The following is a 278,712-nucleotide window of genomic DNA, read 5'->3' on the forward strand; positions in this document are numbered from 1 at the left end:
CACTATCACCATGGGCAGGGCCACCATGGGCCCGTTATCATTGAGGACTGTCAACATGGTTAATATCACCATGGGAACTGTCACCGTGAGAACTATCACTTGAGCAATGTCATAATGGGCCCTGTCGCCATAGGCCTTGTCACTATGAGCACTGTCAGAATTGGTCTTATCACAGTGAGCAGTGTCACCATGGTAACTGTCACCATGGGCACTGTCACCGTGATAACTGTCACCATGGGCACTGTGACTGTGGGCACTGCCACCATGAGCATTATTACCATGATCAGTGCAACCGTTAGAACTCTCCTTATAAGTACTGTCACCATGGGCACTGTCACGATTGGCATGGCCATCATGGGCACTCTCAAGGTGTGCACTGTTACCCAGGGCACTGCCACCATGGGCACTGTCACAGTGAGCACTGTCACCATGAGCAATGCCACAATGAGCACTGTCACTTCTGGCACTGCTTACACGAGCAGTGTCACCATGGTCATGACACCATGGTTATTGTCACCATGGGCACTGTCACCATGAGCAATCTCAGCATGGGCATTACAACCTAAGTGCTGTGACCATGGGAACATTCACCGTGAGCATTGTGACCATGAGCTCTTTCACCCTGGGTATTGTCACCATGGGCACTATCACCGTGAGAATTATGATCATGGACACTGTCACCATAGGCACTATCACCATGAACACTGTCACCATGAGTAATGTCACCCTGGGTATTCTCACCATGGGCTCTGTCACCGTGAGCACTGTCAACATGAGGAATGTCACCCTGGGTATTCTCACCATGGGCTCTGTCACTGTGAGGACTACACCATGGGAATTGTGACTATGGGCACTGTCACCAGGTGCAATACTATCATGTGCAATGTCACCATGTGCACTATCACTGTGACCATGGTTACCATGGGCAATGTCACAATGTGCAGAGTCACCTTCGGTAATGTCCCCAGGGGATCCGCCACCAGGTGTACTCCCACCACTAGCAATGGCACCACGGGCACTGCCACCTTGGGCACTGCTATTAGGAGCACTGTCACCATGAGAACTGTCGCTATGAGAACTCTCACCATGGGTATTTTCACCATGAGTACCCTCACCATAGGTATTGTCACCATTTACACTGTCAGCATGAGCATTATTATGGTGAGCACTATCACCGTAAGCACTTTCACCATGGGCACTGGCACAATTCGGACTCTCACCAAGAGCCCTGTCACCATGGGCACTATCACCATGAGCACTGACACCATAGGCAACGTCAGCGTGGGCACTTTCACGGTGGGCACTGTCATCATGTGCAGTGTCACTGTGGGGAAGTGTCACAATGGGCAATGTCACCATGGGCACTGCCACCATAGGCACTGTCACCATGAGCACTGTCAGTATGGTTTGTCACCGTGTGCACTTTCACCAAGAGCACTGTCATGGTGGGGAGTGTTACCATGCGCTCTATCACCGCAAGTACTATCACGTTAAGCAATGTCACCATGAGCAATGTCACCATTGGTACTGTCACCATGTTGCACTGCCATCATGTGCACTATCACCATAGGCACTGTCACCATGGGCACTTTATCATTGAGTACTCTCACCATGGGTAATATCACCATGGGCATTGTCACCATGACAACTATCACTGTGAGCAATATCATGATTGACCCTGGCGCCATGGACCTTGTCACTATGAGCACTGTCACAATGGGCACTATCACCGTGAGCAGTCTCACTGTGGTACCTGTCACCATGGACACTGTCTCCCTTAGAACTGTCACCATGGGCACTGTCACTTTTGGCACTGTCCACGGGCACTGTTACTGTGGGCACTGCCACCGTGAGCATTATTATGATGAACATTGCTACTGTGAGCACTATCATCATAAATACTGTCACCATGGACACTGTCACAATTGGCACGGTCACCATGTGCATACTCATGGTGGGCACTGTCACCAGGGGCACTGCCACCATGGGCAATGTCACCATGAGCACTGTAACCATGGGCACTCTCACCATCGGCACTGATATCATGGGCAGTGTCACCATGGGCACTGTCACCAGCGGCCTTTTCACATGGGTGCTGTCACCATGCGCATTCTCACCTTTAGCTCTTTCACTATGGATACTGTACCAGGGGCACTACCACCATGGGTATTGACATCATGGGCCCTTTCCAATTGAGCACTTGCACCATGGACACTGTCATCATGGGCACTGTCTCCATGAGCACTGCCACCATGGCCATTGTCCTCGTGGGTAATGTCAGCATTTACACTGTCACCGTGAGCTCTCTCACCATTGCACTGTGATTGTAGACACTGTCACCATGCGTCTATCACCTGGGCATTGCCATTTTGAGCTTTGTCGCTAAGGGCACTGCCTCCATGAGCACTATCACCATGAGCACAGCCACTGTGAACTCTGTCACCTTAAGCACTGTCATCATCGGCACTGTCCTCATGTGCACTGCCACAATGACCTGTGTCACCATGGGCACTTCCACCATGAGCACTGTCACCATAATCCCTGTCACAGTGAGCCATGTCTCCATGGGCAATGTCACCTTGGGCACTTTCACCATGTGCACTATCACTGCGAGCAAGGTTACCGTTGGCTCTGTCACAAATTGCAGTGTCACCATCAGTACTGTTCCTATGGAAACTTTCACCAAGGGCACTGTCACCATGAGCACTGTCACCACTTCCACTGCCACCTTGTTCCATGCTATTATGAGCACAGTCACCCTGAGAACTGGCGCTATGAGAACTGCCATGATGCGTATTTTCACCATGAGTACTGTCGCCATGGGTACTGTCACCATTTGCACTGTCACCATGTGCACTATCACCGCAAGGATTATCACCTTAAGCAATGTCACCATGTGCAATGTCACCATGGACACTGTAACCATTTTGAACTGCCACCATGTGGACTATCACCTTGGGCACTGTCACCATGTGCCCTTTATCATTGAGTACTGTCACCATGTGTAATATCTCCATGGGCCCTGTCTCCATGAGAACTATCACCGTGTGCAATATTACAAAGAGCACTGTCACCATGAGCACTGCCACCTTGCACACTTCTATTATGAGCACTGTCCCCATGAGAATGGTAACTATGAGAAATGCCACAATGGGTATTTTCACCAGGAGTACTGTCACCATGGGTATTGTCACCATTTGTAATGTCACCATGAACACTGTCACCATGGGCACTGTCACTGTCAGCACTTTCACCTTAGGCACTGCTACCATGCACAATGTCACCATGGGCACTATCACTGTGAGCACTGTCAACATGAGAACGTCACCAAGGGCACTGTCAACATGGGTACTCTCTCCAAGGGCAATTTCACCATTAGCACTGTGTCACCACGGGCAGTATCACCACGAGCATTATCACTGTGGACACTGTCACCAGGGACACTGTCAGTTTCAGTACTGTCACCATGGATACTGCAACCATGAGCACTGTCACCATGAGCATTGTCACCATTGGCATTATCACCCTGTGCACTCTCACCATGAGAACTGTCAGAATGGGCACTTTATCATTGAGTACTCACCATGGGTAATATCACCGTGGGCACTGTCACCATGACAACTATCACCGTGAGCAATAACATGATTGGCCCTGGCGCCATGGGCCTTGTCACTCTGAGCACTGTCACAATGGGCACTATCACCATGAGCAGTCTCCCTGTGGTATGTGTCACCATGGGCCCTGTCACTTTTGGCAATGTCCATGGCCACTGTCATTGTGGGCACTGCCACCATGAGCATTATTACAATGAACACTGCTACTGTGAGCAGTATCATCATAAATACTGTCACCACGGGCACTATCACAATTAGCATGGCCATCATATGCATACTCATGGTGTGCACTGTCACCAGGGGCACTGCCACCATGACCAGTGTCACCATGAACATTGTAACCATGGGCACTGTCGCCATGGGCACTGACATGTGCAGTTTCATTGTAGGCACTGTCACCAGGGGCCTTGTCACATGGGTGCTGTCACCATGGGCATTCTCACAATTAGCACTGTCACTATGGGCACTGTCACCAGGGTCCCTACCACCATCGGTATTGTTATCATGGACCCTTTCCAGGTAAGCACTTTCACCATGGGCACTGTCATCATGGGCATTGTCACCATGGGCACTGTCACTGTGGGCACTGCCACCATGAGCATTATAATGATGAACACTGCTACCGTGAGCAGCAACATCATAAATACTGTCACCAGGGGCACTGCCACCATGGGCAAGGTCACCATGAGCACTGTAACCATGGACACTGTCACCGTGGGCACTGTCACCATGGGCCTTGGCACATGGGTGCTGTCATCATGGCCATTGTCTTCTTGGACACTGTCACCAGTTTCAATGTCACCGTAAGCTCTCTCACCATTGCACTGCGATGGTGGGCACTGTCACCATACGTCTATCATCATGGGCATTGCCAGCATGAGCAGTATCACTGAGGGCACTGCCTCCGTTAGCACTATCACCATGACCACAGCCACTGTGAACTCTATCACCACAAGTACTGTCATCATCCGCACTGTCACCATTAGCACTGCCACAATGAGCAGTGTCACCATGGGTACTTCCACCATGAGCACTGTCACCATGAGCATTTTCACACTGAGCTTTGTCTCCATGGGCAATGTCACCATGGGCACGCTCACCATGTGCAATATCCCCGAGACCAAGGTTACCATTGGCTCTGTCACAAAGTGCATTTTCACCATCAGTTCTGTTCCCATGGGGACTGTCACCAAGTGCACTGTCACCATGGGCACTGTCACCACGACCACTGCCACCTTGGGCCCTGCTATTATGAGCACTGTCCCCCTGAGAATTGTCACTATGAGAACTGCCACCATGGTTATTTTCACCATGAGTACTGTCGCCATGGGTATTGTCACCTTTTGCACTGTCACCATATGCACTATCACCGCAAGGACTAACACCTTAAGCAATGTCACCATGCACAATATCACGATGGACACTGTCACCATGAGAACTCTCACCGTGAACAATGTTACCAAGAGCACTGTCACTATGAGCACTGCCACCTTGGGCCCTGCTATTATGAGCACTGTTACCATGAGAACTGTCGCCATGGGAACTGCCACCATGGGTATTTTCACTATGAGTACTGTCACCATGGGTATTGACACCATTTGTTGTGTCACCATGAGCTCTGTCACTGTGACAAATGTCACTATTAGGATTGCCACATGGGAACTTTTACGATGAATACTCTCACCATGGGCATTTTCAACATGGGCACTGTCACAGTGAGCATAGTTACCATGGGCACTGTCACAATGTGCAGTGTCACAATCGGTACTGTCCCCATGGGAACTGACACAAAGAACACTGTCACCTCGAACACTGCCACCTTGGGTAGTTTCAATATGAGTACTGCCACCATGGGTATTGGCACCATTTGCACTGTCACCATTAGCACTATTACTGCAAGCACTATCACGATGAGCACTGTCACCATGGGCACTGGTACAATGCGGACTTTCACCATGAGCCCAATCACCATGGGCTCTATCACTGTGAGCACTCTCACCGTGTTCACTGTCACCATGGGCACTGTCACCATGAGCACTGTCACCATAGGCAATGTCACCGTGGGCATTATCACCATGGGCCCTGTCATCATTGGCACTGCCACCATGGGAACTGTCACTGTGAGCACTGTCACCATGGGTACTGCAACCATGAGCACTGTCACCATGAACACTGTCACTGTGTGTAGTGTCCCCCATGTGCACTATCACCCTAAGGACTATCACCGTAAGCAATGTCACCATGAGTAATGTCCCCATGGGCATTGTCACCATTTGGCCCTGCCACCATGTGCACTATCACCATGGGCACTGTCACCATGGGCCCTTTATCATTGAGTACTGTCACCATGGATAATATCACCATGGGAACTGTCACCATGAGAACTATCACCGTGAGCAATGTCATAATGGGCACTGGCGCCATGGGCCTTGGCACTATGAGCACTGTCAGAATTGGTATTATCACAGTGAGCAGTCTCACCATGTTAACTGTCACCACGGGCTCTGTAACCATGATAACTGTCACCATGGACACTGTCACTGTCGGCACTCTCCATGGGCACTGTCACTGTGGGCACTGCCACTGTGAGCATTATTACCATGAACACTGTAACCGTTAGAAATATCAACATAAGTACTTTCACCATGGGCACTCTCACCATTGGCAGGGCCACCAGGGGCACTCTCATGATGAGTACTATCACCATGGGTATTTTCACCATGGGCACTGTCACCGTTAGCAGTGTTACCATGAGCACTTTCTTTATGAGCACTGTCTCCATGGGCACTGGCACAATGCGGAGGCTCACCGTGAGCCATGTCACCATGGGAACTATCACCGTGAGCATTTTTCCCGTGGTCACTGTCACCATGGGCAATCTCACCGTGAACATTGTCACCATAGACAATGTCACAATGGTAACTGTCACCTTGGGCACTGTCATCAAAGGCATGGTCACTGTGGACACTGTCACCATGGGCACTGTCAGTTTGAGCACTGTCACTATGGGTACTGCAACCATGGGCAATATCACCATGAGCACTGTCACCATTGGCAGTATTACCATGTGCACTTGACGGAGTCCAGCTCCATTGAGTCCAGGGATTCCCGAGGGATGGATAGTGTCGGCAAAGGAAATAATTCTATTAAAATTCTTAAAGTATCAGCATTGCATGTTTCTCTTTTTCACGTCTTTATTCTTTATTCTTCTTCTATTGTTTACAATCACAGGTTTATATATTGTTGTTTATTCCATTACCAGGTACGTGGCTAAACAGTCTTAGCACAATCAAACCTCAAAATGTTCTATAAAGATTGTTTTTAAAAAAATATCCCCTAGTTTCTAGATGTCCTACTAAGATATTTCCCCAAGTTCCAATTAATCACAGGTTATTTCTTAGTAACTAAGCCAAGCAGTTATATGATAATTTTAATTGTAAAAGTTGGAGCTATTTGTTCCTATTTCTCTTCTTGCATGGGCAGCCTTTTACATGAGTTCCATGAAAACATTTACAATATACCCGGCATGCCCTTTCTTGTTGTTTCCTCCAACTGAGACAGTGTTTTCTCCCTATCCTAACAACCAATTCTGCTCTAGTCATTTGCTTTTCTATAATTAATGTTCCTTTATAATAGAACCATACATTTCCTATGTTATCAGGAACTCTGGCCCATGGCCATAACTCCATACTAGAGGGTGTTTTTCATAAAGACATCGCTTTAGTGCCAGGCTCTTAATTCTTTACCCATTTCCCCTGGGCTTTAGTGGGTACTTCCCATTCTGTTGTAGTTTCAGGAGGGGGAGTCCTAGAGGAATTTTTCTTTCACGTGGAGCAATATCCCCCAAAATTGCCCCTATATGTAAATTTATTTCCATAAAACATAACAACAGAACTGTAGTCCACCTTCCTGGCATGGCACTGCCATGCAGTTTCGCCTTCTATTGCTCCTTGACTTTGTCATGGTGCAGTGGCTCGAGGATGGCTTCCAACATCTCCCCCCTTTTCATTTTTTTTAAAAGTGCAGTATGTAGCTCCCCGAAAAGTTGTTTGATGTTTTTAATAATTATTCTGACAATGACTGGAAGTACAAATATCAGAATTAGTACAACTCCTGCAATGATTCCTCCATTAATGAGCATTGAGAATAAGGTTTTATGTGACACAAATGACTTAATGCTTTCAAAAAAAATCTGAGCAGACTATCCTGGAGATAAATCTAAGTTTGTATTTCCTATGTCATGAATCTCTTGATGTAATTTAGTAAGGTCTAAACTAACATCTGTTTGGTTCCAAACTTCCATAATATGAGTACGAATTTGTTCCCAAGAATATAATGATGCATTCACTTTTAAAGGAGTAACACAAATCCATCTATATTTTTTATGACACGTCAAAGTTAATCTTATTTTGAGTGCTGTTACTTCTTGCCCTATGTGTAAAATTGCTTCTTCTAAGGCATCCACCTTTGCTTCTAACTTTCTGTCTATAACTTCCTGAGTAGCCAGAGCTAAAGATACATTTTTTGAAAGCTCATTTACATGTTGAGCTGCATGTACTTGTTGAGCTACGGAACTTATTGAAAGAGAAAATGATGCTATTACAGCTATCAATGTAGATATTCCTAGAATTAAAGCTGAAACAAATCTTTTTGAACGTAATAAAACTTCAGTTTCATGCAAAACTTGTAAGCCATAATCATCATACCAGGCAGAGGACAATTTTACAGGCAACATAATATATGGTGGTCGTTCAAGAATCATTAAAACTTGTGCATTCATAGAGGAATTTATACGAGTTGTCAAAATACAATCAAAGCAATGTGTCCAAAATGTAGAATCAGAAGCATTATGATAAATATTTAGATCCACATATTTTGGGGCTACCAAGAATACATAAGGTGCTGACACACAAGCCTGCATAGAATAAATGCCCATATTTTTAAGTCTTTGAAGAATAACTGGCGATGGTGCAACAATAGCTTTCCAAAGCTGGGTCTGTGCATAATACATATTATCTTGAGCCATAGTTAGGATAGGAGGCACCCATCCTCCAGTGTGCCATCTATTAACAAGCATAGAAGCAGGAATGAATGAATTATTCCAATCATAACGTGCAAGATGTTGTAAATAAGATCTATAATCCTTACATGGATCAGGATTACTCCAATCATACACATTTTTTGTGGTATCCTCTATGGGAATATCAATTCGTGAACAATATATACAATAATTCCATGTAGGAAATCCTGTATTGGTACCTACAGCATCCCAGTTACTATCCAATTGGTCTTCCGGAGATTGTAATATAAATGATTGTATTCCTGTACGAATACTTTAAGGAGGATTACAAGGAGGAAATTTAAAGAATGAGAGGAAGGTTGATTCTAAGTTTGATCTTCTCCGGGTGCTAGATAAATCAAAGACCAAAGAAGTCTCTTATTAGATTGACTCGAAGGAGAAGCAGTAAGCTGTCCTTTAGGAAAAACCAGTATACAACCATCCTTACGAGAGGCTACAGAATTATTAATTGATGGAAATATAAAACATATAGGATGGAACTCTGATTTTCCTTGAAAAATAAAATTATTCTTTGTTTAAATTTATTATATGGATAGGAGCTTATGGCTCCTCCCATTAACCTGGGCATAGTAGTAGACACTGGTATACCCTCATTATCCCAGTCTACAGTTTGTAAAATCAGTGGATCAGGGAGATAAGTCCAATAAGAATTACCCAAAACATTTCCCCTAGTTACCTGGCAGGCCAATATAGCAAGCATAGCAACAAAAAGATTTCCAGGTGTTAAGGTAGCTCCCTGGTCTATTACCACTTTCTCGGCGTCATCAGCAAGTCATTTAATCTGACCCCAAATTGGTGGGTTTGAAGTTCTCGTAGAGATGGCTTGTCTCTTGTGAGGTCTCGGGCACGGACGTGGCAGACAAAGAATTGATCTCTCTCCGGTGGTGAGGTTTTGTATCTGCTGCAGCAATGGTTTCTATATGAGGAATGGTGACAGTGAACACGGTGACAACCCATGCTGACAGTGCTCATGGTAGCAGTACCCGTGGTTTCAGTGCTCACAGTGATAGTGCCCATGGTGGCAGTGCCCATGGTGACACAGCCCATGGTGACAATGCCCATGATGACGGTGCCCATGGTGACAGTACCCATGGTGCCATTGCTTATGGTGACATTGCTCACAGTGACAGTACCCATAGTAACAGTGATCACAGTGAGAGTGCTCATGGTGACAGTGTCCATGGTGACAGGGCTCATTGTGACAGTCTGCATTGTGCCAGTAACCCTAGTGACAGTGCTCACACTGACAGTGCCCATGGTGACAGTGTCCACGGTGAGAGTGCTCACGGTGGTAGTGCTCACAATAATAGTGCTCATGGTGACAGTGCCGATGGTGTCAGTGCTCACGGTGACAGTGCCCATGGTTATATTGCCCATGGTGAGAGTCCGCACGTTAATAGTGCCCATGGTAGCAGTTCCAATTGTGAAAGTGCACAGGATGACATTGCTCATGTTGGTAGTTCCCATGGTGAGAGTGCTCATGGTGATAGTGACCATGGTAACAGTGCACATGGTTGCTGTTCCCTTGGTGACAGTGCCCATGAGGACAGTACTCATGGTGACAGTTCTCATGGTGATAGTGCCAATGGTGACATTGCACATGGTGGCAGTGAAAAATGGTGACAGTGCCCATGTTGACAGTTCTCATGGTGACAGTGCACACGGTGACAACCCATGCAGACAATACACACGGTGCCAGTTCTCATGGTTGCAGTACGCATGGTGACAGTGATCAAAGTGATAGTGCCGATGGTGGCAGTGCCCATGTTGACAGTGCCCATGGCGCCATTGCCTATGGTGGCAGTGCCCATGGTGACAGTTACCATAGTGAGAGTGCTCACAGTGATAGTGCCCATGGTGAAAGGGCTCATGGTGCCAGTCCGCATTGTGCCAGTACCCATGGAGACAGTGCTCATGGTGACAGTGACCACAGTGAGAGTGCTCATGGTGATAGTGCTCATGGTGACAGTTCAAATGGTGACAATACCCATGGTGAGAGTACTCATGGTGAAAATACCTATGGTGGCAGTTCTCATAGTGACAGTTCTCATGGTGACAGTGCTCATAATAGCAGTGCCCAAGGTGGCAATGCTCGTGGTGACAGTGCTAATGGTGACAGTGCTCTTGGTGGCATTTCCGATCGGGAAAATACCGATGGTGACACTGTGCATCGTTACAGTGCCCATGGTAACCATGCTCATGGTGATAGTGCACATTGTGACAGTGCCCATGGTGGTAGTTCACCTGGTGACAGTGTTAAATAGTGACAGTGCACATGCTGACAGTGCTCATGGTGATAGTGCCCATGGTGACAGTGCACAGGGTGATAATGGGCATTGTTACAGTGTTCATGGTAACAGAGCCCAAGGTAGCAGAGGCCATGGTGAGAGTGCCCACAATGACAGTGTCCTTAGTGCCAGTGCCTTCAGTGACAATGCCCATGGTGACACTTCTCACGGTGACAGTGCCCATGGGGACAGTTTGCATGGTGAGATTTCTCATGGTGATACTGCCCGTTGTGACAGTGCTCACAGTGACAATTCCCATGGTGCCAGTGCCCATAGAGACATTCCGCATGGTCACATTTCTCATGGTGAAAGTGCCTATGTTGATATTGTCCATGGTGACACTGCACATGGTGGCAGTGCAAAATGGTGACAGTGCCAATGGTGACATTGCTCACGGTGACTCTCCTTACAGTGATATTCCTTACAGTGACCGTGCGCATGGTGACACTGCACCCAGTAACAGTGTTCATGGTGACAGTGTTCACAGTGATAGTTCCCATGCTGAGAGTGTCCATGGTGACAGTGCCCATAGTCACAATTCTTATGGTGTATTGCTCACAGTGACAGTGCCCATGGTGAAATTACCCAGGGTGACATTACTCATGGTGACAGTGCTCAGGGTGATAGTGCCCATGGTCACAATTTTCACAGTGATAATACCTATGCTGAGAGTACCTAGGGTGACAATGCCCATGGTGGCATGCCCATGGTGACAGTGCTCATGGTGAAAGTGTTCATGGTGACAGTGCCCAGGTTTACAGTGTTTATGGTGATAGATGTCACGGTGTCAGTGCCCACGGGGACAGTGTCCAGGCTGACAAAGCCCATGGTGATACTTCCATTGTGATAGTGCCCACGGTGACAGTGCCCATGGTGACAGCGATCAGTGTGACAAGGCCCATGGTGACAGTGCTCACGGTGACCGTGCTCATGGTGACAGTGCCCATGGTGAAAGTGCTCACCTGGTAAGTGTCCCTGATAACATTACCCATGGTGCTAGTGCCCCTGGTGACCGTACCCATAGTGAAAGTGCTAATGGTGAGAATGCCCATGTTGACAGTGTCCAGTGTGACAAGGCCCATGGTGACAGTGCTCACGGTGACCATGCCCATGGTGACAGTGCCGATGGTGAGAGTGCCAATAGTGAGAGTGCTCATGGTGAAACTGCCCATGGTAACATTGACCATGGTGATAGTTCTCCTGGTGTCAACCCCACAGTGACAGTGCCAATGGTGATAGTGCCCGTGGTGAGAGTTCTTACATTGAGTGCGACCATAATGACCATTTTCACGGTGACAGTGCCCATGATGATATTACCCATGGTGACAGTACTCTTGGTAAAAGTGCCCATGGTGACACTGCACATGGTGGCAGTGCAAAATGGTGACAGTGCCCATGGTGATGTTGATCATGGTGACATTGCTTACGGTGATAGTCCTTATAGTGATAGTGTGTATGGTGAAACTGCAACAGTGACAGTGCTCATGGTGACAGTGTTCACGGCGATAGTGCCGATGGTGAATGTGCCGTTGGTGATAGTGCCCATAGTCACAATTCTCACAGTGTAGTGCTCACGGTGACAGTGCCCATAGTGAGAATACACAAGGTGAGAGTATTCATGGTGACATTGCTCATGGTGAGAGTGCCCATGTTCACAACTCTCAAGGTGATAGTGCCCATGGTGACAATACCCAGGGTGACAGAGCTCATGGTAAAAGTGCTCACGGTGACAGTGCCCGTGGTGAGAGTAACTAAGGTGATATCTCAAATGGTGAGTGTGCTCATGGTGACAGTGCCCATGGTGACAATACCCAGGGTGTCCTGCCCATGGTGACAGTGATCATGGTGACACTGCTCTTGTGGACAGTGCCATAAGTGACATTGTTCATTGTGGCAGTGCTCATGGTGACAGTGCCCATGGTTACAGTGCTTATGGTGATAGATGTCACGGTGGCCGTGCCACAGTGAAAGTGCCCACGCTGACAAAGCCTATGGTGATACTTCCCATTTTGACAGGGCTCACGGTGACAGAGCCCATGGTGACAGTGCCCAAGATCACAGTTCCCATGGTGAGAGTGCTAATGGTGACTGTGCCCATGGTGACAGTGCCCAGTGTGACCACGTCCATTGTGACAGTGCTCATGGTGACCGTGTCGATGCTGACAGTACCGATCGTGATAGTGCCAATAGTGAGAGTGCTCACGGTGATACTGCTCACAGTAATAGTGCTCATGGTGACAGTGCAAATGGTGACAATACCCATGGTGAGAGTACTCATGTTGAAAATACCCATGGTGGCAGTTCTCATAGTGACCATTCTCATGGTGACAGTGCTCATAATAGCAGTGCCCAAGGTGGCAGTGCTCGTAGTGACAGTGCTAATGGTGACAGTACTCTTGGTGGCAGTTCCCATGGGGACAGTACTGATGGTGACACTGGGCATTGTTACAGTGCCTATGGTAACTGTGCTCACAGTGATAGTGCACATCGTGACAGTGCCCATGGTGGTAGGTCACCTGGTGACAGTGCTAAATAGTGACAGCGCACTTGCTGACAGTGCTCATGGTGATAGTGCCATGGTGACAGTGCACATGGTGATAATAGGCATTGTTACCGTGTTCATGGTGACAGAACTCTAGGTGGCAGTGGCCATGGTGACAGTGCCCACAATGACAGTGCCCGTGGTGAGAGTGCCGACAGTGACAATGTGCATGGTGACACTTCGCATGGTGACAGTGCCCATGGGGACACTTAGCATGGTGAGATTTCTCATGGTGATAGTGCCTGTTGGGACAGTGCTCACAGTGACAATGCCCATGGTTCCAGTGCCCATAGAGACATTCCTCATGGTCACATTTTTCACGCTGAAACTGCTTATGGTGATATTACCCATGGTGACACAGCACATGGTGGCAGTGCAAAAGGGTGATAGTGCCCATGGTGACATTGCTCATGGTGATTTTGCTTATGGTGATAGTCATTACGCTGAAAGTGCACATGATGACACTGCACGCAGTGTCAGTGTTCATGGTGACTGTGTTTATGGTGATAGCTCACATTGTGTGTACATGGTGACAGTGCCCATAGTCCCAAATCTCATGGTGTAGTGCTCATAGTGACAGTGCCCATGGTGAAAATACCCAGGGTGACAGTACTCATGTTGACAGTGCTCAGGGTTATAGTGCCCATGGTGACAGTGCCCATGTTCACAATTCTCACAGTGATAATGCCTATGGTTTGAGTACCTAGTGTGGCAATGCCCATGGAGACAGTGCCCAAGGTGTCATGCCCATGGGGACAGTGCTCATGGTGACAGTGCTCACGTTTGCAGTGCCATAAATAACAGTGCTCATTGGGGCAGTGCTCATGGTGACCGTGCTCATGATGACAATGCCCATGTTTAGAGTGTTTATGGTGATAGATGTCACGGTGTCAGTGCCCACGGGGACAGTGCCCATGCTGACAAAGCCCATGTGATACTTCCCATTGTGAAAGTGCCCATGGTGACATTGCCCAGTGTGACAAGTCCCATGGTGACACTGCTCATGGTGACAGTGCCGATGGTGAGAGTGCCAATAGTGACAGTGCTCATGGTGCTACTGCCCATGGAGACATTGCCCATGGTGATACTGCTCTTGGTAACAACCCCACAGTGACAGGGCCAATGGTGATAGTCCCCGTGGTGACAGTTCTTACATTGAATGTGACCATGGTGACAGTTCTCACGGTGAGAGAGCCTATGGTGAAAATTCTAATAGTGACCATGCTCACGGTAACAGTTCCCATGGTGATTTTACCCAGGGTGACAGAGCTCATGGTAAAAGTGCTCACAGTGGCAGTGCCCATGGTGACAGTACTTAAGGTGGCAATTCCCATGCTAGGAGTGCTCATGGTAACAGTGCCCATGGTGACAATACCAAGGGTGTCCTGCCCATGGTGACAGTGATCATGGTGACCCTGCTCATGTGGACAGAGCCATAAGTGACTGTGCTCATTGTGTCAATGCTCATGGTGACCTTGCTCATGCTGAACAGTGCCCAAGGTTACAGTGCTTATGGTGATCAATGTCACGGTGGCTGTGCCCACGGTGACAGTGTCCACGATGACAAAGCCCATGGTGATACTTCCCATTGTGACAGTGCCCACGGTGACAGTGCACAAGATAACGGTACCCAAGGTGAGAGTAATAACTGTGACTGTGCCCATGTTGACAGCACCCAGTGTGACAACACCCATTGTGAAAGTGCTCACAGCGACTGTGTCGATGCTGACAGTGCCGATGGTGATAGTGTCAATTGAGAGAGTACTCACGGTGACACTGCCCATGGAGACACTGCCCATAGTGATAGTGCTCATCGTGACAACCCCTCGGAGGCAGTGCTAATGGTGAGAGTCCTCGTGGTGACAGTTCTCACGGTGAAAATGACCCTGTTGAAATTGCTCATGGTGACAGTGCTCATGGTGACAGTACTCAAGGTGATAGTCTCCATGTTGACAGTGCCCATGGTGACTCTTCTCATGGTGACAGTGCCTATGGTGATAATGCTCTTAGTGACAGTGCTCACGGGGACAGTGCCCATGGTGACAGTGACCACGGTGACTGTTCTCACCATGATAGTGCACATGGTGACAGTGTTCGTGGTGACAGTCCGCATTGAGGCTGTGCCCATGGTGACAGTGCTCAGGGTTATAGTGCCCAGAGTTATAGTACTCACGTTGACAGTGTCCAAGGTGACAATACCGACGGTGACAGTAATCATGGTGAAAGTGCCCATGGTGGCAGTTCTCATAGTGACAGTTCTTGTGACAGTGCTCATGGTGGCAGTGCCCATGGTGAGACTACCAATGGTGAAAACTGACCATGGTGACAGTGCACATGGTCATGGTGCATCTGGTGGCAGTGCGCATAGTGACAGTGCCCATGGTGATATTGCTCATGGTGATTGTGCCCATGGTGAGCGTGCCCATGGTTACAGTGCTCATGGAGACAGTGCCCATGGTGACAGTGCCCCTTGTGACGGTGCACACCGTGAGAGTGCCCATGGTGACAGTTCTTATCATCATAGTGCTCACGGTAGCATTGTTTATGGTAAGAGTGCTCATGGTGGCAGTGCTCACAATGAGAGTGCCAAAGGGGAGAATACTGACTGTGACAGTGCCCATGGGGACTTTTCTCTGTGTGACAGTGCCCTTGGGGAGAGTTAGCAGGGTGAGATTTTTCACAATAAGATCTGTCACCATGGGCACAGACACCATGGGCACTCTAATGGTGTGCACTGTCCCCAGGGGCACTGACACTATGGGTACTGTCACCATGAGCACTGTAACCATAGGCACTCTCACCATGGGCACTATCAATATGAGCAATATCACTATGGACACTGTCACCATTTTGTACTGCCACCATGTGCAGTGTCACCATGGGCATTTTCACTATGAGTACTGTCACCATGGGTAATATCACCATGGTCACTGTCACCATGAGCACTCTCACTATGAGAATTTTCTCCATTGGCCCTATCACCATGAGAATTGTCAGCATGGGCACTGTCAACATGGAGACTCTCATCTTGAGCACTATCACCATGAACACTGTCACCATGAGCAATTTCAACAGGGCCACTTTCACCATGAGAACGGTCATCACCGGGGCTCTCACCATTGGCACTGCCTCCGAGAGGTTGTCACGATGAGCACTATCACCATGGGCAGTGTCTCCATGGGCAGTTTCACCATGAGCACCCTCACTATTGGCACTATCACCATTGGCACTGTCAACGACAGCACGGTCACCGTGAGCACTGTCACAATGGGTGTTGTCACACTGGGTGCTGTCACAATGGGCACAGTCACCATTAGCAGTCTCACCATGGGCACTGTGACCATGGGCACTGTCACCATAAGCACCGTCACCATGAGCACTGCCACAATGAGCACTGTCACTTATGTCACTGTCCTCATGAGAAGTGTCATCATGATCACTCTCACCATGGGCAGGACACCCTGGGTATTGCCACCATGGGCACTGTCACCATGAGCACTCTCACCATGGGAATTGTCACCTTAGGTACTGTCACCATGGGCACTGGCACCGTGAACACTTTTACCATGAGCTTTGTCACCCTGGGTATTGTCACTATGGGCACTATCACCATGAGAGTTGTAAACATGGGCACTCTCACCATGGGCACTATCACCATGAGCAATGTCACCATGAATACTGTCACAATGTGTATTGTCACCATGGGCACTGTCACCGTTAGCACTCTCACCATGGGCACTGTGATCTTGGGCACTGTCACCATGGGATCTGCCCCCGTTGGCACTGTCACAATGGGAAGTATCACCATAGGCTTTGTCAGCGTGGGCAATGTCACCGTGGGCAAGGCCACCATGACATCTATCATCATAGGCACTGTAACCATGGGCACTGGCACCATGAGCATGGTCACCATGAGCACTGCCACAATGAGCAATGTCACTTATGGAACTGTCCTCATGAAAAGTGTCCCCATGGTCACTGTCACCATGGGCAGGACACCCTGGGTATTGTCACCATGGGCACTGTCTCTATGAGCATTCTCACCATGGAAATTTTCACCGTAGGTACTGTCACCATGGACACTGTCTCCGTGAACACTTTTATCATGAGCTCTGTCACCCTGGGTATTGTCACCATGGGCACTATCACCGTGAGAGTTGTGAACATGGGCACTCTCACCATGGGCACTATCACCTTGAGAAATGTCACCATGAATACTGTCACCCTGTGTATTTTCAGCATGGTCACTGTCACCGTAAGCAATACACCGTGAGAATTGTGAATATGGGCACAGTCACCATTGGCACATTCACCATTGGCACTATCGCCGTGAACACGGTCACCATGAGCACTATCACTGTGTGCAGTTTCACCATACACACTCTCACTGTAAGGATTAGCACCGAGAGCAATGTCACCATGATCAATATCCTCATGGGCACTTTCACCATTTTGTACTGCCACCATGTGCAGTGTCACCATGGGCATTTTCACTATGAGTACTGTCACCATGGGTAATATCACCATGGTCACTGTCACCATGAGCACTCTCACTATTAGAATTTTCACCATTGGCCCTGTCACCATGAGATTTGTCACCATGGGCACGGCCAACATGGAGACTATCACCTTGAGCACTGTCACCATGGTCACATTTAATGTAAGACCTGTCACCTCGGGGACTACCAACATTGGTACTGTCACCATGGGGTTGTCACCATGAGCACTATCACCATGGGCGATGTCTCCTTGGGCAGTTTTACCATGAGCACTGTCACTATTGGCAATCTCACCACCGGCACTGTCACCATGGGCACCATCACCGTGAGCACTGTCACCATGGGCCTTGTGACACTGGGTGCTGTCACCATGGGCACTGTCACCGTAGGCACTGTCACAATGGGAAGTATCACCATGGTCTTTGTCAGCCTTGGCACTGTCCCCATGGGCACTGACACCGTGACATCTATCACCATAAACACTGTAAACACGGGCAATGTCACCATGAGCACTGGCACAATGAGCACTGTTATTTATGGCACTGCCACCATGAGCATTGTGACCCTGAGCACTGTCACCATGGGCATGACCCCATGGGCACTGTCACCATGGGCATTGTCACCCTAGGTACTCTCACCATAGGCATTATCACTGTGAGAATTGTGAACATGGGCAATGCCAATATGAACACTGTCACCATGAGTACAGTCTTCCTGTTTATTGTCACCCTGGGCACTGTACCGTGAGCACTACACCGTGAAAATTGTGACTCTGGGCACTGTCACCATCGGCTCATTCACCATCAGCACTATCGCCGTTAACACTGCCACCATGAGCACTGTCACTGTGTGCAGTTTCACCATACACACTATCACCGTAAGCAATGTCACCATGAGCAATATCTCCATAGGCACTGCCACTATTTTACACTGCCACCATGTGCAGTGTCACCATGGGCACATTTACCATGAGTACTGTCACCATGGGTAATATCACCATGGACACTTCACCGTGAGCACTGTCACTATGAGAATTTTCACCATAGGCACTGTCACCATGAGAAGTGTCACCATGGGCACTGTCAACATGGAGACCATCACCTTGAGCACTGTCACCGTGAGCACTGTCACCATGAGCAATATCACCATGGTCACATTCAATGTAAGAACTGTCAGCACGGGGACTATCACCATTGGCACTGTCACTGAGGGGTTGTCACAATGAGCACTATCACCATGGGCATTGCCTCCATGGGCAGTTTCACCCTGAACACTGTCACTATTTGCACTCTCACTGTTGGCACTATCACCACAGGCACGGTCACTGTGGGCCCTGTCACCATTGGCCTTCTCACACTGGGCAATGTCATCATGGGCACTGTCACAATGGGCACTGTCACAATGGGAAGTATCACCATGGGCTTTGTCAGTGTGGGCACTGTCTCCGTGGGCACTGACACCATGACATCTATCACCATAAACACTGTAAACATGGACACTGTCACCATGAGCACGGCCACCATGAGCACTGCCACAATGAGCACTGTTATTTATGGCACTGCAATCATGAGCACTGTCACCATGAGCACTGTCACCATGGGCATGACACCATGGGCTCTGTCACCATGGGCATTTTCACCCTAGGTTCTCTCACCATAGGCATTATCACTGTGAGAATTGTGAACATGGGCACTGTAACCATGGACACTATCACCATGAACACTCTCACCGTGATCTCTGTTACCATGGGTACTGTCACTGTGAGCACTATCACCATAGGCAATGGCAGCGTGGGCACTGTCACCACGGGCACTGTCATCATGGGTATTGTCACCGTGGGCAGTGTCACCATGGGCAAGGCCACCATGGGCAATACCACTGTGAGCACTGTCACCACTGGTACTACTATCATGTGCACTGTCACTGTGAGCAATGTCAGTATGGGTTGTCACCGTTTGCACTGTCACCATGAGAACTGTCAACATGAGCACTGTCACCATTTTCCACTGCCACAATGTGCACTACCACCATGTGCACTGTCACCATGGGCACTATCACCATGAGCACTGGCACCATGAGTACTGTCATCATGGGCACTCTCACCAAGGGCACGGCCACCCTGTGCACTGTTACCATGGTCACTATCACCGTGAGCACTGTCACCATGGGAACTACCAACATGGGCACTGTCATCATGAGCACTTTCACAAAGGGCACTGCCACCATGGCACTATTCACGTGAGCACACTCACCATGGGCACTATCACCATAGGCACTGTCAGTTTCAGCACTATCACCATGGGTACTGCAACCCTGACCAATGTCACCAGTAACACTGTCACCATTCTCAGTATCTCCATGTGCACTGTCACCATGGGCACTATCACCACGAGAACTGTCAGTCTGAGCACTGTCACCATGGGTATTGTGACTTTGGGCACTGTCACCGTGAGCTCTGTCACCATGGTCACTTTGCCATGAGCACTGCCACTCTGACCACTCTCAGTATAAGAACTGTCAACATGGGCACTTTCACGATGGGCACTTCCAACATTGGCACTATCACCATGAGCACTGTCAACAAAAGCACCGTCACCGTGGGCAGTGTCAGCATGCACAATGTCACTGCAAGGACTATCACATTAAGAAATGTCATGATGGGCACTGTCAACATTTTGCACTGCCACCATGTGCACTATCAACTTAGGCACTGTCACCATGAGGACTTTATCACTGAGTACTCTCACCATGGGTAATATCACCATGGGCACTCTCACCATGAGAACTATCACCATGAGCAATGTCATGATGGGCACTGGCGCAATGGGTCTTGTCACTATGAGCACTGAAACAATGGGCACTATCACCGTGAGAAATCTCACCATGCTAACTCTCCCCAAGGGCACTGTCACAGAGAGAAAAGTCATCATGAGAACTGTCCCAGTCAGTATTCTCACCATGGGTACTCTCTTTGTGGGTAATGCCTCCGTAAGCACTATTACCATGAATACTGCTACCGTGAGCACTAACATGATAAGAACTGTCACCATGGGCACGGCCACCATGGGCACTCTCAGGGTGTGCACTGTCACCAGGGGCACTGTCACCATGAGCAATGTAACCATGGGCACTCTCACCATGAGCAATATCACCATGGGCACTGTCACTCTTTGCACTGCCACCAGATGCACCATGACCATGTACACTGTCACCATGGGCAGTGTCACCATTGGTAGTCTCACTATGGGCACTGCCACCATGAGCACTGTCACCAAGAGCACTGTCACCATGAGCACAGCCACCATGAGCACCGTCACAAGAACTGTCACTATGAGAACTGTCACCATGGGCACTTTCATATGATTACGGTCACCGTGGTTATTGTCACCTTTGGCACTGTCAACGTGAGTACTATCACCGTGAGCACAATCACCCTGAGCACTGTCACCATGGGCACAGCCTCAATGCGGACTGTCACCGTGAACACTGTCACCATGGGCACTACCATGGTGAGAACAGTCACCATGGTCACTGTCACCATGGGCACTGTCCCCGTGAGCACCGTCACTAAGGGCATAATCACCATATGCACTGTCACCGTGAGAACAGTCACCATGGGCACTGTCAACATGGAAACTATCACCATGAGCAATGTCACCATGAGCAATTACAACAGGATCACTTTCACCGTTAGAACTGTCACCGCGGGGACTCTCACTATTGGCACTGCCTCCGAGGGTTTGTCATGATGAGCACTATCACCATGGGCAGTGTCTCCATGGGCAGTGTCACCGTGAACACTCTCAATATTGGCACTATCAACATCAGCACTGTCAGCATAGGCACGGTCACCATGAGCACTGTCATAAAGGGCATTGTCACACTGTTTGTTGTCACCATGGGAACAGTCACCATTAGCACTCTCACCATGGGCACTGTGATCTTGGGCACTGTCACCATGGACTCTGCCCCCGTTGGCACTGTCACAATGGGAAGTATCACCATGGGCTTTGTCAGCGTGAGCAATGTCACCGTGGGCAAGGTCACCATGACATCTATCACCATAGGCACTGTAACCATGGGCACTGGCACCATGAGCACAGTCACCATGAGAACTGCCACAATGAGCAATGTCACTTATGGCACTGTCCTCATGAGAAGTGAAACCATGATCACTGTCACCATGGGCAGGACAGCCTGGGTATTGTCACCATGGGCACTGTCACCATGAGGACTCTCACCATGGGAATTGTCACCTTAGGTACTGTCACCATGGGCACTGTCACCATGATCCCTTTTCCATGAGCTCTGTCACCCTGGGTATTGTCACCATGGGCACTATCACCATGAGAGTTGTGAACATGGGCACTTTCACCATGGGCACTATCACCATGAACAATGTCACCATGAATACTGTCACCCTCTGTATTGTCACCATGGGCACTGTCACCGTAAGCACTACACCGTCAGAATTGTGACAATGGGCACAGTCACCATGGGCACATTCACCACTGGAACTATCGCCGTGAACACTGTCACCATGAGCACTGTCTCTGTGTGCAGTTTCACCATACACACTATCACTGTAAGGACTATCATCGTAAGCAATGTCACCATGAGCAATATCCCCATGGGCACTTGCACCATTTTGCACTGCCACCATGTGCAGTGTCACCATGGACACTTTCACTATGAGTACTGTCACCATGGGTAATATCACCATGGTCACTCTCACCATGAGCACTGTCATTATGAGAATTTTCACCATAGGCCCTGTCACCATGAGAACTGTCACCATCCTCACTGTCAACATGGAGACCATCACCTTGAGCACTGTCACCATGAGCGATGTCACCATGGTCACATTCAACGTAAGAACTGTCACCACAGGGACTATCAACATTGGCACTGTCACCATGGGGTTGTCATCATGAGCACTATCACCATTAGCAATGTCTCCATGGGCAGTTTCACCATGAGCAATTTCACTATTGACACACTCACCATTGGCACTGTCACAATGGGCACTGTCACCGTGAGTACTGTCACCATGGGCCTTGTCACTCTGGGCGTTAACATCATTGGTACTGTCACCGTGGACACTGTCCCAGTGGGAATTTTCACCATGGGCTTTGTCAACATAGGCAGTGTCCCCGTGGGCACTGACACCGTGACATCTATCACCATAAACCCTGTACACATGGGCACTTTCACCATGAGCACGGTCACCATGAGCACTGCCACAATGAGCACTGTTATTTATGGCACTGCCAACATGAGCACTGTCACCGTGGGCATGACACCATGGGCACTGTCACCATGGGCATTGTCACCCATGGTACTCTCACCACAGGCATTATCACTGTGAGAATTGTGAACATGGGCACTGTCTCCATGGGCATTATCACCATGAACACTGTCACGATGAGCACTGTCACCCTGGGTATTTTCACCATGGGCACTGTCACTGTGAGCACTACACCGTGAGAATTGTGACTATGGGCACTGTCACCATGAACACTCTCACCATGGGAACACTGTCACCATGAACACTGTCACTGTGTGCAGTGTCACCATGCGCACTGTCACCATTTTGCACTGCCACCATGTGCAGTGTCACCATGGGTAATAACACCATAGGCACATTCACCATGAGAAATGTGACCATGCGGAATGTCTCTATGGGCCCTGGCACCCTGGGCATTGTCACTGTGAGTACTGTCACAACGAGCACTATAACCGTGACAAATCTCACCATGCTAACTGTCCCCATGGGCACTCTCACTCTTAGAAGTGTCAGCATGGGCACTGTCACTGTCGTCACTGTCACCATGGCCACTGCCACCTTGGGCTCTGTCACCATGAACACTGTAACAATGCTCATTATCACCGTGTGCACTGTCACTATGGGCACTATCACGATGAGCACTGTCAGCATGTACACTATCACTATTTAGCACTGTCACCAGGTGAACTACCACCATGGGCACTGTCACGATGTGCACTATCACCGTAAGCACAGTTACCATGGGCACTGTAACAATGTGCAGTGTCACCATCAGTACTGTCCCCATGGGAACTGCCACGAAGAGCACTGTCACCATTAGCACTGTCACCATCTTGGGCACTGCTATTATGAGCACTGTCACCATGGGTCTGTCGCTATGAGAACTGCCACCATGGGTATTTTCAACATGAGTACTGTCACCATTTGCACTATCACCATGAGCACTATTACCGTGAGATCTCTCACTGTGATCACTGTCACCATGAGCACTGTCGCCACGGGTACTGGCACAATGCGGACTGGCACCATGAGCCCTGTCACCATGGGCACTATCACTGTGAGCACTCTCACCGTGGTCACTGTCACCATGGGCACTGTTACCATGAGCACTGTCACCATGGTCACATTCAACGTAAGAGCTGTCACCATGGGGACTATCACCATTGGCACTGTCACTGTGGGGTTATCACCATGAGCACTATCACCATGGACGATGTCTCCATGGGCAGTTTCCCCATGAGCACTGTCACCATCGGCACTGTCACCATCGGCACGATCACCGTGAGAACTGTCACCATGGGCCTTGTCACACTGGGTTCTGTCACCATGGGCACTGTCACCCTGGGCATTGTCACAATGGGAAGTATCACCATGGGCTTTGTCAACCTAGGCAGTGTCCCCGTTGTCACTGACACCGTGACATCTATCACCATAAACATTGTAAACATTGGCACGGTCACCATGAGCCCTGGCACAATGAGCATTGTTATTTATGGCACTGCCACCATGAAAACTGTGACCCTGAGCACTGTCACCATGGGCATGACAAAATGGGCACTGTCACCATGGGCATTGTCACCCTAGGTACTCTCACCATAGACATTATCACTGTGAGAATTGTGATCATGGGCACTGTCACCATGCGCACTGTCACTGTAAGGACTATCCCGGTAAGCAATGTCACCATGAGCAATGTCACAGTAGGCACTGTCACCATTTTGCACTGCCACCATGTGCGGTGTCACCATGGGCACTTTTACCATGAGTACTCTCACCATGGGTAATATCAACATGGACACTGTCACCGTGAGCACTGTCACTATGAGAATTTTCACCATAGCCACTGTCACATTGAGAACTGTCACCATGGTCACATTCAATGTAGTAACTTTCACCTCGGGGACTATGACCATTGGCACTGTCACCGTGGTGTTGTCACCATGAGCACTATCTCCATGGGCAATGTCTCCATGGGCAGTATTACCATGAGCACTGTCACCATGGGAATTGTCACTTTAGGCTCTGTCAGCATGGGACTGTCACCGTGAGCACTTTTTCGATGAGCTCTGTCACCCTGGGTATTGTCACCATGGGCACTATCACCGTGAGAGTTGTGAACATGGGCAATCTCACTGTGGACACTATCACCATGAGCAATGTCACCATGAATACTGTCACCCTGTGTATTGACACCATGGGCACTGTCACCATGAGCACTATACCGTGAGAATTGTGAGAATGAGCACTGTCACCATTGGCACATTCATCATCGGCACTATCGCCATGAACACTGTCACCATGAGTACTGTTACTGTGTGCAGTTTCACCATACACACTATCACCGTAAGAACTATCACCGTAAGCAATGTCACCATGAGCAATATCACCATGGGAACTGTCACCATTTTGCACTGCCACTATGTGCAGTGTCACCATGGGTAATATCACCATAGGCACTATCACCGTGAGAAATGTGACCATGCAGAATGTCTCTATGGGCACTGGTACCATGGGCATTGGCACTGTGAGCACTGTAACATCGGGCACTCTCACCGTGAGAAATCTCACCATGCTAACTGTCCCCATGGGAACTGTCACCATGAGAAGTGTCACCATGGGCACTGTCACTGTCGGCACTTTCACCATGGGCACTGTCATTGTGGGCACTCTCACCATGGCCATTGCCACCTTGGACTCTATCACCATGAACACTGTAACAATGCCCATTATCACCGTGTGCAGTGTCACCATGGGCACTATCACCATGAGTACTGTCACCTTGAGTAATATCACCATGGGCACTGTCACCGTGAGCACTGTCACTATGAGAATTTTGACCATAGGCACTGTCACCATGAGAAATGTCACCATGGGCACCGTCAACATGGAGACCATCACCTTGAGCACTGTCACCATGAGCACTGTCACCATGAGCAATGTCACCATGGTCACATTCAATGTAAGAACTGTCACCATGGGGACTATCACCATTGGCACTGTCACCGTGGTGTTGTCACCATGAGCACTATCACCATGGGCAATGTCTCCATGGGCAGTTTCACCATGAGCACTGTCACTATTGGCCATCTCACTATCGGCCCTGTCACCATGGTCATGGTCACCATGAGCACTGTCACCATGGGCCTTGTCACACTGGGTGCTGTCACCATGGGAGCTGTCACCGTGGGCACTATCACAATGGGAAAAATCAGCAAGGGCTTTGTCACCAAGGGCACTGTCCCCATGGGCACTGACACCGTGACCTCTGTCACCTTAAACACTGTAAACATTTGCACTGTCACCATGAGCACGGTCACCATGAGAACTGCCACAATGAGCACTGTTATTTATGGCACTGCCAACATGAGCACTGTCACAATGAGCACTGTCTCCATGGTCATGACACCATGGACACTGTCACCAGGGGCATTGTAACCCTATGTACTCTCACCATTGGCTTTAACACTCTGAGAATTGTGAACATGGGCACTGTCCCATGGGCATTATCACCATGAGCACTGTCACCATGAGTACTCTCACCCTGGGTATTTTCACCATGTGCACTGTCACTGTGAGCCCTACACCATGAGAATTGTGACTCTGGGTACTGTTACTATGGACACTCTCACCATGGGAACTATCACCATGAACATTGTCACAATGAACACTGTCACTGTGTGCACTGTCACTATGTGCACTGTCACCATAAGGACTATCACTGTAAGTAAAGTCACCATGAGCAATATCGCCATGGGCACTGTCACCTTCTTGCACTGCCACCACGTGCACTGTCACCATGGGTAATATCACCAAAGGCACTTTCACCATGAGAAATATGACCGTGCGGAATGTCTCTATGGGCACTGTCATCATGGGCCTTCTCACCGAGCACACTGTCACAACGGGCAATATCACCGTGAGAAATCTCACCATGCTAACTATCCCCATGGGCACTATGACCGTGAGAAGGGTCACCATGGGCACTGTCACTGTCGGCACTTTCACTTTGGGCACTGTCATTGTGGGCACTGTCACCATGGCCACTGCCACCTTGGGCTCTGTCACCATGAACACTGTAACAATGTCCATTATCACCGTGTGCACTGTCACCATGGGCACTATCACCATGAGCACTGTCAGCATGTGCACTGTCACTATTTAGCACTGTCACCAGGTGAACTACCACCAGGGGCACTGTCACGATGTGCACTATCACCGTGAGCACGGTTACCATGGGCACTGTAACAATGCACAGTGTCACCATCGGTACTGTCCCCATGGGAACTGCCACCAAGTGCACTGTCACCAGTAGCACTGTCACCACGAGCACTGCCACTTTGGGAACTGCTATTATGAGCACTGTCACCATGAGAACTGTCGCTATGAGAACTGCCACCATGGGTATTTTCAACATGAGTACCGTCACCCTGGGTATTGTCACCATTTGCACTGTCACCATAAGCACTATTACCGTCAGAACTATCACCGTGAGCACTCTCACTGTCGTCACTGTCACCATGAGCACTGTTGCCCTGGGTACTGACACAATTCGGACTGTCACCATGAGCCCTGTCACCATGGGCAATATCACTGTGAGCACTCTCACCTTACTCACTGTCTCATGGGCACTGTTACCATGAGCACTGTCAACATAGACAATAGTGCTGTGGGCAGTGTCACCATGGACACTGTCACCATGGGCACTGCCACCATGTGCACTATCACTGTGAGCACTGTCACCATGGGTACTGCAACCATGAGAAATATCACCGTGAGTACTGTCTGAATGGGTTGTCACCATGTGCACTGTCACCATGAGAACTGTCAACATGGGCACTCTCACCATTTCTCGTTGCCACCATGTGCAATGTCACCATGGGCACTATCACCATGAGAATTGTCAGCAAGAGTACTGTCATCATGGGTACTGTCACCAAGGGCACTGCCACCACGTGCACTGTTATCATGGTCACCAGCATCGTGAGCACTTTCACAATGGGAACTACCACCATGGGCATTATCAACGTAAGGACTCTCACCATGGGCACTATCACCATGGGCACTCTCACCATCGGCACTATTGCCATGAACACTGTCACCATGAACACTGTCACCGTGTGCAGTTTCACCATACACACTATCACTGTAAGGACTATCACCGTAAGCAATGTCACCATGAGCAATATCACCATGGGCACTGTCACCATTTTGCACTGCAACCATGTGCAGTGTCAGCATGGACACTTTTACCATGAGTACTGTCACCATGGGTAATATCACCATGGACACTCTCACCATAAGCACTGTCACTATGAGAATTTTCACCAAAGGCACTGTCACCGTGAGAACTGTCACTATGGTCACATTCAATGTAAGAACTGTCACCACGGGGACTATTACCATTGGCACTGTCACTGTGGACTTGTCACCATGAACACTATCAACATGGGGAATATCTCCATGGGCTGTTTCCCCATGAGCACTGTCACTATTGACACTCTCACAATCGGCACTGTCACCATGGGCACAGTCACCATGAGCAGTGTCACCATGGGCCTTGTCACACTGGGCACTGTCACCATGGGCACTTTCACAATGGGAATTATCACCACGGGCTTTGTCAGCGTGGGCACTGTCCCCATTGGCACTGACACCGTGACATCTATCAGCATAAGCACTTTAAACGTGGGCACTGTCACCATGAGCACGGTCACCATGAGCACTGTCACCATGGACCTTGTCACATTGGGCGCTGTCACCATGGGCACTGTCACCATGAGCATGCTCACCTTAAGCACTGCCACAATGAGCACTGTTATTTATGGCTCTCCCAACATGAGCACTGTTACCATGAGCACTGTCACCATGGGCATGACACCATGAGCACTGTCACCATGGGCATTGTCACCCTAGGTACTCTCACCATAGGCATTATCACCGTGAGAATTGTGAACATGGACACTGTCACCATGGGCACTATCACATTGAGCACTGTCAACATGAGTACTGTCACCCTGGGTATTTTCACCATGGGCAGTGTCACTGTGAGCACTACACCATGAGAGTTGTGACTATGGGCACTGTCACCATGGACACTCTCACCATGGGAACAACCACCATGAACACTGTCATCATGAACACTGTCACCATGTGCACTGTCACCATGAGAACTGTCAGTATGGGCACTGTCACCATTATTCACTGCAACCGTGTGCACTACCACCATGGGCACTATCACGGTGAGCACTGTCACCATGAGTACTATCATCATGGGCACTGTCACCAAGGTCACGGCCACCATGTGCACAGTTACCATCGTCACTATCAACGTGAGCACTGTCACCATGGGAACTACCAACATGGGCACTGTCATCATGAGCACTTTCACAATGGGAACTGCCACCATGGGCACTATTAATGTAAGCACTCTCACCATGGGCACTATCACCAAGGGCACTGTCAGTTTCAGCACTATCACCATGGGTACTGCCACCATGACCACTGTCACCACAAACACTGTCACCATTCTCAGTATCACCATGTGCACTGTCACCATGGGCACTATCACCATGAGAACTGTCAGCCTGAGCACTGTCACCATGTGTATTGTGACTTTGGGCACTCTCACCATGAGCACTGTCACCTTGGGCACTGGCACAATGTGAACTTTCACCATGAACATTGTCATCATGTGCACAATCACTGTTAGAACTGTCACGGTCGTCACTGTCAAAATGGGAACTGTAACCGTGAGCACTTTCACCATGAGGGCTGTGACCATGGACACTGTCACCATGGGCAAGGTTCCCATGGACAATTTCACTGTTAGTACTGTCACCATGGACACTATAACTATTGGCACTGTCACCGTGAGCTCTGTTACCATGGGCACTTTCACCATGAGCAGTGACACTCTGACCACTCTCACCATAAGAGAGGTCACCATGGGCACTTTCACGATGGGCACTTCCACCATTGGCACTATCACTGTGAGCACTGTCAACAAGAGCACTGTCACGGTGGGCAGTGTCACCATGTGCACTATCCCCACAAGAACTATCACATTAAGCAATGTCACAATGGGCACTGTCACCATTTGCACTGCCACCATGTGCACTATCACCTTAGGCACTTTCACCATGAGCATTTTACACTGAGTACTGTCACCATGGGTAATATCACCATGGGCACTGTCACTGTGAGAACTGTCACCATGAGCAATGCCATGATGGGCACTGGAGCCATGGGTCTTGTCACTATGAGCACTGAAACAATGGGCACTATCACCGTGAGAAATCTCACCATGCTAACTCTCCCCAAGGGCACTATCACAGAGAGAAAAGTCACCAGCGGAACTGTCACAGTCAGTATTCTCATCTTTGGCATTCTCATTGTGGGCACTGCCTCCGTGGGCACTATTATCATGAACACTGGTACCGTGAGCTCTATCATGATAAGAACTTTGACCATGGGCACGGCCACCATGGGCATTCTCACGGTGTGCACTGTCACCAGGGGCATTGTCACCATGGACACTGTCACAATGAGCATGATAACCATGGGCACTCTCACCATGGGCACTATCACCATGAGCAATATCACCATGGGCACTGTCACTATTTTGCACTGCCACCAGAGGCACCATGACTATGTGCACTGTCACCATGTGCAGTGTCACCATTGGTATTCTCACCATGGGCACTGCCACCATGAGCACTGTCACCACGAGCACGGCCACCATGAGCACTGTCACAAGAACTGTCCCTATGAGAACTGCCACCATGGGCACTTTCACCATGATTACTGACACCGTGAGTATTGTCTCCTTGGGCAATGTCATCGTGAGTACTATCACCATGAGCACTATCACCCTGAGAACTGTCACCACGGGCACAGCCTCAATGCGGGCTGTCATCATGAACACTGTCACCATGGGCACTATCACGGTGAGAACAGTCACCGTGGTCACTGTCACCATGGGCACTGTCACTGTGAGCACTGTCACTAAGAGCATTATCACCATAGGCACTGTCACCATGAGAACAGTCACCATGGGCACTGTCAACATGGAGACTATCACCTTGAGCACTGTCACCATGAGCAATTTCAACAGGGTCACTTCCACCGTGAGAACTGTGACCATGCGTACTCTCACTATTGGCACTGCCTCTTAGGGGTTGTCACGATGAGCACTATCACCATTGTCAGTGGTCTCCATGGGCCGTGTCACCCTGTGCACTCTCAGTATTGGCACTATTACCATCGGCACTGTCATCATCGGCATGGTCACCGTGAACACTGTCACAATGGGTGTTGTCACAATGGGCGCTGTCATCATGGGCACAGTCACCATTAGCACTCTCACCATGAGCACTGTGATATTGGGCACTGTCACCATGGGCTCTGTCACAGTGGGCACTGTCAGAATGGGAAGTATCACCATGGGCTTTGTCAGCATGGGCACTGTCACCATAGGCATGGCCACCGTGACATCTATCACCATAAGCACTGTAACCAGGGGCACTGTCACCATAAGCGTGGTCACCATGAACACTGCCACAATGAGCACTATCACCATGGGCAATGTCTCCATGGGCAGTTTCACCATGAGCACTGTCACTATTGGCACTCTCACCATCAGCACTGTCACCATTGGCACGGTCACCGTTAGCTTTGTCACCATGGGCCTTGTCACACTGGGCGCTGTCACCATGGGCACTGTTAGGGTGGGTTCTGTCACAATAGGAAGTATCACCATGGGCTTTGTCAGCGTGGGCACTGTCCCCGTGGACACTGACACCGTGACATCTATCACCATAAACACTGTATACAAGGGCAATGTCACCATGAGCACGGTTACCATGAGCACTGCCACAATGAGCACTGTTATTTATGGCACTGCCAACATGGCACAGTCACCATGAGTGCTCTCTACCATGGGCATGACCCCATGGGCACTGTCACCATGGGCATTGTCACCCTAGGTACTCTCACCATAGGCATTATCACTGTGAGAATTGTGAACATGGGCAATGTCACCAAGGGCACTGTCACCATGGGCACTCTCACCATGAGTACTGTCACCCTGGGCATTTTCACTTTGGGCACTGTCACTGTGAGCACTACAGCATGAGATTTGTGACTATGGTCACTGTCACCATGGACACTCTCACAATGGGAACTATCACCATGAACACTGTCACCATGAACACTGTCACTCTGTGCAGTGTCACCATGCACACTGTGACCATAAGGATTATCAGTGTAAGCCAAGTCACCATGAGCAATGTCACCATGGGCACTGTCACCATTTTGCACTGCCACCATGTGCAGTGTCAAGATGGGTAATATCATTATAGGCACATGCACTCTGAGAAATGTGACCATGTGGAATGTCTCTATGGGACCTGGCACCATGGGCATTGTCACTGTGAGCACTGTCACGATGTGCACTATCACCGTGAGAACGGTTACCATGGGCACTGTAACAATGCACAGTGTCACCATCGGTACTGTCCCCATGGGAACTGCCACCAAGTGCACTGTCACCAGTAGCACTGTCACCACGAGCACTGCCACCTTGGGAACTGCTATTATGAGCACTGTCACCATGAGAACTGTCACTATGAGAACTGCCACCATGGGTATTTTCAACATGAGTACTCTCACCATGTGTATTGTCACCATTTGCACTGTCACCATAAGCACTATTACCGTCAGCACTATCACCGTGAGCACTCTCACTGTCGTCACTGTCCCCACGAGCACTGTTGCCCTGGGTACTGACACAATTCGGACTGTCACCATGAGCCCTGTCACCATGGGCAATATCACTGTGAGCACTCTCACCTTACTCACTGTCTCATGGGCACTGTTACCATGAGCACTGTCAACATAGACAATAGTGCTGTGGGCAGTGTCACCATGGGCAGTGTCACCATGGGCACTGCCACCATGTGCACTATCACTGTGAGCACTGTCACCATGGGTACTGCAACCATGAGAAATATCACCGTGAGTACTGTCTGAATGGGTTGTCACATGTGCACTGTCACCATGAGAACTGTCAACATGGGCACTCTCACCATTTTTCAGTGCCACCATGTGCAATGTCACCATGGGCACTATCACTGTGAGAATTGTCACCATGAGTACTGTCATCATGGGCACTGTCACCAAGGGCACTGCCACCACGTGCACTGTTATCATGGTCACCAGCATCGTGAGCACTTTCACAATGGGAACTACCACCATGGGCATTATCAACGTAAGGACTCTCACCATGGGCACTATCACCATGGGCACTCTCACCATGAGCACTGTCACTAATTGCATTATCACCATAGGCACTGTCACCATGTGAACAGTCACCATGGGCACTGTCATCATGGAGACTATCACCTTGAGCATTGTCACCATGAACAAAGTCAATAGGGTCACTTTCACCATGAGAGCTGTCACCACGGGGACTCTCACCATTGGCACTGCCTCCGAGGGGATGTCACGATGAGCACTATCACCATGGGCAGTGTCTCCATGGGCAGTTTCACTGTGAGCACTCTCACTATTGGCACTATCACCATCGGCACTGTCAGCATCAGTACGGTCACCGTGAGCAGAGTCACAATGGGCATTGTCACAGTGGGCACTGTCACAAAGGGCACAGTCTACATTAGCATTCTCACTATGGGCACTGTGATCTTGGGCACTGTCAACGTGGGCTCTTTCACTGTGGGCACTGTCACAATGGGAGGTATCACCATGGGCTTTGTCAGCGTGGGCACTGTCACCGTGGGCACGGCCACCGTGACATCTATCACCATAAGCACTGTAACAATGGGCACCGTCCCTCTGAGCACAGTCACCATGAGCACTGCCACAATGAGAACTGTCATTTATGGCACTGTCCACATGAGCAGTTTCACCATGATCACTGTCACCATGGGCAGGACACCCTGTGTATTGTCACCATGAGCACTCTCACCATGATCACTCTCACTATGGGAATTGTCACCTTAGGTACTGTCACCATGGGCACTGTCACCATGAGCACTTTTACCATGAGCTCTGTCACCCTGCTATTGTCACCATGAGCACTATACCTTGAGAATTGTGACTATGGGCACTGTCAGCATGGGCACTTTCACCATCGGCACTATCGCCGTGAACACTGTCACCATGAGCACTGTCACTGTGTCAAGTTTCACCATACACACTATCACCATAAGAACTATCACCATAAGCAGTGTCACCATGAGCAATATCACCATGGGCACTGTCACCATTTTGCACTGCCACCATGTGCAGTGTAACCATGGGCACTTTTACCATGAGTACTCTCACCATGGGTAATAACACCATGGGCACTCTCACCGTGAGCATTGTCACTATGAGAATTTTCACCATAGGCACTGTCACCATGAGAACTGTCACCTAGGTCACATTCAACATAAGAACTGTCACCACGGGGACCATCAAAATTGGCACTGTCACCGTGGGGTTGTCAGCATGAGCACTATCACCATGGCTAATGTCTCCATGGGCAATTTTCCCATGAGCACTGTCAATATTGGTTCTCTCACTATCGGCCCTGTCACCATGGGCATGGTCACCATGAGCACTGTCACCATGGGCCTTGTCACACTGGATGCTGTCACCATGGGCCATGTCACCATGGCCAGTCACAATGGGAAGTATCACCATGTGCTTTGTCATCCTGGACAGTGTCCCCTTGGGCACTGACACTGTGATATCTATCATCATAAACACTGTAAACATGGGCACTGTCACCATGAGCTTGGTCACCATGAGCACTGCCACAATGAACACTGTTATTTATGGCACTGCCAACATGAGCCCTGTTACCATGAGCACAGTCACCAAGGGCATGAAACCATGGGCACTGTCACCATGGGCATTGTCACCCTAGGTACTCTCAGCATAGGCATTATCACTGTGAAAATTGTGAACATGGGCACTGTCACCATGGGCACTATCACCATGAGCACTCTCACCATGAGTACTGTCACCCTGGGTATTTTCACCATGGGCACTGTCACTGTGAGCACTACACCATGAGAATTGTGACTGTGGGCACTGCCACCATGGGCACTATCACTATGATCACTGTCACCATGTGTACTGCAACCCTAAGAACTGTCAGCGTGAGTACTGTCTGCTTTGGTTGTCAAAGTGTGCACTGTTATCATGAGAACTGTCAACATGGGCACTGTCACCGTTTTTCACTGCCACCATGTTCAATGTCACCATTGGCACTATCACCGTGAGAACTGTCACCATGAGTACTGTCATCATGGGCACTGTCACCAAGGCCACAGCCACCATGTACACTGTTACTATGGTCACTATCACCATGAGCACTGTCACCATGGGAACTACCAACATGGGAAATGTCATCATGAGCACTTTCACAATGGGAACTGCCACCATGGGCACTATCAATGGGCGGACTCTCACCATGGGCACTATCACCATGGGCACTGTCACTGTGAGCACTGTCACCATCGGCACTCTCACCATGAGCACTATTACTGTGAGCACTACCACCGCGAGCGCTGTCACCATGGTCACTGTCACCATGTGCACTGTCACCATGAGCACTGTCACTATGGGTACTGGCACAATGCGGACTGTCACAATGAGACCTCTCACCATGGACATTATCAACATGAGCACTCTCACCGTGGTCACTGTTACCATGGGTACTGTCACTGTGAGCACTGTTACCATAGGCAAAGGCACCGTGGGCACTGTCTCCATGTGCACTGTCATCATGGGCATTGTCACCGTGGGCAGTGTCACCGTGGGCACCGCCACCATTGGCACTATCACTGTGAGCTTCTTTACAAAAACAAGTTTGGGCACGTTCTTTACCTTATTATGTCGGTCATGTAAGGTCACATTCTAACTTGCCTGGAATCATATGTGAAGGTAATCGCCAAGCTGACCTTTTGACACGAATTGTCGCTTTCCCTTGTATTGAGGAGGCACAAGCTTCACATAATTTGCATCATCAAAATTCCGTAGCTCTGTGATATCAATTTCAACTGCCCCGGGAGACAGCCAGATCTATAATTAAAAATTGTCCACATTGTCCAACTTATTCATCCAGTTTGCCCATGGGGGTCAACCCTAGAGGATTATTACCTAATATGTTATGGCAAATGGATGTAACTCATGTGCCAACTTTTGGAAAGCTATCTTATGTACATGGTTCTGTGGATACCTATTCTCATGTAATTCTTGCCTCAGCAAGAACCGGGAAAGATTTAAGGATGTTATGCAACACGTATTTTTCTGTTTTGCCTTTCTAGGCATTCCAAAAGCTCTAAAAACTGATAACGCTCCTGCCTACATTTCTAAGGCTTTTAAAGACTTTTGTGAAAAATTTAATATTTCCCATTCTATGGGAATCCCCTATAATCCTCAGGGTCATGCAATAGTGGAAAGAGCCCAACATACTTTAAAAGTTCAAATTACAAATTTACAGCAAGGGGAATTCAAATACACTTCTCCACATCACATCTTCAACACACACTATTTGTATTAAATAATTTGAATACTGATTCACAAGGTAATACTGCCATGATGAGGCATTGGAATCCCGATATTAATAAACCTAAACATAGGGTGAAATGGAAGGATCTGCTCACTCGTCAATGGAAAGGACCTGATATTTTCTAACCAGCGGCTGAGGGTATGCTTGTGTATTTCCACAGGACGCTGACTCGCTGTTGTGGGTGCCTGACCGTTTCATCAGACATGTCGGGCCCTCCGACCGTGCCTTACCACTTCCCAGTCAGGCACAAGGCACCACAGCCGGAGACGTCAGCTAATGAATCACCATCAGCTAAAGAACCGCTGCTGCAGCAGATACAAAAGCTCACCATTGGAGAGAGACCAATTCTTTGTCTTCCGCGTCCGCACCCAAGACCTCGCAAGACACAAGCCATCTCTACAAGAACTTCGAATCCACCAACGTGGGGTCAGATTAAACGCTTGCTGATGACGCCGATAAAGTGGTAACAGACCAGGGAGCTACCTTAACACCTGGAAATCTTTTTGTTGCTATGCTTGCTATATTGGCCTGCCAGGTAACTAGGGGAAATGCTTTGGATAAATCTTATTGGACATATCTCCCTGATCCACCGATTTTACAAACTGTAGCCTGGGATAATGAGGGTATACCAGTGTCTACTACTATGCCCAGGTTAATGGGAGGAGCCATAAGCTCCTATCCATATAATAAATTTAAAACAAATAATAATTTTACATTTCATGGAAAATCAGGGTTCCATACTATATGTTTTATATTTCCATCAATTAATAATTCTGTAGCCTCTCGTAAGGATGTATGTATACCGGTTTTTCTTAAAGGACAGCTTACTGCTTCTCCTTTGAGTCAATCTAATAAGAGACTTCTTTGGTCTTTGATTTACCTAGCACCTGGAGAAGATCCAACTTATAATCAACCTTCCTCTCATCTTTAAAATTTCTTCCTTGTAATCCTCCTTATGGTATCCATACAGGAGTACAATCATCTATATTACAATCTCCGGAAGACCAATTGGATAGTAACTGGGACGCTGTAGATACCAATACCAGATTTCCTACATGGAATTATTGTATATATTCTTCAAGAATTGATATTCCCATAGAGGATACCACAAAAAATGTGCATGATTGGAGTAATCCTGATCCATGTAAGGATTATAGATCTTATTTACAACATCATGCACATTATGATTGGAATAATACACTCATTCCTGCTTCTATGCTTGTTAATAGATGGCACACTGGAGGATGTGTGCCTCCTATACTAACTATGGCTCAAGAGAGTATGTATTATGCACAGACCCAGCTTTGGAAAGCTATTGCTGCACCACCACCAGTTATTCTTCATAGACCTAAAAATATGGGCATTTATTCTATGCAGGCTTGTTTGTCAGCACCTTATGTATTCTTGGTAGCCCCAAAATATGTGGATCTAAATATTTATTATAATGCTTCTGATTCTACATTTTGGACACATTGCTTTGATTGTATTTCGACAAGTTGTATAAATCCCTCTATGAATGTACAAGTTTTAATGATTCTTAAACGACCGCCATACATTATGTTGCCTGTAAAATTATCCTCTGCCTCGTATGATGATTATGGCTTACAAGTTTTGCATGAAACTGAACTTTTATTACATTCAAAGAGACTTGTTGCAGCTTTAATTCTAGCAATATCTACATTTATAGATGTAATAGCATCACTTTCTCTTTCAATAAGTTCCTTACCTCAACATGTACATACAGCTCAACATGTAAATGAGCTTTCAAAAAATGTATCTTTAGCTCTGGCTACTCAGGAAGTTATAGACAGAAAGTTAGAAGCAAAGGTGGATGCCTTAGAAGAAGCAATTTTACACATAGGGGATGAATTAACAGCGCTCAAAGTAAGATTAGCTTTGAGGTGTCATAAAAAATAAAGATGGATTTGTGTTACTCCTCTAAAAGTGAATGAATCATATTTTTGGGAATAAATTCGTACTCATATTATGGGAGTTTGGAACCAAACAGATGCTAGTTTAGACCCTACTAAATTACATCAAGAGATTCATGACATAGGAAATACAGACTTAGGTTTATCTCCGGCACAGTCTGCTCAGAAATTTTTTGAAAGTATTAAGTCATTGGTGTCACATAAAACCTTATTCTCAATGCTCATTAATGGAGGAATCATGGCAGTTGTTGTACTAATTCTGATATTTTTACTTCCAGTCATCATTAGAATAATTATTAAAAGCATCAAACAACTTTCCGTGGTGCTCCATACTGCACTTTTAAAAAATAAAAAAGGGGGAGATGTCGGAAGCCATCCTGGAGGCATTGCACCATGACAAAGTCATGAGCAACGGAAGGCACTGCAAGGCAGTGCCGTGTCAGTAAGGTGGACTACAGCTCCGTTGTTATGTTTTATGATAATAACTTTACATACAGGGGCAATTTTGGGGGATGTTGCTCCAGGTGAAAAAAAATTCCTCTAGGACTCCCCCTCCTGAAACTATCATAGGATGGGAAGTACCCACTAAGGCCCTGTGTAAATGGTAAAGAATTAAGAGCCTGGAGCTAAGGGGATGTTTTTGTGAAAAACACCCTCTAGTATGGAGTTACGGCCATGGGCTGGAGTTCCTGATGATGACATAGGAAATTTATGGTTCTATTATAAAGGAAAATTAATTATAGAAAAACAAATGACTAGAGCAGAATTCGTTGCCCGGATAGGGAGAAAACGCTGTCTCAGTTGAAGGAAACAACGAGAAAGAGCATGCAGGTACATTGTAAATATTTTCCTGGAACCATTGTAAAAGGATGCACATGCAAGAAGAAAAATAGGAACAAGTAGCTCCAAATTTTACAATTGAAATAATCATAGAACTGCTTGGCCTGGTTACTAAGAAACAACCTGTGATTAATGGGAACTTGGGGAAATATTTTAATAGGACATCTAGAAACTAGGGGATGTTTGTTTTAAAAAATCTTTATAGAATATTTTCAGGTTTGATTGTGCTAAGATTGTTTGGCCACGTACCTGGTAATGTAATCAACTACGATATATAAACCTGTTATTGTAAACAATAGAGGAAGAATGAAGAATAAAGACATGAGAAAGAGAAATATGCAATGCTGATACTTTAAGAAGTGTAATAGAATTATTTCCTTTGCCGACGCTATCCATCCCTCGGGTATCCCGAGACTCACTAGAGCTGGACTCTGGCAATATATGGCCTTTATTATGTTGTGGAATCTTCCTTTGATGTCTACTGTGTGGAGGGTTTTTATCATAACCTGGTGTTGAATTTTTTCTAAAGCTTTCTCTGCTTCTATTGAGATGATCACATGTGTTTTCTCTTTCAATTTTTTAATATTGTGTATCACATTGATTGATTTGCATATATTGAAGAATCCTTTTATTCCTGCAATAAACCCCACTTGATCATGGTGTATTTTCCTTTTAATGTGCTGTTGGCTTCTGTTTGCTACTATTTTGTTGAGGATTTTTGCATCTATATTCATCAGTGATATTGACCTGCAGTTTTCTTTTTTTGTGATATCTTTGTCTGGTTGTGGTATCAGTGATGGTGTCTCCATAGAATTAGTTTTGGACTTTTCCTCCCTCTGCCATATTTTGGAAGAGTTTGAGAAAGACAGATGTTAAACTCTTTAAGCCAGAAAGGACTGGCAGGACATCTTAAGTGATGAAGGAGAAAAACCTGCAACTAAGATTATTTTTTTTTTGAAATATGTGAGATCACACCATGTTTGTTTTTATATGCCTGACTTACTTCTTAAGTACTTCTCACTTCGTCGTACTTCTGCTCAACATCTCTTACTATTAGAGATGTTGACTTAACATAGTGCCCTCAAGGTGCACCCATTTTGTTACAAAAGGCAGCATTTTCCTTCTACTATGCCTGAATATATTTTTATTGTGACACATTTTTTTCCTGCCACACAAAATACTTTTCTGTGCCACATTTTCTTTTTCCATCTATTCCGCCTAAGTGTGTTGTTTTCCTGTTATGGCATTTGAGAATGATGGTGCAGTGTACATGGGATGCAGGTATCTTTATGACTCGGTGATTTTTCTTCCTCTATAAAAATATCCAAAGATTTTTTCTGGATGATTTAGTAGTTCTACATTTTTAGCTTTTTGAGGAATCTTCAAACTGTTTTCTAGAGCAGCTACACCAATCAGCTTTCCCAACAAGAATGTAGGAGGGTTCCCTTTTGTCATGCCTGCTATCTTCTCTTTTTTTTATAATAGACAATCTAATAGATATGAGGTGATATTCCACTACAGAGGTTTGGCACTTTCCTAATGTATGTTTGTTATTAGCTGCTTATCTCATATGTGTTTCTAATATTTTCTGCAATTCTGTAGATTGCCTGTTAATTCTGTTGATTCTTTCCTTTATTATATAGGAATGTTTCAGTTCAATTTCACTTCACTTAACTTTTGATTTTGTTGCCTGCTCTACTGCTGTCATAGCCAAGGAATTATTGCCAAGGCCAATCTTGAGAATTTGTTCCTTATCTTTTCTCAATGGATTTGAAACATTTTGGTCTTATCTTTAAAGCAATTTCCCCAACATTTCTGAGATACAATTGACATATAACATTGGCAGTTTTAAGGTACACAGCATGATGGTTAGATTTACATCTATGCTGTGAATTAATGTGATAATAATGTTATTTAATACTTCTATCAACTCACATGGTAACCAAATTTGTGTGTGTGCTGTAGAACATTTAAGATCTACTTTCCGAGTAACTTTTAAACATGCAATAACGTATTGGTAACTAACTCACTATCCTGTAATTTAGATCCCAAGAAGTTACACATTTTATAACATGAAATTTATGCTCTTTGACTATCATCTCCCTATTTCTCCGAACCTCACACCTATTAAATACGTATACACTCTTTTTTTTGAAGACCTCAGCCATTTAGATTTCATAAATAAGTGGGATCACACAGTTTGTCTTTATGTCTCTGATTGTTTCACTAAGAATAATGCCTGCAAGTTGATTATATGTGGTCACAAATTGCAGGAATTTCATTATATGACTGTATAATATCCACTGTCGTAATATATACATTTCTTAATCCATTTAATCATTGATAAACGGTTAGTGACTATGCCTGGCATATTTTAGATAAATATTTACACAGTGAACATGGGAGTGCAAATATCTCTGTAAGTTAACTGATTTCATTTCTTTCAATTATGTATATTCAGAAATGGAATTGCTAGGTTATATGGTGGTATTATTTTTAGAATTTTGAGGAACATCCATATTATTTTCCATAGTGGTTGTACTAAGTTACATTACCACCAAAAGTCTGTAAGTGTTCCCTGTTTTCTACATGCTTGACTACACTTTTATGTCTTTTCTTTTTCATAATAACCACTATGAAATGCGTGAGTTGCTATCTCATTGTGGTTTTATTTTGCATTTCTCTTACTATTAAAGAGGTTGAGCAAATGTTCATGTGTCAGTTGCTCATTTGTACGTGTCGTATGGGGGGAATATATCTGCTAAGATCTTCAGCCCACCTTTTAATTAGATTATTCAACTTTTGTAAAAAAAACTAAGTCTTTTTTATGTTTCAACATTAGTCCTGTAGCTGGCATGTTGTTGGCAAATATTTTCTCCCATTCCGTAGGAGAATTCCTATACCTCCTGTTCCATTGCCTCTTCACTCTATTCAAGATTCTTTTGGTGCAGAGGCTTTTAAATTTGATGTTTTCACACATGTTGAATTTTCTTTTTGTTCCTTCTACTTTTGGTATCATATCCAAAGGAATCATTGCTGACACAAATGCCTTGGAGATTTTTTTCTGTTTAATTCTAAGGATTTTGTGATTTCTGTTCACGTTGTGTTAATTTTTGAGTCCTCTAAGATGGGTGTTCAATTTTATTCTTTTCCATGTGGATATCCAGCTTTTCCAACACTACTTAGTGTAAAGTCTATTTTTACTCCATTGTTTATTCTTGTCTTCTTTGTCATGTGTTAGTTGACTGGACATGGCTGAGTTTATTTCTGGGCTCTCAGTCCTATTCTATTGGTATTTTGTCTGTTTTTATTCTAATTTCACATTATTTTGGTTACCATAACTTTGTATAATAGTTTGAAACCAGGAAGTGAGTTGCACCCAGCTTTGATTATCTTGCTGAAAATTGTCTTGTCTATTTTCAGTGTCCTTTGTTGTTTCGTACAATTTTTAGGATTATTATTCTATTTCTGGGAATATTGCCATTGAAATGTTGATTGGGATTCCATTGAAACTATAGATAGCTTGAGGTAGCGTGAACATTTTAACAGTAATCATTCTTTCAATTTAGAAATATGGGATACTTTTCTATTTACATATATCTTCTTCAGTTTTTGTAAATGTTATATTTTTAGGTGTACAGATGATTTTGTCTCCTTGCTGAAATGTATTCCTAACATTTTATTGTTTTAGGTGCTGCGGTAAATGGAAGTGTTTTTTTTTTTTTTATTTTTCTGTCAGGTATTTTCTTGTTAGTGTATAGAAATGCAACTAATTTTGTATTCTTATTTCAAATCCAACAAAATTACTGATTTCATGTATTAGTTCTAACAGTTTCATGGGGTTTTGGTGGAGTCTTTAGGATTTCCTGCGTACAGAATATGTCATCTTCAAACAGAGACATTTTAAATTCTTCCTTTCCACTTTGGATCCCTTTCATTTCTTTTCCGTGCCTAATGATTCTGGCTAGGGATTCTACTATTATGATGAAGAGAAGTGGTGATAGTGAGCATTTTTTATTTGTTCCTGTCTTAGAGGAAAAGTTTTCCGCTTTTCATCATGAATATGATGTTAGCTGTGGGCTTGATAATATATGATCTTTATTACATTTAAAATGTTTCTTCTCTCCCCAGGTAGTTGAAAGCTTTAATCAAGAAAATTTAGAAAATTCTTTCAAACATTTCTTCTGCATGCTATTCGTGTCGTAAATTAAAATTTTTGATTTAAAAATGTTAACTGCCCTTGCATCACCAGGAATTATTTCACCTTAGCATGTTGAACATTTTAGTGTGTTTTTGAATTTGGTTTGCTAGAATTTTGTTGAGAATTTTTGCATCTATATGTACAAGGATATTGGCTTTTAAGTTCTGTGCTTTTTGTTTTGTCTTGTTTTGTTTTGTGTTCCCTTCTATTTCCTTATGTGGCTTTGTTAATCAAGAAAATCCTGGTTTTATAAAATGAGTTTGTAAATGTTTCCTCTTTTGTAGTTATTTGGGAGAGTTTGGGAAGGACTGGCAATAAATCTTCATTAAATGTCCAGTAGAATTCACCAGTGAAACTAACTGATCCTGGGCTTCTCTTTGTTGGGAGAGTTTTGAATAGTGCTTCAATTTCCTAAGTCATTATTTGTATGATCAAGATATTTTTTGTTTGCTTGTTTTTTGCTTCTTCATGATTGTCTTGCTATGTTTTATATAGGAGTTTTTGGAGATTTATCCATTTTTGTAACCCAGTTTTTTAGCATTCTTTATAACTATTTGTATGCTATGGTGTCAGCTGCAATTTCTCCTCTTTCAGTTAAAGTTTTATTTATTAAGCTCTTTTTTTCTCTTCGTTAGTCTTGCTAAATCTTGTCAATTTTATGATCCTTTCCAAATTCCAACACTTGGATTCATTTTTTCCTAATTATCTGATATTTGTTTTATTCATTTCCATTTGAATATTTCTTATTTTTTTCCTTTTATTCCTGGTGCTTAATTTGTTCATTTTCCCTAGTCCTTCATGTATATGCACAAGTGGTTTATTTTAGATTATTCTTTTCTCTTTTAGAAGAATCTATGATTGCTAAAATTAATTCATCCATTGACTGATTTTTCTATATTCCAAACGTTTTGGTATGTTGTCATTTTCGTTTATCAGAAGGTAGTTTCAGATTTCCTTTTTGACTTCTTCCTTGACCCATATATATTTCCAGTGTGCGTTGTATAAGTTTACATATAAGGGATTTTTCTTTTTCTCTTGTTATTGATTTCTAGCTTCATAACATTATGATCAAAAAAGATGCTTAATGTGACTCTGATCTTCTTAAATTTGTTAATGCTTGCTTTATGTTTCAAGACAGTGTCCATTCTGGGAAATGCTCCTTCAGCACTTAAGCAGAATATGAATTTTGGTATTGTTGAATGGAAGTTTTCTATAAGTTTATTAGGTACATTCTGTTTCTTTATTAATTTTCTAATGTAGAAAGTGGGATAATACAGTCACTTACTATTATTTGTTTTATTGTTGATTTATCCTCTGAGATCTTTTTTTTTTTTTTTTTTTTTTTTGTGGGGTGGGGTGTATACGGGTCTCTCACTGTTGTGGCATCTCCCGCTGCAGAGCACAGGCTCCGGACGTGCAGGCTCAGCGGCCATGTCTCACGGGCCCAGCCGCTCCACGGCATGTGGGTTCTTCCCAGACCGGGGCATGAAGGCATGCCCCCTGCACGGCAGGTGGACTCTCAAGCACTGCGCCACCAGGGAAGCCCTCTATCAGATCTCTTAATGGTTGATTTAAATATATGTTTAATCCCGCAACGTTCAGTACATATATATTTACAATTATTATTTTCTCTAGATAAATTGATCCATTATCATTGTATACTGACCTTATTTATCACTTGTGACCTACTTTGACTGAAAGTCTGTATTACCTGAGATTGGGAGATCAAGTCCTGCACTTGTTTGGAAACTGTTTGGACTATCAATTTCTATTCCCTCACCTTCAGCTTATGTGTGTCCTTAATGATAAAATGGTTCTTTTAAACAGCATATTGTTTTTTGTATCATTTATATGGCAATATAATTGTTTTACACTGTTGTGTTAGTTTCTGCTGTATAGTAAAGTGAATCAGCTATAGGTATATTTCCATATCCACTCCCTCTTGCATCTCCCTGCCACCCTCCCTATCCCACCAAGCTAGGTGGTCACAAAGCACTGAACGTATCTCCCTGTGCTATGCAGCTGCTTTCCACTAGCTATCTATTTTACATTTCGTAGTGTATATATGTACAGACGACTCTCTAACTTCATGCCAGCTTACCCTTTCCACTCACTATATTCTCAAATCAATTCTCTATATCAACATCTTTATTGCTGTCCTACACCTACATTCATCAGAATGTTTTTTTAATTCCATATATATATATATATATTAGCAAAAAGTTTGTCTTTTGTTTCTTTCTGACTCATTTCACACAGTATGACAGACTCTAAGTCTATCCACCTAACTGCAAATAGCTCAATTTTTATTTCTATTTATGGCTCAGTGATATTCCATTGTATATATATGACACACCTTCTTTATCCATTCTTCTGTCAATTGATACTTAGGTGTTTACCTGTCCTGGCTATTGTAATTACACCTGTAATGAACTTTGTGGTCCATGACCCTTTTGGAATTATGCTTTTCTCGGGGTATATACAAAGAAGCGGGATTGTGGGGTCATATATTAGTTCAAGTTTTAGGTTCTTAATGACCTCCATATTGTTCACCATAGTGGCTGTAACAATTTACATTCCCACTAACAGTGCAAGAGGGTACTGTTTTCCATACACCACTTCAGAATTTAGAGTTTGTAGAATTTTGAATTTGATGGCTATTCTGACTAGTGTGAGGTGACACCTCATTGTAGTTTGATTTATATTTCTTTAATGATTCATGATATTGAGCAACCTTCTATGTGTTTTATTGCAATCTGTGTATCATCTTTGGAGAAATGTCTATTTAGGTCTTCTGCCCACTTTTGGATTGTTGTTTGTATTTTTTGGTTTAGAGCTGCATGAGCTGCTGGTAAATTTTGAAGATTAATCGTGTGTCAGTTGCTTCATTTGCAAATATTTTCTGATTCTGAGGGTTGTCATTTGGTCTTGTTTGTGGTTCCCTTTGTTGTGAAAAATGTTTTAAGTTTCATTAGTTCCCATTTGTTTAATTTTGTTTTTATTTCCATTTCTTTAGGAAGTGGGTCAAAAAGAATCTTGCCGTGATTTATGTCATAGAGTGTTCTGCCTATGTGTTCCTCTAAGTGTATGATAGTGTGGAAACTTACTTTTAGGACTCTAATCCATTTGTGTTTATTTTTGTGTATGGTGTTAGGGAGTGTTCTGATTTCATTCTTGTACATGTAGCTGTTCAGTTTTCCTAGCACATCTTGTTGAATAGGATGTATTATCTCCATTGTATATTCTTGCAAGCTTTATCAAAAAGTAGGTGACCATATGTGCATGGGTTTACCTCTGGGCTTTCTATCCTGTTCCGTTGATCTATATTTCGGTTTTTGTGCCAGTATCATACTATCTTGATTATTGTAGATTTGTAGTATAGTCTGAAGTCCTGGAGCCTGATTCATCCAGCTGCGTTTTTCTTTCTCAAGAGTTCTTTTGGTATTTAGTGTCTTTTTTTGTTTCCATACACACTGTGTAATTTTTCTCCTAGTTCCCTGGAATATGCCATTGGTAATTTGATAATGATTGCATTGACTCTGTAGATTGCGTTAGGTCATATAGTCATTTTCACTATGTTGATTCCTACAACCCAAGAACATAATATATCTCTCCATCTCTTTGTATCCTCTTTCATTTCTTTCATCAGCGTCTTATAGGTTTCTGCATACAGGTCTTCTGTCTACCTTGGTATATTCGTTCCTATTCTATTTGTTGCAATGGTAAATGAGAGTGTTTCCTTAATTTCTCTTTCAGATTTTTCATCATTAGCCTATAGGAATCCCAGAGATTTCTGTGCATTAAATTTGTATCCTGCTACTTTCCCAAAATCATTGATTAGCGCTAGGCACTTTCTGGTAACATCTTTAGGATTCTCTCTGTGTAGTATCAGGTCATCTGCAAAGAGTGACAACTTTAGAGTACCTCCCAGAACTTCTACTGGCAGTGTCCTTGTCCCTATGGTGAGCCACAACAGCCCCCCGCCTCTGCAGGAGACCCTCCAACATTAGCAGGGAACTGTGGCCACGGCTGCCTTACCGGAGAGCGGGTCTTCCCTTGCCTTGCGAGCCCTGGGGTGGGGCTCACTTTACGCCTGGTGTGGGGTTGGTGTGATCAGCTTCGCAGTCTGGAAGGCTTTAGGAGTTCACAGTATAAAAGACTTTCGAAGTAAAATGCAATCAATATTTCCAGCAATTCCCAAGAACTCTGAATCGGCTGTTGAATGGGAGGAAGCATTGAAATCCAAATGAGATGAGCATGGTGGGTGAAGTCCAGAACGATTGATACGGGAAAAGCTGACTTTGGAGATGTCACAACAGCAAAGGGACTCGATGGATTTCTCCTCAGGAACACATGCAGATTGTTGAGTGAACCTGTGGGATGGATGGCATTCAGTGTCCTCATAGGAGGCCGACAGTCATTTCTGTGTGCTGTACTTTATTACAACTGATTTGGTTATGTTCATGTGGGGGGGGGGTGTTGGAGGGAGGGCAACGTTTTCCCAAAGTTAGGAAGACTATTTAAAAATATATGGGTACCTTCTCGATGTGGAGGAAATCCCAGGGGAAATACTTTTATGCCTGTAACAGTTGGAACCAAGTTTTTTACTTGAAAAAAAATTATAACGTATGATTAAAAATCTTTATAAACAGACTCCTAACAGCAGTAGTACCTCTAAGTCTAATTAAATAAGTTTCAGCAGCCTTTCTTGTCCGTATGTGGCTGTCAGAACTCAGAGGGCTTGCTCCTGTTAGGCAGACTCCAAAGTGACGTGTTAATGGGTGACTCCTGTCCATCAGGCACTGGGTGTGGCTCTCTTGTCCTGAACACAGTCTTTGATTTGTATATGCCAGTCATTTACCTGACAGCCTCACCTTAGGCCTGTAAATTCTTAGACAAGAAGCCAGTAACAGATTATGATAACTTGAAAGGATAATCATGTGAAAATGATGATATTATGGGTATAAAATGTACTTTTTTGACAAGTTGGTTCTGGGTCCCTAAACACTGACTGACAGTTTATAGCTTTATTTCAGTTGTCAATATAAAAATAGTCCAATTATCACCTATCTTATCAAATATTTTTAACCAAAAAGATACCTGAGAACTCAGTCTCAGGTAAATTAAATTTTAAGAAAAGAACTTTAACATGTCAGTATGACCAGAAAATTAACCTCTGGTTGAATATCATTGTGTATTTTCTTTATAATTGCTTAGGCTTTAATTAACAATCAGTTTTAAAAAGTACATTGAAATTTATCTGTTAAAATGAAACCTTTTAGTTTTAAGAAAAAAATTTATATGAGATGTCAAGTGCCTAATGTAACATTTTTCTCTGGACTGTTACCCTATTAAAGCTGCTGTATAGTTAATTAAAAAAAAAAAGAGTGACAACTTTAATTCTTCTTTTCCAATTTGGATTCCTTTTATTTCCTTGTCTTCTCGGATTGCTGTGGCTGAGACATCCAAAACTATGTTGAATAAGAGTTGAGAGGGTGGGCAAACTTGCCTTGTTCCTGATCTTAGTGAAAATACTTTCAGTTGTTCACCATTGAGGACGATGTTTGCTGTGGGTTTGTCATATAAGTCCTTTATTATGTTCAGGAATCTTCCCTCTATGCCTACTATGTGGAGGGTTTTTATCATAAACTGGTGTTGATTTTTTTCGAAAGCTTTCTCTGCATCTATTGAGATGATCATATGTGTTTTCTACTTCAATTTGTTAATATGGTGTATGACATTGGTTGCTTTGCATATATTGGAGAATCCTTGTATTCCTGGAATAAATCCCACTTGATCATGGTGTATTTTCCTTTTAATGTGCTGTTGGATTCTGTTTGCTACTATTTTGTTGAGAATTTTTGTATCTATATTCATCAGTAATATTGGCCTGCAGTTTTATTTATTCATTTATTTTTTTGATATTTTGTCTGCTTTTGGTATTAGTGATGGTGTCTCCATAGAATTAGTTTTTGATTTTTCCTCCCTCTGCTACATTTTGGAAGAGTTTTAGAAGGACAGGTGTTAAACACTCCAAGCCAGGAAGGACTGGCAGGACATCTTAAGTGATGAAGGAGAAAAACCTGCAACGAAGATATTTTTTTTTTAATATGTGAGATCACACTATGTTTGTTTTTATATGTCTGACTTACTTCTTAAGTGCTTCTTTCTTCGTCATACTTCTTCTCAAAATCTCTTACTATTAGAGATGTTGATTTAACATAGTGCTCTCAAGGTGCAGCCATTTTGTTACAAAAGGCAGCATTTTCCTTCTACTATGCCTGAGTATATTTTTATTGTGACACATTTTTTTCCTGCCACACAAAATACTTTTCTGTGCCACATTTTCTTTACCCATCTATTTAGCCTAAGTTTGTTGTTTCCTGTTATGGCATTTGAGAATGATGGTGCAGTGTACATGGGATGCAGGTGTCTTTATGATTTTGTGTGTTTCTTTTCTTTATAAAAATACCCAAAGAGTTTTTTTTCTGGATGATTTAGTAGTTCTAATTTTTAGCTTTTTGAGGAATCTTCAAACTGGTTTCTAGAGCGGCTATACCATTCAGCATTCCTAACAAGAATGTAGGAGGGTTCCCTTTTGTCATGCCTGCTATCTTCTCTTCTTTGATAATAGACAATCTAATAGATATGAGGTGATAATCCACTACAGAGGTTTAGCACTTTCCTAATATATGTTCGTCATTAACCACTTATCAGGTATTTGTTTCTAATATTGTATGCTATTCTGTAGATTGCCTCTTAATTCTATTGATTGTTTCCTTTATTATATAGGAATGTTTCAGTTCAATTTCAATTCACTTAACTTTGGTTTTGTTGCCTGCTCTACTGCTGTCATAGCCAAGGAATTATTGCCAAGGCCAATCTCGAGAAGTTTGTTCCTTATCTTTTCTCAATGGATTTGAAACTTTTTGGTCTTATCTTTAAAGCAATTTCCCCAACACTTTTGAGATATAATTGACATATAACGTTGGTAGTTTTATGGTACACAGCATGATGATGAGATTTACATCTATGTTGAGAAATAATATGATAATAATGTTAGTTAATACTTCTATCACCTCACATGGTTACCAATTGTGTGTGTCTTCTGTAAGAAAACTGAAGATATACATTCCCAGTAACTTTTAAACATGCAATAAAGTATTGGTAACTAAGTCACTATCCTTTAATTTGGATCCCAAGAATTTACACATTTTATAACAGGAAATTTGTGCTCTTTGACAATCATCTCCCTGTTTCTCCCCACCTCACACCTATTAAATATGTATAAACTCTCTTTGTGATGAACTCACCATTTAGATTTCATAAATAAGTGGGACCACACAGTTTGTCTTAATGTCTGATTGTTTCACTAAGCATAATGCCTGCAAGTTGATTTCATGTGGTCACAAATTGCGGGAATTTCTTTATATGACTGTATAATACCCATTGTGGTAACATACATTTCTTAAGCCTTTTTATCATTGATAAACAGTTAGTGACAATGCCTTGCACATTTTAGATAAATATTTATACAGTGAACATGGGAGTGCAAATATCTCTGTAAGTTAACTGATTTCATTTCCTTCAAATATGTGTATTCAGAAATGGAATTGCTAGGTTATATGGTGGTTTTATTTTTAGTATTTTGAGGAACATCCGTATCATTTTCCATAGTGGTTGTACTAAGTTACATTCCCACCAAAAGTCTGTAAGTGTTCCCTGTGTTTTACATGTTTGACTACACTTTTCTCTCTTTTCCTTTTCATAAAAACCACCAGGAAATGTGTGAGTTGATATCCCATTGTGGTTTTATTTTGCATTTCTCTTACTATTACAGATATTGAGCCAATATTCATGTGTTGCTTGGTCATTTGTATGTCTCCTGTGGGGGGAATATATCTGCTAACATCTTCAGTCCACGTTTTAATTAGATTTTTCGCTTTTTTTAACTGAGAGTGTTTATGTTTCTACATTCTCCTGTAGCTTGCATGCTGTTGGCAAATATTTTCTCCCATTTCACAGGACAATTCCTATGTCTCCTGTTCAGTGCCTCTTCACTCTGTTCAAGTTTCTTTTAGTGCAGAGGCTTTTAAATTTAATGTTGTCACACATGTTGAATTTTCTTTTAGTTCCTTCTACTTTTGGTATCATATCCAAAAGAATCATTGCTGAGACAAATGTCTTGGAGATTTTTTTTTTTTTAATTCTCGGGATTTTGTGATTTCTGCTCATGTTGTGTTAATTCTTGAATTGTCTAAGATGCATGTTCAATTTTATTGTTTTCCATGTGGATATCCAGTTTTTCCAACACCACTCACTGTAAAGCCTATTTTTACTCCATTATTTATTCTTGTCATCCTTGTCAAATGTTAGTTGACTGGACATGGCTGAGTTTATTTCTGTGCTCTCAGTCCTATTCTATTTGTCTATTGTCTGTTTTTATGCTAGTCTCACACTATTTTGATTTCTGTAACTTTGTATTATGGTTTGAAACCACGAAGTGAGTTTCATCCAGCTTTGTTTATCTTGCTGAAAATTGCTTTGTCTATTTTCAGGGTCCTTTCTTGTTTTGTACAATTTTTAGGACTGTTATTCTATTCTAGGAAAATTGCCATTGAAAAGTTGATTGGGATTCCATTGAAACTATAGACAGCTTGAGGTAGCATGAACATTTTAACAGTATACATTCTTTCAATTCAGAAACATGGGATAAGTTTCTATTCACTTGTTTCTTCTTCAGTTTTTGTGAATATCATATTTTTAGGTGTACACATGTTTTTGTCTTCTTGCTTAAATGTATTCCTAAGATTTTATTGTTTTTGGTGCTGCTGTAAATGGAAGTGTTTTCTTTATTTTTCTGTCAGCTATTTTCTAGTTAGTGTATAGAAATGCAGCTAATTTTGTATTTTTATTTCATATCCAACAACATTACTGAATTCATTTATTAGTTCTAACAGTTTCACGGGGTTTTTGGTGGAGTCTTTAGGATTTCCTGCATACGTAATATGTCATCTTCAAACAGAGACATTTCTAATTCTTCCATTCCACTTTTGATCCCTTTTATTTCTTTTGCTTGCCTAAAGGTTCTGACTAGTGTTTCTAGTATTATGTTGAATAGGGGTGGTGATAGTGGGCATTTTTTATTTGTTCCTGTCTTAGAGGAAAGGTTTTCAGCTTTACACCATGAATATGATGTTAGCTGTGGGCTTGCTAATATATGACCTTTATTACATTTAAAATGTTTCTTCTCTCCCCAGGTAGTTGAAAGCTTTAATCAAGAAAATTTAGAAAATTCTTTCAAACATATCTTCTGCATGCTATTCGTGTCATAAATTAAATTTATTGATTTTAAAACATTAACTGCCCTTGCATCCCCAGGAATTATCCCACCTTATCACGTTGAACATTTTATTGTGCTATTGAATTAGGTTTGCTAGAATTTTGTTGAGAATTTTTGCATCTATATATAAAAGGATATTAGCCTGTATGTTCTGTGGTTTTTGCTTGTTTGTTTGTATGTTTGTTTTGTTTTCTTTTGTTTTGTGTTTCCCTTGTTATTTCCTTATCTGGCTTTGTTATTCAGGAAAATGTTGGTTATATAAAATGAGTTTGGAAATGTTTCCTCTTTTGTAGTGATTTGGGAGAGTTTGGGTAGGACTGGCAATAAATCTTCATTAAATGTTCAGTAGAATTCACCAGTGAAACTAACTGATCCTGTGCTTCTCTTTGTTGGGAGAGTTTTGAATACTGCTTCAATTTCCTAAGTCATTATTTGTATGATCAAGATATTTTTTGTTTGTTTGTTTTTTTTGCTTCTTCATGATTGTCTTGCTTCATTTTATATAGGAGTTGTTGGAGATTTATCCATTTGTGTGACCCGGTTTTTTATCATCCTTTATAATGATTTGTGTGCTATGATGTCAGTTGCAATTTCTCCTCTTTCAGTTAAAGTTTTATTTATTAAGCTCTTTTTTGCTCTTTGTTAGTCTAGCTAAAGCTTGTCAATTTTATTATCCTTTCCAAATGCCATCACTTGGATTCATTTTCTCCTAATTATCTGATATTCATTTTATTCATTTCCATTTGAATCTTTCTTACTTTTTCCTTTTATTCCTCGTGCTTAATTTGTTCATTTTTCCTATCCTTCAGGCATAAGTTTAAGTTGTTTATTTAAATCATTCCTTTCTCTTAATATAAGAATTTGTGATTGCTAAAAATAATTCATTCTTTAGACTGATTTTTCTACATTCCCAAAGTTTGGGTATATTGTAATTTTTGTTTATCTGAAGGTAGTTTCAAGTTTCCCTTTTGAGTTCTTTCCTGACCCATAGGTTTTTCCAGTGTGTGCTGTATAATACTACATATTAGTTTTTTTTCACTTTTTCTATTGTTATTGATTTCTATCTTCATAACATTATGATCAAAAGTGTTGCTTAATGTGCTTTTGATCTTCTTAAATTTGTTAACGCTTGCTTTATATTCCACGACAGCATCTATCCTAGGGAATGCTCTATCTGAACTTAAGAATAATGTGGAATCTGATTCTGTTGGATGGAACTTCTATATAATTTTATTGGGTACATTCAGTGTCTTTATCAATATCCTAAGGTATAAAGTGAGAGAATATAGTCCCTTACCATTATTAGTTTTACTGTTGATTTCTCCTATCAGATCTGTTGATGGGTAATTTATATATATGTTTAATCCTGCAACGTTCAGTACATATATATTTACAATTATTATAATCTCTTGATAAATTGATCTATTATCATTGTATACTGACCTTCTTTATCAATTGTGAACTATTTTGACTGAAAGTCTGTATTACCTGAGATTGGGGGAGTCAGTCCTGCTCTTGTTTGGAAACTGTTTGGACTATCAGTTTCTATTCCCTCATCTTCAGCTTATGTGTGTCCTTAAAGTTAAAATTGCTCTTGTAGACAACATATTGGGTTTTTTTTTATCATTTATATGGTAATTTAATTGTTTTACAATGTTGTGTTAGTTTCTGTTGTATAACAAAATGAATCAGCTATAGGTATACATATATTCCAAATCCACTCCCTCTTGCATCTCCCTCCCACCCTCCCTATACCACCAAGCTAGGTGGTCACAAAGCACTGAACATATCTCCCTGTGCTATGCAGCTGCTTTCCACTAGCTATCTATTTTACATTTCGTAGTGTATATATGTACATACCACTCTCTCACTTCGTGCCAGCTTACCCTTTCCACTCCCCATGTTCTCAAGTCGATTCTCTACATCTGCATCTTTTATCCTGTGCTGCTCCTACCTTCATCAGAAACTTTTTTTTAGATTCCATATATATGTGTTAGCAAAGTGTTTTTTCTTTTTCTCTTTCTGACTTCACACATTATGACAGACTCTAAGTCTATCCACCTAACTGCAAATAGCTCAATTTAATTTCTCTTTATCTCTGAGTAATATTCCATTGTATATATATGCCACACCTTCTTTATTCATTCATGTGTCGATTGACACTTAGCTTTTTCCCTGTCCTGGCTATTGTAATTACACCTGTAATGAACTGTGTGGTCCATGACTCTTTTTGAATTATAGTTTTCTTAGGGTATATGCACAGTTGTGGGATTATGGGGTCATATATTAGTTCTAGTTTTAGTTTCTTAATGACCACCATACTGTTCTCTATAGTGACTGTAACAATTTACATTCCCATTAACAGTGCTGGAGGGTTTCCTATTCCCTACACTCTCTCAAGAATGTATAGTATATTGATTTTTTGATGACGGCTCCTCTGACTAGGGTGAGGTGATACCTCATTGTAGATTTGATTTATATTTCTATAATGATTCATGCTCAACATGAAAGGTTGAGCCAACTTTCATGTGTTTTATTGCAATCTGGCTATCATCTTTGGAGAAATGTCTATTTAGGTCTTCTGCCCATTTTTGGATGGTTTGTGTTTTTTGGTTTACAGCTGCATGAGCTGTTGGTAAATTTTGCAGATTAATCCTATTTCAGTTGCTTCATTTGCAAATATTTTCTCCCATTCTGAGGGTTGTCGTTTCGTGTTGTTTATAGTTTCCTTTCCTGTGAAAAATTTTTGTTTCACTATGTCCCATTACTTTAATTTTGTTTTTATTTCCATTTTTCTAGGAAGTGGGTCAAAAAGAATCTTGCTGTTATTTATGTCATAGAGTGTTCTGCCTATGTTTTCCTCTAAGTGTTTGATAGTGTCTCACCTTACATTTAGTCCGTTAATCGATTTGTGTTTATTTTTGTGTATGGCGTTAGGGAGTGTTCTAATTTCATTCTTGTACATGTAGCCATTCAGTTTTCCCAGCACCAATTGTTGAAGAGGATGTCTTATCTCCATTGTATATTCTTCCCTCCTTTATGAAAAATAAGGTGACCATATATCTGTGGGTTTACCCCTGGGCTTTCTACTGTACTCCATTGATCTATATTTCTGTTTTTGTGCCAGTACCATACTGTCTTGATTACTGTAGCTTTTAGTATAGTCTGAAGTCCAGGAGCCCGATTCATCCAGCTCTGTTTTTATTTCTCAAGATTGTTTTGGCTATTCGGCATGTTTTTTTTTTTTTTTCCATACACACTGTGAATTTTTTTCTTCTAGTTCCCTCGAAAATGCCATTGGTATTTTGATAGGGATTGCATTGACTCTGTAGATTGCGTTATGTCATACAGTCATTTTCACTATGTTGATTCTTCAAACCCAAGAACATGGTATATATCTCCATCTCTTTGTATCCTCCTTCATTTCTTTCATCAGCATCTTATAGGTTTCTGCATACAGGTCTTTTGTCTACCTCGGTATGTTTCTTTCTATTCTATTTGTTGCAATGGTGAATGAGAGTGTTTCCTTAATTTCTCTTTCAGATTTTCCATCATTAGCCTATTGGAATCCCAGAGATTTCTGTGCATTAATTTTTTATTGTGCTACTTTACCAAATTTATCGGTTAGCTCTATTCATCTTCTGGTAGCATCCTTAGGATACTCTATGTGTAGTATCAAGTCATCTGCAAAGAGTGACAGCTTTACTTCTTCTTTTCTGATTTGGATTCCTTTTATTTCCTTTTCTTCTCTGATTGCTGTGTCTGAAACTCCCAAATCTATGTGGAGAAAGAGCTGTGAGGGTGGACAACCTTCTCTTGTTCCTGATCTTAAGGAAAATACTTTCGGTTTTTCACCATTGAGGATGATGTTTGCTGTGGGTTTGTTATATATGGCCTTTATTATGTTGAGGAAACTCCCCTCTATGCTTACTATGTGGAGGGTTTTTATCACATATTGGGTTTGAATTTTTTTGAAAGTTTCCCTGCATCCATTGAGATGATCATATTGTTTTTCTCCTTCAATTAGTTAATATGAAGTATCACGTTGATTGATTTGCATATATTGAAGAATCCTTGTATTCCTGGAATAAACTCCAATTGATCATGGTGTATTATCCTTTTAATGTGCTGTTGGCTTCTGTTTGCTACCATTTTGTTGAGGATTTTTGCATCTATATTCATCAGTGATATTGGCCTCTAGTTTTCTTTTTTTTATTATATCTTTGCCTGGTTTTGGTATCAGGGTGATTGTGGCACCATATAATTAGTTTTGGAGTCTTCCTCCCTCTGCTATATTTTGGAAGAGATTGTGAAGGACAGTTGTTAAACTCTCCAAGCCAGAAGGGACTGGCAGGATATATTTAAAGTGATGAAGGAGAAAAACCTTCCACGAAGATTATTATTTTTTCCTATAAGTGAGATTACACCATTTTTGTTTTTATTTGTCTGATTTACTTCTTAAGTACTTCTTACTTCTTATTTCATCATACTTCTTCTCAACATCTCTTACTATTAGAGATGTTGACTTAACATAGTGCCATTAAGGTGCACCCATTTTGTTACAAAAAGGCACCATTTTATTTCTAGTATGCCTGAATATATTTTTATTGTGCCACTTTTTTTTTCCTGCCACACAAAATAACTTGCTGGGGCACATTTCCTTTATCCATCTATTCAGGCTAAGTGTGTAGTTATCCTGGTATGACATTTGAGAATGATGGTGCAGTGTACATGGTATTCAGGTGTTTTTTAGAGTCGGCATTTTTCCTTCCATTTTATAAATAACCAAAGATTTTCTTCTGGATGATTTGGTAGTTCTAATTTTTGGTTTTATGAGGAACCTCCAAACTCTTTTCTAGAGTGGCTACACCAAACAGCATTCCCAACAAGAGTGTAAGGTGGTTCCCTTTTGTCATGCCTGCTGTCTTCTCTTTTTTGATAATAGCCAATCTAACAGATATGAGGTGATATCCCACTACTGAGGTTTTGCACTTTCCTTATGTATGTTGGATATTAGCCACTTCTAAGGTACGTGTTTGTAAATATTTTATACTATTCTATAGATTGCCTGTTAATTCTGTTGATTGTTTCCTTTATTATGTAGGAATGTTTCAGGTCAATTTCACTTCACTTAACTATTGATTTTGTTGCCTTCTCTACTGCTGTCATAGTCAAGAAATTATTGCCAAGGCCAATCTTGAGAAGTTTGTTCCTTATCTTTACTCAAAGGCTTTGAAACATTTAGGTCCTATCTTTAATACATTTTCCCCAACATTATTGAGATATAATTGACATATAACCTTGGTAATTATAAGGTACACAGCATGATGATTAGACTTACATCTATGTTGTGAAATAATGTGATAATAATGTTAGTTAATACTTCTATCACCTCACATAGTTACCATTTTTTTGTGTGTGCTGTAAGAACATTTAAGATCTCCTTTCCTTGTAACCTTGAAATATGCAATAAAGTGTTGGTAACTAAGTCACTATGCTGTAACTTAGATCCCAAGAATCTACATATTTTATACCAGGACATTTGTACTCTTTGACTCTCATCTCCTTATTTTTCCCAAACCCACACCTATTAAATACATATCAACTCTCTGTTTTGATGACCTCTGCTGTTTAGATTTAATAAATAAGTGGGACCACACAGTTTGTCTTTATGTCTCTGATTGTTTCACTAAGCATAATGCCCACAAGTTGATTTCATGTGGTCACAAATTGCAGGATTTTCTTTATATGGCTGTATAATATCCATTGTGGTAATATATACAGTTCTTAATCCGTTTATTCATTGATAAACAGTTAGTGTCTATGCCTTGCATATTTTGGTAAATATTAATACAGTGAACATGGGAGTTCAAATATCTCAGTAAAGTAACTGATTTCATTTCCTTCAAATATGTATATTCAGAAAAGGAATTGCTAGGTTATACGGTGGTATTATTTTTAGTACTTTGAGGAACATCCTAATTATTTTATGTAGTGGTTGTACTAAGGTATATTCCCGCCAACAGTCTGTAAGTTTTCCCAGTTTTCTACATGCTTGACTACACTTTTCTGTCTTTTCTTTTTCATAATAACCACTAGGAAATGTGTGAGTTGACATCTCTTTGTGGTTTTATTTTGCATTTCTCTTACTATTACAGATGTTGAGCAAATGTTCATGTGTCTCTTGGTCATTTGTAGGTCTCCTATGAAGGTAGTATATCTGCTAAGGTGTTCAGCCCACGTTTTAATTAGATTATTCAGCTTTTTTTTTAATTGAATTCTTTTATGTTTGGACATTAGTCTCGTAGCAGGCATGTTGTTGGCAAATCTTTTCTCCCATTCCATAGGAGAATTCTTATGCCTCCTGTTCAATGCCTCTTCACTCTGTTCAAGTTTCTTTTTGTGCAGAGGCTTTTAAATTTGATGTTGTCACACATGTTGAATTTTCCTTTTGTTCCTTCTACTTTTGGTATCATACCCAAAAGAATCATTGCTGAGACAAATGCCTTGGAGATTTTTTTTCTGTTTAATTCTAGGCATGTTTTGATTTCTGTTCATGTTGTGTTAATTTTTGAACCGTCTAAGATGGGTGTTCCATTTAATTCTTTTCTGTGTGGATATCCCGTTTTTCCAACACCACTCAGTGTAAAGTCTATTTTTACTCCATTGTTTATTCTTGTCGTCCTTGTCAAATGTTAGTTGACTGGACATGACTGAGTTTATTTCTGGGCTGTCAGTCCTATTCTATTGTTCTATTGTCTTTTTTATGCTAATTTCACACTATTTTGATTACCATAACTTTGTATAATAGTTTGAAACCCGAAAGTGAGTTGCAACCAGCTTTGTTTATCTTGCTGAAAATTGTTTTGGCTATTATCAGGTTCCTTTGTTGTTTTGTACAATTTTTAGGATTTTTATTCTATTTCTAGGAAAATTGCCATTGAAAATTTATTGGGTTTCAAATGAAACTATAGATGGCTTTAGGTAGCGTGAACATTTGTACAGTATTCATTCTTTCAATTCAGAAACATGGGATAAGTTTCTATTCACTTGTGTCTTCTTCAGTTTTTGTAAATGTCATATTTTTAGGTGTACAGATATTTTTGTCTCCTTGCTTAAATGTAGTCCTAACATTTTATTGTTTTTGGTACTGCCGTAAATGGAAGTGTTTTATTTATTTTTGTGTCAGCTATTTTCTTGTTAGTGTATACACATGCAACTAATTTGGTATTTTTGTTTCACAGCCAACAACATTACTGAATTTGTTTATTAGTTCTAACAATTTCATGCGGTTTTTGGTGGAGACTTTAGGATTTCCTTCATACAGCATATTTTATCTTCCAACAGAGGCATTTTTACTTCTTCCTTTCCACTTATGATCCCTTTCTTTTCTTTTTCTTGCCTAATGCTTCTGGCTAGGTATTCTAATATTATGTTGAATAGGAGTGGTGATAGTGGGCATTTTTTATTTGTTCCTGTCTGAGAGGAAAAGTTTTCAACTCTTCACCATGAATATGATGTTAGCTGTGGGCTTGTTAATATATGACCTTTATTACATTTAAAATGTTTCTTCGCTACACAGTTAGTTGAGAGCTTTAATCAAGAAAGTCTAAAAAATACTTTCAAACATTTCTTCTGCATGCTGTTCCTGTGGTTAATTAAAAGTATTGATTTTAATATGTTAACTACCCTTACATCCTTAGGAGTTATCCCACCTAATCATGTTGATCCTTTTAGTGTGCTATTGAATTTGGTTTGCTAGAATTTTCTTGAGAATTTTTCGACCAATATGTACAAGTATAATGGCCTGTAAGTTCTGCGTTTTTTGTTTGTTTTGTTTTGTGATTCCCTTGTTATATCTTTATCTGGTTTGTTAATCAGATAAATGCTGGTTTTATAAAATGAGTTTGGAAATGTTTCCTCTTTTTTAGTTATTTGGTAGGGTTGGGAAGGCCTGGCAATAAATCTTCATTAAATGTTCAGTAGAATTCATCCATGAAATGATCTGATCCTCGACTTCTCTTTGTTTGGAGAGTGTTGAATACTGAATCAATTTTCTAATTCATCATTTGTATGATCAAGACATACTTTTTTTTTTTGTCTTCTTCATGATGGTCTTGCAACATGGTACATTAGAGTTAGTGGAGATTTATGCATTTGTGTGACCGTGTTTTTTAGCTTTCTTTATTATGATTGGTATGCTATGGTGTCAGTCACAATTTCTCCTCTTTCAATTAAAGTTTTATTTATTAAGTTCTTTTTTCTCTTCATTAGTCTAGCTAAAGCTTTGTCAATTTTATTATGCTTTACAAATACCAGCTCTTGGATTCAGTTTTTAAATAATTATATGATTATTGTTTTATTGATTTCCATTTGAAAATTTCATATTTCTTCCTTTTATTCTTGGAAATTAATTTGTTCCTTTTTCCTAGGCCTTCATGTATAAGGATAAGTCGTTTATTTAAGATCATTCTTTTCTCTTAATAAAAGAAGTTATGAATGCTAAAACTTCACTCCTTAGATTGATTATGATACATCCCCAAAGTTTTGGTATGTTGTCATTTTTGTTTATGTGAAGATAGTTTCAGATTTCCCTTTTGACTTCTTCCTTGACCCATAGATTTTTCCAGTGTGTGCTGTATAATTTTACATATTAGGAATTTTTCACTTTTTCTCTTGTTACTGATTTCTAGCTTCATAACGTTATGATAAAACAGGATGCTCAATGTGGTTTTGATCTTCTTAAATTTGTTAAGGCTTGCTTTATGTACCAAGGCAGTGACTATCAGGGGGAATGTTCCACCAGCACTTAGGAAACATGTGGATTCTGGTTCTGATGAATGGAAGTTCTCTATAAGTTTATTAGGTACCTTCTGTGTCTTTATTAATTTTCTAAGGTAGAAAGTGGGATAATATAGTTCCTTAGTATTATTATTTTTACTGTTGTTTTCTCCTATCAGATCTCTTAATGGTTGATTTAAATATTTGTTTAATCATGCAACATTCAGTACATATATATTTACAATTATTATAACCTCTTGATAAATTGATCCATTATTATTTTATACTGACCTTATTTACTGTGACTGAAAGTCTGTATTACATGAGATTGGGAGAGCCAGTCCTGCTCTTGTTTGGAAAGTGTTTGCACTATCAGTTTGTATTCCCACACCTTTAGCTTATGTGTGTCCTTAAAGTTAAAATGGCTCTTATAGACAGCATATTCCTTTTTTTTAACACCTATATCGGAGTATAATTGCTTTACAATATTGCATTAGGTTCTGCTGTATATCAAAGTGAATCAGCTATAGATATACATATATTACCTTATCCACTCCCTATTGCATTTTCCTCACACCATCCCTATCTCACCCAGCTAGGTGGTCACAAAGCACTGAATTTATCTCCCTGTGTTATGCAGCTGCTTTCCACTAGCTATCCATTTTACATTTGGTAGTGTACGTACGTCTATATGACTATCTCACTTCGTGCCAGCTTATCCTTGCCCCTGCAAGTGTTATCAAGTCGATTCTCTACATCTGCATCTTTATTCCTCTCCTGCCCCTACGTTCATCAGAACCTTTTTATTTTCTGATTTCATACATAAGTCTTAGCAAACAGTTTTTTCTTTTTTCTTTCTGATTTACTTCACGAAATATGGCAGACTCTAAGTCCATCCAACTAACCACAAAGAGCTCAAATTCATTTCTATTTATGTCTGAGTAATATTCCATTTTATATATATATATGCCACACATTCTTTATCCATTCTTCTGTCCATGGACACTTAAGTTGCTTCCATGTCCTGGCTATTGTAAATAGACCTGTAATGAACTTTGTGTTCCATGACTCCTTTTGAATTATGGTTTTCTAAGGGTATAAGCACAGTAGTGGGATTGCTGGGTCATATGCTATTTCTCGTAGTAGTTTCTTATGACCTCCATACTTTTCTCCGTAGTGACTGTAACAATTTACATTCCAAACAACAGTGCCAGAAGTTTCCCTTTTCTTCACACCCTCTACAGAATTTATTGTTTGTACCGTTTTTGTTGATGGTCATTCTGACTAATGTGAGGTGATACCTCAGTGTAGATTTGATTTACATTTCTTTAATGATTCATGATATTGGGCAACCTTTCATGTGTTTTATGGCAATCTGTATATCATCCTTGGAGAACTGTATAGTTATATCTTCTGCTCATTTTTGGATTGTTGTTTGTGTTTTTGGTTTGGAGCTGCATGACCTGTTGGTAAAATTTGGAGATTAATCATTTTTCAGTTGCTTCATTTGCAAATATGTTCTCCTATTCTCAGGGTTGTCTTTTGTTCTTGTTTATGGTTTCCTTTGCTGTGCAGAAGCTTTTAAATTTCACTAGGTCCCATTTGTTTATTTTTGTTTTTACTTCCATTTCTCTAGGAGGTGGGTCAAAAAGAATCTTGCTGTGATTTATGTCATAGAGTGTTCTGCCTAAGTTTTCCTCTAATTGTTTGGTCATGTCTGACTTTACATTTAGGACTTTAATCCATTTGTGTTTATTTTTGTGTATGGTGTTAGTGAGTGTTTTAATTTCATTCTTGGACATGTATCCGTCCAGTTTTCCAAGCACCACTTGTTGAAGAGTATGTCTTGTCTCCATTGTATATGCTTGCCTGTTTTGTCAAAAATAAGATGACTATATGTGAGTGGGTTTATCTCTGGGCTTTCTATACTGTTACATTGATGTATATTTCTGTTTTTCTGTCAGTACCATACTGTGTTGAGGACTGTAACTTTGTAGTATAGTCTGAAGTGCAGGAGCTTGATTCATCCAGATCCGTTTTTCTTTCTCAAGTTTGTTTTCGTTATTCGGTGTCTTTTTATTTCCATACACATTGTGCAATATTTTCTTCTGATTCCCTGGAAAATGCGATTGATAGTTTGATAGGCATTGCATTGAATCTGTAGATTGATTTGGGTAATATAGTCATTTTTACAATGTTGATTCTTCCAACCCAAGGACATGGCATATCTCTCCATCTGTATCACCTTTCATTTCTTTCATCAGCATCTTATAGTGTTCTGCATACAACTCTTTTCTCTCCCCGGGTATGTTTATTCCTATTCTTTTTGTTGCAATGGTAAATAAGAGTGTTTCATGAGTCAAGAGGAGTTCAAGTTGTCTAAAAGCCTACATGTCATTTGTAGAAAGGATCTAAACTTCAGGTATACCCTGAGGTATGTCTTTGCATCTATGGCCCATGGTGCCATTTAGGGGATGTCTATTCTGGAGGGGACCTATAGAGGTGGTGTTTAGGGACTGAGGGGAGGGATTTGGATGTCACTTTGGGGGCATATCATTTTGCGCCAGGGCTTAGGAATATTTGGCAGATGGTCATTGGTGGCCATGTTTCGATAGCACATGGTATTTGCAATGTTCTCCAAAGGGAGGTGGATTTGGGTAAAATTGGAGATTTCTAATCAAGGCAGTATTTGAGGAATATTGTTTAAGTAAGGGTCCTAGTACAAGTGTTGGGATCTTGCCAGAATGACTTTTGTGACCCAAGTTCTATTATAGGGTCCTCCAAGCATTTGGAGATCTGTGTCAATAAGATTCGATTCATCGGAGATCACTTTTCTCGTAAAGATAGTCTTCAAATCAGGCTAAGAAAGGATACTGGAGATAGTCAACTAGGATCTGGAGAGAAACAGGGTACCATTAGGACTTCATTTTCTATAGTTTTACTACCATTCATGAACATATAGTGTCCTTCTTGTCAGGAATGGAGAAAGAACAGTTGTGCTGCTGGGACACAGATATTATCATGCAAAATTACATGCATTGGTTATTCATGAGGGAGAGTATAGTCCCAATTTAGAGAGGCTCTATTTAGGACAGTTGTACATCTATCATGAAGAGTATGGCCTTTGCTCATTCATGTACATAAACTATGTATAATTTTCCCTAGCGGGTTATAGAGTTGTGAGCCTTGTGTCTAGCGAAGAAGTACATACTTCTGTATATGAGGAAGGGAAAGCCTTCTGGTCCAGTATGTCAGTTACCTGCAAAGTTTCTAAATGAAAAATCCAGCATTGTTCTCTCCCAGCTGTGTGATCACAGGCAATTTCTTTTCAGCATCCATTGGTGGTATGAAGGTGATGATAAGAAGAACAGCAAATACTTACATGATCTTTACAGTGTGGTGAATGTATGTCTTTATCAGGTGTCATAATACACCAGGTAATTTAATAGTATTCCAGCTACTAATGTTAATTAGGTAGGATGTACTGTGTGTCACACTCTTTTTTATGCCCTTTATTCATATTTAGTCATTTAAACTCTACCAATGGGGAAAGTTACAATCATTATCCTCATTTTATAGATGGCCCAGAGAAGTGAGGTCCCTGTCTTCAGGTCACACAGCTGATAATCATGGAAAGAATTACTGTAAGGGTCCAACACTTCTCTTGTGCCAACTGCGGGCTGGAACACGAAAGGATCATTGTTTCTTCCTCAGAAAGGACAGCTAATGAGTTATGTCAGAAGATGATAGTGTAAGGCCCTCCAAAAATTCTTTACATTACAAACCTACAAAGTTGTCAGACTCAACTTTTTCAGAACTCTGGAAATTGACAAAGTTTCACAGGAACTAGGGAAGTATTTACGTGTTTAAAAATGACTGAATCTTGGTAAGATCAGCAAGCTCTAGAGACTTAAAATGGTCACAATCGCATCCTCCTTTTTTCCAGCTTAATAATAGTACATATTGAAAGAGTATGCATTCCTTTTGCATCCGAGTAGCCACCAGAAGGAGAAGAACAAAGTGAGAATTCTTTCAGAACCTCATCTCCAAAGATATATCATTATCTGATGTGACTGAGATGTTCCTTGGAATTCTGCGTTTTCAAGACTGTCTATATTTGACATAATTTGGAGGTCACCCAGTGCAAATGTACTTTAACCTGGGGAGTTGTCAAAATAATTATGGGGGCAGAAAGAAAGTTTTAAGAATTAATGCCAAGAAAGATCCCAAATTTGATGCAAAACATCATTATACAGATTCGCCCAGCTAAACAAACTCAAAGCAGGTTAAACTCAAAGAGATCCATAGCAACACATATCATAAACTACTGAAAGCCAAAAACCAAGAGGGAATTGTGAAAGCACTGTGTAGCAACCCATGACATGTAAGAGATTCTCAATTAAGCCAAAAAAAAAAAAAAACAAGACTACTCATCAGACAACATGCAGGGCAGAAAACACTTCGATACATTCATAGTGCTAAAAGAAAAAAAAAAACAAAAACTGTCAACCAAGATTTTTATATGCAGCAAGACCATCTTTTGAAACTGAGGACAGGATTAGGACAATTCCAGATAAGCACAAAACGGAGAAGATTTATTGCTAACTATCTGCCCTACAAGATGAGATAATTCTTGGAGAGAGTCCAAACTAAAATGAAAGACACTTTGATGATAACTCAAATCCAGAGAAAGAAAGAACATCAGTAAAAGTAATTATATAGGTAAATATAGAGGATAATTTAAACGATTTTTTGTGTGTGTGATTGTAGTCTGAATAATAGTCCCCCAATATGCCCACATTTTAATCCCCAGGACATGTATGTTATTTTATGCAGAAAACTTTGCATATATGATTATATTAGAGTCTTCAGATGGGAAATTTTCTTGGGTTACCTTGGGTGGATCTAATCAAAATGTTTCTTATAAGAGGAATGAAGGAGATTTCGGTGACAGAGGACAAGTTAATGTGATGACAGAAGTAGATAATGAACTGATGTATTTGAAGGTAGTAGAAGGGGTTACTAGACTAGGAATACTAGCAACCACTAAGCAAAAAAAAAAAAAAAAAGGGCAAGAAATACATTCTCCCAGCAGAGCCTCCAGATGGACCCAATCCTGCCAACATATTGACTTTAGCCCAGTAAAATGGATTTGGGACTTGTAACATGTAGTATTTTATGAGAACAATTTGTAAAGTTTTAAACAATTGAATTCCTGAAAATGTGTTAAAGCAACAATAGTAAACAAATGCAGTTACTTTTTTCTCTTACCTGATTTAAAGCATTACTCCACAGGAAAAAAAAAATTAATTGGTGCTGATGTAAAAAGTGTATAAAGATGTAATTTATGATAAGAACAACACAAGAAAAAGGATAAACTAGATAAAAGAAAAAATTCTTATTTTGAAATTAAGTTGGTATTAATGTGAACTAGGTTGTTAGAAACTGTCAGTTTACTTTATAACAACCTAACTCCAGAGCAACCACTAATAAAATGGCTCTAAAATGTATATAGTAAAAGAAATAACAAATAACCATAAAAGTGGTACACTAGAAGATGTCCAATTAAAAAGCAGATTGTCAGTATGGATTTTTTAAAAACATGACCACGTATATGTTGTTAAAGAGACAAATCTTAGTGTGAAACAAATAGATTTTAAGTAAAATGTTGCAAAGATAAGTCTCATGCCAAGAAAACTCGAAAGAGAGTTATAGTGACTATACTAACAACAGACAAAACAGATTTTAAATAAGAAAATGAGACAATGGACAGTATATATTACTGTATTATTATATTAGATTAATAATATATTATTGATAAAAGGGTAAATCTGTTGAAATACACAAGAATTATAAACAAATGCTCACCTAACAAAAAAGTTCCAGATACCTGAATCAAAAACTTACAAAATTTGAGAGAGAGATAAATAGGTTCAACAGCATATCCAAATGAATGACAAAACATATGATCACCAAGGGAAGAGAAGACCTAAACAAAACTATGATATAAACCGAGTGCACTTAACAGACATGTACACAACATTCCTCCCAAGAACAGAAGAATACAATTTCCTTTCACTTGAACTAGGAATGTTCTCCAGGATAGACTTCACGTTAGGCCATAAAACAAGTGTCAATAATTTAAATCACACCAAATTGTTCTCTGACCACAAAGGAAAGAATAATGGGCATCAGTAATAGGAGTAACTTGTGAAAACTTGTAAATATGTGGAAATTAAACAATGCATTCCTAAGTAATAAAAGAGTCAAACAGTGTCCAAGAGATATTAGAAAATACTCTGAAGTGAATGAAAATGTAAACACAACATACCAAAACATGGGATTCGGCAAAAACAGAGCACAGAGGAATATATATATATATATATATATATATATATATATATATATATATATATATATATATATATATATGTATATATATATGTATGTATGTATGTATGTATGTATGTATGTATGTATGTATGTATATATATATATATATATATATATATATATATATATATATATATAATACATTATATACATTTGTATAGTTTTCTCCATGTCTCTTTTGCAGTTTATTAAATATTTATTAAATATGGGTTTATAGTTTTATGAAATTGGGAAAATTTCTGCCCACATGTTTTTTGAAACTATTACTTTCGGAGCTCACTCCCATATCATTATCTCTTTCCAGAACTCCAATTACATGAGTATTAAGGCACTTGACTTTTTGACTTTCCCCCCACACACACACCTTTTGTATTTTGCATAGTTTCTTCTACTTTGTTAAACTTCCTAATTTTTTCTTGTGTGTTAATTTGTTAATCACATCTGTTATGTAAAATCACAGGTTAAGAACATTAAAACATCTATTATAAATATATTTCACATGTCAAAGAAATTCCCAAGAAAGGGGTGGGCCAAAAGAGTTTTTGAAGAAATAATGGACAAAAAATTTACAAATTTAATGAAAACCAAAACCACAGATGTTGCTGGTAAGTTTCTGGTAAGTGTTGATGGAAGGAAGGTAATTGTGAATGTTAGCGTTTTGGAGTTGTGTTTTGTGTTCCTTTAATATTTTTGAGTCTGTTCTAGAGAAATTATGTAGTTGCCATCTGATCCTTTCAGGCCTTACTTCTTTTTCTCTAGAGTGGCATTTAGGCATAGAATACCTGTGTTGTCTGAAGAAATCAGCATTGTGTTTTCGTTTTTGATTTTGTTTTATGATGTACGATACATTATTTTTATTTCTTAATTGAAGTATAGTTGATTTAAAAATTAGTTACTTTTTGCTTTACAGCAAAGTAACTCAGTTATCTATATATACATTCTTTTTCATATTCTATTCCATGATGGTTTATCTCAGGATACTGAATAGATTTCTGTGTGCTCTACAGTAGGACCCTGTTGTTTACCCATTCTATATATAATAGCTTATATCTGTTAACTCCAAACTCCCACTGTATGGGGGAGGGTGTTAGGTGAGGAAGAAGGTGGGAGGTTTTCATATTCCTGTTTTGATAGTGCTGTTGATCTTGGGAGGGAATGAATTGACAGATAACCCTTCATTCTTTTCATCCCCCAGGTCCCTACACCTTTAGTATCTGTGATACCTCCAATTTCTCTGACTACATCTGTGGAGGCATTGTCAGTCAAGTCAAAGTAACTAAGAGGATAAGCTTTGTGACTATGAGCAGGAGGGTGTGTTGTAGGGTTCCAGGCATCTCCACGTTTTTTACTTTTTTGGTTCTGATATCTTGTTCTTCACAGAAAACCTTGCCTACCTGACAGGCAGAGCCGGACTTTGTGATAACAAATTTTGTCAAGTATTCTGGCCCTCCTCAGCCACAAATTGGCTTCCAGGTCCTGCACCAGTTCCGTGCCCAGCATGGCCAGCTCTCTCGGCCACACAATGAGGTAGATGGGTGGGCAAGCCAACCAGGTCCTTGAACCAAAGCTGCTCTATGCCTTTTCATCTATTTAATTTTTCTCCCTCTCCCTCTCCCCACAGTGGTGTGATTGTTCTTTTACTCCTTCCAGGAGGACGCAACAGAACTGGTGACCCTAGCACAGGCTTGAATTCTCAAGCTCTGCCAGCAGTGTAGCAAAACAGTCTGGATGAAGACCTCATCCAGAAGCCGGCTTATATGGCCCCTGGGGATCTGGCACCCATCAACTCCTTCACTGGTTGCGTGGCTGCCCAGGAGTATATGAAGGTCAGCGTGAGTGGAGACGGACAGTGCTGGGCGTGGGCCAGGTTCCTTTCCTGCCCTGCTGCTTGCTTTCCAGCTCTGATTAACCAGTGATCACATTCTCTTTCTAACCGACTCCTCAGGGCTGCTCTGGAAAGTTTATGCCTGTTATACAGTAGCTGTACTTTGATGCCATTGAGTGTCTCCCTGTGGAAAAAGAGGCCTTTACAGAGGACACGTGCCTTCCAGTATGTGATTTGGGCCCATGGAGAAGACATTATTGTGGATCTTTTTAACGTGGCTTTTCCCTAACCCTCTCTTCCCTTCACATGACTCAGTGCCAGAACCATTATGATGGGCAGGTGGCTGTATTTGGCTCTGACCTGCAAGAGAAGCTGGGTAAGCAGAGATACATCTTGGTGAGAGAACCTTGTGGTCAAAAGCTACCTTTAGGTCCCCTAGCCTCTGGCCATCTCTTCTGGAGTCTCCTCGTGGTGTACAAGGGATGGTGTTGGCTTGTACCCTCATCTCATCCCTCTTCCATTTTCTTCACACCAGGTCCTTTATATCCTGGTCTTGTGCCTCTTTCCTTAGAGGACCATGGATATTTATGGCACTGTGACTTAAATATGCAGTCATAGATCCTCTTACACTCTCTTGCCATCTGCAGGGGTAGTGAGGACTGAGGAGTGGTTTTGTTACCCAGTGACCCTAACCATCTTGTGTCTCTCTTCTTGGCCACCTCCCAGATGGGTGCAGGGGCCGTTGGCTGTGAGCTACTCAAGACCTTTGCCATGACTGGGCTAGGCTGTGGGGAGGGTGTGGCAATCACCATTACAGACATGGACACCATAGTAAAATCCAATCTGAATCGACAGTTTCTGTTCCGACCTTGTGATATCAAGGTGAGTGGAATGGATATGGTATGTGGTTCAGCTTTGTTTTTCACTTTTCTCCTGTCTTTTTCTGGTTATCTGTCTTATTGCCTTTGGACTTTTTTTTTTTTTTTTTTTTTTTTTTTTTTTTTTTTTTGGTACACGGGCCTCACACTGTTGTGGCCTCTGCCATTGTGGAGCGCAGGCTCGGGACCTTCAGGTCCAGCGGCCATGGATCATGGGCACAGACGCACCATGGAATGTGGGATCTTCCTGGACAAGGGCACGAACCCATGTCCCCGAAACGGCAGGTGGACTCTCAACCACTGCACCACCAGGGAAGCCCACCTTAGGACTTTTTTGTTTGTCTCTTTCCTTCAGTTCTTACCTTATTTCTTTTCTCTACCACTCACTCTTTCTTCCAGGAGATATTTATTGAAAACTTATTACATCTTTCATTTGTGTGTTTAAACCTGTCCCCAGCCATCTTTTTTTTTTTTCTTTGGTTTTTGGTTACAGCTAATGTGGAACTCTGGAAGCTAGATTATAGAGGGATCTATCTGGGGCGTCTCTGTAAAGTTCAGTGTTATTTTGCCTGCCCAGTGTTTATCTTTCCTTTCATTTTATCATGCAAATACTAGGTACTACTTAAGTAGTTAGAATATATAAGATAGCAAATGAAAGGTTTCTGCTTTTGTCTAGTGAGAAGACATAGTAAATGAGAGATTCTCTAATGCAGTGGAGGTTGGCAGCACTCTTTCCTCAAGTCCAAAAGATCACAACTCTTTTAAGAATACTAAGACATTATGTCCTTTTTATCCTCATTTTATCAGGTGAAAGGGTAATTTTCCACTCTGTTCTAGGAGGCTGTCCATAACCCAAAAACACAGTATTTTCCAAATGACCAGACCAATTCATGATGATACAGAACTGTGCATTAACTAAAGAGCCATTCAAAATACAGAGAAAGACAGTGGGTATTGATGTGGATCAGTATTTTACCTTTCAACTAAACTTTAAAGAAATATCGCTTGTCAAGTTTTGATATATATATAATTTTAAATATCAACAGTCATCTGAAAATGTTATTGATTTTTTTTCTGTGAGGCTGGATATCCCTGACATCTTTCAAGCAAAACATGTAATACATTAAAGTCAGTAAATAACGAAAATTCAGTTATCTTCTAAGACATTATATAAGTAAAATTTGTAAAACTGTAAATACAGATTGACTCCTGTCATTAACGCTTTGTATTGGAGTTTCTTTCATAGTGTTTGTAGTATATAATGGAATTATTCCATATTAATTAATTAATTAATTAATTAATTTTTGGCTGTGTTGGGGCTTCCTTTCTATGTGAGGTGTTTCTCTAGTTGTGATAAGCGGGGACCATGCTTCATCGCAGTGTGCAGGCCTCTCACTAGTGCAGCCTGTCTTTTTGTGGAGCACAGGTTCCAGACGTGCAGGCTCAGTAGTTGTGGCTCTGGCCTAGTTGCTCCGTTGCATGTGGGATCTTCCAAGACCAGAGCTCAAAAACATTTCCTCTGCATTAGCTGGGAGATTCTAAACCACTGTGCCACCAGGGAAGCCCCTCCAATTTTAAATGGAGTAATAATATTTTAAAATGTTCTCAGATTAAATATCAAATGTAGGAAATCCTGATAGCTGTGCATCAGATAAAAAAGAAACCGCAAACTTTGTTTTAACTTCATTTTGGACAACTGCTAGAGCAAATAATAAATACAATAACACTGTATGTGGTTAGAACATAACAAGTTGAAACATACTGTGTAGGGGCAAGAATGAAAATCAAGATATAGAACTGGAAGTGCCATGAGAGGGTGGTTTGCAGTGTGGTAAAGGAAATCCACATTGGAAAGGTGGTATAACCGCAGAGAATTAAAGATGGTATACGAGAACAGGAAGAAATCTCAGGGAAGAGTATGCCAGGTGAAGTTAACAGTGTGAGCAAAACCCTGAGTTTGGAATATGGCTGCTATGTTTAAGGAGTAGAGACAGAGATAGATCATGGTAAGAGAGAAGGTTGTCAAAGGAATAGGGACCAGCTCATTTCACCCTTAGTGAAAGTGGGAATCAATAGAGGGCTTTGAGGAGAGGAATGTGATCTGACTTGGACTTTCAGAGGATCCTTTTTGTTTTTGTAAGTTCAGAGGACCTTGGTTTTCTTTGCGTGAATGCACTCCAACTCGGTGTGCTAGTAACGAAAAACAGTGGATGTTCGGTAGACAAAAGAACAGATACTCAACCCATTGTCTCCTATTGTATCACTGTTTTCCTTTTTTATTCACGCCATTCCTCATTTGTCCCAGCCCAAGCTGTGTGGCATTTGTCATAGACCACAGAGCCTCCTGACCTCAGAGCCTAGGTCTTGTGCATCATTACTTAAATCAGTTTTCAGAACAGCTCTGTAAAGTTTTGTTGGGTGATTATGTGAATGACAGTTCTGTTTCTCCATCACTACCCAGAAATTGAAGTCTGATACAGATGCTGCAGCTGTGAACCAGATAAACGCACACATCCGTGTGATGAGCCATCAGAACTGTGTGGGCCCTCACACAGAGCATGTGTATGATTGATAAATTCCTCCAAAACCTGGATGGTGTGGACAATGCCTCGGACAATGTGGATGCCCGTGAGTTTTGGGGATGGGTGAGGACGAGGCGAGAGTAATGTGTGTGTTTTAGGGAGTGTGTGTCACCGTGTCCTATCCTGATGTTATTTTCCCCACCCTCACCTGCTGCAACTTTCTCACAGGCACGTATATGGACTGCTGCTGTGTGTTGTACCGAAAGCCTCTTCTGGAGTCAGGCACACTGGGTACCAAGGGTAATGTGTAAGGGTTTATCCCCTTCCTGACAGAGTCATACAGCTCCAGCCAGGACCCTCCTGACAAGTCCATCCCCAGGTGCACACTGAAGAACTTCCCGAATGTCATCGAGCACACTTTGCAGGTGATCAGCCTTGCAGGGAGAAAGAGGTGGAACAGATATGTACTGGGACAGTGTCTCAGTTGCCAAACTCTTGTTATTCCGATGATGAAGCCTCAGTGTATGTAATATCTGCCCTCTCTTTAACTCTCCTTCACTCACTTTAAACCTAGGAGCCTAACGCTTTTCATAATGATTTCTTTAACTTGAAATTTTTATTTTGCAAGCATACAGGGAAGTATTATTTATACCATGTGAAATACTTTATGTGAGAAGTGTATATCTAAACGGTGAGGATATGTTTCTTTGTGTACAGGATACTATTTTGTCGTTGAACAAAATTAACTTAATATCATCTCTGCTAGTTATTTAGATATCTCTAATATTAAGTCCATATTTAGGAATAATTTTCTAATTGTTTCCCAAAATATGTTTAATAGTTTGTCAGCATAGTTGGGTTTATATAGTACACATACATACAAAAGAGCATAACTCTCATGTACATTGACAAAGTAAAAGCACCCCATTAACTGGTCCTCAGAACTTGGCCCTAATTACAGTCCCCTTTCAAACCACAAATAACCATCCTTTTATCAAAATGATTCTTAACCCAGTCTTTGAGGCTATGTTTAGGAAGTATGGGAACAGGAAGAAAATGAGCAGTAACAGTTCAGTCTGTCACTTTTCCTTCCAGAAGGGATGAGTTTATACTTGTGGAGTCAGTTCAGTATGTGTCTTTCTCCCTTTCCATGCATCCCATGTTGGTGTGTGTGTGTGTGTGTGTGTGTGTGTGTGTGTGTGTAGATACAGAGAGACGGAGAAAGAGATGTGTTTGGGTGTGTGTGTGTTCATTTCTATACATATAAATCCTCTCCTAGGTTATGGTTCTATTATTGTGTTTCTCTCTACCCAGTATGCAGAAAGGCCAATAAAAAGGATTTTAAAACTAATATACTATGTGCCCTTGGACTTAACCACTTCATGCTTCAGATTCCTTATCTGTAAAATTGGAATGACAGTAGTAACTCTCACAGGAATTCAGAAAATCATGTATACTTAATATGCCCTTGTGACTTTCAAACTAAGCTTTAAATGTGTACATGTTTGCTTATTTCTTATTAACTCCATGAGGTGTAGTTTTACTGTTACAGTGTTTGTCTTTAAAATGAGGAAACACAAGTAAAGATATGCCTGATTGTCACAAGACTGTGGCACAGCTGGCCTTTGAACCTGGATTTCGAGCATCAAGGTGCTCCAGATCACTTCACCAGTGACTATTTATCGACCTCCGAATTCACAGGGGTCAAACCTCTATCTTACTTTCTTCCCAGTCCCCAGAACCTGCATAGAGATCGTTCATGTTTTATTCTTGGTGTGAACTTTTTCTTGAATTGATGCATGACATACCTAGGGTAATGTGTACATCTTAATAAATTCTGCATGAATGTACACTTGTGTGTAAACCTCTTCCCAGATTAAGATCATAGGTTTTTACATTGAAGTGGTGAGGGCTTGACAAGTTTGACGAGACAGATTGGGAGGGTTTTCTTCCTCTGTTCTGCCATAACAGCCATGCTCTTCCTATTTGCTGTATTTCCTGATGGTGGTCCTAAGGCCTACAGAAACTTATTTGTTTCCCGTAACCCACGTAGTGTTGATTTGCTCTGTCTGCCGTGGATGAGTTTGAAGGTCTCTTCAAGCAGCCAGCAGAAAACGTCAACCAGTACCTAATGTGAGTAATTCTGTCCAAATCCTCGCTCACCGTGTCTGCTGCCTGTCAGTCAAAGCATTCTGTAACCAGTGTAACACTTAGGACCTGGTCTACTTTTCAAATAATCTAATGATTCCTTGGGCCTTATACATTTGGGAGTCAGCACTGACTTTTCATGCTGTTAAGCTCCCTCTGGGATCACTGTGTAACTCTGAGTTTGTGTCCTCTCTAATTCTTGATAGGGATTCAAAGTTTGTGGAGCAAACACTGCACCTGGCAGGCATCCAAACCCTAGAGGTGCTGCAGGCTGTGCAGCTCAGCCTGGTGCTTCAGCGGCCACATACATGGGCTGACTGTGTGACGTGGGCTTACTAGCACTGGCACAACCAGTGCTCCAACAACATCAGACAGCTGCTGCACAGCTTTCCTCCGAACCAGGTATTACACTCTTCTGGGCTCCATTTGTCAGAATAGGCTTACTGGAAGCAGTTTGTTACACGCTTTTGACATGGTTCATTGCAGTTCATCCATTTGTGGCAAGACCACCAAGTCCCAGAGATCTCATTAAATGATTAAGTGAGTGATTTTTGAAGTCAAAGACCTGTTCCTCCCAACCTCTCTCCTCTACCTGCCCAGCCCTGTTCTCTCAAGCAACATACTTGGTACCTATTTCCCTTAGATATGACATGAGTCATTCCAGATTCCCTGTCAGGGCTATAGAGATTGTAGAAGAGAAATTTTGGTGTTAAAAGCACAGGACCTAGGTGGCTTCAAGTCTCTACTGCATTTGATATTGGGACTAATCATGTATTTTCTCTCTGTGCCTTAGTAGCCTCATGTAGGAAGTTGGAATAATGGTGACCTAATTTCATGAGAGTTCTATGAGGGTTGATTTATATTTACTAAGTTAATAAATTAAATATGTTACTACACGACTGGCAATCCATAAAAGTTTCATAAATAGCTCTGTGTCTGGCACAAAGGGAGTGCCCAGCGATATACTAATTTGGGACTTCCGGGCTTGAAAATGAGGAGTCACAATTATGAGAAAGACCTCTCCTCTCAGGTCCCACTCTCCCACATCTTTCTGTTTTCCTAGCTTACAAGCTCAGGAGCCCCTTTCTGGTCTGTGCACAGCCGCTCATCTTTGATGTCAGCAATGAAGTCTCCTCCCTCAGGTCTCCTACAGTCGGGTCAAATGTGGGTACGTGGATGGGAAGGAGGCTGCAGCTCCTTAGGTGAGTACTGATATGCTTACCCCTCCATACCTTGCCTTCTCTTAGCCCCTGCATCTGGACTAGGTGATAGCTGCTGCCAACCTGTTTGCCCAGGCCTATGGGCTGAGGGGCTCTCAGGACCGAGCTTCTGTGATCATACTCATTCAGTCTGTGCAGGTCCTTGAGTTCACCCCGAAGTCTGGTGTCAAGATCCATGTTTCTGACCAGGAGCTGCAGACCACTTCGTGTGTTGGTGAGGATGTTTATCTAGTTGGCCTAGAGCTAGCATCCTACTTATCACCTACCTATGCAAGCCTCCCCTGTACTTGTGTTTTGCCACTGGCTCTGCTCTGAGATCTCAGGCCTGAGATTAATCCACACTGTCCTTTGGTCCTTGCTTCTTCCAATTTAAAATAAGGTTGGTTGGTTGAGGCAAGTTCTCTGATGCCCTACTACTTTGTTCTTCCCACTGTTTCTCCCTCAGGTGCACCAGTTGTCCAGCTCTTTTCTGTGTGTATGTTTGCTTTGTTTTGTTCTTTCTCTGTTTCTTTTTGTGTCCATATGCAGGGACAAATGGATATGATCTTTACCAGTAGGCTCTCTGCCTTGATTTCTTCCTTGATTCATTTCATTATAGATCTCCTCATCCACCTCCCCCCTTCTTTGGTATGCCTGTTTACCCTATTGTTATTTATTTATTTACTGATTTATTTATTTATTTAGGCTGTGTTGGGTCTTCGTTTCTGTGTGAGGGCTTTCTCTTCTTGTGGCTCACGGGCCTACTTGCTCTGTGGCATGTGGGATCTTCCCAGACCAGGGCTCGAACCCGTGTCCCCTGCCCTGGCAGGCATATTTTCAACCACTGGGCCACCAGGGAAGGCCTAACCTATTTTTAACCTCCATATATCTTTCCTCATCTCCCTCTCTAGATAGCCCTCCTCATCTCTCCATCTCTAACTACCCCCCAACTCAAATTTCCCCCCCTCTACCGTATTCTGTCTCATGCTCTGTAAGTCTTCCTCTACATTTCATCTTCTTTGTATATATCCTTCAATTTCTTCCTCTGTATATCTCTCCCCTCCTGATGTATCCCCCGCATTTCCCTTCCGAAATAACTACTCTCTCATGCTCCTCTTTGTATATTTTCTTTCTTTATCTCCCTACGTGTCTCCCTTTCAGGTGTTTTGAACTTTCCCATTCTCTGAACGTTCTCATAATCTTCACATTTATCCTCCTTGGTCTCCCTCTTCAGATTTTTTTCACGTCTCTCCCATTTCATATTACTCTCTTCTTTGCTGTCTGTACACTTTCCCCCTATGTTCCTTTCTGTATCTCTTATCCCTCTGTCTCTTGTTTTCCCTCGTATCTTCCTTCATGTCTCCCCATCTCTCTCTATGTCTTTCTCTTGAAGTATGTTCTCATTGACTCCTTTTTTTTTTTTTTAATTGTGGTAAGAAACACAAAGGATTTACCATCTTTAAATATAGTAGACTTCCAGTTTGGAAGGCTTACTATTTAATGGAATGGATTTTAAGGCTTAATATTTCATTGGATGGATAGATCACATTTTTCTGTCCACTCATTCAGCAGTGAACAACTTCTGTGCTTTCACCTCTTATCTGTCATGATTAATGCTGCTGTCTATATCCTTTCTTAGTGGCTTTACCTGTTGCCCTCAGTGTCTCTACAGATCTCCATGTCCCACACACCTGTCTACCTTTTTCTTTTCTGACATGTTTTCTGCCCTATCTTTCCCCCTTCTTTTCTCTTTCCCATGATGTCTCTCCTTTTCAAATCCTTTATCTGCCTGAACATCTCTGCCCCACCCTGGATTCCTGCTGGCACCTCAGACCGTGAACAGGGATTTAACATGTATCTAAGGACTAACGTGTACTTCCTCCCTTTCCGCAGTGGATAATCACCTGCAGGAGCTCAAGCCATGCTGACCAACCAGAGAGCCTCCCTGGGTTCAAGATCTACCCCATCAACTTTCAGAAGGTGCTGTGATGGGGACCTCAACCGTGTATGAGAAATGGCTGAGCCACCCTAAGCTTTATTGGGGATTACAGGCCTGACTGTAATTATGTTGTTGTTGTTGTTTTCGGTACGTGGCTTTCTCTCTCTTGTGGGCTCTCCCATTACTGAGCACAGGCGCCGGATGGGAAGGCTCAGCAAACATGGCTCCTGTGCCCAGCCGCTCCCTGGCATGTGGGATCTTCCCCGACTGGTGCACGGACCCGTTTCTCCTGCATTGGATGACCCAAGTATCTTTTGTGGTCTTGGCTAGTATTTGGCTGGTCTGGCAGGTAATTGAGGTGAATATACCTCAGTTCCCAGTATCCAGGAAAACGTTTTCTCCTTAACTCTGTCTCTCCTGTTCTTCCTCTGTCCCCACTCACAACAGGATGATGACAGCAATTTTCATATGCATTTCATTGTGGCTGTATTGAGTCTCCGGGCAGAGAGCTATAACATTCCCCCTGCTGACCGGCATAAGATTACAATACTCTATACCTAACCTTGCATCCTTTTCCAAGTTTAACTCTGCCACATTTGAAGTCTTCTGTAGACCTTGAACGTCTCTAACAACTATGTCTTCTCATCACCTTCTGTATTACAGATCAAGCTGATTGCAGGGAAGATCATTCCAGCCATAGCAGCTATAGTTGGCCTTGCAGGTCTGGAGCTGTACAAGGTAGTTCAGGGACACCAACAGCTTGAGTCCTATAAGAACAGCTTCATCAACTTGGCCCTTCCTTTTTTTTCCGTTTCTCTGAGCCTCTTGCCCCACACCATCACCAGGTAAGGGCTTGCTTTTATAGAAACCTTTGGTGTTGCCCATCAGTGATTGATGCTATGTGTGTGTGTGTGCATGCATAGAAGTTGTGTGTATCTTATTTCGGTAGAACAGGCTCTAGTTTTCATCATACCTGGTGAGAGGCTTTTTTAATTTTGTGTATCCTTTGTTCATTGTTTGAACCTGTGCAAAGTAGGAATGGAACTGGCATGTTTGTGAAATGAAGAGGAGCGTATGATTAGGGCTTGCTCCCATTTTACTCTTTGTGCTTTACTCTGTGCTTTGTCCCATAATACTACAACCAGCAGTGGTCACTGTGGGATTGCTTTGAGGTACAGTGGCTGCAGCCTAATGGTGAAGAGATGCCCCTCAAGCAGTTCCTTGACTATTTTAAGGTAAGACCCTTTCACTCACTGCACCTGTGGTGGTGGTTGCCCAGGTTACTGGTACTGTCCATCCCAGTGACCCTGTTGCCCCTCCTTGTTTCCACCCTCTTCAGACAGAGTACAAGTTAGAGATCATCATGCTGTTCCAGGGTGTATCTATGTTCTACTCCTTTATCAAGACAGCAAGTAAGATCAAAGATCAACTCAGGCTTGAGTTGGGTCAGTGTGCAAACAGAAACAGGTCCTGCCTGGGGTGGGAAACATCAGCTAGCTATGCAACTCATCTTCACTGTTCTCTTAACTTTGTCTCTGTAAGTCTTTCCTCTCTGTTTACTTCACAGACTCTCTTTCTCCTCACCCCAGGATGTCAGCAATAGTGAAACGAGTATCAAAGCAAAAGCTGGGACACCACATTCAAGCACTGTTTCTTGAGCTGTGCTGCAACTAGAGCGGCAATGATTTGGATGTCCCCTATGTACGATACACCATTCGCTATTCCCTCTACACCCATCTACCTCATTCTCAGTCAAATCAATCTATTTCCATTTCTCTTATAGTTGTCGCAAATGCTGAGCCTTAAGTTCTTCTGAGGACTTTTTGTTGTTGCTGCTGCTTTCTACTGTTTGGAGTTGGAATTCTTAATAAAGAGTTATTAATCCAAGTGTGTCATATCATTCTTTTGTCAAAGGCCTGTACCCTGTTGTCTGTGGGAAAGACCAGCCTTTCTTTAGCTCTGTAGGTTCAGGTGATAGTATGAAAGGCTCAGCCCCTCCCACCAGCATGGAATTTGCCTCACATCCAAGCTTATGAGAAAAGATTAAATCCACCTGTTCTGGTAAACCATTGGTTTGCTATTTTTTCCTTTGTCCTCTCTGTTTAAAAAGAAATAGAGGGGGAGTTCAGGAAGATGGCAGAAGAGTAAGTCACGGAGATCACCTTCCTCCCCACAGATACATCAGAAATACATCTACACGTGGAGCAACTCCTACAGAATACCTAATGAACGCTGGCAGAAGGCCTCAGGCCTCTCAAAAGGGCAGAAACTCCCCAAGTACCTGTGTAGGGCAAAAGAAAAAAAGAAAAAACAGAGACAAAAGAATAGGGATGGGACCTGCACCAGTGGGAGGGAGCTGTGAAGGAGGAAAGGCTTCCATACACTAGGAGCCCCTTTGTGGGCGGAGACTGCTGGTGGTTGAGGGGTGTAGCTTTGCAACCACATAGGAGAGCACAGCAACGGGTGCGGAGGGCAAAGCAGAGAGGTTCCCACACAGAGTATCGGTGATGACTGGCACTCACCAGCCCAAGAGGCTGGTCTGCTCAATGGCCGGGGCATGCAGGAGCTGGGAGCTGAGACTCGGGCTTGGGTCAGAGCGCAAGGAGAGGACTGGAGTTGGCGGTGTGAACACAGCTTGAATGGGTTAGTGCAGCACGGCTAGCCGGGAGGGAGTCCGGGAAGAAGTCTGGAGCTTCCAGAGAGGCAAGAGACATTTTCTTCCCTCTTTGATTCCTGGTGCGCGAGGAGAGCGCTACTTAAAGGAGCTCCAGAGAAGGGTGCGAGTTGTGGCTATCAGCGTGACCCCAGAGATGGGCATGAGATGCTAAGGCTGCTGCTGCCACCACCTAGAATCCTGTGTAGAAGCACAGGTCCCTCCTCATGCCTCCGTGAACAGGAAGCAGAGCAGCCCGCCAGTGTCAGGGTCCCGAGATCCAGGGACAACTTCCCCAGGAGAATTAATTGTGCACCTCAGGCTGCTGCAAAGTCACGCCAGGTTTGGACACCACAGGCCAGACCTGCATCCATATGCCTCCATCCCCACGGCCTGAGAGAGGCAGAGCCACTGAATCAGTGGCTCCTTTAACCCTGTCCTGTCTGAGCGAAGAACAGACACCCTCAGGCAAGCTACATGCAGAGGCAGGGCCAAATTCATAGCGGAAACACAGGAGCTGTGCGAGCAAAGAAGAGAAAGGGGGGCTTCTCTGGTGGCACAATCATTGAGAATCCGCCTGCTAATGCAGGTAACACGGGTTAGAGCCCTGGTCTGGGAAGATCACACATGCCACGTGGAGCAACTAGGCCCGTGAGCCACAACTACTGACCCTGCACGTCTGGAGCCTATGCTCCACAACAAGAGAGGCCACGACAGTGAGAGGCCTGCACACTGTAATGAAGAGTGGCCACTGCTTGCCAAAACTAGATAAAGCCCTCACACAGAAATGAAAACCCAGTACAGTTAAAAATAAATAAATAAATGAAAGTACACTTAATTAAAAAAATATATTTTTAAAAGATATTTCACACCAGGGTCAAAAACAAAAACAAACAACAAAACACAGACAACAAAAACAAAAAAAGATAAAGGGAGATCTCTCCCAGCAGCCACAGGAGCAGCGGACTAATTCTCCACAATCAACTTCATGTACCCTGCATCAGTGGAATACCTGAATAGACAATGGTTCATCCCATATTGACGGGTGGACTTTGTGAGCAAGATATATTATTTATTCCTCTTTTCCTCTTTTTGTGAGTGTGTATGTGTATGCTTCTGTGTGAGATTTTGTTTGTATAGCTTTGCTTTCACAATTTGTCCTATGGTTCTGTCTGTCAATTTTTTTTTTTACTTATAAAATATTTCTTTCCTTAATAATTATTTTTTATTTTTATTTTAATAACTTTTTAAATTTTATCTATCTTTTCTTTTTTCTTGCTTTCTTTCCTTCCTTCCTTCTTTCTTTCCTTCTTTCTACTTTTTCTCCCTTTTATTCTGAGCCATGTGGATGAAAGGCTCTTGGTGCTCCAGCCAGGAGTCTGTGCTGTGCCTCTGAGGTGGGGAAGCCAAATTCAGGACACTGGCCCACAAGAGACCTCCCAGCTGCACATAATATCAAATGGTGAAAATCTCCCAGAGATCTCCGTCTCAATGTCAAGACCCAGCTTCACTCAACAACCAACAAGCTATGGTGCTGGACACCATATGCCAAACAACTAGCAAGACAGGAACACAACACCACCCATTAGCAGAGAGGCTGCCTGAAATCATAATAAGGCCACAGACACCCTAGAACACAACACTAGACCTGGAAATTTTCACCAGAAAGACAAGATCCAACTGCATCCACCAGAACACAGGCACCAGAGTCCCCTCCACCAGGAAGCCTACACAACCCATTGAATGAACTTTAGCCACTGGAGACAGACACCAAAAACAATGGGAACTACGGACCTGCAGCCTGCAAAAAGGAGACCCCAAACACAGAAAGATGAGCAAAATGAGAAGACAGAAAAACACACAGCAGATGACGGAGCAAGGTAAAAACCCACCAGACCTAATAAATGAAGAGCAAATAGGCAGTCTACCTGAAAAAGAATTCAGAATAATGATAGTGAAGATGATCCAAAATCTGTGAAATAGAATAGAGAAAATGCAAGAAACATTTCACAAGACCTAGAACAAGTAAAGAAGAAACAAGTAATGATGAACAGCACAATAAATGAAACTAAAAATACTGTAGAATGGATCAGTAGCAGAATAACTGAGGCAGAAAAAATGGATAAGTGACCTGGAAGTAAAATAATGGAAATAAAACTGCAGAGCAGAATAAGGAGAAAAGAATGAAAAGAACTGCAGACAGTCTCACAGACCTCTTGGACAATATTAAATGCACCACATTCGAATCATATGTGTCCCAGAAGAAGAAGAGAAAACGAAAGGGACTGAGAAAATATTTGAAGAGATTATAGTTCAAAATATCCGTAATATGGGAAAGGAAAAATTTAATCAAATCCAGGAAGCACAGAGTCCCATGCAGGATAAATCCAAGGAGAAACACGCCAAGACACATATTAATCAAACTCTCAAAAATTAAATACAAAGAAAACATATTAAAAGCAGCAGGGGAAAACAAACAAACAAACAAACAACACAAAAGAGATTCCCCATAAGGTTAACAGTGGATCTTTCAGCAGAAACCCTGCAAGCCAGAAGGGAGTGGCAGGACATATTTAAAGTGATGAAGGAGAAAAATCTACAACCCAGATTACACTACCCAACAAGGATCTCATTCACATTTGATGGGGAAATTAAAAACTTTAACGACAAGCAAAAGCTGAGAGACTTCAGCACCACCAAACTAACTTTACAGCAAATGCTAAAGGAACTTTTCTAGGCAAGAAACACAAGAGAAGAAAAAGATCTACAAAAACAAATACAAAATAATTAAGAAGTGGGAAGGGGAACATACATATTGATAATTACTTTAAAGGTAAATGGGTTAAATGCTCCGACCAAAAGACACAGACAAGCTGAATGGATACAAATCCAAGACCCATATATATGCTGTGTACAAGAGACCCAATTCAGACCGAGGGACACATACAGAATGAAAGTGAGGGGATGGAAAATGGTATTCCATGCAAATGGAATTCAAAAGAAAGCTGGGGTAGCAATTCTCATATCAGAAAAAAATAGAATTTAAAATAAAGACTATTACAAGAGACAAAGAAGGACACTACATAATGATCAAGGGATCGATCCAAGAGGAAGATATGACAATTGTAAATATTTATGCACCCAACATAGGGGCACCTCAGTACATAAAACAAATACTAACAGCCATAAAAGGGGAAATCGACAATAACATATTCATAGTAGGGGACTTTAACACCCCACTTTCACCAATGGACAGATCATCCAAAATGAAAATAAATAAGGAAACACAAGCTTTATGTGATACATTAAAAAAGGTGGACCTAATTGATATTTATAGGGCATTCCATCCAAAAACAACAGAATACACATTTTTCTCAAATGCACATGGAACGTTCTCCAAGATAGATCATATCTTGGGTCACAAATCAAGCCTTGGTAAATTTAAGAAAATTGAAACTCTATCAAGTATCTTTTCCGACCACAATGCTATGAGACTAGATAGCAATTTCAGGAAAAGATCTGTAAAAAAATACAAACGCATGGAGGCTAAACAATACACTACTTAATAACGAAGTGATCACTGAAGAAATCAAAGAGGAAATCAAAAAATACCTAGCAACACATGACAATGGAGACATGACGACCAAAAACCTATGGGATGTAGCAAAAGCAGTTCTAAGAGGGAAGTTTATAGCAATACAATCCTACCTTAAGGAACAGGAAACATCTCAAATAAACAACCTAACCTTGCACCTAAAGCAATAAGAGAAAGAAGAACAAAAAACCCCCAAGGTTCGCAGAAGGAAAGAAATCAAAAACATCAGATGAGTAATAAATGAAAAAGAAATGAAGGAAACAACAGCAAATATCAAGAAAACCAAAAGCTGGTTCTTTGGGAAGATAAACAAAATTGATAAACCATTAGCCAGATTCATCAAGAAAAAAAGGGAGAAGACTCAAATCAATAGAATTAGAAATGAAAAAGGAGAAGTAACAACTGACACTGCAGAAATACAAAAGATCATGAGAGATTGCTACAAGCAACTCTATGCCAATAAATTGGACAATCTGGAAGAAATGGAAAACTTCTTAGAAATGCACAACCTGCCAAGACTGAATCAGGAAGAAATAGAAAATATGAACAGACCAGTCACAAGCACTGAAATCGAAACTGTGATTAAACATCTTCCAACAAACAAAGCCCAAGACGAGACGGCTTCACAGGCGAACTCTATCAAACAACTAGTGAAGAGCTAACACCTATTCTTTTCAAAGTCTTCCAAAATATAGCAGAGGGAGGAACACTCCCAAACACATTTTAGGAGGCCAACATCACCGTGATACCAAAACCAGACAAGGATGTCACAAAGAAAGAAAACTACAGGCCAATGTCACTGATGAACATAGATGCAAAAATCCTCCACCAAATACTAGCAAAGAGAATGCAACAGCACATTAAAAGGATTCATTTAACCATTGATAAACAATGACATAGTTAATGACTATGCCTTGCATATTTTAGGTAAATATTAATACAGTGAACAAGGGAGTGCAAATATCTCAGTAAAGTAACTAATTTCATTTCCTTCAAATATGTATATTCAGAAATGGAATTGCTAGGTTATATGGTGGTACTGTTTTTACTATTTTGAGGAACATCCGAATTATTTTCCATAGTGGTTGTACTAAGTTACATTCCCACCAACAGTCTGTAAGTGTTCTCTTTTTTTCTACATGCTTGACTACACTTTTATGTCTTGTCTTTTTCATAATGACCACTATAAAATGTGTGAGTCGATATCTTTTTGTGGTTTTATGTTGCATTTCTCTTACTAGTGCAGAACTTGAGCAAATTTTCATGTGTCTGTTGGTCATTCATAGGTCTCCTATGAGAGGAATATATCTGCTAAAGTGTTCAGCCCACTTTTTAATTAGATTATTCAGCTTTTGTTTTAATTGTGTCCTTTTATGTTTGGACATTAGTCCCTTAGCTGTCATGTAGTTGGCAAATCTTTTCTCCCATTCCATAGAATTCCTATGCTTCCTGTTCCATTGCCTCTTTACTCTGTTCAAATATATGCACACACACACACATATATACACGTATACAGAAAAAAAAAAACTATAACCCCCACCTAACCATAACATTGTGGACAGTTCCCAGCTACCGGGATCTATTTACATCTGGCGCTGAAACTCTGCCCCAGAGAGGTGGGTGTAACTCCAACATCGCTAGGACCACAGGATGTGTCTCTAGACCCCTAACTACCTTAGATTGCTAGGTAAGGAGTACTCCAATCAAGGCACTTATGTTACTAAGAATGGAACCCACAAAGTCTGGCTCCTGTGACCAAGGGGTTTACTGGTGGGATAAGGGGATTATGATGCAAAGGGCGGGGCTCCAATCAGTCCCCATCTGGCATGCAGTCCTCCTGGCTTGCTTCCTGGGGAAGGGAGCATCTGACCGTGCTGCTGTCTGGAGCTCTGATGTCACAGCCTCAAGCCCAGAAACATCCACGTCTGGGTGCTCTGGAGTGCCTTCCTGTCCTGTGTCCGTATGTGACAAAGGTCTGAGCACTGCCTGGGAAAACTCTTCTACGTGGGTACCAGAGGAATGTGACAGGAAAAGCAGTAACAACCCCAAAGTCCATCAGAGTAGAACGGGCTAACTGGGGTGTGTTCCTAAAAGGGAATACTACCCTCCACCCAAAAAGAGTGGATAACGGCTAGTCATCTCAGAAATATAAGGATGAGGGGGAGAAAAGTCAGCTCCAGAATACCCATTGTATATAACACATAAACTTCAAAATTAAGTAAGTATAATTTGGGGGTGTGCAGTGAAACTTTATACAAACTACAGAATTCAGAATTCGGGTTACAACTAGGTGGAAGGGGGTGGTGGGGCGGAGTGTCTGGAAGAAACATGGAGTGACCTTTCCAGGTGTCAGCAGTGCCGTTACTTATGATGGGGTGTGGGGTACACGAGTGTCTATTTTATTATGTCTTTCCTTTTACATCACTTATATACACTCTGATGTGTATGATTTATTTCACAAAAGTTTTAAGAGCCAGGTCTGTGCCAATCAGTGGTCTGAGAATCACTGTGGACATACACCATTCCCAGGTCACATATTTGTTTTTTAACTTGCTTGGGATGCCAACCTTAATTCACGCAGGAAGATAAAAACTTCCCTTAGTGGCTGCTTTCTAACTTTGTAAAGACTGAAAATTAAATCTGAGATGATGTAGTAAATTAAAACGATAGTGATGTTTTTAGATCAAATTGTATGTGTTAAAGTGTATTTGATGGCTCGTTTTTAACATTGAAGAGAATTTGGCATATTCATCTCAGATTAGTTTTGTTATTTCAATTAGAAACCTACTAAATAACTCAGTTTAGGATTAAATGGAAAATTTAAGAACATTGTATTAAATGATATTTATTTGTTTTATTATTATTATTTTTTGATGTGAGGAAAAGAAACCTCAGGTTTTCTGGTTTCTTTTTTTATATTGTGAATTTTATTTTACTTTTTTATACAGCAGGTTCTTATTAGTTATCCATTTTATACATATTAGTGTACGTATGTAAATGGTATTTTTAAAAGAACTAGAGATTCACCGTGTTTATGAGTTTATTAGATTCACTAGATCAGGTTAAATACTAGAAGAGGTGGCAATTAAAGGGCTTAAAAAGAAAATTAGGGAACAGTTCTCAGAGCTTTCTGAGATGCTCTTCCTGGGTTAGAATCCTCAAATTCGGCTCAAATAAAATTTTCCAATTTTTTCTTAAAAAAGTTTAATTTAAAAAAATAAAAGATTTAATTTATAAATGCACTTAAAAAAACAGTGATGCCCTTATGCCTTTTTATGGCAGTAGACTATAAAAAAAAGATCAGAATTAACTATTTCAGATACTTGCAATGACCAGGGTGGGTATTTGGTAAAGGAAGCAGCAGCAATGTTTTGTAGTTTTCTGGAGGACCAGGAAAAGAGGCCCGTGTGAGCGGGGACTGTGGGAAAATCCTCACAGAAAACCCATCCCTCTGACCAGAGGAACCCAAATAAGATGTCCCTGTGACCTGAATGGTGGCAGTGTGGTTTTTGTTTTGTGTTTTTTTAAATAATTTTTATGGGAGTATAGTTGATTTTAAATGTTGTGTTAGTTTTTGCTGTACAGCAAAACAAATCAGTTATACATCCACATTTATCCATTCTTTTTTAGATTCTTTTCCCATAGAGGCCGTTACAGACTAACAAGAAGCGTTCCCTGTGCTATACAGTAGGTCCTTACTAGTTACCTATTTTATACATAGTAGTGTGTACATGTCAATCCCAATCTCCCAATTTATCCCTCCCCCTCCCCTTCCCACCGGTAACCATGTTTGTTTTCTACATCTATGACTCTATTTCTGTTTTGTAAATAAGTTCATTGGTACCATTTTTTTAGATTCCACATATAAGTGACATCATATGATATTTGTCTCTGACTTACTTCACTCAGTATGACCATCTCTAGGTCCACGCATGTTGCTGCAAATGGCATTATTTTGTTCTTTTTTATGGCCGAGTAATATCCCATTGTATATATGTACCACATCTTCTTTATCCATTCCTCTGGGGATGGACATTTAGGTTGCTTGGCTATCGTAAATAGTGCTGCAATAAACATCAGGGTGCACGTATCTTTTCAAATTATGGTTTTCTCTGGATATATTCCCAGACCTCCTTCCCCAGCCCCACTCTGCAGCCCTTGGGAATCTCCTTCTGAACAAAAGCAGAGATGGCCAGATGGTTTTTGGTGGTGGGCCTCGCCCCACTCAGGGCCCGTGGGGGGACCATTACTGAGGAAGGCAGACGTGACCCCGATGGGCCCCAAGGCTGCTCCCCCTCCCTCCTGAACCCTTAGGAGCCAGGCCGCAAGGCTGGCCACTCGACGGAAACACCTGAGAGTGAGTTTAAGCTTAAGTTTAAAAAAGGAAAAGGCGACAAGTACTTGCCCCCAGACCCATGAAATCAGGAATTCTACAGTAGGGCCCGGGAGTGGGAATTTTTCTGAAGTTCCCCCAGGTGACTCCAAAGTGCACCTCCCAGGCTGAAAACTACTAACAATTTGATTTGCAGCAAGACTCCTTAGACCAAAGGCAACAGTGTCCACCAGCACGGCTGGGCCCAAGCTCTAACGAAGAGAGCACAAAGGCAGCTCCTGTGGTTCCGAGCACCTTCCAACTGCAGACACCATTTATGCCATTTGACTTGGCAAATGCCTTCTGTACAGCAGGACAGGGTGACGATAACTCAGGTCCTTTCAGAGTTATGGAGGGACCCCCTGTGTACAGAACCAGCCTTCACGGTGCTGCAGAACATTGGGAATTCTATTTAAGCTGAAGCTAAATTTTAGTTTCCTCCCTGAATTATTTATTCCTCAAAAAATAAATGGTGAACCCCAGGAGATGGTGGTGACAGTGCGTGTTGCTCAGGAGGGACTTTAAAAATCACTGCTCCAGCTGCTGCAGTAACAAATTCCACAAATAAAATGGCCATCGCAGAGCGCTCACCTCCCATCAGGTCACTTGGCAAGCTGATCTCGCCCCAGAACACGTATGTCACTTTACGCTCGTGGGTGGTTGGTGCCTCCATCCGGAATGAGTGGGAGGCACAGCGAAGCTGATGGTGCCCATGTCCTGGCGGAGCACAGCACATCTGACTGCACCCCCTGAAGCCACTGCTTTTATAACACGAGTTGTACTTTTGTAACCAGCAGTGGTGACCCCCAACTTGGCCATCTATTCCCTGCGCCCCTATTGGCGCCCCGGGAGCTCCTTTCGTGGGTCACTGTTCATCCATCCCTCCTCTCTCACCCGCTCCCCAATCTTAGCCTGGAGGTGAGCGTGCGTTTCTGGACCAAACGTCAACGTGTAACTGACACCACAACTAGCCACAGTGCACCCTGCAACCTTACGGGTAAGATTCCAAGAACAGCTGAGAAGCAAGGAGAGCTGGGGTTGTGGACTGGATGAGAAACCTGAATAAAACAAATCCCCACCAGATAATTGTGGCATAAAATAAATCTAATGGCAGACTAAATGGAGTATCTGGGAAGTACTTTGAACCTTCATTCAAAAACACATAACTCCTAAACCACGTCAGTTTTCTTGTTTCCACTTTTAATTCTGCCATTTTCCCTTAATGTTCAGGTTTTAACAAAGACAACAGGGCTATTGCTTGCCAAATCCCAGCTAGGAATGCAGAGCATAGAACAAATCAAAACTACAGCAAAAAAATTATCAATCTGTACAACTAACTTTAGAAAATAGTTTAGTACAATTTTGTTGTAAAACTCATTTACAGGAGGTTAATCACATGTACTTATCAAATTTCCTCCTGATAATACATGAAAACAAAAACTCAATAAACTATGCATAGTAAATCCAAAGCAAATTATATACAAAGAAGCAAAACAAATTTTTAAGTACAATATATGCATGTTCAAAGAACTAAGACTGAAAGAAGGCCACTTTCTTTAACGCCAGGGCAAGGACGAAACTAACAGCTGCATTTTTCACCTGCAGTAAGGTTAACCACCAATCAACAACACTGCACTGACAGCCACATCAGGAAAGGCCACACTGTACATATGAAATGCTTCATGCAAATACATACATCAACAGGAACCACCAATCGATTCCAATGCAATGTCAGGTATGACTGTTTCCTGCTGGGAGAGGCTGTCAGGACACAGGCTTGCTCATTACCAGAGATGATGCACTAATTCTCACGTTGCCAGACCAGGTGGAAGGTGGACCAAAAGTGAACACAACGTGTGAGAACAGGCACCAAACTTAACTGGAAATAACATCGTTTGGGTGGGGCAGCAAAGTACGTACGGTGGGGAGCACTTACTTCACGTGTTGTGTGAGCGGAGTGGGAGAAGTTCCTGACCCCAGCTCTTTCCAGCATGCCTCTTCTCTAAGCTTACAGGTTTTAGATTCTCTACATTGTCACTACAAGTGTCTGCTAAATGAAGCATTTTACCAAGATAGCAGGAAAGTAAACTTAAAGAAACAATGAGCTTTCTTGCCAAAGGCCAGGCAGGAAGCTTACGAAGCCCCTACCCAGAGTGGGGCTCAGCCCGCCTCTGTCAACAGGGAGCAGGGGCTAACTGTGGGGACAGAGCACGTGCTCCCCGAGTGACAGGACTGTTCAATCCCATCAGCAGAGGTCTGGAAACCAGAGGGAGGGACAAGGGTAACAAAGAAGTAGCATGCTTAAACCTTTGGCAACCAAATGTTTTTTTTTGAAAGCTCTTAATAACCTGCTTCAGTAGAATTCCTGATGAACACAAAGCCCTTTTTGCTTAAAAAGCAGATGACTGAAAAAGTTTCAAATGGTGCACATTCGTCTTCAGGAATGCATGCTTTCTCCCCCAAATTAACTAGGGCTGCAAAGCATTCACTACAAACCGCTAGTTCAAACAATGGTCAACTGTTACTAACACAGATTCTCAGTCTGTGATACCTCAACATCAGTGTGTGTGCGCTTGGAAAACTGGACTTTGACATTAGGCAGCCCTGCCCTCCATCAAGTCTCTCAAATCACCACCCACCATGGCCACCTCCTTTCACAGAAGCACAACCCCTCTAACCAGATCTTCCACCACAGCGGTGTATTTGCGTCACTTACGATGGTTTCCAAAGATGACAGGCAATCTGTCAACTCTCTCCCTGTTCTCAACTCCCAAGCATTTGCACTCCTCTCCCATCCTTCGCTTTTTAGAGGATGTTTCTCTCCTGCCTAAAATATTGTATCTGGTCTGCCCTAACTGGTTCTCAAGCTGCCTGGTGACCAGTATCCCTTGGGAAGATGTTAAACATCCAGATTTTCATGAGTTGGATTCTCTTGGTGATCCCCAGGCTTCCACAAGCCACCCCAGCACTGCTCCAATACTTGGCAACCACTGGATTTGTAACCCACCAGTTGCAGGAAATTCACAATATGCTGGGGGGATCTGAATGACATTTCAAGAATTATTCTTTCATTTCACATTCTTCTATCTCACGAAGAATGAGAATTTTAGCTAGAGAACTACGTGCTGACTACAATGGGCAGACAAACTCATCACAGAAATGTAACATCCTGTGCCAAGGTGCCTCGTCTAAAAAGGTGCAGGAGTGGAACTTCACCTAACAGAGCTCTGCTTCCCAGGGTCTTGCCCAGGACACTCCAGTTGGTTTAACAGGACTCTGACCCAACGCATTGACTCACTTCTCTCAGGCCACCTGGGCTGTTAAAAACGTCTGTTTGCTACAACAGTCTCTGAAAGGAACTGCCCTGCTCCCATCTTTTTTTTTTTTTTAAATATAAGGTTGGTTCCGTTGAAAATGATTAACATTTTAAGCAGGGGAAAGAAAAGCTGTCTACCAGATTAAATTTTAAGAGGATTCTGTTATTTGCTATACAAATATACATTCCAACTTTTACAGCATCCTCTTAAAATCCTCCAGTCTGACCTTTCCTACAGAAGAACAAGAGATCAACATTTTAAGTCTTCGACTTTGAGGACATTATTACTGATACACAAATGCCTTCTGAAAGCTTTTGCAACTGACAAAATGTACTGAAGATGACCAAGAGGCCCATGTGTTAGGATACATTTTCTGTTTTCCAACAGCACACAAACTCCTTTAAGACAAAAAAAAATAATCTTATCTGGACAGTCCTACTAGCTGGTCATCTGAAATGTGCAGTAATGCTTGTGGCTGACAGTCTCATTTGGCTCCACTACAAAAGCTTCCTCTTCTTCAAGCTACTGTCCTCCTCCTCCAGTCCCCTCTCGTCCCAGCCTGAGTTCCTCTTTGTGTGGTGGCTCAGAGAGCCACACCTCTCCTGATCCCCCTTGGTGAAGGCCCTGGTCTCCCTCCTGTGGCTGAGTGCCTCCCCTTCCTGGGCACATCTTCTCTCACTCGTGGAAGTATTGGTACTAGCAGCTGGAGGATCACACTGCATATGAGGTCTGTGGTTGTTCACAGCAGCTCCCTTGGCAGGGGCCTGCTGCCTGATACTGGTCAGATCCTGGTGACTTCCGGGGGAGCCTGGCTCTCCAGAGGGAGGCGTTGCTCCAGGATACCGGGGGCTCAAGGGCTGCAGCTCACAGAGGCACTTCCCTTTGGCTTCACAGCCCAAGCCCATCCTCCTAAGCAGTCGTGGGTCCCGAAGCCAGTCCTGAAGGGGTGGCCTTTCAGGGTCCTTTGCAGTAACAGTGACAGTGGCTTCTTTGGACTCAGAGGGTGAGGGGTACAGGGAAGAAGCAAGAGACATCTTGGCAAATTCACTGTCTACCTTGTTGCTGGGCACTCTGCCCTGGGGTCTGGACACCTCTGGGGTGATAGCAGGAGGGTGAGTCAGACTTCTCTGCAGTACGGGCCTGCGTTTCAGAATCTTCATTGCATCGTGTCTATAGTTTTTGTTGCAAGTCTTAATAATGGCACCACGCTTCTGCGCATCCTGAATCAGGTGGTTCCAATGATGGTTTTCCTTGAAACAAAGAGAAGGAAGAAAATTACATCCCAAAGAAACACTCATATGCTTGGGAAGCAGAGGTTCCAGCTTTCACTTCTGAACAAATAGTAAGTATACTTTCGTGAACAGATTCTCAAGAATCCATTACTTTTCAGACAAGGCTGAAAGGAAAAATAAGGTCGAATACAAAACTATAAAGCCATGCTGCTAGAACAGAACACTGGGAACCACCTCTAAGAAAGTACTTCCATCATTTTACCACTGATACTCAGGCCACGTGGTGAATTAGCTGTCATGCAAATCTGTACCAACTGCCGGTAGCCTCATGTAGCTCTTTAATCTTCAATTAAATAAAATTAAAAATTAATTTCCTCAGTTGCACCAGCCACATTTCAAGTGCTCAGCAGACACATGTGACTACGGTTAGTATCCTGGACAACACAGACACAGAAGGGCTCCGTCATCCCACCAAGTTCCCTTTGACACTGCTGACCCTAGAGTCTTGCCTGTCTCCGGCCAAGGCTAACATTCTGGAAGAGGAAGGCTTGGTTTCAGAAAGCTCTAACTCTTGAGTGCATGCTGACTGTTCTAAAAAGAGGACCACAGCTTGCATCAAATTCCCAAAGGCTTCCCAAACTCCCAAGGGCTAAACCATCTTAATCTGCTGAGATAACTATTCCAAAGATGTTGTCTCACTTGTGTCTCTTTTCTAGAAGAGCTTAAATTATGAAAAGCACATCTAAACGGAAAAACAAAACAAAAACCCAACTCACGCATCTCTCCTCTCTTCCTTTTAGAGTTTCCTCAGCAATAAATTGCTTCTTTACAACCATCAGAACTTGGGCCTCTTTAGACAGAAGAAAGAGAGAGTATGAGGGAGGAAAAAAAGACAGAGACTGAAGGAAAGAGAAGGAAAGGATAGCTCCCCTCATGGGGGCTCCTGCACTATTCATGAAGGTGGGTAAGGGTATAGCAGTGAAGCTGCATACATAGTACTGACCTGCTGTGTGACCTTGGTCAAATCACTTGACCTCTCTGAGCCTGTTTCCTCACTGTAAGGTATGAATAGTATTTTATTTAAATGACTCTAAAATGTGCGTTGAAATAAAATAAAATAAATAAAATGCACTTTATTTTCACATTCTACCATTTCTGACTTTAGGGTGCCTCTAGGCCAGACAGCAGTTTCCATGTATGTAATCCTGGAGGAATTCATGGCTGGGCGACTACAACCGCTTGACTTTTAGTCAACAAACCACTTCTAAAAAGAATGAGTCCTGGCTCTTGCCTGAAAAATCTTTCCACAGACATCCTCTGATAAGACAAGAAAGTACCAGCACTACAACTTGGAGAATGGAGATCAGAAGTTGGAAAAAACCCCGGGACCACAGTGGGGCCCTCTCATGACACGCCTCTGACTGCACAGGGAATGGTTCGAGCGTCAGCAAGGGTACATGGGATGGTGAATGGGGACGACCAGAGTGTTAGTCTGAGAGTGAGATGCTTTCAGGGGTATCTTAGTCTACCTATTTTGCTGTTTTTCCTAGGTATGAACAAGAGTGGTATGACACTGGGTTGGCCAAAAAGTTCATTCAGATGCTACAGAAAAAAAAACAAATGAACCTTCTGGCCAACCCAAAAAAATCTGTCTAAAGTCTAAAAGAGTTCTTTCAGTCACTATAAGACAAAAATTCTAAGTGAACATAAAGTGTCACAGTTCAATAGTGGAGCATAAAATAATGACGCACATTATATAACTATTGGCTTCTTGGATTTGATAAACTATGGTGGCAATGCAGACCTCACAGGGACTTTTAAAGTAAGTCACGTAAATCAAGTGCACGGTACGGTGACCGCATGCATCAGGAAGGTGCATGTAAGCAGTACCAGGCTCAGATCTTCCTGACTCAGGAGAGCTCTTGAGAGTCCTACCCTGTGGCTGGAAAGCAGATGTAAAGCAGATGGCCTTGCTGCTATTTCTGCCAATTCTACTGCACCTAAACTTGCTGTTTAATCCAATCCCTAGATCACAAAAACAGTTCTGAGAAGGGGCTATTAGTCTTGATTTCTCAGAGGAAACCGAGTGCCTTAATCACTGATTCTATCTCCATAAGGGAAACTGGGCTGAAAAACCAAAAAAAAAAAAAAAAAAAAAGAGGCTCGGGAAGGGGGAAGCCCAAGGACAAATACGCAAGTTGGATTGCGAAGTCCAAATGATAAACTGGAAGTTTTTCTACTCTGCTCTGTCGGTCTCTTTTTGTCACACTGGCTTCCCAGAGTGAAGATAATAACGTCTATACTGCAGCTAGACGTCAGTGGTCTTCAAATCTGCGTGACGGTGACTCTGGGGCTCACAGAGACTTACTCGGGGGGATGTGAGCACGTTTTCTGGGAATCAATTTCCAAACCTCAGCTTCCAAACCCCAGTTGCCTATGTCCTCCTGGGGCTTTTCTGCCCTTCCACTCCATCCTTCACAACCACAAGTCTCACCTGTCCCAAATCTGACCACAGGGCACACAGCTAGGGGAGGTAAACACGCCTGGGTGTCAAATAGAGGGGGTGGTAAACAGAGGGGTGCCCATGAAGGCTCCTGCAATCAGGGCATCTAAGAGACACAACTCTATAAACATTTTACTTTTCGGGTTTGAACATTATCAAAATTCAACTGTGTGAAAAGAGTAATTGTTAATATGTTACTCAACTGACAAGATATCATTTGTTAATACTCAGATCCTTATGGTCACAGGAAAAATATACTTTTTTAAAAAACTCTTCGAGGTAACTATACATTCATAGGAAGTTACCAAAACAGTCCAGAGGTTCCACACAACCTTCACACAGTTTCCCCAAATCGTTATGAAAACCAATTCTTTAAATTTTCAAATTTACATGTAAAGTTTTTGTGGCAGAAAAGCCTTATAGTCATATTAACAGAAAGCCTTTTAATTATGAAAATATATAAACTACCCCCACTGAATTTTATCCTAAACAGTATAAATGGCAATTCAATTTTAAAGAGCAGAAAGAATAGCACTGCTCTCTATTCCACTGGATATATTTAAGAGTGGCATAATGGATTTATTTTTAATAGCTTTCTTTTAAAATGTCAAATATTTACAATACATTAGAAACAAAATCTTTATCAACACTTAACGATGAAACATTTTCAATATAAACTTAAAAGCGGAGGATACACAGCTTTTAAACATTCTTTCAAGGGGCTACACAAACAACAAAGGTTGAAGACCACAAATCTAGGTAAGAGCTGAATGAGAAAGACTGTATTTGGGCGCCCTCTGGTGGAACTAACCAAAACAGGGGAAAATCCTACTGAGTTGGCACCTCTCCTGAGATAAAACAATGACTCTGTTAAATACAGAAATTAGAGAAACTGAGTTATTACACCTAATGAGGCAGGCAAATACATGCTTTATCTAGCTGTGGTTCACCAAATTAAGCTGTACTATTACTATTTGTCGACTACACATGTAAACTTGCCCCTCCTTCTACAGGAGTATCTGTACGCATGGATGAGCTCTGATGCCACTCACCCCTCAAGGGAAACAGCAAGCAGTGCTGCTCTAAGTGCCAAGACAGAAATGAAGATCCAAGCACTTTCCTGCAAATTCCCCCTCTCTCTGGCATTAAGCTAGGCTAATAGCCACATTTACTGAGTGTTTACTAAGTGCTAACCCATCTTCTAGCACTTTACATATATGGGTTTACATGTCTTCTTAACAATTCTACGATGTAGATACAATTTTTTTAAAGCTCATCTTGAGAGTACACTACGGATACCTGGGTCTTGGGCTAAGAAAGGGTGAGCGGTTTAGGCATTATAAAAGCTCCCAGGAAGAAGCTGCTGGAGGACAAAACAACCAGTGGGAAGAGGCTCATTATTGTTTGTAGCCTCAAAATCATTTCCACTTTGATGAAAAATAAAAACAAAACCTCAACCCGGTATCAGTCATCATGAGCAAACTCTGGAGTTTCCCGGTCCTCTAGAATGTACCTACCATCAGGGTCCTCAAATGTCCCAGGATGAAGAGGCTGTACTTGGCTCGTGTGATGGTGACATTCAATCTCTGCAAACTTGCCAGAAACCTAAGCAATAGAAGGAAAAAAAAAGAGTTACTTCTTTCTTCAGAAAGACTCGGCATGTCAGTGTAGGTGAGACACAGGCATTTCAGACAGCTTTTCTTGGGCTCCTGCTTTAAGCTCGTGGTGCAGGACCCGACACAGAAGCAATTCCCATTAAGGACAGCAAACAAACAAGAGGCCCAGTGCTTTCCTTCAAAGTGATGCATCTGTCTGTCGATTTCCTATTTTGACTTGGATGAGATATTGGAAATTTTAATGGTATGATTTTTAAGCCTTCAAAGATCCTAAAAATATGATAGTAGATCAATTATGACACATACCATGGAGAGGAGCATGCCCCTGCAAAATATACTGGATTCAATAATCTGTTTCACTCTTATCAAGTGAAACAACAGATTCACACTGTGACATGGGTTAATACACAAGGTACCAAGAGAAGCAGACCTAACAGTGGATCAACTTCACAACTTAAAAAAGAAACCTTCATGATATTACTCAATTTTTTATATAAGAAAATAGAGCAAATGATGGTATTCTCTAACAGTGATTAAAAAGATCTAACTCTGGATCATAAACAAGCAAAGAATCAATGATGACAGTTACCCACCCAATTGAGCCTTGCATGGCATTTGCTCTGACACATGTAACAATAATACAGTCTTTCTCACGACCCTGGAAGGCATCCACGGTATCTACTTCTGCTGGCCTATTTACGAAGAGAGAAACATATTTGCTGAAAAAAGATAATTATTAAATATACATATTTATACAGTAGTATTTCTTACTTTTGTAGTGCTATCTTTTAAAACTGGAGTAGAATTCACATAACACAGAATTCACCATTTTAAAGCACACCATTTGGTGGTGTTGAGTCCATTCACTACAGTGTGCAGTCATCACCGCTATCTAATTTCATAGCATGTCCATCACCCAGGAGAGAAGCCCTGTGCCTATCAGCCATCAGTCTCTATCTCCCCCTCCCCAGGCCCTGGCAACCACTAATCTACTGTCTGTCTCTATGGACTTTTCTACATGGGAAATTTCATATAAATGGAATCATAAAATATGGGACCTTTTGTGTTGGGCTTCCTTCACCTAGCATAATGTTTTCAAGGTTCATCCGTGTCGTAGACTGGTAACAGTACTTCATTCCTTCCACGACTGACTATTCGCTTGTACAGATACACAATTTACTTCTTACCTAGGTACCATTTTGGGACATTTGGGTTGTTTCCACTTTTTGACTATCATGAATAATGCTGCTACGAACATTCATGTACAAGCTTTTGTGTGAACCCTTTCTCAATTCTTTCAGGTATGTACCTAGGAGTGGAATTGCTGGGTCACGTGGTAATTCTATGTTCAACTTTAGGAGGAACTGCCAAACTGTTTTCTGCAGTTTCTCATCAGCAATGTGTAAGTATTCTAATTTCTCCACATCCCTTCCAAAACTTGTTATTGTTTTTTTTTTTTTTTTTGTAATGATAGTCATCTTGGTGGGTGTGAAATGATATCTCCTCACTGTGGTTTTGATCTGCATTTCCCTCATGACAAATGATGTGGAGCAGCTTTTCATGTGCCTGTTGGATTTCTGTTTATCTTCTTTTGAGAAATGCTCTTCACATCCGTTGCCCGCTTAAAAAGTTAGATTATCATTTTATTAAGTTGTATGAGTTCTTTATATATGCTGGATATGACTTGTCAGATAAATATTTTGCAAGTATTTTCTCCCACTCTGTGTGTTGTCTTTTCACTCTTTTGATAGTGTGTCCTTTGAAACACATAAGTTTTTAATTTTTATGAAGGCCAATTTACTTCTCCTATGGTTACTGGTGCCTGGGTATCATATCTAAGAATCTGTTGCCTAATCTGAGGTCATATAAATTTACCTTTGTTTCCTTGTAAGTTTTATAGTTTTGTCTCTTAGACTCAGAGCACTCATTCATTTTGAGTTAATTACTCTATACAGTGTGAGATGGGGGTCTAAATTCATTCTTTTGCGGGTGGATATCCAGTTATTCCAGCACCATTTGTTGAAAAACTATTATTTCCCCAATGAGTAGGCTTGGCACCCTTGTTGAGTATCAACTGGCCATGAATGTATGGACTGATTTCTGGAATCTCACTTCTATTCTATTGGTCTATATATGTCTACCCTTATGACAGTACCAGTGTTGATAGCTTTGTAGTAAATTTTGAAAGAGGGAAGTGTGAGCCCTCCAACACTGTTCTCTGTCAAGCTATTTACGGTCTCTTGCACTTCCATGTGAATTTTAGAATAAGCTTGTCCATTTCTGTAAAAGAAGGTAGCTGGAATTTTGACAGAGGTAACAATGAATCTGTAGATCAACCTGGGGAATGGTGCCATCTTAACGATATTAAGTCTTCCGATCCATGGACATGAAATGTCTTTACATTTATCTAGTACTTTAAATTCTTTCAACAACGTTTTGTCCTTCTGTGTATGAGCTCACACTTCTTTGGTTACATTTACTCCGAAGTATTTTGTTCTTTATGATGCTAGTGTAAATGGAATTTTAAGAAATTTTCCTTTTCAGACTTCTCTAGAGTGTAAAGAAATACAACTGATTTTTGTATACTGATCTTGTACCTTACAACTCTGCTGAACTTGTTTATAAGGACCAGTAGTTTGCATAGATTTTTTTTAGGTTTTTCTAGATGTAAGAGTATGCTCTTTGTTTTTTTTTTGTTGTTGTTGTTAGCTTTTTGCGTGTGTTTTTTTTGTTTGTTTGTTTGTTTTTGGATTTTTTGTGGCCACACAGCATGCAGGATCTTAGTTCCCTGACCAGGGATCAAACCCATGCCCCCTGCGGTGGAAGCATGGTGTCTTAACCACTGGACCACCAGGCAAGTCCCAGATTATGCCATTTGTTAAGAGACACTTTTACTTCTTCTTTTCCAATATGGATGCCATTTATTTCCTTTTCTTGCTTAATTGCTCTGCATAGAACTTCTAATACAGTGCTGCACAGAAGTAGTGCAAGTAGAGAGAGTAGACAGTGGCATCCTTCCTCATCATAGGGGGAAAGCTTTCAATCTTAGCATCAAGTATGATGTGTTAGCTGTGGGTTTTTCATAGATGCTCTTTATTAGGTTGAGGAAGTTCCCTTCTCTTCCTAGTTTGTTGAGTATCTTTATCATGAAAGGTTACTGCATTCAGTCACATGTCTTTTCCACATTTATTCAGATGATCACCATCATGTGGGGTTTCCCCCTTTAATACGGTATATCACACTGACTGATTTTCATATGTTGAACCAACCTTGCATTCCTGAGATAAATTCCACTTGGCTGTGGTAAATAATCCTTTTAATATGCTGTTGAGTTCAGCTGCCATTATTTTGTTGAGAACTTCTGCATCCATATTCATAAAGGATATTGGTCCATAGTTTTCTTTTCTGGTGATGTCTCCATGGCTTTGGTATCAGGGTAATAATGGCCCCATAAAATGAGTTAGAAAGTGTTCCCTTCTATTTTTTGGAAGCATTTGCATAGGACTGGTGCTAATTCTTAATGTTGGACAGAATTCACCTGTGAAGCCTGATCCTCTGTTTTTCTCTGTTGCAAAGTGATTACTAACTCACTCTTTTTACATTTAATAGGTCTATCCAAAGTTTCTGGCTTTTCCTAGAGTCAATTTTGGTACTTTGTGTGTTTCTAGGTGCAGAAACTTTTGAGTTAATGGATTTCTAATATTTAATTTTTTTATTTTACTGTTGAGGCATAAAGGAGACAAAAACATGATCTTCACCCTATACATGAAGGCACTAAAAGGGTTAAATAATTTATTGTAAGTGAAAATGTGAATACATGATTCTCAGTAGAGTTAGAATTCAGATAACAAGTCATCCAACTAAAGGTAAAGGCCTGAAGAATTTCTCAGTCACTTCCATTGTCAAGTGTAACGGTGATGACATTTGAACTGGCAGGAGGCACTCCATCTGCAGGGGCTACACGTGTAACCACACTCCCTCCCAGCACAAGTCTATGGAGCCAGGGTCCTAGTCTCCTTGTTCTATACTACCAGGGTCTAAGACCACTCCCTAGAGTTAAGTTTCCTTTGCTTCTTTCCTTCTATCCCCTCTTTCTTCTTTTTAATTCAACAGAAAAACTCAAAATCTCTGTAAAAATAGAGATGCCTCACCCTTTTCTATCAAACTCTTTGTCCAAATCCTTCTGAATCATCGTCTTCTGAGCCTTGTAATGGGTTATTATGCCAATGTTTCGGAAAGTAACATCCCTTCTTCTGTCTTTCATAAGTTTAATTATTTCCATTACCAGTTTTATTTCTTGAACATTTACATATGAGCTAAATAAGATGAAAACAAAAAAATACAACACATCAAAACTAATAGCAGTCCAATTGCTAAGTTAAGTTCCACTTGGTTTTCCACTACAGTAAAGGGTACATAGGTAGGTTTCATCTTTATTCAGTCAGCAGTGATTCAAAGAGGCTGTTATAATGACCATTAATATTGTACATATGAATAAATATAAAAATAACTGCCCAGTGAAACACAAAGTTGTAGGAGAGAAAAGTGGTTCGAGTTACGTGATGTTAAGGCACCAGTTTCTTCACTTATTAAAACAGGGATAGCCACAGTGAGAACGAAAGTATTCATAATAATAATGAAGATATGACTAATGAATAGCTAACATTAAGGATTGACTATCTTCCCAACACTGAGAAAAGTGCTTCAGATGTACTACCTTCCTGCATTCCCCACCACAGGTCATGCAGATCATGCACCACATGACCGAGAGGATGGCAGCCACACGGACTAAATGTGACCCGGCTCCCAGAGATGAACAAACACGGGGCCCTACAGCAAGATCACGTCCTCTGTCCTTGCTGGCCTCATCCTGCACTCCCAACTCATCTCCTGAACTACAATGCGTTCCCTCATCACCATACCAAATGCAACATGTGTGCACACTGGGGGATGCCCTGCACGCGCAACTTTATTCCCGAGGCTACCTTATCTGTCTCACTTTAAAGCCTTAAATATTCACTATTCTAATTTCAAGACTTACTATACGGACAAGCCAGTCAGCTAGCTTTCTTTTCCATACCTGAAAGCTTTATTTGGTCACCTCTCAGGCCAACTCTCTTCCCGTGAACATCCATCTCCATAATACTTATGCGGTAAACTCTCAATCCCCTGCTCCATTCCAACAGACCCCACTACAACTTCCACAGTCCCTCTGGAATCGCAACCCCCCAGCCAACTGCTCCGTATTTCTAACTTCTTCACTGAGGGGCCCCTCCTTCCACCACTATTAACTAATATCTTATTCTCATGGAGGACACCACTTGCTTTGCAGCTCTCTCTTGACACAGAGGTGGAATTTCTATTTCTTCATACGTCATGATGCAGGGGTGGCATTTCTATCTGTGCTAACAAATGCAGCCTCCGGGCTCCTCCTCCTTTATTCTCTCACAAGAAGCCCCGGCTCCTCTGAGGTGCTTGCTAATTAGCAACCACTGCTCCTTTTGTGCTGTCATTCACAAACCACCTGATTCACAATCCAACATGCTGGAAGTATTGTCCACCCTCTGCCTCACACCTTGATTCAACTGTATCTGTACTTATCCGTCACAATACTTAACCCAACTGGAACCATTAATCACCACGGTGATGGCCTGGTTAATGTCTGTCTCGCCTGTTGGACCACAGCAGCCTTGCACTGGGGCCACGTCTGTTTTACTCACAGCTGGGATCTCAGCATGGATCTACTGAAGTGCTGACCGCATTTTAGGTAACATAACCCCCATTACCCAGTTAAGAAAAAAAAAATCAAGACTGAAATATATAAAGACATCAGTAATTTATGATTGAAAAGGTGAAGTTATCAACCCAGCTAAAAGAAAATGATTGTGCACTGGCACTAGGCAGAGAGATTTATATGGAAAGTATTTTGAATTTAAATATGAACAGAAACAATACAAAAATTCTGGGACCATCAGTGGGGACTGAAGAAAAAGGAGAACTTACTCATTATCCCGCTTTTCTGAACCATCTTCAACATCAAACACGAGGTAGGGTTGAAATGGCCAGTCAGATGAACACCGAATGGTCTCTGTCATTCTACAAAAGAGCAGCCACCATTTAGAATGCAAGTCAAATTACAAGAGAAAATGTTTTAGAATTATTATTACTATTTGTTCTTTCTGTGGAAGAGAGCAAGGGAAAGTTAAGAGGACAAGAAGGACCTTCTTTTTAAATAAAATTCAATACTTGTAAATAACATATTTTAGTGAGAGGTAGCAGGTGAATTTCATTTCTATTCTAGTACTAGGGAGAATGACCCATGTAAATTAAAATATAACAATCATGATTGGAAAGTTACTCATAATACAGTAAGTGAAAAAAGCATGCTACAGTATACTATGTAGAGCATGGTGTGCTTTTTTCCTCCAAAAAAAGGAGAAAAAGTAAAAAAAAAAGATGTGCATAGTACAAGGACTGGAAGTAGATATAACAAAATGTTACCAGTGATTACTTCTGGGTAGTATCAATAGGGGTTGGGTTTATCCCTTTCTTTTCATTTATCTGCATTTGCTACAATCAATAGGACTTTTGTAATTAAAATTATTAAACCTTTGTGTTTTTAATAACAAGACCTAAAAGCACAACAAAAGAGCTATTCTTCCTAAGCAGCCAAACCTACAAATAAAACAGGTGAACATGCAATGAACAGAGCTCACCTATTTGTTTTCAAGTTCCTGTTATAAATGTAATTAGAAGGGAAGAGACATATGTCTGGGTGCATCCTGTACTGAATGGTGAGCTGTAAGACAGGCAGCCTGCCAATCACGTTGTGCTCCACGTTCTCTTCCAGAAGGTTGTAGAAGCGGGCCATCATTGACTGGTCATAGCCATACTCCTGGGCCTTCTGAAAGGAGGAAAACAAAACAATAATCTGCAAGAATTCATGTGTACTTTTCCCACTATTAAAAAAAAAAAATCACTGACCTCTCAAATGTACAAGGTATTACCAACAACCAAAGATTCAGAGAGAGAAGATATTTCCGACTCCAGCCCTAGAAAAGCCATGTAGCTTGACTACAAAAGTTAAGGTATTTTCCCCTTATTTAGAAAACCCACATACTGCTTATGAACGAGATGTGATCTTGTGAATGACCACAACTGTCGCTATTTTGGTGCTAACAGGGGTCACCTGAAAGAATCAATGATAAAAGCAGCAAAGAACTGTAACACAGATTTTAACAATTATTTCTGGGCTATGCTATCACAACTAGAAATAATGAATGCCATTGTAAATAAGCCTCTGAAAGACCACTTTCTTCATCCATCCATCATATACCAAGCAGCTAAAATTTGGGGTGCTGACAGTCTACAGTGAAGATCAAATGTCACAGAGCTTAAATTCTAGTGGAGGACACAGGCAACTAAGTTGATTTCATAAATCCAAGAAAGGGTTACAAACCTGTGATCTGAAACACAGTGACTTAATTGACAAACGAAGAAAACTGTCTTAATGTTATCACGGTCGTGCCTTGGGATATACTTTTCAATGGTAGCATCATATCAAGATTCAAAAAGTATTACGTCTTAAATAATCTAGAAGCAAAAAATGTGCTCTGGAAAACCCACTAGGATGATGCAATCTTTATGAGTGACGTTGACAATATGAGCGTTGAAGATGTATGTGCAAAGTTTTAATAAACCTGTTTCACAAACTATCAGAGTGGAGAAAACAGGCGTTACTTCTTATTTATATTAGTTATATATGTGATTATTTACATATGTGATATTAAATAGGTTTGTATAATTAAAGAGAATATTTTAGTAGACATTTGGCAATTTCATCTATACCCCCCAAAGTTTATCTATTCAAGTTAGCTAAAAAAACGCATTTATTTCACTCTGTGAAAAAAGAAAGAGGTTTATATGAGGTAACACATCTACTTCCAGAAAAAAAAACCTGAGTCCATCCTACAAAATGATGGAGATTTTTATGTTTTGACATGAACATATATCCCTGATCTATTTACTGACTGGAAAAAAAGGTAATTTGGTACAGACTGATTCTTCCACCTTTAAACAAGGTCAAAACCTACATACAGGGCTTCCCTGGTGGCACAGTGGTTGAGAGTCTGCCTGCCGATGCAGGACCCAAGGGTTCGAGCCCTGGTGTGGGAAGATCCCACATGCCACGGAGCAGCTGGCCCCATGAGCCACAATTACTGAGCCTGCGCGTCTGGAGCCTGTGCTCCGCAACAAGAGAGGCCGCGATAGTGAAAGGCCCACGCACCGTGATGTGGAGTGGCCCACACTTGCCACAACTAGAGAAAGCCCTCACACAGAAACGAAGATCCAACACAGCCATAAATTAAAAAAAAAGAAACTACATACATATACACAAATTTATACATTCCCTATAGCCATCTGACATTCTGAATCTAGTAACTTATTTACTGTCTGTTACCCACTAGAATGTCAGCTTCATGAGGGCAAGGATTTTTTTTTTTCTTTGTGGTATGCGGGCCTCTCACTGTTGTGGCCTCTCCCGCTGCAGAGCACAGGCTCCAGACACGCAGCCTCAGCAGTCACGGCTCAGCCGCTCCGTGGCTTGTGGGATCTTCCCGGACTGGGACACGAACCCGTGTCCCCTGCATCGGCAGGCGGACTCTCAACCACTGTGCCACCAGGGAAGCCAGAGGCCAGGGATTTTTGTCAATTTTCGTCACTGTCATGACGCCAGAACTTAAAAACAGTGCTTGAATTAGCCTGGCACTCAATGAACACAGACTGAAAAAAAGTCAACACACATGCCCACAAACTGTTCAAATACTCACTAAACTGTTCATAGTACTTATCCCTAGGGTTAGAAAGGCATGCTGAGAAAATTAACTTTGTAATTATTTTCTGAATCTTCTCAATAAGCCTCTATTATTTTTGCAACAGTAAGAAAAGCCCGAATGGATTTTTCTCATTTCTGCTGTTTTTAATCAATCACCAAAGGAGACAGTGAAGTTGAGGCCTATCGACAACCCTTTTCACTAACCACGTGCTAAGGCCCTTCAGGAAGTTAAATCAGTAGGTTTCTGAAATACTGCAACTATTCAAAGAATGCAGGGCAGAGCTGGCTCCTCCTAGGTCTCCACAAGCAGAACCCCCCACAGCAGCTCTGTCCTATGGACAAGCTTTTCACTCAGGGACATGGGCGCTCCTAGGCTACTCCCTTGAACAGTCACGCACGAGTGTCCAGACGTCAAAGAACTGCACTATCATTTTGATGATTCCAAAGTCAAAAACAATACTAACCAAAAAAACCTGCTTTCTTTCCATAACGTAACAGAAATGCTGTGAAAATGGTCTGTTCTCTGGGACAGTTTATGCAGCCACTACTCTATATTTGTACAAATAATCTATGTATCAGTAAAATGCTCAAATTTCATTAAACTTCAAAACCGTCATCTAGACCTATGAAGATTACCCAAAACATCTGAATCCTGATTCTGCTGTGCATTTCTAGGAGCCATCTTTAGTGAGATTTAAGAAACGAAGTGAAGGGAACCACAACTTTGGTGCTCATCTTCCCACAAGCACAGCCCACAACCTCTTTCCTTTCACCACCTTCCCTTTCAGAGGATGTGAGGGACACCGGCATTTTCCTGTGCTATAGGATACAGAATCCTAAAATTGAAAACGTTACTGTAAGAATAATTTCTCTTTATACTGTTTTCCTCAAATTTGCACATATTGAAAGATAAATCAGGAGGTTGGATTCTATTCCCTGCTTTTAAAGTTTTTCATTTATTATTGTTTTGGTGTTTATGTTACTAAAATAAATCAGATACAGCCCTTAGAACAGCTGCACACTGCCTTTCCCAAAGGAACAGCCCACTGCACATGGGACATCCTCCTCCTAAACTTCTGGTCTGTGACACTCACACTGCTCCTGTCACACACACATAAGCACATTATGAACAAAGGAACATTTCCGGAGACTTTCACTATGAAGGCTCTCAACAGTGGTTCTCTTTTCTCAGCCATTCCCTATTTATCCTTGCAAATAAGAGATGATGATCCAAGAAAGACCGCCCTGCCGCCCAAAACAAAAAAAAAAACCCAAACAAGCCCCTTCCACTTTAAAGCAACACGAATGTGAACAAACATACCATAGAAATGACTGTGGGAGGGAGCTGCTTAGGATCTCCTACAAGGATGAGCTTGTTGCAACGATGTATGAGTGGAGTAAGAGTTTCAACTTCACAAGACTGTCCGGCCTTGGTAAGAGAGTACAGAATGGAGACATAATCAGAATTATCTCTATTATTTATTTATCCATATACAGTCTATCCAATTCACAAGTGTCCTAACCATTCAGAAACATACACTTTCTCCTTCTGCACCAAAGATCAAAAATAAGAACTTCCTTTGGTTAGAAAACAAAACAACAAAAACATTCTAAACGCCGAAGCGGGGGAAAAAAACCCACACACGTTTTGAAGTCAGCCACCACTCAGGTGCCACTACCACCTGGGAAGCAGCCCATAAGCAAGAAGGGCCATGTCATGTCCCCAGTTTGTCTTCTTTGTCCCTGCTGGGCACATGCCTGGGGGGACTGTGTGTCTGTGTGCCCCACCCCCTCTCTCTTCCTTGCTCCTCAGTAGGCCGCTTCAGTTGCAAGACTCAAGCTTCTTTTCAATTCAATGACATTTCCTTCAATTATTTCATCACTTCCATCTTTTCTATTCCTTCGTTTTGGTGAATACTGGATCTTGGATCTCCTGGATGGGTTCTCTGTACCTCATTTTCCATCTCTTTTGTCTTCTGGCTCTACATTCTGGCAAACAGTAGGTACCCAATAAATGTTTGCTCAATGAATGAAGTAGAAATAAAGATGTTAGCTGAAAATACGGTGGCTCAGAGCTGTCCAGAGTTATATTAAAAATGCTTCAAAAGGTCACCAGAGGGCTTCCCTGGTGGCACAGTGGTTGAGAGTCCGCCTGCCGATGCAGGGGACACGGGCTCGTGCCCCGGTCCGGGAAGATCCCACATGCCGCGGAGCAGCTGGGCCCATGAGCCATGGCCGCTGAGCCTGTGCGTCCAGAGACTGTGCACCACAACGGGAGAGGACACAACAGTGAGAGGGCCACGTACCGCAAAAAAAAAAAAAAAAAAGGTAACCAGAGATATCCCAAGCAGGAGCTAGAATAATCCTTGGGAGGGATTTTATGAAGAACAATCAGGAATCTCTAAGACTGCAGTCCCGATACTGAAAAAGAAATTTTCATCGTGGTGGGTCATTAGCAGCGTATTTCAACATAAGAGAACACATATGTAATGGCAGGTCAAAATCAGATGCAAAGACCACTTTGTCAACATCTCGGCAGCCACTCTTCATCTAAGACTTACTCCTTACTCCTAGCAAAGCTGTATGGCCGACTGCTTACTGACCTCATCAACAATGACACAACTAAAGGGGACACCCCCTTGCCCACGGAAAGCAGCCTCGAGCAGCAAACCACCACTCGTGCTCAGTGTGCAGCAGATGATGTGGGACTCTAAGATGATGATGTTCTGTGTCTTTTGTGGGCATCCTTGAACCTAAGAGAATAAAAGTTCATCAACATTCAGTTGTATATAAATTCTTAACTACACTTATTATGTGGCAGAATAATGTCTAGTAAATGTTAGGTAGGAACCTCAAGCCTAGAAAAGAGAAGAAACATTCAAGATAATCAGAAGCCACCAGAAAGAACACTTTGCAGTGGAGTCTAATCTCAGAACATGAGTTAATAATAAGCACATTAAGAAAAATTTATTCAGGTTTAATTTGGTCGAAGTGGATTACAATTCTTACAGCCTGACGTATGAGGGAAGGTATCAGAATAAGCAAAGATTAAGTAATTCTACTGAGTTGTGAAGCAATTATCTGAGTAAAACCAGGATCAGAACTAAGCCTGAACATACACTTTGCTGTTAGTTTTTAAGTATGTAATATTGTTCTTTTATAAGGGATAGTACCAACAAAAACGCCTGTGAAACTGACAAGCATTCTAGTTCCACAGTGGAATCCAACAACCTTGGTCCAGACTATAATGGAATAAACTGTGATGGAGACTAACAGTATGAATGACACCTCACAATGCATATCATTCAGTGTTCAAATTAATAAACTAGTACTCTCATCATAGATTCAGGTAGCCTATCTCCCCTCCTGAAAAAGCTGTCGTGAATCATCCCTGAACATGTGATAGATTCAACCATGGAGGCCAAGGCATGTATGTGAAGAGAGGGTGGCAACTGTGGCCTTCTGGTGCTCACATGTTAACTGTCACATACCTCTCCTCTCAGCTATCTAATGAGTAAAACTGCCAAGGACAATTAATTTAATGGCCCACAGAACAATGTGATCAGCGGCAAAAACCATAATACTGGTAAACATGGACTTCATCCTTAAATGTGGGAAGATTAATTTTGGGCTCAGCTTAAAGTTTTAATAAAAAGCTTTCCACATAACTTTTGATTTAAATAAACAAACTGCTAGTGGAAATACACATTAAGTTCAATTATATTTATTTAGCCACACAGAGAAGGTCAATAATACATTCAAGAGGAAAACTTCAGCTCAAAAATACAAATACCATTACCGGTTGAGTATTACCCTCTCTTTCCCTGACCGCCAATTCATTTCATTAAGGGCTGCATGCTGGTGATGGGGTACACACCTGGCTCATTCTAGCTTTGACCAATATAAATGTTAGTTGATATTTTTATATCCAAAGAAAACTGGGAAAAGTTATACATGTTATAGAAGGATTTTTTGTGATCAGAAACAAGTAAAAGGAGTGTATGCTTTCAGCCAAAAACTGAGAAAAAAGGTGCTTATATTTCTTGGGCCACATCCCAGCCACTGTCACTCTACCTGAATTCAGATGTGTATTTTTTTTTTCCTGTATCTTCAAATAGTTACTTATTTATTTATTTATTTGGCTACGCTGGGTCTTAGTTGTGGCATGTGGGATCTTCCCGGCAGCGTGTGGGATCTTTTAGTTGCAGCATGAGGGATCTTTTAGTTGTAGCATGCGGGCTCTTAGTTGCAGCACATGGGATCTAGTTCCCTGACCAGGAATCACACCCACACCCCCTGCAATGGAAGCAGAGTCCTAACCACTGGACAGCCAGGGAATTCCCCCAAATTTTTAAATGTAATTGAGAAAAGACCACAGGTTGTCTGAACTATTTCATAATTTTAAAAAAGAAAAAGTAATACCAGTAAAGTGCTACAGGTGAACTACTTACCTCTTTAATTTTAGAAGAAAGCTCCTGCCTTTCTTGTGAAACTTTGGCCATTTTTTCATCTAATTCTTGCCTCTGGAAAAAATCAGAATGCCATCATTAAAATTAAATTAAGCATTTTAAAATGCTTTCCAATGGACTGCCTCACATTTCAAAAGGGTGAGCCAGTACTTTACCAATGAAAAACTGATTCACCCAGTGTGTTTTCTCTATACCAGTCTTTCTGTATTGCTGTGTGTCAGAGTTTAGCTAAGCTACTCCATGGTACTGATGCCCTGGCATCCATTTTGTTTGGCCAAGCAGCCTGCAGAGACCCCAAACTAACACTAGGCCCCTTCACACACATGCACGCCCTAGATGGCAGCCCGTGGAGTCACCGGCCCACCAGCCAACATAAGCTCTTGTGATCAACAGTCTCCTCTGCCATCCAGTGCCTTCCCCTTATATGCCCTTTAGATAAGAGACCCTCTAAGCTACTTACCAAAACCCTGCTCTTTCAGTTAAAATTGGCCAATCCAGCCCTAGCCTGGGAACCCCAAAGTACTCCACGCATGGACTCTGATAATGACATGTGCGCCAGGGCCTGCCTCTCTCTGTCTGCACTCTCCCTTGACCTGCCTGTCATGCCCCACGAGACATGCCTTATACCTTCCTCAAGACCTGTGAAAATAAACTTCTCTATTTCGCTTTCTCTTGTGGTCTGTTTTTAAACATCAGCTCATTGTCCAGCAACCCGACAACCAGCACCCCATGCTTCAATCAGTAGGTGCTAATTTGATAAATTCTTTTATTTTTTGTGGCCACCCTGTGCAGCATGAGGGATGCTCATGAGGAACTAGGGTTCCCTGAGCAGGGATCGAACCTGAGCTCCCTTCAGTGTAAGTGCAGATTCTTAACCACTGGACCACCAGGGAAGTCCAATAAATTCTTAATAGTGTGTATGATTCAGTTCTGTTCAGAGTACTGCAGGTACGCTTTCTGCTTAAGCAGGCCAACCCTTGGGGCATCACTTACGTGTTATCTACTCTGCCTTCATGCTATTAACAGTGGCGTTCAGTGGCTAAAACAGACTGCACGTGGCCTGCAAAGTCTGAAATACTTACTATCTTGTTCTTTTAAAAAAAGGTTAACCCCGAATGTAAGGCATACCATCTCTGTGTACATTTTTGTACACAAATTATGCTATTCCACAATGAAAGAATGGCATCAAATACTCACCAACTAGTTTATCTATGAGCTTTTAAAAAACACTGATCAAGACATGTTTAGATACCTGTAGTTCCCTTCCACCTCGGCATAAAGCACGCTGGCGAGAAAGTTCATCTAGTTGATGATCTAGAAATTCCTTTCTTCTGTGAATCTCATGAATATGAGAAGGTAAGTCTTTTTCTTTAAAAAAAAAGATAAAAAGCTGTTGATTCTAACAAATACACACATATGCATACAAATGAGAAGAAAAACTAGCTTTCAAAACTAGACTACTTCTAGGGTCTCCAAATTACCTTTAATGCCCATGCCATTTTCTACCATACAAAAAGAAACAGAAATCAATTTATATATACCTTTATTCAGTACTTACTCATTCTGTGGTTAACTTGGCTCTCCAAACTGAATTTTAGGACCTCAGTATTAATACACTTTTCTGGACCTAGACGTACTAAATTTATATCTCCACAGTTTCCTGTTGATAGAAGTCACACTTAGAGGTTAATAAGAATGCTGTCAATTTCTGTACATAATAATTATTTCTAAGCAAATATATTAACAATCAGAGAAAGGAGCTAACATGAACTATTAATCAACCAAATACCTGGAACTGCGCTAGAGGTTCCACACACATTCTTTTAGATTTGCTTCATAAGAATCCTATAAGGCAAGGATTTATTTCCACCTAATAAAAGCTACTGAGGTTGCACAAGCAGTACACTGCAGAGTTGAGATTCTATTACACTAATGCTTCTCAAACTATGTTCTATACATCACTCCATGGTAAAATGTATTTGGGAAATGGCGAGTGAAAATAAAACAAATTTCTTGACCATAGGATATTTCGAAGATGAAGACTTTTCTCTATTAATGCAGGTCTGAATTCCCCAAACAGAATCTTACAGGACCATCAAATGCTTTTCTGCAGAATACTGAGAACCACGGTTTTGAAACACTGTTCCACATCACAATGCCACTCCAGGATCTAAGGGACACAAGATGCTGGAAATTCTGGAATATGGTAATTCCAAAAACTGTCAGCATCATTTAACTGGTTTATTAACCACATTTTAATTTTAGGTTAGCACATTTCAGATATTATTTAATCTAAAAGTCTCCCACTGCTTCACTGAACTACTAAACTATAGCAATCATGCAGCGTTTATTAGCACTTATCCCAATCTGACACATCACATACTTGTTTGCTATCTCCTTCCACTGAATCCAAGTCCCATAAGAACCAGGTTTTGTTTTGGTCACAGCCTAGAAGCGCAGCTGGCACGTAAGTACAATAAACATACACTGAATGAATAAATGAACTCATTATACAGCTGTTCACACATATTTTTGTTCCTAGTTCAGCTCATTCTTCTAAAATTTGAAGCCATCTTCTCTGACCAACATTTACTTGAAGGTGTCAAAATTGCTAACTTGTGTTTCTACCAGAAAGGTGGATGAGATTTATAGCCACTATAAGCATCTAAAAATGCTCCAGAAATTAAAACAGACATCCTTTAAATTGCAGGGTGAGCTCAGAAGGATGTAAGAGAAATTCCTAGGGGCCAAAAACAAAGAGAAAGGTGAAAAACAGAGGTGAAAGCCCCTGAGCTGCTGTGGCTTCCCTGGAGGGAACAGGGTGAGGGCTGGTCACTCTCTAGATGCTTAGGTGTTTGTTTTTTCATTTATATACAATCAAATGCAGAGATTTAAAAATCCTTAGTTCTACAGAGTTTGACAAATATCTACATCAGCAAAACTACCATTCCAATCAACATATAGAAATTGTATAATGGGGGCTTGGATTTTAACGTCCACTAGAAAGCAAGAGGGCATGGAAGAGGTGGAGGGATGAAAACGACATGAATCTATCTTGGCCTGGGCTTAGCTGGGAAAAAAAACTCTCTTCTAGGACTTTCCAACTATAGGCCCATGCCACATGTGGACTTAGAGCCTAAACACATAATACAGAGAATGACAAAGGTGACCCAACCAAAATACAGTTGAGATTTTAAAAATGAGAATACAGTGAACAATGTTATACCAATATATTTGAAAACCTAAGGTGAAGTGGAGATTTTTCTTGAATAATATGAATTAGCAAAACTCACTCAAATGTAGAAAACTTGAATAAACCAACAATTAAAGACATTCAGCACACAGAAACTTACCCATCTGTCAAAAAACAGACAAAAAACAAACAAACAAGAAGCCCCCCAAAAAACAACACTAAAAACAAATTAACCTTCAAGTAACAGGTAATTCCCTGTCATATATGAAACATCCCAAATAAATGTCTGTATAAATTCTTTTTTTTTTTTTTTTTTTTTTTTTTTTTTGTGGTTCACGGGCCTCTTACTGCTCTGGCCTCTCCCATTGTGGAGCACAGGCTCCAGACGCACAGGCTCAGCCGCCATGGCTTATGGGCCCAGCCTCTCTGTGGCACGTGGGATCCTCCCGGACCAGGGCACGAACACATGTCCTCTGCATCGGCAGGCAGACTCTCAACCACTACGGCACCAGGGAAGCCCTGTATAACTTCATTTTTAAAGTCTGTATAACTTCAATACTAAAACCAAAGATATGACAAAGAAAAATTATAGGCTGCCGTCAGTTAAAAAAATCAATAGCAATCCAGCAATGTGGTAAAAAAATCATAGTACACAACCAAGCAGACCTTATTCTAGGAATCAAAGATATTTTCAAATTAGTAAAGCATTGTAGGGAATTCCCTGGCAGTCCAGTGGTTAGGACTCGGCACTTTCACTGCCATGGGCCTGGTTTCAAACCCTGGTCGGGGAACTCAGATCCCTTAAGCCTCGGGGTATGGAAAGAAAGAAGAAAAGAAAGAAAAGAAAAGGGGCTTCCCTGGCTGCGCAGTGGTTGAGAGTCTGCCTGCCGATGCAGGGGACAGAGGTTTGTGCCCCAGTCCGGGAAGATCCCATATGCCGTGGAACGGCTAGGCCCGGGAGCCATGGCCACTGAGCCTGCGCGTCCAGACCCTGTGCTCCGCAACGGGAGAGGCCACAACAGTGAGAGGCCAGCGTACCACACACAAAAAAAAAAAAAAAAAGGAAAGGAAAAGAAAGAAAAGAAAGAATGAAAGAAAGAAAGAAAAGAAAAGAAGAATTCCCTGGTTAGGACTCTGTGCTTGCACTGCCATATGGTGAGGGGGAGGGATATATGAATGAAAAAATACTGCATGCAGTAAAATTCAACACCCATTCATTAAAAAACTCTAATTAGGTGGAGACTTTTTTAACCTGATAAAAGCGTATATACCAAACCCCAGGAACAAACATCACACTTAATGGTGAGATGTCCAAGGTATTTCTGTAAAGGACACCCAGGACCACTGGACATAGTGAAAAGAAGCAAAAATGAAAGTACTGAATAAGAAGAAAAAAGCTGTCTTTACTGACAAGAGATGTCATTTTCTCTCTAACAAAAATATTAAAAATCCAACCTAGACACTACACTTGTGCCACCTTCGTCCCAGCCTTCTCGTGTTGTCAGCCCACACCTGAAAAAGGGCTTATTACCCTCCCTCAGGGAAAGGAAAGTGAAAACCACGCGGGAACTGTTCTCGGTTGTATAATTTGATACAACTACTTTGGAGCAGAACCGGGCACTATCTAGAATCAGCACAAATCCTTCAACCCAGCATTCTCATTTCTAGGTATATATACACTAGACCAGTGTTTTTATAAACTCTTTTGACCGTGATCTATAGTATGAGGTACACTTCACATTGAAAGCCAGCACACTCATACCTCACCAATAAAACAGGTTTCACAATACAATACTTTACCCCTCACTACCTACACTCTAATCTTTTCTGTTCTCTTCTGTTCTATCTTATCTTGTGTAAGTATGCTGGTTCTGATCTCCCTAAACTGATTTCACAATCCACTAACTGGTCACAAGCCACAGTGTGAAAGCACTGCCCTAGCAGCCTGTATGAATACTCAGGAGACGTGAGTAAGAACACAGTACTCCAGTGTACTCCCTTCAGCTGCTGTACAGTACAACACAATACAACTCAGTCACTGCAGTAAACGTTTTCATCCTGCACTGGAGAAACAGGCACAAGTACAGGAATTAAGTTTGAAATAACAAAAAAAAAAAAAAGGGAAAGAACTTACATTTCTATCAATGGATAACGAATGAACTGTGCACTCATAGATGAGACACCCTATAGCAGTTAACATGAATGACCGTATCCATATACAGCGATACATAAAGTCATAGTTCTCACAAACATAATGGTGAGTAGAAAAGTTGCCGTTCACAATGCATTTTCAGTTTTAAAAGCAAATGACCTCTAGATGTAGCTAATACATGTGCAATAAAAGGGGAAATATGTGTGATCCCTGCGAAGACAGACGACACATCCTGGCTGCTCCTGCAGCTGGTGTGGCCACGGGACTAAGTTCTGGCCAAAAGGAAATAAGCAGAGGTGCTACTGGCAGCGTCTCAGAACTTTCCTTAAAGCACAGCTAGTATATCTGTCCCTTTTTCCTTGCACTTGCTAGATGGGACTACTGGTGCTGGAGCAGCTGTTTCTGACCATGAGGTGCACTAAGGAGTGGGGGGGTCCCACGTAGTGCAGCAACAAGGTAGAAAGACCCTAGGTCTCTGAAGACTCGGAAGTAGAGTCATCACGCCAGTATCATCCCTCAGCTGCCCATCTCTGGGCTTCTGAGTAAGAAGGAAATAAACTTCTATCATAGTTAAGCCACTGTAGTTGGAGTGTCTATTATTTGAAGCCTAATTGAATCTTAACTGATTTAGGTCACTGCCAGGTAACATCAAGGAAAATAAAATTTGCTTAGGGAAGACGAGATACATGTGCTTAGAAGAGCAGCCCGACCCAGAGCCATAACCACGCCACTCAGGATGGCTGGTGTGAGAGGAGGTGTTAAGGTTAAGTGCACAGAAATGACTTTACACATTCGCTCAAGCATTCCGAATCCTCGGTGGCAATGCTCTTCAATCTGTCAACTGTACTGAAAAGACTTGTCCCTGTGGTATACTTTACATCTCAACTCCTCAGCTTCTCCGCCTATAAAATGTAGATAGGTTATTTATTGCATGGCTCAGAGGATTACTCTGAGTACTGACACATAGTGAGCACTCGGTAACCATAAGTGATGACTGCTCTAGCTTTTGTGTCACTAAACATCTACTAAGTCCCAACTGAGTGCCAGGCACTGTTCCAGGCACGGGGGTTACTACAATGAACACATTTTTAAAAGCCCTTGCCTTGGTGGACCTCGTTATATTCTAGCTAGACTGAACCATCCACGGTTCTCTGGCTTCTGGTCCTTTTTATGTACAGTAAGTTCCACCAGAGTCCTCTCCCCACTTCACTTCCTCATTGCTCTTCCAAGTTTCATCTTAGATATCATTTCCTCTAAAAGTCTTCCCTAACCCCTACACAACTGAATCAAGGGCTGCTCTAAGGTGTTTCAAACGGCACAGGGCCTGGCACAGAATAAATGCTCCAAAATATTCAGTAAACAAAGCAGTAAGTACACATGGGCCACAGCCTCAAGTAGAAAAAATGACCAGAACTGGCTTGCTCTTTGTCATTCAAAGTTACCACACTAAACACTGAAAACAAAAACAAATGAAAAGCCCACATAAGTATCATACCTAAAGGATTCTTCTTGTCTTTACACTTCTCGTTGAATTCAAGCATAATTTTTTTCGTAAGTTCATCAACAGCTGTATTGGAAGGTGCACACACAAGGACACGGTTTTGTTTGATTTTGGCATTGGAGTTCTCATCTGAATGCCCCCTCCTCTGGTTCGACAATTTGCAACAAATAAACAAACAAACAAAAAAAACAAACAATACTGATAAGCTCTATTGTGCAGTGTTATAGTTCTTCTCTACTGTCACATATATTTGAAAGTTCCCCTAATAAATAGTTAAAAGTAAATAAAAGCACCTACATCTTACACTGATGTTAAAAAATTACTCTGGCCGGGAATTCCCTGGCCAACGAGTGGTTAGGACGCAGTGCTCTTACTGCCAAGGGCCCAGGTTTGATCCCTGGTCGGGGAACTAAGATCCCACATGCCGCATGGTGTGCCCGAAAAAAAAAAAATTACTCTGGCATAAAATCTAACTTCTCTGAGCCTTACCTTACTATCCACTTATTTTATTCAATGTTCAATCCAAAATGTAACCCAGGAATACATTCAAGATTGTCTCCTGGGATTAGCCGTGACCTATAATAAAGCCCGAAGACCACTATTCTAGCCCATAGAATTAGTTTCACACAAGGTAACATTTTCTGTTCCTTTTAGTTCTTATAACCTTCTCTACCTCTGCTACCGCTTTATCTGATATAGTTCCACACAGTATCAAAAAGATACACAGAAGTGAAGGGAAAAACACACTTTAGTACTTATTTACACGTTAAAGTAAAACAACATACTCAATTAAGGGCACAGATGCCCTCGTGCACACACTACCTCTGTCAGTAGGCGGTACAGGAGGCCTACAATGGTTTTTGATTTTCCTGTCCCGGGTGGTCCATGAATCAGACAGATCTTGGCAACTGCTGGGGAGTGTTTCACCATGGCATATGCAGTTTCTATCGCTTTCTTTTGGTCTTCATTGAAATCTTTTAGGTAGGCGATCTATACAAAAGACACTAGTGAGAACGAGCGGTTCTTCCTGGGATGGCACAGGAGAGCGAGAGAGTGGAAGACATCTGTTTGAACTGCTGCTGACCTTTGTCAGACAGAAGCTTTGGTGATGATCAGGCAAAACCCCAAAATGACCCTTAATCTAAGAACCATTTTCACTACTGGAAAGAGCTACTGATGAGTCTACAGGCCTCAGTCCACCTACAACCACAACAACTATATTTTTATTTGTGATTCTTATAAAGATGATCACAATAAACTGTTTTGTACTTTTCTTCTTTTTATTCCGTGGTTCTTCCCATTTTAGTCAATCCTCTCTTTAGACAGTAAAAACATTCCAAGACTTCCTTTCCTAACACAAGTGATACAGTCAAAACAACAGGGATTTGGGGTCAGATCTGAGTCTACACCTCAGTTTCACTCAAAAGCTAGGTCTCTAAACTAACTTCTCTGGGCTTCAGGCTTTGACAATCATTAAATCTGGGATTCCTTAGAGGGTGGGAACTGACTGAGAAAATGCATATGAAAGTCCTAACACAAGACAGGGGTTCAAATAACATTCCTTTCCTTCCGCCTGTCTCTGTGTTAATTTCCTGGAACTTACACCCAACTCTTACAACAATGAGAAATATGTGTTCACACAAAAATCACAACTTCGTCGTCACACTGACAACAGTACCAGTCAATGCTCCACTGATCATTCAAATGCAAAAGTCATTCCATTAAACCTCCTCTTACTCCTGTATTTAATTACCTAACAAACACTTAAGTAGGATGTTCACCTCACATTTTAATGCTGCTCTGCAAGCATGTTTTCAATTCCTTTTTGGACTCTACCTTTTTTCCTGAGGTAAGCTGACTAACTTAACACAAAGAACTACTTTGCAATATTAAAGAAAACTAAGCACTAAAAACGTCACTGGGCACACATGGTGACTATGTCTTTGTTGTAGACAAAAGGGAATGTGTGACAGATAAAAATAACATGCTTTAACATCTTGACATGAAATGTTCTGACTTTCCCTGTTATCAAATGACTGTCACTCACAATTCTCTCAGATGCTGTAGTTAGTAAATCTTTTGTACAGAAGTCCATGGGGTTTGGATTCAGAACGGCTCTGGCCAGTTGGTTCCGACCACTCAGCAAAGACATGGCTTTCAACTTCCTCTGTGTAGTCACCAGAGAGCTGATTACAAGACATTTCACGAATTCATTTAAATTGACTGGTAAATTATGTTGAGTCTGGATGGAAAGGGAACACTCAGATTTCCCATTACGCACTATTATCAAGAAGGAGAAAAAGCAATTTCAGTTACCAGTGAGTAACAGTGTCCAGTTAAAAAGGTTATTCAGAACAAGGTGTTTTGTAACTTTTTTTTTTGTGGTATGCAGCCCTCTCTCAATGTTGTGGCCTCTCCCGTTGCAGAGCACAGGCTCCGGACACGCAGGCTCAGCGGCCATGGCTCACGGGCCTAGCCGCTCTGTGGCACGTGGGGTCTTCTCAGACCGGGGCACGAACCCATGTCCCCTGCATCGGCAGGCGGACTCTCAACCGCTGCGCCACCAGGGAAGCCCTGTAACATGTTTTTTATACATCATTTAAATAATTTTCTCAGTAAGTATCTACTGACTGCCTCCTAAGAACCAGGCAACATTCCTGTCCTCTGGAGGCTTATTTTTTAGAAGAAGGGGGCAGATAAGCAAATAAACATGTCAGGTGATGGTAAGTGCTAGGAAGAAAGCCGAGAAGGGGGATGAGGAAGTGATGAGGGTTGTGAGGGAGTGTTGTTGTAGACAGGAGAGTCAGGGGAGGTTTTCCTGATATGATATTTGAGCAGAGCCATGGCATTAAGTGAGTGAGCCATGCCCGTAACCGGGGAAAGTGGGTTACAGGCAGAGAATCAGCAACTGCAAAGACAATGGGGCAGCGAGGTGCCTGGATTATTTTCACAACAGGGAGAAGGCCAGAATGGCTAGAAGGAAAAGCAGGGAGAAGCGAGCTAGAAGACCAAGACGGTAAATGCAGCTACACTTCAGAGGGCTCTGCAGTTAACCACTCTGAACATGACTCTGAGTCAGGTCAAGAGCACAGGACAGCTCCGCGCAGGTAAGTGACACACGCTAAGTCACACAGTAAAAGAATCACTTATCGCGAATGAAGAATAAACTGCAATGGAAAAAGCACAAGAAGACAACTTAAGAGGCTAAAATCTAGGTAAAAGTGAATGGTCACGTGGGCCAGGAGGCAGCAGGAGAGGTGGCACTTGGATGTAGGATATATGGCCAAGGAAGATCCGACAGGACTTCCTGATGCATTAGATGGAGCGTGCGAGGGAAAGCAGGACTCGAGGATGACTCTGAGGTTTTGGGCTGAGCAACTGGAAGAATGGGATGGAGGTCCCACATGCTGAGTTGGGAAAAAACGGAGCAACAGCAGATGTCAGGCAGTAAATCAAGTGCTTCCTTTTGGAGTAGGTTTGAAATGTCTAATAATCTCCAAATGGAGACGTCAGGTAGTTGGATGCATGAGGAGTTCCGGGAAGGAGACAGAAACCATTGCTAAATCTTAGAAACAGAACTTTGGCAAATGTAACCACTTGTAAGAGTTGAAAGCACAGATGAAGCTAGATATCCCTGGTGCTCAATGCATCTTGCACAAAGAACTGAGCTCTGACCACACAATAGTGGACATGGCACACCAGTTATGATGCGGCACGATGTTAAACTCTAAGAGCTTTGTTGCTATTTTTAAGATATGATACAAAAAGGGGAAGGAATAATGATCACATATTCGCTTCCCGTAACAGAGACTAAGAGAGCAGCAATGTCAAAAAGGCAGCTTGGCATATATCAAGCATGTGGACTTCGTAGTCAAACAAAATTAGGTTTCAATTCTGGACCGAGTGTTTAATAGTAAGGATGCCTTTGGATATGTTACTTAACATCCCTGAACTCTGATTTCCCAATGAGCAGGGAACAAACCATTCTGCTTTGCAGGGCTCTGGGAAAAGATGATAAATGTGTACAGGAAGGACAGGGCACACTGGCTGGCACACAGTCAGTAGTCCTTAAATTCAAGCTAACATAATTTTTGTTATGCTACCTTAGGGAGAGAAGTCCCTACACCACAGTGGATGGGAGTGATGAAACAGTAAACCCCTCCAGTTGCCTTACAATTAGTTCTGTGTTTGGTCTGCTCATCAATAATTAGCCCCCAAACCAAGGCTGGAATGTGATTTAACAAACAGATGGTTTGCAAACTGTCTGTTTTATAACAAACACACTGACAGATGAAGGAATTTACTAGAAGGAGAAGACATTACAAAAGAAAGCTTTAAAATCCTAAGTCTAAAGCAGTACGTGCTGGGCCTTTTCCAGCTGAGTCTAGAAAAACTAAAAGAGGACTCTGAATGGTAAGTAATCACCCTAGCAAATACAGTCTGGTAAACATAGAGCAAACATACATCTGGTAAATGGACAGCAAATAGAGGGCTGGTAAATGTATAGCAAATACATGGCTAGTAAAGCCTAATTTAGAGGGAGATGAAAAGATGAGCTGCTAACAGATTTCTCTTCCATGTCTCATTAGGTACTTACTGACTGAAGTGCGGCGGAACGTATGAACATAGCCACAGTAATGTTCACGGGGAACTTGCAGGCGATGTCTCTCTATATCCTTCTTCTCTCCATTTAGTCTTTCAGGAACCAAAAACACCAAATCATTTTCCTTTGGATGAAGCTGTTTAGCTAGTTCACATTCCTCAAGATAAACTATAACACAAGAAGAAGCCAGCATTTATTCTAACAGAATTAGTTTACATGAGATTAAAGGATATTAAACGCTTGTACTAAGTTCAAGCAAGTATACAGCACTAGCGGACTTTGTACATACTTCAAAATGATAGTCTAAGCTAGTCAGCATTGACAAATATTGATCACACAGCATTATAAAAGTCTTCTTAAAACCTGCTACAAAGCCAAAATAGATGAAGTCATAATATTCAAAAGTAGCTAATACATTTCTTTTCCTTGAAGTTTACCTTAGTTTTTAATCAAGGAATTTTCACTTTTGTGCCCTGCTTTCAAAATCCCGAGAGAAAATCTGGAAACAGATCCATGTACACGTAAGAATTTTGAGCCTACTAGTGGCATTTCAAACAAGGGGGAAAGGACAGTAGTAAAATAAATGGGGCTGGGAAAACAGAGCAAGCTCTAAAATTAAAAAAAGTTCAGTACCAACTGCCAAATCCAGCAGCAACATACTGAACCAAAGCACGAAGTACTAGGATTAAGTAGACTGAACTACTAAGTCAAAAAAGAATTTTAAAAATGCATCATGTAAGAAATGTCTATTTGAAGGCATCAGAGAGCAAATACAACAATGAAGAATCACTCTGTTGAGATCCAGAACAAGGTGGAGATCCGTAAGGGTCAGCCCAGTATTTTCCCTAGAAACATCTGAACTCTTCAGGGAGTGGCAGCCAGGAATTTGAGCAGTACCTGGGATAGCCTTGTACAAAAAAAAGAGACAAAAACTGGAGTCCAGGGCCTGCATAGATAAAGTAGGCATCCTGGTAGCCCTCAAGCTTCAGGTAGGGACCATGAAGGACTACATTCAACAATGAAGGCAGCTTCAATTCACCCGAGTACTTCAGGAAAGCTCAATCCTTTAAGCCGGATTAAGATGATCCCACATTGCTAGTACTCCCAGAATCCTGGCAGAAGCAAAGAAAAATCCTCTCTGGAAGAGGACATCCTATCATCCTGGGCCCCTGATTATTTTTTAAATAGCTTTCCAAAGACAATGACCAACATATTAGAAATAAGCAAAGCACCAGGAGAGAATACATGAACTACTAGAATCAACAAACAAACAAAAAAGGGCTGCACAAGGCACTACACAGAGTACAGTCCTTGAATTGGTTCTAGGACTCCCGCAGGCACCAAAATCCTCAGATGCTCATGTCCCTTATGTAAAATGGCATAGTATTTGCATATAACCCACGCACATCCTCCAGTACACATTAAATCATCTCTAGATTACTTATAATACCTAATCCAATGCAAACGCTATGGACATAGTTGTAAATCCAACATAAGTGGTATGTAAATAGGTGCTGGTGCATAGCAAACATGTTTTTCTGGAATTTTTTTTCCCTGAATATTTTCAATCCACGCTTGAATCCGATGACGCAAATCCCGCAAATACAGAGGACCAACTGTATGTATAACACAGTTTAAAATATAGAGTTAAAATACGTAACAATAATAATATACAAAGTGGAACAGATAAACAGGGTTAAAGTTTTTTAAGATTTTGCCTTATCTATGGAGACACTTAAAGTATCGATGAAATCTGTAAACTTTGAATCATGTACGCTCTAAGTTTTCACCTAAACTACTAAATGGCAGAAGAGGTACAAGTTGACGTATAATTTCCAAACTAAAAGAAAAGAAAAAATGAATGGTTCAAAGGTCTCACATATATGTAAAGAGTACACTCTAGTTCTATCAGTTTTTTCTTTATATATTTTATTAGGTATTCAAAATGGTCCTATCTTCTGTTCACTGAACTTGCTATCATTGTGAAATACTCGCTTTTAATCTCAAATAATGCTCTTCTGCCGTAAAGTCTATTTAGTCTGGTATTAACAGAGCAAAACAAGTTTCTTTTAGTTGGGTTTGCATGAGTAGCTTTCTCCAATCTTCCTCTTCTAACCTTTCTGTATCCTTATGTTTACATGTATTACTTGTAAACAGCATATAACATGCCAATACTGATCTTGAAATAACTTTTTCTACCCAAAGATACTACGGCTACTTAGAAAATTGAAAGCTCACATACAGGATAAAACATATAGATGGTATCGGTTACATCAGGTAGCAAGAAAGCTCTCAAAGACTAGCCTGTCTAAAGGGCTCAGGAGCCAACTTGAAGAAACCAATTACAAAGACTTGAAACAAGTGTATTTAAGTCCATGTGTTCATAACGAAAAAACATTTTTTTAAAGTTCACTGGTCAACCCAGCACTTGCAGAGAATTAAGTCATTATTTTGAAAACTGGTCAGGAGTCAAGTATCAATACTTATTCTACCCTTCTTTATAAAGTATACTACTGAGTAATCAAATAAAATAGAGCACTTTTTCTTTACAGAACTACAATAGCAAATAAATGAAGAAATGATCAAATAAAAATATCACCATTTTGTATCCTTTAGTAAAATAATTAATCTAGGCATTAAGGATCAACGGTTATAAGTATTACAAAAAGAGAAATTAGAGATCAAGCACCTCCTGATAAAGGAACACACCAACCTCAGCTATGAACTAGTTTTGCCAAAAATATTAGGTCAAATGAAACTGATCAAGCCTCTAGATCCAACTATCAATTTACAAAAAGTACAAAGGACTGAAAAACATACTAAACACCACCAGGGGGATGCTATCAGCAAGACACAGACACAGACCCTGTAATTCTACAGGGTCAACAACACAATTTCTTCAAAAAATAAATTACAAAGCGGGAGGGATCCATGAAGGAGACCATTGTAATTGAAGAAGACATATTAACAATGTCAGTGAGTGGACCTAACTTGGATCTTAATTCAAGCAGGCTGAAATAAATTGTTCTTTATGAGGAAACGGAAAACTTGAACACTGTCTAGCTATCTAATATTAAGAAATCATGGTTCATACTTTAGCAACAAAATAATGAATTATCAGCAAAAATACTATGAATTTTTAGGTCCATCTCTATTAGAGATAGTCACTTAAATAATTATGACACCAAAAGAAAAAAAATCTAACCAATGATGATCTGCAAAACCTCTCCCTAGAAAACTGTAAAACATTACTGAAAGTAAACCTAAATAACTGACAGTATGTATCGTTTTCAAATCAGTATTAGAAAGATGTCAATTCTTAACAAATGTCCACATCTTTTTTTTCTCTAAAACTTACATGGTAACGCAAAGGGACAAGAATAGCCAACGTACTCTTAAGGCCAAACAAGGTAAGCAGACTTGCTCATTAATGTTTATAATAAAGCTTAATTAAGTAAAATTAAGCAATGTGATATGGGCAGAAAGGTAGGCAAATGATCCAACAAAGAAGAAAGGAGTCCAGAAAAAGGCGAGTGCATTAAATGGACATTAGATTTGTAACAAATATGACACTGCAGACCATGGAGAAAGGATAATCTTTTCAATAAACACTACTGGGGTAATTACATCTCCATTAGGGAAAAAAAAATGAAACATGGCCCCTACATCTTACTCGTGTACAAAATCCATTCCAGGTCGGCAAAACAGCGAAGCCTCTAGAAAAGGGATTGGCAAACTTTCTGTAAAGAGCCAGATTTTTCTTTGCAGGCTACACATGGTGTCTGTTGCATATTCATCATCATCTTTTCTTCAAAAGCTTAAAAAAATGTAAGAACCTTACTCTTGGGCAGTATAAAAACAGGATACAGGGTAGATCTGCAAGCTGTGGTTTGCTGACACCTGTTCTAGATGTTAAGATAATATATTTATGACCTGCAGCAGGGAAAGGTTTCTTAAACCTTTGGCACAGACCATTAACCATAAAAAATACACAGATGCATTTGTTATGTTAAAAAATAAAGTCTAAACAAGAATAAAATAAGAATTTTAAAGACATCACTAAGAGAGACATAATGCAAGCCAAAGTGGGAGGATGGTTTATATCCAGATTGCATAAAGAACTTGCTACAAATCAGTAAGGAAAAGACAACTAACAGAAAATGAACAAGAGTCTTTAATAGGTGCTTCCCTAGAGAGGTTACTTGAGCATCTACTAAATATATGAGAAGGTGCTCAATCTCACTGATAGCCAGGATATTACAAAATAAAACCACAAATGGCCATCAATACACACACACTACAATGGCTAAAATGAACAGCACAATCAACACAAATGTGCTGGCAGAGACATGGAGCAACGTGACTTCCATACGCTGGTGGGGTGTGTCATTCTGCACGACTAGCTTGCATTATCTACTCATGTTAAGCTCATGCATAATACCCTGAGACTCTGAGACCCACTTCAGGAGACAGACTCCACAAAAATGCCCTCGCATAACACGAAGAGACACATGAATGACCATAATAGCATTATTCATAAAATGCTGTGTGTAGAAGAAGGCCTGAGGCTGCTATCATTAGAAAGGCCTGCTTACAAGGTTGGCCCCCTTGGAATCTGGGAACTTGGTTTTCCAGACAGCTCTCATCATTTGCTGATGACAATGGCTCACTGTACCTTACCTGTTTGCCAAATTTTTTCTCTACAGCTTATGTCAAACACCCACTTTACTTGTGAAAGTCATGAATGTGGGCTAGGCAGAGGGTGTTTTAGGCACTGGGTCTCTAAGCTTCCCTGGTAGATAATGTGTCACATGGGTTGTCGCAGCCCACTACTGGGAAAATTAAGTGTGTCCTGTGTGACTTCGCTGGGAAATGACTCTTGGAAACTTGCTCCTGGTTTCCTTTTTCCCTTTGCTGATTTTGCTTTGTATCCTTTTGCCATAGTAAGTCACAGCCATGAGCATGAATATAATTCCTGTGAGTCTTCCTAGCGAATCACTGAACTTGGGCATGGACTTGGAGAGCCCTGACACACAGGCCTAAACTGCTGAAAAAATGTCCATTAACGGGAGTTCTCTGGCGATCCAGTGGTTAGGACTCGGCGCTTTCACTGCTGTGGCCCGGGTTCAATCCCTGGTCGGGGAACTAAGATCCCACAAGCTGCATGGCACTGACAAAAAAAACTTCTTTAAAATAATAATAACAAAAATGTCCATCAACAGTAAAATTGTGACACAGTCACATATTGAAATACCACCACAGCAATGAAAAAAATACCAAAGATGCACACAAATTTGATGAATTACGAAGACATGTTACGTGAAAGAAGTCAGACACAAGAGTAAATGCTATGTGATTCTATCATACCATCAAGATAAATGGATGATAAATCAGTGATTTAAATATTAGAAAGAAATATAAAACTACTACAAGAAAATATGGAAGTATTTATCTGATTTCTAAAACCAACTGAACAGTAAAGAAATAAATACGGTATTTTTGAACATGTGAAGATAAAAATTGTCTGCCTCAAAAACTGCATGTGAAACTGAACAGCAAATAATGAAATTGAAAAAAATTAACAATGCATACAAGTAAGAAAATAACCTCCCTAAGAGAAAAAAAAAGGACAAAAGGCATGAACAGGCAATTATCCGCCCCCCCCCAAGAATATAAAAGACCAATAAAGATTTGAGGACAAAAACTACAACTTCAAATGAGATACATGTTCCATATAAAACTGGGGGATAAGTTTAAACTAGCAAATGAGAAGAGATACATTCTTACATTCTTATGTCAGAAGTGAAAATGGTATTCTTTTTGGTAGACAGAGGCAATATGAACCGAAAGTCTTAAAATGCACACACTGTTTGATCTAGCAAAGGGATTTATTCAGTGTAACAGTAAAAAATCATAAGTAATGTACATGTCTAACTAGAAATTACTGGTTAAAGAGAACTATGGAATACACTTACAATGGAATAACTACAAACACTGAACATGCTATTATTATTTATCTCTGAAAAGACATTTATAATAGACTAAATGAAAATAAGTCAAATGTAAGCTTCACGAAGGTGGAATTTTATGTTTTCATCACAGCTACATACCTAGCATCTAGAATCATACACTATCAGGTAGTATAAAGTCAGTAAATATTTGCTGAATAAATACATGAAAAAAGTCACTTAGGTAAAATAACCCTACCCACCCACCCTTCACTCAGATGAATAGGAAGTCTAGCAGTAAGATATACACTACTATGTTCATAAGATGATCTCTGAATGATGGGAACTGTGAGTGATGTTTATTTTACTATTGGCTAATATTATCTGAATAATCTACAGTGAACATATAATACCTTCCCCCCCAAATATACGTACATGCTTTTTTTCTTAAGTGAATCTATGGAGTGGGATGGACTGCAAGGGGGAAGGAGACAGACGGAGAATTTATACTTTTTATTTTAAAGGGTTCTAAATGCTTGGTTTATTTATAACTAAGACATAACTGTGACACCTGCTCCAGACAACTCATGAAGTGAGAGCAGAGACGGCAGAGAGATTTACTCAGAATCTGTACGCACGATCATGTCAACACCCCCTCCGCCCCCGCCAATCAAACTCCCTCGCTCACCTTCTCTCTCCCTTGCCCAGCATCTAGGGACACTTTGGCCTGTGGTATTCTGCTAGCACAATGGTTAAAACCATGAATTTTATAACTGTCCCAGTAATTATCCTCATTAAGTAAAGACTTTAAACATACTCTTTGTAAGAGCTTACAAATTCACCTCAGGAAACCTATATCCCAGAAAATTCAAGCAATTATTATGTTCCCTCAAATAGCAATCTCCAATTATTATATGATAGAGCCCAAGTTACATAAGAAAGAACTTACCCACAAACTCCCAGTATTTTTTATAATCAGCAGGAAATTTTCGTAAATGCAACTGATGGAATTTCTCTTTGTTTGGAGAGCTGTTCCATTCCTGTGCCACCTACGCAAAGCAAAAAAAGCAACTTAAGAAAGCAAAAACATCTGAAAAGCCAATGTTAAACGGCAAAATTTTCCAAAGTAAGCAACCATAAAATCCAGAACCTAGAACTCCTGTGTGACACAAACATTAAAAATTAATTTGGGACTTCTGGTTTCCAGCTTGGCATGTAAGGAACTTAGAAGTCGCCACTCCATCCTAACAAGTAAAAAGAGACAAAAAGGTGGATACAGACAATCACAACTTGCCAGCGCAGAAAACTCTTAAGTAGAAACCTCCATGCCAGGAGGAAATCCTGAACTGGATGCGACAAACTGTTGGAGGCTCAGCATGACCTCTCTTAAAAACTCTAGGGGGACCCAGTCATAAAAGGGACTCCACACTTTGGTGAGTCTTACCTCTAGGAGCTCGAACAGGCCCTCACAGTGAACACTGGAGAAAATTCCCTGTGTGCTTCCAGCGGGGGTGGGGGGTTGGTGGGGACTGGGGTAAAGGAACCATTGTGTAATACACCAGAGCATTCTTGACCTTCTTAACAAGGCCTGATCTATGAGATGCTATTTTACCGGAGTCAAAGTTGCTGGGATTTTATCAGAGCTTAAACTACTTGAGGGAAGAAAACCAGCTCCAGCCCATTCTAACCATCCTGTCTCACCCAAGGAGGTGGGGGGAAACTAAGAAGCATGTGGTGTAAAGTTCTTAGTCCAGAGGCAAAGGCTCACTAAAAGAGTGACACCTTATCATAGGACTATGGAATGGTCTTCCTTCCCCCATACCTCATTTCTATATCACTAAAGGCCTATTTACTGCCGTTCCTTTTATTTAGTAGATTACGTCTGCCTTGCAACAAAAAATTACAAGGCATACTCAAAGGCAAAAAACACAGTTTGCACAGAATAAAGAAGCACTAAAACCTGTCAGATATGGCAGGAATACTGGAATTATCAGACCAGGATATTTTTTTTTAAACTATAGTTAATATACTAAGAGTTTAATGAAAAAAGGAGGCCATGAAATAATAGATGGGTAATGTAATGAATGAGATGTAAAGTAGAAAGAATCAAAAGGTAATGCCAGAGATCAAAAACACTGTAACAGAAATGAAGGTTGCCTCTGATGGCCTCATTACTACACTGGACATTGCTGAGGAAACAATCTCTGAGCTTGAGGCTACAGCAATAGAAGCTACCAAAGCTGAAAAGCAAGGAGAAAAAAATGGGTAAAAAAAAAACACACCCCAGAATATCCAAGACTGTGAGATAATGACAAAAGATGCAGCATACACATAATGGAGATACGAGAAGAAGAGAGAGCGAAAAAGAAGCAGTATTTGAGGTATAATGACTCAGAGTTTTCCAAAATTAACATCAGACACCAAGCCACAGATCCAGGAAGCTCCAAGATCAAGCAGAATAAATGCCAGAAACTACACCTAGGCATATCATATTCAACCTTCAGGAATATGAAATATCAAAGATAAAGGGAAAAAAAATCATGAAAGAAGCCTGTGGGTATAAACACCTTATTTATAGAGGAGGAAGGATAAGAATTACATCTAACTTCTCCTCAGAAACCATGCGAGCAAGGAGAGAGTAGTGAAATATTTAGACTGTTGAAAGAAAAAATCCTACCAATCTAGAATTCGGAATCCTGAAAAATTATCCTTTAAAAGTGAAGGAGAAGGGCTTCTCTGGTGGCACAGTGGTTAAGAATCTGCCTGCCAACACAGGGGACACAGGTTCGATCCCTGGTCCAGGAAGATCTCACATGCCACAGAGCAACTAAGCCCGTGAGCCACAACTACTGAGCCCGCATGCCACAACCACTGAAGCCCACATGCCTAGAGCCCGTGCTCCATAACAAGAGAAGCCACTGCAATGAGAAGCCCGCACACCGCAAAGAGTAGCCCCTGCTCGCTGCAACTAGAGGAAGCCTGTGCACAGCAATGAAGACCCAATGCAGCCAAAAATAAATAAACTAAATTTATTTAAAAAAGAAAAAAATAACTCAACAGTAAGAAAACAGACAACCTGATGAAAAAGATGTGCAAAAGGCCTGGACAGACACCTCACCAAAGTAGATATACAGACCGTAAATTAGTATATGAAAAAATGCTCCATATCTTATGTCATCAAAGGAATGCAAATTAAAACAACAAGATACTATTACACACGTATTAGAATGGCCAAAATCTGGAGCACTGACAGGACCAAATGCTGACGGGGATGTGGAACAGTAGGAACTCTCATTTATTGCTCGTGGGAATGTAAAATAGCACCATTACCTTTTTTTTTTTTTTCTTTTTTTTTGCTGAGCCACGTGGCTTGTGGGATTTAGTTCCCTGACCGGGGATCGAACCTGTGCCCCCTGCAAGTGGAAGTGCAGAGTCCTAACCACTGGACCACCAGGAAATTCCCAAGATGGTACCACCACTTTGGAAGACTGTTCGGTGGTTTCCTATGAAACTAAACATATTCTTACTGTAGGATCCAGCAATAGTGCCCTCACTATTGATCCAAATGAACTGAAAACTTATATTTACGTTAAAAACCTGCACATGGATATTTATAGCAGCTTTATTCATAACTGCCTAAACTTGGAAGCAACCAAGATGCCCTTCAGTGGGTGAACGGATAAACCAACTATGGTACAACCAGACAATGGAATATTATTTAGTGCTAAAAAGAAATGAGCTATGAAGCCATGAAAAGACACAGAAGGACCTGAAATGCACATTACTAAGTGAAAGAAGCCAATCTGGAAAGGCTACATACTGTGTGATTCCAACTATTTGACATGCTGGAGAAAGCAAACTATGGAGACAGTAAAAGGATGAGTGATTGCCAGGGTTGAGACTGTGGAGGGGTGAACAGGCAGAGCAGAGAGGATTTTTAGGGCAGTGAAAGTACGCTGATATTAGAGGACTGCTACATGTCATTATACGTTTGTCCAAACCCTTAGAATATACAAATCAAGAGTGAACCCTAATGAAAACTATGGACTCTGGGTGGTAATGACGTGTCAATGTAGGTTCATCAGTTGTACAAATGTACTACATTGGTAGGGGATGTTGATAATGGGGGATGCTATGCAGAGTTTCTCTAGCTCGCTGCAACTAGAGAAAGCCTGTGTGCATCAACCAAGACCCAACCCAGCCAAAAATGAATCACATAAATTTCTATATATATTTAAAAAAGATAAGTACTGAGTACTATCTCCAAAATTTACGCCCAATGAATTCACTTCTCTTTATTTCCATAGCTACCACCTAGATCAAGCTACCATCATCTTTCTCCTGGGCTATTATAATAGCCCCCGACAGGTCTACTGCATCTATGCTTACCTTTCTACAGTTATTCTCTAATGAGCAACTAAGAATGTTTTCTTTAAAACAAAAAAGTAAACTATTACATATTGCTACTCCCCCAGCCTAAACACCAACCAACTAAAAATCCTCCAACATCTTCTCACTGTACTGAGAATGAAACCCCAACCTGCACTTACAGGGTTGTATACCATCCAGCTCTTGACTGATTTCTGCAATCTTACTTCATTTCCCTTTACCTCTAAGTTACCTCACTCCAGTCACATCAGCCTAATCTCTTTGCTCACATATGCTCAGTTAGGCCTACTTCAAAGCATTATAGTCTTGACCCTCCCCCCTCCTCTGCACAAAACCCTCCTCTCCTGGCTCTCAGCCCGATCTCAAAAGCAGCCTCCCAATGTCGCTCATCATATCAACCTGTTTTGTTTCCTTCACAGAACAAATTATAACAGGAAATTAGCTAAAAATGGTGCACTCTCCCTATAAGGGGTGTGGGCACTAAGAATCACAGCTGGTACTCCAGAAGGGCCCCCTTTCTGCCTGCTCCTTGTCTACACAACCTAAAAAGCAGCTGCCAATTACACTCTGCATACACGTGCATGCACACACAGGTAACCGAAGGGGACTGCAGACAGAGCCAGCAAACCAAAACTTTAAGAAAATAGAGTATTTGCCAAAACTGACCAAAAAAATTGGTCCCTGTCAAAATAGTGCACATTTATCTAATATTTTTGTGTGTTAAACCTAAGGATTAAAAACTAATATATCTTCTATCAGTCACATCAGTACACAAAAGACTCATATTTCTTTTTTTCCCCCCACACACTGTATTTTATTTTTACAAGAGATAAATAAACTGACACCAAGCATTGCAAATGGATGACCACAACAAAAGCAACAATGATTGCAATTACCAAACACGAAACAGACTCACACTATGTCATAATATTGACATTCAGTACAGGAATCCTCCACTGTAACAGCTCCTTTACTTTGCTGTGAAAATTGACTTGTATACTTTTTGCCTCTGAGTCCTGTGGGATTTTTTTTTTTATTCAAGAGACTCATATTTCTAAAAGTTGAATTTGCTCGTTTGCCCTTTGGGGCAAGGGATAATTCTACGCAATGTCATTGCATTCCACCTGCAATAAGACATAAGAACTGGATAACCAAACACTGCGTTTCATGTCCTAAATAGGATACCAACCACATTTCTGTCAAAGGACTCTAAACACACTTCAGCATTCCATTAACAAACAATATTATGAAGTCAAATTACATCCAAATGAGGATAAGAAGCCTTGGCCCAAGACTGTGGTTGATGCCACAGTCTCTGGCTTATAAGAAAGAATAAACATTAAAAGTAATCAAGGTATCTGAGAATTCTCTGGCAGTTCAGTTGTTAGTGCTTTCACTGCTGAGGGCCCAGGTTCAATCCCTGGTCAGGCAACTAAGATCCCACAAGCCACACGTTACAGTGGGAAAAAAAAAAAAAAAGGAATCAAGGTATATTAATAATACCATTAATAAATGTTGGCCTATATAAACTAGAAATGCTAAAACAATGCTGTTTCACTACATGGTTAAAGAAAAAGAACAAGATTGCAAAAATAAGAAAAAAATAACAAGATAAAACTTCATGGTAAAGATGACAGATTGAACACAGGCATTTCCTTTCATTCCCCTGAAACCCCACTAAAACACCCAAGGGATTTTTCACAACAGGATTAATTCATTAGGATGAAGAGAACAGAAGACGAGGCAAGAGTATCAAAATCTGGGAAGCTGGTAAGCAGATGGATGAATGGTTAACTAACTCAGCAAGTCCAAGAAGCTGAACTCTAAGAAGGAAGTGTCTGACATACACCTCTAGGAGGAGGAGGGCTGAAGGGAGACTGCCCATCCCTGTTCCTAGCAAAAAGCTAGAGTGGTTTCACTTCTATAAAGTGTGACCGTCTCTGCCTGTGGGGCAGCAGATAGAGAGGGGATACTGTACTTAAAAAAAAAAAAAAAGGTGAGGGGGGCGTCCCTGGTGGTACAGTGGTTAGGCATCTGCCTGCCAATGCAGGGGCCACGGGTTCTATCCCTGGTCTGGGAAGATCCCACGTGCCGTGGAGCAACTAAGCCCATGCACTACAACTACTGAGCCTGCGCTCTGGAGTCTTTGAGCCACAACTACTGAAGCCCTCGCCACAACTAGGGAAAAGCCCACGTGCAGCAACGAAGACCCAACACAGCCAAAAATAAATAAAATAATTTTAAAAATAAAATAATTTTTAAACAGGGAATTAAGCAAATATTTAGATACTGAATGCCTGGACCTTTCCCTCTGCCCCCACCCTCACCCCACAGTCAGCTCCCCATCAAGCCTATGCTTTCCAGGCAATCGATCTGAAGATTCTTCTTGGGGAAATCTGACCTCACTAAGAGGGGAAAAGAAAAGACTAAAAACAGTGACATGAGGGTGGGGATGAGGCTTCCCAATAAAATGCCAAATGGTCAACAAGCCTATCCCTTTCACTCAGAGCTTCTAATCTGTTTTAAAATCTTACATGTAACAAAATATAGATTATAACTATACCTAAGCATGTAATCTTAATATAAAGAATGAAACTAATTTGGATTTCACCATGTGATGGTGTCCTTCAGATCACATTTGACTTCCACAGTGCAAATAATAAAGGACCATTTTAGTAAAAGTATCTCTTTTCCTAAGCATCTCTTTTGACCTGTCATTATTTAAATGTATCCTCTTTTCTTATAGCATTAATAAGTTGAGATATAGTTCACAATATAAAATTCACCACTTTAAAGTGTGCACACTACAGTGTGTTTTTAGTACATTCACTATTTTGTGTAACCATCACCATTATCTAATTCCAGAACATTCCCACCATCCCAAAACAAGCCTTATACCTATTAGCAGTCAGTCCTAATTCCCACACCCCTCCCTCACCCATCCCCTGGCGACTACTAATCCACTTTCTGTCTCTACGGATGTGCCTATTCTGGAAAATTCATATAAATGGAATTACACAATGTGTGGCCTTCTGTACCTGGCTTCTTTCACTTAGCATAATATTTTCCAGGCTCATCAAAGAACAGGTAAAAGTACATAGAACGGGTCATTCCTTTTAATAGTAGACTAATATTCCATTGTAGGCATATACCATGTTTTGTTTACCCATTCATCTCCTGATGGACATCTCGGCTGTTTACAACTTTTGGCTATTATGAACAATGCTCCAATCTGCTTGTTAGTATCCTGTTCTTAAATGTGAGTAAACCAACAAAAATCATTAGACATGTGAAGAAAGGAGTTAACATGAAAGGTCTGTAGACACTAAAATGAATAGGAAAAAAGCAACTGGGAAAACAGGGACAATGAAAAGAGAAGAAAACTTTCAACTAACTTTAAACTTATCATTAATTAACTTCAGGTAGTAAAAAATACTGTGCACATGAAGAAAGCACACAATCCTATAAAAAGGAATAATGAGAGGACAAGAGTACTGTGAAACTAAAAATATGCTCAAAAATTGTTTCAATAGACTTGGACGCTGAGAAAGTCTCCAAGGAAGGAGAATGACGATGACAACAACAAAGACAGAGATGGCAAAATAGAAAGAAATTTTAAGACATGCAAAGTTTCAAAATTTATCTCCTACGCATTCTTTTCTCAGGAAGCTTGAAGGATGTGCCTTACTAAAATGAGAGGGTGACAAAAACAGACAACCCTGGGTACAGGAGACAAAAGATCCAACACAGGAAAGAAGGAAATGCAAGCCCTAGGATGAGGATGGTGAGCATTTCAGGTTAACCATCCTAAACCAAGAAGATGAAATTTATCAACTATCTGATGTGCCTGATCATACTGAGAGACCTAAACATCCAGGAGACAGCCTGAAGCTAAATTAGTAATAAGTACATAGAAAATTAAGTAAACAATAAATCCAGAGAAAGCAAAGAGTCGGAAACGAAAAGTAGTTACAACTACCACATGACTTAGTCGCGGACACTTTTGTTTTTAATTCAATGACCTTATTCTCTTTTGTTTAAATTAATTTATTTTTGCTGTGTTGGGTCTTCGTTTCTGTGCGAGGGCTTTCTCTAGTTGCGGCAAGCGGGGGCTACTCTTTCATCGCAGTGCGTGGGCCTCTCACTATCGCAGCCTCTCTAGCTGGGGAGCACAGGCTCCAGACACGCGGGCTCAGTACTTGTGGCTCACGGGCATAGCTGCTCCACGGCACGTGGGATCCTCCAAGACCAGGGCTCGAACCTGTGACCCCTGCATTAGCAGGCAGATTCTCAACCACTGCGCCACCAGGGAAGCCCAGTGGACACCTTTTATATCGTCAAAATAATAACAAATACTGACCTAAAAATTACAAGACTACTCCATAGTGAGGATGGGAAAACAGGAGAGGTGTGTGTGAACACAGGGCTGGGAAGAGAGGGTACTTCCTGTAGTGGGTAATTACAGAAAATGTCTAGTACTGAAAACTTAACAAGTCAAAATAGTGGCATGTTATTTAGAAATATGGAAGTAAATAACAAAAGGATCCCTCAAGGATCAAAAATAATTACTTGGGGAGGTGAGAGTGGCTGATTTTTTTTTTTTTTTAATAATGGGCCTTCCACAAGTATTTGACTATCTTAAACTTTGTGTATATACAAACGGAACTTGTGCTCATTCTGTTTTGAAAAGGTTCTGGCTACAGAAATGTCCTGAAGGAAGAAATCTTAAAGATAAACATATAAATACTTCTGAACTAAGGGAAAAATAAAATCACAAATGTGTCCTAAATTTAAGGGCTATGAATGGCCTCTAAGCAATTTAGTGTTTTCTGGAAAGGATAAACGTTCAAGAAAAAAAATAAGCTCCAAGATGAAGAAAATCTCTGTATATTCCCCAGCTTATTTAACTGTATACACTGTTCACTGAACTAACGATTTTGTAAGGTAAGAAAATCATTCTTGTAATACTATTTCACATTGTTCTTAAGGAGAGAGACTGAAGAGCCTTTATCAGTTAGTTGTTTCTAATGGTTCTGAAACACTAGTAAAATAATTCTTACGACAATGGCTGAAATTTAGGGCATAAATTGACACCAACTTGCCTCTTTGTGCAGTATATCTCCTTTGCCTTTAACAATTCTAAGCTGGATCTTTGCAGTCTCTCTGCCTGCGATATACTTCCTATGGCCAACTCCTTCTGCTCACTCTGGTCTCGGTGTGAATACCATCGCTCACAGAGGCCGTCTCACCTTTCAGTCTCAAGTGCCTGCTCCCTTTTGTTCTAGATCATTCTAGAGCACTCTAGAGCCTTTTGTCCCGATCTGAAATGATCATTCCCAGAAGGCAGAGGCCTTGTCTGTCGTGTTCACCACTTTACCCCCGCCAGGTCTGTGATAGTACTGGGCAAGTATCAGGCACCCGAGGATCTGCTGACTGAATACGTGGGTATTTACCTCAGTGCTCTTGGTTTTGAAGAGTCTTGTTGCACACTCACCTTTTGGGTTTTTGTTTTTTAACCAATTTGAAAGAAAGGAAAAATCGACCTGCTGTGAGAACACCAAAAACATCCTTCAAAGTGCAGGTGGATGTTTACACTAAAGAATTACTGTTTTTCTGAGGTTCAAATTTAACTGGGAATCCTATATTTTTCTTGGCAATCCCAGTCAGGCAGTAAGAAAGAGAGAAGAACCAGAATGGGATGTGTTGGGGTAGGGGGGCAGCTAAAGGCTGCTATGACGCCTAAGAAGTTGGGAAGACAGATGAGAAATTTGGGATTTACTGCTTTGTGCTGACCAGTGTAACTTGCCCTTTGCTACCTCCTCAAGAAAACTTCAGTAAAGGTTTACACTACTTTTCAAAAAAATAAACGCAGATGAGAGACTATGTCCTCTGAGAAGTCTTCCCTTATTTTACACCGAAAAACGTTTCCTCCTCCTGTGCCACCTCTGGACTTGGTAAACTAGCACTCTGAATTGTGTCTGTAAGCTCCAGAAGGGCAGAGTTTAAGGGTTTCCTCTGTATCACCGGCATCTAGAACAGTGTGGGGCACAATGTCTGTTCAACATGAAATCTACAAGCTACATCTAAATCAAAATGCGATCAGTTATTTTAGCCGTACTCAGCATGGTAAAGAAATGTAATTTCAAAGTCTGAAGGTATACGATTAGAACATATACTTACAGTTTCAAAAGTATTCAGGATCATCAAAGGGAAAAACACATTAAAATAATCTCTACCATCTTGAAATCTCACAGGCACAGGTCTTGTGATGGACTGACAAAGAGTTGAAGGGGGTCCGCACTGATCAAAGTCCACAAACATTGCGTATTTCCATTTTAAGACCTCTTTAACGAAGGTGTCAGAGATGGACTGTGCTGACAAGAAAACGTTTACCGGAGAGGAAGGTGAAAAAGATCCGTTTTCACAAAATGGAACTTTGTAGCCTTGCCTGTTGGAATTATTTGGAGTATGACACTGGAGAACGTTGCACAAACCCTTCATTTCAGCCACTGGCTTCTGAGACACCACAGAGACTGGCTGTGGTACTTTCAAAGCAGATTGTACCCCACTTGACTTATTTTGCAGAGTTGGTAAGAGTGCTGACGTATTTACCAAAGACTTGTAAAGACCAGCAATTCGTGAAGTACTACTGGAGGTAAATATCTTAGCAGTGGGAGGTCTCGAAGGTTTAGATGAAGAGAGAGGCAAGCCAGGTCTACGAAATGTATCTTCATCTGCTGCTTTAGCTTCAGAGTGTTTGGAACAGTATTCACCCTGGTTTTCCAGTGTTTCCACACAATCTTTGTATTTACATTTTGTGCTACTCCAAGATTCCAACTGAGGCCGACTCACAGAATCTTCTTCTACCTGGACTCTATCTTTTCCATGAACTACTTCAATGAGTTCATCATTCTCTTTCTCCATTTGTGAACATAAATCCATATCTTCTGGATCACATTGTGTTAAAAATATATTATCCTCCTCTATGTCACTGTTGCATTCAGGTTCTCCCTCCTTCAAAGCTGCCTCTGCTGCTTTTTTAATGACCTCTTCAGGTACATAAGCTGGACCATAACCCCAATCATCTGTGATATCCCCTACATGAGTCAAGCACGAATTCTCTTCATTCTCTTGAACTGAATTCTTGTTGTCTGGTCTCTGATCTTGCCGAACTGAAAACACTTCACATGGACTTTCAAACTCAAAAAAATGAGAATCCGATTCCTCAAACCGCAAAAGGGACCTTGTATTTTCTTCCTTTATTACATTCTGTTCCACATTTGTGTTAGCTATTGAAGTATGATGCTCTGGACATCCTTTCTCAATGCACGTCTTACCCTGTTTAATGTGTTTCTTAAAACCCACAATTCTTTCATCATCATCATCATCTTCATCAGATTCTGAAATAATAATGACGTGTCCAGAGCAGGTTTCCCTGACACTATTTTGGTTGGCTGTCAAACATCTTCTATCATCTTTAACTTTTCTTTGTAGCTGGGATAAACTTCTTTGGGTTGAACCTGATGGGAACTTAGTAACACTGGCTTGAGCTATTAAAGATAGTATGTGGAGGTCGCTGTCTATCTGAGAATCTGTTAAAGGGTCAGACTTAGGACTGATGCTAAGGACCTGTTCTCTTAAATCAGAAGAAAACTCAACAGTACTCTTGCTAATTCCCATATCTCTTGATTCAAGTCCAGTCACAGGATCTTTAAAGGGAGGTGTTTTCTCCACAAAAATATTGGTCATTTCTGTGAATGAGACCAAATCTTTATTACCAACATGACATTCTAGTATTTGACAACTGATATCAGGGGTGGAGAAAATGCCCAACTCTTCTTCCTGTACTTGTTTCTTTTTCAGCAGTAAACTGTTTTCAGGTTTTTGTTGTCCATTTTTATCATCCAGAACACCACTAGGGCCTAAAGAGAGATTGTGTATGAAGCCATCTCCTTTCTGAGCTCCTGTATCTTTCTTTGAACAGAAACTTTCAATGCTAGATACAGTCAGGTTTTCCTCTAAAGTGGTACTTTTCCTGTCTTGCATTTTCATTACATGCAATAACTTAGCACAGATTTCATCTTTATGTGCCTTAGTGTTTGCTTTTGAGGTTTTGCCAAGAGCATCATCCTTTAAAGAGAAATCCTCATCTGATGTGGACACTTTTTCCAGAGAGTCATTGCTAGAATCAGTCAACAAACCTGTTGATGTGATTATTCCTCTGTCAAATACCTTTTCTGGACCATTTCTTGAAGTACAATTCTGTGGGGTATATGAGGAATTCTCTTTTACAGACTTATGCTTCCCTGTACTTACTTTAACTTGGCCTCGAGCTCTTTCATTCACAAGCCTTTTACTACTCGGCTTCAAGCACAACTCAGCTGAGAGATGGTCTTTGAGTTTCAAATCTTTTAGATAAGTTTGCTCATTATCCTCTTCTATGGCATTATGTGCCTTGCTGAAAATACTCTCTTTCACTTGACATGCATCAGCTTTCATCGGTTCTTTAGAGAATGTTGGGCTGGAGTTTTCCAGACAGTGCCTTTGTTTTTTAGACTTCTTCCCTGTTTGTTCACTTTCTTCTTTATTGTAAGATGCAGGAGGTGTTTTACATGGAGGAGTCAGATCCACAGAAGTGCTACACTGAGGCACTTTGAATTTTATGTTTCTAATAATTTGCTTTAAACAAGTTTGTAACTCATGGGTTTCCTGACTAGTCAACTGCCAACCTAAAGATATATTTCCTCGTAGGTATAAGTTGAGCTTATCCCAGAATCACTTACAAAGAGTCTGCTGCCCAAGCTGATAGCCTTCTTTAAGGAGACTTCTGATCAGCTGCACACAAGCAAGTTGTACAGAGTTAGATGGCACTGAATGCAGTGACAGAGATATCATTGTTGTGCCTTTGGAGCAGTTTCCAGATGACTTCTCAGAACTCCGAGCAAACGCGGTGGTGGGAAGCTTGGCACATTTTACGATGGCTTCCACCCACTGCTGGGAACTAACCCACAGCAAATGCAAACACTTTTTATTTCTATGCAGTTCAATCACTGACACCAAAATCAGAAGGAAAAACTCAGTGACTGTGTCACACACGGCGTCCGTCTGGTTGAGGACGTCTTTGACTTCAGAATGCAGATGATGAATAACCTCCACTATATAAGCCACACCCAGATCCTTAAGATCCATGAGGGACTGCACAAAGGGGATGAACCACAGAAACGTGCTGTTATGAACACGCATGTCTTGACCGATATCTGACTGAAGCACATTAGCTAATGTTTCCATTTCTTCATACATGTTAGGACAATAATCTGGGCAAATGGCTGATCTCCACCCTGAATCCTAAAATGAAAGAGATACTGACATTCAGATAAACAAGCACCATTCATGACAGGTTTAACACAAAAGTTGCCAACAAGAAAATACACTGCTCAACTTTCCTGTGTTGATGTACATATATGGACCCCCAAGAAATTGAAAACAGTCCAATTTTGAGGTGAAGCTTTCATGAAAAGGTTAAATTTACAAAACCTCCATGTACTCTGGACCTCTTTCCTTCAGTTGGTTTTGATTTCTAGTCATGTGATTTATCTCCCTCATGCCATAAATGTTCTACCCTTCCAAAATGTACTTAAAAATTAATCTCCCAAACTGTGCATGCTCTCATTACAGACCATTTTTCCTCATGAGCTACTGTTCAATCAGAAACTGTTTTATGCAACAGTTGATTCAGAATAGCTACATATCATAAAATCAGCAATGCAACTAACCACATAAAACACTGACTATACAATATAAAGGCAATACAATATCATCTGAATTCTCAAAATGTTTTATACCTTTTTGGTCTTTTCAGGGTTATAATTGTATACCATCTGGCTGCAAGTCACCATATCATCTAAATATGACTCCGGTTCTGACTTGGTCCTTAAATATTAAGAACAAATAGAAATTACTGAAATGAAGGGTAAAAAGAAGAGAAAAATCCTACTGTTAAAGTCAATTATAGTAGACTTCCTCATACAGATTGTTGGAAATCCTGACACAGGAACTGAACGAACCTCACAGAGCTGTTCCGTATGTTCTGGATCTCTTTCCTGTAGCTCACATTGTTGATAATGGTTTGAAATGCCTCAATAGGATCAATCAGTTGACCCCAGACCTTAGATCCAAGACGATCCAGAATCACCATGAAACAGTGTAACGCTGGCCAGAAAGGATCCACACTATCATCTGAAACACAATGGAGTAATTTGCCAAATTACAACACAATTAGAGAAAGGGACTAAAATATATTGAGAATTAAGCATTCTTTACCTGGGTAGCAACAAAACTGAAAGCAAAGCAGGAAGTAATTTAAAGTAAAGTGTTGTCAACTACAGGTTTTAGAAACCTGGCAAACTTTTAAATAATGTCTGCATTTTTTTTTTAAAGCAATACACCTCTGTTAAGAAATCTTGTTGTGTGGAACAAACTGAGATAGTCCAGATAAACTCAACTTTCTCACCCTATTTGCCAACCTGAAAGAATCGTTCCTCCTCTGCTTCTTCCAGACCTTTATACTCCCATCCTTCAATAAATAACAGAGGTAAAGTAGAAAAAAAAAAAGGGAGAGAAAGAAAAACTTGGTATTTTCAGATCTAAACAAAGTCCATGATATGAGAAATCCTGAATTGTGTGTGTCATTCGGTTGGAATAAAGGACTGAACCCCTCATCCACTGGATAAGCAGAGATACATACTCTTTATCCATCCATTCTCAACATGGCTTTGTTGTTATCTCCATTCCATCCAACTGGCAGGAATTCCCATTACTCACACACTCTTATGCCCGGTCCTTCCCCTCTTCTCTACATGCAGGGGCAAAACACTGCCCTGCTCAAAGACCTTCACTTGCTCCTTAATGTCTTCTAAGGAAATTAGAAGCCCTCAGTCAAGCATCTGTAAGATCTTACTCTACTCTTTCTTTCCAGATTTATTTTTGACACTCACATAAAGATACACCACCTACAGAAAAAAACAGATAGCTGGCTTTTTCCAAGTGAGAACCAGAATGGCTTCACTGTTAGCACCACCTGTCATCTTCCGCAGTATTCTTAGGAGGCAAGTGCTCTAACTCACCCAATTACTGTCAACCTTAGAACTTTCTGCTTTATTTCCCTCAGGGCTCTTAGAGTCTACTTTTTTTTTTATCATAGTCGTTCGTGTAGAACTGCTCATATACTTTTTTATCCTCTACTGAAGCTGTCTTATGTCTAGGAAGCTCTCAAATAAGGAAGAAAGTCATTAGTTAGGTGAAGACAATTATGGAATGTTTCTTAAAGAGGGGACTTCCCTGGTGGTGAAGTGGTAAAGAATCCGCCTGCCACAACATAGGCAGAACACTCTATGACATAAAAGACCCTTTTTGACCCACCGCCTAGAGACATGGAAATAAAAACAAACAAATGGGACCTAATGAAACTTCAAAGCTTTTGCACAGCAATGGAAAATATAAACAAGATGAAAAGACAACCCTCAGAATGGGAGAAAATATTTGCAAATGAAGCAACAGACAAATGATTAATCTCCAAAATTTACAAGCAGCTCATGCAGCTCAATATCAAAAAAATAAACAACCCCATCCAAAAATGGGCAGAAGCCCTAAACAGACATTTCTCCAAAGAAGATATACAGTTTGCCAACAAACACATGAAAGGATGCTCAACACCACTAATCATTAGAGCAGTGCAAATCAAAACTACAATGAGGTGTCACCTCACACCAGTCAGAATGGCCATCATCAAAAAATCTACAAACAACAAATGCTGGCGACGGTGTGGAGAAAAGGGAGCCCTCTTGCACTATTGGTAGGAATGTAAATTGATACAGCCACTATGGAGAGCAGTATGGAGGTTCCTTAAGAAACTAAAAATAGAACTACCATACGACCCAGAAATTCCACTCCTGGGCATATACCCTGAGAAAACCATAATCCAAAAACAGTCATGTACCACAATGTTCACTGCAGCTTTATTTACAAGAGCCAGGGCATGGAAGCAACCCAAGTGTCCATCGACAGATGAATAGATAAAGATGTGGCTATACATACAATGGAATATTACTCAGCCATAAAAAGAAACGAAATCGAGTTATTTGTAGTGAGGCAGATGGACCTAGAGTCTGTGGTACAGAGTGAAGTAAGTCAGAAAGAGAAAAACAAATACTGTACGCTAACACTTACATATGGAATCTAAAAAAACAGGTTCTGAAGAACCTAGGGGCAGGACAGGAATAAAGATGCAGACATAGAGAATGGACGTGAGGACACGGGGAGAGGGAAGGGTAAGCTGGGACGAAGTGAGAGAGTGGCATGGACTACCACATGTAAAATAGCTAGTGGGAAGAAGCCACAGAGCACAGGGAGATCCGCTTGGTGCTCTGTGACCACCTAGATGGGTGGGATGGGGGTGTGGAAGGGAGACGCAAGAGGGAGGGGACATGGGGATATATGTATATGTGTAGCTGATTCACTTTGTTATACAGCAGAAACTAGCACACCATTGTAAAGAAATTATACTCCAATAAAGATGTTAAAGAAGGAATCTGTAGACCCCACTCGCTGCAACTAGAGAAAGCCCATGCACAGCAACAAAGACACAACACAGCCAAAAATTAATTAATTATTTTTTTCAAAAGTAAGTTAACTTCCTTGGGCTTCAGTTTCTTCTTTTATGAAAGTAATGTGCCGAGTTAAACTCTAAAGGTCCCTTCCAATTAAAAATTCTGACTCTGTGACCAAAACCATAAAACGGTCATTCTTTCTTTCCTCCACATCATACACCCAAGTTCTTACAGTGACACTAGTATTTTCAAAGTGCACCATCATCACAATAGTCAGCAAATAAAGTTTATTACCATCTGATTGCCTCTCCATGGCGTGAAGTATTGATTGCATAAAATCATTCTGTTTGTTTGAGCCCAACAACAGTGAATCCATGGTTTGCTCCTCAAGAATGGTCAGCAACATGCAGATACCTGTAAGATCACGTATAGTTTTCTTGAATTGATTAAATAAAGCTGTTCTAATGTCTTCTCCAGTTTAGTTGGCAAAAAGAATAACAAGGCAGTAAGATGAAACCAAACAGTATCCAGTGCCTCAGACATTGAAGTCTGAGATATTCATATACAACTCCTCCTCCTAAGAACAGAACTTTAGACTGAATAAAAAGGGAAACTGGCACGAACCTGGTTAGAAAACCATTTCCAAAATGACTACCACACAATTTGCATCTCATAATATCAAAGACCCCTTAAATTTTAAGATCACTATATTTCAAGTACCAGTCACTGCCAAATATACACATGACTGTAAGACTCTGAATCAATGAAGTAGGACAGAACTACTTTAAGTCAATATACAACTTGATGAAAACCAAAGTTAGTATCGCTTTCTCCCAGGAAATATTTTACAGATGGGAAAAGAGGTATTAAACCTCTGTTTCAAGAGATCAAAACCCTATTAAGTTCAGCTGCTGTGCTAATACGGTAACATCTAATACTGCCTTAAATAAAAGATCTATTTGCCATACTTGAAAATGTACCTCTTACACAGATGATTTCTAGGATAAGAAATGTTTAAAGACAAGATGTTGTAATAGTCAATTTAATGACAGAACAAGAATTGTGAACTATGAAATCCTTTATTTAGCACTTTTGATCAGATTACCAGAAGAGATCCCTTCCCTTGCAGGATAATCATAAGAAATATTGGAAAATACTAATTATATGTGTGTAGGAACAATACTCACCTAACCAATAGTTTTTGTAGTTGGCAGTATCATACATGTGTGAAGGCAGAAGAATCAGTTTACCCTTCTCAAGGACAGAAGAAGTATCAATGTCTGGACTTTCGAAAAGCCCCAACTCAATAACTTTAAAAAGGCAAGTCAAAACCTCCTGTAAGTCATAATAATCATCTCTGTTCACTTTCCCCAAGTTTCTTGCTGTCAGGATAGCCCAACGTGAAACCTAAAAGTGTAACACATTCATTACTTCATTTAACACACAATTGTCTACAGAAAGAATACAGTTAAAATAAGATTCTCTACAGATTACAGAGGACACAAGATACATCAAATACTTTAAAAAAATCATTGCACCGTATATCTTAAACTTATACAGTGCTGTATGTCAATTATACCTCAATAAAACTGGAAGAAAAAAACTATCATATAGAATAAAGTACTTTAGGAAAAATACATGATTTTCAGACATTTAAAGGAAATAAACCAAAAGGTCCATGATGACAGAAAAAAAAAAAAGATGGAAGATACTAATTACAATTGAACTTTGAACAACACACAAGGGTTAGGGGCACCTACCCTCTGCGTAGTTGAATACACTAATATAATTCGAATATAACATAGTTGGCAGCCCTCCATATCCTGGTTCTGCATCATGGATTCAACTAACCTCGAACTGTGTAGTACTATACTACATGCTATTAAAAAGAATCTGTGTATAAGAGGACCCATGCAGTTCAAACCCCTGTTGCTCAAGGGTCAACTGGAATGCGACATGTGAACCTTACTTGATCCTGATTTGATCTAACCCTGATAAAGCATTTTTGAGAGAGTAACTTCCACTCAAATACTGACTAGAAATATATTATTATTATTATTATAAGTGTGTCGATGTAATTGTTCTTTTAAAAGAGCACTTACCTTTTTGATACACGAACTAAAGTATTTTATGGATGAAATGCTCTGATGTCTAAGATTTGCGGTAACTAAACAGGAGTAGAATACTGACCACATATTGATAACAGATGAAGCACAGTGATGGATATATGGGGGTTCACTACACCAATCTATTTTTGTATGTTTGTAATGTTCCATAATAGAAAGTTAAAAAAGGAAAAATGAAAAGAGAAACCTCAGAAGAAATCAAAGGTCACCTCTACATGGCGATATAGCATAGGGAAGTGATTTTAAATTTATTCTGCACTACAAACTGAATTTAGTGATCACAACCAACCTTAAAAACTAAATAAAATTTTAAAAAAAAATCAGTGGGCGTCCTTCATAGTAACAGTAAGTACTGTTTTGTGAAATGTTTAGGTCACGTATGTCTATATGTGTGTGAACTCGATGAAGAATATTTTTACTTAGGTTATGGGCAGAAAAGTTTGCAAAACATAGAACTAGTGGACAAAAGAATGGGCTCTATGCCAACATAATTAAGTAATGGATTTTAAGCTATCGAAAAAAAATACAAAGGAATCAATGAGTCTATAACTTATGATAAACAGATGAATAAATGAAGAGCAGGGAAAATGGCTCTTGATTATAGTATAATCAATGTCAAGTGCTGACTGGTAAATGTGTAAAGTGCTGGGGTTGAAACTATTTTGCAATCTTAGAAAAACTGGCTCAGGGAAGAACCATCAGGTAATGCTAAATTTAGGAGAACATTTTGGTGAGGAGTAAGGTATTTATGTGATCTTAGAGTACTTAAGAAATAGACATTGTACAGTGAAGAAACTGGACAACACCTCAACTAGATGATCAAAATTAACATCACCATGAGAGGCCGGATGATATGGCATGCCGTATATCTGACAGCCTGAGAAGGACATAGCATCCTTCACTTATGTAGTATTCCAGTTGGAACGTATAACCGAAGCCTAACCATGCGCAAGCATCAGACAAACCCAAAATGAAAAGCATTCTATTTTTTGTAAATGGGAGGGAGGCAGAAATGACTATTCTTCAGAAATGTAATTGTCATAAAAGACAAAGATAGGCTGCGGAAATGTTACAGATTAAGGGAGACTAATGTAACACAACTACATGTAAATCCTGATCCTGGTCTGGATACTGGAGTACAGGGGGAAAATGCTACAAAGTACACTGGATCACACGACACAACTGGAAAACAGACCTTACTGTGTCAATGTTAAAGTCACTGAAGTTTATAATATTGTGAGAATATACTTATTCTTAGGAAATATACACTGAAGTATTTAGGGGCAAAAGGCTATGATACATGCAACCTACTCTCAAATGGTCAGAAAACAAACAGCTTTGTAGTTAACTGAAAGCAAATGATAGAACAAATGGAGTGAAACATTAGTAATTGGTGAATACAGCTAAAGAATATACAGGTGTTTTCTACTTTTATTTATTTTTGAGAATTTTCTGAAAATTTTAAAGTATTTTCAAATAAAAACTTTAAAAAAAGCATTAGGGCTCTGGATCAGGCTGCCTATATACAAATCCCAGTCACCATACTAGCCTGTGTAACTGTGGTTAAGTCTCCTGACTCAGTTTCCTCACCTACAAAAACACATATATAATGAAGAATACAGTCATTCCTGGCCCTGCAGACCCAGTCACCCAGTCTGCAAGTGCTTGGCCCAGGTCCTGGTTGCTCAGCTGGACCTGCTTCCTCTACTGCTTTGCAGCTTTAAGAAAGCCAGTCCCGGAGAGCAGCTGGCTGTACTTTCTGTCAGTCTTCTTTCACAGGCAGGAAAGCCCCACCTTTATTTTAAGCACAGGCCTCGACTCTGGTTCTACCCTTGCCTGGAGTAGACTTGTAATTCTTATTATCATGCACAAACTCAGTCCCCTGCTACCTACAGCCACCCAGGCCGACATACAGGTTTCCACCATGTATCACTTTGTATTTCTGTTCCATTACTGGTCCAAAGAAACATTTACCCTTTAAAAAGTGGGACTATACCTTTTAGAATTCCACTTTTTGAATTCTTTTCTATCATTGTTTGGGTTTGGCACAAAGGAGACAGAAATTCACCACCATTCTGACTGGAAACCCCATTACCGTGTTCTTTCTTCGCCACTTAAAAAAAAAGCCTCTTTACTACCCTTCTATTGGCAGAGCAACCCTTCGTGGCTATTGTCTTAACGTTGTAACTCAGTTCTAGAGGCCAATGTGCACAGGTCCTACTGCACACGCTGCCTCGCCACATGATGTTAAGTCCTCAAACTCGAGCAATCAGCTCAAAGTCAGGTTCCAAGCCTCTGGTGTTGCTCTCTGCTTCTGTCTACCTACTGTTCTGATTCTCATGCTCCTCTTCCTGTTTGGCACCTAAGAACTGAATCTCCTTGTTCTCCCCTCTACCCCATCACCTGTTAAAAATCTCATCTATTAGCAAAATAATTATTTCAAGTGTTTTAACTGGTATTTCCATGTGCTTGGAGCGGGGCAGGCAAGCAAGAAAAGCAAGAGAGAACTCTCCTTCTTCGTTAGTTCAGGTCAACACACTGAAAGTTCAGGTTATTCCCTCATTTGTCTTTTAAACTGAAGCATCACCTGTCAGAACTGTTTCCCTACTCTTTTAACCCTCTTCTTTGAGCCCCCCAGCACCCCCTCCTGAACTACAGTAATGCTACAACAACAAGAGAATAACTTTGGCAAATATTTTAAACAAAGTACACATCAAAAACCTCTATTATAGTTATCTGTAATATAGGTGCAAAAATAAAATATCCCCTCTTCCACTGCCTAACACTCACACTCACCATTTCATTGGGATGGACCAAAAACAAATAGATCCCTGGATGTTTGTCAAAAACCTGAAAGGAGCAGTTAGCTTGTTCCATCCGGCAAAGTGCTTCAACGCATAATTCATCTAAATAGAAAAAATAAGGCAGTAAACATAAGACATAAATCTTATCAACGTATCAAGATTCCCTAAATTTGGCTCCTTCAGTTGCTCTGTAAGTAAATGAAAAGTTGCTCCTTTTTTTTTTAAACTGAGGCATAAAAATGCTGTAAATGTAGGAATGATATTTAGCTGCTGAAAGACCGGTAGGTTGATCATAGTGTGTGCCTATGAATTGCTCTGACTTTCCTAGTACAAACATCTTTTTTCACACTGGGCATAATTATCTCCAGAGAGCACCTTCTTAGAAGTATGGCTATAGGTCCAATTCCATTAGCATTTTACATTTTGATCCATGAGGACTTTATCTTGTACCACAGGGATAAAATCAGCTTTGCCCCACAAATGGCTATTTTGTCCTACTCTCAGTTACTGAGTAATCCATTTTCTCCACTGGTTTGAAATGCTATCATCAGCAAAGAGTAAATTCCCCAAATATATTCGGTTTACTTCTGGAGTCTCTACACTGCTCCATGAGTCTATCTGTACCAGCACTATCTTAATCCCTGTTGCTTCATGGAAATTTCTTCATCACTCTTTCAAAAGTATACTGAATAGACTCATACGTTTACCATATCAGATGAATCAACTTTATTTTGTCAAGCTTCAAAGAATATTGTAGTGACAGTGGTTAGCTTTGGGAAGGAGGGACAATGACTGGAAAAGTAAGAGGAGAGCTTCTGGTGTGTTGATGATGATTTGTTTCTGACCTGGGTGCCAGCTACACAAGTATGCTTAGTTTATGAAAAATCAAGCTTATATAGTTTTCTGGATATGGTACTCTTTAATAAATGTTTGAAAAATGACTTGTTCGAATTTAAAAATCTAGTTATTTTGAATTTATTTAGAAAGAACTGATTTATCTAATAAATCTTTAGATATACTTTTCAATTTACTGAAAATACAGAGGATAGAGAAACAAGTCAAATAACATGACAAGGAAGAAATCAGAAAAGTCCAGGAAGCACATTATTCTTTAGGGCAACCATCTGGTCTCAGCAAGTCAAAGTTATGACAAAAAAATCTATCTATCTATCTATCCATCTATCTATTTATCTAACGATATCTATACCTGTGCACACATACGTAAAAGTAAACTATTCTGGATTAAAAGAGATGTAAGAAATATGGAACCAAATGGAACCAAATGCACAGTCCCTGATTGGACTCTAATTTAAATAAATCATCCAAAAAACACATTTTGCAACTACTGGGAAAATCTGAATGTGGACTAGATACAGTAGTGGGTGCCTTAAAGGTACTGTTATTTCGTTAGATTTGACAGATCAGGAAAATGTCTTCAAGAGATTCATATTAAGAAATGCAAATATAAATGGCCAAAATCTAGGCAGACATAATATGCTATGCCATTGTGATTACTGAAAACTACTACAGACCAGTGGTTCTCAACCTGGCGATTTTGTCCCCCACTGGCCCTGACCCCCAACTCCCAAGGGACGTTTGGCAATATCTGGAGACAATTTTGCTTGTCACAACTAGGGTAATGGGGAGAGCAAGTCACTACCAGCATCTAGTGGAGAGAGGCCAGGGATGCTGCTAAACATCCTACAATAAACAGCATGTCCCTCAGGAACCAAGATTTATCCAGTCCAAAATGTCAACAGTGCCAAGTATGAAAAACCCTGCTACAGACAAATTCCAAGAATGAAAATTAATTGAATGGATAGAAGAATAAATATGTGATAAAGCAAATACAGCAAGATATCAGCAGCTGTACAATCTATGTGGTGTGTATATGGTATTCACTGTGTAATTCACTTTTCTAGGTTTGGAAATGCTCAAAATAAAACGTTTGGAAAAAAAAGTATCCTAAGTATATGTTTAAGAAACAGATTTTCAATATAGATAAACCCAAATTCTTACAATTCTTAAAATATAAAAATGATACAACTGTGAAACACCCAAGATACTCACTAACATGCTCATGTAAAAGCAAATAAGGATATTTCAGTATTTCAAGAAGAGCAACTCGAAGCTTATTTTTTTTTTTTTTTTGTTTGTTTGTTTGTTTGTTTTTTTTGCTGTACGCGGGCCTCTCACTGCTGTGGCCTCTCCCGTTGCGGAGCACAGGCTCCGGACACACAGGCTCCGCGGCCATGGCTCGCGGGCCCAGCCGCTGCGCGGCATGTGGGATCTTCCGGGATAGGGGCACGAACCCGTGTCCCCTGCATCGGCAGGCGGACTCTCAACCACTGCGCCACCAGGGAAGCCCTCGAAGCTTATTTTTAAAGTCTTCGCCAGTAAGGTCAAACAGCTGTGCCTCTCCATTGTTGTCTACTATATATAACTCGTCATCGTCTCCAATTTCTCCCTTCATGGCCTTTTCAAAGTGATTTATGAGACGTGAGGTTTCTAATTCCCATAAAACCTACAGGAAAAGAAAAACGGGCAGTGTGCTTTATATCTTATTAGCAACAAAATATACTGGATGTGACGATCCTTCTAGAAAGCCTTTTCCTAAGCATAAAAATTCAGAAGTTTAAAGAAGTACCAGGGCTTCCCTGGTGGCACAGCGGTTGAGAGTCCGCTTGCCGATGCAGGGGACACGGGTTCGTGCCCCGGTCCGGGAAGATGCCACATGCCGCAAAGCTGCTGGGCCCGTGAGCCGTGTCTGCTGAGCCTGCGCGTCCGGAGCCTGTGCTCAGCAACGGGAGAGGCCACAACAGTGAGAGGCCTGCGTACCAAAAAAAAAAAAAAAAAAAAAAAAAAATTATATTAGATTTAAAGAAAACAGTCACTGAACATAAAAGTGGCTTTTATGATACATGAACATGAGTACATAGAGCATGAGATGTTTACAACATTGCTCTTGCAGAGTTTTGTTATCAACAGCACTGTCAACTATACTCTATTGAAAAGGAAATGAGAAGTTGGAGCTTCTTTACACAAGCTGGGCCTTCTCTGACTTCCCTCCTATGTTCCAGCCATAGGTAATTACCTTGAAACATCAGCTTTAGCATAAAGGCATTGGTTAGCTTCATCGCTAGGCAACTTTGTAAACATAAAGTTTTCCTCAAAATGTTCATAACTTATCATCCCCTCCTCTCTTCTATATTATTATACGTAACTCTATGGTCTGTATTCCATTTCTCACCAGATAAATATAATAAACCAATATTCAAAGCCACATATTTAAAATTATATGTTTCACTTTGGTTCCTGTGAATGAAAAAAAATGTTTGTCTTTATTGATTTATAGCACGTAACATTAAAAAATGAAGAGAGGGGAAAAAAAGAACTATTAGCCAATAAAAGAATAACCCAAGCCATTCAGATACCTGGCTGTTAAGAAAGTCAAACACAACGACATTAAAACATGAACCCAAAAAAACCCCATACGTCACTTCATTTCATGAAACTGTTTCACATCAAAATGTCTAAAAGTGGAGGATTATAAAATTCTGCTTTAGATTTCAATTCAATTCCATCAATCAATAAGCATTTATTCAGCACCTACTATCTACCAGGCTATGAGTTACATACTACACGTATATTAGCATTCACAGTTTAAATCACGTTTTCAGTTCCCTGAATGCTTCCAACAGAGTTTAAATTTATTCTCTTCCTAGTTATCAAGCTCTGAAAAATACTGCCCAATTAATGTAAAGTACCTTATGTAAGAATGGCAATTCATCCCTTGCTTTGTGGTATTCCGCCACACATTCTAAGCAGTAGCAGAGGTCTTCATCAGCTGTTTGAAATTCACTGGAGTGGGTCTTGGATGCATAGCGTTGCAGGAAGTCAATGGTGGAAATACCACCTGGTGTACACCAACAACATGTGCTCATTCTGTACCTGTATCCAGAAAAGAAGACATGGAAAGACTAAAGAAAAAAAAAAAAAACACACAACACTTCAGGCCTATTCTGGTGGAGAATGGGTACATTTCCTACAAATGATCATGTCTTCAACTTACAATGTGCCTCGACCACATCCAGAACATTCTGCTGGCCAGCTTATCAATCACTGGCTAAACTCAATCTGAGCTTACTCGTAAAAACTTTACCTGTGACACATGAAAAATAATGAAATGAAAGCAGTTAGTAATAAACATCATAAGGCAACATACAGCTGTGTTATAAAGCCAGCTCAAAACTATACAGTACTGATGGGAAATTATATACAGAGACATAGAATTATCAATGTTTTCAAAGTACAGATTTTGGAGTGTTCTAATCATGTACTGGAGTCAAGTGAGAAGCTCAGGAAACCTTTCACATTCCCTGAGGCCCTGCTCCCGAAATCCCTGGAAACCTTAGAAATCCCCAAATATTAGTCCATACCAATAACAAAAACTCATATAGAGAAGAATTTTCTCTTGGTTTGGAAGTATATATACACATGACTTTGCACATGTGTGTATGAACTGCTGCCCATAACTCACTGCACGTCAAGGCAGTATAAACTGTAATGGCTGCAAATATAATAGCTACAAAACTATTCCTACTAAGTTTGAAACGTACAGTTTTCAACTGTCTCCAATTTGGGGTTTTATACTACCATCAGAGCCTCCACCATCCAAACTCAAGTAAAAAGGGTTAAATGAAATTAATTTCAGAGATTGGTTCAAGATGGCGGAGTACAGGATGTGCACTCACTCCCTCTTGCGAGAGCACCGGAACCACAACTAACTGCTGAACAATCATCAACCGGAAGACACTAGAACTCACCAAAAAAGATACCCCACATCCAAAGACAAAGGAGAAGCTGCAATGACGAGGGGCACAATCACAATAAAATCAAATACCATAATTGCTGGGCTGGTGACTCACAAACTGGAGAACACTTATACCACAAAGTCCACCCACTAGAGTGAAGGTTCTGAGCCCAATGTCAGGCTTCCCAACCTGGGGGTCCGGCAACGGGAGGAAGAATTCCTGAAGAATCAGACTTTGAAGGCTAGCAGGATTTGATTGCAGGAATTTGACAGGACTAGGGGAAACAGAGACTCCACTCTTGCAGGGCACACACAAAGTAGTGTGAGCACTGGGACCCAGGGGAAGGAGCAGTGACCCCATAGGAGACTGAACCAGACCTGCCTGCTAGTGTTGGAGCGTCTCCTGCAGAGGCAGGAGGGGAGGTGGCTGTGCCTCACCGTGGGGACAAGGACGCTGGTGGCAGAAGTTCTGGGAAGTACTCCTCGGTGGGAGCCCTTCCAGAGTCCGCCATTAGCCCCACCAAAGAGCCAGGTAGGCTCCAGTGCTAGGTCGCCTAAGGCCAAACAACCAGCAGGGAGGGAGCGCAACCCCACCCATCAGCAGATAAGCAGATTAAAGTTTGACTGAGCTCTGCCCACCAGAGCAACACCCAGCTCTACCCACCACCTGTCCCTCCCATGAGGAAGCCTGCACAAGCCTCTTAGGTAGCCTCAGCCACCAGAGGGCAGACAGCAGAAGCAAGGAGAACTACAATTCTGCAGCCTGGGGAAGGAAAACCCTATTCACAGAAAGACAGACAAAATGAAAAGGCAGAGAGTGCTTTGTACCAGATGAAGGAACAAAATAAAACCCCAGAAAAACAACTAAATGAAGTGCAGATAGGCAACCTTCCAGAAAAAGAATTCAGGAAAATGACAGTGAAGATGACCCAGGACCTTGGAAAAAGAATGGAGGCAAAGATCGAGAAGATGCAAGGAAGGTTTAACAAAGCCCTACAAGAATTAAAAGAAAAAACACCTAGAAGAATTAAAGAACAAACAGAGATGAACAATACAATAACTGAAATGAAAAATACACTAGAAGGAATCAACAGCAGAGTAACTGAGTCAGAAGAACGGATAGGTGATCTGGAAGACAGAACGGTAGAATTCACCTGCTGTGGAACAGAATAAAGAAAAAAAGAATGAAAAGAAATGATGACAGCCTAAGAGACCTCTGGGACAACATTAAACGCAACACCATTCACATTATAGGGGTCCCAGAAGGAGAAGAGAGAGAGAAAGGACCCAAGGAAATATTTGAAGAGATGATGGACGAAAACTTCCCTAACATGGGAAAGGAAATAGCCACCCAAGTCCAGGAAGCGCAGAGAATCCCAGGCAGGATAAACCCAAGGACAAACACGCCAAGACACACAGTACTCAAATTGACAAAAAATTAAAGACAAAGAAACATTACTGAAAACAACAAGGGAAAAACGACACGTAACATACAAGGGAAGTCCCATAAGGTTAACAGCTGATTTCTCAGCAGAAACTCTACAAGCCAGAAGGGAGTGGCACGATATATTTAAAGTGATGAAAGGGAAGAACCTACAACCAAGATTACTCTACCTGGCAAGGAGCTCATTCACATTCAACGGAGAAATCAAAAGCTTTACATACAAGCAAAAGCAAAGAGAATTCAGCACCACCAAACCAGCTCTACAACAAATGCTAAAGAAACTTCTCTAAGTGGGAAACACAAAGGAAAACGACCTACAAAAACAAACCCATACCCATTAAGAAAATGGTAATAGGAACATACATATCAATAATTACCTTGAACATGAATGGATTAAATGCTCCAACCAAAAGACACAGGCTCGCTGAATGCATACAAAAACAAGACCCATATATATGCTGCCTACAAGAGACCCACTTCAGACCTAGGAACAGTTACAGACTGAAAGTGAGGGGATGGAAAAAGAGATTCCAGACAAATGGAAATCAAAAGAAAGCTGGAGTACCAATACTCATATCAGATAAAATAGACTTTAAAATAAAGAATGTTACAAGAGACAAGGAAGGATGCTACACAATGATCAAGGGATCAACCCAAGAAGAAGATATAACAATTATAAATATATATGCACCCAAAATAGGAGCACCTCAATATGTAAGGCAACTGCTAACAGCTATAAAAGCGGAAATCAACAGTAACACAATAATAGTGGGGGACTTTTTTTAATGTTAATTTATTTATTTTTGGCTGTGTTGGGTCTTCGTTGTTGCGTGCTGGCTTTCTCCAGCTGCAGCAAGCAGAGGCCACTCTTTGTTGTGGCGTGTGGGCTTCTCATTGCGGTGGCCTCTCTCGTGGAGTACGGGCTCTAGGTGCGTGGGCCTCAGTAGTTGTGGCATGCGGTCTCAGTAGTTGTGGCTCTCAGGCTCTAGAGCACAGGCTCAGTAGTTGTGGCCTGCAGGCTCTGTAGCGCAGGCTCAGTAGTTGTGGCGCACAGGCCCAGTTGCTCCACAGCATGTGGGATCTTCCAGGACCAGGGCTCGAACCCGTGTCCCCTGCACTGGCAGGCAGACTCTCAACCACTGAGCCACCAGGGAAGCCCGGAACAGAAACAACGTGCACAAAACACAAAAGGAAGGGGGCATGTCAAAGGGACATAATAGACACCAACCTGAAGAGCTCCCAGCGGCCAAAGCTGAAACAATCTGAGTAACAAAATAATGTAATATTGGATTATAACCCACAGTATAAATATACATGAATCCATACTGATACAAATGAATGAATAAACAAATGTGGGGGAAGGAACAAACTTTCCTTATGGAAGAATTGCAAATAATATATACAGATACTCCCCATTCCAGGAAGTGGAGCTTAATCCCACCCTATCTTGAGCGAGGGCTGGACTTGGTGAAACACTTCCAAATAAGAAAGGATGCAAAGTGAAAATCACACTTATGGTGGAGACACCTGGCAAACACAACCTCAAACCAAGTGATCAAGGTTAACATCACCAGTGGTTAAGTCGTGTTGGTAACCCCTGACACAATGTGATGAGGCAGGAACTTCAACTCTGCAGTATGCTTCCCCAAACCCACAACCCCAGTCTATTCATGCGAGAAACATCAGACAAACTCAATGTATTAGCCAAACAGCTATTAGCCAGTCTTTGACAAAAATGGAGAAAACCACACCCAAGGGAAATCAAACCAAGTGTTCTATCGTATGGAAACATTTTATTGGGAATTGGGCCAGGAAATTACCCAACAAAACCGGTCTTGAAAACTTGACCTTCATTATCTAATGAATGTATATCAGCCTGATGGGAAAAAAGTTACAAACCCAACTGTAAACCCAATGAAGTTCATTGCCTAACTGGATGATCCTAATCCATGCATTCTCATCAGGAGTGACATCATCCTCAAGGAGATGAAAACTGGTTAGTGGAACACATCCTACTCTTTATACATATAAAGCACAGGTATATGGACATTACGTAAAGAAGTATATAATATATATTGGTGGGATTAAAATTCACGGGAAATTCATAGGAAAGAAATGTCTTAAACGTTTCCTTTCAGAGAGGGAGAAGGGACAATAAAAGGTTAAGAAACATGACCCAAGTCATTGAATACTTGGGTACAGAAACTTGACAATGTTACATTTTTGAATGCATTACCACCCAAAAATTCAGAGTGCATAATAAGCTCTGCTAATGGGAAACTGATCACATCTTGACAGTATTTATAGTTTCTGTACAATCAAAAACATGGATTTGTCTTGTGAACTGATTTTTAAAATTTATTAAATATTAACTGTATACTTTCTTCAGGCTTCTGAAAAGAATGCAGGGCAGCTTTCAACATTAAAGTATAAAGAAAAAGACATTTTAGAAGGCAATTTAGAAAGGGAGAGAAATCAAAACTTATGTACAAGAAACTTAATTTCAATAAGGCCTAATTTAGGAGCTTCTTGTAAAGTAGAGCAGAAAAATAGCATGAGTTACACAGTCCTTGTGTGAAAAATTAAAAAAGTAATATGCTAGTTCAGCTGGAGAGTCCTGCCCTTTCCTAACACTAATTCTAATTCAATTACATTTTTTAAGGGTGCTGCAAACTAGGGAATATGAAGTAACAGAATAGACACTATGTTTCTGCAGAATATAAATTTCACTCAAAGAACTTCTCATACTTGAAAAACCAGTAATATAATACCAGGAAGTTAAAAGTCTGCAGAAGCTGTGTTTTTCCAGTGATGTAATCTAATTCAACAAGTTTCACCCTTCTAGACAATGCAAGGACAGAAAATGAAACTCAGGGAAGATTTCTCAAACATCAGTTGTTTCAAGCTTGACTTGAGCAGGAAACAAGACTGCAGTCAACTGCAACTTTGAAAAAATCAAGGTACTGAAGTACAAATAAAATGTTGTATACATTTTTTTTTTTTTTTTTTTTTTTGCGGTACACGGGCCTCTCACTGCTGTGGCCTCTCTCGTCGCAGAGCACAGGCTCCGGACGCGCAGGCTCAGCGGCCATGGCTCACGGGCCTAGCCGCTCCGTGCAGCATGTGGGATCTTCCAGGACTGGGGCACGAACCAGTGTCCCCTGCGTCGGCAGGTGGACTCTCAACCACTGCGCCTCCGGGGAAGCCCAAAATGTTGTATACTTTAAAATAATTATTAACAGAGAAGTTAGTTAGCAAAATAAACTTTCTAGTAAAAAAAAAAAATTATGGAGGCTGCTTTTTATTTCACTCACTCAGAGAGCTGGCTTACTTCCACATTCCAGAAAGCAAACTAAATGTTCTCAAAGTAGATAGGAGGTACTGCCATATAACAGATAAGTGCCATGGAATTTAGAAAACAGAGAGAACAGTGCTACAGCAAATCAACAATAGAAACATGTTTCCATAGTTCCTCTCAAAGGCCATAAGTGGGTGTGGTTATGTTCCTAAAACTAAAATCATCATTGGCCTGATAGCTAAGCCCAAAAAAATCTGAACAGGGTATACTGAAATTTTTCTTTTAAGGGAAAACTGCTGGTAGATGACTATGAATCTTGCAAATTTTTGTACAATTCAGTTCTTCTGGAGGACAGTTTTGTTAAGTTCATCAGTGTTTTTACTGCTTGGAATCATTACTGAACTACAAATGGGGGAGTCCAGGGAATCCTCAAGCTGCATGACAGAAGTAAGAGCGGCTCCTGTGCATCAGAGAGACAGTATTTTTGCCAATAACATAGGATGCTTCACCAGAGGTATAACTGTAATTTTCTATTGACTTATCCAGGGGATATCATTTATCAATAATAGCTGGCCAGAAACTTCAAATAACAATCACTTTCTTCTATCCTTCCTAGCTAAACTTTTTGAAAATTTATTTATTTTAAACTTCTTCACAATTGCTTTTATTTATTTTTTTCCTCGGCCACGCTGAGCGGCTCGAGGGATCTTAGTTTAGATCCCTGACAAGGGATTGAACCCGGGCCACGGCTGTGAAAGCGCCGAGTCCTAACCACTGGACCACCAGGGAACTCCCCTTGAAAAAATAATTTAGATTCACTTCTTTAGCTCCTTTGCACTCTGGCTTCTACCTTATGTTTCACTGAATGTTTTCACAAAAGTCCCTAATAATCTCTTTAATACCAAATCCAGTAGGTTCTTTAATGGACTCCTCTAAAGCATATGAAACTGCTAAGCATGTATTCCTTAGCTACGACAACACACCATTCTTCTCTCACTTCCTCTACCCAGCCCCCATAATCATCTGTTCCTTTTCCCCCTGCTTCATATCAACATTTCCAAAGGTTTGTCCTCAGGACTCGAACCCTTCATTCAATATCCTCTTTGTGGGTGACAATTCAACCTATTTCTTCAACTACTATTTATAATGAAGCTTCCCCAAAGACTGAGAACGTAGGTAAAACTCAATGCCATGTTTGTGTTTCAGCTACTCAATAAATGATAGCCTAGCCTAGAATTCCACAAAGATATACAGCTGCCCTTCAGTTTCTGCAGGGGATTGGTTCCAGGAGTACCCCCCATGCACACCAAAATCTGCAGATGCTCAAGTCCCTTCCATAAAATAGTGGAGTACAGGGAACACAGTTGGCCCTCTATATCCACACATGGGAAACCCAAAGATATGGAAGGCTGACCGTACTCAATATCCAACTGTACAGTGAATCTATACTCACTTGACAGTTGCCTCAAAGTAAACAGGACCAGAACAGAACAAAGTCCTTCCCGTCAATGTGTTATCTGTCCTGTATTCTCTGTATCCACGGTATTACCATGACTTCACTTTTCAAACCAGTAACCTGTGAATTCTCCTATGCTATCCTCCCTTAGCCCCCATCTCTACAAGTTCTATAGAGTCTACCACCTTGATTACCTCTGTACTTTACTCTCAGTGAGACTGCCATTTCCTTAGTTCAATACATTTTCATTATTTGTCTGGATTACAGAAGAAACCTAAATGATCTGCCTCTTGTTTGATCCACCATCAATTCTTCCTCCAAAGTGCTGCCAAAGGCCAAAGCCAAAACCAGACTCTAAAAGCACAAATGACTCCTCTACCTTTGGCCGATAAAATTAAAATTTCTGACCTCACCACACAAGGCTCTCCATGACCTGGCTTCAGCATCATCTCTTGACATTCCCCCTCACTTGCACTTCCTAAAATGCTTCCTGGTGTTTGGCATTACCTGCCTTTATGGAAGCTCTTCCATCTGCCTTGGACACCTACTCTTCATACCTTTGCCTGCTTCTTAACCCTGGATGTGCCTCAGACTCACCAAAGGAACTTGGCAAAAAAAATTAGCAAAGGCACATGGTGAGATACCACTGAGAAAATTCAGATGCGTTCTAAAAAAGACTCCACCAGTACGTCTGATAAAAAGCCAGATTTGGGGGACATCCCTGGTGGTCCAGGGGGTAAGACTCTGCACTCCCAATGCAGTGGGCCGGGGTTCGAGCCCTGGACTGGGAACTAGATCCCACATGCATGCCGCCACTGAGAGTTCGCAAGCCACAACTAAGACCCAGCACAGCCAAAATAAATAAATAAGTAAATATTTCGGGGGCGGGGGTGGGAGGAGCCAGATTTGAGAACTACCTCTGAGCATCATCATGCCTGGAGGCTTGTCTGACTCATTCCCTCCCTTCCAATCTGTCTTTGATGACTTTTTTCTCTATCCCCTCAGGACTTTGTACATGGTCTCTATCACTGCATTTACCATGTTAGGCTGAGCTGTTTACTTATCTGTCTCCCACCTACAAGCTCCATCCTCAGCAATTCTGCGTGTGTTAGGGGGCAAGGATCCGTTCTGTATTTTTTTTTTCTTTTGTCTTACTCCTCAGTGCTTGGCACATAATAAGTGCCTGAAAAAAAAAGTCTTAAGTGTCTATTTAACAAATAACTGCCGACACTTCCCTGGTGGCACACTGGTTAAGACTCCGCGCTGCCAATGCAGGGGGCCCAGGTTCGATCCCTGGGTCTGGGAACTAGATCCAACATGCATGCCACAACTAAGAGTTCGCATGCCACAACTAAGGAGCCCGCCTGCTGCAACTAAGACCCAATGCAACCAAATAAATAATAAAACATGTAAACATTTAAAATTAAAAAAAACCAAATAATTACCTGGGGTAATGGCCTACAGCGAAGCCATCCTTTCAGTCGAGATTCCTGGGTTTATTTGAGAATGGGTGAGGATCTGCATTCATATATAACCAGACTCTGGGCCCCAACATTTCTGAAAAAGCAAAACAAAACAAAACTGAGGAAGTGGTTTTTAGACTCGCTCTCTCACCTGGGCTTCACATCAATCCTTATAAAGAACCACCAAATATTACCATTTGATGACAGGGCTCAAGCTCCCAGAGGTTAGACAACATGCCTGTGGATCTAACAAGGAATGAAGAAACAGTGCAACTGCCATTCTGACTCCACAGGGGGAGTGGCTCCACGGGGGACCTCGTCCCCACGCTGGGGACAGCGAGGCACTTTGTCATTAAGTCCCGCAATTAGCAGGTGAGTTCAGCCCTACGATCGTCAGTAGCTAACACCTCTGCCGCTTTGACTGACCAGCCAAGGGTTCTTCTTCCTTCGAGCCTCGGGCCCGATTCCTTCTGGGCCACACAGGTCTTGGCACATCGTCGCTCCTGGAAGGTGGGGAGGACGGCAAAGGGCCCTCTGGCTGGCTGTCAGCGCTCCATCGCCTTCAGGTGGGGCAGGGAGGGCTCAGGTGGCCACTCGGGAGGGGCACACTCTCCAAAGGCACGAACCCCAGCAGGAGAAAGCAGGGGGCGCCGAGCGGACAGAGACTTTCTGTAGTGAGACACCCCACTCACTCCCACAGAAACTACGCAGCTCCCAGACTCAGAAGAGCTCACACGGGACGGCACTGCAGACGACGCGAAGGGAGAGGACCGGAGGGCGCCCCAATGGGCGCCGCAACTGTCCTGAGGGACGCGGCCGAGCTCACGCCGCCCCTACCCCACCCGCCCGGGCCTCACACGCTGCGACGGTTACACCGTGCGCACTCCCACGCTCACCGGGCCAGCAGCCGTGAGTTCAACGCTCTCCTCACCCGTCTCGGCCTCCCCCCGGCCGCTAACCAGCCTCCGCCTCCGTGCCTCAACTCAACAGTCGGCCGAGAACGGAAGTGCGGGCCTGCGATCAGTCGCCAACATCCGTAACCGACCACCCAACCGAAGAAGCCCCGAGCGCAGGACCCGCCCTCTGCGTGGCGTCGGCCGTCCGAAGGCCCCGCCCCGGCCGCCGCTTTCTTGTTTTGGTGCCCCGAGGGGCGGGGCGTGGGAAGAGACACGCCCGGGCTCCGCCTGGAGGCCGGGAAGCCCGGCGTGGCGTCACTTCCGGGCTCCCAGGGCCGCCCAATCAGGAGCGTCCGTGAGGGGCGGGGTCTGGGGGAAAGCTTGAGGCCGAGGTTCCACCGCGGCCTTGACCCGGATTTCTCCGGGTAGCGGCCGCCCACCGATGCGCCCACCCCGGGCGACCTGGACGCTTACCCTGCTGTCTTTTCCGCCCAGTCCTTTTTCTTCCCTTTTAGACGCCTCAGGAGTTTCAGCAGGGGTGTTACGGGTTGCGAAGGAATTGTTTTTCTCTTTCGATTTCCTTTAGAGACCTAAAATATAATATGTAATCAACACGTACTTTGGGGGAAGTATATACTTTGTATCATAGAAAAGGGATACATTAAGTATTGGAAAGAGGAAAAACAGTACAGAATATAACAGTAAAACCCCCTGGGAAGCCTACCCATTTTTTTTTTTCTTTTAACGCTTACTGCTGACTTCGACGATGAGGCGTCACCACTAGCTTATACTCTAATAGAGGAGACAGAAAAACAAATAATTACTAGTTCTGATCAAGGCTCTAAAGGAAAGCAGAGGCTGAGTTAGGCCCGATCCAGACCGGTCAGCCAGCGACGATCTTACTGAGCAGAAAACCCTAACCAAAGAATGAGAAGGGGTGAGCCAGGGAAGAAGTGGGCAGGGTCCTGCTGAAGAACATTCCAGAAAGAGGGCGTGGCTTATCGGAAAGCCCCGATGCCTATTATGGAAATTTAACAATCCCAGCGGGAGGCAAAGACTGTTATTCTCGTTTCTAGATTTTTCTCTGTCAGGCGGACTGTGTTGGCCAAATTCAAATCCAGTGTTTAAATACGAAAGTTACAAAACTGTGCGGAACTATATTGCACTATAACTTGCGTAGGTATCCTTTTTAAAATAATATTAATACTTTTGTAAAATAGGGATCTGGCTGGCTATTAAAAAAAAAAAAAAACTTTTTCTGAAAGAGAAGATGGAAAAAAAATCACCGGAATCTCTATTTCCCTGAGATAACCATTTTAATGTGTATCCTTGAAGAATGTATTACATACGTTTTTATTAAAGTAGCCATGAAAGGATATTTATAAAATGCTAAGCTACTCACCACAGTGTAAGAAACGGAATATTACCGTGAATCCTGAACAGAGGGGCTCCTCCATTTTACAGGGTAGCTTGGGCTAGGGACACACAGAAATGTTTTAACTTCTTATAAAATCAGAAAAACAAGTGGAATATTACGTTGAAGAAAATCTTTTAATATTTACCATTTATTTGTCTTTACACCAATACAGTCATAAAATATAAATTTTGGTATTTTTAAGGAGGAGAGTGCCCCTGAAGGCAAAAAGTGCCTAGGGCCACTGAAGCCATAATTTCATCCTGCTTTGGAGCCCGCTGTGGGTCTTTCCTTATAATATTACCACGTTTGTCTTTAATCTGTAAATATTTGAAGCTTAGCGTGTTTTTGAGCTTTATCAAATTAGACTGAATGCATTTTTCCGTGAATTGCTTTTTATACTCAGAGATTCATTGACCCAAGGTATGCTCAGGAGTTGTAGAGCCCAAAGTTTACACAACTTGAGGGGTGTCTTTAATATTTATTTGAAATGAATAGCAAAAATCACAACTTTTTTAAATGGACAAACCCCACAAATACTAAAAATTCAGAAAAAAAATATTTAAGCTGAAAACACAACTCTATAAAAGTTATATATTTGGGCTTCATACACTTTTATCTCAGCAATGAGGTTGAAGATCATTTTCTATACAAGGAACACAAATGTAATTCAGTCTCTTTTCTAGTAAGATTGATGAAATTTTATTGTGTTTATGAACATTTCAAATTAATACTTCGTTTGATAATATGCACATTTTAGGATTGTCAAGTTTAAAAAATTTGGATCAAGCCTTTTTTCACAGATAAGCTGTAAGAATTCAGAACACATAAAGTTTCTGGTGTAATGATTGAACCTAAGTACTTGGAATTGATAACACATTACTACTAGGTTGTCATAGATTTTCTCATTTTTAGATACAGATTGTGAGTTTTTTTTTTTTTTTTTTTTTTTTGCGGTACGCGGGCCTCTCACTGTTGTGGCCTCTCCCGTTGCGGAGCCTGTGCTCTGGATGCGCAGGCTCAGCGGCCATGGCTCACAGGCCCAGCCGCTCCGCGGCATGTGGGATCTTCCTGGACTGGGGCACGAACCCGTGTCCCCTGCATCGGCAGGCGGACTCTCAACCACTGCACCACCAGGGAAGCCCAGATTGTGAGTTTTATATGTCAGTATTTTATGTCAAAATTTCAGTACTTTTTCCAGTTTGATCATTTGACTCATTACTCATCATTATTTGGATCATCAACAATCCAAGAACATGTTACACATTATTTCTATTTGAAATGGATCTGTTCTTAATGAATTACTAAATTATTTGTTATATTATAATTTCTATTGACTTCATCATCATTAACCTTCATTGTAGCCTCTTAGTCCATTATTCTGTCAACTTTATATAATTTATAGACAATTATACACAATAAGTACACATTTTAGGTGTATGGTTGAGAGATTTTAACAACTCCATAATTTCATGTAACCATCTCTAATCATGATATAAAACATTTTCTTCCTGCCAGAAAAGTGCCCTTGGGACACTTGGCAGAAAATCTTCTCCCCATTCACCCAATGGAAACATTGATTTGACTTCTATCAACATATCTATCATCATAGATTAATTTAGACTATTCTAGAACTCTATCAATGGAATTATACACTATGTATTCTTTTGACCATCTGCTTTTGTTCAACAGGAAGTGTATGAAGTCCACAGATGTTACTGTATGTATCAGCAATTCATTTTTATTGCAGAGAAGGGTATCATTCAATGAATACACCACAATTGGGTTTTTTTCTTTTAGTCATCTACTGATGAATATTGGGTGGTTTCAAGTTTTCCACTGTTAATAGATAAAGCTGTTGTGAACACTACTGTACAAGTCTTTTTATGCTCATATGTTTTCATTTAACATGGATAAATATGCAGGAGTGGAATTGCTGGGTTACAGGGTAGGTGTGCCTTTAACATTACAAGAATTTACAAGCCATTTCCAAAGTGATTTTACCATCTTCAATTACCATAAACAAAGTATAAGACTGCCATTTGCTCCACATCCTTGTCAATACTACCCCTATTGTAAGTATTTTAAATTTCAGTCATCCCAATGGGTTAAAATGGTGCCTCATTTGTATTTCCCTAATGAATAATGATGTAGAACATCTTTTCTTTTCTTTTCTTTTGTGGAATGCGGGCCTCTCACTGTTGCGGCCTCTCCTGTTGCGGAGCACAGGCTCAGCGGCCATGGCTCACGGGCCCAGCTGGTCCGCAGCATGTGGGATCTTCCAGGACTGGGGCACGAACCCGTGTCCCCTGAATCAGCAGAAGGACTCTCAACCACTGCGCCACCGGGGAAGCCCTAGAACATCTATTCATGTGCAGATTGAGAATTAGTGTATCTTCTTTGTGAACTGACTGAGCTTTCAGGCAGAGCACAGAGGATTTTTAGGGCAGTGAAAGTACTCTGATATTAAAGGACTGATACAGGTCAGTATACATTTGTCCAAATCCATAGAATGTACATATCAAGAGTGAACCCTAATGAAAACTATGGACTCTGGGTGATAATGACGTGTCACCGCAGGTTCCTCAGTCGTAACAAATGTACTACACTGGTAGGGAATGTTGGTAATGGGGGATACTATGCATATGGCGGGGGGCAGCAGCGGGTATATCAGAAATCTCTGTAGCTTCCTCTGAATTTTGCTGTGAACCTAAAACTGCTCTGAGAAACTAAAGTCCTTTTTAACCTTATGGTCAAACAGCTCAGACGTTTGAATGGAAATGGCAGGTAGGTAGATTAATATTTTAGCCTGGAGATTGGGGGAGAATCTGACCTATAACTACACATTTGGGAGCCATCAGCACATAGATGTTATTTCGAGGCACCGGGAGAATGTGAAGAGTCCAAAAAGTCTCGAGGAACATGAGCATTTAGAAGTTGGGGGCAGTTGGGGGAGTGTAGCAGAAAGTGGTAATTGATTCTACCTGTATAGAATCAAAGATAGCTAATACTGGGCTTCCCTGGTGGCACAGTGGTTGGGGGTCCGCTTGCCAGTGCAGGGGGTGTGGGTCCGTGCCCCCGTCCGGGAGGATCCCGCATGCCGCGGAGCACCTGGGCCCGTGGGCCATGGCCGCTGGGCCTGCGCGTCCGCAGCCTGTGCTCTGCGGCGGGAGGGTCCGCAGCATTGAGGGGCCCACGTACCGCAAAAAAAATAAAATAAAAATAAAAAAGATAGCTAACACCATGGCTTGTTTGTATGGTGATAACAATGCAGAATAGAGATGACAATTGGGAACAATTGTCCACAGGGGTATTTACCCTTTCAGCCATTTAAGGCAGGTTGAGCTAAATCCGAGCTCCAGACATGAGCCCAGATGGGTTGAAGACCATCCTATTTTTTGTGGCTACAGTGATGGCTCAGAGTTGGGCACAAGCTCTAATTTGGGCACTGGGAACGAAACCCAGGACTTAAGCAAGAGCTATTGTTCTCTTCTCTGAATGGCATCCTCTATTTAAGTAATAATAAGGATGCGATAACATGGGGCTCTATGAAGGCACCCCTCAGGACCAAGGGGCCCCTTGTGTGGATTGAAGATGAAGTGGACTCTGGAGAAGGGAGAGCTGAGAATCAGCAAGAAAACACATTTTGGGGACTCCGAGTAGCTGGATCCATCCTCTCCCTCTGGATTTTCAGTCTGAGAGTCCCCGGATTCCTTTGAGCTATCTGAGTCTCATTTTCTGGCACTTGCAAGTCAAGACTTCTAACCTATAAACTCACAATCCCACTCCCCGGAGAGAACCACTGTCAACACTTTGGGTTTAATTCCTCCGTTACTCTGTAATGCAACTCTATTTACACATTTTTTTTTTTTCTTTTTTGGCTGCACCACGCGGCATGTGGGATATTAGTTCCCCCAACAGGGATCGAACCTGTGCCCCCTGAATTGGAAGCAAGGTGTCTTAACCACTGGACCACCAGGAAGTCCCTATTTTTTTTTACTGTTACAAAATTAAGAAGATAATATGTACACTTCTGAATGAAAAACAGTATATATTTTAGTTGATGATACTGTTTACCTTGTATGTTAAACAAATCTATCACTATCATTATTTTTTTTAATTTATCTATTTATTCATGTCTGTGTTGGGTCTTTGTTGTCATGCGTGGGCTTTCTCTAGCTGCTGCGAGCAGAGGCTGCTCTTTGTTGTGGTGCGTGGGCTTCTCATTGCAGTGGCTTCTCTTGTTGTGGAGCACGGGCTCTAGGAGCGTGGGCTTCGGTAGTTGTGACACACAGGCTCAGTAGTTGTGGCCTGCGGGCTCTAGAGCGCAGGCTCAGTAGTTGTGGTGCATGGGCTTAGTTGCTCTGTGGCATGTGGGATCTTCCCAGACCGGGGATTGAACCCATGTCCCCTGCATTGGCAGGCAGATTCTTAACCACTGCATCACCCGGGAAGTCCCTCATTATCATTCTTTAATTACTGCCTAATATTCCATTCTAGGAATACACCATCATATATAGTAAATTTCCTATGAAAGAACATTCATTTTTCTAGTTTCCATATTATAAATGTGCCATTCTTTTACACTAGTTCTATTATTTCTTTAGGTCCTAGAAGTGAAATTGCTGGACCTCAGAATATGTACATTCTTAAGGCTTTGATGTATTCTACCGGATTGTCCTCCAAAAGGAACATGTAATTTATATTCCCATCAGCCTGAAGATTGGTATGTTTGACAGATAGAAGGAGGTGACTAAAGGCAAGATGCTTATTAAAAAGAAAATATTCATTTGTTCTGGGACTTCCCTGGTGGCGCAGTGGTTAAGAGTCCGCCTGCCAATGCAGGGGACATGGGTTCACCTCCTGGTCCAGGAAGATCCCACATGCTGCGGAGCAGCTAAGCCTGTGCACCACAACTAATGAGCCCATGGGCCACAACTACTGAAGCCCACATACCTATAGCCCGTGCTCCACAACAAGAGAAGCAACCAGAGTGAGAAGCCCGTGCACTGCAATGAAGAGTAGCCCCTGCTCTCCGCAACCAGAGAAAGCCTCTGCAGCAACGGAGACCCAACACAGCCAAAAATAAAGTAATTAATTAACTTTTAAAAAGAAAATACTCATTTGTGCCCTGAATATTTATTGAGTGTCTATTATTTGCACAACACCATGATAGGTGCTGTGGATATACTGGTGAATGAGGACTCCTAAACTTGTTTCTCTCTATTCTTCCTTCTCTGATGACGGCAAGCTTGGAAACATGTCTAGCTTTGTGGATGAATTAACCAACATCACACAGCATGATGCTACACGCAGGAGACAAGGGTGCTGCACCTTGGCCCAGAGGGTGGCCTCACTGTATGGGATATTGCTCACCCACACCTTCCTTTCTATGTTCTCCCCTGTACAGATGAGGCTAGAAGCCTGGGCACTTTATTCCCCTTGCCAGCAAGGGAAGTCTAACAGAGGCAGTTTTTCCAGAAGCAATGGAAGAGACTGCTGGATTCTTTGTTTTTTCCAGTTAAACACCAGAAGAATTCTGTGACTGGCTTTGAGAGGGCATCTTGTATGAAAAATACTTATCTTTAAACACTAGAATCACACTCGGGAAGATGAGATACGCACACCATGACAGGCACATGGGAACCGAAACCAGCTTCCAGGAACACAAACGTCCCTGTACCACTTACCTAATACGCACACACACTAAAATATACATCTAAACAACTGAAACACAGAAAAAAATGGCATGCATTATTAAAATTGTTAACATTCTCTGTTTTGCTGAATGCACGTATAGTTGAATCCACACCATGAAAATGTTCATTGGGGAATTCCCTGGCGGTCCAGGGGTTAGGACTCTGCGTTTTCACTGCCGAGGGCCTGGGTTCAATCCCCGGTGGGGAACTAAGATCCCATAAGCTATGTGGCACAGCCATAAAAAAAAAAAAAAAAAAAAAAAAGAAAATGTTCCTTGGACATGACTACCCTCTGCTGCCATTAGAGGGACTTGGGATCCTGTTGTTGTATGAAAACCATTAGTTGTAAGTATTTTCAATATGATAATTTTCAATATAATAGCACAGAAAATATTAAATCAACTCATGTACTCGCCTTTCTTTTCACATTCAGACAAACTTGAATATGAAATGTGAATCAATTTTTACTGTTCCACAGTATGTTATTATTTTCATACCCTTCCTTTGGCTGTTGCACCTTCTTCAGTAAAATCAATAGTGGAAATAGCATTATTGACACGTACATAAACACAACCAGACCTAGAAAAATGGACAAGAGAGTATCAGCCGCTTAACATTGTTCATCTCCGTCTTCTCCCTCACTGTCATCGTCACAACAAAAGATGTCTCGAAACAGGAAGACTGGCTTGGGGGTTGCCAGAGTCTGGATCTCAGTCCCGTTTTTCTCCATCTTCTTCTCTAATTTTTCTTTAAGCAACGGTAGACTAGTCTCATGAAGGTAGTCTATAATCTCTAAAGAAAAGAAACTGAATCTTGAGATGATCTGACAAAGCCTCTTCCCAAGGTCAAAGGATGGACGGCACAGATGATGACAATGCATTGTTACTGGCACTACTGTGTGCAAGACCTGGCTCTAACTGCTTTATTCATAGTCATTCAATCCTCTCAAAAATGCTGTGAGGTAGGCACTATTGTTCACCCGTGTTTCAAATGAGGCATAAAGACATGAAGCTCATCCAAAGTCATAGAGTCAGGAGGGCGAAGCCAGGATTCAAACCCAGGAAGTGCTGTCCGCTGAAAGCAAGGAGCATTTTGTCACACACTGCAGGGTGCAGTGTTACCCGAACCAGTGGTTCCCAAACAATGATGCTGGGCAGGCCACTGGCGACTCATCTGTGAGCTTGTTAGAGAAAAATCTAGCCTCTGGACCCAGACTAGAGACTAGGATCGACTGGGTCTGGGATGAGACCCAGGTATGTATCTTTTTTCCCAAGTTCCCCACCTGACTCCGATAGTCCAGGTTTGGGAATTACATATGTAAACCACCTACAAATGGCTGCAGAGAAGAAACTGTACCTCCAGTTTTTTGTGCATCAGTGTGTGTGCAGGCATGTGGTGTGAGCATGTGTGCTGTGCAATCCAGAAGCACTCGCAGCTCCTCACCCAGTGCTTGCTAAACGCCCGGCGGCCTGGTGACCACACTTCTCAAGCTCATTATCTCATTTAGTACTTTTGAAAGTCCTGTCAGGTAGGGGTTATAATTTGCCAATTTTTACCATTTTCCATTTGAAGAATCTGAGGTTCCCAAAAGTCACTACCCAAGGTCACACTACCAGCGTGTGTCCCCATATGCTGCGTTTTTAACTATTCAGATATCGAAAATACTGACCTGGAAAAGTCTTCTTCTGCCAAAACGGAACACAGGAAGCTTTCAGCTTATAAAATTTACTTTGGACATAAGATGGAGGAACACCCCTTTAGAAAGGAAAAGGTGTCAAAAAGTTAGTGGCAGTTTAAAAATTAATCATTTCAGTCCTGTGTACTAAGTGCATTGATTGAGGGGTGGTCTACAGACCTAAGCAGCTTTCTTAATCCTCATGTCTACACATGTGAGAAAAATAAGACACGTATGAAAAGCTATTGTTCATCTGGTTAAACACACACACACAAAAGGAAGAAAAACAGAAGTACAACAACACGGATTCTGTCTAAACTAGAATAATCTAAACTACCAGTTGAGAAGACAAGGTGTAACACTAGCTCACAGGGGCTGATGCTAACATTGTCTTCAGCCCCACCCTGAGGGCTCTCCGCAGAGCAACAAATAACCCTCACGACCACTCTGTGTGGGGCCTCCTATGCTTATCCCTCGTTTTGGAGATGGGGAACCCAAGAGAAGATGCCCAAGATCTTACAGTGAATAGGGGGGAAGGGCTGGGACTTCAATTGGGTCCACTCCAAATTCTACTTTTCTTTCTTTTTTTTTGATATCAGTGTTTTTTAATGGAAGTATAGATAATTTATAATGTGTTAGTTTCAAGGGTACAGCAGAAAGATTCAGTTGTACATATATATATATATATATATATATATATATATATATATATATATATATATATATATATAAAATATTTTCAGATTTTTTTCCATTATAGATTATTACAAGATATTGAGTATAGTTCCCTGTGCTATACAGTAGGTCCTTATTGTTTATGTATTTTACATACTGTAGTGTGTAGATGTTAATCCAAGCCTCCTAAGTTATCCCCCTACCTCCCGCCCGCTAACCCTTTGGTAACCAAAAGTCTGTTCTCTATGTCTGTGAGTCTATTTGTGTTTTGTAAGTAAGTTCATTTGTATCAGTTTTTTAAAGATTCCACATATAATTGATATCCTATGCTATTTGTCTTTCTCTGTGTGGCTTATTTCACTTAGTATGATCATCTCTAGGTCCATCCATGTTGCTGCCAATGGCAACATTTCACAAATCCTACACTCTTAACCACTACCTTCAGGCTAACTATATATTTGTCGCAATGCAAAAGCAGGGGTCGGGATTTTTTACTTTACAAAGCTAAATAAAGTGGATGCTTACGATATTCTGGTGAGTCAAATCCACTTTTCATTTACAATAAGTAGGACAGAAACAACCACATCTTAAATATTTTTTTAAAGTGAAAATCACTAACTTCACTTCCTGGGCACTCATTTCCTAAGCCACAAAAGCGTGGCATATTTGTTTCAGTAATTAATTAATCTAGTTGTTATATGATTAGTGGGAATAACTGGATCTGCTAGGTATGTGGAAGTACAAGATGGCTGGGCTCTCTCTGCCTCTTCATGGCAGCAGCTGCCCGCCGCGTGTGCATGGCATGACACGCACTGTCTCCTTGCTGTCGTCCTCATCACGGTGCTGTTACAACGCTGCGCAGATGAGGAAACCGTGACGCAGAGGCAAGTGAGGGAATGACCTGCCCAAGGCTGGCTAAATTATGAGCAGAGTCCCAGGACTTGATGCCCGGTCCACCTGACTGCAAAGCCCAAGATCTAGGGCATCTATGCCTTCCCTCTTCCCACAGCACCCCACACACAGGTTGTTCTGCAGATCAAAGCTCAGGCTTCAAGAAGTAACAATAACTGACCTGGACATTTTCAAACGAAGTAGGTGTTACATCTCATTAGGTGGAGATGCTTTCTTTAAAATCCTGCCTAAACAATTCACAAGGGAGGCTTAACGAACCTGAAGAGATCGAACTTCTAATTTAATTATTTTCACTGTTTTAATTTGTTATTAAAACTTTGAGGATGTACTATTTCCAATGGTATTTGACTGGATGCCATGATGTCTGTTTTACAGCTTTGAGATTTCTAAACCTTAACCAGAACAATCAATATTTAAGTATATAATTCTACTTAAAATCATTAAAAACCCATTTTAATTTAAGAAATGTGATCTGAGGCAATGTCACAAGATACACAAACATTTATTGGAAAAGTCAGATTTTTCAAAAGGGGTTTGATATTACAAAGGGAGGGACCTGTCGACATGAATACTTCTTAGGATGGGAGTTGGTGGGGTACACAGCAGGACAGCCTTCCTTCAAAGCCCCTAACACCCTCCCCTCTCAGGGACCCACACCCAAGAGCTGGTGCCCCACCCCTGAGACGAGCTAGAAGAGGAAAGGGTTTGGAACCATGGGCATGTGTCTGTGACTCCCAACAGGGCCTGCCACGAAAAGATTCCAATTCTCCAAGTTAAAAAAAAGGACTGATTGTTCTTTGTCCATAATCCCAAGGTGTAAATAACTAACCAGCAGAACCAGTTTACACCCTTCCTAATGGATCAGTGACAACCTCACGCCAGCAGCCACGTTTCTGAAAGGCAGCCAGGTTATGGCAGCCCTGTTCCCCTCAGCACCCTTCCCGAACTAAAGGCCAGACAGTCCCTCAACATCCCCACCTCCCAAAGCCCACCAACCCCTGAGCCCTGTGATGCTCAACAGTTTGCATTGCTTAGAGGGACTGTGCTTTGCCAGCCAGCTCTCTGTTGCTTGGCCAGCAGTGAACTCAGGTCTTCAGAGTGATGGCCTCTCCTCCAGTGGCAGGAACTGATTGAAAATGCAAGGACCATAGCAATGAAGACAGACAGTGACAACCGATGAAATCTCACTCCTCAGAGGAGAAATGCAAAGGAACAGCACACCGAAACCACTGAGGCAAATCCGAAGAGGAACAGGAGCTTGATGTGGTCTCAAAATATCTCCCTGTGGCCGTTTCTTTTCACCAAGAGAAAAACTTACTTTTCTACAGTGGGGCAGTGTGGCAGAGGCCGCCAGAGCCAGGGGATCAAAATCAGAACCACATGCCTCATGATGGGATGTGACCTGGTGATACAAACACAGCCTCCCCCGTGACTGATTCCCGTGTAAAATACAAAACCCGAATCTAACAGTGAAGAAGCGTCTGACAAACTCCCCAGCTGAGGCAAGTTCTCCACAATAACTAGCCTGTATTTTCCCACAATTTCAACATCGTAGAAGACAAAGGCATTAACAGATACACACTACTGTATATAGAATAGATAAACAACAAGGACCTAGTGTATAGCACAGGGGACTATATTCAATATCTTGTAATAACCTATAACGGAGGGACTTCCCTGGTGGTGCAGTGGCTAAGAATCTGCCTGCCACTGCAGGGGACATGGGTTCGAGCCCTGGTCCAGGAAGATCCCACATGCCGCAGAGCAACTAAGCCTGTGCACCACAACTACTGAGCCTGTGCTCTAGAGCCCACGAGCCACAACTACTGAGCCCACGCGCCTAGAACCCGTGCTCCTCAACAAGAGAAGCCACCGTAATGAAAAGCCCACGAGCCGCAATGAAGAGTAGCCCCTGCTCGCCCCAACTAGAGAAAGCCCACGCGCAGCAATGAAGACCCATCACAGCCAAAATTAAATAAATAAGATAATAAATATATTTTTAAAAATCTATAACAGAAATCATTTTGCTGTACACCTGAAACATTGTAAATCAACTATACTCCAATAATTAAAAAAAAGAAAAGAAAAGGCAGAACAACTCTGCTGTTTAGAAGACTCTAAGGAGACAGATCCTGGACTGGATCTTAAATCAGGGGGAAAGTGTTATAAAGGACAGGACTGGGACGCTGGGTGAAATTTGCATGGGGGCTGTGTTTTAGACAATAGTAGTGCATCAGTGTCAGGTGCCCTCAGTACGATCACTGTGCTGATGCAGAATAACAGCCTTGCTGAGGACATGGCGTCCACCACTAACACTGAAACGGTTAAGGGAAAGAATTCTATTCCCTTGTAGAAGGGAGCGGGAAAGGGAGGGATGATAAAGTCAATGTGGCAAATGGTAAAAGGCTAATTATGGGCAAAGGGACCATGGGTTCTTCATCCCAGTCATAGCTGGTGTGCTCCATGAAGCTTTTAAGAGACTCTGCACACATTTCATTCACTCTTCTCAGGTGTCTTGGGGTGGAGGTGGTGGTTGGAGCGGAGGGAGGACTGGTCTGATTTACCTGGTCTGGTACGTAGACAGGGTGTTCCCAATACATATATACACAAATACAATTTATAGATGAGTTCCATAAGCAGCAGGAATTTCAGTCCTGTTCTTCAAATCTGAGAGGCATTTATTAGAACTCCTCTCTGATTTTTTCATTAGATTAATATTAAACAAATGGCCTTACCCTATGGTGCTAGCAAGATCTTCCCAGTCTATTTCATTAACATCTTCCACATTTATTTCATTCAACCTATGAGAAAAAATAAAAATTAAGTTTTCAAGCCAAAAATCAACAGGATCCACATCTTCATGGGCTCACAGAATATTAAGAGCTGGAAGGCCTCAGCGTCTTCACCCCTGCTCCAGCTCCCCTGTTACACAGGCCCAGTGTCACTGGCATGCTAACCCAAGGTCAGCCCAAGGTCTTGGGGTGAGCTACAGACCAAAAAATCACCCTTCCTCCTCCTGAGCCCTTTGCATCTCCCACCAAGCCTAGTAAAAAACACAACTTCACAAGGAACTATATTAAATATGCTGTGATAAACCATAATAGAAAAGAATGAAATATGAAAAAGAATATATATATGTATAACTGAGTCACTTTGCTGTATAGCAAAGGTTAAACACAACATTGTAAATCAACTATACTTCAATTAAAAAAAAAAAAAACACAGGGACTTCCCTGGTGGCACAGTGGTTAAGACTCCACACTCCCAATGCAGGGCGCACGGGTTCGATCCCTGGTCAGGGAACTAGATCCCACATGTATGCCACAACTAAGAGTCTGCATGCCACAACTAATGAACCTGCCTGCTGCAACTAAGACACGGCACAACCAAATAAATAAATACAATATTAAAAACCAACCAAACAAACAAACCAAAACACAACTTCACCATTCAATGTAGACACACAAGAGTAGTATACATGTGTACTCAGCACTTACTAAGTGACAAACACTGGGTTAAGACCTTGATACCCACTAGTCCATTTACCCTCAACACCACCTGATGAAGCTAGGGGATTATGTCCTTTCCACAGGCCAGGAATCAGGGTTGAGAGCTCGGGTCATTGGCTCAAGGTTTCATGACTCATAGGTGGTACCCACATTGGAACCCAGGCCTGCCTGACGTGAGATGCCCTCCTTGGCTCTGCTAGTCTCTGCTGTCTCTGGTAGAGGAAAAAAACCCCAGCCACGCCAGCGTGGAGAACGAGGAAGCGCACCAATGAAGGAGAAGCAGGCTTCCTGACAGAGCGCAAGAATAATGAAGCTGGACAGGGCGGCCAGAATCCAAAGGTTTCTTCTGCTCTTTGCTGTTCCTCATTGGACATGAGGCCAGGTCCACTAGACTCGCAGTCTTTGTAAAACAGTTCTGTGTCTCCCTGTCAATCAGGGGAGGGAGGACTCTGCACGGACCAGGAACTCAAAGACAAAACTAAAGACCAAGCAGCAGTGACGCCAACTAATGCATGCTAGAGAGCAGTAGGGCTCGGCCTGAAGTATTTACCTCCATTTTCCAATGGACAGAAGTAAGCAATGTCTATGTGAAAGCCTTAAAGACTCAAAGAGCTATGTTTATTGAGTGCATGCTACGTTTTGCATGCATTATTTCATTTCTTCGGCCAATAACACTAAGAGGCAGGTACTGTTATTATCATCCTCATTTAACATGAACAAACCAAGAACTAGAAAGGCAGGAAACACATCCAAGGTCATGCACGTAGAAAGTGCTGGAACAGGAATATGAATCGTGGTAATCTTACTGCAGATTCTGCTGTTTAACAATTACTCTTTGGCTAGAGAGGAAAACGGGTAAAATATCGTCACTTTCTATTTATGTACCTTTCAATGAGGTTGATCTTGGCCTGTAGGGCATTAAGTCCCCAGTATACGTCCCGACCATTTGTCCTCTTCTTGGTTAGAATTTCCGTCCTACATTGAAAGAAAGAAAAACAGTTTATTTTCGGGGTAAAGTTTCCATTAAAATGTCCTTTGTTTTCCTCATCTAAATTGTCCTTATTCAGAACCACTTTATAACTTTTGCAACTCATCACAGCTAAGATTTACCACCATCAAGAATATACCTTTTTAAAAGTTTTTTAAAGTGGGAGAGGGTAAATAAAGAGATAGAAAGTTGATGGTTATTGAAAATGAGTGATGGATACAAGGAGTTCTAAGTTGGTGTGTGTTACACAATTTCCATAATAAACAGTATAATAAAAGGGAGGAAAAAAAAAGAATAAGCCTGCTTGCAGGTGCTAAAGGATGCTGTGTAGACTCAATTTATTTTTGCTTGTTTATCAAACAGAGAGATATTGCTCTTATTACCATTATAGCTGCTGAAACACCAAACTACACAGATTTACTAAAGTGATCAATGACTCCATGATTCCTCTAAGGCCCCAAGTTCAAGGCTGAGGGAAAGGGTTCCCTGAAGTTCCTAATGAGAGAAGCAGCCCAATTAAAAATATTTAAAAAGTGCTTCTCTTGAAGAGTGAAATCTGTCACAATCTGATGGACAGATCATGAGCTGTGACATTTACTTTCTTGAGCAGGGAGGTACATGAGGCACACACAGAGAAACTGAGAGTTTTTACTAATAGCCGCCCATGTTCACTGGTTTGAAATGTACCCGCTGATGCCATTTCAATGTTTCATGAAGTAAACCTATGCTCAGCATTCAAGTTTCCTACTTTTTTCTTCAAATTAAAAAAGAACCCTTGCATGTTATTTAATTATGCTGATTCTGAAGCACGGCTCCCCTTCATCATTTCCTTTTTAAGACACTGACATATCATCTTCCAACCGAGGCTTTATAACCCACTCCTTTTTTAAAAGTAATTAATTAATTAATTAATTATTTTTGGCTGTGTTGGGTCTTCATTGCTGAACGTGGGCTTTCTTTAGTTGTGGCGAGCAGGGGCTACTCTTCATTGCGGTGCATGGGCTTCTCATTGCAGTGGCCTCTCTTGTCGCAGAGCACGGGCTCTAGGCAGGTGGGCTTCAGTAGTTGTGGCACACAGGCTCAGTAGTTATGGCTCACAGGCTCTAGAGTGCAGGCTCAGTAGTTGTGGCACACGGGCTTAGTTGCTCCACGGCATGTGGGATCTTACCAGGCCAGGGATCGAACCCGTGTCCCCTCCATTGGCAGGCGGATTCTTAACCACTGCACCACCAGGGAAGCCCCCACTCCTTTTTTTTTTTTTTTTTTTTTCGGTACGCAGGCCTCTCACTGTTGTGGCCTCTCCCGTTGCAGAGCACAGGTTCTGGATGCACAGGCTCAGCAGCCATGGCTCACAGGCCTAGCCGCTCCGCGGCATGTGGGATCTTCCTGGACCAGGGCACGAACCCATGTCCCCTGCATCGGCAGGCAAACTCTCAACCACTGCACCACCAGAGAAGTCCCCACTCCTTTTTTTAAGCCTAAGATATAGGGGTAGAAAGGGCTCTGGTTCCTCCATACTACACACTTCCCCCCCAAAACATTATCTGTCCTTATTTCCTGAGGGTAGTCTTCTAGTAAGATAAATATTCTACAGCAGAACTGTAAGGTATATAAACAATACTCAGTATAATCTAGCAGTTTGCTTTTAACGTACAACATGCCCACTCTGGATTTCATTCTTCTTTAATGGTCAAGATGACGGAGCCCCCTTTATGCAGGATGATGGAGCCCCGTTTATACAGGAGACCTGGGTCGTGGGCTGTAGAACCACTGCTTCAAGCTGTCATGTTGCAGCTGAAAGTTAGCTCGGAATCCCTCCAGGGCTGGGAAAAGCTACGTTGGGCAAAGAACATGCAGCAACATCTGGACCGAAACTACTTCTTCATGATGGATGTACCTAAAGATGTTCTAGGATGAAAGAGTATGACTGCCCTGCTTTGGATGAAGACAGAGGAACTGCTGAATTAGAAAGCACAAGTAAAAAGGTGGAGGTATTACTGATCACTACACTTGTGATTTCCCTCCTAAATATCCAGACGTTAATTTTGTATTTCTTTCATGCTATAAATAGGTAACAATCTTGTTTTATGAAGAAAGGGACAGAGTGAAGAAATCAGAAGTCAATATTCAATATTAAAAAGATTCAAGTTCTGTTTACAAAACAGAAACAGACTCACAGATACAGAAAACAAACTTATGGTTACCAAAGGGGAAAGGGGGCAGGAATAAATTTGAAATTGCAGATTAGCAGATACAAACTACTATATATAAAATAGATAAACAACAAGGTCCTACTGTACAGCACAGGAAACTGTATTCACTATCTTGTAATAAGTTACATTGGAAAAGAATCAAAAAAAATAATATATATGCACAACTGAATCACTTAGTACACCAGAAACTAACACAACATTGTAAATCAACTCTACTTCAATTAAATAAATAAATAAATAGAATAAAAAGGTCCAAGTTCTTTATGAAGAAGCCACACAATGAATCAGGGGTGGTTAAATGCTAACTTAAATCAGCTTTCGATATTGAAGTGGTTGGAGCAGCGGATTAGAGAGGATCATTCTTGACCTACTGTAAGGCTTTCCACGTGGTCGTTACAGATATTCTTAGTAACCTCAGCAGTCCACCCCTCTCCGGAAGTTGCTGAGAGAGGGGCAGGGAATGCTTCTTGTTGAAATTTATGTAAGAAGCCTCAAACTTACCACTTACTTTGACACTGCATCCAATTCCTGGTTTCCACTTTTGCCTCCACTTCTACCCAGGATATGCCTTTGTACAGTTTTTCCCAAACAACTGACAGGCGACCTTCAGGATTCTCTTGGAGTTTAGAATCCATCTCGTTTAGCTCCTGGGGAGACATTTCCTTTAGAATCACTTCTTCAACAGCCTTGATTAGTTTCTGGGTGTCCGTCTTGCTCCAAGCACCATGAGTTCTTTCTGTTGACATAAAAGGATGGTCTTGAAGTTGCTCATCTATTTGCTTTCAAACACAATATTAACAACAAAATGATGATGAGGGGTATCTGTCATTTGACATCTCTCCAAACCCACAGAAGCTACAACACCAAGAGTGAACCCTAATGTGGACTGTGGACTCTGGGGGGTTAAGATGTGTCAAGGTAGCTTCACGGATTGTAACAAATGGACCACTCTGCTGGGGGGTGTTGAGAATGGGGGTGTGCCGTGCATGTGTAGGGCAGGAGATAAGTAGGAAGTCTTTGTACCTTCCTCTCACTTTACCTGTGAACCCAAAACTGCTCTAGAAAAATAGTCTTTTTTTCCCTTAATTTATTTATTTTCTTTATTTTTTTGGCTGTGTTGGGTCTTAGTTGCAGCACATGAGATCTTCGTTGAAGCACGTGGGATCTTTTGTTGCAGCGCAGGCTCTTTGTTATGGTGCACGGACTTCTCTCTAGTTGTGGCGTGTGAATTTTCTCCCTCTAGTTGTGGTGCATGGCCCCTGTAGTTTGTGGCATATGGGCTACAGGGTGCGTGAGCTCAGCAGCTGTGGAACACGGGCTTAGCTGCCCCGCGGTATGTGGGATCTTAGTTCCCCGACCAGCGTCCCCTGCATCTGAAGGAGGATTCTTTACCACTGGACCACCAGGGAAGTCCCAAAATAAAGCCTTTATAAACAAAAAGGTAAATCAGACACTTTTCAGAAGACAATGGGCAACATCTCAATTACACAAACATAAAACTATCAGTTATGCACTTCCCTGGTGGTGCAGTGGTTAAGAATCCGCCTGCCAGTTCAGGGGACACAGGTTCGAGCCCTGGTCCAGGAGGTTCCCACATGCCGGGGAGCAACTAAGCCCACGCGCCGCAACTATTAAGTCTGTGCTCTAGAGTCCGCGTGTCAGAACTACTGAGCCCTTATGCCACAACTACTGAAGCCTGCGCACCTAGAGCCCGTGCTCTGCAACAAGAGAAGCCACGGCAATGAGAAGTCCGTACGCCACAACAAAGAGTAACTCCCGCTCGCCACAACTAGAACAAGCTCGCGCGCAGCAATGAAGCCCCAACGCAGCCAAACAAAACAAAACAAAACCAAAAAAACTATCAGTTACATGCAAATCAAAATGAAACTACGAAAGTGGCCATAGTTTCCTTTTAAGGACCAATCACACTCACACACACATACACACACACACACACACATACACAACCAACTGCAAAGAAAAAAAATCCTTTCTTAATGCAATCTTTTTTTTATCTTCGAGAAAGCTGTTCTTCCTGTTTCTAAGAGTAATACCTACTGCAAGAAATTGTGAGGTTCCCAAACATTTAGTGGAAAGAGAATAACCAAACGACTTTCATGTTATATAAATAACTCTCCCCAAGAGTTTCTGGAGTGAAATTAACAGCTACAATGGCGTCACCACAGTACTTGATGAAGGCACCTGTGAATTTCTTTTTTTCTTTCTTTTTTTTACATATTGCACTCATTAAGCTATTTTTTTTAATTAAAAAAAATTATTTGGCTGTGTTCGGCCTTAGCTGCAGCACGTAGGACCTTCGTTGTGGCACACAGGTTTCTCTCTAGATGCAGAGTGTGGGCTTAGTTGCTCTGCAGCATGTGGGATCCTAGTTCCCTGACCAGGGATCAAACTCATGCCCTCTGAAGTGGAAAAGTGGATTCTTAACCACTGCACCACCAGGGAAGTCCCAGCACCTGTAAATTCCTAAAGCCAGTCCTTGGTGCAGGGCATCAAAAGCTTCTATGATTCGCTCTTCTTGTCTACATGCTCACAGTCATGCTAAGGAAGAGGCCACAAGCTGGAAGGCTACAGATATCTTCGATCTGGCCTACAGAATGTTATTGTTACTATTTCCCCAATAACAATTTGGATGAATATTTAAAAATCAAGAGAATCCCAAGAGGGTTTTCCCTGGTAGGGCAGTGGTTAAGAATCCGCCTGCCAACGCAGGGGACACGGGCCCAATCCTTGGTCTGGGAAGATCCCACATGCCATGGAGCAACTAAGCCCATGCACCACAACTACTGAGCCTGCGCTCTAGAGCCCACGAGCCACAACTACTGAGCCCATGTGCCACATCTACTGAGCTTGCGCTCTAGAGTCTGTGCGCCACAACTACTGAAGCCAGCGCGCCTAGAGCCCATGCTCCACAGCAAGAGAAGCCACCACACTGAGAAGCCCGCACACTGCAACAAAGAGTAGCCCCTGCTCACCGCAACTAGAGAAAGCCCGCTCACAGCAACGAAGACCCAACACAGCCATAAATAAATAAATAAATAAATAAATAAATAAATAAATAAATAAATTTATTTTAAAAAAGAGAGTCCCAAGAAAAAAAAGATCTTGATTTCACACACACGTGCAAATCCAGATGTTTGCTTTACTTCTTGGAAACTGGCAGAATTGGCTGTGCTGAGTCTTCGCGTGGCACCGGTGGCCAGAGTTGGTGGCACAAAAGGCGTGGTCTCCACCACCTCAGAGTTTACCACGTGCGGACATGCAGACGCCTTGCTGGGACCCGCTGCACGGCTCTGCCTGCAGGGCCGGAGCATGTGAGCCTCTGGGCTGAAGCTAACACCCACTAAGGACTCTCTTCTGAAAGCAACTGGGGACTTTTTAAGGTGAAGAATATAACCAAGGAAGCTTTTTATGAAAGAAGAGAACAGACAAGAGACGACTGACACTGGCTTTGGGAAACGTCCCTGACTAACAGGCCCTCCCTTTGATGGTTTCCCTGGTCACCTGGGGGAAAGGACCTTGGTGGCCCAGGTTCTCCTGCCCACCGGCTGAGTGGGTTTCAGTTTACCTGGCAGTTGGAGTCACACTGAAAGCTACTGACATAACGTGTGGCAGAAATCAGTCTGGTGAATAAAGGCTGCATCAATATGCATGAAGAAATAAATGAATCAGTAAGAGAATGGCTGAAAGAGTGATGACTCTTTCAGAAGACAGGCCTGCAGTGATGCCTGGGCCCTGGGCCACTGTGGGCTGATTTGTTCACCAAAGTGGGCTCTAGAGACCACGACTTACAACTGCTGATCTGGGAGAACTTTAGGGCCACAGAGAGGCTACTTCCAGACATCATCTCGCCAATCTTTCTCCAGTCGTTTCCATGGAGGGACTGGTATATCTTTAGCTTCTCGGTATCTCCTTTGCTATACCTTAGAGGAAGGGAAAACAGATCACAGCTAAGCGTTAACCACAAGCTTAAAACCACTATTCTCACTGCAGCACGCTGAGACGCTGGGAGAAGCCGTATAGGGCGGGCTGTCAGGAAACCTGCTCAGCGCAGTCCTACCAAGGTCCTGAGCCCAGATACTTCCTGTCTCGGCATCGCAACCATGAGCACCCTGTAAGTCAATCACCGCAGTCCCTGGCTCACTTACACAGAGGCCAGGGCAAATAATCTGATCATGCTATTCCCCAGCCAAATCCATAAAGGCTTCACACAATAAAACCCAAACTTCTGACTGTGCCTGCAAAGCTCGGTGCTCCCTAAGTTCAACCCTATTGGCCTTATCGGCCTTTCTCACCTCGAAGCCTCTGGACCTGTGTTGGGAATGGCCTCCCTCCACCGCTGGAAAGCTCCTGCAAGCTCTTCAGAAGCAGCTTAAATGGTGCATCTTCAGAGAGGGCTTCCCTGACCACCTGGTTGGAGGTGTCCTGCTGTCCTCTCCCACAGGACACTCTGCTGCTCTCTCACTGCCCCCGTCACCACTGGCAACTGTACGCTCGTGGCTTCCCCGGTTTATCTGACCCTTCGTCTAGGCCACCACTGGCCAATGGAAATATGAGCCACAGATGTCATTTAGAATTTTCTAGTGGTCAGGTGAAAATTAATTTTATTAATTTTTTTAAAGATAATTTATTGGCTCAGGCAATTGAAAAGTCCAGATACAAGTGGGCCCTAGGGTGAGCTTAATCCAGGAGCTCAGTCAAATCACCAAGGACCACTTTCCACCATTCCACTCTGCCTTCCATGTGTTTGGGGGTTTTATTTAGCGGCAGCATGCGGCATGTGGGATCTTAGTTCCCCAACCAAGGATCAAACCCACACCCCCTGCAGTGGAAGCACGGAGTCTTAACCACTGGACAACCAAGGAAGTCCCTAATTTTATTTAGTTTTAATGAATTAATAACATATCTTATTTAACTCAATATACTAAAAATGCAGCCATTTCAACATGTAATCAGAACCTAAAAGTATGAATGAGATACTTTACACTCTCTTCTCCACACCAAGCCTTCTAAGTCCATTGTATACTTCACTCTTCAGCGCATCTCAGCTTGGACTAACCACAGTTCAAGTGCTCCATGGCCACATGAGGCTGGTGGTCACATGGATGGACAGCACAGCTCTGGAGGGGAAGTCCTCGGAGGGTGGGGACCCTGTCAGTTTTCTACACTTTGGAACCCGGTAATGCTTGACAGACAACAGGTGCTCAATAAAGATGAGACAGGGACTTCCCTGGTGGCGCGGTGGTTAAGAACCTGCCTGCAAATGCAGGGGACATGGGTTCGATCCCTGGTCTGGGAAAATCCCACATGCTGTGGAGCAACTAAGCCTGTGCGCCACAACTACTGAGCCTGAGAGCCACAACTACTGAAGCCCGTGCGCCTAGAGCCCATGCTCCACAACAAGAGAAGCCACCGCCATGACAAGCCCACAAACTGCAATGAAGAGTAGGCCCTGCTCGCCACCACCAGAAAAAGCCCGTGCGCAACAACAAAGACCGAACACAGACAAAAATAAAAGATGTGACAGATGCCTTAGCACAAATCGGTCACAGTTTAAGGAAGTTAAGAGGCAGCAATCCCACATAAAAGCAAATATATTAAAAGAAAAGAACTAAAGTGCACTATAATATATGCAGATTTTGAGATTAAACATCTTAAATGTTTAAGGGGAAAAAAGCCATCATTATGACATTTTATAATTCCTTTTTGGTGGGAAGGAAGAGGGGTCAGAAGTGGTAGTTTATGTTATTACTAATGCAACACAAAAGCAGCCCTAATAAAATACTAACCATTTCTATTGAGGATGATCCACAACTACCGGGGGACAGTAAGATCCTAGCATTCTCAGAAATGGATCTAAAATGCAGAGCATGGTGAACAGAGATGCGAAATCCTTCACCATTAAGAATCAAGCTTTTTAGCAGTTTCCTTTATAAGGCAAGCAGGGTCTTCCTGAGATTTAAAACAAGACTTAAAAGTACCCTTGAAGCAACAAAAAAGAGGACATGAGAGAAAAACAGAGTGTACGAAAATGAGGAAACAGGTGTACTGACCTCCATGGCCCCTTGGAGCCTTACAATTCTTTGATTTTTGACTTTCTATGGCTTTTTCACTTAAGAGTTCCTTAAGTTGGAAACATACTTTAAGGGTAAATGGTCAGCACAACACAAGTAATATGGTACCAGTGAATGAACTTTATTATCAGAATGACAGACCTTCATTATTTGAAAAATGCCATTTCCCACAGTGATGTAACAGGTAGAAAAACAGGTTACCTCATTCATTTACCAAAAGCATCATTTTGGTCCCACTTAAAATGTCACCCTTAGTGAATTTCCTTAAAGTACATGGCGGGGGCTTGGGAAAAAGAGAGGGCAGGTTTCAGTCTGTGTGGAGGCGCCTTTCTTCTACTTCCGGTTTATTTCTTTTGGTAAAATTTTTAAAAAGAAGCCGAGGTCATATCAATGTTACGTTCTGATAGTACCTATGTCCTGATTCAAGATCACGGCGCTCAGTAGGACCCAACTGGCCGTGACAGATTCACTCCATCTGCCTCCTGGAAGTGAGATCAGTAGTTGAGCCCTAGGTGGCTGTCTGGGCCCTCAAGGGTAGGAGCTGATGCTTTCTCCCTCATCCCTTTGTCCTTAAGCAGAGTGCTTACCCACCACTGACGCTCAGTCTACATTTGATTTATTTGGAATGTTGGAAACAGAACATAATTGGGTATTTTATTTAGGAAAAAAGGGAGGACAGAAGGGCTACCGCCACATGAAGCTCTGCATTGATGTTACCGAATCACACTTAAATGACCTCACACAAATGCTCACCCCCACCTTCAAATATTTACTGAAAACCCAAAGCACTGGGCTCAGTGCTGAAGGGCACACATCACACTGAGAAGGAACGTCTGGGTTCGCAAGGAGCTTACAACTTAGGAGACTGCCGAGAAAACTGCACAGGTGACGCTAAGAGGCAGCGCGTGGAGAATGCTACAATTGACAGCATAAAGTAAAAGCCAGGGATTTAGAAAGGGGAAGATGACAGAAGATTTATTCAAGAGGTGGAAACTGAAAGGGACTTTGGAGACATACACCTGACGGCACATCTGGTTTCACACACGAAACTCTTCAAGATTTTGTTGTGTACGTTTTGATTTACAGTATCAGCAAAGACTAGAGAAATGCTCTGCTCAAGTTTTTTCTTACCTGCCTTTGTAATTGTTGACATCAAACATCTTCTTTGCTCGACAGTATATGAGTTTCCAGGGCCAGGCAATGCCCTTACCTAAAGTCGGAAGAGAGGTGGTCAGAGGGACAACCGGAGCGTGGCATGAAACACAGTCGCAATTATAAAAGAAACCCAGAAGGGCCCCTTTTTACAGCACACGCTATCCTAGACCCCAGGTGGAGGGTGCGGTTTCCTATGTCCTGCAGAAAGCCGTCTTGGGGAGCAGATATACAAAATCCCCAGTTTCCGTGGCCATCTCTGGAAACTAGATGCTTAGTATGTAGGGGCTCTAGCTTCTGTTCTGCTAAATTCACGGAAAAGACCCTTATTAGGCAAAGAGCTTTTACCGTAATCTGGAGGTGGAGGACACACTCCAGCAGCTCCCCATAAGATAAACAAAAAAACTTTGCAATTGAATAAGCTTCTTCCTGCTTTGCCACTCTAAAGATGAAAGGATCCCCCAGCAGGGGCTCACTGTTCTGTTTTCCTTTGTGCATTTCACCTAAGAAATTATTCTCTTTAAATTCAAGAGAGATTTTTTTTTTCCAGTCCAAACCTACATTGCTTCGTGACCTTCTAACTTCCCCAGGATACCTCCAAGAGGAGGGTTCCAGCTCAAAGTGCAAAAATGGCTCTACTTAAAAAAACGTCTGAGACTCTGGTGTATACCACAGTACTTTGTGCAGTGTATGCAAAAAATACACAATAGAGGTCAAGAAGAGAAACCAAAACCGTAATTGTTACCAAGTAGGAAAGCTGGAAGCTGATCATCTAATTTGTTAGAAAATCTGTAAAAGCACTATCCTTGGGAGACGTGAACACATTCCAAATCCCTGAACGTATAGGCTGGCAATAAAAATACTATTAACGTAGCAGCGGCTAACATGCACTGCATGTACTGGACGGGCCAGGCATTGTGTTCAATACTCACCATGGTTATCTGTGCAAGGCTGGAAGGCTGCAGATGGTCAAAGAGGCCACAGTTCTAAACTTTCCAACGTGCAATCTAAACGAGTACTTTCTTTTTAAGTCGGTGATTAGAGATTTCTCCTCTGGGTATCTGTCTGTGTACAGCAGCTTGTCTGCATTCTCGATTCCTGTCAGAGACAGAAATTCTCGCACATTTTTCTCTAACTGCTTATTTTCCTTCACGGAAATCTTGCCAAATTTAATAGCGACACCTAGGATTTGGGGAAGGAGAAAAAGGTACACAACTGTCAACAATGAATGAAAGCGAACCACCGTTTTGTCTTTAGCAATCACAACAGCACCCGTCAGCTCCTCCCCACCTATCGGGGAGCAGCCCCTACTTGTGCCCTTGACATTGGCTCTCCTGCAGAGTTCGGCCAAAGCCACACTGTCCTCCCAAAGTCTTCCCTGGCCATCCTACTCCAATGTGACCTTTCTTGTGTCATCAATTCCTTTTTACACAGTTATTTAAGAAATAAATTAACAGTAATAGATATTCATTAAAAATTCAAACAGTGTTGAAATAAAAGTTTAAAAGAAGCGCCCCCCCCCACTTCACTATCCTCTGCCCCTCCTCCCCCCAAGGCAGTGCTGGGAACTGGGTGGCACAAACATGAACATGTATATTCTCTACGAATATATGTTGGGGGGAGGTGGGGACAATGTCACTGCAATTTACGTTCTATTCCTCGTCATAACTCAAAGCACTCAAGTCTCATTATTATTGACTGCATTACACAGTACATTTTCCTAATCTTAAACTTATTTTAAAAATCTTTTATCACTTGCAGTATACAACCTTACATTTGTAGTTCATTCTGAAACCCAATAAGCTTTCTGGGAGGTTCTTGTAACACAGTGAAATCAAGAAGGAGACCAAGCTGGGTGTTGCCTGAAGCCATGCCCACTACAACCAGCTCACCCTCAAATTAATATCCTTGAAATTACACCTCATCAAAGCTGATGATGTTGATATGCGTGTTTTAATTTGATTTCACTTGTGCCCCCGTCCCAGTGTCTCAACCACTTAACCTCCTCCCCCTCTTCTTCCGGGCTTGATCTTCTAGTCTGTGGATCACCTGGATCCATTAGTCCCGTTTTTCCTCGCCTCCCCTACCAGAAGTTGGGCACAGAGGAGGAAAACTAGTGCACTTCAGTTTGGTAATTTTACAGTGCAGATAATGATTCTGGAAGGAGATAAAGCTGAAAGTAGCTAAGGGATGCTCTTTGTGAATCTATAAATATGAACCACTCACAAAAGAAAGTCAGGGCTAGATACGCATATAGAAAAGTTCAACAAATATTCAAGTCCCACAAGCTTACCCTGGGCTTTAAATTCTTTAAAGCGTCCCAAGTCATCCCGATATATTCACTTAATTGTAGTGGCAGCCCTCTCCTTGATATCAGGGAGGAACTCCTGGAGCTGCCTCACAGTGGAATCCAAATCCACGTCTGAATTATCTGAATCTCTCGAATCTTCAGATAAATATTTCGTTTCAGGATCTTTAGCCGACTCCAAATTGCTTTCTTCTTCATTTGTGGGTTCTAATCTAAGGAGAAAAACTGGATTGATTAACACTGACAGGTCACGTGCCCTAATGGCTTTCAGATTCTTTCCTTACAGTGACTCTCCCTTTGACTACGACAGCATTAAAGCTGGAAGGGATCTTGGAGTTGATTCCGTCTGTGATGTCTGAACTCTTTAATGTAGCTTTACTAACTTGGATACACCTCAGAGGCTGCCTGGAAGGTAAACATGTCGCCTTAAGCCCTATTTCCACCAGGCATTGCTTATGTTACTATTTCTCAACTGTATTGTTTCAGATATTGACTTCCTCATAAGCTCAGCCCTCTTCTACACCCATGGATACTCAAGACACCTCCCCCCGACCAATGAGTTGTTTTATAATAATGGTTACTAATTAGTTAAGTCAATATTCAGGGTTTACATCGTTACAATTGCTTCCTTGCAGTTAACAATGGCCACATATTTTCCCCTTGGCAGTATAAAGAAAACATAGTCTTCTATGTATCTATCACTAATTCATTCCCACAGACTTTCTGCCAGATGTGCAAAGGTGTTCTTAGCCAAGGGCATCAGCTAACCACCCAGACAGGAAACTGAAACAAAACAAAAACAAAAACAAAACTGTACGTATTTGTCTGAGCAAAGGGTCAACAGCTTTCACAGGTCCACAGCCCCATACAAGTTAAGAACCAAAGGCCGAGAACATTCCTGCATCATTATCAGTGATCTAAAAATGTCCCCAAAGAGAGGGCACAGAGGATGATGTGAGTTGGGCCCTCTGCCATTTAACTTCTATGTGAAACTATTTTAAGCCAGGACAATCTAGCAAATGTAAGAACGTCACAGAGTAGAAAAGGGGAGAAAACCTGTCCCAACTCCCAGGAACTGAAATAAAGTGCTTCAAAAAAATTCCTGCATCTACTCATCGGCCAGGATACTTAAATGATAATTATATAAAGAACGATATCTAAGTTTCTTTTATTAGGGAGAACCCTAAGTCAAGTTTTTTTCCTGTTCTGTAGCATTCTAAGTTCTCTGATCCTTTCTCCTCTCTCTGTACATATAGACAAGGTAATTGTGGGGTCTTAAAATTCTTTTTAAACTTATACATAGAATTTCAGGGCTGGAATAATTCTTAGTGAAAACAGACTGTAACTGCCTTATTTTGTACATGAAGAACGCAAAGTACCTGCCAAGTTACTCAGTTAAATGTGCACGACATCCTATACATTCGATGGTCTATCTCTTTATGATTTCTGCCCCTTCCTATGGCCGTGCTGAACAAAGAGGTAACGGGCAGACTTCACACCCAAGACGCACACCATCAGAAGGCTCTACACCCACACATTACCTCTGCACCTCTTCCGAACAGGCCTGGGGTTTCTCCTCTTGTGGCCTGGGTTTCACACTTTCTTCAATCAAGGTACCAGTACCTTCCACTGAATCAAAGCGCGTGTCCTCAGAGCTCGTCCTGAGCACTGAAAACTCACCAGCAGGTGCCACGGCAGTATCAACAGAAGATCTTCTCTTCCTTTTCTTAGACTTTTTCTTAAGGCCACTGGACTCCTGATTGCCCCCTGCAGTCCCGACCGCACCAATCACTTGAGATCCCTCTGAGTATATGTTCTCAGCGCTCTCAGGCGCAGGCAAGGCCTCGAATTCCTGGTCACTTGGACGCTTCCTCTTTCTTGTCTTAGACTTGCTTTGATCTGCAGACACTGGTAGTTGTGCGATTTCACCTTCTTGGCCCATGGGAGGCTGGGGTTCCTGCTCTTGGGATTCTGATCTGGGCAGGGTGATGCTTGCACCCAGACTCTCCTGGACAGCATCACAGGACCTGACTTTCCTCCGATGTTTTTTTATGCTTTTTCCCCCGAACTTTATCATGCAGTTCTGACTCATTTTCACGTGACTTAGTAACTAAATGTGCTTCAGGCCCTTTTGTTGACTTTTGCCGCTTGCTTACATCAATGTAAATGACATCGACATGCTTTCTAAAATTCTTGGGTGTGTTCACAATGTTTTCTTTTTTTTTTTTAATTCTGTCTCAATTATCCTTTATTTGTAGTTTACCTTGAATTACTCTGGTAACCTATTGAAGTTTTTTTTTTTTTCTCCAATTCGTGCTGTCTCGGCGCACGTACGTGTCACCAGCTCTTTTTTTTTTTTTTTTTTTAATTTATGGCTGTGTTGGGTTGGGTCTTCGTTTCTGTGAGAGGGCTTTCTCCAGTTGTGGCAAGTGGGGGCCACTCCTCATCGCGGTGCGCGGGCCTCTCACTATCGCGGCCTCTCCCGTTGTGGAGCACAGGCTCCAGACGCGCAGGCTCAGCAATTGCGGCTCACGGGGCCAGCCGCTCCGCGGCATGTGGGATCCTCCCAGACCAGGGCTCGAACCCATGTGTCCGGCATTGGCAGGCGGACGCTCAACCACTGCGCCACCAGGGAAGCCCCCACAATGTTCTCTTTATCCACCAGGATGTACACAATACCTGTTTCCTTATAGACTCCCAAAGCACCTTTTCTTCTCTTTTTATTCTTTTTCGGTATAGAAGTGGTCTTTTCAGGATCATCACACATTTCTGATTGCTTCAAAGCAGAAGAAACAAGATGCTGGGCATCCTTTCTCTTTTTTTTTTACCCTTAGTTATGTCAGCCGGTTTCTTTGCCAGGGAGGAGTCTCTGAATCTTTCATGGGGATGCCTCCCATGTCTCTCCTTATGTACAGAATGCTTGATCTTTTTCTAGACGAAAACTGGAGTGTGGGTTTCCAATCTGCTTGATCCTCCTTCCATTTTACTCCTATAGGGAAACAGAACCACATGGTTTCTTTTTGCAGAGCATTTTAAACATTAGCCTCAGGAGGAAAAAAAAAATCACACAAAAACGAAACTGCAGGACAAATGGCAAGCCTGGAGTCATGATTATAAGTTTTCCATTATTCTAAATGTGTAGCAAGCTCACTGTAATTCACTTGTCTGGTTCCATTGCCTTTATGATATGGAAAAAATATAGTTAATTGAGAACAGTGCTCTGCCATGATCGGGCCCTTGTTCCCCCACGGCCTCATCTTCTACCTCTCCTCTCAAACTCTGTTGCTCCAGCTACACGGGACTATTTTTTTTTTTTCGGTTCCCCAAACATGCTCCAATCCTTTCCCTGGCTTGAGGTCTTATAAATCACGATTCCCTCACTCTGGGCCGCTCTCCGCTGTCTCCTACCCCTCCCTGCCTCCTTTCATCCTTCAGAGCTTGGCTTGAGCATCGCTTCTTCCAGAAAGCTTTAAAAGAATATAAACATTATGATACCATGCATCCTGAGTTAAGACAATATAAATGTTATGATGACGTGTATATTGAGTTAAGAGAATACATACATTATGATGCCATGTATGTTACATTCAAAACACAAAATCGTTTCATGTATCTTTTCTGAATGGATACATATGTAGTAAAACTATGAATAGAGCATGGGGAATATAACTGGTAAATTCAGGGATTAGGGACAAGTAGAGAGCCAGTTACTCTTATATCTTCAATCTTTTATTTCTTAACTGGAGTAACGAGTACAGGGGTATTTGTTATATTTTTGTCTACTCTTATTTGTCTACTCTTTTAAAGTGAACTGAAATAGTTCACTTTCTAAAAAGCAAGGGGCAGAACAAGAATACAGACTCCTTTCACTGAAAAAATAAGCATTAAGGACTTCCCTGGTGGCGCAGTGGTTAAGAATCCACCTGCCAGTGCAGGGGACACGGTTTCGAGCCCTAGTCCAGGAAGATGCCACATGCCACAGAGCAACTAAGCCCTTGCACTACAACTACTGAGCCTCTGCTTTAGAGCCCATGCTCCACAACAAAGAGTAACCCCCCGCTCGCTGCAACTAGAGAAAGCCTGCGGGCAGCAACGTAGACCCCACACAGCCATAAATGGATCAATAAATTTATTTTAAAAAAATACAAGCGTAAAAACAAGCAACTGAAGGATGTAAACATACTGTTTCAAGTATTTACCAAAAAGAGAGAGAGAGAGAGAAAAGAAAGAAACCTTTCCTGACCCTTTGAGCTTGGTCCATTCCCCAAATGCTATACTTTCATAGCAAACTATTTTTCTTTTGTAGCATTTAGCCCAGCTGTGGTTCAGAGCGGGAACATCAAGTATCCACTGACCTCAAACTAGTAGATCGCATCTTTGAGAAAGAGGCTGAATGGGCCTTGTTAGTGTCCAACAAAATGTCCAAGTTCTGCAATAAGTTGGAATGAAGTTTAATAAGGCTCCAATGTCAATTCTTATACAGAGCACGTGCATCCTGGAGTTTAAGTACAGGAATAGAAATGTACTTCACAAAAGACATGGTTAAAAATATAATTTTACAAACACATCTTACAACTCTCCTTGCTCCGTATTGCTTCTGGGTTTCAATTTTTAAGATTTTATTTCTCTGCGACTAAAAGTAATACTAAAGGTAATACGTTTACATGGTTCAAACATCAAAATAATCTGTCCTTATTTTCCCTCCTTTCTCACAGAGAAGGCAGCATCTGTATATTCTGATCTGCATTTTGCTATTTTCACTTAACAACAGATCCTGGAGACCTCTCTGTGTCAGTGGTCTTTCAAGTCTGAATGCTTAAGCACCTTTTCTACCAGAAGGTACCTACTTTCTCCTCGGTAGTCAAGAAGCTATAAGAATTGTCTAGCTGGAAGGATGGGGAATAACAAACATATGGACTGATACCTATAAGCCAAAACTACCAGCCTCAGGATCTCACCTCCAACGGAGGCAACAGGAGCTTTGGTTAAGGCCTTCCTCCCTGGTGTCACCCAGAGATGCACAGAAACCCCTTCTTAACCCACTTCTTTGCAGCTTCCATCTCCAAGACACGCCCCCTGAGACTGCTCCAGTTAGAGTGCCTATGACCTTAGAGCCACTAAATTCAAGAGATACTTTCCTGGCCCATCTTTCAGGATCTCTCTCTCTCTCTCTCTCTCTCTCTCTCTCTCTCTCTTTGGCTGCACCACGTGGCTTGGTGGAATCTTAGTTCCCTGACCAGGGATCGAACCCGTGCCCCCTGCAGTGGAAGCACAGAGTCCTAACCAATGGACCACCAGGGAATTCCCTCAGGATCTCTCAATAACAATGAACAGAGCAGATAATTCCTTTTAGTATTTTTACCTTCCATTAGTTTCTTTCTTTCTTTTTGTAAATACCTTCTATGCTTCTCCTTCTGGTCTCTTGAACTCAGCACCACGTTTTAAATATATAGTCACGTCCCACTAAAACCTTCTTATGGCTTCTCCATTATTCTTTGTAAGTTTATTTATTTTATTTTATTTATTTTTGGCTGTGCTGGGGCTTCGTTGCTGTGTGTGGGCTTTCTCTAGTTGCCGCGAGCGGGGGCTACTCTTCATTGTGGTGTGCAGGCTTCTCATTGCCATGGCTTCTCCTGTTGCAGAGCACGGGCTCTAGGAGCGCAGGCTTCAGTAGTTGTGGCGCACAGGCGTAGCTGTTCTGAGGCATGTGGGATCTTCCTGGGCCAGGGCTCGGACCCGTGTCCCCTACACCGGCAGGTGGATTCTTAACCATTGCACCACCAGGGAAGTCCCTCCATTATTCTTAAAATAAAGTTCCAAATCCTTACAGACCTACCATGCCCTTCATGAGCTAGTCTAGTCCATGCCTACCCCTCCACCGCTCATTTCTCCCTGGGTTTCAGACATCCTGTCTTCTTTCCGTTCCCAGAATACACCGTGATCCTTCTCGTTATCAGGGACTTTACAAAAGCATCTCATTTCCCCAGGAATGCCTTTCCTCCGTTACCTTTCTGCGCTATAGCTGGTGTAAGTTTGAAACTCACTTTCTCTCATCACTTCTGGGTCCCGCCTTCTCGTTACAATGTTTCTCAACAATCCAGCTGCTTGCCTACTGCACTTCGCTCCGTTGGGACAGAACCGGCCTCCTAAGGGCTGGGATCTTCTCGTCCGTCTGGCTCCCAAATGATTCCCCGGCATTCGATATGTATGGATATACATTTACTCACACTTATTCGGAACATACCACTTCCCGCCTTTCAGGGACGTGCCCAAGCCTGGTCCCGATCCCCTCCCCACTTTGGGGTGCCCTGGAGACCCTGCTCTGCCCCGAGGTGGGCGTTCCGGGGCTGAGAGGGAGGAACGAACGAGAGGTTCCCGAGTGGAGGGGCCTGGAGCGGCTGCGGAGAAAACAGGCGCCACCCTCATCCCTGGGGACCTGGGCCAAAGGCGGGCCTCCGGGGAGGTGAAGACAGCAGCCACACACCTCTCGGCCCAGACACGCCAACTGGGAAAAAAGCCGGAGCAACTATAAGGCGCTTTCACTTACCTTCCGAACGCGTGGCCACCTGCCTTCCAATCCGGAAGTGCTGGTGTGGCGAAAGAGGAAGTGGGTGTGTCACTTCCGGCCCGCCCCCTTCGGCATCGCCCTGCCGTAGCAGCTCGCTGGCTGTGGGGCTGTGACTCGCGTCGTTTTCTGCCCAATTTGCTCCCGGGCTTGTGGCGAGTGGGGTGGGACAGGGTAGAGCGGGATCCTAAAACTAAGAAAGTGGGACAGAGCCCTTCCGCCGACTTGCTTTTTCGTGCATGCATGCCATTTATTCAACAGTTTTTTTTGCTGAGGTCCCTCTGCAGTCTAGGAGTGAACAAGATGCTGAGGGCTAACCTGAGGAAGACAGAAAACAAACTAATCAACCAAGATAATTTCAGATTATCCTCTAAGGAAAATAGATCAGAGTAATGTGATAGGGAGCGACTAGGGACAGTGAGAGCTAGGTTAGATAGTAAGGAAGGCCCTTGGACGAGTGACAGTTGAGTTCTAAATGAAAAGGGTGAACAAAAATCGATGGAAGAGTGTTCCAGGCTGGGAGCAAATCCAGGGGCCCTGAACTTGGTTGCTGCAGGAACTGAAAGAAGGCCAGGGTAGCGGGAGCACCGTGAGTGACGGGGACAGAGGTAAGGGGTGAAGTCAGGGGATGGCAGGGGGTCAGCGGTGTGGAGTCTAATGCATATTGAACTTAGGTGGAGGTTAGAGGTAGAAGAAACCTTGAAGATCTATTCCGATTCTCCCATTTCCACTGAGTCCTGAAGAAACTTAGCTTATGATTAAAAGTAAAGCTTTAAGCAGGCCATCAAGTCGAGGCCAGTATACATGCCACCCAAACTTTTAGTCTTACTGCATAGTGAAGACAATCACACCAGCAAAGAGATTTCTCATGGAATCCTATAACAACCCCCTGTTTTAGGAAATCTTTATTAGGTAATATCAGCCTTACTTTGTGGATGAGAAAACTAGGGCTTCATGTAACTTGTCACAGGGGAACTTATGTGGCCCCAGCTAGGATTCAAACCTGTGATCTTCCTACTACTGCAGTATCCTGCGCCTTGCTGCACCACCTGACTTCCTCTGTGTGAGCTGCCAAGCAGCTTTGATTAAAAAGTGCACAACACGCACTTATGTGAAAGTCTGAAAGTGAAGCAGACTAGAGAAACCATAAAGCGTACATCATACACCTGTCACCACCCAAGGGCCTCTTCAGGCCTTGGATGGACAGTCAGAAGTCTGTCTGATTTGCTCTGGAAAGGCAGTGCTGGTGTTGTCCACTGTTGCTGTGCAAGGCCGTGCAGTGAAGGTTTGTTGTCTGTGCAACTTCTCTGTGGTGAACCCTTTACCCAGAGCCTTGTGGATATTTGCACATTTAATGAAGATGATAATGATGGGTGAATGACGGCACTAAAGGCTGGAACTAGAAGGCAGACTAGGGATCATCCAGGCTAGTGGTTCCCAAAACACTGCACCAATCACTCGGGAAGCTCTTAAAAAGTGCAGATTTCCCACTTTGCATACAGACTGCATACCAGGCACCATTATTGTGACATTGAAATCCATAGACATAATAGCATTGTAGTTCTGTGTGAGACTGTCCTTGTTCTTGGCAGGTACATGTATTTAGGGTCAGATATGATGCTGTCTGCAGATCTTTTCAAAATGGTTTAGCAGTGTGTGTGTGTGCATGTTCACACACACACACAGAAAGTAAACGTGGCAAATACTAAGGACCAGTCAATCTAGGTGAAGTCTATATGGGTTTTCCTTGTACTCTTCTTTCAAAGTTTCCATAGCTTTGAACTTAAAAAAAAAAAAAATCAAAAAGGGGAAGAAGGATTAAAATACAGATTCTCAGATCCCATTTCCAGATATTCTGATTCAGTGAATCTGTATTTTTCAACTTCCCTTTTTTCTGTTGCACAAAGTTGGGTACCATTGATTTCATTCAACTCTAGACTTTCCCCCCCTACACATTTCACAGAAGAAAATACCGAGGACCCAAAAGGTGACTAATTTGAGATCACACAGTGGTTTAGCAGTAACATCAGGCTTGGCATGCGGATTTCTATTTCATTCTGAAACACGTAACGCTCTGCCCCGGTGTGTGTGTGTGTGTGTGTGTGTGTGTGTGTGTGTGTGTGTGTGTGTGTGTGTGTGTGTGTGTGTGTGTGTGTGTGTGTGTGTGTGTGTGTCGCTGGGAGAAGTGGGAAGGGGCGGCGAGAGGGGTCGTGGTGAGTGGGGGGGTGTATGTGTCTTTGACTTGGAAGTCAAGTGTAGCTGGCCTTCTAGAACTCCGTCGCTTTTAACACAGCCCAGTGGTGATTCTTGGGTTTTTCTCAGGTCTACTTAAGAAAACTCAAAACACGTCCACTTAGGTGGCCGCCAAAAAGTTTCCTGAAAGTAAATCGACCAGCCCTGTTCCAGTGCCATTGGTCCCCTGTCACCATGGAAACGGACGGTTCCATTCTTCCTCAAGGGGTGGTCGTGATTTTCTCTCCTTTTCGAATCCACAGCGCAGAGCCCAGAAGGCGCTCTCAGGAGCCAGAGGGGCTTTTGTAGGTCTTAGTGCTCCTTGCAACGAGGGGGCGGCGCGAGGTGGGCGTGCCTCGCTCCGGAGGGAGCCCGGCGTCTGGTGTCCACCCCGGCGTCCGGGTGGTATGTCCCGGGACTGGCGGAGGGCCCCTCCGAGTTCCGCACCAGCCCCCCACCTGGGAAGGCCGCTCGATCCAGCCGGCTGGTCGACTCGCCACGATCCCCAGGATGCCAGAGGCCAGGACCTCCTGCCACGACCTCACGCGACGGAAGAAGAAGCAGCCGGTGCGCCACACCTTCAGCCAGATCTGCCTGCCCCCGCGGCGGCCCCTGACCGTGGCCGACATCCAACCGGCCATGGAGAATGAGAGGCTGGGGGTCGTGCGGGATTCCATGTTTCAGAACCCGCTCGCTCATCGTCAAGGTGAGCCGCCCCCACGCCCTTCACCCTCTTGCACTCGTCCCCTCACTGGGCACCCACGCGGCCGGGGGTTTCCACCCATCCTGCCCCAGCCCCACCGCCCCGCTCCAAGCCTGGCACTGGGAGCTCCAGCTGTGGTCCAGACAGACCTGGACCCCCAGGCGGTCATGGGCAGGCCGCATCACCTCGCTGAGCCTCAGTTTCCTCATCCTCAAAGTGGGAGGATAATGGCACTCATTAAAGGGAGTGACTGGGAAGATTGTATAAGGTAATCCCTGTGAGATCCCTGACACGTGGTAAGTGCTCCACGTTGGCGGCTATTTGCATATGTATTCACGCAGGGTGAACCCCCAGGGTGACAGACAGGTAGCAGCACCCTTACCACCAGCTTCCTTACCACCAGCCAGCCCTCGCAGGGTGCAGGCCGCCTGTCCCGATTCCCCTGCATGCCTGGGCTGCTGTTATGTAGCCAGTGTTCTGTACGTCCCTTGGAAGCATCACATCACACGTTAATTTCCACCCAATCATACTCTTAACCAGAATTACGACCCTAAGAGACAAAAAGCGCGAATCTCTGCCCCAGGGGTCCCACAGACACAAACGAGCGAGGGAGCCGCCGTTTCCAACTAGGTCGCCGCCTCTTTGATCGCACGCTCCCTTACATTAGTCACGTTTCGGGAATGGTGATCACCCAACGCTGGCGTGGCATCAACGCCCCTTTCCGGGGCCTCAGGGAAGGTCAAGTTGAAGTTTGGCGCTTGGGAAGCTGGTCATGGAGCAATTTTACCTTGCGCCACTGGAGGGCAGTGTGCCTTTAAAAATGTGCGCAGTTCCCCAGATTCCGGGGGTGGACGGCGCAGGTGATAACCGTGGATTCAGTAACAATTATTTATCTGAACGCCAGGAGCTGTTTAGAGCCCAGAGGTTGTGGTTGTTGTTAGTTTTTTGTTTGTTTCGTACAGGGAACCTGGGCTTTCTTAACATCGTGGTAGAATTAGCTGAGTTAACTGGCTCCTGTGAAAACATGGATTCTCTGCTCTTGCCCTACCCAAACTGTTTCCTGGACCAGCAGCTGGGAGAAGCTGGCTTATCACACTAGGCACCCTTCCATCTAACACCTCCCCTTCCTAGGCCTCCCAAAGTGGAGCAAAATCCTTCACTTATTTATAGGTGAGAAGAGCCACTCTCAGAGGACAGATGGCACAGACAGATGGGGTTCACCACTCTGGGATTAAGGGGAGAATCAATTTCCTCACCTCTGATCATTGCTTTTACTCAAGCAGTTACTGGGGGACCAACGCCTTCCTAGTTAAATACAAAATGGACAGTGTAATGGAGTTATTCTCCATGGTGAATTAAGTGTGATGCACACCCCAAGCTATAACATAGCCATAGAGACACATACATACATATAGGTATATGCATAGATATATACACCTTGTATATACACATATGTATGCACACATACACACATGTGTATGTACAATATACATGTGTTTAACATGTATAACATACATCTCTAAGTAAACATTTCCCCTCCCATTTTTCCTTTTGCTCGTGCTGCATATCAAGAAAGACAGTATTTGGCCTCTGGATGGCACTAGCTGAACAGCTTCCAGATGAATTCAGTCCTAATTCCTGAACTTGAACTTTGGGTTGGAAAACGTGCGGGAGACACTGACCCACCACCGAGGGTTCTGTCTTCAGAGCATGTGACACAGAGCAGGGCTGCCCCGTCAGCGGTGACTCGGCTCAAGCAGCAGGGGGCGCCCTGGTGATCGTGCCCAGCTTGTCTCCTGTCAGGAAAGCAGGTGTTTCCTTCTTACTTTTCTCCCTCCAGTTCTTGATGGGCCGTAAGGTAGTTTCAGTAGCAGTGAAGATTATGTCCACATTTCAATACTGACCACCACCACCAGATTTTTCTACTAAAATCTGGCCTAAGTAAAAGCTGCAGAAACATTGAGAGCAAGGAGTAACCTTGATTATTACCTTCTTCAGACCCCTCCTTACACTGGCGACGCTGAGGAGGTCTGTGGTGGGTTCTTTGTGCCAGGTTCTGGCAGAGCCAGGGGTATAAGCTTCGTTCACTGGCTCCCAGCCCAGCTTTACTTTTACCACTCCAAAAAGCTTCCTCTATTTTAAAGGAAATTTAAATTATGAAAAAAAAAAAAACTTTGAGGTTTTCAGCTCTCAAGAAAAGAAGATTGAAAGTATCCAAGATGGTGGAGCCTTTAAAAAAATCTTTTAAAACAATAATGTATTGCTGAAATTTCTGTTGAGGCATGGCTTGTGGATTTCTTGACTGTGGCATGTCAGTTTCACAATCCCAGATTTTCAAACCCTTGTTTCTGTGCGAGTTCTCATTGTGTGCAGCAGAGGTGGGAGTGCGCTCTGCCTGGGGTGTCTGCAGGAGAATGATTGGAACTGAAGTATATTTTGGTTTTGTCTCCGTCTGAATCTGAACGTTGCATCTGTATTGGGGGAACATAGCACCTGAGAAAGAGTCATTGACTACCCCATGTTGGGAGGTTGGTGCTCAGATTGTTTTCTCCAGTGAATAGGATTGCAATTTTCTTTTTCATTTAAAATGCAGACACACTGCCTGAACGAACACAACACTGCTGTTTCACACCCATGGAATTTACCGGGACGTACACACATCAGTTATTCAAGAACATGTCTGCCAGATGTCACCGTAACCAAGTGAAAAGTGAAAACCTCAGACATCCAAGCAGATATTTTATCAGCAAGAGCTCAACAACTCTTTGCCTCATTTAAAACCAAGCCAGCTGGCTATTGAGTGGGGCTGATTGAAACAACTGCATGTTTTAATGTGGCCACAAGAAGATGCAGGTGTTTTCCATTAGAAAGGGCATCTATTCTATTGTATAAAGTGACGTGTGGTTAGCCAGTTTTCCTTCAAATGTGACTCTCTGGGAAGAATAAAATTAAATAGAGAAAGAGCCAGGCTTCTCCCTGCTTGATTCTCATTTCCCCAGAACTCTGTGACTCAACAGAGGATCCTGCGACAATAGCCTTCAAGGCTCCTTTACAGAACCTGTCAGGGTGCACCCTTCCTGCCATCAGAACTCGACTGATATCCTGTCAATACAATTATGGGGAGAGACTGTTTGGTTTGCTCCACTGACAGCCTTGAATCTTCTGTTGCCCTGGAGAGGCAGGCTAGGTACAGGGGTGGAATTTATTGAATTGAGCATCCTTAGAGTGTGCAAATGATCACGGCACCCGATGTTTTTCATAATTTCTCACCAACTCTGTTTTTCGGTGGGGCTTTGTGTCACAAACAAGAAGCGTGTACATTTGTAGATAGAGCTATAGAATCACGTCATTCTGGGGTTGGAAGGAAGCTTACAGCCATCTAGTCCAATTCCTTTTTTGAGGCTATTAAGACCCAGAGAGGGGAAGAGACTCACCCAAGGCACTACCCTGACCTGGTCACAGAAGTGGGGTGAGATTTATGTCACCTGACTTCCAGACCCATGCTCTTTGGCCGCGATACACAATTAGTTAATGAATGACAAGCCAGATTGGTTATATCTCTACATCAGGCAGTCAAAAAAATGTTCATTGCTGAGTCCGGTTCCATTATTGTTTCACTCAACATTCCTTCCAGAGTGAACTCTGCTAATTTCTTGGGATTGGTTGACAGCCAAGAAATATTTATTGAATGTTTACTGAGTACTCTGCACCAACCTAAGCTCTCTTGGGGGCATAGAACCAAGTTCAGAACTTAGCTCTTTCCCATAAAGAATTAATTATCTAGCTGGGGAGACAGAATATCTATCTATATCATTATATATATGTATTTCATATGTATGACATATATATTGCTTTGCATAGCCCCTGCATCAAAGAAAGCTCTCAGGAAACATTAGCTCTTACTCTTGTGCATGCGCGTGCACACACACACACACACACACACACACAGATAAGACAAACAATGTCATGGGTCACCCCCCTGTAAGTTTCAAGTTTCTGCACTACCCAGAAAGGTTCAGATTTGTGGGGAGGAAACCCTGAGCACGACTCAGGAGGCTTTATAAAGGAACAGTCCTGAAACTGGACCTTGAAGGGTGAAAATGTAGACTCTGATCAGGAATGGAGATTGGGAGAAACTCAGCCCTCTGGGGCCAGATGACTCACCCCTCCTTAGATCCTAAGGTTTCATAGACTTTCACCCCAACCCGAGTTCTATTTCCTAAGACTCAGCACCGCTGCTGGGATTCTTATCATCGTCTTCACGGGGAAGAATTTATTTAGAGCCAGTGTGTCCAAATTGGATGCTCTACAAAATTAGGCAACCACACTCAACCACACTAAGAGCCTAACATCTCTAATAAATATTGAGGCTGGTGAACATTGGCACATAGGTAGAGACAAATGCAAAAAGGTGGGCAGACAAACACACAGTCGGGCAAACAATCCATCGTAGGTCAGTAGTTATTATTTTTTTTTTTTTTTGGCTGTACGTGGGCCTCTCACCGTTGTGGCCTCTCCCGTTGCGGAGCACAGGCTCCGGACACGCAGGCTCAGTGGCCATGGCTCACGGGCCTAGCTGCTCTGTGGCACGTGGGATCTTCCCAGACCGGGGCATGAACCCGCGTCACCTCCATCGGTAGGCAGGCGGACACTCAACCACTGCACCACCAGGGAAGCCTCCGTTGGTCAGTATTTTTATCATGTTTGAATGAAATGGGAAAACGTTATATTCCGCTATGTATTGCAGAGAATATGCCTTTGATTGCTCAGATCCTTTTATGTTCAATTTACAATGTAACTGGAGAAGGTAAAACACAAGAAAGGGGGGCTGAAACTGAGCTACCCACCTTAACGACCCAGTCTTGGCAGGCTGGTGGGCAGTTTTCATTTTTCTAGGGAAAGCTATGTGGTTGTCGAGCCCTGCAACTCTTTCTCTCTCGGTCCATTTTTTTTTTTCTTTTTTCTTCTTTTTAAATGAAAGCTTCCAGCTTCCTGGCGCCTTGGCACATCCTTCGGTGAGCAAGGGTGAGCAAGCAGGGGCTGCAGCAGTGCCCAGCCCTGTGGTCGGTTCAGAAAGGAGACCTGCTCCCTCCCATGCTTTTTACCACTGGCCCGGGTGGGGGGGTGGGAAAGATCTGCTGGAGGAGGGGCCCACCTTCCTCTTTGTTTCCCTGAAAAAGGGGGGCTTTGGCTTTGCAACGTTAATGAAGACCACAGAATGTGGGTTCCTGGGGGATGAGCTCAGCCCCCTTTTGAACACTCCTCACAGATCAGTGGTGGGAAGGCCGTTCCTCCAGGAAGAATTCTGAGTCCTGGATGAACAAGTCGGCAGTGGCTTCCAGACCTTCCAGAATCTTCCAGGCTCAAGTGCTGCTCATAGTAGAATTTAGGCCCCTTTTCCTGTATTTGAAAGACAAAGTTTTCTTGCTTTATGACTGGGCCTGCGGACAAAATTTCAACCCCCTAGTTCTTTCTCTTTTAAAAGAAAGTATTTATTTATTTATTTTTGGCTGCATTGGGTCTGTGTTGCCGCGTGCGGGCTTTCTCTAGTTGTGGCGAGCCAGGGCTACTCTTTGTTGCTGCGCACGCGCTTCTCATTGTGGTGGCTTCTCTTGTTGCAGAACACGGGCATGCCGTGTTATAGGCATGCTGGCTTCCACAGTTGTGGCACACGGGCTCTAGAATGCAGGCTCAGTAGTTGTGGCATGTGGGCTCAGTAGTTGTGGCTCACAGGCTCTAGAGCACAGCCTCAGTAGTTGTGGAGCACAGGCTTAGTTGCTCCACGGCATGTGGGGTTTCCCTGGAGCAGGGCTCAAACCCGTGTGTCCCCTGCATTGGCAGGTGGACTGCTAACCACTGCACCATCAGGGAAGTCCTTGATATTATCTTTAAAGCGATGAGGAGTTTCATGGAAGGGGTGTCATGACAGAATTTGTGTTTACAAGACACTCTGGCCACAGTGTGGAAGACAGAGTCAAGGGGACTGGAGTAGAGAGGAGGAGCCATTTGGGAGGCAGTTGGAGTAGTGCAGGTGGGAGGTGATGGCTATTTGGAGTACGGTGTGTTGGTGGAGAGAGGGGGCAGTGAAAGGATTTGAGAGCCACGGGGATGGGTTGACAAGGAAGAGAGGACGAGGGGTCAAGGATAAGCTTTGGTTTCTAATTATGCAGCTGGATGCATAATGGCCCATTTACGAGTCAGGGAACAAAGAACCAACAAGAAAATCATGGCTTTAATTTTGGACTTACTGACTTTGACATATTATTGACAAACAGGCAAGGAGAGAAGTGGCTTGAGATACACATTCCTGTGTCACCTGCATTGAGGTGGTAATGACGGTGCTGAGGGAGAAAGCGGAGGGTGGCAAGAGGAGAGGGGCTAGCCTTGAGCTTAGTGATTCTCGAAAGCTTAAAGGCCTTGTAGAGGAGGGTGAACCTGCAAAGGAGGCGGAGGGGCAGGAGGAAAACCAGGACGACGCTGTATATCACGAAAGGGAAGAGAGCGCTTTCAGATGAAGGGACTGTTCAAGAGCATCAGATGCCGTTGAGCGGCCAAGCGAGGCGTGACTGAAAACTGCTCATTGTGTTGAGCAGCGTGAAGGTCATTGGTAATGTGAGAGAGCTGCTTTGTGGAGTGGAGGGATTGGAAGGCAGATGGTGGAGGAGGGTAAGAATAAGTGGGCAGTGGGGATTCCCTTCTGGCACAGTGGTTAAGAATCCGCCTGCCAATGCAGGGCACACGGGTTCGAGCCCTGGTCCGGGAAGATCCCACATGCCGCGGAGCAATTAAGCCCGTGTGCCACAACTACTGAGCCTGCGCTCTAGAGCCCACGAGCCACCACTACTGAAGCCCATGTGCCACAACTACTGAGCCCACGTGCCTAGAACCCGTGCTCCACAAGAAGAGCCCGTGCTCTGCAATGAGAGGCCCACTCACCACAATGAAGTGTAGTCCCTGCTCGCCACAACTAGAGAAAGCCCACGCACAATAACAAAGACCCAACACATCCAAAAATAAATAAAATAAATGAATTTATATAAAAAAAGAGTAAGTGGGCAGTGACCATGTAAAGACAGAAGGATGGATAACTCCTTTGGGAATTTTGGCTGTGAAGGGCAGGGGAGAGACAGCAATGGGTAGAAGAAGGAGGACTGAATAAAGTGATTTAGTTTTGCTGTTGTTTTAATGGGAAAGACTTGAGCATGGTTCAGAGTCAATGGAGAGCCTCCAGTCAGCACTGAATGCACAGAAGAGAGGACGAAACTGTATTGTTTAGATCCCGGGAAGGGCCGAATGGAAGTGTTCCTAATAGAGGTGGACAGAACAGCCTTTGACAGGAGGAGAAACACCACATCTGGCCCTTCGGGGGAGGGCGTGGATAAGACATGTGCCTATGGAGGAAGTTTTGTACTTGGTGTCAGGAGGGCGGGGGAGTGTAAGTGGATGACTTGAGATGTTATCAGTAACTTATAAAACAAGAGTGCCTAGTGAGAGTGAGGTTTGAGGGCAGCACTGAGATTTGGAGAGGCCTGAAGGAGCTTTGAAATAGTCATTGTGAATCATGAGAGCGAGAAAACTGTTGGAGACTACTAAGGGGATCCCAGGCAATTTGGGAGTAGGTCATCATGAGTTTAGAGTTAAGCCACAAAAGCTGTTTTGTGATTTTCTCCAGTTACACTTGATTACCACCTAAAATATGGGGTCAGCCACTTCAGTTTGCTAGGGCTGCTGTAACACAGTACCACAGATTGAGTGGCTTAAACAACAGAAATTTGTTTTCTCTCATTCTGGAGGCTGGAAGTCCAAGATCAAGGTGTCAGCGGGGTCGGTTCCTTCTGAGTTCTGTGAGGGAGGGAGGTGTTCCAGGCCTCTCCCCTTGGCTTCTAGATGGCTGACTTCTCCCTGTGTCTACACGTCTTCCCTCTGTATGTGTCTGTGACAAATTTCCTGTTCTTACAAGGACACCCGTCATATTGGATTAGGGCCCACCCTAGTCATCTAATTCTAACCTAATCACCTCTGTAAAGACACTATCTCCATATATGGTTCCATTCTGTGGTACTGGGGGTGTAGGATTTAGCATATGAATTTCTCTGCAGGGGGGGTTCAATTCAGCCCATAATATACACACGTACACTCAAGTTTTCAGCTAAGAATATAAAAAGTAAAATTGTACCGGTGTTAATAAAGGGAAGGAAGCTGAGAAAGGGAGTCAGTTTATGAGGGAAAGGTGAAAGGAAAGAAGGGAATCAACTGTTTATGTCCAGGATGAGATGTCCAAATGACCTATTTGTTGACTGGCTACTAATACTGCAGGTTTGGAAGAAGATAATGCCATGGGAAACACACCACACTTACAATGATAGAATAGCCAGGAAACTCTATCCTGAACTTTATGGTGACATGATTTATCATGGTCTCCAGTCTTTATTGTATGAGGAAGATCAGAGAGAGACGCAGACAGAGACAGACTGACACACACCAACAGCAGTGTGGCCACACTTAGAACCCAATGGGCCAATTTTTACCCCATGCCGCTTCACTTTACCTTCGGTTTTACTTCTCTTTCAGTAGGCCTGGGATACAAATGAAGAATATCTCTTCAAAGTGATGGTGTCTTTCTCCATGAGAAGAGTTCCCAACAGAGAAGCAACTGAGTAAGTAAGCAATGAAAAGTCTAAATTGACTGTTTGCAGCATTATTTGAGACAGGACGTTCATTGAAAACTCAATCTTGAAAATAATGTATACCTCAAATTTTTAGGGACACACTTTTTAATTTAACATTAAAAAGAACCTTTATAATCTAGCTCAGCTTATAGTTTATATCATGTTCAAACAATGCTCTTCATTCAATAGGCACTATGAAGATAAATACAAAAATTTGTAGTTACATGTCATAAGCTCTCTACATTTATATATATGTGTGTGTGTGTGTGTGTGTGTGTGTGTATTATATATATATATATGTATTATATATATATATATATATATATATATATATATATATATATATATATATATATTTTTTTCTTGCAGATAGATAGATAGATAGATAGATAAAGATAGAAAGAAAAGAGTTTGCTTCTCATTGTATTGGTCTGCTCTGGCTGCCATAACCAAATACCACAGACTGGGAGGCTTACACAACAGAAATTTATCACAACAGAAATTTATTTCTCACAGTTCTGGAGGCTGGGAACTTGAAGATTAAGATGCTGACAAGGTAGGTTTCATTCTGGGGCCTCTTCTTTCAGCTTGTAGGCAACACCAAATCTTTGTATGCTCACATGATCTCTCCTTTGTTGAGGGGGAAGTGACAGGGGAGAGAGTGAGCATTCTGGTGCCTTTCTGGATGAGGGTGCTAATCCTCTCTATCATGGCTCCACCATTATGACCTCATTTAACTGTAATTATCTCCTTATAGGCCCTATCTCTAAATATTAATACATTCACATTTGGGGTTAAGACTTCAACATGTGAACTTGGGGGCAAGGGGATAAGTGCACAGCACTCCTTTTGAAAATAACTTACATATGTATTGGTTCATCGCACTGTTGGTATCTGTCACGGCACCTTGTTTATTTTCTTCAGAGCCTTAGTCCAACTTTTAATAGTTTTACATTTGAATCTGTTCTTCCGAAGGAATCTTCCCTATTTGTGATGTTTCCGTCCATCTCCATTTGTGATTAGGGTAACACTCCTGGTTTCTCTCTACTCCCTTACTTCACTCTTCCCTTGAGAGGTGAAATGACTGATTTGATTGGTGGGCTGGAAGGATAAACGGGGCATGGGTTCCCTTCTCTTGAGGAGCCGGCCTGCCCTCTGCACACATTTTTCTGTGCTGCTCCCCACACTAAGTACAGAATCAAGCCCTGCCTGGGCAAGCTCACACACCCACATGGTTGTCCGTGCTGTCTGTAGCTGTAGACTGTTTAGATTGGTAGGGGCCAGATCCTAAGGTGTTAAATATCTTGCATATTACACCAGAATATCGTGATACCTGCCTCGGATCAGCTCTGCCTGGGTCAGTGTAGATGAATTTATCTCATCACAGGATATTTTTAAAATTAAGAAGGAAACTTGCCCCCTGATAAAAGTCATATCCTCCCACGCAGCCTTTTATTGTGGTCTCCTGTCTGCTTCATTCTTTCGTCTTAATTTTATTGAGAACTTGACAAAGAGGGTTTCTATTTATTGTCTTCCTCAGACTCAAAATGTATCATGCATGGACTGTGAATATAAGGGATAAAAGAGAAGAGGAACATTTGGGGGAGCAATATAAACATATGATATGTGGATTTGTGTGTACACAAACACACACATATATACACAGCACATGTATGTATTTTAAGATACGTAACATGCTCACATGATTCAAAAAATTAAAAGAAGGAGGTGTAAGGTAAAAAAACAAATGATGCCCTACGTGAACTTTACTCCTGTTTTATAGATTTTTAGAAAAGATATATTTGCCTTTATCTTATGCTTTAAACAGAAGCATTCTTTCCAAAACAATTTATAATAACCTTTTAAAAATAAAAAATGAGAAGGTTGCCTTCCAAGAAATGAAAAAGGGAAAATATAAGGAGAAGAGGGAACCCATGTACACCATTGGTGGGGACGTAAATTGTACAGCCTGTGTGGAAAACAGTATGGAGGTTTCTCAGAAAACTAAACATAGAACTACCACATGACCCCGCAATTCCATTCCTGGGTATATATCAGAAAAAAAGAAAATCCCTCACTCAAAAAGATACATGCACCCCAATGTACACAGCGGTGTTATTTACAATAGCCAAGACACGGAAGCCACCTTAGTGTCTATCAACAGAAGGATGGATAAAGATTATGTGGTGTACACACACACACACACACACACACACACACAGAGAGAGACACACATACACATACAAATACAATGGAATACTACTCAACCGAAAAAAAAAGAATGAAAACTTGCCATTTGCAATAACGTGGATGGACTTGGGAGGCTATTACGCTTAGTGAAATAATAAGACAAGTACTGTATGTTATCACTTATATGTGGAATCTAAAAAGTAAAGTAGTGAGTATAAGAAAAAGAAACACACTCAGATATAGAGAACAACCCAGTGGTTCCCACTGGGGAGAGGGAAGGGGGAGGGGCAAGATAGGGTTAGGGGGTTAAGAGGTACAAGCTACTATATATAAAATAAGTAAGCTACAAGGATATATCATACAGCAGAGAGAATAGAGCCAGTATTTTATAATAGCTATAAATGGAGTTATAGCCTTTAAAACTGTAAATCACTGTGTTGTACACCTGCAACTTATATAGTATTGTACATAAACCTATACCTCAATTTTAAAAGATGCAAAAAAAAGAGAAGAATATAAGGAAAAAAGCCTCTGGTCATCTCACAATGCTAGCCCCTCAGCTAGTCTCTTTTTATCTTATTGTCATGTTTGATCAACAGATTTTATACATTGCTGTGTTCATTGTATTTTACTTCCTCTTAGTACCTAAATTACACCTTGTAACTGACTGTGTTATATCACATTTCCATCCTTAGTAAAAGTTAATTTAAATATGTAACATTTCAGATTAGTTTTGAGGAATTGACTTTGGGAATTTTATTTTTCGGAACCCAGACATTGTAGGAGTCTGTGCATATGTAATCTGGTTTATTTGCAAAGGTGTTTTAATTGGAACTGGGTGCATAGGCTATATAGAGGCTTTTGTTGCCAGTGTCAGTTGAAAAATTGAAAAGTGCAAACCTAGATTGGGGTCAACAAATTGTTTTCCTGCGAACGCTCAGGCAGCTGGAGTCCCAGCAGCACTGCGCTCAGGGGGCTGGGGGCTGAGGGCTGAGGGCTGCCTCATGAATCAGGATGTGTTTAAGATGCAGTACACGTGCTGCCCCCCAATAGTGGCTGCTTCTTTACATGAGCAGGTTTCCTCTATGGGAAAGGGCACCACAGGATGCAAGATGAATTGGAAACAGCTTCCCAGACAGGCTGGCTCTCCCGAGTGTGGTGGGTAATAGAAAGACACCACTAGCTTGGCAAATGGATCAGATTTTAAACGTGCTTTTCAGAGGTCTTTTGGTGCCAGTGTGAGGCAGAGTGGATTCTACAGGGTGGGAAGAATGCCTGTTAGGATGGCTTTAGACATTCAAATCTTGAACATTGGCCGTTTTTTTACATCTATTTTTTCCTATCCTGTCACTGCTTATTCTATGGATACTGCAGAAAACTCAGACCTACTGAGATGCGCTGGGTGGAAGATGTAAAGAGTAACTCACCAAAGATAGTCAAATAATGAACAGAGTAATGAAGACTCTCCGTCCCACCTTTCACCCAGTCCTAACTATGGTATCTCCTATCGAGCGTGATGACGTCCAGTGACACAGGGCTCAGTGTCTCCTCTGCATATTTGGGAACCTACCGCCAGCCTACCCTTGACCCAATATAAGCTGGATTGACTCTGCAAGAGGGTGTTGTTTCTAAAGCGAGGTCCTGGCCACATCCATGAAGGACTTGCAGGAGAGCTGAACGGGTGCAGTCACCATGACCCCAAGCGGGTAGTGGAAGAGAATGTCGATGGTCCGAGAAGCAGAGGGCGAGGCCCTGCAGAGAGGGTGTGGTGTGTCCACGGCCTTCCCCACAGGACAGGGGCGGGGATGGGCCCCAGTGTGGGTGCACCACGCAGCCGGCTGGGAGCTGACAGCTGGGTCCATATGATGAGTTAGCACCCAGGCCACACTAGTGGACCCCTTGCGTGTTCTCCTGCCCACCTCAGGTCAGGCAGCGCTGCTAGTAGAGAGAGGAGCCGTCTGTGAGAGGAGAGAGGGGCACATCACTCCCCAGCTTGCAGACGTTCCCAGGGCCACTTCCAGCTGATGCCACCAGAGTAGCAGCACCTGGAGCGCGAGCCACCGTGATGGTGTCCCCAGCCACTGAGACTATCCCGTGGGTGGAACAGAAACTGGCGCCTAGCTCTTAGCTGGAGAGGTCTGAGGGCAAAGGCTGGCTTGAGGCTCCGTGGCTGGGTGAGAGAGGGCGGCTTTTCCAACAGCCTGCACTCGGATGGCTGCCCGGGGACAAGCAGAGGCCTCCGGAGGGAGCTGCACGAGTCGCTGCCTGTGGGGCCCGAGAGCCAAGTGAAGGGCCGAAGGAAGGCGGCAGAGCGGGCAGGGAGGGGCGAGATGGAAGCCTTCGGCCAGACTGTGTCGTCCTTTTCAGGGGCAGGGGCAGTGCGCAGGCCCCCAGACCTGTCTCCTGAGGCCCCCCGGGTGCACTCTGGGTGGAGAACGCGAGGACCCGCCCCGACAGGAGCCACCAGCGGCCAGCGGGCAGCACAAGGAGCCTGGCTTGGGAAAATGAAGCTTGCCTTTTTCTCTCCTGTCGGATCCCCGCCCTCTCCCACCTCCCTTTTCCATCCCCCAGTGAGCAGGACTGCGGGGAGGTAAGGGGCGAAGCGCAGGAGGGGTGGAGCCAGGAGAGTCAAGGAACAGAGCACGCCGCTGAGGCCAGCACGGCCGGGGGAGGGAAGCTGTGTGTTAAGGGCGGGAAGACAGTGCGTCTAGGTTTCGATCAGACTGGCCCGAGCTCTTTAAGGGCCAGAAATGACAGGCAAGCTCCGTCGCGCCTCCTCGCGGTGCTGTCAGGGAGTGAGGGAGAGAAAGAGCTGACAGAGCGCCCAAGGCAGTGGTGTGAGAAGCAGAAGCCTCTTCCTCATGGCGCTCTCCTGAGGCCGCCTGTGGGCTGCACTGCTGGATGGGGGCCAGAGAATTAAGTAACCTGTGTTGGAAGCCTGCTGTGTAGGCTGCTAGGTAGGCCCTGAGATTTAAATGATGGGTAAATCCAGGTCCCACACAGCACGGGCCCACACGCAAGAAGCCGGCCCTGGGGGTCATGGAAGACGGACGAAATGTGACAGAAACAAGACAGTTCCTTTGAAAGCATTACTTACAAATCTTGATATCAAGTGGTTTTCTTGCTCTTCCCTGGATTTTCGTCAAAGTACAATGGAAGAGGGAAGGACAAGTTTAAGTGGTAGAAAGTTCTGGTTTCATTAGATCAGATTACTCGAAGGTTTCTTGGGACTTTGACTGAAGATGGTAAACAGGTGTTTTCAAGTTTTTACAAGAAGGTTTAGGCCAGATTTTCTAAAATCCTTTCATAGGAATTTTTAAATGTTGGAAGTAGTATTATCTCAGGAAAATATGATTAAGTTTAAACTTCAGTCTATTTTCCAGGTGAACTGAGAAATCGAATTGCCTAGTTTACTCCAATATTGGTTTTGTAGAATAATTTTAGCAGGAGAGGCAGAAGAGTAACTCAGGCATAGTGTTCTCTTTCTGAGTAAAATGATGTAGGGCACGGAGTGGATGTCTTCCTCTGCCTAATTAGTCAGGGATAAGCCTTGTGATCTAAGAACGAACAACATGCTCTTGTATCCACCGTAAGGGGATGAACGGTCTCGTGCCTGTTAAACAGCAGCACAGCTCCTATTTAGTCCTTTGATTTCCAGAAACAAGAGCCCGATTCTTCCCACCCTAGTTGGCCCTGTCTGGCGCCACTGATGAGAAGTGGCAGTGGAGCCAGTTCTTAGACAGTTACCTTCAGACCAGGGCTTCCCACCCTCAAGGAATGGGAGGGGACATTTCTACCCTTTTAGTTTTTGCTGACAGGAGTAATTGTATATGTATAAATATTACAGCTTTGTGAAACAGTTGGACAAAATTGTTATTCCAGTGAATACAAAGGATCCCATCAGACCCATCTATATTTACAAATCTTGAAAGTGTAGGTTTGCTGTTTAGCTGTGCTAATGCCATTTCAGGCATTTATTTATTTATCTATCTATCTATCTATTTATTTATTTATTTTTATTGAGGTATGATTGACAGACCACATTATATTAGTTGCGGGTATACGACATAATGATTTGATATTTGTGCGAATTGTGAAATGATCACCTCAGTAAATCTAGTTAACATCTGTCACCGTGCATTGTATTATATATTTTTTTTTATTGTGATGAGAAGTTTGTAAGATGTAGGCACTTCAGTTTATTTATTACATCAAAACATACTTTAAAAGACATGTTTAGTTCAGTCAGTGCTGTTGGCTGATTAATATTTCATTTTGTGCAAATCTTAGAGGACATTCTGTGATGACAAGTATTAAGGATCATTGTGATCACACGTGTTTGGAGCATTGTGATGACAGAGATCATGGATCATTTTGAGTTCAAGGAGCATGAGCATTGTGATGACAAGAGCAGGAAGAAATGTGATCCCAAGGTTCATGGAGGACTGTGATAACAAGCGCATGGAGCATTGTGATGACAAGGTCATGTAGTATTTTGCTGACACAGGCATGGAGCATTGTGATGACAAGGGTCATGGATCACTGTGATAACATGCATCAAGGATCATTGTGCTTACAGGGTTCATGGAACTTTGGGATGACCAGGTCATGGATCATTGTGATGACAAGGTCATGGAGAATTTTGATGCCAAGATTCCCAGACCATTGTGTTGTCAGGGGTCATGGAGCATTGTGATGACAGTGGTCATGGAGCATTGTGATGACAGGGGTCATTGAGCATGATGAAGAGAAAGTCATGGATCATTGGGCTGAAACTGTTCCTGGAGTATTGTGATGACAGTGGTCATGGTGCATTGTGATGGCAAGGGAATGGAGCATTGTGCAGACAAGTTCCTGAAGCATTGTGATGAGAAGACCATGGAGCCTTGTGATGAAAAGTCTCATGGAACATTCTTATGAAAAGGGGCATGGAGAATATTGATTACAGGGGTCTGGGAGCACTCTGATGACAAGCGTATGGAGCATTGTGATGAGAAGGCCATGGAGCTTTCTGATGACATGTATCATGGAGCTTTGTGATGACAAGGACATGGAGCATTGTGATTACAGGGTTCCTGGAGCATTGTGATGAAAAGGGCATGGAGGCTTGTCATGACAGTGTTCAAGGAGCATACTGACGACAAGTGTCAGGGATCATTGTGATGACAAGTGTATTGAGCATTGTGATGACAAAGATCATGGAGCATAGTGATGAGAAGACAATGAATAATTGTGATGATGAGCGTCATGGGGCATTGTCATGACAAGTGTTATGGAACATTGAGATCACAAACGTTTGGAACATTCTGATGAGAGAGGTCATGGAGCATTTTGATGAAAATAGCCTGAAGCATTAAGATGATGGGCATGGTGCATCATGATGACAGTTTTCGTGGAGCATTGAGATGAAAAGGAGCATGTAGCATTGTGATAACAGGGATTTTGGAGAATGTTGATGACAAGAACATGTAGCATTGTGATGAGAAGGCCATGGAGCATTCTGGTGACATGCGTCATGGAGCGTTGTGACAACCAGGGAATGGAGCATTGTGATGGCAAGACCGTGGAGCATTTTGATGAGAAGACCATGGATAATTTTGATGACGAGTGTCTTGGAGTACTGTAATGACAAGGGACAGCATTGTGAGAAAATGTGTCATGGAGCTTTGTGATGACAAGTTTCATGGAGCATTGTGATGAAAAAGGTCATGGAACTTTCTGCTGACAAGCCTTTGGAGTATTGTGATGACAATGGCATGGAGCATTGTGATGAAAAGGGCATGGATCATTGTGATGAAAAAGGCATGGATACTTTTCATGACAGGGCTCAAGGAGCATTCTCAAGACAAGTGTCAGGGTGCATTGTGATGACAAGTGTATTCAGCATTGTGATGAAAAATGTCATGCAGCATTGTGATGACAAGGGCATGGAGTATTGTGATGACAGGCATCATGGAGGATTGTGATGACAAGTGTTATGGAACATTGTGATCACAAGGGATTGGAGCATTGTGATGACAGAGGTCATGGATCATTTTGATTTCAAGAGAAATGGAGCATTGTGATGACAAAGGTATGAGGCAATAGGATCCCAAGGTTCATGGAGGATTGTGATGACAAGCGCATGTAGCATTGTGATGACAAGGTCATGTAGCATTTTGCTGACAAAGTCATCGAACATTGTGATGACAAGGGTCATGGAGCATTGTAATGACATGCGTCAAGGAGCATTTTGATTACAATGTTCATGGAGCATTGTGATGACAAGGGCATGGATCATTGGGATGACAAGTTACGTGGAGCCTTTTGATGACAAGAGTCCCGGATCATTGTGTTGTCAGGGGTCATGGAGCGTTGTGATGACAGTGCTCATGGAGCATTGTGATGGGAAGGTCATGGAGCATTGGGCTGAAAATATTCATGGAGTATTGTGATGACAGGGGTCATGGAGCATTGTGATGGCAAGGAAATGGAGCATTGTTATTAGAAAGGAATGGAGCATTGTGATGAGAAGTCCATGGAGCTTTGTGTAGACAAGTGTCATGGAATATTCTGATGAAAAGGGGCATGGAGCATTGTGATTACAGGGGTCTTGGAGCATTGTGATGACAAGGGGATGGAGTGTTGTGATGAGAAAGCCATGGAACATTCTGATCACATGCGTCATGGAGATTTGTGAATGACAAGGGCATGAAGAATTGTTATTACAGGGGTCTTGGAACATTGTGATAACAATGGTCATGGAGCCTTCTGATGACAAGGCCGGGGAACATTGTGATGACTGGGGTCATGGAGCATTGTTATGACAGTGATAAAGGAGCATTGTGATGAAAAGGGCATGGAGCATTGGTGTGAAATATTTCATGGATTATTGTGATGAGTGGGCATGGAGCATTGTGAAGACATGGGCACGGAACACTGTGATACATGGGTCATGGAGGATTGTAATGACAAGGGCATGGAGCATTGTGATGAGAAGGGCATCGAGCATTTTGATGAAAAGTGTCATGCAACTTTGTGATGACAAGGACATCGAGCAATGTGATGAGCGGGTTCATGGAGCATTGTGATGACAATGGCATGGAGCATTGTGATTACAAGTTTCATGGAGCATTGGGATGACAAGGGAATGGATCATGGGGATGACATGTGTCATGGAGAATTTTGATGACAAGAGTCCCGGATCATTGTGTTTTCAGGGGGCATGGAGCGTTGTGATGTCAGTGCTCATGGAGCATTGTGATGAGAGGGGTCGTGGAGCATTGTGATGAGAAGGTCATGGAGCATTGGACTGAAAATGTTCATGGAGTATTGTGATGACAGGTGTCATGGAGCACTGTGATGGCAAGGGAATGGAACATTCTAATGAAAAGAGGCATGGAGCATTGGGATTACAGGGGTCTTGGAGCTTTGTGACGACAATTGCATGGAGCATTGTGATTACAAGGTTCTTGGAGACTTGTGATGAAAAGGGCATGGACCATTGTGATGAAAAATGCATGGGGCCTTGTCATGACAATGTTCAAGGAGCATACTGACGACAAGTGTCAGGGAGCATTGTGATGACAAGTGTATTGAGCATTGTGATGACGAAGGTCATGGAGCATTGTGATGAGAAGACCATGTATAATTGTGATGACGAGCATCACGGGGCGTTGTGATAACAAGTGATATGGATCATTGTGATCACAAGTGTTTGGAGCATTGTGATGACAGAGGTCATGGAGCAGTTTGATTTCATTGTGATGACAATAGCATGAAGCATTATGATGATGGGCAAGGTGCATTGTGACGACAGGGTTCATGGAGCATTGAGAGGAAAAGGGGCACGGACCATTGTAATTACAGGGGTCTTGGAGCATTGTGATGACAAGGGGATGGAGCATTGTGATGAGAAGGCTATGGAGCATTCTGATGACATGCGTCTTTGAGATTTGTGAATGACAAGGGCATGAAGCATTGTGATTACAGGGGTCTTGGAGCATTTTGATGAAAAGGGCATGGATCATTGTGATAACAAAGGCATGGAGCCTTGTCATGACAGGGTTCAAGGGGCATACTGATGACAAATGTCAGGGAGCATTGTGATGAAAAGTGTATTGAGCTTTGTGATGACAAAGGTCATGGAGCATTGTGATGAGAAGACCATGGATAATTGTGATGACGAGCGTCATGGGGCTTTGTGATGACAAGTATATGGAAGATTGTGATCACAAGGGTTTGGAGCATTGTGATGACAGAGGTCATGGAGCATTTTGATTTCATTGTGATGACAATAGCATGAAGCATTATGAAGAAGGGCATGGTGCATTGTGATGATAGGGTTCATGGAGCACTGAGATGAAAAGTGTCATGGAGCATTGTTATGACAGCGGTCTTGGAGCATTGTGATGACAAGGGCATGGAGCATTGTGATGAGAAGGCCAAATAGCATTCTGAGGACATGTGTCCTGGAGATTTGTGATGACAAGAGCATGGAGCATTGTGATGACTGGGGATTTGGAGCATTGAGATGAAAAGCGGTATGAAGCATTGTGATTACTGGGGTAATGGAGCATTGTGATTACAAGGGAATGGAGCATTGTGATGAAATAGGCATGGAGCCTTTTCATGACAGTTTTCAAGGAGCATTCTGATGACAAGTGTCAGGGAGCATTATGATGACAACTGTATTGAACATTGTGATGACAAAAGTCATGGAGCACTGTGATGACAGGGGTCATGGAGCATTGTAATGAGAAGGTCATGGAGCATTGGGCTGAAAATGTTCATGGAGTCTTGTGATGACAGGGGTCAGGGAGTATTGTGATGACAAGGGAATAGAGCATTGAGATGACAAGACCCTGGAGCATTGTGATGAGAAGTCCATGGAGCCTTCAGATGACAATTTTCATGGAGCATTCTGATGAAAAGGGGCATGGAGCATTGTGATTACAGGGGTCTTGGAGCATTGTGATGACAAGGGCATGGAGCATTGTGATGACAAGGTGGTGGAATATTTTGATGGCAGGGGTCATGGACCATTGTTATGACAGTGGTAATGGACCATTGTGATGACAAGGGCATGGAGCATTGTCTATAATGTTTCATGTATTACTGTGATGAGAGTGGGTATGGAGCAATGTGATGACAAGGGCTCGGAACACTGTGATACATGGGTCATGTTGGATTTTAGTGACAATGGCATGGAGCATATTGATGAGAAGGGCATCAAGCATTGTGATGACAAGCGTCATGGCGCTTTGAGATGACACGTTCATGGAGCAATGTGATGAGAGTGTTCATGGAGCATTGTGATGACAATGGCGTGGAGCATTGTGATGCCAAAGGTCATGGAGTTTTGTGATGACAAAGGTCATGGAACATTTTGATGACAAGGGCGTGGTGCAATGTGATGAGAAGGGCAGAGAGCATTGTGATGAAAGGGTCATGGAGCAATTTGATGAAAAGGGTCATGGAACATTTTGATGACAGGGGTTATGGAATATTGTGATGTCAAGGGTCATGGAGCATTGTGATGAAAAGGGTCATGGAGCATTTTGATGACAGGGTTTATGGATCATTTTGATGTCAGGCATCATGGAGCATTGTGATGATCAAGACATGTAGCATTGTGATGACAGGGGCCATGGGAAATTGTGATGACATGGGTGAGGTAGTATTGTGATGACTAGTGATGGAACATTGTGATATCAGAAGTGAGAGAGCATTTTGATGAGAAGTGCTTGGAGAATTGTGATTACAATGTTTATGGAGCATTGTGATGACAAGTTTGTTGAGCATTGTGATGAGAAGCGCATGGCATATTGTGATGACATGTGTCATTCAGCATTGTGCTGACAAGCACATGGAGCATTGTGCTGACAAGGGTCATGGAGCATTGTGCTGACAAAGGCATGGGGTATTGTGATGACATTTGTCACAGAGTATTGTGATGAAAATTTCATGGATCATTGTGGTGACAAAGGTCACAGAGCCTTGTGATGACGAGGGCATGGACCATTGTGATGAGAAAGGTCACGAAACATTTTGATGACAGGTGTCACAGAGCATTGTGATGACAGGGGTCATGGAGCCTTGTGATGATAAGGGCATGGAGCATTGTGATGACAGAGACATGAAGAATTGGTCTGACATGTTTCATGGATTATTGTGATGACAGTGGGTATGGTGAATTGTGATGACAAGGGCATGGAGCATTGTGAAGACAAGGCCATGGGGTATTGTGAAGACAGATGTCACGGAGCATTGTGATGACAATTGTCATGGTCCATTGTGATGACAATGAAATGGAGCATTGTGATGCCAAGTGTCATGGTGGATTGTGATGACAAGTGTAATGGAGCATTGTGATGACAAGTGTCATGGAGCATTGTGATGTCAAGTGCATGGAGAATGGTGATGATATGGGCCATTGAGAATTTTGATGACAAATTCATGAAGCGTTGTGATGACAAGTGCATGGAACTTGCTATGACACGGGTCATGGAGCATTGCGTTGACAAGTGCATGGAGAATTCTGATTACAAGAGCATGTAACATTGTGATGAGAAGTGTCATGGAGCATTGTGATGGCAAGGGTCATGGAACATTGTGCTGACAAAGGCATGTAGCATTGTGATGACAAGGGTCACAGAGCATTGTGATGAAAAGTTTATGGAGCATTGTGGTGACAAATGTCACAGAGCCTTGTGATGACGAGGGCATGGACCATTGTGAGGTGTGATGACAAAGGTCATGAAACATTTTGATGACTGGAGTCACGGAACAATGTGATGACGGGGGTCATGGAGCATTGTGATGACAGGGGCATGGAGCATTGGTCTGACAATGTTCATGGATTATTGTGATGACAGTGGGCATGGCTCATTGTGATGACAAGGGCATGGAGCATTGTGATGACAAGGTTATGGAGTATTGTGAAGACAGTTGTCAGGGAACATTGTGATGACATATGTCATTGTTCATTGTGATGACAATTGCATGGAGCATTGTGATGCCAAGTGTCATGGAGGATTGTGATGACAAAGGTAATGGAGCATTGGGCTTCCCTAGTGGTGCAGTGGTTGAGAGTCCGCCTGCCGATTCAGGGGACACGGGTTCAGGCCCCAATGTGGAAAGATCCCACATGCCACGGAGCGGCTGTTCCCGTGAGCCATGGCCGCTGAGCCTGAGCGTCCGAAGCCTGTGCTCTGCAATGGGAGAGGCCACAACAGTGAGAGGCCTGTGTACCACAGGAAAAAAAAAAAAGGTAATGGATCATTGTTATGACAAGGGCTTGGGGCATTTTGATGACAAGGGTCATTGAAAATTTTGATGACAAGATCGTGAAGCATTGTGATGAGAAGCGCATGGAGCTTGCCATGACAGGGGTCATGGAGGATTGCAATGACAAGTGCATGGAGAATTGTGATGACAAGAACATATAGCATTGTGATGAGATGTGTCAAGGAGCATTGTGATGACAAGGACGTGCAGAATTGTGATGACAAGGGACATGGAGCATTGTGATGAGCAGGGCATGGAGCATTGTGATGGCAAGACCGTGGAGCATTGTGATGAGAAGACCATGGATAATTGTGATGACGAGTGTCATGGAGCACTGTAATGACAAAGGGCATGGAGCATTGTGAGGACAATTATCATGGAGTATTGTGATGACGGGGCTATGGAGCATTGTGATGACAAGGGTCATAGAGTTTTGTGATGACAATGGTAATTTAGGATTGTGATGAAAAGCGCATGGAGCATTGTGATGACATGGTCATGTAGCATTTTCTGAAAAAGGCTAGGAGCAGTGTGATGACAAGGGTCATGGAGCACTGTGATGAAAAGTGTCATGGAGCATTGTGATTACAATGGTCATGGAGCATAGGGATGACAAGTGCATGGATCATTGTGATGACAAGTGTCATGGAATATTTTTATGACAAGAGTCCCGGATCATTGTGTAACCACAATGCTCCTTGACACATGTCATCAAAATGTGCCATGCGCTTGTCATCATCATGCTGCACAACCTTGTCATCACAATGCTCCATAAGCCTTGTCATCACAATGCTCCTTAAAACTTGTCATCACAATGCTCCATGCACTTCTCATCAAAATGCTCTCTCACCACTGATATCACAATGTTCCATCACTAGTCATCACAATACTCCCTCACCCTTATCATCACAATGTTCCATGACACCTATCATCACATTGCTACACGCACTTATCATCACAATGCTCCATGAACCCTGACATCACAATGTTCCATAACCCCTGTCATCAAAATGATCCATGACCCTTGTCATCAAATTGCTCCATGAGCCTGTCATCACAATGCACCCAGCCTTTCTCATCAAAATGCACTACACACTTCTCATGAAAGTGCTCCATGACTTTTGTCATCACAATGCTCCATGTCCCTTTGGATCACAATGCTCCATGCCATTGTTATCAAATTGCTCCGTGAAACCTCTCATCACATTGCTTCATGCCATTCTCATCACAATGCTCCATGCTCTCGTCATTAGAATTCTCCATGACCCATGTATCACAGTGTTCCGTGACCTTGTCATCACAATGCTCCAAGACCCTTGTCATAAAATGCTCCATGACACCAGCCATCACTATATTCCACGGCCTTGTCATCACAAGGCTCCATGACCCTTGCAATCACAATGTTCCACGACCACTGTAATCACAATGGTCCATGCCTTTGTCATCTCGAAGCTCCATAACGCATGTCATCAGAATGCTCCATGGCCTTCTCATCACAATGCTCCATGCCCTTGTCATTACAATGCTCCTAGTCTCCTGTAGTCAAAATGTTCCATGCCCCTTTTCATCTCAATGCTCCATCAACCCTGTCATCACAATGCACCATGCCCACCCATCATCATAATGCTTCATGCTATTGTCATCACAATGAAATCAAAATGCTCCATGACCTCTGTCATCACAATGATCCATACCCTTGTGATCACAATGTTCCATAACACTTGTCATCACAACGCCCAATGGCCCTCGTCATCACAATTTTCCATGGACTTCTCATTACAATGCTCCATTAACTTTGTCATCTCAATGCTCCCTGACACTTCTCATGAGTATGCTCCTTGAACCCTGTCATGACAAGGCTCCATGCCTTTTTCATCACAATGATCAATGTCCATTTCATCACAATGCTCCAAGAACCCTGTAATCACAATGCTCCATGCCCTTGTCATCACAAAGCTCCATGATATATGTCATCAGAATGCTCCATTGACTTCTCATCACAATGTTCCATGCCCTTGTCATCACAAAGCTGCATGACGCATGTCATCAGAATTGTCCATGGCCTTCTCATCACAATGCTTCATTCCCTTGTCATCACAATGCTCCAATACCCATGTAATCACAATGCTCCATGCCCCATTTAATCTCAATGCCCCATGAACCCTGTCATGACAATGCACCATGCCCTTCATCATAATGCTTCATGCTATTGTCATCACAATGAAATCAAAATGCTCCATGACCTCTGTCATCACAATGCTCCAAACCCTTGTGATCACAATCTTCCATATACTTGTCATCACAAAGCCCCATGACGCTCGTCATCACAATTATCCATGGTCTTCTCATCACAATGCTCCATGACCTTTGTCATCACAAAGCTCAATACACTTTTCATCACAATGCTCCCTGACATTTGTCATCAGTATGCCCCTTGAACCCTGTCATGACAAGGCTCCATGCCTTTGTTATCACAATGATCCATGCCCTTTTCATCAAAATGCTCCAAGACCCCTGTAATCACAATGCTTCATGCCCTTGTCATTCACAAATCTCAAAGACGCATGTCATCAGAATGCTCCATAGCCTTCTCATCACAATGCTCCATCCCCTTGTCATCACAATGCTCCAAGACCCCTGTAATTACAATGGTCCGTGCCCCTTTTCCTCTCAATGCTCCATGAACCCTGTCGTCACAATGCACCTTGCCCATCATCATAATGCTTCATGCTATTGTCATCACAATGAAATCAAACTGCTCCATGACCTCTGTCATCACAATGCTCCAAACACTTGTGATCACAATGATCCATATCACTTGTTATCACAACGCCCCGTGATGCTCGTCATCACAATTATACATGGTCTTCTCATCACAATGCTCCATGACCTTCGTCATCACAATGCTCAATACACTTGTCATCACAATGCTCCCTGACACTTGTCGTCAGTATGCTCCTTGAACATTGTCATGACAAGGCCCCATGCATTTTTCATCACAATGGTCCATGCCCTTTTCATCACAAGTCTCCAAGAACCTTGTAATCACAATGCTCCATGCAATTGTCGTCACAAAGCTCCAAGACCCCTGTAATCCCAATGCTCCATGCCTCTTTTCATTAGAATGTTCCATTCCCTTGCCATCACAGTGCTCCATGACACCTGTCATCACAATACTCCATGAACATTTTCAGTCCAATGCTCCATGACCTTCTCATCACAATGCTCCACGACCCCTCTCATCACAATGCTCCATGAGCACTGACATCACAACGCTCCATGCCCCCTGAAAACACAATGATCCGGGACTCTTGTCATCAAAATTCTCCATGACACATGTCATCCCCATGATCCATTCCCTTGTCATCCCAATGCTCCATGAAACTTGTAATCACAATGCTCCATGCCATTGTCATCACAATGCTCCATGAACCCGCTCATCACATTGCTCGATGTCCTTGTCATCACAAAGTTGCATGACACTTTTCATCAAAATGCTCGATGCCCTTCTCATCACAATGCTCCATGCCCTTGTCATTACAATCCTCCATGACCCATGTATCACAGTGTTCCGTGCCCATGTCTTCACAATGCTCCATGCCCACTCATCACAATAATCCATGAAATATTTCACACCAATGCTCCATGCCCTTTTCATCACAATGCTCCTTTATCACTGTCATAACAATGCTCCATGACCCCAGTCATCACAATGTTCCCCGGCCTTGTCATCAGAAGGCTCCATGACCATTGTTATCACAATGTTCCAAGACCCCTGTAATAACAATTCTTCATGCCCTTGTCATTCACAAATCTCCATGACGCATGTGATCAGAATGTTCCATGGCTTTCTCATCACAACACTCCATCCCCTTGTCATCACAATGCTCCAAGACCCCTGTAATCACAATGCTCCATGCCCCTTTTCATCAGAATATTCCATGACACTTGTCTACACAAAGCTCCATGGACTTCTCATCACAATGCTCCATTCCTTTCTAATAACAATGCTCCATTTCCTTGCCATCACAATGCTCCATGACCCCTGTCATCACAATACTCCATGAATATTTTCAGCCCAATGCTCCATGACCTTCCCATCACAATGCTCCATGAGCACTGTCATCACAACGCTCCATGACCCCTGACAACACAATGATCCGGGACTCTTGTCATCAAAAGGCTCCACGTAACTTGTCATCCCAATGATCCATGCCCTTGTCATCACAATGCTCCATGAACATTGTAATCAAAATGCTCCTTGACGCATGTCATTACAATGCTCCATGACCCTTGTCATCACAATGTTCGATGACTTTGTCAGCAAAATGCTACATGACCTTGTCATCACAATGCTACATGCGCTTGTCATCACAATCCTCCATGAACCTTGGGATCCTATTGCCTCATACCTTTGTCATCACAATGCTCCATTTCTCTTGAAATCAAAATGATCCATGACCTCTGTCATCACAATGCTCCAATCCCTTGTGATCACAATGTTCCATAACACTTGTCATCACAATCCTCCATGATGCCTGTCATCACAATACTCCATGCCCTTGTCATCACAATGCTGCATGACCTTTTTCATCACAATGCTGAATACACTTGTCATCACAATGCACCCTGACACTTGTCTTGAGAATGCTCCTTGAGCCCTGTCATGAAAAGTATCCATGCCTTTTTCATCACAATGATCCATGCCCTTTTCATCACAATGCTCCATGCCATTGTCATCACAATACTCCAAAGGCTTGTCAGCAGAAAGTTCCATGACCTTTTTCATCACAATGCTCCATGAAACTTGTCATCACAAAGCTCCATGACACATTTTCTCACAATGCTGTCCCTTGTCATTACAGTACTCCAAGACACTCGTCATCAAAATTATCCATGGTCTTCTCATCAAAATGCTCCACGGTCTTGCCATCACAATGCTCCATTCCCTGGTTGTCACAACGCTCCATGACGCATGTCACCAGAATGCTCCATGGCCTTCTCATCACAATGCTACATGTTCTTGTCATCAACATTCTCCAAAATCCCTGTTATCACAATGCTACATGCTCCTTTTCATCTCAATGCTCCACGAAAACTGTCATCATGATGCACCATGCCCATCATCTTAATGCTTCAGGCTATTTTCATCAAAATGCTCCATGACCTCTCTCATCAGAATGTTCCAAACGTTTGTGATCTCAATGTTCCATAACACTTGTCATGACAATGCCCCATGACGCTCATCATCACAATTATTCATTGTCTTCTCATCACTATGCTCCATGATCTTTGTCATCACAATGCTCAATACACTTGTCATCACAATGATCCCTGACACTTGTCGTCAGTATGCTCCTTGAACACTGTCATGACAAGCCTCCATGCCCTTTTCATCACAATGCTCCAGGAACCCTGTAATCACAATGCTCCATGTCCTTGTCATCACAAAGCTCCATGATACATGTCATCAGAAAGCTCCATGGCCTTCTCATCACAATGCTCCATACGCTTGTCATCAGAGTGCTCCCAGACCCCTGTAATCAATATTCTCCATGCCCCTTTTCATAAGAATGTTCCATGAGACTTTTCATCACAAGGCTCCATGGTCTTCTCATCACAATGCTTCAGGAACTTGTCTGCACAATGCTCCATTCCCTTGCCATCACAATGCACCATGACCACTGTCATCACAATACTCCAGGAACAGTTTCAGCCCAATGATCCATGACTTTCTCTTCATCATGCTCAATGACCCCTGTCATCACAATGCTCCATGACCACTGTCATCACAATGCTCCATGACCCCTGACAACACAATGGTCTGGGAATCTTGGCATCAAAATTCTCCATGACCTTGTCATCACAATGATCCATGACCTGGTCATCCCAAAGTTCCATGAACCCTGTAAGCACAATGATCCTTGATGCATGTTATCACAGTGATCCATGACCCTTGTCATCACAATGCTCCATGCCTGTGTCAGCAAAATACTACATGACCTTGTCATCACAATGCTCCATGCGCTTGTTATCACAGTCCTCCATGAACCTTGGGATCACATTTCTTCCTGCTCTTGTCATCACAATGCTCATGCTCCTTGAACTCAAAATGATCCATGATCTCTGTCATCACAATGCTCCAAACACGTGTGATCACAATGATCCTTAATACTTGTCATCACAGAATGTCCTCTAAGATTTGCACAAAATGAAATATTAATCAGCCAACAGCACTGACTGAACTAAACATGTCTTTTAAAGTATGTTTTGATGTAATAAATAAACTGAAGTGCCTACATCTTACAAACTTCTCATCACAATAAAAAAAAATATATAATACAATGCACGGTGACAGATGTTAACTAGATTTACTGAGGTGATCATTTCACAATTCGCACAAATATCAAATCATTATGTCGTATACCCGCAACTAATATAATGTGGTCTGTCAATCATACCTCAATAAAAATAAATAAATAAATAGATAGATAGATAGATAAATAAATAAATGCCTGAAATGGCATTAGCACAGCTAAACAGCAAACCTACACTTTCAAGATTTGTAAATATAGATGGGTCTGATGGGATCCTTTGTATTCACTGGAATAACAATTTTGTCCAACTGTTTCACAAAGCTGTAATATTTATACATATACAATTACTCCTGTCAGCAAAAACTAAAAGGGTAGAAATGTCCCCTCCCATTCCTTGAGGGTGGGAAGCCCTGGTCTGAAGGTAACTGTCTAAGAACTGGCTCCACTGCCACTTCTCATCAGTGGCGCCAGACAGGGCCAACTAGGGTGGGAAGAATCGGGCTCTTGTTTCTGGAAATCAAAGGACTAAATAGGAGCTGTGCTGCTGTTTAACAGGCACGAGACCGTTCATCCCCTTACGGTGGATACAAGAGCATGTTGTTCGTTCTTAGATCACAAGGCTTATCCCTGACTAATTAGGCAGAGGAAGACATCCACTCCGTGCCCTACATCATTTTACTCAGAAAGAGAACACTATGCCTGAGTTACTCTTCTGCCTCTCCTGCTAAAATTATTCTACAAAACCAATATTGGAGTAAACTAGGCAATTCGATTTCTCAGTTCACCTGGAAAATAGACTGAAGTTTAAACTTAATCATATTTTCCTGAGATAATACTACTTCCAACATTTAAAAATTCCTATGAAAGGATTTTAGAAAATCTGGCCTAAACCTTCTTGTAAAAACTTGAAAACACCTGTTTACCATCTTCAGTCAAAGTCCCAAGAAACCTTCGAGTAATCTGATCTAATGAAACCAGAACTTTCTACCACTTAAACTTGTCCTTCCCTCTTCCATTGTACTTTGACGAAAATCCAGGGAAGAGCAAGAAAACCACTTGATATCAAGATTTGTAAGTAATGCTTTCAAAGGAACTGTCTTGTTTCTGTCACATTTCGTCCGTCTTCCATGACCCCCAGGGCCGGCTTCTTGCGTGTGGGCCCGTGCTGTGTGGGACCTGGATTTACCCATCATTTAAATCTCAGGGCCTACCTAGCAGCCTACACAGCAGGCTTCCAACACAGGTTACTTAATTCTCTGGCCCCCATCCAGCAGTGCAGCCCACAGGCGGCCTCAGGAGAGCGCCATGAGGAAGAGGCTTCTGCTTCTCACACCACTGCCTTGGGCGCTCTGTCAGCTCTTTCTCTCCCTCACTCCCTGACAGCACCGCGAGGAGGCGCGACGGAGCTTGCCTGTCATTTCTGGCCCTTAAAGAGCTCGGGCCAGTCTGATCGAAACCTAGACGCACTGTCTTCCCGCCCTTAACACACAGCTTCCCTCCCCCGGCCGTGCTGGCCTCAGCGGCGTGCTCTGTTCCTTGACTCTCCTGGCTCCACCCCTCCTGCGCTTCGCCCCTTACCTCCCCGCAGTCCTGCTCACTGGGGGATGGAAAAGGGAGGTGGGAGAGGGCGGGGATCCGACAGGAGAGAAAAAGGCAAGCTTCATTTTCCCAAGCCAGGCTCCTTGTGCTGCCCGCTGGCCGCTGGTGGCTCCTGTCGGGGCGGGTCCTCGCGTTCTCCACCCAGAGTGCACCCGGGGGGCCTCAGGAGACAGGTCTGGGGGCCTGCGCACTGCCCCTGCCCCTGAAAAGGACGACACAGTCTGGCCGAAGGCTTCCATCTCGCCCCTCCCTGCCCGCTCTGCCGCCTTCCTTCGGCCCTTCACTTGGCTCTCGGGCCCCACAGGCAGCGACTCGTGCAGCTCCCTCCGGAGGCCTCTGCTTGTCCCCGGGCAGCCATCCGAGTGCAGGCTGTTGGAAAAGCCGCCCTCTCTCACCCAGCCACGGAGCCTCAAGCCAGCCTTTGCCCTCAGACCTCTCCAGCTAAGAGCTAGGCGCCAGTTTCTGTTCCACCCACGGGATAGTCTCAGTGGCTGGGGACACCATCACGGTGGCTCGCGCTCCAGGTGCTGCTACTCTGGTGGCATCAGCTGGAAGTGGCCCTGGGAACGTCTGCAAGCTGGGGAGTGATGTGCCCCTCTCTCCTCTCACAGACGGCTCCTCTCTCTACTAGCAGCGCTGCCTGACCTGAGGTGGGCAGGAGAACACGCAAGGGGTCCACTAGTGTGGCCTGGGTGCTAACTCATCATATGGACCCAGCTGTCAGCTCCCAGCCGGCTGCGTGGTGCACCCACACTGGGGCCCATCCCCGCCCCTGTCCTGTGGGGAAGGCCGTGGACACACCACACCCTCTCTGCAGGGCCTCGCCCTCTGCTTCTCGGACCATCGACATTCTCTTCCACTACCCGCTTGGGGTCATGGTGACTGCACCCGTTCAGCTCTCCTGCAAGTCCTTCATGGATGTGGCCAGGACCTCGCTTTAGAAACAACACCCTCTTGCAGAGTCAATCCAGCTTATATTGGGTCAAGGGTAGGCTGGCGGTAGGTTCCCAAATATGCAGAGGAGACACTGAGCCCTGTGTCACTGGACGTCATCACGCTCGATAGGAGATACCATAGTTAGGACTGGGTGAAAGGTGGGACGGAGAGTCTTCATTACTCTGTTCATTATTTGACTATCTTTGGTGAGTTACTCTTTACATCTTCCACCCAGCGCATCTCAGTAGGTCTGAGTTTTCTGCAGTATCCATAGAATAAGCAGTGACAGGATAGGAAAAAATAGATGTAAAAAAACGGCCAATGTTCAAGATTTGAATGTCTAAAGCCATCCTAACAGGCATTCTTCCCACCCTGTAGAATCCACTCTGCCTCACACTGGCACCAAAAGACCTCTGAAAAGCACGTTTAAAATCTGATCCATTTGCCAAGCTAGTGGTGTCTTTCTATTACCCACCACACTCGGGAGAGCCAGCCTGTCTGGGAAGCTGTTTCCAATTCATCTTGCATCCTGTGGTGCCCTTTCCCATAGAGGAAACCTGCTCATGTAAAGAAGCAGCCACTATTGGGGGGCAGCACGTGTACTGCATCTTAAACACATCCTGATTCATGAGGCAGCCCTCAGCCCTCAGCCCCCAGCCCCCTGAGCGCAGTGCTGCTGGGACTCCAGCTGCCTGAGCGTTCGCAGGAAAACAATTTGTTGACCCCAATCTAGGTTTGCACTTTTCAATTTTTCAACTGACACTGGCAACAAAAGCCTCTATATAGCCTATGCACCCAGTTCCAATTAAAACACCTTTGCAAATAAACCAGATTACATATGCACAGACTCCTACAATGTCTGGGTTCCGAAAAATAAAATTCCCAAAGTCAATTCCTCAAAACTAATCTGAAATGTTACATATTTAAATTAACTTTTACTAAGGATGGAAATGTGATATAACACAGTCAGTTACAAGGTGTAATTTAGGTACTAAGAGGAAGTAAAATACAATGAACACAGCAATGTATAAAATCTGTTGATCAAACATGACAATAAGATAAAAAGAGACTAGCTGAGGGGCTAGCATTGTGAGATGACCAGAGGCTTTTTTCCTTATATTCTTCTCTTTTTTTTGCATCTTTTAAAATTGAGGTATAGGTTTATGTACAATACTATATAAGTTGCAGGTGTACAACACAGTGATTTACAGTTTTAAAGGCTATAACTCCATTTATAGCTATTATAAAATACTGGCTCTATTCTCTCTGCTGTATGATATATCCTTGTAGCTTACTTATTTTATATATAGTAGCTTGTACCTCTTAACCCCCTAACCCTATCTTGCCCCTCCCCCTTCCCTCTCCCCAGTGGGAACCACTGGGTTGTTCTCTATATCTGAGTGTGTTTCTTTTTCTTATACTCACTACTTTACTTTTTAGATTCCACATATAAGTGATAACATACAGTACTTGTCTTATTATTTCACTAAGCGTAATAGCCTCCCAAGTCCATCCACGTTATTGCAAATGGCAAGTTTTCATTCTTTTTTTTTCGGTTGAGTAGTATTCCATTGTATTTGTATGTGTATGTGTGTCTCTCTCTGTGTGTGTGTGTGTGTGTGTGTGTGTGTGTACACCACATAATCTTTATCCATCCTTCTGTTGATAGACACTAAGGTGGCTTCCGTGTCTTGGCTATTGTAAATAACACCGCTGTGTACATTGGGGTGCATGTATCTTTTTGAGTGAGGGATTTTCTTTTTTTCTGATATATACCCAGGAATGGAATTGCGGGGTCATGTGGTAGTTCTATGTTTAGTTTTCTGAGAAACCTCCATACTGTTTTCCACACAGGCTGTACAATTTACGTCCCCACCAATGGTGTACATGGGTTCCCTCTTCTCCTTATATTTTCCCTTTTTCATTTCTTGGAAGGCAACCTTCTCATTTTTTATTTTTAAAAGGTTATTATAAATTGTTTTGGAAAGAATGCTTCTGTTTAAAGCATAAGATAAAGGCAAATATATCTTTTCTAAAAATCTATAAAACAGGAGTAAAGTTCACGTAGGGCATCATTTGTTTTTTTACCTTACACCTCCTTCTTTTAATTTTTTGAATCATGTGAGCATGTTACGTATCTTAAAATACATACATGTGCTGTGTATATATGTGTGTGTTTGTGTACACACAAATCCACATATCATATGTTTATATTGCTCCCCCAAATGTTCCTCTTCTCTTTTATCCCTTATATTCACAGTCCATGCATGATACATTTTGAGTCTGAGGAAGACAATAAATAGAAACCCTCTTTGTCAAGTTCTCAATAAAATTAAGACGAAAGAATGAAGCAGACAGGAGACCACAATAAAAGGCTGCGTGGGAGGATATGACTTTTATCAGGGGGCAAGTTTCCTTCTTAATTTTAAAAATATCCTGTGATGAGATAAATTCATCTACACTGACCCAGGCAGAGCTGATCCGAGGCAGGTATCACGATATTCTGGTGTAATATGCAAGATATTTAACACCTTAGGATCTGGCCCCTACCAATCTAAACAGTCTACAGCTACAGACAGCACGGACAACCATGTGGGTGTGTGAGCTTGCCCAGGCAGGGCTTGATTCTGTACTTAGTGTGGGGAGCAGCACAGAAAAATGTGTGCAGAGGGCAGGCCGGCTCCTCAAGAGAAGGGAACCCATGCCCCGTTTATCCTTCCAGCCCACCAATCAAATCAGTCATTTCACCTCTCAAGGGAAGAGTGAAGTAAGGGAGTAGAGAGAAACCAGGAGTGTTACCCTAATCACAAATGGAGATGGACGGAAACATCACAAATAGGGAAGATTCCTTCGGAAGAACAGATTCAAATGTAAAACTATTAAAAGTTGGACTAAGGCTCTGAAGAAAATAAACAAGGTGCCGTGACAGATACCAACAGTGCGATGAACCAATACATATGTAAGTTATTTTCAAAAGGAGTGCTGTGCACTTATCCCCTTGCCCCCAAGTTCACATGTTGAAGTCTTAACCCCAAATGTGAATGTATTAATATTTAGAGATAGGGCCTATAAGGAGATAATTACAGTTAAATGAGGTCATAATGGTGGAGCCATGATAGAGAGGATTAGCACCCTCATCCAGAAAGGCACCAGAATGCTCACTCTCTCCCCTGTCACTTCCCCCTCAACAAAGGAGAGATCATGTGAGCATACAAAGATTTGGTGTTGCCTACAAGCTGAAAGAAGAGGCCCCAGAATGAAACCTACCTTGTCAGCATCTTAATCTTCAAGTTCCCAGCCTCCAGAACTGTGAGAAATAAATTTCTGTTGTGATAAATTTCTGTTGTGTAAGCCTCCCAGTCTGTGGTATTTGGTTATGGCAGCCAGAGCAGACCAATACAATGAGAAGCAAACTCTTTTCTTTCTATCTTTATCTATCTATCTATCTATCTATCTGCAAGAAAAAAATATATATATATATATATATATATATATATATATATATATATATATATATATAATACATATATATATATATAATACACACACACACACACACACACACACACATATATATAAATGTAGAGAGCTTATGACATGTAACTACAAATTTTTGTATTTATCTTCATAGTGCCTATTGAATGAAGAGCATTGTTTGAACATGATATAAACTATAAGCTGAGCTAGATTATAAAGGTTCTTTTTAATGTTAAATTAAAAAGTGTGTCCCTAAAAATTTGAGGTATACATTATTTTCAAGATTGAGTTTTCAATGAACGTCCTGTCTCAAATAATGCTGCAAACAGTCAATTTAGACTTTTCATTGCTTACTTACTCAGTTGCTTCTCTGTTGGGAACTCTTCTCATGGAGAAAGACACCATCACTTTGAAGAGATATTCTTCATTTGTATCCCAGGCCTACTGAAAGAGAAGTAAAACCGAAGGTAAAGTGAAGCGGCATGGGGTAAAAATTGGCCCATTGGGTTCTAAGTGTGGCCACACTGCTGTTGGTGTGTGTCAGTCTGTCTCTGTCTGCGTCTCTCTCTGATCTTCCTCATACAATAAAGACTGGAGACCATGATAAATCATGTCACCATAAAGTTCAGGATAGAGTTTCCTGGCTATTCTATCATTGTAAGTGTGGTGTGTTTCCCATGGCATTATCTTCTTCCAAACCTGCAGTATTAGTAGCCAGTCAACAAATAGGTCATTTGGACATCTCATCCTGGACATAAACAGTTGATTCCCTTCTTTCCTTTCACCTTTCCCTCATAAACTGACTCCCTTTCTCAGCTTCCTTCCCTTTATTAACACCGGTACAATTTTACTTTTTATATTCTTAGCTGAAAACTTGAGTGTACGTGTGTATATTATGGGCTGAATTGAACCCCCCCTGCAGAGAAATTCATATGCTAAATCCTACACCCCCAGTACCACAGAATGGAACCATATATGGAGATAGTGTCTTTACAGAGGTGATTAGGTTAGAATTAGATGACTAGGGTGGGCCCTAATCCAATATGACGGGTGTCCTTGTAAGAACAGGAAATTTGTCACAGACACATACAGAGGGAAGACGTGTAGACACAGGGAGAAGTCAGCCATCTAGAAGCCAAGGGGAGAGGCCTGGAACACCTCCCTCCCTCACAGAACTCAGAAGGAACCGACCCCGCTGACACCTTGATCTTGGACTTCCAGCCTCCAGAATGAGAGAAAACAAATTTCTGTTGTTTAAGCCACTCAATCTGTGGTACTGTGTTACAGCAGCCCTAGCAAACTGAAGTGGCTGACCCCATATTTTAGGTGGTAATCAAGTGTAACTGGAGAAAATCACAAAACAGCTTTTGTGGCTTAACTCTAAACTCATGATGACCTACTCCCAAATTGCCTGGGATCCCCTTAGTAGTCTCCAACAGTTTTCTCGCTCTCATGATTCACAATGACTATTTCAAAGCTCCTTCAGGCCTCTCCAAATCTCAGTGCTGCCCTCAAACCTCACTCTCACTAGGCACTCTTGTTTTATAAGTTACTGATAACATCTCAAGTCATCCACTTACACTCCCCCGCCCTCCTGACACCAAGTACAAAACTTCCTCCATAGGCACATGTCTTATCCACGCCCTCCCCCGAAGGGCCAGATGTGGTGTTTCTCCTCCTGTCAAAGGCTGTTCTGTCCACCTCTATTAGGAACACTTCCATTCGGCCCTTCCCGGGATCTAAACAATACAGTTTCGTCCTCTCTTCTGTGCATTCAGTGCTGACTGGAGGCTCTCCATTGACTCTGAACCATGCTCAAGTCTTTCCCATTAAAACAACAGCAAAACTAAATCACTTTATTCAGTCCTCCTTCTTCTACCCATTGCTGTCTCTCCCCTGCCCTTCACAGCCAAAATTCCCAAAGGAGTTATCCATCCTTCTGTCTTTACATGGTCACTGCCCACTTACTCTTTTTTTATATAAATTCATTTATTTTATTTATTTTTGGATGTGTTGGGTCTTTGTTATTGTGCGTGGGCTTTCTCTAGTTGTGGCGAGCAGGGACTACACTTCATTGTGGTGAGTGGGCCTCTCATTGCAGAGCACGGGCTCTTCTTGTGGAGCACGGGTTCTAGGCACGTGGGCTCAGTAGTTGTGGCACATGGGCTTCAGTAGTGGTGGCTCGTGGGCTCTAGAGCGCAGGCTCAGTAGTTGTGGCACACGGGCTTAATTGCTCCGCGGCATGTGGGATCTTCCCGGACCAGGGCTCGAACCCGTGTGCCCTGCATTGGCAGGCGGATTCTTAACCACTGTGCCAGAAGGGAATCCCCACTGCCCACTTATTCTTACCCTCCTCCACCATCTGCCTTCCAATCCCTCCACTCCACAAAGCAGCTCTCTCACATTACCAATGACCTTCACGCTGCTCAACACAATGAGCAGTTTTCAGTCACGCCTCGCTTGGCCGCTCAACGGCATCTGATGCTCTTGAACAGTCCCTTCATCTGAAAGCGCTCTCTTCCCTTTCGTGATATACAGCGTCGTCCTGGTTTTCCTCCTGCCCCTCCGCCTCCTTTGCAGGTTCACCCTCCTCTACAAGGCCTTTAAGCTTTCGAGAATCACTAAGCTCAAGGCTAGCCCCTCTCCTCTTGCCACCCTCCGCTTTCTCCCTCAGCACCGTCATTACCACCTCAATGCAGGTGACACAGGAATGTGTATCTCAAGCCACTTCTCTCCTTGCCTGTTTGTCAATAATATGTCAAAGTCAGTAAGTCCAAAATTAAAGCCATGATTTTCTTGTTGGTTCTTTGTTCCCTGACTCGTAAATGGGCCATTATGCATCCAGCTGCATAATTAGAAACCAAAGCTTATCCTTGACCCCTCGTCCTCTCTTCCTTGTCAACCCATCCCCGTGGCTCTCAAATCCTTTCACTGCCCCCTCTCTCCACCAACACACCGTACTCCAAATAGCCATCACCTCCCACCTGCACTACTCCAACTGCCTCCCAAATGGCTCCTCCTCTCTACTCCAGTCCCCTTGACTCTGTCTTCCACACTGTGGCCAGAGTGTCTTGTAAACACAAATTCTGTCATGACACCCCTTCCATGAAACTCCTCATCGCTTTAAAGATAATATCAAGGACTTCCCTGATGGTGCAGTGGTTAGCAGTCCACCTGCCAATGCAGGGGACACACGGGTTTGAGCCCTGCTCCAGGGAAACCCCACATGCCGTGGAGCAACTAAGCCTGTGCTCCACAACTACTGAGGCTGTGCTCTAGAGCCTGTGAGCCACAACTACTGAGCCCACATGCCACAACTACTGAGCCTGCATTCTAGAGCCCGTGTGCCACAACTGTGGAAGCCAGCATGCCTATAACACGGCATGCCCGTGTTCTGCAACAAGAGAAGCCACCACAATGAGAAGCGCGTGCGCAGCAACAAAGAGTAGCCCTGGCTCGCCACAACTAGAGAAAGCCCGCACGCGGCAACACAGACCCAATGCAGCCAAAAATAAATAAATAAATACTTTCTTTTAAAAGAGAAAGAACTAGGGGGTTGAAATTTTGTCCGCAGGCCCAGTCATAAAGCAAGAAAACTTTGTCTTTCAAATACAGGAAAAGGGGCCTAAATTCTACTATGAGCAGCACTTGAGCCTGGAAGATTCTGGAAGGTCTGGAAGCCACTGCCGACTTGTTCATCCAGGACTCAGAATTCTTCCTGGAGGAACGGCCTTCCCACCACTGATCTGTGAGGAGTGTTCAAAAGGGGGCTGAGCTCATCCCCCAGGAACCCACATTCTGTGGTCTTCATTAACGTTGCAAAGCCAAAGCCCCCCTTTTTCAGGGAAACAAAGAGGAAGGTGGGCCCCTCCTCCAGCAGATCTTTCCCACCCCCCCACCCGGGCCAGTGGTAAAAAGCATGGGAGGGAGCAGGTCTCCTTTCTGAACCGACCACAGGGCTGGGCACTGCTGCAGCCCCTGCTTGCTCACCCTTGCTCACCGAAGGATGTGCCAAGGCGCCAGGAAGCTGGAAGCTTTCATTTAAAAAGAAGAAAAAAGAAAAAAAAAAATGGACCGAGAGAGAAAGAGTTGCAGGGCTCGACAACCACATAGCTTTCCCTAGAAAAATGAAAACTGCCCACCAGCCTGCCAAGACTGGGTCGTTAAGGTGGGTAGCTCAGTTTCAGCCCCCCTTTCTTGTGTTTTACCTTCTCCAGTTACATTGTAAATTGAACATAAAAGGATCTGAGCAATCAAAGGCATATTCTCTGCAATACATAGCGGAATATAACGTTTTCCCATTTCATTCAAACATGATAAAAATACTGACCAACGGAGGCTTCCCTGGTGGTGCAGTGGTTGAGTGTCCGCCTGCCTACCGATGGAGGTGACGCGGGTTCATGCCCCGGTCTGGGAAGATCCCACGTGCCACAGAGCAGCTAGGCCCGTGAGCCATGGCCACTGAGCCTGCGTGTCCGGAGCCTGTGCTCCGCAACGGGAGAGGCCACAACGGTGAGAGGCCCACGTACAGCCAAAAAAAAAAAAAAATAATAACTACTGACCTACGATGGATTGTTTGCCCGACTGTGTGTTTGTCTGCCCACCTTTTTGCATTTGTCTCTACCTATGTGCCAATGTTCACCAGCCTCAATATTTATTAGAGATGTTAGGCTCTTAGTGTGGTTGAGTGTGGTTGCCTAATTTTGTAGAGCATCCAATTTGGACACACTGGCTCTAAATAAATTCTTCCCCGTGAAGACGATGATAAGAATCCCAGCAGCGGTGCTGAGTCTTAGGAAATAGAACTCGGGTTGGGGTGAAAGTCTATGAAACCTTAGGATCTAAGGAGGGGTGAGTCATCTGGCCCCAGAGGGCTGAGTTTCTCCCAATCTCCATTCCTGATCAGAGTCTACATTTTCACCCTTCAAGGTCCAGTTTCAGGACTGTTCCTTTATAAAGCCTCCTGAGTCGTGCTCAGGGTTTCCTCCCCACAAATCTGAACCTTTCTGGGTAGTGCAGAAACTTGAAACTTACAGGGGGGTGACCCATGACATTGTTTGTCTTATCTGTGTGTGTGTGTGTGTGTGTGTGTGTGCACGCGCATGCACAAGAGTAAGAGCTAATGTTTCCTGAGAGCTTTCTTTGATGCAGGGGCTATGCAAAGCAATATATATGTCATACATATGAAATACATATATATAATGATATAGATAGATATTCTGTCTCCCCAGCTAGATAATTAATTCTTTATGGGAAAGAGCTAAGTTCTGAACTTGGTTCTATGCCCCCAAGAGAGCTTAGGTTGGTGCAGAGTACTCAGTAAACATTCAATAAATATTTCTTGGCTGTCAACCAATCCCAAGAAATTAGCAGAGTTCACTCTGGAAGGAATGTTGAGTGAAACAATAATGGAACCGGACTCAGCAATGAACATTTTTTTGACTGCCTGATGTAGAGATATAACCAATCTGGCTTGTCATTCATTAACTAATTGTGTATCGCGGCCAAAGAGCATGGGTCTGGAAGTCAGGTGACATAAATCTCACCCCACTTCTGTGACCAGGTCAGGGTAGTGCCTTGGGTGAGTCTCTTCCCCTCTCTGGGTCTTAATAGCCTCAAAAAAGGAATTGGACTAGATGGCTGTAAGCTTCCTTCCAACCCCAGAATGACGTGATTCTATAGCTCTATCTACAAATGTACACGCTTCTTGTTTGTGACACAAAGCCCCACCGAAAAACAGAGTTGGTGAGAAATTATGAAAAACATCGGGTGCCGTGATCATTTGCACACTCTAAGGATGCTCAATTCAATAAATTCCACCCCTGTACCTAGCCTGCCTCTCCAGGGCAACAGAAGATTCAAGGCTGTCAGTGGAGCAAACCAAACAGTCTCTCCCCATAATTGTATTGACAGGATATCAGTCGAGTTCTGATGGCAGGAAGGGTGCACCCTGACAGGTTCTGTAAAGGAGCCTTGAAGGCTATTGTCGCAGGATCCTCTGTTGAGTCACAGAGTTCTGGGGAAATGAGAATCAAGCAGGGAGAAGCCTGGCTCTTTCTCTATTTAATTTTATTCTTCCCAGAGAGTCACATTTGAAGGAAAACTGGCTAACCACACGTCACTTTATACAATAGAATAGATGCCCTTTCTAATGGAAAACACCTGCATCTTCTTGTGGCCACATTAAAACATGCAGTTGTTTCAATCAGCCCCACTCAATAGCCAGCTGGCTTGGTTTTAAATGAGGCAAAGAGTTGTTGAGCTCTTGCTGATAAAATATCTGCTTGGATGTCTGAGGTTTTCACTTTTCACTTGGTTACGGTGACATCTGGCAGACATGTTCTTGAATAACTGATGTGTGTACGTCCCGGTAAATTCCATGGGTGTGAAACAGCAGTGTTGTGTTCGTTCAGGCAGTGTGTCTGCATTTTAAATGAAAAAGAAAATTGCAATCCTATTCACTGGAGAAAACAATCTGAGCACCAACCTCCCAACATGGGGGAGTCAATGACTCTTTCTCAGGTGCTATGTTCCCCCAATACAGATGCAACGTTCAGATTCAGACGGAGACAAAACCAAAATATACTTCAGTTCCAATCATTCTCCTGCAGACACCCCAGGCAGAGCGCACTCCCACCTCTGCTGCACACAATGAGAACTCGCACAGAAACAAGGGTTTGAAAATCTGGGATTGTGAAACTGACATGCCACAGTCAAGAAATCCACAAGCCATGCCTCAACAGAAATTTCAGCAATACATTATTGTTTTAAAAGATTTTTTTAAAGGCTCCACCATCTTGGATACTTTCAATCTTCTTTTCTTGAGAGCTGAAAACCTCAAAGTTTTTTTTTTTTTCATAATTTAAATTTCCTTTAAAATAGAGGAAGCTTTTTGGAGTGGTAAAAGTAAAGCTGGGCTGGGAGCCAGTGAACGAAGCTTATACCCCTGGCTCTGCCAGAACCTGGCACAAAGAACCCACCACAGACCTCCTCAGCGTCGCCAGTGTAAGGAGGGGTCTGAAGAAGGTAATAATCAAGGTTACTCCTTGCTCTCAATGTTTCTGCAGCTTTTACTTAGGCCAGATTTTAGTAGAAAAATCTGGTGGTGGTGGTCAGTATTGAAATGTGGACATAATCTTCACTGCTACTGAAACTACCTTACGGCCCATCAAGAACTGGAGGGAGAAAAGTAAGAAGGAAACACCTGCTTTCCTGACAGGAGACAAGCTGGGCACGATCACCAGGGCGCCCCCTGCTGCTTGAGCCGAGTCACCGCTGACGGGGCAGCCCTGCTCTGTGTCACATGCTCTGAAGACAGAACCCTCGGTGGTGGGTCAGTGTCTCCCGCACGTTTTCCAACCCAAAGTTCAAGTTCAGGAATTAGGACTGAATTCATCTGGAAGCTGTTCAGCTAGTGCCATCCAGAGGCCAAATACTGTCTTTCTTGATATGCAGCACGAGCAAAAGGAAAAATGGGAGGGGAAATGTTTACTTAGAGATGTATGTTATACATGTTAAACACATGTATATTGTACATACACATGTGTGTATGTGTGCATACATATGTGTATATACAAGGTGTATATATCTATGCATATACCTATATGTATGTATGTGTCTCTATGGCTATGTTATAGCTTGGGGTGTGCATCACACTTAATTCACCATGGAGAATAACTCCATTACACTGTCCATTTTGTATTTAACTAGGAAGGCGTTGGTCCCCCAGTAACTGCTTGAGTAAAAGCAATGATCAGAGGTGAGGAAATTGATTCTCCCCTTAATCCCAGAGTGGTGAACCCCATCTGTCTGTGCCATCTGTCCTCTGAGAGTGGCTCTTCTCACCTATAAATAAGTGAAGGATTTTGCTCCACTTTGGGAGGCCTAGGAAGGGGAGGTGTTAGATGGAAGGGTGCCTAGTGTGATAAGCCAGCTTCTCCCAGCTGCTGGTCCAGGAAACAGTTTGGGTAGGGCAAGAGCAGAGAATCCATGTTTTCACAGGAGCCAGTTAACTCAGCTAATTCTACCACGATGTTAAGAAAGCCCAGGTTCCCTGTACGAAACAAACAAAAAACTAACAACAACCACAACCTCTGGGCTCTAAACAGCTCCTGGCGTTCAGATAAATAATTGTTACTGAATCCACGGTTATCACCTGCGCCGTCCACCCCCGGAATCTGGGGAACTGCGCACATTTTTAAAGGCACACTGCCCTCCAGTGGCGCAAGGTAAAATTGCTCCATGACCAGCTTCCCAAGCGCCAAACTTCAACTTGACCTTCCCTGAGGCCCCGGAAAGGGGCGTTGATGCCACGCCAGCGTTGGGTGATCACCATTCCCGAAACGTGACTAATGTAAGGGAGCGTGCGATCAAAGAGGCGGCGACCTAGTTGGAAACGGCGGCTCCCTCGCTCGTTTGTGTCTGTGGGACCCCTGGGGCAGAGATTCGCGCTTTTTGTCTCTTAGGGTCGTAATTCTGGTTAAGAGTATGATTGGGTGGAAATTAACGTGTGATGTGATGCTTCCAAGGGACGTACAGAACACTGGCTACATAACAGCAGCCCAGGCATGCAGGGGAATCGGGACAGGCGGCCTGCACCCTGCGAGGGCTGGCTGGTGGTAAGGAAGCTGGTGGTAAGGGTGCTGCTACCTGTCTGTCACCCTGGGGGTTCACCCTGCGTGAATACATATGCAAATAGCCGCCAACGTGGAGCACTTACCACGTGTCAGGGATCTCACAGGGATTACCTTATACAATCTTCCCAGTCACTCCCTTTAATGAGTGCCATTATCCTCCCACTTTGAGGATGAGGAAACTGAGGCTCAGCGAGGTGATGCGGCCTGCCCATGACCGCCTGGGGGTCCAGGTCTGTCTGGACCACAGCTGGAGCTCCCAGTGCCAGGCTTGGAGCGGGGCGGTGGGGCTGGGGCAGGATGGGTGGAAACCCCCGGCCGCGTGGGTGCCCAGTGAGGGGACGAGTGCAAGAGGGTGAAGGGCGTGGGGGCGGCTCACCTTGACGATGAGCGAGCGGGTTCTGAAACATGGAATCCCGCACGACCCCCAGCCTCTCATTCTCCATGGCCGGTTGGATGTCGGCCACGGTCAGGGGCCGCCGCGGGGGCAGGCAGATCTGGCTGAAGGTGTGGCGCACCGGCTGCTTCTTCTTCCGTCGCGTGAGGTCGTGGCAGGAGGTCCTGGCCTCTGGCATCCTGGGGATCGTGGCGAGTCGACCAGCCGGCTGGATCGAGCGGCCTTCCCAGGTGGGGGGCTGGTGCGGAACTCGGAGGGGCCCTCCGCCAGTCCCGGGACATACCACCCGGACGCCGGGGTGGACACCAGACGCCGGGCTCCCTCCGGAGCGAGGCACGCCCACCTCGCGCCGCCCCCTCGTTGCAAGGAGCACTAAGACCTACAAAAGCCCCTCTGGCTCCTGAGAGCGCCTTCTGGGCTCTGCGCTGTGGATTCGAAAAGGAGAGAAAATCACGACCACCCCTTGAGGAAGAATGGAACCGTCCGTTTCCATGGTGACAGGGGACCAATGGCACTGGAACAGGGCTGGTCGATTTACTTTCAGGAAACTTTTTGGCGGCCACCTAAGTGGACGTGTTTTGAGTTTTCTTAAGTAGACCTGAGAAAAACCCAAGAATCACCACTGGGCTGTGTTAAAAGCGACGGAGTTCTAGAAGGCCAGCTACACTTGACTTCCAAGTCAAAGACACATACACCCCCCCACTCACCACGACCCCTCTCGCCGCCCCTTCCCACTTCTCCCAGCGACACACACACACACACACACACACACACACACACACACACACACACACACACACACACACACACACACACACACACACACACACACACACACCGGGGCAGAGCGTTACGTGTTTCAGAATGAAATAGAAATCCGCATGCCAAGCCTGATGTTACTGCTAAACCACTGTGTGATCTCAAATTAGTCACCTTTTGGGTCCTCGGTATTTTCTTCTGTGAAATGTGTAGGGGGGGAAAGTCTAGAGTTGAATGAAATCAATGGTACCCAACTTTGTGCAACAGAAAAAAGGGAAGTTGAAAAATACAGATTCACTGAATCAGAATATCTGGAAATGGGATCTGAGAATCTGTATTTTAATCCTTCTTCCCCTTTTTGATTTTTTTTTTTTTTAAGTTCAAAGCTATGGAAACTTTGAAAGAAGAGTACAAGGAAAACCCATATAGACTTCACCTAGATTGACTGGTCCTTAGTATTTGCCACGTTTACTTTCTGTGTGTGTGTGTGAACATGCACACACACACACTGCTAAACCATTTTGAAAAGATCTGCAGACAGCATCATATCTGACCCTAAATACATGTACCTGCCAAGAACAAGGACAGTCTCACACAGAACTACAATGCTATTATGTCTATGGATTTCAATGTCACAATAATGGTGCCTGGTATGCAGTCTGTATGCAAAGTGGGAAATCTGCACTTTTTAAGAGCTTCCCGAGTGATTGGTGCAGTGTTTTGGGAACCACTAGCCTGGATGATCCCTAGTCTGCCTTCTAGTTCCAGCCTTTAGTGCCGTCATTCACCCATCATTATCATCTTCATTAAATGTGCAAATATCCACAAGGCTCTGGGTAAAGGGTTCACCACAGAGAAGTTGCACAGACAACAAACCTTCACTGCACGGCCTTGCACAGCAACAGTGGACAACACCAGCACTGCCTTTCCAGAGCAAATCAGACAGACTTCTGACTGTCCATCCAAGGCCTGAAGAGGCCCTTGGGTGGTGACAGGTGTATGATGTACGCTTTATGGTTTCTCTAGTCTGCTTCACTTTCAGACTTTCACATAAGTGCGTGTTGTGCACTTTTTAATCAAAGCTGCTTGGCAGCTCACACAGAGGAAGTCAGGTGGTGCAGCAAGGCGCAGGATACTGCAGTAGTAGGAAGATCACAGGTTTGAATCCTAGCTGGGGCCACATAAGTTCCCCTGTGACAAGTTACATGAAGCCCTAGTTTTCTCATCCACAAAGTAAGGCTGATATTACCTAATAAAGATTTCCTAAAACAGGGGGTTGTTATAGGATTCCATGAGAAATCTCTTTGCTGGTGTGATTGTCTTCACTATGCAGTAAGACTAAAAGTTTGGGTGGCATGTATACTGGCCTCGACTTGATGGCCTGCTTAAAGCTTTACTTTTAATCATAAGCTAAGTTTCTTCAGGACTCAGTGGAAATGGGAGAATCGGAATAGATCTTCAAGGTTTCTTCTACCTCTAACCTCCACCTAAGTTCAATATGCATTAGACTCCACACCGCTGACCCCCTGCCATCCCCTGACTTCACCCCTTACCTCTGTCCCCGTCACTCACGGTGCTCCCGCTACCCTGGCCTTCTTTCAGTTCCTGCAGCAACCAAGTTCAGGGCCCCTGGATTTGCTCCCAGCCTGGAACACTCTTCCATCGATTTTTGTTCACCCTTTTCATTTAGAACTCAACTGTCACTCGTCCAAGGGCCTTCCTTACTATCTAACCTAGCTCTCACTGTCCCTAGTCGCTCCCTATCACATTACTCTGATCTATTTTCCTTAGAGGATAATCTGAAATTATCTTGGTTGATTAGTTTGTTTTCTGTCTTCCTCAGGTTAGCCCTCAGCATCTTGTTCACTCCTAGACTGCAGAGGGACCTCAGCAAAAAAAACTGTTGAATAAATGGCATGCATGCACGAAAAAGCAAGTCGGCGGAAGGGCTCTGTCCCACTTTCTTAGTTTTAGGATCCCGCTCTACCCTGTCCCACCCCACTCGCCACAAGCCCGGGAGCAAATTGGGCAGAAAACGACGCGAGTCACAGCCCCACAGCCAGCGAGCTGCTACGGCAGGGCGATGCCGAAGGGGGCGGGCCGGAAGTGACACACCCACTTCCTCTTTCGCCACACCAGCACTTCCGGATTGGAAGGCAGGTGGCCACGCGTTCGGAAGGTAAGTGAAAGCGCCTTATAGTTGCTCCGGCTTTTTTCCCAGTTGGCGTGTCTGGGCCGAGAGGTGTGTGGCTGCTGTCTTCACCTCCCCGGAGGCCCGCCTTTGGCCCAGGTCCCCAGGGATGAGGGTGGCGCCTGTTTTCTCCGCAGCCGCTCCAGGCCCCTCCACTCGGGAACCTCTCGTTCGTTCCTCCCTCTCAGCCCCGGAACGCCCACCTCGGGGCAGAGCAGGGTCTCCAGGGCACCCCAAAGTGGGGAGGGGATCGGGACCAGGCTTGGGCACGTCCCTGAAAGGCGGGAAGTGGTATGTTCCGAATAAGTGTGAGTAAATGTATATCCATACATATCGAATGCCGGGGAATCATTTGGGAGCCAGACGGACGAGAAGATCCCAGCCCTTAGGAGGCCGGTTCTGTCCCAACGGAGCGAAGTGCAGTAGGCAAGCAGCTGGATTGTTGAGAAACATTGTAACGAGAAGGCGGGACCCAGAAGTGATGAGAGAAAGTGAGTTTCAAACTTACACCAGCTATAGCGCAGAAAGGTAACGGAGGAAAGGCATTCCTGGGGAAATGAGATGCTTTTGTAAAGTCCCTGATAACGAGAAGGATCACGGTGTATTCTGGGAACGGAAAGAAGACAGGATGTCTGAAACCCAGGGAGAAATGAGCGGTGGAGGGGTAGGCATGGACTAGACTAGCTCATGAAGGGCATGGTAGGTCTGTAAGGATTTGGAACTTTATTTTAAGAATAATGGAGGGACTTCCCTGGTGGTGCAATGGTTAAGAATCCACCTGCCGGTGTAGGGGACACGGGTCCGAGCCCTGGCCCAGGAAGATCCCACATGCCTCAGAACAGCTACGCCTGTGCGCCACAACTACTGAAGCCTGCGCTCCTAGAGCCCGTGCTCTGCAACAGGAGAAGCCATGGCAATGAGAAGCCTGCACACCACAATGAAGAGTAGCCCCCGCTCGCGGCAACTAGAGAAAGCCCACACACAGCAACGAAGCCCCAGCACAGCCAAAAATAAATAAAATAAAATAAATAAACTTACAAAGAATAATGGAGAAGCCATAAGAAGGTTTTAGTGGGACGTGACTATATATTTAAAACGTGGTGCTGAGTTCAAGAGACCAGAAGGAGAAGCATAGAAGGTATTTACAAAAAGAAAGAAAGAAACTAATGGAAGGTAAAAATACTAAAAGGAATTATCTGCTCTGTTCATTGTTATTGAGAGATCCTGAGGGAATTCCCTGGTGGTCCATTGGTTAGGACTCTGTGCTTCCACTGCAGGGGGCACGGGTTCGATCCCTGGTCAGGGAACTAAGATTCCACCAAGCCACGTGGTGCAGCCAAAGAGAGAGAGAGAGAGAGAGAGAGAGAGAGAGAGAGAGATCCTGAAAGATGGGCCAGGAAAGTATCTCTTGAATTTAGTGGCTCTAAGGTCATAGGCACTCTAACTGGAGCAGTCTCAGGGGGCGTGTCTTGGAGATGGAAGCTGCAAAGAAGTGGGTTAAGAAGGGGTTTCTGTGCATCTCTGGGTGACACCAGGGAGGAAGGCCTTAACCAAAGCTCCTGTTGCCTCCGTTGGAGGTGAGATCCTGAGGCTGGTAGTTTTGGCTTATAGGTATCAGTCCATATGTTTGTTATTCCCCATCCTTCCAGCTAGACAATTCTTATAGCTTCTTGACTACCGAGGAGAAAGTAGGTACCTTCTGGTAGAAAAGGTGCTTAAGCATTCAGACTTGAAAGACCACTGACACAGAGAGGTCTCCAGGATCTGTTGTTAAGTGAAAATAGCAAAATGCAGATCAGAATATACAGATGCTGCCTTCTCTGTGAGAAAGGAGGGAAAATAAGGACAGATTATTTTGATGTTTGAACCATGTAAACGTATTACCTTTAGTATTACTTTTAGTCGCAGAGAAATAAAATCTTAAAAATTGAAACCCAGAAGCAATACGGAGCAAGGAGAGTTGTAAGATGTGTTTGTAAAATTATATTTTTAACCATGTCTTTTGTGAAGTACATTTCTATTCCTGTACTTAAACTCCAGGATGCACGTGCTCTGTATAAGAATTGACATTGGAGCCTTATTAAACTTCATTCCAACTTATTGCAGAACTTGGACATTTTGTTGGACACTAACAAGGCCCATTCAGCCTCTTTCTCAAAGATGCGATCTACTAGTTTGAGGTCAGTGGATACTTGATGTTCCCGCTCTGAACCACAGCTGGGCTAAATGCTACAAAAGAAAAATAGTTTGCTATGAAAGTATAGCATTTGGGGAATGGACCAAGCTCAAAGGGTCAGGAAAGGTTTCTTTCTTTTCTCTCTCTCTCTCTCTTTTTGGTAAATACTTGAAACAGTATGTTTACATCCTTCAGTTGCTTGTTTTTACGCTTGTATTTTTTTAAAATAAATTTATTGATCCATTTATGGCTGTGTGGGGTCTACGTTGCTGCCCGCAGGCTTTCTCTAGTTGCAGCGAGCGGGGGGTTACTCTTTGTTGTGGAGCATGGGCTCTAAAGCAGAGGCTCAGTAGTTGTAGTGCAAGGGCTTAGTTGCTCTGTGGCATGTGGCATCTTCCTGGACTAGGGCTCGAAACCGTGTCCCCTGCACTGGCAGGTGGATTCTTAACCACTGCGCCACCAGGGAAGTCCTTAATGCTTATTTTTTCAGTGAAAGGAGTCTGTATTCTTGTTCTGCCCCTTGCTTTTTAGAAAGTGAACTATTTCAGTTCACTTTAAAAGAGTAGACAAATAAGAGTAGACAAAAATATAACAAATACCCCTGTACTCGTTACTCCAGTTAAGAAATAAAAGATTGAAGATATAAGAGTAACTGGCTCTCTACTTGTCCCTAATCCCTGAATTTACCAGTTATATTCCCCATGCTCTATTCATAGTTTTACTACATATGTATCCATTCAGAAAAGATACATGAAACGATTTTGTGTTTTGAATGTAACATACATGGCATCATAATGTATGTATTCTCTTAACTCAATATACACGTCATCATAACATTTATATTGTCTTAACTCAGGATGCATGGTATCATAATGTTTATATTCTTTTAAAGCTTTCTGGAAGAAGCGATGCTCAAGCCAAGCTCTGAAGGATGAAAGGAGGCAGGGAGGGGTAGGAGACAGCGGAGAGCGGCCCAGAGTGAGGGAATCGTGATTTATAAGACCTCAAGCCAGGGAAAGGATTGGAGCATGTTTGGGGAACCGAAAAAAAAAAAATAGTCCCGTGTAGCTGGAGCAACAGAGTTTGAGAGGAGAGGTAGAAGATGAGGCCGTGGGGGAACAAGGGCCCGATCATGGCAGAGCACTGTTCTCAATTAACTATATTTTTTCCATATCATAAAGGCAATGGAACCAGACAAGTGAATTACAGTGAGCTTGCTACACATTTAGAATAATGGAAAACTTATAATCATGACTCCAGGCTTGCCATTTGTCCTGCAGTTTCGTTTTTGTGTGATTTTTTTTTTCCTCCTGAGGCTAATGTTTAAAATGCTCTGCAAAAAGAAACCATGTGGTTCTGTTTCCCTATAGGAGTAAAATGGAAGGAGGATCAAGCAGATTGGAAACCCACACTCCAGTTTTCGTCTAGAAAAAGATCAAGCATTCTGTACATAAGGAGAGACATGGGAGGCATCCCCATGAAAGATTCAGAGACTCCTCCCTGGCAAAGAAACCGGCTGACATAACTAAGGGTAAAAAAAAAAGAGAAAGGATGCCCAGCATCTTGTTTCTTCTGCTTTGAAGCAATCAGAAATGTGTGATGATCCTGAAAAGACCACTTCTATACCGAAAAAGAATAAAAAGAGAAGAAAAGGTGCTTTGGGAGTCTATAAGGAAACAGGTATTGTGTACATCCTGGTGGATAAAGAGAACATTGTGGGGGCTTCCCTGGTGGCGCAGTGGTTGAGCGTCCGCCTGCCAATGCCGGACACATGGGTTCGAGCCCTGGTCTGGGAGGATCCCACATGCCGCGGAGCGGCTGGCCCCGTGAGCCGCAATTGCTGAGCCTGCGCGTCTGGAGCCTGTGCTCCACAACGGGAGAGGCCGCGATAGTGAGAGGCCCGCGCACCGCGATGAGGAGTGGCCCCCACTTGCCACAACTGGAGAAAGCCCTCTCACAGAAACGAAGACCCAACCCAACACAGCCATAAATTAAAAAAAAAAAAAAAAAAAGAGCTGGTGACACGTACGTGCGCCGAGACAGCACGAATTGGAGAAAAAAAAAAAAACTTCAATAGGTTACCAGAGTAATTCAAGGTAAACTACAAATAAAGGATAATTGAGACAGAATTAAAAAAAAAAAAGAAAACATTGTGAACACACCCAAGAATTTTAGAAAGCATGTCGATGTCATTTACATTGATGTAAGCAAGCGGCAAAAGTCAACAAAAGGGCCTGAAGCACATTTAGTTACTAAGTCACGTGAAAATGAGTCAGAACTGCATGATAAAGTTCGGGGGAAAAAGCATAAAAAAACATCGGAGGAAAGTCAGGTCCTGTGATGCTGTCCAGGAGAGTCTGGGTGCAAGCATCACCCTGCCCAGATCAGAATCCCAAGAGCAGGAACCCCAGCCTCCCATGGGCCAAGAAGGTGAAATCGCACAACTACCAGTGTCTGCAGATCAAAGCAAGTCTAAGACAAGAAAGAGGAAGCGTCCAAGTGACCAGGAATTCGAGGCCTTGCCTGCGCCTGAGAGCGCTGAGAACATATACTCAGAGGGATCTCAAGTGATTGGTGCGGTCGGGACTGCAGGGGGCAATCAGGAGTCCAGTGGCCTTAAGAAAAAGTCTAAGAAAAGGAAGAGAAGATCTTCTGTTGATACTGCCGTGGCACCTGCTGGTGAGTTTTCAGTGCTCAGGACGAGCTCTGAGGACACGCGCTTTGATTCAGTGGAAGGTACTGGTACCTTGATTGAAGAAAGTGTGAAACCCAGGCCACAAGAGGAGAAACCCCAGGCCTGTTCGGAAGAGGTGCAGAGGTAATGTGTGGGTGTAGAGCCTTCTGATGGTGTGCGTCTTGGGTGTGAAGTCTGCCCGTTACCTCTTTGTTCAGCACGGCCATAGGAAGGGGCAGAAATCATAAAGAGATAGACCATCGAATGTATAGGATGTCGTGCACATTTAACTGAGTAACTTGGCAGGTACTTTGCGTTCTTCATGTACAAAATAAGGCAGTTACAGTCTGTTTTCACTAAGAATTATTCCAGCCCTGAAATTCTATGTATAAGTTTAAAAAGAATTTTAAGACCCCACAATTACCTTGTCTATATGTACAGAGAGAGGAGAAAGGATCAGAGAACTTAGAATGCTACAGAACAGGAAAAAAACTTGACTTAGGGTTCTCCCTAATAAAAGAAACTTAGATATCGTTCTTTATATAATTATCATTTAAGTATCCTGGCCGATGAGTAGATGCAGGAATTTTTTTGAAGCACTTTATTTCAGTTCCTGGGAGTTGGGACAGGTTTTCTCCCCTTTTCTACTCTGTGACGTTCTTACATTTGCTAGATTGTCCTGGCTTAAAATAGTTTCACATAGAAGTTAAATGGCAGAGGGCCCAACTCACATCATCCTCTGTGCCCTCTCTTTGGGGACATTTTTAGATCACTGATAATGATGCAGGAATGTTCTCGGCCTTTGGTTCTTAACTTGTATGGGGCTGTGGACCTGTGAAAGCTGTTGACCCTTTGCTCAGACAAATACGTACAGTTTTGTTTTTGTTTTTGTTTTGTTTCAGTTTCCTGTCTGGGTGGTTAGCTGATGCCCTTGGCTAAGAACACCTTTGCACATCTGGCAGAAAGTCTGTGGGAATGAATTAGTGATAGATACATAGAAGACTATGTTTTCTTTATACTGCCAAGGGGAAAATATGTGGCCATTGTTAACTGCAAGGAAGCAATTGTAACGATGTAAACCCTGAATATTGACTTAACTAATTAGTAACCATTATTATAAAACAACTCATTGGTCGGGGGGAGGTGTCTTGAGTATCCATGGGTGTAGAAGAGGGCTGAGCTTATGAGGAAGTCAATATCTGAAACAATACAGTTGAGAAATAGTAACATAAGCAATGCCTGGTGGAAATAGGGCTTAAGGCGACATGTTTACCTTCCAGGCAGCCTCTGAGGTGTATCCAAGTTAGTAAAGCTACATTAAAGAGTTCAGACATCACAGACGGAATCAACTCCAAGATCCCTTCCAGCTTTAATGCTGTCGTAGTCAAAGGGAGAGTCACTGTAAGGAAAGAATCTGAAAGCCATTAGGGCACGTGACCTGTCAGTGTTAATCAATCCAGTTTTTCTCCTTAGATTAGAACCCACAAATGAAGAAGAAAGCAATTTGGAGTCGGCTAAAGATCCTGAAACGAAATATTTATCTGAAGATTCGAGAGATTCAGATAATTCAGACGTGGATTTGGATTCCACTGTGAGGCAGCTCCAGGAGTTCCTCCCTGATATCAAGGAGAGGGCTGCCACTACAATTAAGTGAATATATCGGGATGACTTGGGACGCTTTAAAGAATTTAAAGCCCAGGGTAAGCTTGTGGGACTTGAATATTTGTTGAACTTTTCTATATGCGTATCTAGCCCTGACTTTCTTTTGTGAGTGGTTCATATTTATAGATTCACAAAGAGCATCCCTTAGCTACTTTCAGCTTTATCTCCTTCCAGAATCATTATCTGCACTGTAAAATTACCAAACTGAAGTGCACTAGTTTTCCTCCTCTGTGCCCAACTTCTGGTAGGGGAGGCGAGGAAAAACGGGACTAATGGATCCAGGTGATCCACAGACTAGAAGATCAAGCCCGGAAGAAGAGGGGGAGGAGGTTAAGTGGTTGAGACACTGGGACGGGGGCACAAGTGAAATCAAATTAAAACACGCATATCAACATCATCAGCTTTGATGAGGTGTAATTTCAAGGATATTAATTTGAGGGTGAGCTGGTTGTAGTGGGCATGGCTTCAGGCAACACCCAGCTTGGTCTCCTTCTTGATTTCACTGTGTTACAAGAACCTCCCAGAAAGCTTATTGGGTTTCAGAATGAACTACAAATGTAAGGTTGTATACTGCAAGTGATAAAAGATTTTTAAAATAAGTTTAAGATTAGGAAAATGTACTGTGTAATGCAGTCAATAATAATGAGACTTGAGTGCTTTGAGTTATGACGAGGAATAGAACGTAAATTGCAGTGACATTGTCCCCACCTCCCCCCAACATATATTCGTAGAGAATATACATGTTCATGTTTGTGCCACCCAGTTCCCAGCACTGCCTTGGGGGGAGGAGGGGCAGAGGATAGTGAAGTGGGGGGGGGCGCTTCTTTTAAACTTTTATTTCAACACTGTTTGAATTTTTAATGAATATCTATTACTGTTAATTTATTTCTTAAATAACTGTGTAAAAAGGAATTGATGACACAAGAAAGGTCACATTGGAGTAGGATGGCCAGGGAAGACTTTGGGAGGACAGTGTGGCTTTGGCCGAACTCTGCAGGAGAGCCAATGTCAAGGGCACAAGTAGGGGCTGCTCCCCGATAGGTGGGGAGGAGCTGACGGGTGCTGTTGTGATTGCTAAAGACAAAACGGTGGTTCGCTTTCATTCATTGTTGACAGTTGTGTACCTTTTTCTCCTTCCCCAAATCCTAGGTGTCGCTATTAAATTTGGCAAGATTTCCGTGAAGGAAAATAAGCAGTTAGAGAAAAATGTGCGAGAATTTCTGTCTCTGACAGGAATCGAGAATGCAGACAAGCTGCTGTACACAGACAGATACCCAGAGGAGAAATCTCTAATCACCGACTTAAAAAGAAAGTACTCGTTTAGATTGCACGTTGGAAAGTTTAGAACTGTGGCCTCTTTGACCATCTGCAGCCTTCCAGCCTTGCACAGATAACCATGGTGAGTATTGAACACAATGCCTGGCCCGTCCAGTACATGCAGTGCATGTTAGCCGCTGCTACGTTAATAGTATTTTTATTGCCAGCCTATACGTTCAGGGATTTGGAATGTGTTCACGTCTCCCAAGGATAGTGCTTTTACAGATTTTCTAACAAATTAGATGATCAGCTTCCAGCTTTCCTACTTGGTAACAATTACGGTTTTGGTTTCTCTTCTTGACCTCTATTGTGTATTTTTTGCATACACTGCACAAAGTACTGTGGTATACACCAGAGTCTCAGACGTTTTTTTAAGTAGAGCCATTTTTGCACTTTGAGCTGGAACCCTCCTCTTGGAGGTATCCTGGGGAAGTTAGAAGGTCACGAAGCAATGTAGGTTTGGACTGGAAAAAAAAAATCTCTCTTGAATTTAAAGAGAATAATTTCTTAGGTGAAATGCACAAAGGAAAACAGAACAGTGAGCCCCTGCTGGGGGATCCTTTCATCTTTAGAGTGGCAAAGCAGGAAGAAGCTTATTCAATTGCAAAGTTTTTTTGTTTATCTTATGGGGAGCTGCTGGAGTGTGTCCTCCACCTCCAGATTACGGTAAAAGCTCTTTGCCTAATAAGGGTCTTTTCCGTGAATTTAGCAGAACAGAAGCTAGAGCCCCTACATACTAAGCATCTAGTTTCCAGAGATGGCCACGGAAACTGGGGATTTTGTATATCTGCTCCCCAAGACGGCTTTCTGCAGGACATAGGAAACCGCACCCTCCACCTGGGGTCTAGGATAGCGTGTGCTGTAAAAAGGGGCCCTTCTGGGTTTCTTTTATAATTGCGACTGTGTTTCATGCCACGCTCCGGTTGTCCCTCTGACCACCTCTCTTCCGACTTTAGGTAAGGGCATTGCCTGGCCCTGGAAACTCATATACTGTCGAGCAAAGAAGATGTTTGATGTCAACAATTACAAAGGCAGGTAAGAAAAAACTTGAGCAGAGCATTTCTCTAGTCTTTGCTGATACTGTAAATCAAAACGTACACAACAAAATCTTGAAGAGTTTCGTGTGTGAAACCAGATGTGCCGTCAGGTGTATGTCTCCAAAGTCCCTTTCAGTTTCCACCTCTTGAATAAATCTTCTGTCATCTTCCCCTTTCTAAATCCCTGGCTTTTACTTTATGCTGTCAATTGTAGCATTCTCCACGCGCTGCCTCTTAGCGTCACCTGTGCAGTTTTCTCGGCAGTCTCCTAAGTTGTAAGCTCCTTGCGAACCCAGACGTTCCTTCTCAGTGTGATGTGTGCCCTTCAGCACTGAGCCCAGTGCTTTGGGTTTTCAGTAAATATTTGAAGGTGGGGGTGAGCATTTGTGTGAGGTCATTTAAGTGTGATTCGGTAACATCAATGCAGAGCTTCATGTGGCGGTAGCCCTTCTGTCCTCCCTTTTTTCCTAAATAAAATACCCAATTATGTTCTGTTTCCAACATTCCAAATAAATCAAATGTAGACTGAGCGTCAGTGGTGGGTAAGCACTCTGCTTAAGGACAAAGGGATGAGGGAGAAAGCATCAGCTCCTACCCTTGAGGGCCCAGACAGCCACCTAGGGCTCAACTACTGATCTCACTTCCAGGAGGCAGATGGAGTGAATCTGTCACGGCCAGTTGGGTCCTACTGAGCGCCGTGATCTTGAATCAGGACATAGGTACTATCAGAACGTAACATTGATATGACCTCGGCTTCTTTTTAAAAATTTTACCAAAAGAAATAAACCGGAAGTAGAAGAAAGGCGCCTCCACACAGACTGAAACCTGCCCTCTCTTTTTCCCAAGCCCCCGCCATGTACTTTAAGGAAATTCACTAAGGGTGACATTTTAAGTGGGACCAAAATGATGCTTTTGGTAAATGAATGAGGTAACCTGTTTTTCTACCTGTTACATCACTGTGGGAAATGGCATTTTTCAAATAATGAAGGTCTGTCATTCTGATAATAAAGTTCATTCACTGGTACCATATTACTTGTGTTGTGCTGACCATTTACCCTTAAAGTATGTTTCCAACTTAAGGAACTCTTAAGTGAAAAAGCCATAGAAAGTCAAAAATCAAAGAATTGTAAGGCTCCAAGGGGCCATGGAGGTCAGTACACCTGTTTCCTCATTTTCGTACACTCTGTTTTTCTCTCATGTCCTCTTTTTTGTTGCTTCAAGGGTACTTTTAAGTCTTGTTTTAAATCTCAGGAAGACCCTGCTTGCCTTATAAAGGAAACTGCTAAAAAGCTTGATTCTTAATGGTGAAGGATTTCGCATCTCTGTTCACCATGCTCTGCATTTTAGATCCATTTCTGAGAATGCTAGGATCTTACTGTCCCCCGGTAGTTGTGGATCATCCTCAATAGAAATGGTTAGTATTTTATTAGGGCTGCTTTTGTGTTGCATTAGTAATAACATAAACTACCACTTCTGACCCCTCTTCCTTCCCACCAAAAAGGAATTATAAAATGTCATAATGATGGCTTTTTTCCCCTTAAACATTTAAGATGTTTAATCTCAAAATCTGCATATATTATAGTGCACTTTAGTTCTTTTCTTTTAATATATTTGCTTTTATGTGGGATTGCTGCCTCTTAACTTCCTTAAACTGTGACCGATTTGTGCTAAGGCATCTGTCACATCTTTTATTTTTGTCTGTGTTCGGTCTTTGTTGTTGCGCACGGGCTTTTTCTGGTGGTGGCGAGCAGGGCCTACTCTTCATTGCAGTTTGTGGGCTTGTCATGGCGGTGGCTTCTCTTGTTGTGGAGCATGGGCTCTAGGCGCACGGGCTTCAGTAGTTGTGGCTCTCAGGCTCAGTAGTTGTGGCGCACAGGCTTAGTTGCTCCACAGCATGTGGGATTTTCCCAGACCAGGGATCGAACCCATGTCCCCTGCATTTGCAGGCAGGTTCTTAACCACCGCGCCACCAGGGAAGTCCCTGTCTCATCTTTATTGAGCACCTGTTGTCTGTCAAGCATTACCGGGTTCCAAAGTGTAGAAAACTGACAGGGTCCCCACCCTCCGAGGACTTCCCCTCCAGAGCTGTGCTGTCCATCCATGTGACCACCAGCCTCATGTGGCCATGGAGCACTTGAACTGTGGTTAGTCCAAGCTGAGATGCGCTGAAGAGTGAAGTATACAATGGACTTAGAAGGCTTGGTGTGGAGAAGAGAGTGTAAAGTATCTCATTCATACTTTTAGGTTCTGATTACATGTTGAAATGGCTGCATTTTTAGTATATTGAGTTAAATAAGATATGTTATTAATTCATTAAAACTAAATAAAATTAGGGACTTCCTTGGTTGTCCAGTGGTTAAGACTCCGTGCTTCCACTGCAGGGGGTGTGGGTTTGATCCTTGGTTGGGGAACTAAGATCCCACATGCCGCATGCTGCCGCTAAATAAAACCCCCAAACACATGGAAGGCAGAGTGGAATGGTGGAAAGTGGTCCTTGGTGATTTGACTGAGCTCCTGGATTAAGCTCACCCTAGGGCCCACTTGTATCTGGACTTTTCAATTGCCTGAGCCAATAAATTATCTTTAAAAAAATTAATAAAATTAATTTTCACCTGACCACTAGAAAATTCTAAATGACATCTGTGGCTCATATTTCCATTGGCCAGTGGTGGCCTAGACGAAGGGTCAGATAAACCGGGGAAGCCACGAGCGTACAGTTGCCAGTGGTGACGGGGGCAGTGAGAGAGCAGCAGAGTGTCCTGTGGGAGAGGACAGCAGGACACCTCCAACCAGGTGGTCAGGGAAGCCCTCTCTGAAGATGCACCATTTAAGCTGCTTCTGAAGAGCTTGCAGGAGCTTTCCAGCGGTGGAGGGAGGCCATTCCCAACACAGGTCCAGAGGCTTCGAGGTGAGAAAGGCCGATAAGGCCAATAGGGTTGAACTTAGGGAGCACCGAGCTTTGCAGGCACAGTCAGAAGTTTGGGTTTTATTGTGTGAAGCCTTTATGGATTTGGCTGGGGAATAGCATGATCAGATTATTTGCCCTGGCCTCTGTGTAAGTGAGCCAGGGACTGCGGTGATTGACTTACAGGGTGCTCATGGTTGCGATGCCGAGACAGGAAGTATCTGGGCTCAGGACCTTGGTAGGACTGCGCTGAGCAGGTTTCCTGACAGCCCGCCCTATACGGCTTCTCCCAGCGTCTCAGCGTGCTGCAGTGAGAATAGTGGTTTTAAGCTTGTGGTTAACGCTTAGCTGTGATCTGTTTTCCCTTCCTCTAAGGTATAGCAAAGGAGATACCGAGAAGCTAAAGATATACCAGTCCCTCCATGGAAACGACTGGAGAAAGATTGGCGAGATGATATCTGGAAGTAGCCTCTCTGTGGCCCTAAAGTTCTCCCAGATCAGCAGTTGTAAGTCGTGGTCTCTAGAGCCCACTTTGGTGAACAAATCAGCCCACAGTGGCCCAGGGCCCAGGCATCACTGCAGGCCTGTCTTCTGAAAGAGTCATCACTCTTTCAGCCATTCTCTTACTGATTCATTTATTTCTTCATGCATATTGATGCAGCCTTTATTCACCAGACTGATTTCTGCCACACGTTATGTCAGTAGCTTTCAGTGTGACTCCAACTGCCAGGTAAACTGAAACCCACTCAGCCGGTGGGCAGGAGAACCTGGGCCACCAAGGTCCTTTCCCCCAGGTGACCAGGGAAACCATCAAAGGGAGGGCCTGTTAGTCAGGGACGTTTCCCAAAGCCAGTGTCAGTCGTCTCTTGTCTGTTCTCTTCTTTCATAAAAAGCTTCCTTGGTTATATTCTTCACCTTAAAAAGTCCCCAGTTGCTTTCAGAAGAGAGTCCTTAGTGGGTGTTAGCTTCAGCCCAGAGGCTCACATGCTCCGGCCCTGCAGGCAGAGCCGTGCAGCGGGTCCCAGCAAGGCGTCTGCATGTCCGCACGTGGTAAACTCTGAGGTGGTGGAGACCACGCCTTTTGTGCCACCAACTCTGGCCACCGGTGCCACGCGAAGACTCAGCACAGCCAATTCTGCCAGTTTCCAAGAAGTAAAGCAAACATCTGGATTTGCACGTGTGTGTGAAATCAAGATCTTTTTTTTCTTGGGACTCTCTTTTTTAAAATAAATTTATTTATTTATTTATTTATTTATTTATTTATTTATTTATTTATGGCTGTGTTGGGTCTTCGTTGCTGTGAGCGGGCTTTCTCTAGTTGCGGTGAGCAGGGGCTACTCTTTGTTGCAGTGTGCGGGCTTCTCAGTGTGGTGGCTTCTCTTGCTGTGGAGCATGGGCTCTAGGCGCGCTGGCTTCAGTAGTTGTGGCGCACAGACTCTAGAGCGCAAGCTCAGTAGATGTGGCACATGGGCTCAGTAGTTGTGGCTCGTGGGCTCTAGAGCGCAGGCTCAGTAGTTGTGGTGCATGGGCTTAGTTGCTCCATGGCATGTGGGATCTTCCCAGACCAAGGATTGGGCCCGTGTCCCCTGCGTTGGCAGGCGGATTCTTAACCACTGCCCTACCAGGGAAAACCCTCTTGGGATTCTCTTGATTTTTAAATATTCATCCAAATTGTTATTGGGGAAATAGTAACAATAACATTCTGTAGGCCAGATCGAAGATATCTGTAGCCTTCCAGCTTGTGGCCTCTTCCTTAGCATGACTGTGAGCATGTAGACAAGAAGAGCGAATCATAGAAGCTTTTGATGCCCTGCACCAAGGACTGGCTTTAGGAATTTACAGGTGCTGGGACTTCCCTGGTGGTGCAGTGGTTAAGAATCCACTTTTCCACTTCAGAGGGCATGAGTTTGATCCCTGGTCAGGGAACTAGGATCCCACATGCTGCAGAGCAACTAAGCCCACACTCTGCATCTAGAGAGAAACCTGTGTGCCACAACGAAGGTCCTACGTGCTGCAGCTAAGGCCGAACACAGCCAAATAATTTTTTTTAATTAAAAAAAATAGCTTAATGAGTGCAATATGTAAAAAAAAGAAAGAAAAAAAGAAATTCACAGGTGCCTTCATCAAGTACTGTGGTGACGCCATTGTAGCTGTTAATTTCACTCCAGAAACTCTTGGGGAGAGTTATTTATATAACATGAAAGTCGTTTGGTTATTCTCTTTCCACTAAATGTTTGGGAACCTCACAATTTCTTGCAGTAGGTATTACTCTTAGAAACAGGAAGAACAGCTTTCTCGAAGATAAAAAAAAGATTGCATTAAGAAAGGATTTTTTTTCTTTGCAGTTGGTTGTGTATGTGTGTGTGTGTGTGTGTATGTGTGTGTGAGTGTGATTGGTCCTTAAAAGGAAACTATGGCCACTTTCGTAGTTTCATTTTGATTTGCATGTAACTGATAGTTTTTTTGGTTTTGTTTTGTTTTGTTTGGCTGCGTTGGGGCTTCATTGCTGCGCGCGAGCTTGTTCTAGTTGTGGCGAGCGGGAGTTACTCTTTGTTGTGGCGTACGGACTTCTCATTGCCGTGGCTTCTCTTGTTGCAGAGCACGGGCTCTAGGTGCGCAGGCTTCAGTAGTTGTGGCATAAGGGCTCAGTAGTTCTGACACGCGGACTCTAGAGCACAGACTTAATAGTTGCGGCGCGTGGGCTTAGTTGCTCCCCGGCATGTGGGAACCTCCTGGACCAGGGCTCGAACCTGTGTCCCCTGAACTGGCAGGCGGATTCTTAACCACTGCACCACCAGGGAAGTGCATAACTGATAGTTTTATGTTTGTGTAATTGAGATGTTGCCCATTGTCTTCTGAAAAGTGTCTGATTTACCTTTTTGTTTATAAAGGCTTTATTTTGGGACTTCCCTGGTGGTCCAGTGGTAAAGAATCCTCCTTCAGATGCAGGGGACGCTGGTCGGGGAACTAAGATCCCACATACCGCGGGGCAGCTAAGCCCGTGTTCCACAGCTGCTGAGCTCACGCACCCTGTAGCCCATATGCCACAAACTACAGGGGCCATGCACCACAACTAGAGGGAGAAAATTCACACGCCACAACTAGAGAGAAGTCCGTGCACCATAACAAAGAGCCTGCGCTGCAACAAAAGATCCCACGTGCTTCAACGAAGATCTCATGTGCTGCAACTAAGACCCAACACAGCCAAAAAAATAAAGAAAATAAATAAATTAAGGGAAAAAAAGACTATTTTTCTAGAGCAGTTTTGGGTTCACAGGTAAAGTGAGAGGAAGGTACAAAGACTTCCTACTTATCTCCTGCCCTACACATGCACGGCACACCCCCATTCTCAACACCCCCCAGCAGAGTGGTCCATTTGTTACAATCCGTGAAGCTACCTTGACACATCTTAACCCCCCAGAGTCCACAGTCCACATTAGGGTTCACTCTTGGTGTTGTAGCTTCTGTGGGTTTGGAGAGATGTCAAATGACAGATACCCCTCATCATCATTTTGTTGTTAATATTGTGTTTGAAAGCAAATAGATGAGCAACTTCAAGACCATCCTTCTATGTCAACAGAAAGAACTCATGGTGCTTGGAGCAAGACGGACACCCAGAAACTAATCAAGGCTGTTGAAGAAGTGATTCTAAAGGAAATGTCTCCCCAGAAGCTAAACGAGATGGATTCTAAACTCCAAGAGAATCCTGAAGGTCGCCTGTCAGTTGTTTGGGAAAAACTGTACAAAGGCATATCCTGGGTAGAAGTGGAGGCAAAAGTGGAAACCAGGAATTGGATGCAGTGTCAAAGTAAGTGGTAAGTTTGAGGCTTCTTACATAAATTTCAACAAGAAGCATTCCCTGCCCCTCTCTCAGCAACTTCCGGAGAGGGGTGGACTGCTGAGGTTACTAAGAATATCTGTAACGACCACGTGGAAAGCCTTACAGTAGGTCAAGAATGATCCTCTCTAATCCGCTGCTCCAACCACTTCAATATCGAAAGCTGATTTAAGTTAGCATTTAACCACCCCTGATTCATTGTGTGGCTTCTTCATAAAGAACTTGGACCTTTTTATTCTATTTATTTATTTATTTAATTGAAGTAGAGTTGATTTACAATGTTGTGTTAGTTTCTGGTGTACTAAGTGATTCAGTTGTGCATATATATTATTTTTTTTGATTCTTTTCCAATGTAACTTATTACAAGATAGTGAATACAGTTTCCTGTGCTGTACAGTAGGACCTTGTTGTTTATCTATTTTATATATAGTAGTTTGTATCTGCTAATCTGCAATTTCAAATTTATTCCTGCCCCCTTTCCCCTTTGGTAACCATAAGTTTGTTTTCTGTATCTGTGAGTCTGTTTCTGTTTTGTAAACAGAACTTGAATCTTTTTAATATTGAATATTGACTTCTGATTTCTTCACTCTGTCCCTTTCTTCATAAAACAAGATTGTTACCTATTTATAGCATGAAAGAAATACAAAATTAACGTCTGGATATTTAGGAGGGAAATCACAAGTGTAGTGATCAGTAATACCTCCACCTTTTTACTTGTGCTTTCTAATTCAGCAGTTCCTCTGTCTTCATCCAAAGCAGGGCAGTCATACTCTTTCATCCTAGAACATCTTTAGGTACATCCATCATGAAGAAGTAGTTTCGGTCCAGATGTTGCTGCATGTTCTTTGCCCAACGTAGCTTTTCCCAGCCCTGGAGGGATTCCGAGCTAACTTTCAGCTGCAACATGACAGCTTGAAGCAGTGGTTCTACAGCCCACGACCCAGGTCTCCTGTATAAACGGGGCTCCATCATCCTGCATAAAGGGGGCTCCGTCATCTTGACCATTAAAGAAGAATGAAATCCAGAGTGGGCATGTTGTACGTTAAAAGCAAACTGCTAGATTATACTGAGTATTGTTTATATACCTTACAGTTCTGCTGTAGAATATTTATCTTACTAGAAGACTACCCTCAGGAAATAAGGACAGATAATGTTTTGGGGGGGAAGTGTGTAGTATGGAGGAACCAGAGCCCTTTCTACCCCTATATCTTAGGCTTAAAAAAAGGAGTGGGGACTTCTCTGGTGGTGCAGTGGTTGAGAGTTTGCCTGCCGATGCAGGGGACATGGGTTCGTGCCCTGGTCCAGGAAGATCCCACATGCCGCGGAGCGGCTAGGCCTGTGAGCCATGGCTGCTGAGCCTGTGCATCCAGAACCTGTGCTCTGCAACGGGAGAGGCCACAACAGTGAGAGGCCTGCGTACCGAAAAAAAAAAAAAAAAAAAAAGGAGTGGGGGCTTCCCTGGTGGTGCAGTGGTTAAGAATCCGCCTGCCAATGGAGGGGACACGGGTTCGATCCCTGGCCTGGTAAGATCCCACATGCCGTGGAGCAACTAAGCCCGTGTGCCACAACTACTGAGCCTGCACTCTAGAGCCTGTGAGCCATAACTACTGAGCCTGTGTGCCACAACTACTGAAGCCCACCTGCCTAGAGCCCGTGCTCTGCGACAAGAGAGGCCACTGCAATGAGAAGCCCATGCACCGCAATGAAGAGTAGCCCCTGCTCGCCACAACTAAAGAAAGCCCACGTTCAGCAATGAAGACCCAACACAGCCAAAAATAATTAATTAATTAATTAATTACTTTTAAAAAAGGAGTGGGTTATAAAGCCTCGGTTGGAAGATGATATGTCAGTGTCTTAAAAAGGAAATGATGAAGGGGAGCCGTGCTTCAGAATCAGCATAATTAAATAACATGCAAGGGTTCTTTTTTAATTTGAAGAAAAAAGTAGGAAACTTGAATGCTGAGCATAGGTTTACTTCATGAAACATTGAAATGGCATCAGCGGGTACATTTCAAACCAGTGAACATGGGCGGCTATTAGTAAAAACTCTCAGTTTCTCTGTGTGTGCCTCATGTACCTCCCTGCTCAAGAAAGTAAATGTCACAGCTCATGATCTGTCCATCAGATTGTGACAGATTTCACTCTTCAAGAGAAGCACTTTTTAAATATTTTTAATTGGGCTGCTTCTCTCATTAGGAACTTCAGGGAACCCTTTCCCTCAGCCTTGAACTTGGGGCCTTAGAGGAATCATGGAGTCATTGATCACTTTAGTAAATCTGTGTAGTTTGGTGTTTCAGCAGCTATAATGGTAATAAGAGCAATATCTCTCTGTTTGATAAACAAGCAAAAATAAATTGAGTCTACACAGCATCCTTTAGCACCTGCAAGCAGGCTTATTCTTTTTTTTTCCTCCCTTTTATTATACTGTTTATTATGGAAATTGTGTAACACACACCAACTTAGAACTCCTTGTATCCATCACTCATTTTCAATAACCATCAACTTTCTATCTCTTTATTTACCCTCTCCCACTTTAAAAAACTTTTAAAAAGGTATATTCTTGATGGTGGTAAATCTTAGCTGTGATGAGTTGCAAAAGTTATAAAGTGGTTCTGAATAAGGACAATTTAGATGAGGAAAACAAAGGACATTTTAATGGAAACTTTACCCCGAAAATAAACTGTTTTTCTTTCTTTCAATGTAGGACGGAAATTCTAACCAAGAAGAGGACAAATGGTCGGGACGTATACCGGGGACTTAATGCCCTACAGGCCAAGATCAACCTCATTGAAAGGTACATAAATAGAAAGTGACGATATTTTACCCGTTTTCCTCTCTAGCCAAAGAGTAATTGTTAAACAGCAGAATCTGCAGTAAGATTACCACGATTCATATTCCTGTTCCAGCACTTTCTACGTGCATGACCTTGGATGTGTTTCCTGCCTTTCTAGTTCTTGGTTTGTTCATGTTAAATGAGGATGATAATAACAGTACCTGCCTCTTAGTGTTATTGGCCGAAGAAATGAAATAATGCATGCAAAACGTAGCATGCACTCAATAAACATAGCTCTTTGAGTCTTTAAGGCTTTCACATAGACATTGCTTACTTCTGTCCATTGGAAAATGGAGGTAAATACTTCAGGCCGAGCCCTACTGCTCTCTAGCATGCATTAGTTGGCGTCACTGCTGCTTGGTCTTTAGTTTTGTCTTTGAGTTCCTGGTCCGTGCAGAGTCCTCCCTCCCCTGATTGACAGGGAGACACAGAACTGTTTTACAAAGACTGCGAGTCTAGTGGACCTGGCCTCATGTCCAATGAGGAACAGCAAAGAGCAGAAGAAACCTTTGGATTCTGGCCGCCCTGTCCAGCTTCATTATTCTTGCGCTCTGTCAGGAAGCCTGCTTCTCCTTCATTGGTGGGCTTCCTCGTTCTCCACGCTGGCGTGGCTGGGGTTTTTTTCCTCTACCAGAGACAGCAGAGACTAGCAGAGCCAAGGAGGGCATCTCACGTCAGGCAGGCCTGGGTTCCAATGTGGGTACCACCTATGAGTCATGAAACCTTGAGCCAATGACCCGAGCTCTCAACCCTGATTCCTGGCCTGTGGAAAGGACATAATCCCCTAGCTTCATCAGGTGGTGTTGAGGGTAAATGGACTAGTGGGTATCAAGGTCTTAACCCAGTGTTTGTCACTTAGTAAGTGCTGAGTACACATGTATACTACTCTTGTGTGTCTACATTGAATGGTGAAATTGTGTTTTGGTTTGTTTGTTTGGTTGGTTTTTAATATTGTATTTATTTATTTGGTTGTGCCGTGTCTTAGTTGCAGCAGGCAGGTTCATTAGTTGTGGCATGCAGACTCTTAGTTGTGGCATACATGTGGGATCTAGTTCCCTGACCAGGGATCGAACCCGTGCGCCCTGCATTGGGAGTGTGGAGTCTTAACCACTGTGCCACCAGGGAAGTCCCTGTGTTTTTTTTTTTTTTAATTGAAGTATAGTTGATTTACAATGTTGTGTTTAACCTTTGCTATACAGCAAAGTGACTCAGTTATACATATATATATTCTTTTTCATATTTCATTCTTTTCTATTATGGTTTATCACAGCATATTTAATATAGTTCCTTGTGAAGTTGTGTTTTTTACTAGGCTTGGTGGGAGATGCAAAGGGCTCAGGAGGAGGAAGGGTGATTTTTTGGTCTGTAGCTCACCCCAAGACCTTGGGCTGACCTTGGGTTAGCATGCCAGTGACACTGGGCCTGTGTAACAGGGGAGCTGGAGCAGGGGTGAACACGCTGAGGCCTTCCAGCTCTTAATATTCTGTGAGCCCATGAAGATGTGGATCCTGTTGATTTTTGGCTTGAAAACTTAATTTTTATTTTTGCTCATAGGTTGAATGAAATAAATGTGGAAGATGTTAATGAAATAGACTGGGAAGATCTTGCTAGCACCATAGTGTAAGGCCATTTGTTTAATATTAATCTAATGAAAAAATCAGAGAGGAGTTCTAATAAATGCCTCTCAGATTTGAAGAACAGGACTGAAATTCCTGCTGCTTATGGAACTCATCTATAAATTGTATTTGTGTATATATGTATTGGGAACACCCTGTCTACGTACCAGACCAGGTAAATCAGACCAGTCCTCCCTCCGCTCCAACCACCACCTCCACCCCAAGACACCTGAGAAGAGTGAATGAAATGTGTGCAGAGTCTCTTAAAAGCTTCATGGAGCACACCAGCTATGACTGGGATGAAGAACCCATGGTCCCTTTGCCCATAATTAGCCTTTTACCATTTGCCACATTGACTTTATCATCCCTCCCTTTCCCGCTCCCTTCTACAAGGGAATAGAATTCTTTCCCTTAACCGTTTCAGTGTTAGTGGTGGACGCCATGTCCTCAGCAAGGCTGTTATTCTGCATCAGCACAGTGATCGTACTGAGGGCACCTGACACTGATGCACTACTATTGTCTAAAACACAGCCCCCATGCAAATTTCACCCAGCGTCCCAGTCCTGTCCTTTATAACACTTTCCCCCTGATTTAAGATCCAGTCCAGGATCTGTCTCCTTAGAGTCTTCTAAACAGCAGAGTTGTTCTGCCTTTTCTTTTCTTTTTTTTAATTATTGGAGTATAGTTGATTTACAATGTTTCAGGTGTACAGCAAAATGATTTCTGTTATAGATTTTTAAAAATATATTTATTATCTTATTTATTTAATTTTGGCTGTGATGGGTCTTCATTGCTGCGCGTGGGCTTTCTCTAGTTGGGGCGAGCAGGGGCTACTCTTCATTGCGGCTCGTGGGCTTTTCATTACGGTGGCTTCTCTTGTTGAGGAGCACGGGTTCTAGGCGCGTGGGCTCAGTAGTTGTGGCTCGTGGGCTCTAGAGCACAGGCTCAGTAGTTGTGGTGCACAGGCTTAGTTGCTCTGCGGCATGTGGGATCTTCCTGGACCAGGGCTCGAACCCATGTCCCCTGCAGTGGCAGGCAGATTCTTAGCCACTGCACCACCAGGGAAGTCCCTCCGTTATAGGTTATTACAAGATATTGAATATAGTCCCCTGTGCTATACACTAGGTCCTTGTTGTTTATCTATTCTATATACAGTAGTGTGTATCTGTTAATGCCTTTGTCTTCTACGATGTTGAAATTGTGGGAAAATACAGGCTAGTCATTGTGGAGAACTTGCCTCAGCTGGGGAGTTTGTCAGACGCTTCTTCACTGTTAGATTCGGGTTTTGTATTTTACACGGGAATCAGTCACGGGGGAGGCTGTGTTTGTGTCACCAGGTCACATCCCATCATGAGGCATGTGGTTCTGATTTTGATCCCCTGGCTCTGGCGGCCTCTGCCACACTGCCCCACTGTAGAAAAGTAAGTTTTTCTCTTGGTGAAAAGAAACGGCCACGGGGAGATATTTTGAGACCACATCAAGCTCCTGTTCCTCTTCGGATTTGCCTCAGTGGTTTCGGTGTGCTGTTCCTTTGCATTTCTCCTCTGAGGAGTGAGATTTCATCGGTTGTCACTGTCTGTCTTCATTGCTATGGTCCTTGCATTTTCAATCAGTTCCTGCCACTGGAGGAGAGGCCATCACTCTGAAGACCTGAGTTCACTGCTGGCCAAGCAACAGAGAGCTGGCTGGCAAAGCACAGTCCCTCTAAGCAATGCAAACTGTTGAGCATCACAGGGCTCAGGGGTTGGTGGGCTTTGGGAGGTGGGGATGTTGAGGGACTGTCTGGCCTTTAGTTCGGGAAGGGTGCTGAGGGGAACAGGGCTGCCACAACCTGGCTGCCTTTCAGAAACGTGGCTGCTGGCGTGAGGTTGTCACTGATCCATTAGGAAGGGTGTAAACTGGTTTTGCTGGTTAGTTATTTACACCTTGGGATTATGGACAAAGAACAATCAGTCCTTTTTTTTTAACTTGGAGAATTGGAATCTTTTCGTGGCAGGCCCTGTTGGGAGTCACAGACACATGCCCATGGTTCCAAACCCTTTCCTCTTCTAGCTCGTCTCAGGGGTGGGGCACCAGCTCTTGGGTGTGGGTCCCTGAGAGGGGAGGGTGTTAGGGGCTTTGAAGGAAGGCTGTCCTGCTGTGTACCCCACCAACTCCCATCCTAAGAAGTATTCATGTCGACAGGTCCCTCCCTTTGTAATATCAAACCCCTTTTGAAAAATCTGACTTTTCCAATAAATGTTTGTGTATCTTGTGACATTGCCTCAGATCACATTTCTTAAATTAAAATGGGTTTTTAATGATTTTAAGTAGAATTATATACTTAAATATTGATTGTTCTGGTTAAGGTTTAGAAATCTCAAAGCTGTAAAACAGACATCATGGCATCCAGTCAAATACCATTGGAAATAGTACATCCTCAAAGTTTTAATAACAAATTAAAACAGTGAAAATAATTAAATTAGAAGTTCGATCTCTTCAGGTTCGTTAAGCCTCCCTTGTGAATTGTTTAGGCAGGATTTTAAAGAAAGCATCTCCACCTAATGAGATGTAACACCTACTTCGTTTGAAAATGTCCAGGTCAGTTATTGTTACTTCTTGAAGCCTGAGCTTTGATCTGCAGAACAACCTGTGTGTGGGGTGCTGTGGGAAGAGGGAAGGCATAGATGCCCTAGATCTTGGGCTTTGCAGTCAGGTGGACCGGGCATCAAGTCCTGGGACTCTGCTCATAATTTAGCCAGCCTTGGGCAGGTCATTCCCTCACTTGCCTCTGCGTCACGGTTTCCTCATCTGCGCAGCGTTGTAACAGCACCGTGATGAGGACGACAGCAAGGAGACAGTGCGTGTCATGCCATGCACACGCGGCGGGCAGCTGCTGCCATGAAGAGGCAGAGAGAGCCCAGCCATCTTGTACTTCCACATACCTAGCAGATCCAGTTATTCCCACTAATCATATAACAACTAGATTAATTAATTACTGAAACAAATATGCCACGCTTTTGTGGCTTAGGAAATGAGTGCCCAGGAAGTGAAGTTAGTGATTTTCACTTTAAAAAAATATTTAAGATGTGGTTGTTTCTGTCCTACTTATTGTAAATGAAAAGTGGATTTGACTCACCAGAATATCGTAAGCATCCACTTTATTTAGCTTTGTAAAGTAAAAAATCCCGACCCCTGCTTTTGCATTGCGACAAATATATAGTTAGCCTGAAGGTAGTGGTTAAGAGTGTAGGATTTGTGAAATGTTGCCATTGGCAGCAACATGGATGGACCTAGAGATGATCATACTAAGTGAAATAAGCCACACAGAGAAAGACAAATAGCATAGGATATCAATTATATGTGGAATCTTTAAAAAACTGATACAAATGAACTTACTTACAAAACACAAATAGACTCACAGACATAGAGAACAGACTTTTGGTTACCAAAGGGTTAGCGGGCGGGAGGTAGGGGGATAACTTAGGAGGCTTGGATTAACATCTACACACTACAGTATGTAAAATACATAAACAATAAGGACCTACTGTATAGCACAGGGAACTATACTCAATATCTTGTAATAATCTATAATGGAAAAAAATCTGAAAATATTTTATATATATATATATATATGTACAACTGAATCTTTCTGCTGTACCCTTGAAACTAACACATTATAAATTAACTATACTTCCATTAAAAAACACTGATATCAAAAAAAAAGAAAGAAAAAAGTAGAATTTGGAGTGGACCCAATTGAAGTCCCAGCCCTTCCCCCCTATTCACTGTAAGATCTTGGGCATCTTCTCTTGGGTTCCCCATCTCCAAAACGAGGGATAAGCATAGGAGGCCCCACACAGAGTGGTCGTGAGGGTTATTTGTTGCTCTGCGGAGAGCCCTCAGGGTGGGGCTGAAGACAATGTTAGCATCAGCCCCTGTGAGCTAGTGTTACACCTTGTCTTCTCAACTGGTAGTTTAGACAGAATCCGTGTTGTTGTACTTCTGTTTTTCTTCCTTTTGTGTGTGTGTGTTTAACCAGATGAACAATAGCTTTTCATACGTGTCTTATTTTTCTCACATGTGTAGACATGAGGATTAAGAAAGCTGCTTAGGTCTGTAGACCACCCCTCAATCAATGCACTTTGTACACAGGACTGAAATGATTAATTTTTAAACTGCCACTAACTTTTTGACACCTTTTCCTTTCTAAAGGGGTGTTCCTCCATCTTATGTCCAAAGTAAATTTTATAAGCTGAAAGCTTCCTGTGTTCCGTTTTGGCAGAAGAAGACTTTTCCAGGTCAGTATTTTCGATATCTGAATAGTTAAAAACGCAGCATATGGGGACACACGCTGGTAGTGTGACCTTGGGTAGTGACTTTTGGGAACCTCAGATTCTTCAAATGGAAAATGGTAAAAATTGGCAAATTATAACCCCTACCTGACAGGACTTTCAAAAGTACTAAATGAGATAATGAGCTTGAGAAGTGTGGTCACCAGGCCGCCGGGCGTTTAGCAAGCACTGGGTGAGGAGCTGCGAGTGCTTCTGGATTGCACAGCACACATGCTCACACCACATGCCTGCACACACACTGATGCACAAAAAACTGGAGGTACAGTTTCTTCTCTGCAGCCATTTGTAGGTGGTTTACATATGTAATTCCCAAACCTGGACTATCGGAGTCAGGTGGGGAACTTGGGAAAAAAGATACATACCTGGGTCTCATCCCAGACCCAGTCGATCCTAGTCTCTAGTCTGGGTCCAGAGGCTAGATTTTTCTCTAACAAGCTCACAGATGAGTCGCCAGTGGCCTGCCCAGCATCATTGTTTGGGAACCACTGGTTCGGGTAACACTGCACCCTGCAGTGTGTGACAAAATGCTCCTTGCTTTCAGCGGACAGCACTTCCTGGGTTTGAATCCTGGCTTCGCCCTCCTGACTCTATGACTTTGGATGAGCTTCATGTCTTTATGCCTCATTTGAAACACGGGTGAACAATAGTGCCTACCTCACAGCATTTTTGAGAGGATTGAATGAGTGACTATGAATAAAGCAGTTAGAGCCAGGTCTTGCACACAGTAGTGCCAGTAACAATGCATTGTCATCATCTGTGCCGTCCGTCCTTTGACCTTGGGAAGAGGCTTTGTCAGATCATCTCAAGATTCAGTTTCTTTTCTTTAGAGATTATAGACTACCTTCATGAGACTAGTCTACCGTTGCTTAAAGAAAAATTAGAGAAGAAGATGGAGAAAAACGGGACTGAGATCCAGACTCTGGCAACCCCCAAGCCAGTCTTCCTGTTTCGAGACATCTGTTGTTGTGACGATGACAGTGAGGGAGAAGACGGAGATGAACAATGTTAAGCGGCTGATACTCTCTTGTCCATTTTTCTAGGTCTGGTTGTGTTTATGTACGTGTCAATAATGCTATTTCCACTATTGATTTTACTGAAGAAGGTGCAACAGCCAAAGGAAGGGTATGAAAATAATAACATACCGTGGAACATTAAAAATTGATTCACATTTCATATTCAAGTTTGTCTGAATGTGAAAAGAAAGGCGAGTACATGAGTTGATTTAATATTTTCTGTGCTATTATATTGAAAATTATCATATTGAAAATACTTACAACTAATGGTTTTCATACAACAACAGGATCCCAAGTCCCTCTAATGGCAGCAGAGGGTAGTCATGTCCAAGGAACATTTTCTTTTTTTTTTTTTTTTTTTTTTTATGGCTGTGCCACATAGCTTATGGGATCTTAGTTCCCCACCGGGGATTGAACCCAGGCCCTCGGCAGTGAAAACGCAGAGTCCTAACCCCTGGACCGCCAGGGAATTCCCCAATGAACATTTTCATGGTGTGGATTCAACTATACGTGCATTCAGCAAAACAGAGAATGTTAACAATTTTAATAATGCATGCCATTTTTTTCTGTGTTTCAGTTGTTTAGATGTATATTTTAGTGTGTGTGCGTATTAGGTAAGTGGTACAGGGACGTTTGTGTTCCTGGAAGCTGGTTTCGGTTCCCATGTGCCTGTCATGGTGTGCGTATCTCATCTTCCCGAGTGTGATTCTAGTGTTTAAAGATAAGTATTTTTCATACAAGATGCCCTCTCAAAGCCAGTCACAGAATTCTTCTGGTGTTTAACTGGAAAAAACAAAGAATCCAGCAGTCTCTTCCATTGCTTCTGGAAAAACTGCCTCTGTTAGACTTCCCTTGCTGGCAAGGGGAATAAAGTGCCCAGGCTTCTAGCCTCATCTGTACAGGGGAGAACATAGAAAGGAAGGTGTGGGTGAGCAATATCCCATACAGTGAGGCCACCCTCTGGGCCAAGGTGCAGCACCCTTGTCTCCTGAGTGTAGCATCATGCTGTGTGATGTTGGTTAATTCATCCACAAAGCTAGACATGTTTCCAAGCTTGCCGTCATCAGAGAAGGAAGAATAGAGAGAAACAAGTTTAGGAGTCCTCATTCACCAGTATATCCACAGCACCTATCATGGTGTTGTGCAAATAATAGACACTCGATAAATATTCAGGGCACAAATGAGTATTTTCTTTTTAAAAGTTAATTAATTACTTTATTTTTGGCTGTGTTGGGTCTCCGTTGCTGCAGAGGCTTTCTCTGGTTGCGGAGAGCAGGGGCTACTTTTCATTGCAGTGCACGGGCTTCTCACTCTGGTTGCTTCTCTTGTTGTGGAGCACGGGCTATAGGTATGTGGGCTTCAGTAGTTGTGGCCCATGGGCTCATTAGTTGTGGTGCACAGGCTTAGCTGCTCCTCAGCATGTGGGATCTTCCTGGACCAGGAGGTGAACCCATGTCCCCTGCATTGGCAGGCGGACTCTTAACCACTGCGCCACCAGGGAAGTCCCAGAACAAATGAATATTTTCTTTTTAATAAGCATCTTGCCTTTAGTCACCTCCTTCTATCTGTCAAACATACCAATCTTCAGGCTGATGGGAATATAAATTACATGTTCCTTTTGGAGGACAATCCGGTAGAATACATCAAAGCCTTAAGAATGTACATATTCTGAGGTCCAGCAATTTCACTTCTAGGACCTAAAGAAATAATAGAACTAGTGTAAAAGAATGGCACATTTATAATATGGAAACTAGAAAAATGAATGTTCTTTCATAGGAAATTTACTATATATGATGGTGTATTCCTAGAATGGAATATTAGGCAGTAATTAAAGAATGATAATGAGGGACTTCCCGGGTGATGCAGTGGTTAAGAATCTGCCTGCCAATGCAGGGGACATGGGTTCAATCCCCGGTCTGGGAAGATCCCACATGCCACAGAGCAACTAAGCCCATGCACCACAACTACTGAGCCTGCGCTCTAGAGCCCGCAGGCCACAACTACTGAGCCTGTGTGTCACAACTACCGAAGCCCACGCTCCTAGAGCCCGTGCTCCACAACAAGAGAAGCCACTGCAATGAGAAGCCCACGCACCACAACAAAGAGCAGCCTCTGCTCGCAGCAGCTAGAGAAAGCCCACGCATGACAACAAAGACCCAACACAGACATGAATAAATAGATAAATTAAAAAAAATAATGATAGTGATAGATTTGTTTAACATACAAGGTAAACAGTATCATCAACTAAAATATATACTGTTTTTCATTCAGAAGTGTACATATTATCTTCTTAATTTTGTAACAGTAAAAAAAAATAGGGACTTCCTGGTGGTCCAGTGGTTAAGACACCTTGCTTCCAATTCAGGGGGCACAGGTTCGATCCCTGTTGGGGGAACTAATATCCCACATGCCGCGTGGTGCAGCCAAAAAAGAAAAAAAAAATGTGTAAATAGAGTTGCATTACAGAGTAACGGAGGAATTAAACCCAAAGTGTTGACAGTGGTTCTCTCCGGGGAGTGGGATTGTGAGTTTATAGGTTAGAAGTCTTGACTTGCAAGTGCCAGAAAATGAGACTCAGATAGCTCAAAGGAATCCGGGGACTCTCAGACTGAAAATCCAGAGGGAGAGGATGGATCCAGCTACTCGGAGTCCCCAAAATGTGTTTTCTTGCTGATTCTCAGCTCTCCCTTCTCCAGAGTCCACTTCATCTTCAATCCACACAAGGGGCCCCTTGGTCCTGAGGGGTGCCTTCATAGAGCCCCATGTTATCGCATCCTTATTATTACTTAAATAGAGGATGCCATTCAGAGAAGAGAACAATAGCTCTTGCTTAAATCCTGGGTTTCGTTCCCAGTGCCCAAATTAGAGCTTGTGCCCAACTCTGAGCCATCACTGTAGCCACAAAAAATAGGATGGTCTTCAACCCATCTGGGCTCATGTCTGGAGCTCGGATTTAGCTCAACCTGCCTTAAATGGCTGAAAGGGTAAATACCCCTGTGGACAATTGTTCCCAATTGTCATCTCTATTCTGCATTGTTATCACCATACAAACAAGCCATGGTGTTAGCTATCTTTTTTATTTTTATTTTATTTTTTTTGCGGTACGTGGGCCCCTCAACGCTGCGGACCCTCCCACCGCAGAGCACAGGCTGCGGACGCGCAGGCCCAGCGGCCATGGCCCACGGGCCCAGGTGCTCCGCGGCATGCGGGATCCTCCCGGACGGGGGCACAGACCCACACCCCCTGCACTGGCAAGCGGACCCCCAACCACTGTGCCACCAGGGAAGCCCAGTATTAGCTATCTTTGATTCTATACAGGTAGAATCAATTACCACTTTCTGCTACACTCCCCCAACTGCCCCCAACTTCTAAATGCTCATGTTCCTCGAGACTTTTTGGACTCTTCACATTCTCCCGGTGCCTCGAAATAACATCTATGTGCTGATGGCTCCCAAATGTGTAGTTATAGGTCAGATTCTCCCCCAAACTCCAGGCTAAAATATTAATCTACCTACCTGCCATTTCCATTCAAACGTCTGAGCTGTTTGACCATAAGGTTAAAAAGGACTTTAGTTTCTCAGAGCAGTTTTAGGTTCACAGCAAAATTCAGAGGAAGCTACAGAGATTTCTGATATACCCGCTGCTGCCCCCCACCATATGCATAGTATCCCCCATTACCAACATTCCCTACCAGTGTAGTACATTTGTTACGACTGAGGAACCTGCGGTGACACGTCATTATCACCCAGAGTCCATAGTTTTCATTAGGGTTCACTCTTGATATGTACATTCTATGGATTTGGACAAATGTATACTGACCTGTATCAGTCCTTTAATATCAGAGTACTTTCACTGCCCTAAAAATCCTCTGTGCTCTGCCTGAAAGCTCAGTCAGTTCACAAAGAAGATACACTAATTCTCAATCTGCACATGAATAGATGTTCTAGGGCTTCCCCGGTGGCGCAGTGGTTGAGAGTCCTTCTGCCGATTCAGGGGACACGGGTTCGTGCCCCAGTCCTGGAAGATCCCACATGCTGCGGACCAGCTGGGCCCGTGAGCCATGGCCGCTGAGCCTGTGCTCCGCAACAGGAGAGGCCGCAACAGTGAGAGGCCCGCATTCCACAAAAGAAAAGAAAAGAAAAGATGTTCTACATCATTATTCATTAGGGAAATACAAATGAGGCACCATTTTAACCCATTGGGATGACTGAAATTTAAAATACTTACAATAGGGGTAGTATTGACAAGGATGTGGAGCAAATGGCAGTCTTATACTTTGTTTATGGTAATTGAAGATGGTAAAATCACTTTGGAAATGGCTTGTAAATTCTTGTAATGTTAAAGGCACACCTACCCTGTAACCCAGCAATTCCACTCCTGCATATTTATCCATGTTAAATGAAAACATATGAGCATAAAAAGACTTGTACAGTAGTGTTCACAACAGCTTTATCTATTAACAGTGGAAAACTTGAAACCACCCAATATTCATCAGTAGATGACTAAAAGAAAAAAACCCAATTGTGGTGTATTCATTGAATGATACCCTTCTCTGCAATAAAAATGAATTGCTGATACATACAGTAACATCTGTGGACTTCATACACTTCCTGTTGAACAAAAGCAGATGGTCAAAAGAATACATAGTGTATAATTCCATTGATAGAGTTCTAGAATAGTCTAAATTAATCTATGATGATAGATATGTTGATAGAAGTCAAATCAATGTTTCCATTGGGTGAATGGGGAGAAGATTTTCTGCCAAGTGTCCCAAGGGCACTTTTCTGGCAGGAAGAAAATGTTTTATATCATGATTAGAGATGGTTACATGAAATTATGGAGTTGTTAAAATCTCTCAACCATACACCTAAAATGTGTACTTATTGTGTATAATTGTCTATAAATTATATAAAGTTGACAGAATAATGGACTAAGAGGCTACAATGAAGGTTAATGATGATGAAGTCAATAGAAATTATAATATAACAAATAATTTAGTAATTCATTAAGAACAGATCCATTTCAAATAGAAATAATGTGTAACATGTTCTTGGATTGTTGATGATCCAAATAATGATGAGTAATGAGTCAAATGATCAAACTGGAAAAAGTACTGAAATTTTGACATAAAATACTGACATATAAAACTCACAATCTGGGCTTCCCTGGTGGTGCAGTGGTTGAGAGTCCGCCTGCCGATGCAGGGGACACGGGTTCGTGCCCCAGTCCAGGAAGATCCCACATGCCGTGGAGCGGCTGGGCCTGTGAGCCATGGCCGCTGAGCCTGCGCATCCAGAGCACAGGCTCCGCAACGGGAGAGGCCACAACAGTGAGAGGCCCGTGTACCGCAAAAAAAAAAACAAAAACAAAACTCACAATCTGTATCTAAAAATGAGAAAATCTATGACAACCTAGTAGTAATGTGTTATCAATTCCAAGTACTTAGGTTCAATCATTACACCAGAAACTTTATGTGTTCTGAATTCTTACAGCTTATCTGTGAAAAAAGGCTTGATCCAAATTTTTTAAACTTGACAATCCTAAAATGTGCATATTATCAAACGAAGTATTAATTTGAAATGTTCATAAACACAATAAAATTTCATCAATCTTACTAGAAAAGAGACTGAATTACATTTGTGTTCCTTGTATAGAAAATGATCTTCAACCTCATTGCTGAGATAAAAGTGTATGAAGCCCAAATATATAACTTTTATAGAGTTGTGTTTGCAGCTTAAATATTTTTTTTCTGAATTTTTAGTATTTGTGGGGTTTGTCCATTTAAAAAAGTTGTGATTTTTGCTATTCATTTCAAATAAATATTAAAGACACCCCTCAAGTTGTGTAAACTTTGGGCTCTACAACTCCTGAGCATACCTTGGGTCAATGAATCTCTGAGTATAAAAAGCAATTCACGGAAAAATGCATTCAGTCTAATTTGATAAAGCTCAAAAACACGCTAAGCTTCAAATATTTACAGATTAAAGACAAACGTGGTAATATTATAAGGAAAGACCCACAGCGGGCTCCAAAGCAGGATGAAATTATGGCTTCAGTGGCCCTAGGCACTTTTTGCCTTCAGGGGCACTCTCCTCCTTAAAAATACCAAAATTTATATTTTATGACTGTATTGGTGTAAAGACAAATAAATGGTAAATATTAAAAGATTTTCTTCAACGTAATATTCCACTTGTTTTTCTGATTTTATAAGAAGTTAAAACATTTCTGTGTGTCCCTAGCCCAAGCTACCCTGTAAAATGGAGGAGCCCCTCTGTTCAGGATTCACGGTAATATTCCGTTTCTTACACTGTGGTGAGTAGCTTAGCATTTTATAAATATCCTTTCATGGCTACTTTAATAAAAACGTATGTAATACATTCTTCAAGGATACACATTAAAATGGTTATCTCAGGGAAATAGAGATTCCGGTGATTTTTTTTCCATCTTCTCTTTCAGAAAAAGTTTTTTTTTTTTTTTAATAGCCAGCCAGATCCCTATTTTACAAAAGTATTAATATTATTTTAAAAAGGATACCTACGCAAGTTATAGTGCAATATAGTT

At 42.8% G+C, this 278,712-nt stretch overlaps 4 pseudogenes across 4 annotated transcripts; 2 read left to right on the forward strand and 2 right to left on the reverse strand.

Annotated features, from left to right (window-relative positions):
- The first annotated feature begins 37,092 nt into the window (after positions 1-37,092).
- On the forward strand, positions 37,093-81,551 carry LOC308609672 (ubiquitin-like modifier-activating enzyme 1; annotated as a pseudogene). Its single transcript has 20 exons — positions 37,093-37,315; positions 64,760-64,894; positions 69,574-69,671; positions 69,759-69,905; positions 70,029-70,204; positions 70,324-70,428; positions 70,519-70,599; positions 70,930-71,085; positions 73,543-73,709; positions 73,832-74,028; positions 75,672-75,736; positions 75,958-76,153; positions 76,815-76,876; positions 76,999-77,185; positions 78,844-78,930; positions 79,337-79,429; positions 79,553-79,734; positions 80,023-80,124; positions 80,229-80,301; positions 81,415-81,551. The product of its transcript is annotated as a ubiquitin-like modifier-activating enzyme 1 (transcript).
- Positions 81,552-93,259: 11,708 nt separating this feature from the next.
- On the reverse strand, positions 93,260-152,503 carry LOC308609673 (putative helicase senataxin; annotated as a pseudogene). Its single transcript has 23 exons — positions 152,464-152,503; positions 150,796-150,905; positions 147,061-147,280; positions 146,168-146,287; positions 143,333-143,504; positions 143,111-143,198; positions 139,449-142,613; positions 129,829-129,928; positions 122,926-123,099; positions 120,376-120,608; positions 119,151-119,318; positions 118,323-118,473; positions 113,041-113,142; positions 112,735-112,850; positions 111,465-111,536; positions 109,617-109,766; positions 108,335-108,442; positions 104,894-105,081; positions 104,181-104,273; positions 102,329-102,493; positions 98,771-98,869; positions 98,079-98,166; positions 93,260-94,076 (listed from the first exon to the last, which is right to left on the reverse strand). The product of its transcript is annotated as a putative helicase senataxin (transcript).
- An 18,440-nt stretch (positions 152,504-170,943) lies between these two features.
- LOC308609692 (transcription termination factor 1-like) lies at positions 170,944-193,792 on the reverse strand (annotated as a pseudogene). The gene is made up of 11 exons: positions 193,455-193,792; positions 192,352-193,017; positions 190,796-191,022; positions 189,494-189,684; positions 188,482-188,555; positions 185,069-185,199; positions 181,760-181,994; positions 178,943-179,032; positions 177,284-177,349; positions 172,956-173,041; positions 170,944-172,078 (listed from the first exon to the last, which is right to left on the reverse strand). The product of its transcript is annotated as a transcription termination factor 1-like (transcript).
- A 56,507-nt stretch (positions 193,793-250,299) lies between these two features.
- Positions 250,300-273,322, forward strand: LOC308609633 (transcription termination factor 1-like; annotated as a pseudogene). The gene is made up of 11 exons: positions 250,300-250,637; positions 251,075-251,740; positions 253,070-253,296; positions 254,408-254,598; positions 255,537-255,610; positions 258,893-259,023; positions 262,098-262,332; positions 265,060-265,149; positions 266,743-266,808; positions 270,999-271,084; positions 271,966-273,322. The product of its transcript is annotated as a transcription termination factor 1-like (transcript).
- Positions 273,323-278,712: the final 5,390 nt, after the last annotated feature.

The sequence above is a fragment of the Mesoplodon bidens genome, assembly GCF_964165515.1.
Source record: "Mesoplodon bidens genome assembly, chromosome: Y".
Taxonomy (NCBI): Eukaryota; Metazoa; Chordata; class Mammalia; order Artiodactyla; family Ziphiidae; genus Mesoplodon; species Mesoplodon bidens.